Genomic DNA, 288,358 nt, shown 5'->3' on the forward strand with positions numbered 1-288,358 from the left:
CAAACCATCTGTTACATAGTCTTAAACTACTAGAACTAAAGGAAACTCTTTACATAACCTTACAAAAAGTCGCCATCTTTAATACATGCCGAATCGTTAGAAAGTTCTTACAAATTGACGAACACGACATTTCACCCTACACATAAATTTAACACACCACACGCTGCATTTACTTGGTTTCGACCCGTAAATGCATGCAAACCAGCGAAAGACTGAGAAAAATTATAAAAATAATAATAATAATAATAAAGCCTTTATTACAGTTACTTTTTAACAAAAATTTACTTACTAGCTAATAGACATACTATAAAACATTTTAATTAATTAATTTATCTTACATAACTATATTATTAACTTAATTATTAGCAGCACCTTCTAAACAGTCTGTGTCCTCTTTCTGTTAACTGTTTGTCCTTCGACAAAGGCCTCCTCCAAGGTCTTCCATTCTTTCCGGTTCCTTCTTATTCTAGTCCATAGTGGTCCTCCTATCTGTTTCAGTTCATTCTCCCATCGTATGAACTGTCTTCCTCTATTCCTCTTATCTCCTCTGGGGTACCATTCAGTTATTGATCTAGTCCATTCTGGTGTTTCATCCCTCATAAAGTGGCCTACCCATCTCCATTTAAAAGTGCGTATTGTTTTCTCTATGCTTTTGAACTTAGTTTTTCCTTTGATATGATCCAATCGCACTTTGTCTTGGCGCGTTACCCCGACTAAACTTCATTCTATTGAGTTTTGGCAAACTTTAAACTTACTTAGTTGTTTTTGGGTAAGGGCCCAGGTCTGACAAACATAGGTAAGGCAAGGCAGTATGCAAGAGTTGAATATTTTTCTCTTGTCTTTTATAGAGATTTCCATATTCTTCATCACTTCTTTTAATGACCAATACTTCTTCCAAGTGTTTGTAACCCTTCTGTTGATTTCTTTTTCTGTTGACTCCTTAGTAGCTATCACTTGTCCGAGATAAATATACTCTTCTACATACTCTATGGGTTCATTATTTACTGTTATTATAATTTTGTCAGAATTGGTCATTATTTTCGTTTTTTCGGTGTTCATAGAGAGTCCAACTCTCATGCTTTCTTCTGCTAACTGCTGAAGCATAACCTCTAAGTTTTTACCATTTTCAGAGAAAAGTATCAAGTCGTCAGCGAAGCGTAGATGATTTAGGTACTCTCCATTTATTCTTATGCCATATTCCTCCCAATTCATCTTACGAAATATCATTTCCAAAATCAGAAAATAATTTTGGCGAGATTGGATCTCCTTGACGGACGCCTCTTTCTATGGCAAACTCTGAACTGAATTGGTCCAGTCTTATAATAGCTTTACTCTCGGCATATACTTTTTTCAGGATGCGAATGAATTTCTGATGTACACCTTGTTGTTCAAGTGCGCACCATATAGCATTGTGGTCCAACGTATCAAATGCTTTGTTGTAATCTACAAAGCCTATGTAATATTTCTTTTTATATTCCGAGTATTTTTTCTATTATTTCCGAGAACTGATTAACATTCTGTTATTATTCGGTAGATTTTTTGTGACAGGTATTGTCATGCTCGCTTAAATGCCTCTGCTTGTGGCGGCGACGTAGAGCGGGTCATTTCCTTCCCTAAAATATGGTCGAGGGAGCCGATGGCTGGTCCATGCGTCATGCTCGTGAACGGGCGCTACTTGTGGTGGCTGGATGATCTTGTTACAGGGAGGTCAGCTTCATGTTTTTTTTATTTCTTTTATTTACTTATCTTAAAGTTAAAGTTATAATATATTTTATTTAATAAAATGCTCGCGTAATACCTTTACTTATTGAGCGAAGATGAGCGGAGCTCTCACCGGGTGACTCCAATTGATTTCTGTGTTAAATTGTGTCTCGGCCATTTCTGGACCGATTTTAAACTCATAGAAGGTTTCGAAATTTTCTAGGTTATTGTTGAGACAGAATTTAGAATTTCGACTTGATTTAATTATTATAATTAAAAACAAACATGATTTAAAAATTATTCTAAATTAGCATGCGCTATTTATATTTATTTAAAACAATGAGCCGATTGATCAAATCACAATAAGTTAAGTATGGCCAGATGTATATTCAGGCTAAAATCCAGAGTGATTGACTGCCAGCTTCTTAGTTATTGAATTTGTAAATCAGTACAAGTTTCTCATATGACCAAATAAGGTGCTAATTCCTAATGTTTAAATATCTTCTTCTAGAGGTTCCTACAGATAGGGACTCCAGTCATTATGATATGATTGTGACACATATATTATAATAGGCTCAAAAAAAATAAACACTTCGTACGTATTTACGTAAGAAATACGAGTATGTCGACGAGCCTGATGACGAATGTTTTTATTGAAAACAATAAAACAATACTTACATTTTCAGCTAAAGACATCATGAAGATCACTTTAATTTTACACGTTATTGTGTAACCCTACTCTGAGTGCTTGAACTCATATTAAGAATACAATTAATAAATATATCATTTCCTTTTGTAACACAGGAAAGAGTCTCTACTAAAACTGTTATTTAATAAGATATACCGTAATATTATCTAACAATAAGTTTGACATTAATGTGAAATGAAACAAAACTCAAAACATTAAGATCCATATTTATTATTCTAAAATGAAAGCTTAAACAATTTATAGTTTATTTAAAACAACATATATATCCTACGTGCTATATAATATATATTACAAGCGCATTACATGCACTGGTTCCATGAAGCGTAATCCCACAACTATTACCTCCCTTGATATATGTTACACTCTTCTATGTGTAATAATCTATCTATGAAAACTCCAAACTCCATAAAGCATACACCAAGTACGAGTAACCTGTGCTCATATTTGGGCTCGAAATATGAACACAAGTGTGTGATGATGACATCATACAGACCTATCGTTAATATGTACATATTGAATACTTTAGGCTACTCTTATATTGTTTTACAAACATTAAAGCTTATTCAATATAAAGCTAAGTATATCACTAGTTTACTCATTTAATATTAATGGAGATTTTTTACAATTCACAAAGTAATCGCTACTTATTACATATTTGTATACAGTTATAATATTATAAGCACTATCTTATTATTTTCTACGATGTCGTGTCTACTTTATACTTCCAAAATATTAAAAAGCCTCAAAGGTATTATTAGATATGTACATTATGTTCTTGTTAGAGGTTACCACTTCTTATGTAATACATCGTAAACCACGTCATCAGTCCTTACAAATATAATAAAACAATTTAATTTATTTACAAATACCTATTAACATATACAGGTTAAAAAAAATTGTTTCATCCAATTAATTTTGATATCATTAAAATTTATTTTACAAAAAAAATATTTGGACGACAATAATAATTAATAAATTATTAATGTTTCGATGTATCATAACATAGTATTTGTATATCTTAAAATAAGCATTAAATGACTAACATGATGACTAACTTTCACCTCGCCGTATTGTGTATGAGCGAGGAGGGCTGCGACAGACAGCGCCGCCGTATTGTGTGTGAGCGAGGAGGGGTTCATCAGACAGCGTCGCCGTATTGTGTATGAGTGAGGAGGGCTGCGACAGACTGCGTCGCCGTATCATGTGTGAGCGAGGAGGGGTGCATCAGACAGCGTCACCGTATTGTGTGTGAGCGAGGAGGGGTGCGTCAGACAGCGTCGCCGTATCGTGTGTGAGCGAGGAGGGGTGCGTCAGACAGCGTCGCCGTATAATGTGTGAGCGAGGAGGAGTGCGTCAGACAGCGTCGCCCTATCATGTGTGAGCGAGGAGGAGTGCGTCAGACAGCGTCGCCGTTATGCGTGTGAGTGAGGTGTGGCGCGTCAGACTGCAGTGGCGACCTCCGACACGGCGTGCGTCTGACCGCGCAACGATTCTCACACGATATCGTGGCAAGAGTTGCCGTTTCCAGTTCGTGTCGTCTTCGTGGGAGGCGGCCGTCCTGCTTCGTTGTGTGGCGGTGGACAGTACATCACCTGACCAAACAATATAATATTATGTACAAATGTATTCAAAGAGCAAGAATAATACTTTAAAATAAAGTATTGTGTTAGCTTGTGAAGTATTGTGTTAGCTTGAATTAATAACTATTGTAAAGAAACAATATGTTATTAATTCAAATATTCGTTTGAGTTTTTACTTAATATTTCACATCATTACCCTACCGAGATGATCTTGTGTACCCTCAAAGACCAGTGCTAGATGAAGCTTGTATCTTCCATCACGTCCTCTCTTAAGAAGGTCGCGGAATGGGGTAAAATTAAACTTGTCCAATTCGACCCCCAGAAGACGAAAGTTTGTGCGTTTACTACTAAAAAAACCCCAATATTCGTATCACTGTTCTTCGACAACACCTCCCTTAAAGCTTCGCCCAGTATCGGAATACTGGGTCTCGAAGTCGTCGAACGAATGCCAATTGCGCGGACATATGGAAGGCAAAACCAAATTCGAAGATGCTGGGTGTCATAAATAGAGCACGGCAATACTTCAACTCGGCCCTCATTCTAGCGCTCTTCAAAGCGCAGGTCCGACCACATAAGTTTTAATAAAATATTGCCACTATCTCTGGCCTGGCACACCCCAGTATCAGCTCGAACCCATTGACCGCGTGCAACGCAGGGCTCCTTGAAACGGCGGGACCTAGTGCTCTTTGAATGGCTCGATCACCTGGCGTTGCGTAGAAACTTAGCTTCATTGTTTGAAGAGAGATCGGATGATTTGTAGATAAATCTCTTGTAGTAAAAAATTCAAAGAAATTAACATCTTGACTGTTGCTTCTCAATATATTCTTGATTATGTAATATATGTTCATAGGCACATAAGTGAATTTGCTAGAAACTGTCATAACCATAATACCAGGAACAGACATAAACTTATAATGCCTACTACACCGCTAAGTCGAGTTAGTAAGTCTTTTGTGGGGTGATGTATATGCTTTTACAACATGATCCCAGAAAATGTTCAAAACAAAAGTATTCAAAAAAAACGTTATTCAAAAGAATTGTTAAAAATTGTTTGCGTGTTAAAGGTTACTATAGCATAGATGACTTTCTTAATGATACCACTGATTGGGAATAGAGCGAGCGCGCACAAGCTATTAAATAATAAACTTTAATGTACGATTTTACATTGTTACCATATTTTTTTTTAAAAAAAAAGAGGCCCGCTGAGTTTGTTGCGTTTTTCTTATGTCTAAGGCATTCTGGAATTGGTGGTAGTTTTTAACTTCCAATAAGTGATTTTATATCGTATTTTGATTGATAATATTTTTACTTGAATTTGATTTTGAAAAGCTTTAGTTCGGTTAATTTATTAATGTACTCCACTCCTAGTCTCTCTCCTGGCCTATGGGGTTTTTTCTCCATTGGGATTTGTTCATTCTCATTCACTGGGAGACCACTAAATCTATTTGATATCTCAATTGCATCTGGGGATGGACTATGAGTCTTTCTACGCTTTGCACACCTTGATGATGGAATATCAATCCTTAACGACTTACAGTAAGGGTGCAATCCGTGGCAGAATTTCTTACTGTCTGTAATCAAATTGCAAAGCACTAACGTTCATTGCTACACTGAAAAATTTCTCTACAAGTGTGTATCTACACATATTTAGCAAAATTGTTAGTTAGTGTACTTCAAACTCACTAAAAATCATATAATATTTTTTTAACAAAATAACAACCGACTTCAAAAACACTATTTCAAAACAATGGGTATAATATGCACTAAAAAGTATAAAATATAAAATCAATAACTATAATTGCGCATTTTTATACAATCTAATTAATGAATCTTATTCTAGATACGATTATTGTAATTTTTGGAGTCGGTGTCATCCAAGATGTAACTACATACTGTGTGATTGAGTTCTGAGGAGGCGAGAGGCAAGAGCGAGTCGCGGCGGAAGGACACCGATTCCAAAAATGTTCTAGGTATAGTTCTAGGTGGCATGAAAATCAATAACTATGTTCAAGTTGTATATTTTAGTATTTTTATATTTAGAACACGTGTTTCGAAATAGCACAATTAAACAGTGTGAAGAAATAAATATTATTTTGGTGTTTTTATTAAATCAATTTCATATGCGACGGTGATAGTATTTACTAATAATTTATTAGTATATCTATACATATTGAATATTAGTGATAAAACTGATTTGAATAAACTGTTTTAAATGCATTTATAGATTTGAGGTTAAATGTTGTGTGTGTTTGTTGTGTAATTTATTTACATCGTTAATTAAAAATTATTACATTATTATCTAAAAAATATATTTTTTCGTTTTGTTTTATTACTGGTATATTAACAAATTTTATGTATTAATAAAAAAATAATTAAATAATTTTCTATACTTGTTTATATTAACCTCTAATGCTGAGTGTTTATATTATCTTTGATCTTAACTATTTGTTAAAATTTGATTTATTTTTCCATACGCCAAAAAAGAACACACACTCTTTTTAGGTGTGCATATTAGTATTTTAAATATTGCTAAGTTTATATCTGTAAATGTATTAATCTGTATTCTGTTGAAGTGCTTATTAAGTAAATAAATAAGAAGGTTGTTTATTTGTTAAAACAATTTGCAGATAAAGTACATTGGTAAAGTACATATAGCTAAGACAAAAATACAAACTATCAAAATAAAGTACAACTGATGTTTCTTTATTTTTATGTTTAAAAACATATTTTTATCATAGGACACCAAGCCATCTAAAGGATGTAAACAAGCCGTGGGTGGACGCCTCGCACCGATTGGTACGTCATAGATTGCGATGTGATTGACAATGCGACATACCATCGTACTGGCCCGCGTCCGGTAGTTCGGCTGGACCAAATCCGTGTTTAGGCTATACACAAGCCAGTGCACTGTGGCAGCTTCTCTTTAGTGACGGTGCTATTGAACTTTTGCGCGGAAAACTGGCAATGCCGCATTTCGATGTTCAAATATTGAAGTTCATTGAATCATTGACACACTTGGGTCACTAGGACCCAATTCTACAGTACGTTCGAATTTACTCAAACTGATATTTTATTATTATTTTTTAAATATTCAGCAAATGTGCTTACAGGCATATGGGTAATTTATACTGTATAATGTAATCGGCGTGAATATCATAAAAGTTAAAAGAACTGTCACATTTATTAACACTAGACTAAAAGAAAAGGGCAAATCCTGAAATAGAATCCTAAGATCTACTACTATCGACTTCATCCCTATCGATCGAGCGATGGGTCAATCTATTTGTAATTTTGTATGGATTATATACTAGATGAAGTAGGGATAGTATAAGCCTTATCACAGCCGTTAGGATGTTGTCATAATGTCTATGACGGTGGTAGAAATACTGCGATCTTTGATAAAACCAGACTAACGAGCCGGAAGAAACTCAATCGCAAATTAGTCCATTTTTAGATCACCGACGTCTTAATTATGATAAATATAACTTTTCTAAGCCACACTTACAACACAAAAAACTTTGAAAACCACCACATACAACACAATAAAAATAAGTATAAGCTAGGCTCAACTTGAAGGAAATTATAATTAAACGAAATGGAGTGGGCGACTGGGCGAGCTCCACACTCGTTTGATAATATCGAAACAAAGAAAATATCAAGAACGTAAGTTAAGAGAACACCCACTCTCAGAGTTGTAAACAACAAACACATTTACAAAAATATTCGCTTAAATTCTCTTTGAAGTGTGTCGACAGGAGCGCGGGCCTGTCGTAAATAATACCGGCGGGCGGCCATCGATTGTTCCATCATCGCGTTGTTTGTTCCCAGAGATAGACGAGCGGGTGTGGGATGCCGGAGTCGTTCTTAAAACATAACTGTTGGGCATCAAACGAACTGAATATTAAATTATGTAACTCGTTTCACGTTGTTCTTGAAATGTAGAGCTAAAGATAAAATATGGAAAAACATAAATTATTTTATTATACCTAGACTTTATATTATATAGATAACAACCACGACAATAAAACTATCTGATAAGCTAATCTAGAACATCACCCTTAATACTATGGGCCTTATGAGGAAGCTCATTGTCATTCAGAGGGCAATGGAGAGGGCTATGCTCGGAATTTCTCTGCGAGATCGAATCAGAAATGAGGAGATACGCACGAGAACCAAAGTCACCGACCGGGCAGGGCACATAGTTCGACGGACAGATGGCCGTTGGGGCAGAAAAATCCTCGAATGGCGAGCACGAACCAGAAGACGCGGTGTAGGTAGGCCCCACACAAGATGGACTGACGATTTGGTCAAGATCGCCGGAATACGTTGGACGAGGGCAGCGCAGTACTGGTCGTAGTGGAGAACTTTGGGGGAGGCCTTTGTGGAGGCCAGCAATGGATGTCTTCCAGCTGATGATATACTATGTTAAAATTATTAAATTAGCTCACAAATTAACAGTAAAAAACAATTGCTTTCAATTTCACTACTAAAAGGGAAACAAAACAGAGGTTAAGGTAATGATAGATTCTTAGACTCTGGAATTTGTAGATTCGATTGCTTTTTTGGCATTACCGTCGATAGTATATAACAGTGGGGTCCACATATCAGTAATTGATATATAATGAGGGCAAGACCTGTATTAGTACTACTGTTAGAAAGGATAAAGGTGGAACTTTACCTTATTAATTCCTTTCTAACAGTTGTGGTATTCCTATATTTAGTGTCATTTTTAGTAACTTTCATTTTTGTTCTATATTTTGTTAAGTATATAAGAATAAAATTTATTTTATTTAAACATGAAAGCTTACAGCTAACAAAGAGTACTCAGACATATAAATTAAAAGGTAAAGCTTCATCATCGTATACACAGCCATTTGAAAAGATGTACCTTTAAAAGGATGCTAATATGTAGAGCAATATTTTTTAGTAAAAGAACAAATAAGTATATTGGTACTGATATTTACTTGAAACTTTAGGATTAACTTTTTAAAAGAATTCAAAATAAAATCGTAGGTACTAATTTGACATGTTAACTTCTACTTATTTACAAAAATATCTTTATTACGTCGATAATAAAGATATTTTTAGATGTCATTAGGTACTACCCAACGTTGGCATGAAATAGAACTCTTTAAATTAGTCGGATTAAAATAACATTCATTTCAATCGTTCACCATTCGTTCACGAATATTCTCTATGGTTCCAAACTTCGTCGGTGTTTCCGAAAACAAAATAGAGTACTACCGAAACGTCGTTTACATTTCGTTTTTTTAGGAAGTTTCGTTTCGGGAAGAAAAGAGAGTAGACCCCCAGATAGTTGACTTATGTGTTGTTATTGATTTTGTTGTTTATGATTTTGATTATTGTTTATGATTCAAAAAAGGAGGAGCTTCTCAATTCGTCGGTATTTTTTTTATGTTTGTTACCTCAAGACTTTCGACTGTGTGAACCGATTTTGATAATTATTTTTATTTGAAAGCTGGTGCCTCCCATGTGGTCCAGATCTGACAATGACATCCATGAGAAAACCATAAAAGTCTTACATTTTCTATACATACGTATAGCAAAGTGGATGATAAATATACGAATAACTCAATATCACGCCAACTGATTTCGATGATTCTTCGTCATAGTCGAATATGATGATCAATGGGACTCCTTAACGACTTACAGTAAGGGTGCGATCTGTGGCAGAATTTCTAAATGTCTGTAATCAAATTGCAAAGCGCTTATGTTCATAGCTGCATTGAAAAATTTAGTATATCTACACATATTTAGCCAAATTCTTAGTTAGTGTACTTCAAATTCACTAAAAATCATAAAATATACATGTTTTTAACAAAAAAACAACCGACTTCAAAAACAATATTTCAAAAAAAAAGATATAATGTGCACTAAAAAGTATAAAAATAATAATACCAAAAATAACAATAATCGTAACTAGAATTAGATTAATTAATTACATTGTATAAAATTACGCAATTATTTTTATACTATCTATTGTTTTGAAATAGTGTTTTTGAAGTCGGTGTTTTTTTTGTTAAAAATTTTGGTTCACCAAAAGACGGATATTACTAGACTCTTGCTTCGAGAAACATTGAAGTTGATAAACATCCTAAGTATTTTCTCACAATACATTTATATGAATATAATGTATATTAGATAAAAATTATCGAATTCAAGAAAATTATAATTTGAATTCATTCAATTTAAGGTGAAATAATAAACTGTACGTGCAAACTGTAGGTGAGATAGATAGTTACGTATTTACTAGAGCTAAGGGCTCCTTCACAGGTCTTGGTCTTAGATCATTATTACGTCTGGAATAACTATAACAGCTGTGGAAATGTCGAAAAAAATGTAGATAAGGAGGTGAATTAACCTCTATTTTGAATAATGCAAGCACAGTAACTCTATCTAGACGTATAAATTATCTAAACTTTTGACATTAATAAAGTGGTCCATACCTTCCGGAAGGCCACCCGGAAGTTCTCCGAGAGGAAGGCGTACAGCAGCGGGTTGACGCAGCTGTTCATGTAGGCGAGCACGTGAGACACGATCTGTGCCGTCACCGTGAAGTACGTGATGCTGTACGCGTCCAGCGCCTTCATCAGCAGGATGATCTGCAACCAACCAGACCTCACGAGAAACGATACCTTCACCAACCGGCTCTTTATTATTTGTATATCATATTGATAGACGGCGGTATTGGTCCACCACATGGGTCCTTCAAACAAGTGCGCACACATTTTAAGGCGCTTCTAGGATCCCTTTGATGTTGGAAGAGCAAGTGGGCGGCGGCCCGCGGTGATCACTTAACAACAGGTGACCTGTATGTAAATTATCCATGTTGATGTAGAAAGTACATACATTGAAGTGTCAATCACATTGATGAATTTTAATGTTATTAATAATAATAAAGGGGCTTTGTTCCGGTCGGCTGACACGCTACTAACTGCAGTTCTCAGAAACTAACGTGTCCCGAGTAATTTGGCATCTATACGTGCCTATACCACAGTAGACATAATATCACCGTTTCTTGTATTTGTCGGAAAAATATCTCTAGCTTTTATAAATAAATGTTGTTTGACAATGATATATATTTCATAGATACACAGTTCTAAGAATTCTTTAAGCAGAGGTTGACACGAATCTAAATAAAAAGCTCCTGTCATAGCTCTTAAGCATCTCTTCTATTCATTGAATTGAAACTTCCCTTTGTCAAACTATTCCTTAAAGTATTTTAATTAAAATATTCACTAACCAAAGATTATCTGGGTCTGATCTCTTAATAACAGGGATATATTAATAATTAAAGTAAGGACTGGGTTTATTTCCAATGACGTTCTATACATAAGAACGCCAATGTCTGTTTTTATTGTTTAATTTGAATTATTAATAATAGAATGGTGAAGCAATTACATTTAATTCCCGTTCTCAGATCTGACTTCTGGGATCTGATATACCTATATTTTGTAATGGGGGGTAGTTTTTGACTTTCAATAAGTGATTTAAGAAATCTTATTTTATTTAAAATGGTATTAAGTGACTTTTACTTAACTTTAATTATGTGTTTAAAACACTCCGTCTTAAGTGTCTCGGTTAACTACTAAAAAGTCCGAGGTTATATTTCGGCCACAGTTGGATATTAATTGTGTCACTCGTTTTTTTACAACCGACTTCAATAAACAAAGGTTATCGAGTCGTTTAATTTAATTATTTGTATTTAGTGTATTTTTTAAAAACGAGAACTTGTTAAGTATCAAGTAATTATTCAAATGTGTGTGTGTGTCCCTTCTTGACTGTAAGTTCCGTTAAGATTCGTCTTCAATCAATTCAACACGTGTTTCATCTTTTTACGACCATCCTCAGAGGATATTGACTCGCCAAATTCTGGCATGAGACAGAATAGAATTTTTCTCCTGTCTTCCGGCGCGTGTGAACACAGAGGTGCATATGCTACGAAAGATGATCTTCATGCGCAGGTCTCTGGAGATGACTTAATTCCGTAGGAAGCGTGGTGCTCCGGAGATTGGGCGGAGCGTCAGCGACTTGCGACCCGTCTCGCTTGTCAGCGCGAACCAGGCGAGGGCCGCGTAGGTGAGTTGTGCGTTCCTACGGAGAGGCAGGTGGGACTCCTGCACGGGGCGGAGAAGGTTCCGCTCTTTTATGTCCTCGTCGCATGAGTTGACGCGCTGTGATTGGTCGGCTGTCGTGACGTATTACCCGCGGAAGAGATACGTAACAATGGCGATGTTTGTTCATTAAATAATGTAAACATTTTATTTTTATTTATTAACAAATCATAATAATTTTCTGAGGTAAATGTAGCTACTTACGTATCCCAATAGTTTCCCGAACAAACTGATTGATGTTAAGGCTTATTATTATTATAATATTATTTGTAGATTATATTATATAGTACGTATAGTAGTCACGTCACAATATCCGACTTAATAAAGGATATTTAAAGTTTCAATCTGTCGAATGTTTTAATTATTATAATGGAATACGGAGTCGAGGTATAGAGCTAGATCGAACCATCAAAATGTAATCACACAAGTGGGAGAGAGCGCCCCACCCCACTTGTTGAATCATTAATTTCCTTCAATTTATCGAGTGAACGGTTATGTTCCGGCGCTATTTAATAATCAATGAATTAATTATGTTCCAGCTCGTGTAGGTACAACCGCTACCGCCGCCACATGGTACTCTCCCCCATCCCGTATGTACTTAGCCTAATGCCTACCCACGTGTCACATCATTATATACGTATTACAACTTGTGTTCAGATTGCTATATAATCTGTCCCCTTGTGTCACCCACACGTGTATGCGAAATTTTATGATTATCGTTGGTATCGTTAAGGCCTTAATATTAATATTAGAATATTACAAACTAACTTTTGGTTTTATAAAATACAAGTTCTGACCCGGCACACGTTGTTCTGGCCAAATAGATTAGGAACCCCACGCCCGCTCGTTGTATCAATTGTCATATGAAATGAAATGTCTTTGGCTGAATATTGTTTCGCGAAAAAATTGGCATTTATATGTTAAAAAAATTAAAATTTCTGGATTCAACAACTTATCATAAACTATAAACACCATCTTCGAAACACGCTGCAAGTTATGGTACATAAGTATTATTCCGATCGGATCAGTAGTGTTTGTAGTATATCCGAAGGAAAATACCCGAAATTGTTTAGAATAGATAATAATATTTAGTGGTTATGGGTTCAATCAATTCGAGGCAGGCGTGGGATCGACGAGGTAGGCGTGGGATCGGCGAGGTAGGCGTGGGATCAAAGAGGTAGGCGTGGGATCGGCGAGGCAGGCGTGGGAATGATGAGGCAGGCGTGGGAATGACGAGGCAGGCGTGGGATCGACGAGGCAGGCGTGGGATCGATGAGTGAGCGTATTTAGTTTCACAATCGAATGTGGTCGAATCTTTCTACATTATTTGCGACAACAATGTCGTAAAGAAAGATTCAGCCTGACAATATTATCGGATTATTGTATTTTCTTCAATTCTTGTACGGCCACTAGATCGTGGTATAAATTTTGTCTCGTCTCACCGTTTGACTGACACAAATTCAATCCAATTTGCACTTGGAGCTAGTTACGCAGGCCCAACACGGCTAAACCTGCATACGTTGCCACCCCGTACCTCGACGTAGTGCTGATCGAGCACCCATTGTCTTTTACATTTCTTTAGCTTAATTATAATATTGTTTATTCAGTCTTGTTCCAATTTACCTGTGAGTAACATTAAATATTGTTAAATAAAGTGCTTTTTAAAAACTTAATTCCCGACGCCCGATACATAACTGGCGCAGTCGAGTAGTCTCGCGGTAGCTTCTTTTCGTCGGTATAAAATCTTCCGAGTGTAAAGTAGCTGTGGTTTTCGAGCCGCTAAACCGCAAGAATCAAAGAACCTCGTCGGTCGTTGGGACATCATCATCAACGCGCACGAAAACCCGGAACATTGGGAATTCACGCGCTGGGCAAGACTCGACAGCAGATGCAGATGCTGATTTGGTGAGTACTCTCGCTATTCAAGTATCCTGCTATATCTACTGTCCTAGTATTATATATATTTTATTATAAAAGTTAAAGAACGTTGCGTAAAGCTAATATCGCTAAATAACGGGTTACACTTACTTAGTGACAAGAAAGGTGTATCTAGGTGATAATTACCGAGTATAGAACAATAGTGTAATCCAAAACGCAATGTCTTTCAATGAATGTGATAAGGATTTTAAATTCCTTGCCGATTTATTACCACGGTATGATGGGAACCCAAAGTTATTAAACTTTTATATTAGAGAAGTAGAAAATATTATACAACTTTTAAGTGAACCCTCCCGGGTTCACCCGGCATTTATATGTTTAATAAAAAGTAAGTTAGGAGGTGTCGCTATTGATGCGATAGCCTACGAAGAGTCGTTAATAACGTGGGAATCCATTAAAAACGCTCTAATTAGACGTTTAGGAGAACCGCGCAACGAAATCCAGGTGATGCAGGAGCTCACGCGGACCCGTAGGAATAAATACGAAGATGCGGAGACATTTGGCAAACGACTCCGTGAGTTGTTAGATACTCTTTACTCGGTCGGTAAACACGGAGACCGTTCGTACTATGAGGAAATGGTTATAGAGCAATATACTAATCAATTAGATATCAATGTTTCGTTAGGAGTTAGAATAAGTAAACCGTTAACATTAGAGTCAGCAATTATGGCAGCAAGGCAGGAAGAGGCTAGGCTCGTACACAGTAAACCTTTTTATAACGGGTCACCTTCTTCCCATTTTAAGCAAAAGGATGCCCCTAGAGTTTCGCAACAGCGGAATATTCCATCAAGGAATTTTATAGGGACGCAACCTCAGCACCACCAGCCTTCAAATATCGTAAATCGTCAAAATATGTCTATACCCCCTACACCTAATTTCAAGAGAAACTCAGGTAATTTTAGGAATAGTAACAGCGCGAATTTTAGGCAATTTAATGTACCTCAAAGACAGGTAACACCTAAAATAAGTTCCGATGTTACTATGCGGTCCGTGAATAAACCGGATACGCCCCAGTATGCTGCTCAGAACGTTTTCTATACTCAAGGTCAACCAGTATTATATGGCAATGAATGCCATAGCAACTACAATGAAGGTGAGTACCCATATCATGTAGTACAGGAACCTGAAGAGGAGTACCAGTAGGATTTTCCTCAAACCCAGGAGATGCCAGACCAGACCTAGTGAAAATAAACTTGTTGGTCAGGGATCACCTCCCTTACATAGAAATACCCGAATTAGGAGGTAAGTTTCTTATTGACACTGGAGCAAGCCGAAGTGTGATTGCTTCAGATGCTATTTTTAATACGTATTATGAACCTTATGTGGAATATGAACCTTTTGAAATATCAACGGCTCATAGTGTTTCTCGTCATAATTATGTAATAAACCTACCCTTACCACCAATTTTTAATATTAATCTTAGTCATAAATTTCTTATATTTGATTTCGATCCAAAATATAGAGGTCTTATAGGTTGTGACTTATTGAGGTCACTAAAAAGTACAATAGATTTAAATAAAAATATATTGCACACATCGGCGGTAGATATCCCGATGTACCTAAATAAACCAATTAGGAAAATTAAAATAGGTCCTAAATGTGAAAAATTGGTTCATGTGAAAACACATCACATCGACGGCCAATATTTACAAGAAAAACTTTATTGGTCGGAAGACTTAGAGTCACCCGCAGCCTTTGTGACGGTAAAAAATGGTTCCTTCAGAACCACGGTTATAAACTATAATAACGAAAATAAATTTATCCCAGTTGTAACCAATATTAAGTTAGAAAAATTATCCGAAAATCTTGAAATAAGTAAAATAAATTCGTTAAAAGTAAATCCAGACGTGAACAAAATATTAAAAGAAAATTTAAATCAAATACGTACAAATCACATGAATCAGGAAGAAAAAAGGGAAATAACAAAAATATGTTATCAATATCGTGAAATTTTCTATTCAGAACACATACCCTTAACTTTCACTCATGCTGTGAAACACGAACTAAGATTGACAAATAACAACCCTATCTTTGTTCGTAACTACAGACAAGCCCCTAAACAACGGAACGAAACAAAGAAACAAATTGATAACTTATTACGACAAGGTATCATAAGAGAGAGCATATCACCTTGGTCGTGTCCAACTCATATAGTACCGAAGAAACCAGATGCGTCCGGTAAAGTTAAGTGGCGTCTTGTTATAGATTATAGACGTCTTAATGATAGAATAGTAGAAGATAAGTATCCCTTGCCTAATATACATGACATACTTGATAGGTTAGGAAGACCCCAATACTTTACAACATTAGATTTAGCTAGTGGGTACCATCAAGTGGAAATGCACCCTAATGATATAGAAAAGACAGCATTCTCTACAGAGAGAGGGCATTATGAATTTTTAAGAATGCCCTTTGGCTTAAAAAACGCACCAAGTACGTTTCAGAGGCTAATGGACCATATACTTAGAGGCCTTAGCAACGTTTATACGTACCTTGATGACGTAATTATAGCTTCTACATCCGTTCAGGAACACATTGACAAACTTAGACAGGTATTTGATAGATTTAAAACTCATAATTTAAAAATACAACTTGATAAATCTGAATTTTTACAAAAACAAGTGAACTTTTTAGGGCACGAACTAACGGACGAAGGTCTTAAACCAAATAAAGACAAAATAAAAGCCGTACCAAACTTCCCATTGCCCCAAAATCAAAAAGAAATAAAAGCTTTTCTTGGACTTGTAGGATACTACAGGAAGTTCATAAAAGATTTTGCTAAACTTACAAAACCAATGACACTTTGTCTAAAGAAACAAAGTAAAGTTACACACAACGCTGAATTTATTGATTCTTTTAATAAATGTAAACAAATCTTAACAAATGCCCCAATCTTACAATATCCAAACTTTGATGAACCTTTTATATCGACAACAGATGCATCAGACGTAGCTCTTGGCGCGGTTTTATCCCAAGGAAAAGTGGGATCGGATAAGCCGGTAGCCTACGCATCACGTACGCTTTCCGACACAGAATCGCGTTATTCAACTATTGAAAAAGAATTGTTAGCCATTATATGGGCAACAAAATATTTTAGACCTTATTTATATGGTACCAAATTTACCATTTACACAGACCACAGACCACTCACTTGGCTTATGTCATTAAAAGACCCTAATTCTAAGTTAACTCGCTGGCGTCTAAAGCTTGCTGAGTATGATTATAACGTAATATACAAAAAAGGACGTCAAAACACTAATGCAGATGCATTATCTAGGGTTAAAATTTTCCATAATAGCATAGATTCCTTAGCTGTAAATTTTGACGATAATTACGACGATAATATAATAGATAGAATTTTTGAAAATGCACGTAGAGAAAACGAGATGGAGCATTCAGCCCAAAATAATGTGGAAGAACCTGAACCATCCACAAGTAACATTAACTTACCAGTACCTGTACTCTCTCAGGCTGAATCAGACAGCATGAGTGCAGTCACAATTAGTGAGAACCAGTTAATAAGTACAAATCATACCCAACCTGATAATGAAAATGCAGGCATACCAATACTGACAGACGCTATAGACAGACAATTGAAGCAATTTCACATACGATCAACCCCTGGTTTCGAATATAGATTCGATAATCGCTCTACAAACTCTAAAACAGTCATCAAAGATGTTTTTATTCCAATTAATAATACGGAACAGGAAATTATACATTTCTTAAAAGAACACACTATAGCAGGTAGAATATTCCATTGCTATTTCTATAATGAAGAGCTATACTTGGCCTTTTCTAGAGTTTATACTACAATCTTTAACGATAGAGGCCCTAAATTAATTAGATGCACAACTCGCGTCACTTTAGTTGAAAATAAAAATGAACAACAAGAATTAATAAAGAAATACCACGAAGGAAAAACAGCCCATCGAGGTATTCAAGAGACACATAAGCAGTTACACCGAAATTACCATTGGCCTAACATGTTACTTACGATTCAAAGATATATTAACCAATGTGACATATGTCTTAAAGCAAAATATGAACGAAATCCATTTGAACCAGCTTTATCATTAACTGATACACCCAGAAAACCAATGGAACACCTTTACATGGATCTGTACTCGACAGGAGGAGTTACATTTCTAACTATAATCGATAATTTTTCTAAATTTGCTCAAGCTATTCCCATCAGTGCATGTAGCAGTGTTCACGTAGCAGACGCACTGTTACAAGTCATATCGACATTGGGACTTCCACGCCAAATCACAACAGACTCAGACACAAAGTTTGATAATGATGTAATCAAAGAAATTTGTGCATTACACAATATTCATATACACTTCACAACACCGTATAACCCTAATTCTAATTCACCAATAGAACGGTTACACTCAACTCTTTCAGAAATAATTAGAATTCAAAAGATGACAAATAAGGATGATACAACTGAGACAATAATGAAATACGCACTCATTGCGTATAATAACACTATACACTCAGCTACAAATTACACTCCACATGAAGTACTATTCGGACACACAGCATCACGAAACCCTTTAGAAATTTACTATCCCAAAGAGTTTTACCAGGATTATGTAATAAAACACAAAATGAACACCGAAGCCGTACAAGAAAGCATAGCAGCTCATATGTCAAAGAACAAGGAGGCTGTCATCGCCAAGCGCAACCAAAACGCCGAAGAAATTGCGCTCAAGGTAGGTGAAATAGTATATAAGCAAGTAGCTAAGACAGCAAGAAATGATAAAACTAAGCCCGTATTTAAAGGTCCGTATAAAATTATTCATCTTCACCCTAATAACGTAGCGGAGATTATAGGTAACCACCCTAACTCAAAATCAATCAGAGTACACTTCAAGCTTCTACGAAGACCTCATCTTGTTTCAGGATCCTCATCTCAGGAGCAATCGTGCTCACAACAACCGCCGACGTAACGCTTGTCCCTATAAATGATGAGAACGGAATCCTTTTGCTTAAACAGGGTCAAGTACTACGACAAGTCGATTATTTTAATATTGCATGTGTCTATAATGTCACGTATCTACATTTAACATCAATTAAACTTTTATCTTTATTCGAGAGTGTTAAAGCTGCCGAAAAAGATACATCAATTGGAGACATACATAGATCGTACAAAGATCAAATAGCACATAGTTTATCTCTTATAAGTAAGAAAATTAGTTTTATTATTCCGCACATTAATAGAAGGAAGAGAGGCCTTGTAAATGGTTTAGGCTCTTTAGTAAAATCAATCACAGGAAATTTGGATAACGATGATGCACTTAAATTCGAAGCAGAAATTTCTAATATTCATAATAAAGTAAATAATATCGCGAGCACCCAGGGCAAATCCCTGATACTTGCCGAAAATACCATTAAAGAATTTAGCCATCAAATTGAGAAAATAAATTTAAATCAAAATAAATTGCTTCTAACCATCCAAAATCAATCACGGATTAGCGATAAGATTGCCAACCATTATGTAAATGGTTGGCAATCTTATCATCATTATTAATTAGAGATTTACGTAGAAATAGATTTTAGCTTACAAATTATTTTAGATAGACTAGAAATTTTAGAAGACGCAATGACGTTTGCGCAATTAGGAGTAATGCACCCCAGTATTATAAGTCCATACAACCTTTTAAATGAAATTTCATTAATTCATAAAAAACATAAGTTTTTGCCAGTAGCAGATATAAGTTTAAATAAGATTCATGAGTTGGAAAAATCTATAAAAGTAAAATCATATAGTACGGAACATTCTTTGACTTTTATCTTAGAAATCCCTTCCATTAATATATATGACCTCATCCACATGTACTCCATTCCTAACTCGTCAAACCTAACTATTATTCCAAAATCCAAATACCTAGCACTTGGTAGCGATGAGTACGAATACCTAATGGAAGGCAAATGCAGAACAATCAACGGAAACACGCAGCTCTGCGAGATGTCCAACACAGCATCCACGAGGGCATCAGAAGATTGTATTATATCGCGAATTCAACACCGCACGTCAAACTGTACATACGCGTAAATGCAAATTAATAAAAGTATAGTGCAGAGGATCAAGGACAATACTTGGATAATTGTCCTGAGAGAAGAAACAGTCATCCACATCAAGTGTTTAGCAAAATCTACATACAAAAAGGCTTCAGGTACATTCCTACTTACCCTTACAGAGGAATGCCAAGTTGAGATACTGAATAAAACATTAAACTCAAACCGCAAAGAGATTACATTTAATGAAGTTGTTCCACTGCCTAGAAATATTGAAAAGAGTGTACCAGTACAGTATCATATAAAATTGGAAAATATAGAACTGGACAACCTGCAGCACCTTCTGGAGACAGCCCAAGACATATCTGCCATAGAGGAACCACACTGGACTACCATGATGGCAACACCAAGTTGGACTACCCTTATCCTATATGGCTTGCTGATTGCTGTTGGAGTCACAAGGATCATTAGCTGGAGGAAGTCGCATGCAGCCAAGGACACCGCTGTACAACACAGTGAGGACACTGTGGAAGCTGCCGGGTCAGCTTCCAGCTTAAGGAGGGAGGAGTTACGCAGGCCCAACACGGCTAAACCTGCATACGTTGCCACCCCGTACCTCGACGTAGTGCTGATCGAGCACCCATTGTCTTTTACATTTCTTTAGCTTAATTATAATATTGTTTATTCAGTCTTGTTCCAATTTACCTGTGAGTAACATTAAATATTGTTAAATAAAGTGCTTTTTAAAAACTTAATTCCCGACGCCCGATACATAACTAGCTTCATGATTTTTTTGTAATTTTGGTTTTCCCAACAACAAAGTCATAAAGTCTTATTGCAGGAAGCATCGTGTTCATAAAACGCACAGTCCCAGAATACGCGCGGTACCAGCTGATGTTATTATTAAAACGTACCTTATCTCTTATTCTATAAAATATAACAACAACAGGTTCTTCTGCATATGCTTGTATATTAAAACATTCTAGACTGCTGTAAACTGAGCTTTAAACTAAGAATTTAATATTCTTGCACAAAATAATCAATTACTTTATTGACATTTAATTCCTTCACTAACATATTATTTCCAGTGTTTTCTTACAGTACTAATTGTTTTACGATTAGCTTTTTGGTTAAAGCGAAATTTATCAAATGATTGTTACTATCACATCCATATATTAACCGTTGATACTGACACATACAAAAAGTGTTCAGAATTAAAATTTACTACGGAACGCTAAATAGTCAAAAATATCAAGAGAATCTGGTCCTGGTTAAAGTCCAACATGGTGTTACCGATGGATTCCTTTAGAGCCGAGCTTATGAATCTCGATAGCTACAACACCCTAAAATAATAATGTAGTGTCGGTATTTAGTAGGTATACATAATAGTGTGTAGTAAGGTTCATTCATTTTGATTGTAATTGTATTGTCTGGATTCTGGCTGTTGCCAGTCTCGTAATAAACGTCGCTTATTCATTACGTGAGCTATCGTATCCCAACTACAGTATTTGTCTACAGCCATCAGTAGTAACGGTGTTCACAGACATGCTAGTACTAATATTCAGCAGGATTTTTTGAATTTGAATAACATTTGTTTTTTCATACGTTGTAACACTTTAAAATCGTAAAATCTGAATTTAACAGTCTGTGCGTCTGTGAATTAGCCTCCACATGCAGATAATAATTGTTGATCTGTGATAATCGAAGCAAAATTGTCTTGGGTTAGCTTAGATCGGATATCATCGGTCATTTTAATAAGCTCAGTAGTCGTACTATGTCCTGTACGAAAACCAGATTGTAGAGGATTAAGAATACTGTGCTTATTAATAAATATATATAATTTTTGATAGATTGAGCGTTTAAGGACCTTGGAAAGAAATGAAATTTTATATATGGGGCTATAGTCAGGATAATTATGTGGTTTTTCAGGGTACAGGAAATTGGCCAGACGTTATGGAAAAATTAAGAATTTGAGAGATAAGGAGGAACTATACTAGATAATAGGATATCTGTGATAATAAACTTATAATTGTGATTACAATGTAATAGACATTCACTTATGTACCTGTTTTATAAAAAAATGTACTTTTATTAAATTAGACTAACTTCTGCTTCTCAGCAAGAAAAAGAAAAGAGCAACCTTAGAGTTTCTTGCTTCGTTATGAGCTGTATGAAAAATAATGACATGTTTTAAGTGCAATATTATGATTTACCCATGAAATAATTTTTTTTTTCTTCCCATACAAAGAAATAATACTCTCAATATGAAATTGAGTTTGTACAAATTATAAAAAAATAATAGAAATGATTCATTTTTATGCACAACTCACGGTTCACCAAAAATATAACCGCGCCAAAATGATTAAAACAATAAGAGCAAATGGTTACAACGAGAGTTTTTCTGTCTATCTTCCGAATTAGGATTCCCCATAATGTCCCAGATAAAAAATCCCACAGTATATTTTAAAATTAGGTACCAAATTTTTTTTTCAACTCTGCTTTCTGCAATCTTTCAATAATAACATTTAGCTGGACTTTAGGTATTTGTATGAAGGGTCGTGTTTGGAGCAGAATCCAGTGATTTGCCCAAATATTATTCATAATCTACTTGTCCATCAGATCTTCTGGTGTTCGTCTTTTCAATCTTATAAGCACACTTGTCTCCTCCACCAGTGCTGCCGAGTCACTTCTTTTGGAAAATGTTAAGGAACAAAATTTCAAATTCAGTGTTGTTAGCCCAGCATAAATAGTTAAAACTTTCAGATCCTTAGAAATGAAAAAAACTGCTGATATATGGGGCATATCTGTAAAAATAATAAGTTCTGTTATTGACGTCATAGCACCATATCTAGCACTAGTTATTAATAGCTGTATTGAACATGGCGAAGACCTTCTGAAGTATAGTAAAATTACACCAATATTTAAATCGGGACTCACTTCTAACCCGAATAACTATCGCCCTGTTTCAGTGTTGCCGACCCTTAGTAAAATTTTAGAAAAAAATATTTTAAGCCCAATGCTTACTCACTTTAACACTTATAAGTTACTTCATATAAAACAATTTGGCTTTAGTAGGGGACGCTCGACTACGGATGCAGGTGTTGAACTCATCAGGAATATTTTTGAGGCCTGGGAGGAATCACAGAATGCACTTGGTATCTTCTGTGATTTATCTAAGGCTTTTGAATGTGTTCAACATTCAACGCTGGTCAGGAAGCTATGTCACTATGGTATAGGAGGATCTGCACTCGATCTTCTAATCTTATATTTAAATAATAGGATTCAGAGGGTCGTGGTGAATGGCAGGAGATCTCCTGGGACTAATCTCAGTATGGGGGTACCACAAGGGTCTATTCTTGGACCTTTCCTCTTCCTAATTTATATAAATGATCTACCTGACCTTGTAAAAAAAACACAAGGTGGTATTGTTTGCGGATGACACTTCACTTATATTCAAAGTGAAACGAGGCCAAGTTTTATATGACGAAGTAAACAATGCTCTATCTGACATCGTGTACTGGTTTAGCGCCAGTAACTTATTGTTGAATAGTCATAAAACCAAATATATTAAATTCACCTCGCCAAATACCAAAAATGTTGATGCGAATATTTTATAGCGTGGAAAGGTGGTATAACCAGTGGAATCTGGTGTATTTCTTGGCATTACTCTTGATTCCAAATTGCAGTGGGGCCCCCATATTGAAGGATTGGCGAATAGGCTTAGTTCTGCAGCATATGCAGTTAAGAAAATTAGACGGTTAACTGACATAGATACGGCGAGATTAGTATACTTTAGTTATTTTCATAGTATTATGTCCTATGGTATATTGTTATGGGGCAGTGCGGCCGATATTAATACTATCTTTGTGCTGCAGAAGAGGGCTATTCACGCGATTTATAACCTAGGTCCTAAAGAATCATTAAGAGAAAAATTTAAAGAAATAAACATTTTGACTGTTGCTTCTCAATACAATTTTGATAATGTTCTGTATGTTCATAAGCACATTGAGGAATTTTCTAGAAACTGTGACATTCATAATGTTAATACGAGGAACAAACATAAATTTGCAATGCCTACTACTCGGTTGGGTCGAGTTAGCAAGTCTTTTTTTGGGCGATGTATATGCTTCTACAATATGATCCCAGAAAATGTACAAAACAAATGAGTTACGAAACTTAAAAGAATTGTTAAGAAACGTTTGTGTGGGAAAGGTTATTATAGCATAAACGATTTTTTAATGACACCACGGACTTGAAATAAAACGAAAACCCTCAGGCTCTTTAAATATAAATGTTTATTGTACGATATCACATTGTAATCCATATTTTATATTAAAAAAAAGCCCGCTGAATTTCTTGCGCCCATTCTTCTCAGGTCCGAGGCAGTCTCTTTTGAATGGGTGGTAGTTTTTGACGTTCAATAAGTGATTTTAAATCCTATTTTGAATAAAAATATTTGAATTTGAATTTATAAATGTTGTGCTGGGTTTCTTTTTCATTAAGTTCCTTGCAAGTTGGTTTGGGTGGTTTTGCATGCGCTTATGATAAGTTCGTAGTGAGTCTACTACTTCCTTCTTTATAGTGTTTTTATTTAACTCTCGATGTAGATGTTTGTTATTAATGTACCATGGAGCATTAGTGATCATTCGAAGCATTTTGGATTGGAACCGTTGCAGTATTTCAATATTCGAGTTTGAGGCTGTGCCCCATAGTTGTATTTCGTATGTCCATATCGGTTTAATTATGACTTTGTATAGAAGAAGCTTATTTTGTAGTGTTAATTTAGATTTTCGATTGAAAAGCCAATACCATTTCTCACTTGATTCCCCAGGGCTTTAAACGCTATCTAGGTGAATGCCTAAGTATTTGACGCTATCGGCCTAAGGGATCCTTACTTGATTGAGTTCTACTTCGGGGCAGGTATCACGCCTCATTGTATAGGTTACATGCTCGGACTTTGTTTTATTCGCCTTAATCCTCCAGTCCTTCAGCCAATCAGATGCATTGTTCAAATAGTCTCTCCAGTGGGAGTTGCATCAAATGCTAATATTGCTGTGTCATCAGCATATGTACCGGTGATTACATTATCTGCTTTCGGAAGATCATATGTATAAATCAGATATATAAAGGGACCCATGATGCTACCCTGGGGGACTCCTGCTTTGATATTAATGAGGTTAGTAATGCTGTCACCGTGTTAAACGTAAAAATGCCTTCACTTAAGGTAAGATTCTATAAACATAAAATAGTTGATGGATAAGTTAGTATATATATTATAGAGGAGTCCATCGTGCCATACTCTATCAAATGCTTGTGAAATATCCAAAAACACTTATGATACATATAGTTTCTGTTCTAAAGCATTGTTAATTTGCTCCACTATCCTATGTACTTGTTTTATCGTTCCATGATGTTGCCTTAATCCAAACTGATTCTCAGGGATTAAGTTGATTTCTAAATGAGCCTCTTAATAAAGGGTTTTTCGAGTACTTTAGATAGAAGAGGTAGAAGGCTTATCAGCTCTTCGGTAGGACGGTACGATTTTACGTCGGTGAGATCTTTACCTGGCTTCGGAATAAGAATTATTTCTGCCACCTTCCATTGGGGGGAACAAAATTTCTCAGAACAGAGTTAAATAGCTGGGTCAAGAAATTTATTCCTTTGGGTGGTAATTCAGTTACAAATTTTCCGTGATGAGGTCATATCCTTGGGCTTCGTGCACTTTTACTTTTCTCACAGGCGTAGTTACTTCCAGTTTTGTGAATTTCTTAATAAGCAGATCCAGTTGGTAGGGCATATTTAGAAGTGTTGATACTGATTCTTCTCTTGTTGAACCAGAACGCTTATGTGCAGTTAATACTTGAGATAAATGTTTTGCAAAAGTTTCGCTTCTATCTTGGTCACTTTTGGCCCAGCTACCATTATCTTGTTTTAAAGGAGATTGGTGTATGATTGGTTGTTTTAGCTTTTTAGTCGCTTTCCAGAGAGAGTAGTCTGTCGTTGGAGTAGTATCAAGACTTTGTAGATATGTTTTTGTATCATGGTTTCTACGGAATGCTAGGGCTTTCTTAAGCTGTGCAGCGAGCTTGTTGAACTTTGTTTTGTCTGGTGGTTACTTTGTAATCTGCCATACTTTTCTTGCTTCCGCTTTACTAGATCAAGAATAAATTTTGGATAGAAGTGCATATCGTCTGTGTATTCTGATAGGTTAGGAGTGGATGCCCATGCTGTTTGTTGTATACAAGGGTTGAATTATTCCACTGCTTGTGTGACTTCAGCGTCAGTTGTTGGCGGTATTTTGCAATCAAGTAGGTTTTCTACTAGTTCTATGAAGCGTGATCAGTTTGTCTTTTTCGTATGGAGCTTACAACTTCTTGAGTGTCGGGTAGCTTTACAGCTTAATAGTACACTGAGAGTGATCCGAACTTAAATCGAAACAAGGGTAGCATCTCAAGTTAGGAGTCGGTACTCCTTTCATTACTACGAAGTCAATCAAGTCAGGTTTCTTTTTTGTATCAGAAGGCCAATACGTTGGCTCACCAAAAGACGTGACTCACCGAAAAAATGATTAGTAAAACATGTTTAAACATTTTTTTAAATAGGCCAACAAAAACTTATACAAAATATTATACGAATGTTAAACACAAATAATAATAATGATTGTTTATGTTCGTCACAGACTAATTTATCACAGCTAAGATAAATTATCTTTTTTTAAATATATATTTGAAGTCGGTCGATTTTCAAGTTTTATGTAATGAATATGTACAATTAAGAAGGTTTACGACTATTACTATCCAGTTTGTACTATTTGGTGATGAAAATATAACATCTCATGTCCAAAAGTGACGAGCGCAATAATTGTGGCGCCGCTCGGAATACTGTGTTCCGTCGAGGATCCTGAGCGGCACTGCAGTGTTGTGTGGCTAACATCAGGTGGTCACCAGACGTCACCACCGGTATGGGACCCCAGCACACATTGATATCAGTGACGTCACCCAACTGTATGGGACACTAGCACACATTGATATCTGTGACGTCACCCACCTGTATTGGACACTAGCATACATTGATATCTGTGACGTCACCCAACTGTATGGGACACTAGCACACATTGATATCTGTGACGTCACCCACCTGTATTGGACACTAGCACACATTGATATCTGTGACGTCACCCACCTGTATTGGACAACAGCACACATTGATATCTGTGACTTCACCCACCTGTATTGGACACTAGCACACATTGATATCTGTGACTTCACCCACCTGTATTGGACACTAGCACACATCGATATCTGTGACGTCACCCACCTGTATGGGACACCAGCACACGGCGAACACCACCACGACCACGACCACCATGCGCGTGACCTTCTTCCGTCCGCGGCGGCTCTCGGCCGACACACGCCCGCCCGGGGCGCTCCTCCACAGCCTCGTCAACATGCACATGTACAGGACACTAATCAGAGCCAGTGGTATCACGTATGAAGATAGCAGGAACGACATCTGGAAGCCTAGTTTGCTGTATCCCTGTTCCTCTAGAAATACACACGAAGAATGGTTTCTGTGGAAATAAGAGTACTCCCTCTCCCCGTGACAAATTCCGACCGGAATTGCTGTTGTGAGGATGAGGACCCAGATGCATGCGATGGCGAGGAGGGCATTCTGTTCGGTCCGGATGGACATTGAAGCTATGGGGTGGACCACCGCCATAAACCTATCTAGGGACATGAGGACTAGCGTGTACACGGAGGCGTGGGCCGTGACCACGATGAAGTACTGCACCACCTTGCACCACCAGTCGCCGAACGGCCATCTTGGCATGACATAGTCGGTGGCGGTGAAGGGAACGCAGAAAATTACAAAGAGTAAGTCGGCGACTGCTAGGTTTATGATAAGGAGGTTGGTCGTGGACCTCATGCCCGGGTTGGCGGCCACCACCAGCACAACGAGGGCGTTGCCCACGAGGCCCACGATGCCGATGAAGCCGAAGAAGATGGGCACCACTCTGGAGACGACTTTCTCCAGGAGCTCGCCGTTCTCGAACTCGGTGCTATAATTACAGCCGCCGAGGGTGGCGACCTCCTCGCTGGTGAGGTTCAGACAAATGCTGTAGAACTCATCCTCAGTGGACTCCATTTTAAATAATAGTCACCACTAATGTTTCATTTTAGGTTTTGTTTCTTCAAATCTTCTAGTTACCTGAAACAATAAAAATATTATTATGATTGCATCAATTAAATATACCTACGATAATGTATCAATCGTATAATATATTTAGTATATAAATAAAACGTTTGTTTCATTGTAACGAGTTTCAAGAGCTCATTCTGTGGTCGTTAACCACTCTATATGTGTTCAACATCACACCGTCACCTTTTACAAATTATCTGATAGTTTAGGTTGTCAGACTCAATTCATACAAAGTTATAGTAAAAGACTCGTTTTATATAGTTTGTTTAAAAGTTGGTAAATTTATCTTGATCATGTCATAATTTTTGACAATATAAGATAAAGTTATGTGTTAATGTTATATGTCTCATAGTTCATTTAGGATCAGTAGTCAAGATATCAAAAACAATAAAACCTTTACATTATCTGATGGAGATTGTTGAGCTTCTCCAGATTAGTTTTTGCAAGCCTTTTTCGTTAAATTTCTTGAGGGTGCACACCCTCATCGTCCACCATACAGCCCAGTGAATAGTGTCCCCTGTTTACCGAGATAGAGGTCCCGTTCGAATCCCTGTAGGTGTAATCATTTTATTTTTTGATCAGTATCGCATTAAAGGCATTTATTTTCTCAAAATTTCTTCCTTTAGAATTATTTTTGATGTCATTTCTAATATACTACCACCTGCACCGCTTGCGCTCTTTTTAATGAAATATACAATATTGTACTGTCATTGCTATTGCTATAAAATAATCATAATCAGGTCCCAGGCTGTCGGATCACTTAGATATTCATTTGTGGAGTAGTAGGATTTACGACAGAGACTTTTTTAACAAAACGTTTTAATTAATACCTGAACAGTGGCTGGAACTTTATTATAAAAGCGTATACATTTACCCTTATAGCTATTATGTATCTTATGAAGCCTACTAGAATTAGTTACAAGCAATCCCTTATTTCTAGTGTTATCATAATGAAAATCACTATTAAGTGCAATAAAGTGACGCTTTTTGTGAACGAATATTAAATTAACAATAAACAGTCATAAAAAAATTTATTTCCTCAAAATCAAAATCACTTTTACAATCACGGAAATGAGTTAGCAAAGAAACTATAGAAAGCCATTCTTTTATATCAAGATTTACGTTTTCCTCGTTTTAAAAATCATTTCAATTACAATATAATATGTAAAGTGATGCAACAAACATACTTCTTTAAGTGTGCCAATATTATTATTGCCAATTCAGGTCATATTCTTCACAATATTAATCAACTGACCTGACAAATACGCTACGGAAAAATATGTCGCTGAGAGAGAAGAAACGGCGCCCGAAACTCAACTCTATTCAAGCCCGCTGAGTTTGTTGCGCCCATTCTTCTCAGGTCTGAGGCATTCATTTTGGAATGGGTGGTAGTTTTTGACTTTCAATAAGTGATGTCACATCCTATTTTGAATAAAAATATTTGAATTTGAATTTGAATTATTTTTGGCGGTTCTTAATAATATTAAATTTGATTGCTTCATAAATGTTGTACGAGTCATTGCTATAAAATAATCATAATCACAGTCACCACAATCAGATTTTCCGCTGTAGAATAGTAGGATTTACAGCGGAAATATTTTAATAAAACATTTAAATTTATTTATACTTAACACCTGAACAGTGGCTGGGACTTTATTATAAAACCTTAAACAATTACCTCTATTTTTTTTACAGAAGAAAACAGTTAAAAATAACTCCAGTGTAGACGTTTAATCTTCTTTTTTAAATGACGATTCCAATATACTACGTTTGAGAGTACGTTGTTCACGTTGCCACCAATATCTGCATGTTGTTTCACTAAAAAAAACATGTATTATCAGCAAAATTATAATTAAGTAAGGCATAAAAGTCTTTTATTTTCTCAAAATTGATTCCTTTAGAATTCTTTTTGTTGTCAGTTCTAACGCTACCACCGTTTCGAAAACAAATGGCGCTCTCAGAGAGAGGAGAAACGGCGCAAGTAACTCTCCCAGCGTTATTTTTTGTGCTCTTTAAACCTAAGTCTAAGTCACGAAGAGAATAACTCATACAATTTACTTCCCACCTAAGGGCCGGAATCAACTTTAAAAATAGAACTACTGTCAGCTATGAAGAGTTTTATGTAAAAAAAAAACAAATTTAAAGAAATGCCATGTGACTATCTAAACAGCCAGTGTGAACTTAGCGCAAACTTCTTTGAGCGAAATAAGCCGCAGTTCCATATTTAAAATTTATAAAGTCGACATAAATTGGCGGGATACTGATCGGTTATGTATCTATGACGGAATTTACAAAATAGGCTATGCTATATACTATCTTTTATGCTAAGATTTGAATATTTAAAATGAGTTCAAGCGATTCTAAAATATTGACACCAGATTCAATTAGAGACGAGGCAAATTGTGTGATTGAAAATCTCTTGCCAGAAATCTCAAAATAAAGATATAAAAACATATACAATGATTTTATGAAGGGCAAGTAAAGAAGAATATTAAATCGTTTTCCGAAAGTGTATTTCTTACATATTTTAATGGACTATGTAGCAAACTACAGCCTTCTACGCTATGGAGCCGATATTCAATGCTCAAGAGTATACTAAGTGTAAAACACAATGAAAATTTGAAAAAATTCCATAATTTAACATCATTTTTGAAAAGACAGTCTCAGGGGTTCAAGAGTAGGAAATCTAAGGTTTTCACCTCTCATGAAGTGGATTTTTTTTAAATGATGCTCCTGACGAGATATATTTGGCAGGGAAGATAAGTCTACCTAAGTATTTATGTATTTATTCTAAAAATGAACGTATTTATTACACAAATACTAAAAAATTACATGTGTTTCACAGGTGGTATTGATACTCGGTATACCGAGTCTATAGACGGCGATTGCAGAAGCAGTGAACTCACAAATTTGACAATTAAGGACATTGAAAGTCAAGGCTAATTATTACTAGTAAAACTGACTAAAACAAAAACAAATATTGAGCCCTCGTTTGTATTACAAGAAGAGTTTGCACAAATAGTAAAGAAATATTAAAAAATGAGACCTAGTGATGTAAAAACGGACCGTTTTTTTCTCAACTATCAGAAAGGAAAATGCTATAAACATCGTGATCGGTAACAATGAAATCTCAGGTATGCCGAAGCAGATAGCAACATATTTGGATTTACCAGATTTGGACCGGACATTGTTAGGTATAGACGAACGTCAGCAACACTTTTAGCCGATGCTGGGGCAAACATGACAACGTTAAAAAGACATGGAGGCTGGAAATGCAGAGTAGCCGAAGACTAGTTTCAGTCGAAAACAAAATTAAAATTTCAACCTAATTAACTGAAACTAAAAATACGCCCTAATTTGCCTCAGCTGACAACTTCCAAGGAGTATCCGCCATGGAATCCACTGTCAGATGAAATACCAGAGTCTCCCACTTTTACAGATATCCAGAACAGCCAAATTATTTAATAATTATCCTAATTTGACAATTAATTTAAAATAGGTACTACTAATATTATTATATAGAATGAATAAATAGTTTAGATAAACCACTAGTTTTATTTTCCTCATATTCGAAATGAAAAATACAGTGTTTAACACGGGTAAAACAATCAATTCCTACTCGGACTATAGCCATCTAAATACCTCGGGAAATGATTCTTTCGACCCTCGGTCAAATCTGCTATTTATGCCTTTTTCATTGATTGAAAAAATTGGATTATAAAATGTCACTCATTTACTCATATTATTATTTTTTTAATTATCGATGCCCACCCATTGTAGCGCTCACTGTATTTTAGCGTACATCAACGTTACGACTCAAGTTGATGGAGCAAGCCTCTTTGTGGTAATACACAGTAGTTACACAAGTTACACTTAACAATCTTTAACAAGTCGTGCAACACCTGCAAGGGCTTACAGTGATAGACTATTAAATGTACTAAATCTCTTAGGCTTTAAAAAATAGCTTTGCAGTGTCCTATTGAACAATTATATTGTTAGTAATTTAATACGTGCACATACATATTGTAATAATGTTAATCTAATAATAATTATTAATTTACTTACTACCTATATATTTAATAACTACCGGTAGAGTGCTACCCGTACGTACACTTTGTCTTTTAAACGTTGAACAGGTTTGTGCTGCTAACTTTTTTAAGCCCATTTGTTTCAATCGGTCTTCGGAATGGATGATGAAATCTGACTTTAAGTAAGTGATTTGTACATGTTATTTGAATATAACTATTGAAATAGAAATTAAAATATGCTTTCAACTAATACTAACTGAATCACCAGGGACTCCTGTCTTCATAATTTACTGTAATATTTCTAGTTTATATCATATAATATATAATCTTATATTCATCATTAAGTCAAAGTCAATGTCAAAAAAATCTTAATTCACTGTAAAACTTTATAAGTTATTTAGTGCAAGTCAGGATGAAGTACAAAAGAACATTATATATTTATATATTATTCATTATCATAATTTGTATCAAAATTGATAATAAATTCATTTAGGGATAATAATTATCATTAAAAAATTCGCCATTCAGAGTTGGAAAGGAGACTGCAACCACATTGCTAAAAAGTCAATTAAACTTTGAGGGCTAATGTAGGCCGTTTCAATCATATTGTGTTGAAGCAAACCAATTAACATCAAAATACACAACAACAATACAAAACCAATCAGATCGCCCGTCACCACTCATCAAGTAGTCTCCAGCTGTGACCGAGCAACCACGATTTAATAAAATGAAATAGAATTATTTTTATTTGCAAGAAACATTGTTATTAAGATGTTAATATAATATCATTAATTATCCAATATGTATTGTCAATTGACATGCAAAATATGTTATGAATAGTCTAACTGTCTACATGATCTTTATTGAACCATTGAGGATAATTCCCTATTTTTACGATATCTATAATTAGGTATTCATAAATATTACTTTAAAGGTACCAACACTACTGTCATACTGAAACATCCCGGAGTTGACAATGCCATCATTAATAAAAACAAAATTTAAAGATGTCATAATAAAAGAACTCATTTAGTACCTATGTATAATGTCAACAAATTTAATGTCACAAAAGTATATAATTAACATATATTATTATCAAATAGACTAGTTCGATAATGATTAATTTTGTATTGAAAATTTCATTTAAACTACAGAAGCACTTGATTATTAACCATTGATGCAGTCTTCTTTTTAAAACCTTTAATCGTCAATCTTTCAGTTCATTAGGCAATTTATTATATATTCTATTAGACACGCTGTAACAATTTGTACTTAGAGATGCACTTTTACAGAAGGGAATTAGAGAATTTATTTGGATACCTTGAGTTCCAAACCTTCTGGCTTTATTTTGTATAGAAATCAGACATAATATGTTTTTGAACAAATAGGCTTATCTCATAAATAGGCATGGCAGAGAGAGAATTTTCAATTTTTCAAATAGAGTGGAAGTGGAACTTATTTCATTAACTTATTCAAATTATGCGCTTTGCAAGTCAAGTAGGGCGAGATCGATATGAGCTGGCTATTAATAGGAATACTTCAAGATAAACTACTACCTATTAGCTGCCTTACACCATTTACAACATGAATCCTGAACCGTACTCATTATAAAAATACAATACAAACTTAAATCTAATTATAGATATTCAATTATAGACAATAGAAGAAGTAAGAAGGAGATTATATAGTAAAAATGTAATATAATCTAATAATAAACACATTTAATATTTACAGGTTAGTCAACGGATTCAAAAAATGATTTCATGATACATTGTTGCATTGCGTTAACAGTTATATTATTAAAAACATCCAAATTAATTATTTCACTGCTTAGTTGCATAGGTGGAGCAAGCCCGCAAGATATAACTATTCTTCGGTAGTTAGTAGATGATTGAGGAACATACAATAAATGGATATGGCGTAGTGCAGTCGACGAAGTTCTCAATGAAATTTTCGAGAGAAGATCAAATAAGAGAAGGTCTGATTTGGACAATCGACCTTATTTGAGCTATTTTCAAATATACATAGACTCCTTAAATAGCCGCTTGAAAATATTTTTTATAGTTAAAACGAATAGCTCATAAAATGGAAGTTCTTGCATGTTTTTTCATATAATTTATAAGGATTGAGCATACATTGTAATATTTAAGACAATATTATGGTATTTATGTAATGGCTAAGAAAAAGTAAATTTTAAAAGCGTTTATTTATTGCACAAACTACTGTGGAGGGGGAGTGGACTTACAATTCATAAAACAATCCTAAATTCTATATTAAATAAACTAATTAATTACGTAGCGTTTGCATAACAAGCAACACGATGTGTTTTGTTTTTACCAAATCAAGTTGCTACAATCAATAGTTGTGTTGTTTTAATTTCATCCACACTGGCAGTAGTGCTCGCCATCTTGTTATCGTTTCAGTATGAACATAATACGATATAACAAAAATAATATAAAAATTGCTCTAATTGGTGCGGCTGGCGGCGAGGTGCTGTAACTTCGTTGGTTTTGTGAACATTTTCATGCAAACAATATGGAAGTTGTTTTGTACAACCATGGCTCGAACAAAACTGTTGGCGTGGTGTTTTGTAACTGATGCAGCCGGTCACATACTGTCCCTGCTAACACTAATAGCGAGCCATGCATTAGCTGTCGATTGAGGATTAAATAATAAAATACTAAACTTCAATAGGAATACATGTGTTATTTTATGCTAATATTATTACGTACGTTAATAATATAAGTATTTAAATAGTGTGTATGTATGTATAGGTGTAGGTGACTGAGTGTCGTCGTGTTCATGTTATTCAATGTTATTTTTGTACAAAATATTGAGATTTCGTATAAAAAGCGCCGCTTCGACATCGCAAAAATGTCAGCACATGCGTACTCACTATTATATAAGTATGTTATACGTTTTAAAATACTGTTCTGGGCATAATTTGTATATTTACTTGGGGGACATGAAAAAAGGCAATGTGACGGGTTTTATAGTCCCGTACACAATATATATATACAGATTCCAATTATTCCGATCAATCTATCAGGTTATTCCATAACATATGGAGTAACAGTAGATCGCTTTTTTCCGCCATAAAAACAGAGGTTCCATTCTAAAGCGTACGCAGACATCGTCATAGGTGTAATCCATGAAGCACAAGAATCTAACAAACTTCTTCTGTATAGACTCAATTCTGTTTATATGTACTGCATGGTGACGTGACGTGAATACATGTTGCATAATCAAGGATACTCCTTACGTATGTTGAGTACAGAGTTTTCATGCAAGTTATATTTGTAAAAGATTTACATGTACGTTTGATAAATCCAATTCGTTTAAGTGCTCCATTAGTTATCCATCCTCCTATAATAATTATTAATAGAAGCAAAAATAATTTAAACAACTGTTACTTCGTAAACCGGATAGCCGATATCAAAATGGCATGAACTTTATTTGTTGTGTTCTGTGGAGGACACACAGCTGCACTAATAGTAGTTGCGACGGCCTGGCTCCTCCGGTTCTGGATTTACTGAATGGCGAATATATTAATAGCCATGACTCAGTCCAATATAAAATCTATTTTTTTCATGTATAGCTTCCTAAAATATAATATTTCCTTAAATATTTAATTCACATTTAAATCTAGTATACCGAATATATCATTAGAAATATAAAAATAAAATCTTAATATAAATATTTCTTCTTAAAAAACTAAGCAATAAAATGTTGAGTGAGTTAAATATAAATTGTATTCTACTAAGTGTTCCAACTTGATGATAAATTAAATATAGAGCGAGTGAACAAGTGCTCAAATATTAAAGAAATTGTTGTGAATACAAACGTTCATCACATTTTTTTTATGAAAATAAGGAATGAGACGAGCGCACTACAATTGCGCTCGTCACCTTGAGACATAAGATGTTAAGTCATGTTTGCCTAGTAAATTCGCTAGTTACGGTGCCCTTCAGACCGAAACACAGTAATGCTTACACATTACTACTTCATTACTGCGGCAGAAATAGGCACCGTTGTGGTACCCATAATCCAGCCGGCATCCTGTACAAAGGAGCCTCCCACTCCTTAAATATATATTTCTGAGTGGTCAGAGTTCATATTATCATAAAAGTTTCTGTTCTATGTAAATATAGCTTGATGATAGATTTTTGTAGATGAAAAAGTTTGTGATTTTTATGTATTTCATTCACATTTCATTTCTGTTATGGCAGTTTGAAGCTCTGTTTCAAAGAATGTTTCTTAGTCTCGAGCCACAAAGTAAATTCTTTGTAGTCCTCCTACAAGAAATCTTTCACCAAGTGATTATAAAAGCCACATGTATCACCAAGTGATTATAAACGTCTGCTGTATCGTGTATCACACAGCGGACAGTATCACGACACTGTCTGGTGTATCGTGTATCACACAGCGGACAGTATCACGACACTGTCTGGTGTATCGTGTATCACACAGCGGACAGTATCACGACACTGTCTGGTGTATCGTGTATCACACAGCGGACAGTATCACGACACTGTCTGGTGTATCGTGTATCACACAGCTGACAGTATCACGACACTGTCTGTTGTATCGTGTATCACACAGCGGACAGTATCACGACACTATCTGGTGTATCGTGTATCACACAGCGGACAGTATCACGACACTGTCTGGGGTATCGTGTATCACACAGTGGACAGTATCACGACACTGTCTGGTGTATCGTGTATCACACAGCGGACAGTAACACGACACTGTCTGGTGTATCGTGTATCACACAGCGAACAGTATCACGACACTGTCTGGTGTATCGTGTATCACACAGCGGACAGTATTACGACACTGTCTGGTGTATCGTGTATCACAGAGCGGACAGTATCACGACATTGCTACCATTTTACTTTGTAAGCCGAATGGATTGCATGATAGATTATATTTTGCTTCCGATATGAATAAAGAAAATCAATAAAAAATTATTAACCGGACCACACACAGGTTATCTAGGAACCATGCTAATCCGTGCTCTGTCCACGTCTCAATCTCTGGGGGATTCATTCGTAAAATTGGGCTCGCTTGTGCTAGATCGGGCCGGGTCTTGTTGAATCACTGAACAGTGCGGTGTAGTGAAAGGATATGATATTGAATAACATCGTGATCTGCTACGCCAAACGTAGCCGGTACCCGAGTGGCTGACGATCCCTCACCCTCAAACATTTCTCGTACCTACGTGCCAACTGAATCTGTTTAGATTATTACCAATTTCTATTTTCTGTTTTGTTTCTTAACAAACTTTTGATTGTCCTACGGACCGGATTATTGATGAAAAAAGTGAAATATTGACTGATAAGTATCGCTGCGAAACGGGGTTGTAATGCCACAACGGCGCCATTTTCTATCGTGAAGCAGTAATGTGTAAGCATTATTGTGTTTTGGTCTAAAGTGTCTATGTCTCAAGGTGCATTTTATGTCACAAGGTGACGAGCGCAATTGTAGTGCCGCTCAGAATTTTTAGGTTTTTCAATAATCCTGAGCTGTACTGCATTGTAATGGGCAGGGCGTATCAATTACCATCAGCTGAACATCCTGCTCGTCTCGTCCTTTATTGTCATAAAACAAAGGTTATGTCTTCTAAAATAGACATAATTTGTAGTCCAACATTAATATTATATAATAATTTAATCAAGGCATTAATATAATTAATAATAAGAACTTATAATGTGAGAATATGTAGACCATAACAGTACTTATTATTATATAAGTGAGTTGCATTCTACAAAATATATTGAATATATGAGAGAGCGTCTCTTTAGATACAGTTATAAACAATAATCAGCTTTATAACGATACACTAAGTTCTCAATTGCACTGACAATTGAATTGAAATTAATTTTGTTTAAACATCTTTTGTATCTTTCTATTTTTGGATTTATTTTATGTATTAATAAACGTGCTACTAAGAATACTGTATATTTCCGCCTTTCAGATTTTTTTTTTTTGATTCTTTTATACATACATGATAATAAAGTTGAGAATGCACCGGTACCACCTCACAGTGTTACACTAAATGGAAATCATCATTTTATAATGTGACTTTATGCAACTTACTACGAGAAACATTTTTTATATATATTACTAGCTGACCCAGCAAACGTTGTATTGCCGATATTAAAATCGCGATACAAAAGTAACTGTTGATCGTAGATGGGTGAAAATTTGAAGTTGCATGTATTTTTAAGGCTGACTCATAACCAAACATATTTGAAAAAAAAATGTCAAAAAAATTAAAAAAAAAAAAATTGTGTGGACAACTCTTAACATTTAGGGGGATGAAAAATAAATGTTGGCCGATTCTCAGACCTACTCAATATGCTCACAAAATTTCATGAGAATCGGTCAAGCCGTTTCGGAGGAGTACGGGAACGAACATTGTGACACGAGAATTTTATATATAAGATATATACACTAGCTTAACCGGCAAACGTTGTTTTGTCATATAAATTTTTAGAGAGACCTTTCCTTTCTTGGATATTGCAACATTACTTTATTTTTCTAAAATAAAATATTTTTTCTGAACTAAACGTAGCCTAAGTAACTCCTTATTACATCTGCTACCTGCCAATAAAAGTCCCGTCAAAATCAGTCCATTCGTCCAGCCATTTCAGAGATTAGCCGGAACAAACAGACAGACAGACAAAAATTTAAAAAAATGTTATTATGGTGTATGTACCGTATAATATATAATCATATACATGTAGTAAAAAACGGTTATATCAATATTACAAACAGACACTCCAACTTTATTTATATGTATAGATGTATTATAATAATTTGTTTATTACGCTTTCACGCCTAAACCACTCAACCGATTATGATGAAATTTAGTACAGTGTTTATTGTAATTATAGACTAGTAGAAGGTAATATTAATAATTTCATGACTGAGTATATTTTAATTTGAGTTGATGAGAAGTTGGTACATACTAGATACTGAATACAGGGCGTGTCTGAATCAGCGTCTCGGATTCAATTTAAATTAATTTTAAGTAAATTGCTGGAAAATTGTAACTGCGCGAAACCATCTAAGTCAGTATAGTGTAACGTACTTTGTACATTTAGTAATTATACTTAATTACTAGACAACATTGGGCGGGGCTTAGCGCGCCACGTAATGCACACAGAATACACTCGCCTGGTTCATTTATTATGTGTAGTCACTAGTACACTACCGTAGAACATTGTGTAACCCCCCCCCCCCCCCAGCTCTCCAACACCGTGTCTCAACTCCGTGTCTCACACAGTGGATGCACACAATTTGCTGGTAAATTGAGGTGAAACTTGGTCGGTTTTCGTTTATTGCGTTAGGGCGGCTACAAACTTTGTAAACATGGCTTCTTATGAAAATATTTAAGAAATGTTTCGACTTTAATGTAAGATAACAAACATATTTTACTTAGTATTTTTCACTTGCGAAAGTGATAATATTTTCATATATTATTATACGTGTTCACACAGTGTATACAAACAAATTAACAAAAAACATGGACATCGTAGCTTGTCGTTGTCGTTCGCTGTAACGTCAACAAATATTAAACACTGAGTTACGTTACTTCTGGCAATATATTTTACATGTTTATAACCGACTTCAAAAAAGGAGGGGGTTCTCAATTCATCGGTATGTTTTTTTATGTTTGTTACCTCAGAACTTTCGACTGGGTGAACCGATTTTGATAATTCTTGATAATTTTTTATTGGAAGCTGGTACTTCCCGTGTGTTCGCATTGCAATTTGGTCCAGATCTGACAATGGCACCATGAGAAAACCTTAAATTTGCTATGAGTAGATGCGCGACAAATGAACGAAAACTCAATATCGCGCCAACCAATTTCAATGGTTGTTATGGGAAAGGATTCACTTTTTTTGGTAACAGTTTGGTTAGGGTCTAATTATGGGATCCATGACAAAATAACGGAACTCTTCAATTTTAAAAAGCAAATTAATGATACTCGGCCGAATCTTTTTTATGCTATCTGGATATTTGAGTCACCTACTGTAACGTCTTTAAGGTCAAGTTATATGATGATCAATGGAACTCCTTAACGACTTACAATAAGATCGCACATCTGTGACAGGATTTCTAACCGTATTCAAATTGCTACGCTTACGTTCATTGCTGCATTTAAAAATTTACTAGATCTACAAATATTTTGACAAATTATTAGTTATTGTACTTCAAATTCACTAAAAATAAAAATAAAATAAAATAAATTAACAAATAAATAACCGACTTCAAAAAGACTATTCCAAAACAATAGATATAATATGCACTAAAAAGTAAAAAGATGATTTGATGATTGATTGTATAAAAATACCTTTTTGGCATATTTTTTTTTGATGTCGGTTGTTTTCTTGTTAAGTTTTTATATTCACTTATCACATATATTACATACAGATCTGTAGGACTTCTAGTATTCTAAATGTTCATACCATAAGTAACTATATAGATATCTTTAGATTTGCTTTAATTGCTCGCACATTTTCCACCTGTGATACGATAATAACTATACTGCTTGTTCTTTTACGTATTCCAACAATACGTTTAACAGCCTAAATCTAAATATTATGCAAATAGATCCTACCTTATACCTGATGATAGCTTATTTATACTGTAGGTATATCACCCAATGCAGTACAAAGTAAACCGCAACATACAACATATCAACTCACGCATGCAACAGGTAGTAGAGAAATCTTGATCATAATTATATCAGACGTAGGCCTGTTACTGTTATATTTCGTTACAGTAGACGAGTTGACAGTAATGTAACAAATAGTTTACTAACCTAATAATTTATATAGAAAGCTTGAGCGGTGATCGATTGTATCTTTCACGAGACAAATACGACGAATACTATGGGGTCTTGGAATTACTTTAAGATAAATAAACCTACTTGATTTAAAATTATCTAATTTCTGGATAGAATCCAATATCTAACTCGTTATTAACAAGATTAATTAAGCAAGCCTTAAAGAGTAATTATAAACAACGAACTGGCATTAAGTTATAATGAAGTAATTAATATTAATCTCGACAATAGATCACAGAAGCAATGGAAGCGATACCCCAAAATATATTCTTGATTAAATCTATTGTTTAACTTTTATTCCATTATCAACTAGGAGGTCGTTTTTTATTTTGTATTTAAGTATGTATGTGTGTATGTATTGTTTTATTGCGTATTTTGGATCGACATCGGCGTAGAGTTCACGTGGTACTCGCTAAGGGATTACCTTCGACGTTGTCACACTCACACATATTATTATATTTTATTGTATTTATCTGAAAATAGCTAACATTGGCGGACCACTGACTTACAATATTCTAGCGAATAGAACAATAAATAAATATATCGTGCGAGAGAGAAGAACTTCTCTAACGGAGATACAGCAAGATAGAAGAAGAAAGACAATTTACTGTTACTGATGCCTATTTTGATTGACAAGTGATACACATTGACACTAACAGGTTCTCAGGTCGTCAGTATAATACTATGTTGTAAATGTACGGCCTGAGGTTGGAGTAAGGCCTGCGTTATCAAAGTACAATGACCCTTCATGGCTTCAAGTTATATTGGAAATAAATACTGTATTTAACAAATTATATACTAAATGTAAACATAAGTGGAGCAATCATTAGAAAAAGCTTTTTATATTATGACAACAAGTACCATAGACATTTTTAGCTTCAGCAAAACTTTTGTAAATATTGTAAAATTTGAGACCAACAAATAACTATTAAGTTAAGAAGTAATTTTATTTATTTTATTATAAAAATGAGTATTTCTGTGACAAGATATTAATTGAAGTCTAGAACGTAGACCAAAAGCCTCCAACTGTCCTTTACAAAAAAATTGATTTCCGTTTTAACGAGAAAATATCAAATGACTGCCAACAAAAAGGTCTATTGTAATGTTAAGATGTTCTCGTTGCCCTCGAAACAAAAATATAAAACCATAAAGCACGTCTTGTACATAATGTAATACTCCGTCCGATATGCATGGAGAAAACTGTTTATTTTGTCTAGACAGCCTGAAAACATAATATATTCTTGATTTAAATTTATATTTCGTAAGTACAATTAATATGTAATTATTTGTAAATATACTTAATTTTATTATCTTTATAGTATATATAGAGCACGTGTTTGAGGCTGCCATCAATAACACGACACAAACAGTTGAAGCCAGCCGGGGCCGACCACAGTACAGAAGCTCCATTCATTTGAACACCGACCGGCTTGAATCGTTGGTGACAAACTTGATCCTGTCACATTATTGTTCCTCCGTATTTATGGTGGGCAATGTTGCAAAGAACTGTGTAACCAGAATGCTGCCAGTGATTTAGAGTATCTCACTACAAATTATTTTTATTCAAAATAGGATGTCAAATCACTTATTGAAAGTCAAAAAAACTACCACCTATTCCAAAACGAATGCCTCAGGCCTGAGAAGAATGGGCGCAACAAACTCAGCGGGCTTTTTGTATTCATCAAAAATATGTTTTACAATTAAAGTAACATTGTACAATTAAACTTATTATTTAATAGACTGAGGGCGGTCGCTCCATTCCCAATCTGTGGTATCATTAAGAACGTCATTTATATTATAGTAACCTTTACCACACAAACGTTTTTTAACAATTCTTTTGAATAACGTAATAAGTACTTTTGTTTTGAACATTTTCTGGGATCTTGTTGTAAAAGCATATACATCGCCCCACAAAAGACTTACTAACTCGACTTCGCCGAGTAGTAGGCATCATCAGTTTATGTCTTTTCCTAGTGTTAACATTATGGTTATGACAGTTTCTGGCAAATTCACTTATGTGCCTATGAACATACATTACATTATCAAGAATATATTAAGAAGCAACAGTCAAGATGTTAATTTCTTTGAACTTTGCTCTCAATGATTCTCTAGGACCTAGGTTATAAATAGCGCGAAAGCCCTCTTCTGCAGCACAAATATTGTATTAATATCGGCAGCGTTGCCCCATAGCAATATACCATAGGACATAATACTATGGAAATAACTAAAGTATACTAGTCGCGCCGTATCTATGTCAGTAAATTGTCTAATCTTTTAAACCGCGTATGCTGCAGAACTAAGTCTGTTCTAACCATTTGTAATTTGGAATCTAGAGTTATGCCAAGAAATATAGCAGATTCCACCGGTTCTATCACCTCTCCGCTTAACAAAACATTTGCATTTACATTTTTGACATTTGGTACGGTATATTGAATGTATTTAGTTTTCTCGCTATTTAACAATAGGTTAAAATATCGTTCACTTCGTCATACATAGCTTAGTTTCATTCCACCTTGAAAATCAGTGAAGTGTCGTCCGCAAACAATACTACCTTATGTTTTTTCTCTATAAGATTAGGAAGATCATTTATATAGATAAGGAAGAGGAACGGTCCAAGAATAGACCCTTGTGGTACCCCCATACTGAGAGGAGTCCCAGGAGATCTCCTGCCATTCACGTCGACCCTCTGAATTCTATTGTTTAGATATGAAGTCAGAAGATCGAGCGCAGTTCCTTTTATGCCATAGTGGTATAGCTTCCTGACCAGCGTTGAATGTTGAACACAATCAAAAGCCTTAGATAAATCACAGAAGATGCCAAGTGCATTCTGCGATTCCTCCCAGGCATCAAAAATATTCTTGATCAGCTCAACACCTGCATCCGTTGTTGAACGTCCCCTAGTAAAGCCAAATTGTTTCAAATGAAGTAACTTATGAGAGTTAAAGTAAGTAAGCATTTGGCTTAAAATTATTTTTTCAAAAATTTTACTAAGGGTCGGCAAAACCGACACAGGACGATAGTTGTTCGGGAAAAATTACTAATGCCCGGTTTCTGAAGCTCTCTGATAAACTCTTATTAGCTATTGGTCCGTTAAAGTTATGTATGTGATAAGCGTCGGTTAACTGTCACCTCGTTTCTGAATACAGATCGCATCTTTCAATAGTTATGCAATCGATAACTGGTTCCTTATTGTGCCACTAGAGGGCTCTGTTTTAAATGGTAAGTTTAAATTAATAATATTCATTTAAATTCATCATTAATTCCAGTTTTGAGTACAATATTATTTTCTGTGATGATAAATAAGTGCTTTTATATTAAATTGGTAAAACATAATAATACTTTTTATTTATCAGTGGCTGTATGTACAACAGCGTTGGGTGTTTATTTTTTAAAAAAGATGTCAATATGAAACTATTGTCTTCGAAATTCAATTGTTTTCGTTTCGTTATTCGTATTTGGAACTTCGTAGTGTGCATTTCGTTTAACATTCAATATAATATTTTGTTTCTTGTTTTTTTTCTGTAATTAAAAGATGGAATCCATCAAACGTAGCAAAAACTTCACCGAAAGAGAGAAGGTGCTTCTCATCGAAGTAGCCAAAAAATTTCAATTCATTATTGACAACAAAAAGACGGACGGGACTACCGTGGAGGCCAATCCAGAAATTTTAAAAAATTGTGCTTTAACATCCCTAGTATCTTCATAATTTGGCATACTTATATAAATCCTACCCAGCTACAGCTTAGCTATTTCCTTGCTTACTTTATGAACCACTCTTGAAACTACAGTGAGTTTTGTGAACATTAATATCATCACCAATTACTACTTGGAAAGTATCTACTTGTAGCATAAAATCAGATGTATTGACGGTAAATAACGTGAGCTAGAACAGGGCTAATCACATTACTAATATGAAGCACAGTATTCTTATCAAAGCGATACCTTAATTTAAATATTTGTTCCGTATACATTTCAAAAGGATTCCTCCTACTACTCGGAAAATCCATTATGCCGTAATCCGAATAATAAAAAAATATTTAACTTTCACGAATAACAATACTGCTAATATATTTGAAACACAGAGGTAGGAACTTTATTATTTATATTATAACCTATAACTGAAATCAAACGTCAAATAAAGTTATGGAACAGTTAAACGGCACACATTGGTCAGTTAAGTTAACTGTAGTTTAAACGGAGTTTAACTAGTGTTGCGTCGTTCAGAAACATACTTTTGTGGGTTATCGAACCAATAGCGCTATCGAATAGATAAACTGCCGTTAAAAGTACTTCAGAAACCGACCATAAAACTTTTTCTTAACCTTTCATCTTAATTGTTTCTATCAAAGAGAAACAGACGTCTGCGAAGAAAATGGTCCTTCAATCCGTGCGCGGGAGACTGGTGATAATGTCGTAAGATGTTTACATCTTATCAATTTTATCGGCATCTTCGCAAAAAGCTCTTGGTTTACAATAAAATTACCCGAAGGCACCGAAAGTCACGCAAACAAACAAGTTAATCCTTTTACTGGGATCGTGTGCGCGATGCCAATCTAATCCTTGAGGCGAATGGTGTACGCTTATGTAAATATTATGAAGTATAATTCGATATCATTTTGCCGGCATGCTCTGAAATATTGATGAGTATATTATGAAGAAAACTTTATCGCTTTGTTTTTAAAAGAATATTGAAGCATGCGGAACTCTTAAACACATTTTCTCTGCAAAAAATGTGCGTGAGCCATGTCGAGTAAACTGGTGAAATATTAGACATCATGACGTAATCATATTTATAGTATCGTATCTATATCTATTGTACTGAATATTGTAATATTGTTGTCTCTGTTTGTAAATACAGACGTTTTAAGACTCATTAACACAAATCCTACGTTTAAAAATAAATTGTCTGTCTGTCCATCTATTTTCAGTCTGTCTGTATGTCTGTTTATCAATTTATAAGTCGAGAAATTTATTGAAGTAGGCGTTACTTTGCGGAAATCCATGATTATACAAATGATTTAAGTTTTATTTGTTAATTCCGCCAATATTTGTTTTTAAACGTACCAGTTTTTAACGTGCAGTAATGTTTTTAACGTGCCAGATTTTGGCGAGACAACACGTCCTGAGGATGCCTCGTGTAGAGGCGAAACACGTGTCGAATTGTTTAAAAACAAATATTGGCGGAATTAACACAAAATAAAACTTAAATCATTTGTATAAGTCGAGAAATGCTTGGTGGCAATTGCCTTTCGGGATACCAGCAGATATGGCGTGATACCAGCGGATATGACTAATTTTAAGTCGAATGTCAGCCTGTGAAATTGACAACCAGTCTTCAACTTTGATGACGTCCGAAACGTTTGTTTCTAACCAAGACTGCGTAGAACGAGCTTTATGAGCCGGCTTCAGTACCTTGTCAAGAATGGTATCTTGATACACTTGTATGTTTTGATACTTTTTTCACAAAAGTATGGTTCAGTCTCTCCTTCATACCCCCAAATAATACCCCACCAAACCATCACGGAAGTCGGATAGTCCCACGTTGCACTCTGTAGACTAATTGGGAAGCTTCCTTAGAGCTTTGAGCATAACTGCCGTCATTTTGTTTGTTAAAATGTTGCTTAATTGAAAAAAAATTCTCATCCGTTAGCAAAATTTTCGGCGAAAACCTCCGTTTGAGTACCGCTTCAGTAGTTGTTTCGATTTTACCACTCCATCATTTCTTAAATTATCAGTTATGAAAGACCAGTACGTCTCTTATAGACTTCAAGTACTTAGTCATGTTTTAAAATTCGCGACATGGTTTTAGGTGCTATCTTCATCTCCCGAAATAAAATTCCTTGCTTTCGGACTGGATTTTTTCGAATTCTTTCCCTTACTACTTTACCATTTTCGTACGAACAAGCGTATGGAGGATTTAAAAATTGCATTTTGCTCCTAATACCTACTTTGTGTAATGCAATCACAGCGATTCGGTTCTCTTTATCACCCCACTCCATTTTAATATAGCAAAATATTGTACAATATTTTGGCGCCAAAATGAGAAAACTCAATGAACAATCAAATAAAGATTTCAAATACAAATGTAATATTTTGTTTATTTATAATTGTAACAGTATTTATGGCCAGACTAAAGATTTTTTATTATAATCTACCAACGACAACAAACTGTATGTAATTAATATAAATGATGATAACAAAATAAGGGGATATGAGGGTCAAGCTGATGATTCTTAGAAAATCAAAAACCGATTAAACGAGCAACATATTGAGAAACGCACTTTGTTTTCTACTGCTAAGAACTACTTATGGGTCTCTTTGACGGCATTTCAAAAGTCATAAAATAACATTACACTAATATTATCTCGCGTTAAATACATGCTGACATGACTCAGGCATTTGTATTTTGCCACCAAATCGTAATACAAATGACAAAATAAAAAAAATATATGCTGATAATATTGGCAAAAAATTCTATTTGCAACTCTTAATTATATTTTTTTTGTTTACCAATGGCTAGTTCCAAAAACATTCAGTGTCACCTCTACACGTAGCAAGTACTCACGTTAAAATAATGAGTTGAATTAATTGTTTTTATTTCAAATTCCAGACGAGTATTAACTTGCTCTGTATTCTTTAGTTGGAAACAACGATAAAGAGACTCCAATTCAGATAAATGTTTAGACAGCTGTCTTTATCAGCCCGAGCCACCAGATCTTGTTCGTTATTGTGGTCAAATATTCACAACGCGCGGTTCATTATGCAGCGTACGTCGTGGTTTGCTGCTGTGAAAAGTACTAAGAAAGAAATATTTTAAGCACTTTTGGCAGCGTTGTTGCTGTTTAATGTGGGAGAACTCTCTAAAGTCCATGATAGGTATCGGTTCCGAAGCCCGAATGATTTCATGAACTTCGTGGCACCGTTTGAGACAAAAAGTTGCGGGATGCCAGACATCATCAAGGTACGGGTAAATTTTGACGTAATGTGTGACGCAATTGTGGAGTTTGACTGAACTGTAACTTCTGATAATGCTACACTCTACACTCGCCATGCGTGACTTTAAGCTATAACTTATAGCAGGATTGCTTCGTCTAGAACAAAACAACCCAAGCGGGCAGGCACCGATTTAAACCATATCAATAGGTAGTATTTTATTAATATTAAAAAAGGCATAAAAAGGCATATATTTTCTCAAAATTGATTCCTTTAGAATTCTTTTTGATGTCATTTCTAATAACTACTAGATACTACTACCGCTTCGGAAACAAATGGCGCTCTGAGAGAGAAGAAGCGGCGCAAGAAACTCTCCCAGCATTTTTTTTGTGCTCTTTTCAATAAAAATATACAATATCGTACAGTCATTTCTATCGCTATAAAGAAATCATAATCTAGTCCCAGGCTGTCCGATCATTTAGATATTCAGCAGTGGTATGATAGGATTTCCGACAGAGCCATTTTTTTATAAAACATTTAAATTTATTTATAGATAATGCCTGAACAGTGGCTGGGACTTTATTATAGAAGTGTATTTATTTACCCTTAAAGCTATTATGTATCTTATGAAGCCTACTAGAATTAGTTACAAGCAATCCCTTATTTCTAGTGTTATAAAAATGAAAATCACTATTAAGAGCAAAAGGTGACGAGTTTTGTGAACGTATATTAAATTTTCATAAATGTACTGACATTGAACAGTCATAATATTTATTTCTTTAAATTTTTCTTTGAGAGACTGTCTATAAGCAAGCTGATATATAGCACGAACAGCTCTCTTTTGCAGAGCAAACACTATATCAATGTCAGCAGCATGACCCCATAGTAAGATACCGTACGTCATGATGCTGTGAAAATAACTGAAGTACACTAACAGAAAGAGTACTCTCTGATCTTTCTAACTGCATATGCCGCAGAGCTGAGTCTATCTGCTAGATGGGCAATATGTGGACCCCACTGAAGCTTATTATCTAACGTGATACCCAAGAAGACCGTAGTGTCCACAAGTTCCAATCTCTGGTCATTTATAAGTACGTTGGTTTGTACCTCCGCTGTGTTTGGTGTAATGAACCGTAAATGTATCAGGTTTGCATAAGAGGTGTATTAAATTAAATATTTTTTAATTTTTTTTAAGCTTTACATTTTTGAAGTCGGTTCTTTTAAACGTTGTTTTTTTTAAATCAATATTTACATAGTCATCATTTTACAAATATCTTAAGAATCTGGGGACGGTGTGTTGTGTGTGGAAGTTTCTCAGTCAGATTTATCAAGAATTAACACGTTTTTAAGCTTGTTGACTACATCTTCATACCTTGAATAGAGATCCTATTGTTTAAATGCTCTCTAATTGTATTCTCTTAAGCTAAATCTATTTTTTCATTCAATAATAAGTTTCGTTCCCACCATGGACCCACATTTTTTTAATATTATAAGGAAAAACATCCGAATAAGATTGATCACTGCCCGTGCTGTCTCAAGAATATCACCCATCTCTAAAATCCTTGTCAGTCCCAGTGCAAGCTTTACCAGTTTTAAACAATTGAACTTAAATTGGCTATAAATTAAACTTGTCTGTATTCACTTACTTAGTATTACATTTTGCTCGCGATAAAAGTCCCGTCCGAACAAAAAGTCGCAAAGTTAAACTAAAAGTGAAAGTGAAAACAGAATTTGTTAAATAACTTAGGCGTAACTTTACGAAGGAACGAGCGAAAACATTTTTATACAAAATTATTTGCTACAATTTAGTACTCTGGAATTTTTCAATGTTAACAACTTTTCTTATTTTGATATAAGACTGCGAACTTTACGAATAATTTGCCCAATAATAGGCCATAAAGAATATTTGAGTATTAAATATTCGTGTTGAGTATATGTTATTTTTATCTTGTCTTTACAATAATGTTCAACGTTTGCCCTATATTTGCTCGAACCGTTCTCCTGTCAGCAAGTGTAGTCTGCTTGGTTTGAAGGCATGTTGTGGAGGTCTATTCACTGTTCTGACATTTTTAATAACTTAACTTATCTTTCACCGGTGGTACATTCCCAGATTTAATTAAACTATCAGTGATAAAGTCTATATTTTTAAGGATGCATTCACAAAAGGTTGACGGAATTTCGCCTCAAATTTAATGTAAGTAATTAATACTGATCAGTATGGATTCCAGACAGAGAAGTTGGCGACTGAAGCAATGTTTTCACTGCCACAGAATATTTTAACTAATCTCAACAAGAAAAACTGGACTACCGGGCTATTTTGACCTTTCAAAGGCAGAGTATCTCATCCAATACTATAAAAAACTCGAAGATCATGTTATATGAGGAACCACCCTTGAATGGTTAACTTCATACTTTTCAAACAGACAATATGTTGTCATCACGAAACTTCATGAATATAACGAGATGAAGTCATACGCATCCGACGATAAATTAACTAAATACGGGGTTCCTTAGTGAAGTGTTCTTGGCCCGTTTTTATTTTTTAATTTATCTTGTGGCTTCAGACAAAAATGCCTCTGTACGTGATCATGAAACTGACCTAAACATGACGATGAATTCAATTAGCCAATGGAGTGTTTTGCGTTACACAAAGATGAATTTTAATGCCAATAAACGCGAAATAAGTTTTTAATCTTAATTATAGTACCCCCACCGTTAACTCCTCCTCCTCGCGTCGTTTTCCTCATTACTGAGGGTCGTGACTCCCCCGCTGCATCAGTTTCTCCCGTACGATTTCCCTCCATCTGCTGCGCTCCTTAATTTCATGAAGGGTATTGTGGAAGCTGATGTTCAGAGAAGATTGTATTTGGTCCGACCATCTCGTGGGACTTCGTTCTCTGGCACGTTTGCCATCTACCTTGCCTGTCACCATCAGCTGTTCAAGATTGTGGCCCCCTTTATGAGCAATATGTCCGCAGAATTCCAGCACTCTACGGAGGCATATAGTGGAAAATCTAGTTTTGACATTAAGCTCTCTGAGAACAGACACGTTGGTGCGAAGGGCAGTCCATGGAATCTGTAGTATTTTTCTCCAGCTCCACATTTCAAAGGCGTCTATTCGCTCTTTTTTATTATTATGTTAATTAATATTTTATTGCTACTGACATGCAGACATATTTCAGCCGAATTATTTAATTGTTGTGCTTATTTACTTAATATACCATTAATTGTATTAAATTAATTTGTATGCATAGTTAAACCTGGCGAAACATGTGGAACTGTAAGATTGTACCATCGTAACATAACATGTTAATACGCAAATAAAGAATTTGATTGATTGATTGGCGGTGGCAACGCGTTCTTGATTAATACTTGTTACATATATCACAGATAATATGTTTAATATAATATTATAATGAGATGACGTTTTTGAGGCTGTAAGATGGTAAAGGTTAATCTCTGAATAAAATATTACACCAATAGAAAGCCACACTGTTATGTGAGAGTGTTGCTATATTAAATTAACCCATAAAAATAAAAGACTTTTTCGTGGTAGTCGTATTTGCAAAGTCAGAGAACAATCGGTCGAACGAAAACGATTCTTACGAACGCGGCCTTAACGATGAGAGATATAGTATGATTGTTTTATATATTATATGTATGTGGAAGTATTGAAACACTAACTAATATGTACGCAACGTTTTATGTCACCTTTCGCTTACAAACAGACAAAATTATTAACAGTGTAACATAGCACACTTACACACATAACTAGGTGCAGTCACATCAAAATATAGCGACTTGATTTATATTATCTGATTTAATCGCCTAATATCACTAAATAAAAGTTGATACATTCAATATATCAACCGGGATGTAGTAGTAGTAGTCGATATATAATATATTGTAGGTACACGTTGGGATCTCTTTCATCAGTGAGTGAGTCATTCAATATTAATGAGACATCCGGCAGGCTCCGATATTGACTACTAACGGAATAGCAGGTACACGTGTCCGACTGTAATATTAACGATATATTATTATAACATCACTTTGACCCAAACTGGACTCGGCTGACCAGAAGTACACATTTTTGATTGGAATATTTATCGTTACGAAAGACGTATAAATATAAATACTTTTTTAGTTATCTCCCGCCGACATCGCTGTCACAATATTTAATAATGTATTGGTGGATTTGTAAGTCCTCTAAAGATTTCTGTACATGTGTGACATATTATTTACGTAAAAGATGCTTATGAGCGTCAAATAAAACTAAAACTAGCACGAATTACAGCTAATACGTTCAAGATATATTAAATTCAAATTCAAAATTAATAAATCATTATTAAATTTTCAAATTTCGTTAGTGGCTTGTGAGTGATGAGTACGAAATAGAACAATAGCTATATTGTATTATATTACGATACAGGATTAGTTCCTAAAATAAAATATGGACCACCCTTATTACCAAACTATTTTGTATTCAATATATGCAAAAGTTTAAGCAGTGTCTTGTAATGTTGTCGTCCTAAATCCTTCGCTAGATAAATATACACTGGCCTGCAAAAGTAAGTATCACACTTTTCAAATTAATTTTTATTCTTAACTATAGAAGGTAGAGATTTAAGATTAAAAACGTTTTGTTGCAAATTTTATAGGCTTTAATTCTTAGAAACTAAAATTATACATTAGTAACATTTTTAACTTAAAAAAGATAAAACAATGAAAATAGACATTTTTAGTTTAGTGTAAAAAAATTAAACTAAAATGTATTACATGTTATTTAATTTTTAATAACTGGTATTGCCTCCTCGAGCTCTGATTACAGCTTCGAGCCGGTTTGGCATATTGAACACTAGGTTTCGGAGCCGATGTCGGGGAATATTCTCCCATTCTTCTACCAGGGCCTGCTTTAGTGCCCTGAGGGTAGTAGGTGGTGGTCTGCGATTTCTGACTAGCCTCCCAAGCTCATCCCAGGCGTGTTCAATCGGGTTGAGATCAGGACTTCTTGATGGCCAAGCCATCACGCTGATACCAACCTCCTGAATATACTCTTGTACGATATGAGCCGTGTGTGGTCGGGCATTATCATGCATCAGCATCGATCCATCACCCATATTTGCTAAATAAGGCCCTGCATACTCATTGAGAATCTCTTGAGCATATCTTTGCCCAGTGAGGGAGCAATTTTCTATGGCTACTAGTCTGTGCGACCTTCTGAAGATATGCCAGCCCATACATGTACACTGCCTCCACCGTATTGGACTCTTTCTGAGATGCAGGCTTGAAGGTATCGCTCACCAGGTCGCCTGTAAACACTTCGCCTTCCATCAGAAGTGTAAAGGGAGAATCGAGACTCATCTGCAAACAAAATTCTTGACCATTCTTCTTCATCCCACTGCATGTGTTCACGGGCGTATCGCAGTCTCGCTACTCGATGCTGTCTCTCGAGTTTTGGGCCACTCGCTGGTCTTCGGGGTTTCAAATTTGCTTCAGCAAGTCTTCTTCTCACTGTACTGTCACTAATGTAGTCCCTCCGGGTCTGAAGTAGCTGTTGCTGGGCTTCAACTGCATTTTGGTGGCGATTTCTTAACACAGTGCAAATAATATAACGATCTTCTCGGGCACTGGTACACCTGGGTCTGCCATTACAAGGTCTCCTCAGATGGTGTCCAGTCTCTTCGTACCTTTGCTTTACCTTCTGGACCGTTCGTACCGTCACACCCACTATTCTTGCAGTGCGACGCATACTGATGCCTAGTTCCAGAAAAGCCGTGATCCTAGCACATTCTTCAACTGAAAGAGGCATGATAAATAAATGTTATGTGCTTTTTAGCATAAATTTTTAAAACAAGACCCATCGATCTTGAAAAAAATTTAAAACAGAAAGTAAAATGTGAATGGTAAAATTGTAATTCGGAAACGTCCACTTTGAAAAAGGAATGGTTTTGTTTTTGAAGTTTTTTTTCAGCCAATTCTTAAAAGAAGGTTACCGACTATAAAGTTGTTATGTACAAAATTAAATTTTCTTTGGAGTCCTTTTTATTTCGAAAGTATATCTTGTGAACTTAAAAAGTTATCCCAATTTTAAAAGTGTGATACTTACTTTTGAAGGCCAGTGTATTTGTCGGTTGGTTGATGGAGTTATGTGTCGTGTGGAGTAGACACAGTTTGTTGACGGCGGTCGCCCGCGCCGCGCTACCAGACTCTAACAAACTTATCAAACACATATTACATTATGAGAGCCCTTTAACTTAAACTATCTGTGACACAATTTTCAGTTCTTGATATAAACTTTGTATGTTATGACGTAGTTGTATATTATTAATTTATTAACCAATAGACTCCGCCCGTCTTGTCTTATCTTTAGTTATTGAGTGCCGTAATTTGATGCAATAAAATGTCAATTTTTGAATATTAACAATTATTGTAAAAAAAAATATAGGAAGCACATCAAATAGTGCAGATGGTTAGTCCAAGAGGTATTTATTTTATGATATCTATCGGAGGTTTAAGAACCATTTCATTACCACTCAGCTAATGTTGTGTACATAAACATTATGAATATTACTAATAAATTCACTATGTTCATTTTTACGAACACTTTTTTATTTCGGTATAACTGAAGTGAACTTAAAATTCAATATTGTGCATCTTGTTTTATGTGAAAAAAAAACTCACCCGTATACGCAAACGTCAAAAAAAATTAATTGTCACATTCACTGTAAAAAACAATAACAATAAACAAACATATTAACACAATTTACATATATATACACAAACTCAAGTACTTAATATAAGTCCACTTCACCTTGAAAAAAACTAATTGTATTTTTTAATTCAAATTGTTAAAAAAACTATTTTTGTATTATTCGAATGTCTTAATAATTTTATCAAATTATTTATTGGATGAACTTTAAAAAATATTTTTTTGCACGATTAAACCCCTGTATCAGTTCGAACCTTTTACCTGCATGCAATGCATTGCTGCTCGAATTGTCAGTAATCAAGTGCTCTTTGAATGGCTAGATCACTTAGCGTAGCTAGGAGACGTCACTCCATTGTATGTCTTGTACCGCCATTATCAGCTGAGTGCTCCGCAGAACTGTTTGAGCTGATTTCTGCCGCCGGATTCCACCTTCGCACGACACGTCACAAATTAAGATATCATCCCCACCAACAGGATGTCTGGCGTTCCTCTCGTTCCTCTCAATGCTATATTTAAAGATCTTTCTTACATGTACAACCGAGCTGTGGATTGAGCTTCCTTGTGCGGTGTTTACACGACGATACGACAAATACCTTTAATAAAAGTGCGTACGCGTACATATTACTGATTAGCAAACAGGGAAGTTGGTACGATTTCTTATAAGTAGATTGCTTAATTAATGAAATGTTATTGCTTTGATCTCCTTTATTTATAATTAATATCTGTTAACTATTTAAACAAATAAAATGTTTAAATACTTAGTGCGTAGTGTTTTTAGGATTTTACGATATTTCTAAAAACACTGTGCGCTAAGTATTTTAAGTTAAATAGCTTTTTGTGTATTGGTCATAATTCCCACTAAGGCACAAGCTATTTATCGACAGATTGTGCTTTACCCCATGCCCGACCACGTTATTTCGCTTTTGGCTTTTGAAGTCACCGTAAGGAGCGAGAAGCAAACAGAGGGTAATTAATGTTGCTTTATATCTGACTGACGAACGACCAGGACTTTAAACTTGAAGCGTGCGGAAAGGTAACGTCGCTTTTTGATGTTTAAAGGTTCAAGTTCATTAAATCATTGACCTCAATTCTACAGCGCGATCATGTTCGCTAAAAATTAACCCCCTTATTCATAATGGTCCGCTAACCTTAAACAGCCACTAAGGAGTGTTTTTCTCATTCTGACTTAGGTCAGTAGAAGAAGACAGAGTGAGAATTAGCAATGCTTTAAGTTAGCAGACTATTATGAATAAGGGGGTAAATGTTTCCATTTTGACATAATTAGTGCATCGTTCATTTTTGTGTATCGTCAGGCGATGACAAGTATGTAGCTACATTTAATTCATGTATGCAAAATTCGCACTGTGTATTTTTAACCTGTTCACTCCAAACTCTCCAGACTCCAAAAATTACAATAATCGTAACTATAATAAGATTAAATAATTAGATTATATCAAAACACGCAATTATTTTTATACTTTTTAGTTTTTATCAATTGTGTTGGAATAGTGTTTTTGAAGGCGGTTGATTTTTGTTAATTTTTTTTTTTATGATTTTTAGTGAATTTGAAGTACACTAACTAACAATTTGTCTACATATACAAAATTTTTCAATGCAGCAATGAACGTAAGTGCTTTGCAATTTGATTACATACAGTGTTCCGTTACTTTGTCATGGATTCCGAAATCAGAACCTAACCAAACTATCTTTGAGGTATATCTTTTCCAATAAAAAAAGAATCATCGAAATCGGTTGGCGCGATATTGAGTTATTGGTAAATTTATCATCCACTTTGCTATACATACGTATAGCGTATAAGTAATTACGACTCTTTTATGGTTTTCTCATGGATGCCATATTACAATGGGACCACACGGGAAGCACCAGCTTTCAAATAAAAAAAGAATTATCAAAATCGGTTCACCCAGTCGAAAGATTTGAGGTTACTTTGTTTTAGGTTAGGTTAACAAACATAAAAAAAAAAGCCGACGAATTGAGAACCTCCTCCTTTTTGAAGTCGGTTAAAAATGGACTTTAGTTTGTTACGGATACGAGGGCTACAATATATTATTTATATTACTGTTTCACTATAAATCACTATATTTTCTCTATAATTACGTCAAACTAATATTAATAGAAGCAATCGATAGATGTCGACGAGAGCTGGCGATTGAAACATACACCTACGGCTCAGTTCCTTCAGGTCACAACGTATTCTTAGCTGAAATTATGTGACGCAGCGACTCACTCAACGTAACAATTTATTTCTGTAACTATCGATTGGCATAGTTAAGCTTCGGATGTAAGTGATAGTTACAACACCAAACAGATTGCCCCGGTTCTGTCTTCAATACTTTTTGGATTACGCCTCATTTGAGCAGAAAATTTAAAGACGTATTCACCTGAACAAGTGATTCACAGGGATTGACAGTTTCATTCATTCTTAATGTTAAAATGATCGATCCTAATGAGTAGAGTATGTAAGGTACCTTATAGTTATAACATATAAGTACAGTTGATAATTATGATATGTCAGCCGAGTTTATTTATTCTTTCTTGCACATCCTACCACGGCTTAAACTATTTCAATAAAAGAAAAATAAAATGGGGTTATCTAAATAAACAGTTCGACAAAACGAAATATTTTGTGAACCATAACTAAAGAGCTCTTCACAAGATCCACACAGCCGTAATAAGACGGTCTCCTTGACATTATTCTGTGAAAGGTTCGCTTTCAAAGTAAATCTTTTCACCGTTATGTCAAAAGGTTTAACTTTCTGTCTCCTCTCCATCTCAATAACGAACAGCTTGAACGTACTGGAAATGATTTTTAATTAATATACGAGTAAGTAATGAATCAATAACAAAACACAACTTAACAAAATGGGAATTTAGTAAATGTTCATGTTCTTATCAATATAGTTTTATAGTATTTAAATATAGAAGGATAGTGTTTAAAAACATTTCGTGCGAGCTCATGCAAGAGATGACTGGGACTTAAAGAGTACAACATCAAACACAGGGCCGTCTGCAGGTATCACTATGATCTTGAAAGATTTTCAGAACATTAAATTAAATAATGGTATTAGTTTTACTACTTTATTCGTGGTATATGGTAATATTGCTACCATTACTGTTATATACGTAGCAATTTTAACATTTTTAGTGCAATAAAGTATTTTCATTAATTCATTAATAAGACGGAATCACAGTTCACAAAGACATCAAAGAATTATTATTTACATCCATTACGAAGTAAGAGAACGTTACTTCCATCAGAAACAATGTTTTTGTAACCGTTGATAATGAATAGATTTTAAAAATTGTTTAAGATTCCTCAACTTATATTTTTTTGAAAATCTCAAAGTGTATTTGTTAATTCTTACTACTTTTGAAATAAATAAATTATTTAAAAAGTTTTCAGACATTTTCTGACCTTTGTGTCATTATTTATTATTCAATAACAACTTTATAATCAATTTGTTACTTTTTAAAGTGATTTATGAACGATTTCGAGGTTCGAGTCCCAAATCGTTCATATTTTTTTTTTCAAATTTAGTTTGTGTAATTAATCCCAGAAGCGAAAGTTATCACTTTAAAAATAGCAAATTGTTTAGATTTGAAAGGCGACATCTCAAGTCAATTTCCTGATATGCAAATATTGGGGTCAACCCCATATTATCGTATATATTACCATATAGGGTTATCATCTGTAAAGTAGATCCTGTTGATGAAACCAAAACCCTGAGACTTGAACAAGACATTCAAGATTTATCAACGATACGTCACTCGAAAGGTTGGCCCAGTGCGCTCGCACGGAATGCGAGAGGTCGCAGGTTTATAATCCGCATCGTTCATAAATTTTCACATTTAATTTGTGTAACAACCTTATACTGACAGGTGCTAGTCTAACCACTTCAATTTCTTATTCTCAATTATTTTAATGAGTAAAAATTTATAAAACGTAAGGTGGTATTAACGAATTTAATATCGAATATTAAATGAAATAATAATCAGTTATATGAAATAGCGGAGTCCCAGAAACAGTTTACTCTTTCACCAATAAATAAGAGTAAAAGAGAGAGAGAGAGAGAAAAATCAAAAACCTGATAATGACTACATACAGGTCAGTAAAAAATGTTCATTTTATCATTCTTGGTAACATATATAAAAAGTCTTCTTCTTTTTTTTATGTAGAGAAAATTTTCTTCGTGTGCGAAAAAGAATTTAGGAGGCGTGTCATTTTGTAATATATTATATTGCACAAAATTTAATGAACGATGAGGGAGTCGAACCCACGAACCTCTCGCGTTCCGTGCGAGTGCTCATCCAACTAAGCTAACCATTCGAGGTACGTATCGACATAAAATCTTGTATGCTTTCTTCAACTCTCAGGTTGTGGCTTGATCTACAGGATCTTAAATTAAATTATAAAACACACAGAGGGCCTACCATGAACTTTTAATAAGCGATGCGATTCCGATTCAGTTCAGTTTAGGTACCTAAACTGAATCGCTAAAATTCGTACGATGAATTGCCTTTTACTGTATGGCGTTTGGATCGCTTATGAAGAATGAACGAAATAAATTTGTGTGTGTTCCGCGGTGTGAGAAAGAGATGACGCTCTACAGTCGTTGCATAAGTTTGTCTCTCTTACTCGAACCATAATCGTTGCGTTTTGAAACCTAAAATGATATGATTTTAGCGGTTTTTTTGCACAGAAAAAACTAAAAAAACATTTTAAAATTGCGCTTTATAGCGTCAAATTATAAACCTTAATATATATACTTATATAAGCCCTTTTTTGTACGTATTAAATAATAGTAATATAAATAAATACAGTTCTTTGAATTACAAATTAAATGTTTGCTTAGGTGTTTTAGTAAAAATAACGAGTTAAGACGCACCTCCATTGCTGTTTCATTTGACAGGAGCACAGAGTTCATTTTTTTAATTTGTTCTTGCTAAAAGGCTATAGCCCGGGGCCTTACTGCCTCGTCTTTAGTATTTTCATTTTAGGTATTTATTTTCAGTATTTTATTTTACAAAACAGTTCAATAAAATATTCTCATCTCATCTTTCATCAATAAAATTTTCTTTTTCTGTATGTTTTCACTATTTTTTAAAAATTATTAATAACTCGATTCACTTTCCTCTAAGGAAGTAACAACTTTTTTCGATTCACTCACTTTGACACATAAGCTATCCAGTTTAGGTTGAAATATTACCTCATGGTACGAATGAATGAACGAACTAAATCAGTTTGACATTCAATTGACATCATTGCGATTTAATCAGTTGATTTGACGTCAACCTAAATTAGATAGCTCTTATCACGTCGTGGTACGAAATAGCAAAGCAGTTCATTTTAGGTTGTCAGTTGAATCGCAATAAGAGTTCATGGTAGGCCCGCAGGTGTTTGTAGTAACAAACCAGTCAGTAGACACAGGACCAACTTGAATGAATTATTATATCACTATCACGATATATGTGAAGAGCGGCTCGAATCATAAACAATCCAGTTCTATCGGACCAACGAGACTTTGGTACCGTGTGGTCTGGGGCCCGCGTTTATCTTGTACCACACCTCGGGGAGTATTCGTATACGGGCGGCTGTATGTGCCGACATCGTGACAAAATAATGTATTTCACCAACACATTTATTTTCTTTTATATGATTGCTATGGTCCACCTGTATTTCCCTTTTCATATGTACATATGTTAGACAATCTGTATGTACAGTATTAGTGGTGAAAGGCGGATGATTATTTTGAGTCTGGTATGTTTTAACTCCGAACGCACGCCCGCACGAGGCCTGGTAATGGATTCTATACATTGAGTCTGAGTTATGTTAATTGCAGACAATTTTACTGCTTCGATATGTATCTGTATATACACGTCATTGAAGCATGATGGTATGTATGTAGTTGGTACATTAGAATAACATTGTAGTAGCTATATTGCAATAAATATTTATATTTTTCATATGAATCACAATTGTATTCCGTTGAAGACATAAACATAATTTGTTTAACAAAGATAGTTACTTTCATCATCATTATCACCATCAGTTACAATTCGGAAAAAATAAAACATAACGAAGAAAAGAGAATCTAGGTTTTTTTTTTAATAATACTAGTTTCTCAAATTTATTTTTCTGTGTCCAAGGTAACAAACTTTACTATAATGTAAAAAGAGTTCTGTCAATTTACATAAATGTAAGTTTTATGTAACTAAATGTAAGCTTGTCTTTGAAAAAGTGGTTACATTAAGTGGAATAATTCCACTGAAACCTTTTCACTTCTTTTTGTTTTGTTTTTTATCAAGTGGGTACTCTAGCAATAATTAAACACGTAAACCCTCATTTCGTTTCCTAAGTCTAGGGTTTTTGGAATTTAGTTGTTACTGTGTTTACATTTCCTGTTCTGTTCTACTTTAGTGTGCGAATATTATTAAATTTGATATACAATATTATGTTTGATCATTGTTTAAGCTGAAAAAATGCCATTCGGTTTAACTGGTACACCACAGTGGCTACAGCCAAGAGGTCAACTCGCAAAATCGACAACGATATATTCGGAACGATACGAAAATACTCCGAATGTATCGCACCTACCCTACTGTAACAAATGTTCGCCTTCCATATCGTTTATCGTAACAACATCGTAACCATAGACCAATATTTTGATTTTTGTTACGATGTTAGAGTGAATGAATTAATAATAATAATAAATTCTTTATTGCCATACATATCATTACAAATATAAAATAAACAATTAGGATACGCGATGAAACAAAAGGCAAACGGAAAAGGCTCAGCTTCACCTGACATAGAATCATGGATTTATGTTTCCATGCAGCGCTGTTTTTCAGCCATCCCCTCCTCCCTAAGGTGTTGAGCGGGAGTGGATGTATTGTGGCTCCCCGATTACCTACTTAAGCTATCTTTTTTTTATAAAATGAAATATTAGAAAAAAAAACTGATTACCCTTGCAAGTGTATGTAAGTATGTGTGTGTGTAGATGTGTGTGTGTGTATGTATGTGTGTGTTTAGGTATGTGCATGAGTGTGAGCGTGTGTTTATGTCCGTACACACAAAAAATCTTTTAGAGAAAGATATTTCCAATGGAAGTGGTTCAATTTCTCCGCAACTAGTAGAGCAAAACGGTATTTTTTTAAAAGACTCACAAGTTGGGTTGTACGTTGAAATCTTTAACCCAACGGAGCTTTTCAAATAAATATTCAGGCTTCTTTTTCGAAATAACCTTTTGAGTTAAACAAGCATAGTGACGTTGTCTTCTTGCACTCATGTTCAGGATGCCCTTGCTATTCAAGTAGGGAGTTATATATGCTTTCCTGGGTATGTTGAAACAAAAGCGTACACATGAGTTTTGCACTCTCTGTATTGCCCTCTCTGCGCTAGCGGTCAACCTCGGCCCATAGACGGAGCTACAGTAATTGAACTGCGATAGTAGCACAGTCTCGCACAGAAGTAAACGCAAATCTTCTATTATTAATCTTCTGCGCTGTCAATTATGCGCAAACCTTGAAAAACTAAATATTATCTGTGCTATGTCGTTGTTAATTGTCAAAAGTCAAAACATAGTTTAGGCGCTAAGGACCATGCCAGACTCTGCGTCACCAATTTGGTATCATTTACACAAAATGTTTATATTCAAAAATTAAGTAATGAATATACACTGGCCTGCAAAAAAAAGTATCACACTTTTCAAATTTTTTTTTTTCTTAACTATAGAAGGTAGAGATTTAAGAATAAAAATTTTTTATTGCAAATTTTATAGGCTTTAATTCTTAGAAACTAAAATCATACATTAGTAACATTTTTAACTTAAAAGAGATAAAACAATGAAAATAGACATTTTTAGTTTAGTGTAAAAAAATTCAACTAAAATGTATTACATGTTATTTAATTTTTAATAACTGGTATTGCCTCCTCGAGCTCTGATTACAGCTTCGGGCCGGTTTGGCATACTGAACACTAGGTTTCGGAGCCGATGTTGGGGAATATTCTCCCATTCTCCTACCAGGTCCTGCTTTAGTGCCCTGAGGGTAGTAGGTGGTGGTCTGCGATTTCTGACTAGCCTCCCAAGCTCATCCCAGGCGTGTTCAATGTGTGAGATCAGTGCTTCTTGATGACCAAGCCATCACGCTGATACCAACCTCCTGAATATACTCTTGTACGATATGAGACGTGTGTGGCCGGGCATTATCATGTATCAGCATCGATCCATCACCCATATTTGCTAAATAAGGCCCTGCATACTCATTAAGAATCTCTTGAGCATATCTTTGCCCAGTGAGTGTGCCATTTTCTATGGCTGCTAGCTCTGTGCGACCTTCTGAAGATATGCCAGCCCATACATGTACACTGCCTCCACCGTATTAGACTCTTTCTGAGATGCAGGCTTGAAGGTATCGCTCACCAGGTCGCCTGTAAACACTTCGCCTTCCATCAGAAGTGTAAAGGGAGAATCGAGACTCATCTGCAAACAAAATTCTTGACCATTCTTCTTCATCCCACTGCATGTGTTCACGGGCGTATCGCAGCCTCGCTACTTGATGCTGTCTCTCGAGTTTTGGGCCACTCGCTGGTCTTCGGGTTTCAAATTTCCTTCAGCAAGTCTTCTTCTCACTGTACTGTCACTAATGTAGTCTCTCCGGGTCTGAAGTACCTGTTGCTGGACTTCAACTGCATTTTGGTGGCGATTTCTTAACACAGTGGAAATAATATAACGATCTTCTCGGGCACTGGTACACCTGGGTCTGCCATTACAAGGTCTCCTCAGATGGTGTCCAGTCTCTTCGTACCTTCGCTTTACCTTCTGGACCGTTCGTACCGTCACACCCACCATTCTTGCAGTGCGACGCATACTGATGCCTAGTTCCAGAAAAGCCATGATTCTAGCACATTCTTCAACTGAAAGAGGCATGATAAATAAATGTTGTGTGCTTTTTAGCATAAATTTTTAAAACAAGACCCATCGATCTTGAAAAAAAATTAAAACAGAAAGAAAAATGTGAATGGTAAAATTGTAATTCGGAAACGTCCACTTTGAAAAAGGAATGGTTTTGTTTTTGAAGTTTTTTTCAGCCAATTCTTAAAAGAAGGTTACCGACTATAAAGTTTTTATGTACAAAATTAAATTCTCTTTGGAGTCCATTTTATTTCGAAAGTATATCTTGTGAACTTAAAACTTTATCCCAATTTTAAAAGTGTGACTTACTTTTGAAGGCCAGTGTAATATGACCATTCAAAATTGAATAAGTAAACTTGCGGATACTAAAATTTAAAAAAAAAACTCAACCCTTCTCGTCGACTTCCTATTTCTCAGGCCGCCATTGGTATTACTTTCTACGCATAAACGATCAACAAACAAAAGAACTTAAATTACTAGGTAGTAAAAAAATCCTGTTAAATAGTAAATCATATATAATTATTTGAATAATATTTATTAAGTATGTATATAATAATAATAAAGCCTTTATTACAGTTAACAAAACAAAAATTTACTTACTAGCTAATAGTCATACTATAAAACATTTTATTAAGTCAACAATAATAAACATTCCCCAAAACGGTTGGTCCCCGCGGGGAATCAAGACCAAACCCCTCCAAGGAAAAAACAAAAAATCCGTTTGCTTAAAAGTAGCAACAATCAATGTCAGAACATTAAGTACCCCAGAAAAATTAATCGAGCTTGAAACTGCTTTACAAAATTTAAAGTGGAATATAATTGGCATGAGCGAAGTAAGAAGACTAGGAGAAAAAATAGAACAATACAAGGAATATATTTTATTTTACAAAGGTGAAACACCAGGTCAATTCGGAGTTGGGTTCTTAATAAGAAAAAATATTGCTCACATGTTAGATGAAATAAAAGGAGTTTCCGAACGAATAGCAGTCTTACATCTCACTATTCCAAACAGCAACGGCAAGGAAGAAAAAATTTCTATCATACAGGTATATGCACCCACAGAACCAACAAATAAAGAAGGTTTGCTGAAAACAGAACATTTTTTTGAAACCCTGCAAAATACTTTAAACCATGGACATAAAAATATAATTTTGATGGGCGACTTCAATGCAAAAATAGGTAAAAGGAAAAATGGCGAAGAACAAATACTAGATAAATACTGCTACGGGAAAGGAAATAAAAACGGCGAAAGATTGATAAGCTTTGCACTGCAGAATAATTAAGTATGTATATTGTATGGTAAATATATCTCTACAACTTGAAACGATAATAGCAACGACAGCCTAGAAGGTGTCATCGCTCGTACACTCGGTGTACCTCAAACTACGGTACGAGATACTATCACACGATGTCGGGACAGTCCTACACACTCGCAGGCCAGCTCAAGGTCGACATCGATGCACTTCAACTCGAGATGACTGATTCGTTGTCAGCAAGGTTTTGAGAAATCGCTCTTCGACCGCTATTGAAGCTCGTGAAGCTCTTGTTGAGGTGAGAAATGTGAACGTACCATTATAAGAAGTCCGACAAAGAGAAATCTGAGGGCATTTCGTCCAGCTCGCACACCATCGTAGAGATAGACTTGGTTTTTCGCGAGAATATGCTGTCTGTACTATGGAAAAATGGAAGGGCGTACTCTTCTCAGATGAGAGCAGAATAGCCTTAAGAGGTCCGTCGGACGTCAACGTGTCTACAAGCGTCAAAATGAAAGGTTTGCTCCATGCGCTATATCGGATACAGTGGGTTACCAATGAGGTTCCATAATGGTTTGGGGTGGTATCTCTTACGAGGCTCGTACTGATCTTATTGTGTTTGATAGAGGCAGTGTAAACGCTCCAAGATACTTCTTATAAGTCCTTCAAGACCATGTTATACCTTTCGCACTGTTTATTGGCGAAATTTCAAATTAATGCATGATAATGCACGTTGCCATACCGCAAGATCGGTCAGTACCTTAATGAGGTCGGGATTCAAGTTTTACCATTGCCGGCACGCAGTCCCGATCTTAACCCAATTGAAGTTTGGGGCAGCCTCAAAAGCCGTGTCCGAGCAGGAGTACCAGCCCCAAGGACCTAAGGAGAGCTCAAAACAGTTGCGATAGAGGAGTGGCACTTTGAATTGAATATAGTATCATGGATGGATTGGCAAACCGGCTTCACGAAGACATAAGGGCCAGAGGCGGCAACACTCATTACTACGTTTATTTTTTCTTCTAATTGAACCACTATTTATGAAAAAAAAAAAATTAAATAATCATTTTTGTAAGCATCCTTTTATAAACGACTTTTTTTCAATATTTTTAATGTTTCTTTTTCCTAAAAAATAGTTTTATCGTACCTTTCATTAAATGTGGTCTAAGTTTGACAATTTCTGCAAATTGAAAAAAATGCAAGATGGGCGGTTAATTGTGCCTGTGAGTGTATATAATTATTGTATTATTTATAATATGCAAGCCGTGAGTGCTAGGTATAGTTCAGTTCACATCATATAGGGTCGCAGGATATCAGCTCACCTCACCTGAGACTACACACGAGCTGGATAAGTTTCATTCTCCTCCCTATTATAATTTATTATATCAATATTTTATTTGATATTTTATATTATACAAACATTTCAATCAATGAGATGAAGTGAATTTTATTAGATTTAAGAGTGAAAGAAAGCCATATTACACGTTATATTATTTGCAAGTGCGGCCCTGTGTTTGACTCCAACATTCACGTACACGTCATGTTATGTTATGTTATATTTGAGCTCGAGAGTGGTCGCGTTGTGTTTTATTTTCTGGTTGCAGCTTTTAAACAACAATATTACTCTGTACAGTTCGAAGCTGAAACATACGGAAACGACACGAATTTAAACGCTTATTGCGTTAACATTGTAACAGGTGTCGTGGCTTAATGCGTGGTCGCGTTGTTATCACCTTACTTAGCATTTGATATTAACGTATGAAACTAATGAGTTTTTCAACAAGGACACTAACGAGGTACCAGACTAATCGGTGCAGTGCGGGACACAACTTATGTTTATAACGTCACACCTGTCGAACTCGTGTCCATCTATCTTCTTCATTTTATTGACTATAAAGAATTATAACATGTATTAAACAATCAATTAGAGCTTATTTTTTTCCAAAAATTTATCCTAATAGGAAGGTTGAAGTAGACGAAACATATTGTGTTATGTATATATCTAGAGTAAGATCCGTTGAATGTTATTGGCAAGTTAGTTCTCCGAAGTTCACGATACTCCGCTGCTGTTGGATAGTACTCATGCAATTTGAACCGAACTTCAACAATGTTTCATCATAAATCATATGTTATTGTCGTAACCATCACTACTATTGCAACAATTGAGTTATATGAGGAAGTTCCCGTGATTTACACTCACTGTTTATTAAGTCATGAATATAACAAATAAACAATAATTGAGAATTAAATTTACCAATTTTATTAAAGCAAATACATAAATAATGTAACAAAAATCATTTCAACTGGTCCAAGATTTATGGTGTTCTCTGTTCTTTATTGTTCTGTTGTGATGGTGTGATCCTGATGCGACTGATGTCTATCTTTGATCCCTCATTCATCACCGTACGTATTTAATACACGTATTTGCACATAACTCAGACCATTAACTATGTACTTCAGTTAAGCGTACTATTTTCTTAACATTATTTTATTTTAAACAATTTGTTATGTTTTTAAAGGAATAACCCTCACTTAATACACAAATAAAATTTTATGAACGATGCGCGACTCGAATCCGCAACCTCTCGCGTTCCGTGCGAGCGAACTTTCAACTGTGTCAACCGTTCGAGAGTATCGTTGATAAAATATGGTATGCTCTGTTCAAATTTTATCTATTTTATTATGTCTACTTTTCGTATATTAAGCGTACTACGTTCCATTTTACTTTGGCTTTGTATTTATTATGTTTTATTCTGTTGCGATGAATTTCCTTTTCTGGCATCCATATTATAGCGCAGTAGTAGACATTAATTCATGACTTTTGTTTTTACGGTTAGCAAAGCAAAGTATGTTATTCCACATATACCTATTGTGCTTATGTGAAGCTCTCATCTGGGTTGTTTAGATCTGGTTTAGTTGTGATTGTTGTGCTTATAACTTAGGGGGATAGTTTGTACAGGCTTGATAACTAACTGATTGGTCTGTAGGTGTCCACTGTCTTGTTGGTCGTAGTTTTTATAGGCAAGTATGAAATTATACGATTCAGACCATTTCGGCGGGTGGATCCCTGTTTTTGACTATCAGTTTAAAACGTTGAGCTAACGATAGCAGTCAGGATACTATCAAGTTATATAAAGTTATTTACTTATCATTAATATAAATACAGTTATTATTAGGAGGGACTCATTGATGTCACATAATTTTATATGTTACCCGCTACAAAGAAACGTGAAAGTGATATTGATGTGATATTGAGTTAAATATTATGATATAACATGGAGAGAAATCATAATGTCTATAATTAAAAAACATAACCGTTACATAGTCTGTAAAGTATGCACCATAACATGGCAGAGGTCCTCAGAGTGTCAGTCTTAACGTCAGGAGGAAACAAATCAACTCTACTAGAGTTGGAGAATAACTCTCATTTGTATTTTAGAGAGGGCATTATAATTTTTGATGAGACGGATTTCCGTTTTTCGTTTAAATCAACCAAAGTATTTCAAACGGACTTTTTCGAACTTTGAGAAGGATATAACTCGAGCGAGGACCACGTCCGCATCTACACTTATCTTGATACCCTACAATAAGGGACAAGAACAGCAGGACGTTCAGCTGATGGTAATTAATACGCCCTGTCCATTACGATTTAGTGCCGCTCAATATTCTTGAAAAATCCAAATATTCTCAACGGCACTACAATTGCGCTCGTCACATTGAGATATAAGATGTTAAGCCTAATTTGCCCAGTAATTTCACTAGCTACGGTGCCCTACAGACCGAAATAAATACTTACACATTACTGCTTCACGACAGAAAAAGGCGCTATTGTGATACCTATAATCTAGTCGGCATCCTGCGCAGAAGAGCCTTCCACTGGTAAAATCTTAGTAAAAAGTACTAACTGTCGGGCGATTTTACACAATGAAGAAACATGTTAAATATTGTTAAAAATATCAGTAGACAGTAGCTTTATGAAACCAACATATGTTCACGTAGACCAGTGGTCGCTGGCTGTCGGATCTTAGATCAGATATTATTTATTACAAATGTTATACCATCTTGCTGTGTATCAAGGTTTTATTTCTATATTATGAAAGTCCTTTGATTACGTGTGGCTTGGCCGGGAGTCTGCTCTGCGCCGCAGTGTCCCGCGGGTCTGCCTCAATTTGGCAGCGACCGGCCGCGGCGCTCCGTATCGACGGAGGGAATTAATTTTACATTGTCGTGCGACTTGATGAATTGGTTTCAATAAGACAGATAGGTTTCAATAGCAAACTTCAACAAAACTCAACTTAATTTGCAGTATGTTATTTTGGTAGTGTACGAATCCAATGGCGCAGACCAAACATGATGCGCTTGTGTAACAGACAGAGAGTGCGAAAGATGATGATAGAAATATTCTTATAAACATTTGTACGACATTAAGATATATACATACATATAGATCATCACACAATAATCTGAGGATGAAATTCGTAGAATTTCGATAAAAGCCGAACTCTCCCGATTAACGACCTTAAGTCAATTTCATTTAATTGGAGCCACAGTCTTTGACAAGTTCCCTTATGTATACTAGTGGCCGCCCTGAGATCAAGATTCAACCATCATTCAATTTTTAATTTTGACTTTATGAGGGTCTATTTTTCAAAGTCCTCTCTCTATAATATATGTTGTGTGTCATTCAAAAAGTAATGTCTGTAATATTTATTATAATTAATAATAAGGTCATTGAACTCAAACGAAAAGCAATCTAAAACTTTATTTTTTTATTATAACAAAAAAATTTTTTTTTTTGTATTGAAACTTGTCCTATTAACAACGTCCACATAATAATATCTAACTTCCTGAACAACAAGCACTCTGAATTCAATATAAGCCAGTCAGCAGATACCAGCACTTGCTAAGTTATCTCTTCGACACAGAAACACCGACTCACAAAACTTTTAATGAAATACAAATATGGCTCGAGCCTACGGGTTCAACCGCGCTAGTCAATCTCTTGAAAAATGGATTCTGATATTTTAATTATACTAAACTTCGGGCGGCTGGAATCCCAATGAATTTTTAAATTTTTCGTTCTACAATGTAAATATATACAGACACATGGCCATTATTACTGTTACATTTAAAATATTACATTTGAATTTGGAATCTATAATTTTTATATAATTGTTCATTGAGATTACCTATTTTGGCGCCAATACAATATTTTGCGATATTAAAATGTAGTGGGGTGATAAAGAGAACCGAATCGCTGTGATTGCATTACACAAAGTAGACATGGGGCCAAATGCAATTTTAAAAACTCTCCATACGCTTGGTATTAATAAAATGTTTGTGTACCGGGCTATTAATAGATACAATGAGACCTCCTCTGTTTGTGACAGAAAAAGCAGTAAGGGAAAGAATTCGAAGAAATCCTGCCCGAAAGCATAACATTTTATGTCGGGAGATGAAGATAGCACCAACAACCATGTCGCGTATTTTAAAAGATGACTTATTAGTCATTTCTTAACTGATAATTTAAAAAAGAATAGGGTGGTAAAATCGAAACAACTACTGAAGCGGTACGCAAATAGAGGTCATAGAAAATTTTTGTTTACGGGTGAGGATTTTTTTACAATGGAGCAACATTTTAACAAAAAAAATTACTCTAAGCTCAAAGGAAACTTTCCAATTAGTCGACAGATTGCAACGAGGGCACTATCTGACTTCAGTGATGGTTTGTGTGTGGTATCAGCTATGAAAGAGTGACAGAACCATGCCTTTGTGAAAAAGGTATCAAAACATCGGCACAAGTGTATTAACAGTCTTGAGAAGGTAGTGAAGCCCTTTAACAACACCATGTTCAATAATCAAGAATGGTCCTTGGTTGGAAACGAACATTTCGGACTTCATCAGAGCTGAAGACTGGCCGTTATCTAGTCCAGATTTTAATCTGCTGGATTATGATTCGTGGTCAGTTTTTGAGAGTACGGCTTGTTCTAAACGGCATAATAATTAGGAGTCCCTACGAAACTCTCCCAGCATTCTTTTTAATAAAATATACAAAATTGTCATTGTTATTGCTATAAAATAATCCCATTATAATCTAGTCCCAGGCTGTCCGATCACTTAACAATGTCGCTTGGCTTGGCGCGCACCAAAGACTATGCAGGACGATATGCGCATACTTGTTTTGTGGCATGTGATCTATCCAGACGGTAACATGCTTTCTGGACCTTCTGTTGCCGACGCATGCCTTATCTACATGCGCAACACTATCGATCACCATGTGGTGGTGAAGCTACAGGTGCTAAAGTTTCATTTATGGTGAGAGAAGACTAATAATAACTCCTAAGAAAACTAATGTTGATGATAGATTTTACTCTGTAACTGATGAAACTTTGTGCAACTCTCCACAAAATATGTATAACTTGGAACGTCCACAAGGATTATTGATGTAAGTTCCCGGCCGGCGGTGGCCACATCCTGTGCAGGTTAAAACATGAACTTTCGGTGACCCAATCAAATATCATATATTCGTGTCAAATTGATAAAGTATTTCAATACTCCTGCCGTTGTGTCGAGGTCCTCCCTGCTGTTGGCTTAGCTATAGTAAAGATTTTCTTTTTTTTTTAAATAGTGACTATCTTGCAATCTGCCTAATCACTTGGCATTTGGCTAGACGTTACACAGTTCAAATTAGTCTTGGAATGGAATTAGTCCAGTGACCAATCCATTTTTTTTAATGCCAATATCTTATACAATATTGAGGTCTTGAGGGGCTTTTCTCTTTAGTCTGTTGAAACAACTTGTACTCATCAAATTGCAGGCGAGTGCGTTTGGGTGGGCTTTAATACGTTTTGCATAAGACTTGAGTTTATTAAGTATCTCCTATTGCCCTGTGCTGCCCCGGGGCGTAAAAAGAATAGGGTAGCCCCAGGTCCAAGGGTGTCGTAAGAGGCGACTACGGGCATTTTAAAAGTGGGAGAGTCACGCTGCCGTCTTATGACGTCAGCACAATCGGGCCAGACTCGTCCGGGTTACTTATGGAAGGGAATGCCGGCGTGAAGTAGCGGCCTAGTGCCGCTATGTTTCGCATAGTTTATTCCATAGAGCATAGAGCCATTCCTCCCCCGTCCTTCCTGCTGTCGCCGTCTCGGCAATTTTGAGGGTAGGGACCTGTCTACTTTCTGGCTCCGCGTAGATTTAGAGGACCGCGTCCGCATCTATGCGTGTGTCTACAGGTCCCATAGTGGTAACGCAGAAACGGATCACCTCATGGGCTGCGTTCAAGCGGCATTTGATGACGTGCTTGCTCAGAGCCCCTCCGCTGAAATCGTAGTCTTGGGTGATTTCAACGGGCACAATGCCGAATGGCTTGGATCACGTACTACAGACTACGCAGGGCGATCTGCGCATAATTTTGCATTGGCGTATGGTCTGTCCCAATTGGTTGAGTCGCCAACGCGGCTCCCGGATGTAGATAGCCATATGCTGTCCTTATTAGATCTTCTGCTGTCTACACATCTCAAAGGATCCGAACTGCAAAGTTCTGAAGAGGAAATATAACCGTGCCTACAGATTTTTTTTCGGCAAATCGCCCGTGCGAAATCGAAGCACGTCCTCAAAATTGGCGAGCAGCTTTCCAGCTACCCGACCGGACCACGCAAGTTCTGGTCGTTGTCGGAAGCTGCTCTTGGTAACTTCAACCAGCCGTCCATGCCACCGTTGCACATTAGGAATGACACCCTGGCCCATACGGCAAAAGAGAAAGCCGATCTCCTGTGCACTCTTTTTGCCTCTAACTCGACTCTTGAAGACAACGGAAAAACACCGCCGACCATCCCGCGGTGTCAGAGCTCCATGCCTGAAGTACAGTTCAGACAAAAAACTGGTCGGCGAGCTCTGTTTTCGTTGGACGTCAGGAAGTCGAGCGGGCCGGATGGCATTTCTCCAATCGTGTAATACAAGAAAGTGTGCCCCTGAGTTGACGCCGTTGCTAACGCGTTTATTCCGACACTCTTATTCAAAAGGCATAGTCCCTGACTCATGAACGTCAGTCCTTGTCCATCCGATCCAAAAAAAAAAGGAGACAGTTCGGATCCGGCAAACTACAGGCCTAAAACAATTACCTCCCTGCTTTCCAAAATCATGGAGAGCATAATTAACCGCCAGCTCTCGTTATACCTTGAGGGTCACCAGTTGATCAACGACCGGCAGTACGGCTTTCGCCATGGTCGGTCGATTGGCGATCTTCTGGTATACCTAACACATAGATGGGCGGCGGCTATTGAAAGCAAGGGGGGAGGCCTGGCAGTAAGCCTGGATATAGCGAAGGCCTTTGATCGTGTATGGCACAAGGCGCTCCTCTCAAGACTCATTTGGGCTTCCAGAGAGCTTATGCAAGTGGACCTCCAGCTACCTCACTGGGCGCAGCATACAGGTCGTTGTCGACGGTTATTGCTTGATTCCAAAGCCCGTGAACGCTGGAGTGCCCCAAGGCTGTGTGCTATCTTCCACGCTGTTTCTTCTGCATATCAATGATATGTTGGACAACTCCAACATAAATAGCTATGTAGACGACAGCACTGGTGATGCCGTATACACGGGCCCTGCAGGTGTCTCTCGGGAAATCGTCGACCAGTGCCGGGAGAAATTTGTGTCTTCTATCGAGTCCTATGGGGTAAGTTGAACCTTGTCCAATTTAACCCCCAGAACCAAGTTTGCGCGTTTACCACAAAAAAACTCCTTTTGCCTTATCACCGCTCTTCGACAACACTTCCCTTAAAGCCTCGCCTAGTATCGGAATACTGGGTCTCGAAATCTCGAGCGATTGCCAATTCCGTGGACATCTGGAAGGCAAAGCCAAATTGGCTTCGAAGAAACTGGGCGTCATAAATAGAGCACGCCAATACTTCAAGCCGGCCCTCATTCTAGCGCTCTACAAAGCGCAGGTCCGGCCTCACATGGAGTATTGCTGTCATCTCTGGTCTGGCGCACCCCAGTATCAGCTCGATCCATTTGACCGCGTGCAACGCAGAGCAGCTCGAATTGTCGGGGACCTAGCGCTCTGTGAACGGCTGAATCACTTGGCGTTGCGTAGAGACGTCGCTTCATTGTGTGTCTTCTACCGCATTTATCACGGGGAGTGTTCCGAAGAGCTGTTCAACCTGATTCCTGCCGCCGAATTTCACCTTCGCACGACACGCCACAAGTTACGATATCATCCCTACCATCTGGATGTGTGGCGGTCCTCCAAAGTGCGGTTTTCAAGGAGTTTTCTTCCTCGCACTACGAAGCTGTGGAATAAGCTTCCTTGTGCGGTGTTTCCGGGACGATACGACATGGGTACCTTCAAGAAAAGCGCGTACACCTTCCTTAAAGGCCGGCAACGCTCCTGTGATTCCTCTGGTGTTGCAAGAGAGTGTGGGCGGCGGTGATCACTTAACACCAGGTGACCCGTACGCTCGTTTGTCTTCCTTTTCCATAAAAAAAAATCTCCTGTTTGACCATTGGTACTTTCAGGTCGCGGTGAAGTTGGATGTTGGTGATATACCAAGGTGAATTTGTTATGATCCGCAGCATTTTAGACTGAAAGCGTAGGAGTATTTCTGGGTTTGAATTTGATGCAGTTCCCCACAACTCAATTCCGTAGGACCACATAGGCTTTAAGATACTTTTATATAGGAGTAATTTATTACAGAGAGACAATTTTGAGTGCCGTGACATAAGCCAGTACATCTTTCTGAGTTGTATGCCAAGTGCTTTTCTTTTATTGAAAATATGTTTTTTCCATGTCAGTCTTCTATCCATGAGTATACCCAAATATCGCACTTCCTCGCATTGGGGTATTTCAATGTTATTCAATTTAACTGGAGGGCATGAGTCATATCTAAGTGTGAAGGTCATATGAGCAGATTTGGACTCATTCGCTTTGATGCGCCAGCCGCGCAGCCACACGGATATCTGATCAAGACTTCTTTGTAGCATATTGGATGCAATTTCCGGATCTTCATGAGTAGATAACACTGCTGTATCATCAGCGAAGGTGCCCACAAGTACATTTTTTGTTAATGGTAAGTCAAACGTATATAATAGGTATAAGACTGGACCCATAACACTTCCTTGTGGGACTCCCGCCTTAATGTCATATAAGTCAGATTTTTCTTCACCAAGCTTTTCATAAAAGTGACGTCGAGTAAGATAAGATTTTATAAATAGATAGAAGTTTGGAGGAAGGGTTTCCAATATCTTGAATAGCAGGCCTTGGTGCCAAACTCGGTCAAAAGCTGTAAGATAGTAAAGATATTATAGTTAAGTGAGCTGAACTGTTATATTTTATAGTTAAATATAATGTTTCAAAGTATATTTTGCTTTACGATTTCTTCATTTATTTTATAATAAATCACAGTTTTCAACAAACATTAAGTTAGAAGAGGATCCAATACTTCACTGAGTTCACGTAAGTTGAAAACTCTGCCAAATATTTTAAGTTACATGTAAGCTGGAACATTGAGCGGCGCGGCTGAAGCTCGCAGACATTTATCACCAGAATGACACGTCCACTTATCATCATATTTAGTTTCGTGCCAAGGTCATTTTTTTACAGTTTACCCAGAAGCTAAGTTTTATAATATATTCAGGGAATGAATGGGCATAAAAAATACTACGGACGATTGTTCTCAATATAAAGTCACAATAAATAAATTTATATACTTTTTCTTCTTATGTATAGAACGTCGTTGTATATATCATTTAAACATTGTGGTATAAACATCTCATAGCCCTTCTTACAAATTTTTCCGAATAATATAATACCTAGGTATTCAAACTTATATTAATTGAGTAAATGCATTACATAACATTATTCCTTAAAGCTTGTCGATATAACTGACCATATTAAGTGACCTTGATACTTCTTAAGACATGTTATGTTTTAGAAGCATTTCCTGTTTATAATTATTGATTAAGATGTCTATTATATTGGCAAACTATGTGCAAGGACGAGAGATTATCACAGTCGTTGATAGTGAGTGAAAACCTAAAAAACCGGATTTTGATGTTATAGAAACTGTAAGAAAATTAAGATCAATTAAATAACGTGAATGAGCCAGTAGTTATACACCGGATAGTTAATATTGGAGACACGGTGTTATTGTTGAGTGGACTCAAAGGACTTGTGTAATCAAATCTTTGAAATTAGGAGGATTGCCCAAGAACCTAATTTAAAGATGCTTTATATTATTATAGTGTTGTTATGATTTGAAAATGAGTTTTATTTTTTGAAAATGATAAGTAAAAAATGTAGTTTTAATGTTTCCTTACACAATACAACTGATAGTAAGATCTTGATTCCCTCAACGATAACTTGTTATTAAAGTTGTCATTATTTTCCTTAGGCTAGTGTAGCAAGACTTCAAACATGTTAATTCTTGATAAAGCTCCTAAAAATATGAGCGATGGCTCATTCTATTCGGAACTACGTTATATATCAAAAGTAAAAAAAAAAATATTGTATGTAGATAGCGAGTATACATTCAGCACATCTTAGAGTAATCAAATTTATAACGGCCTTAGATTGATAGCCAAGCGAAACAGACATTTGGACAGATAGCGGCCAGTGTGTTGAGTTGATCTTATTCATGATAAATTCCCATTAAATTTTATACCTACGGAAACATGTACTATGTTTCCGTGAGCTTATGTTACGCAATAAATCAGCGATCTGTTTTCTTTGAAGGCGATCACCTGAGCGTCAGTTGCTTGCCGTGCTCTTCAATATTGCCAAATAACTTATATGTGCACATTCCTGGCGTAACAAACGACAAGTTGCGTGTTATCTTACATTAACACGGTGATAGTAATTATTCATAATGATGCTGATGATTGTCATACAACTAAGCTGTGGAATGCGCTTCATTGTACGGTGTTGTAAGGTGATACGACATACGGGCTCAAAAAACGCGTACAGTTTTCTAAAAGGCCGGCAACGCTCCTGTGATTCCTCGGATGTTACATGATAATGCGGATGCATTAAATCTTCTATCTTCTTTGAAATAATATATTGAGTAACGCGGTTTCGCAAATTAAAATGAGATTGACCATAGTAGCACAACAGTAATCATTAAAACAAGCGGATTATTGTTACGAATGAAGTTTGTACGAGTCTCAAGTTTGTACCAGCTCATCAGCACAGACCAGCCCTCACTCACTCAACCAAGTATCGAGCACTGTTCTAGAGGGTCACGATGAGACTCACACTGCATCGCGGAGGAGGTGCGGGTTGTACGAGCGGTGACCGCGCACGTGTGCTAGCTGACTTTGAGATATTCATGTGAATATAAGTAAGATTAGGCATCAAATTTTGATAAACATATTAAACAACGTTTTTTATCCTTTGAGAAAGTGTGTTGACTCATGGGAAACCTAACAAAGTTAATTTGTCAGTAAACAGACAACTTATAAATTAATTTTATATTATTTATATCGGCTCGAAAATGAAATTTAAGAATCTGATAACTTTGTGAAATACGAACTCATAATCATATAAGTTAGCAATTTATTATATTTCATTTTATGCTGCAAATCATTACTCTTAGTACTAGTATAATTAAAAAATGGGATAGAACTCTTCGTCTTTTTACTTTATATATAAATATTATATCTTATAAATATGTATCTAATAATAACAAAATAAGTTAATTCTCATTAAGACCTACTGTCACTCACATGAGAAATTACAATTTAACAATTACCGTGTTTATAATCGATTAGGTTGTTTGATAAGTACCTACCTATACAGTGCAATACTATGTTACATTTGATATTATATTATTTTACAAAATATTTGAAATTTTCTCAAACAAAACATCATGACGAAACATTAGCAGCCGAAGTTGTCAAACAAAGTAACTAACGCAAGACGTGTACCTGTGTGTACATTACCTACACGTATAATAATTTATGCGCGAGTTGAATATACGTTGGCCATTCTGTAACTTACTGGATTCTCATTAATAATGGCACCCACATTAATAAGAGTAAATTTTATTGGTGATATATTTATTGTATCTCGAAGTATATTTCGTCCACTATTTACACTCTTTTACATTCTTTGGAATCTTTGTATAAAGTATGAAACAATCTTTGTGTAAAGAATGAATCTTTGTTATATACAAATGTTTTAAATGGCCTCTTGGAACGCAGTCTTGCCACCGTCCGACACTTGAACTTTATGGACTGTACGGTGGACGTGCCTTCAGCTCTGTACTGGAAGCCTTCAAACCCTCATTGCTATTTTCAATAATTCTCTAATTTGCTAACTTGCGGAATTTGAGGGGGGATTGATGTGATAAAGGACGATTCAGCCGCGAGGACCGCATTCAACATGGAGCTTCTCATGTCATCGACGATCAAGGCATTCCCGACTTGATTGATCGCGGCGTTGGATTACCACCGGACATTACGTCAAATTAAGTTGTGTCTGGCATACCACAACCGCACGTTTTGCTAAAAAGTTCTTTCCGCACACACCAAAAATAAGTACCGGCTGCACTTTTCCAAAAATGATACGACTTCGGGACCTTACAGCATCTGTTGACCCATGGTGTTGCGGATGTCCATGGGCAGTGTCTCTTATAATCATAATTGTTGCTGATCATTCACAATCACATCACATCGAGTACAAAGCTTCCGAATCTTGACTAGGACATATAAAATATTTTGCACTTAGATCATACTACATAGAATGTATCTGGCATTCTCATAGAGATGATCACGTGCTCCTCTGAACCAGAGCTACGAGATTAAGCTTTATCACAAACCGCCAATTGCAGTCACTGATTACATTTTGGAGTTTACTCCTTTAGAATCGATTTTCAAATAAGGCGCCCATATGAGAAAAATATGGACAGTAAAATCTGCTCATCAAAATTTGATAGTAACGTTGTTCTCATTTAAATATAAACAGACTTTGTCAGCTTACAAATAAGGTAACAATTAGCATTGTATTTTCCTATCGGCCACCTATCGTTGCTTTTGAAAATTATTTTATTTTGCATTATGAAGTGTTGTGGCTAATGAAAGTTAGTTTCCTAATTTCCTAGTTTCCTATTAGATGGCGTTGAACCACAGACATCCCATCTTAGTTCAAATTAAAAACACTACTAGATTAAACGTCATCTAGTGTCACTTTCATAAACTAAAAACTATTTCGTATTTCCAAATCGAACGCTGAATCTTTCGAGTAATACGACAACATAACTTTTTATTATATTGATATTGGTTCATATTATAAAAGACACTAAACTTTAACTTAAATTACATAGAAATTGGAGGAAAACCAAGCGGCTAGATGACTTCCGGGCCTTTTCGGATATGAGAAGTTCATTAAAACATCGAGCTGCTGAGGATTACGAAGCATATCTAATACGTGTAGAAAATAATATCAAATCGAATCCGCTTGTATTCTGGAAGCATATAGCAAGTCTTCGTTCCAAATTAGGTTTTGAGCCAAAGGTAAAGTTACAGGGTGACAGTTTTACGGGAGCTGCAGCTGCTGATGCATTTGCCAGGTTCTTTGCAAGTATATATTCTACCGATATTCTCCAACTAAATACAGCATAAACCAATAATAATGACAATTCTCACAATAGCAGATGTGTAAATATACTTAAATTCACATCTCAGGATATTCTATATGGTTTTAATAAATTAAAATCTTCCAATTTAGTAGGACCTGACAGATTACCATCTTTTCTCTTCAAGGATTTAATGACATGCATTGCCTTTATTTCATATATTTAATTTATCTTTGCAAACAAGTTGCTATCCCCTCCAATGGAAAGCAACGAGTGTAACGCCTATACCGAAGAGTTCTGATAAATCCGATGTTGAAAGTTATCGACCCATAGCAATTCTATCTTCACCAGCTGAAATATTTTAAAATGTTCCCCACAGACTAATTTATTTACAGGTAGTTAAACTTCTTAATAATGCTCAGCATGGTTTTAGATGCAGAAGGTAAGTAAATTCATATTTGTTAACATTAACAGAATTTATATCAACACAATTAGATATAAGATTACAAGTAGATGTGATTTACTTTGATTTTCGTAAGGCCTCCGACAGGGTTAATAATGACATCCTGCTTGCTATACTTTGTGCTATAGGCTTCTGTCCTAAGCTTCGTGATCTACTGTCTTACTATCTCCGTGATCGGCAGCAGTTTAATAGACATGGAATTTATGAATCAAACCCGCTCTGGAGTGAATCAAGGGTCGATCCTAGGACCTTTATTGGAGTTTATTGGAGTTTACTCCTTAAGAATCGATTTTCATATAAGGCGCCCGGTATGAGAAAACTATGGATAGTAAAATCTGCTCATCAAAATGTCATAGTAACGTTTTTGGTGCGCATCATTTCTTGCGCACCTTTCACTTTCTTGTATTTTGAAGCTTTATTATATTATTGAAATTGATTTATTATTATACTTTCATAAAGTTAAGTGAAAATTCTATAAATAATGGAAGAATGTGGTGTAAATACTAGTGCCGGAAAATCTGATAAGCACGTGGGTACTAAGTATTTTACAATTCATACGTTAATATGACATGTATTGTATATATTAACATGTGTGCTTTGTATTTATTTAATATTGAATTATCTATATAGTTGATACAAATTTATATGAGCTATGCACATAATTAAATGTTTAATTTAATATGGAGTGTATATATAGCGCATTTCACGCCAAATAGACAATTTTTAACCTAACCTATTATTTTATTTTTTAATATCTATATTTTTTTTTAAATTAATACGCTTTTATTAGCTTCTGCTGTATGTATGTTTGTAACCGACTCCATTGGACTTGATTTGGTTTATTACCTGTTCAAACACAATCATTCTTGAGCAGTAAACTCCAGTCGTGCGTCGGAGCTGACACACACACTTCTTTTTGTTTAATTTTGTCACATCGAAATTATAAGAAATCTTCTCTATACAATTTACTTCTAAACATTTTACTCAACAGCCCTTGTTTTTTGGTAACCAAAGTTGTCTGAACGTAGATGAGGACTCGCTTTAGCAGCGCTTATCCAGAAATAACTTTAGAAGCCTTGGTAGAATCGTAAAGCGAAAGTATCTCAACGGGCCAGTGTAACATGTGTTCTTATTCGTTCTTATGATCCTTCTGGTAATTTCGGCTAATATATGCTTGGGTGTGTTAGAAGGGAATCAATATAATATAGTTAGTCTATTACGAGGTCCATGGTATTCCCCTCAACGTTTATGGTCTGTTCCGGATCTTTATAGCACAGTTAATGGTAGTCATGTGTGTATCAGTACCACGAGCAAGCCGTGAGCTAGGCGAGGTAACGCAGGCGCGAGCCGGCCGCCGGGTTCGTTAATTGAGATAACCCTCATTATGTAACTAATGAGTCCATCGTAAGACTAAGCGTTACGTTATTTAAATACTTCGTGTGAAAATGAAACAGCAACAAATATTATAATTATTTTATCAAACTGTTGACTTCACTTGCTTTGTAAATACACTGGCCTGCAAAAGTAAGTATCACACTTTTCAAATTTTTTTTTTTCTTAACTATAGAAGGTAGAGATTTAAGATTAAAAACGTTTTGTTGCAAATTTTATAGGCTTTAATTCTTAGAAACTAAAATTATACAGCAGTAACATTTTTAACTTAAAAAACATAAAACAATGAAAATAGACATTTTTAGTTTAGTTTTAGTGTAAAATAATTCAACTAAAATGTATTACATGTTATTTAATTTTTAATAACTGGTATTGCCTCCTCGAGCTCTGATTACAGCTTCGAGCCGGTTTGGCATACTGAACACTAGGTTTCGGAGCCGATGTCGGGGAATATTCTCCCATTCTTCTACCAGGGCCTGCTTTAGTGCCCTGAGGGTAGTAGGTGGTGGTCTGCGATTTTTGACTAGCCTCCCAAGCTCATCCCAGGCGTGTTCAATCAGGTTGAGATCAGGACTTCTTGATGGCCAAGCCATCACGCTGATATCGACCTCCTGAACATACTCTTGTACGATATGAGCCGTGTATGGCCAGGCATTATCATGCATCAGCATCGATCCATCACCCATATTTGCTAAATACGGCCCTGCATACTCATTGAGAAGCTCTTGAGCATATCTTTGCCCAGTGAGGGTGCCATTTTCTATGGCTACTAGTTCTGTGCGACCTTCTGAAGATATGCCAGCCCATACATGTACACTGCCTCCACCGTATTGGACTCTTTCTGAGATGCAGGCTTGAAGGTATCGCTCACCAGGTCGCCTGTAAACACTTCGCCTTCCATCAGAAGTGTAAAGGGAGAATCGAGACTCATCTGCAAACAAAATTCTTGACCATTCTTCTTCATCCCACTGCATGTGTTCACGGGCGTATCGCAGTCTCGCTACTCGATGCTGTCTCTCGAGTTTTGGGCCACTCGCTGGTCTTCCGGGTTTCAAATTTGCTTCAGCAAGTCTTCTTCTCACTGTACTGTCACTTATGTAGTCCCTCCGGGTCTGAAGTAGCTGTTGCTGGACTTCAACTGCATTTTGGTGGCGATTTCTTAACATAGTGGAAATAATATAATGATCTTCTCGGGCACTGGTACACCTGGGTCTGCCATTACAAGGTCTCCTCAGATGGTGTCCAGTCTCTTCGTACCTTCGCTTTACCTTCTGGACCGTTCGTACCGTCACACCCACTATTCTTGCAGTGCGGCGCATACTGATGCCTAGTTCCAGAAAAGCCATGATCCTAGCACATTCTTCAACTGAAAGAGGCATGATAAATATATGTTATGTGCTTTTTAGCATAAATTTTTAAAACAAGACCCATCGATCTTGAAAAAAATTTAAAACAGATGATGAGAAAATGTGAATGGTAAAATTGTAATTCGGAAACGTCCACTTTGAAAAAGGAATGGTTTTGTTTTTGAAGTTTTTTTTCAGCCAATTCTTAAAAGAAGGTTACCGACTATAAAGTTTTATGTACAAAATTAAATTCTCTTTGGAGTCCTTTTTATTTCGAAAGTATATCTTGTGAACTTAAAACGATATCCCAATTTTAAAAGTGTGATACTTACTTTTGAAGGCCAGTATATATTAGGGTAGTTTGGAATCGGAAATCCATTTGGATGAAATTTACTAGCCGAAGGTTGCGGTGGAAAAAATCAAAAAATGGGTTAGGTCACTTGGTCATCCAGATAATAACAGATTGAGAGCAGACAGAAAACACTTATTGTCAAGGTGTACTTGAATTTAAACTTTGAATTCGTAACACATTTGTGTCACTTTTGTGAATAAAGTGTTAGCTTGTTTATCGTCAGAATATCTCCTAGATCATCTCAGGTATAATTACCTAGTATATTACCTACGTCCTACCCTGTGGTGGTTATCCACCATCGATACTCAATTCAATCAGCAGTGCTTATACGTTCATTGCTGACCTTAAAATTCGAGCAGCTGTTAAGTGCGAGTTATGAATTTTGGCAATGCATCCAAACACGCTGCTTCCATTGTGCTACACAATATATATTGTATGAAAAGTGGCTTCATTGCCCCAACACAGATTGTGAACATATTGTCAAAAGGCTGGATAATATCAGAATAATTTAAGATTCTCTGTGGTTAAAATTAATAGTAATCAATAATCGTTATAACTTAGTGTTTCTTTAGTAATACGATCAAAAACTATTTAGCGAGTCAATGACCTTTTGGACATCACGGACATTGTTAGTCAAATTAAATATTTGGGGAATATATTAATATAGTTGTTATAATATTGCTCCATTTGTATTACAATCTAGCCTTAACTTAGATTAATAAGGAATTCTACTTTAACTTAAACTGCTACATTTAATTATAAGATTAAAACAAGAGGAAGTCACTTTGTTCATGTGTCTTGATCTGGTACTTGTCGTAATCTAATTGCACAATTAATAAGGGTCGTTAATTTAACGAGACCTTTTTTTGGGAATTGATGAATTTCCCTGGATATCAAATCACTTAAAACTTCCTTAGGTGAACAGAGCTTAAATAAAATCTCTTCTGTTTGGAGATTACAATAATGTGTGTTGTCTGGTCTAAGCGTCTCGTTAGGATCACACTCATTTGGGCGAAAGATCTGTTCAAGGTGATCGGCAAGTATTTGAGCTTTTTGCTCATTGTTCATGGCTCATTTCCCATCTGCGTCTTTAACAGGAGGTATTTGGGTAATGGACTTTTAAGTCTTTTAGTAACCTTCCAAAAAGAGTAGAACAGACTACTTTTTTTTTTTGAACCTTCACCTGTTAGCTTTTGGACATATTATTTTGTTGGTGGAAATATCATTGAATATTGGTTTTTGCGTTTCACTTTCTATTTTAAATTATTTAAAATTATTTTATCTTTACTGATGCTATATATTCTTTTGTATTCTTTTCTCTGCAATGAGTTCTCTAATCTCCATAGGATAACAATTGTTTTTTGATTTCTTAATTAAATTAGAAGTATTGTCTTAAGCAGTGAATACGTTTCACAAACTTTTCAACTGCTGCATTTAGCTGTTCAGGATTATTGTCTAAATCTATTTTTAAACTATCCCAGTTTGTATATTTATTTACAAGGGCTATATTATTTTCTTTGAACAAGATATTGTTACTTATTTCTATGTAAGAGTGATTTGAACTCATATCATCATTTTGGTACGTTCTTATTTAGCTGGATGCTACATTCTTTATAATTAAAAAATCAATCAGGTCTGGTACCTTGTTCGGATCTGTTGACCAATATATCAGTCCTGTAGATACTGCCTCACATTTCATCTCTCTTATTGTATTTAATAATTCTTTGCCTTTTTTGTCATGCCCATACATACAATATGTATTTTTGGCATTAAAGTGACCTCATAATATAAATCGATTACCAAGGCTTCTTAGGAAGTTAGTATATTGTTCTTTTTTTATCGCATACCTATGTGGACTGTAGATTGCAGATATTCTTAGAGGATATATTTTTGTTTTTATTCTTATTGATACACATAAAATAAATTCAAGTGAATTTATTTTTCTTCGTGTACGGTTTCTCTGGTAATGGGAATAGTTTTCTTTTACAATAACGACACTACCACCTCTTGCTGTATTATCCTATTATATAATTAAATAATGATCAAAACTTTCAGAAAGTTATAAAGTTACAGTTACAGAAACGCCTTTCACTTGTTTGTTACAAGAAACTAGTCTCGACAATTCTAACGTTTTATCGTGAGGAAAACTCTTTGTAAGTAATTGCTTCCAAGTCTGTATATTGTTTTTGCAACGTCTGTAAGGCAATACCAGAGAAAGAATGTGAGTTCGTATATAATTATAATAATTATTAAACATTATATTATATCTTTAGTTGGCTAGTTTTTATACCTTTGTTCTCATGAAACCAATTATTATTATTATTATTTGGAGAGCCTAGTCCTAATTGGATCCTAATAACACCGCGTCCAGAATTGAACTATTATGTTCGCCACTCATACTTATAGCTCGTCGTCAAGCCCTGCCGCGTTTGTGAACCGCAGTATCTTCTGACGCGAGTATTGCAAACAGCATCTGGGTGTAGTGTATAATCGCCAAGGATGGTGTTACGCTTATGCATTAGTGGGCCGCAATTGCAGTGGAGATGAAGAGGCGTTTCATCGGCCACGAGGCAAAATCTGCAAGTTCTTTCGTTTTTTATTCCGACCATACAGAGGTGCTTATTTTAACGATAGTGCCCAGTTAGCATCCTGGTGAGTATGCATAGGTTTTTCCTGCTCAATGATAGGGAAATGAAACCAATAGCAGGAAATCTATGCATATCATGCTTTTTTCTATTTCTATTCTTTCATATTATATGTGGATTTCAAGTATGTTACTTCACTATCGTCACGTACAGATTACAAACAGTAATCTATCAATCTGTTGTTGCAGAAAAATGGAAGTGACAGTTCACGTATGATTAACATCCGGTGAACCAGACGCAAATTAGCGGAGAGCGTGATTTAGTAGGATCTTTTGGTATTATTGGCCCTTATTTTTTTGAGGATGAAAATTACCGCGCTATAACAGTAACATCCGAGCGCTAAGTTGATATGCTAGAGATATTTCGCTGATTCCTGAATTAAATAGACGAGGATTACTAAACAATGATTTACTATTCCATCAGCTCATACCGCTAGAAACTTAAAGAGAGTCCTGCGAGAAATGGAAAAATCTTCAGGATAATGTGGGGACTGCCTTGGTATTGTAGCGGATCCGGTATGTTTGTGGAGAACCGTGTCGATGGTTTCTCCGCAATGATACGGAAAAGAATCGCCTCAGTCAAAAATAGGTTGGAGAGGAGTCCCAATATTATGTTGAAGGTGATAGCCGTCAGACAAACAGGACAGCGCATTGAGAGCGCACTGGATGTCTGCTTTAGTTTGTAAGTTTATTAAATATATCAACTAATATAGAACACGTTTGTTACTAAGATATATGTAATTTATTACTGTATTTTCTAACATAGGTTAAGACTGTTTCACTAACATTTATATATGGACCTATTGTTGTCTAAAATAAATAAATAAATAATAATAATGTTTACTGGCCAACTCATTTCTTGATTCGGAGATTGCTTTGCCCTTCAAGGTCCCCCGACTTAACGGACCCGATGTTTTCCTGTGGGGATATTTAAAAACAAAGTGTTTGCGCGTCATCCAGGTACAATCGAGGAACTGAAAGTCAAAATATAACTGACATTTAATTTTATTTTCACTCATAATATCGTCTATTGCAAATAAAATTAAAGGTTAAGTCAGCTCAATTTAAGCTTATTAACACACAATATTAAACTCACACATTTTATGAATTGGTTTCAGATTTTAAAAAGCGAAAACTTTTATCAACAGAATATGCAGCTTTATTGATGACCCAAAAATATTGAGCACTGATTCTTCGAAAATTGTTGCTTTAAAAGTAATAATTTTCAGAAGTAAGTACGATAAGCAAGGAATTATATTTACTAATTCTAGGAAGCTCTATAACGTACACAATAGTTTGAAGAGCAACAAATGTGTCAATGTTACTCTTTATAAATTTAAAAGTTTTATTAAACAACGCCCTGACTGTCAATCTTGGAATTCAACTGCACACTATCTAAACGATGTATCCTTTAACTTGGGTAATTACTTATGTAAAACAATATTTTATTAATATTGTTTTTATTAAGAGATTGAAAAATAATATCTTAGTTTCCGAAGCTCTGGTCTGGATATCAAAAAAATATTCTAAGTTAATCAAATCTGTGAAAAGTAAATGAGTCGTATTATTTTGCCAGAAACGTGATAAATAAAACATCGGATTATATTATTAGACAAGTTTTGAGATTAGTATTTAACACGAATGGGATCGGAGCGATCGCCCTCAGGCTATTTGATAATATTTTTTTTGTATGATCTTACATTTAAAACATATTTGTATGAAAAAAAGATACTCGTTCCTTTTCTTTCACTTTTTCGAATGAAATCCTATTTTGAATAAATATATTTCGATTTTTGTTTGAATGATAACAATAGTTTACTATTTAGAGGGAGCTATCATTTAAATTGAAATAATGAGCTCCGTCTAAATAATTGCTAATCTGGACATGTATGTTCTTGAATGTCACGTAGGTATTACTGTAAGCGCTGCTGGAATGTCACGCAGGACGTTTGTGTGCTAATGTGTCTGGAGAGCTCGTTACCTGCGCCACGACCCGGTCGGTCACAGATAACGTGCTACATTTACATAGCTTGTTCGATGGCATAATTTGGGGTTAACGAAGGTTTAGTTAGGTTGATATTATGTAACCACAAGATTATTTCACAGAAATTAGCTGTTAATGTTGTAAGAGGCGTGTACAAGAACGTCTGGCAGGGTGATGAAAGGAAAACTATATTTCTATATTAGAAAGGTTAACGCGTTTGTTTTGGAGGTGACCTTGTCATTTTGTCACGGAAACACAGCCGCGTGTTACGCTACTCGTTACGCGTTACTCAACCAATAATCATGAAAATCCCGTAATTGTTTTACATACTATAACGAATAACGGCGAAAGAAAGATATTTAACGAAAATAATTATACAAGAATCTCATAATGGCATAAAACGAAGTATAGATTATTTGGAAAATCCAAGATGGCCACCGCACATAATTCTTTTGAATGCTTCAAGTATCATCCGACCAACATGAATAGCATTTGCAGTGCTCTTATGCATCATATTTAGAATCCAAGGTGTCCGGCGCGCAAGATATGATTTAAACAATATGGATATTGTTCTCGGCGAAATAAAAACGTATTTGGGATAATTTTTCATGATAAGATGATGATAACCAAAAGAATACTATTATAGTCATTCATGACCAGGAGCATCTATATTCCATACTTTATACATCTATTTATATATATACACCATCATCCTTCTTCCTCTATACATCCTAGTAGAAAAAAACAGAATAATTCTCTAAGTAATCAAAATAATAGCATTATTAAATTTTAATAAAACCTAGCATTAGCAATTAATCATACCAAACCATTGAGTTCTGCACTTTTGGAGTTATTCTGTAAACCCGGGGAGAATTTTACATATCCTCTTCTCACACACTATAACAACAATATTATACAAAAGCTTTCTATTTTGACAGATACCTAACTACTGCCTAAAAGTTCCCAAGACTTCAAGCTTCACCATGCAAACACGGAAGGCTACCATGAAAGTAATGGAAAACAAGCTGAGCTGTGCTGCTAAGGAAGCTAAGCTAAGCTAAAGAAGTCAAAGGATCTTTGTCAAATACTTTTAAATGAACGGGAAGAGTGTGAATTGGAGATCAAAGTATTTAAAACAAACTCTTCTCTTAAATCCAAGCTGGCAGAGATGCACAAAAATTGATTTAACCTTAGAAAGGGACAGCTTACTAAAAATCATAAATTCATTTGACAAATGTAGTTCAGAATATGAACGGGCTTTAAGTCAAATAAACCTACTTGAGTCTGAATTGCTTCAAAAACAAAGCATGGTATCTGTAGATTCACCAAATGAAAGCTCCACTAATAATAAGAATTATATGACAACTAATTCACATAAAAAGATAAAGAAATATTTAAAAATCAAAAGGTTTACAGCAAAAACTAGCAAACTCCTTAATAACCAATTCCTAGGCCAAAAATTTTGTAAAATAAAGTCAAAAACCCAGAGATGCTGAAAAAATTACAAAAATATAATAAGATAGTAAAAAAATAATCTAACAGAGTCTCATACAATATATAAAATTGATACACATATATTAAATAATGAAATATCTGCTCTAGAAACAATGTTGCAAAACATTACTGAAAAATATAATTCAGCGCAGGAGCAAATATCAGAACATATTAAGCAGGCCGATTGCTTAATTCAGTTAGGCCATGAAAATATGGAACGCTTTGAATCTTTCATAAAAAATAATAATAATATGTGCCACTGCTCCAGCACAACTAATATACATTTGTTAGATAAATATCAACACCCAAGTGTATCGTCATTAAAAACTAGTCAAAGTATGGATACAAGTGCACCAAGTAAGTTTGTACTACTTTCAGACAAAATTGGCCAAGGGTTTGAATCTTTATTAAATAATGCACTTGCAGAGAATTGTAAGGTGATAAATATATGTAAATCCAATATAACATTCAATAACCTCGTAAATTCCGTACCAAAAATAAATCCAAGAGATAAAACAATCATAGGTATAATGTTTGGTAATAATACTCATAATATTAGAAATAAGGTCCTGATTAAAAATATAGAAAAACTAGTTAATATTTGCAATAACACCAAATCCAAAGTGATGATGTGTACATTCCCATACTCCTCGGATTTGACACAGGAGCAAAATAGAAAAATATTTAAATTAAATACAACTTTGTATAATAATATAATTTCCTTAATTATAAGCTGAATTAAACTAATAGTAGCCTATACCTACCACTTTGATTTAGGCGACAGCTGGCTACGTTAGTAGCTTATAGTTTTAATAAACATGCCTCTATTGGGCAAAATTGTGAAATAACTGACAAACAAGCCTCTATTGGGGAATATGTTAGTACTAATGTACAAAAATATAACAATGAAGGTTTTTCTTCAAATAATTTAAATTAAGTTATTCGACAAGGGAGGACATCTCTTGCAATATCATATAAAACAGGCAACATTCACCAAATGTAACTGTTACTGCTAGAGATAATCATAATATAAAGCTCATCAATATTGTTCACCAGAACAAACAAGGTATCTCAAGTAAGGAATTAGAAATTGAACTGTTTTTGAGCTGCTGTAATATAGATATATTATGTATTACAGAACATTGGCGTAAAAGTCATCAGCTCCAGTTTAGTTTTAGAGAACATAAAGTAGTCAGTTCGTTTTGTAGAAGTAGGGCAATACATGGAGGTTTCTTAAGAAATGAGAGAATTTGATAAATACTTCTCCGAAATCCCGATTATCACGACCAAAAAGCTTAACTCTTCACCAAAAGCAGCACATGCTTAAATTACACGTACCAGTATCTTCCACTGATTTGAAATTTAAGTATGTTACAGGTAGCGATATAATAAAAATCTTCAAATTAATTAATCTAAAAAATACAAAAGACCTATGGGGCCATTCGACTAATATTGTAAAATATATACTTGACATTATAGCACCTCTATTAGCAATAATTTATAATGAATGCATAGATGAGGGTGTGTTTCCAGACCTCATGAAATACAGCAATTGCTGTAGCAAAGTTATACCTTTGTTTAAATCGGGCAGTTCTTTTGACCATGCTAATTTCAGACCTTTTTAAGTGCTGCCTGTTTTTAGTAAAATTTTTGAAAAACTTTTGCTTCAAGCTACAAATGCATTTTTGTTAATTAATGAACAAAAATCAATTAAGTTTCACTAGGGGCTTATCAACAATTAATGTGGGTACTAGACTCATTGAGCACATCTACGACGCCTGGGGAGAGTCACAGGATGCATTGGGCATTTTTTCTGATTTGTCCAAAGCATTTGACTGCGTCCACCTTGAAACTTTACTCCTAAAACTAAAGCATTATGGAGTGTAAAATAGAGCCCTAAATCTGTTAAAAAATCTTCTAATATAATGATCATCAATAATATAATGCTCGGACATCCTGGGACTAGATTGTGATTATTTTATATCGATAGAAATGACTGTAAAACATTGTATATTTTTATTGAAAAGAGTGCAAAATAAGAATGCTGGGAGAGTTTCTTGCGCCGCTTCTTCTCTCTCAGAGCGCCATTTGTTTCCGAAGTGGTAGTAGTATCTAGTATATTAGAAATGACATCAAAAAGAATTCTAAAGGAATAAATTTTGAGAAAATAAATGCCTTTTTATAGTAATATTATAAAGAGGAAAGATTTGATTGTTTGTTTGTTTGTTTGCATTGAATAGGCTTCAAAACTACTGAACCGATTTGAAAAATCCAGTGTGTACGCAGTCAAAGTTGCGGGGTATCAGCTAGTCCTCTATATATTCTTTAATCGGCTCATCTTCTTCTTTTAATTCTTATCTTGACTTTTTGAATAAGGCTATTCTATTAGATAATTATTTTATTTAAATTAATAATATTATTTTGAATTTTTGAGATACAAATAATTTTTGTATTACCCAAGTCTCGTGTTTGGTATAACGTCTTTTTTTTCTTGTATTAATAGTATGTATATCTTTATTTTATTGTATTAAAAAAATGTATCTCACAAGTAATAATACATTTAATTAGATTGATTAGTATGACCAAGTTAATATATTTATTTAAAATATGAAATATTTTATATATATATACAATAACAATGGTCACTATAAGATGTTGTTTGATGAGCTAATTTCGTAATAACTTAATACAGAAGGACCCTTAAGTAGGGACTAAATAAATTGACAGAACTTGGAATTTTTACGGTGGAAGAACTGATACTTGCTTTTTTACAATTTTTGTTTTTGATGGCATCTCATTTCTTTTTGTAGACATTCCAACTTTTTTCTTTTTTAGTGCCTACCTTCTACTAAATGAATACTATAACAGGATTTTCTGAAAGCTTTTTAATTTTTGTACGTAATCTTCTTGTTTTTCTTTTCCGGTACTACATATTGAGCTTAAAGTTTTTCTCAAATCCCACTCCCTGTCTCTATGGGTTCTTCTCGGAGGCTTTGATGTTACAATTTTTGTCAAATCTGATCGTGAGATGCTTCTTAGTTTAGGTATTTTGTAATTCTTTACTTGTAATTCTCGAATGTGCCACATAAGCTTGCAACACAAATACCAACTGCAAAGATAACTTTGTAATTTCATATAAATACATGGTATTACAAAGTTATTTATGCAGTTAGTGTAGGTGTATAACTGGACCGAAATTGAAAACTATATTAGATTTTCCTTGATTGATACACTACACGCTAATTGTATTCTAAATGGCCATAGTTTTTGAATACCTACGAGATGTGGATATCAATGTTATGAGGTGGCCAGCGCGCTGCCCGACTTAAAACGCAAAGAGCATGTCTGGGAAAAACTTGGGAGATTAATTAAGAAAATGAATCCTACTCCCGCTTCTACCTATAACTAATGAGCTTAGATCGATTAAGCAAGTACAGTTCCGTACAAACTAAACACAGATTGACACGTCAATGAATCTACGCAAGTCGTGGGCGCCTGCTCCATTTAAAAGGTCATCAAACGTCTAGCAAATGTGATGGAGCGGGACGGCTCAGCTTCGGAAGGGCTTAACGTAAAATAAATAAGGTTACTCGTTCGTTAGGTCTTCTCTGGAACATACTTCCATAGTCTGGAGTCCTCAGTATAAGGTACATAAAGATAAAATGGAAAGAGTCCATAATCGGTTCATAAAACGACTATCACATTAAAGCAATTACTGACAGACGTGTTCATTGATATCAAAACCTTTTATTTAAGCTTCTAAACAACGGCGTTGACTCTCCATAATATCTATTTTCTAAAATATCTTTAAGGTGTCCACGGATTAACTCTTGGCGTCGTAAACTATTCTATATTGCATCAAGCAAGACTAAACATACTACTAACACATTTATTAGAATAAGTTGCTAATTAATAAGTTATTTTAGGAATAATATATTTTTCATGTCTCTCTCTCCATTTATATAAATTAGCAATTAAGTATATCATGTCAAAAAGTGCCAAGTTATACACTAGTCGGTTTTGGTTAGTTTTTCGTTCAATAAGTTTTTACCTACCTATCATTCTTGTTTCTATGTGCGTGATATACCCAATTATTTAGTTGTAGACATAATTTTCTAATACGTATAAGTTTTTCATTGGATACTGTTTAGATTTAAGTGTTTTATATATTATGTACTAACTATGAACTATTAAATTGAAATTGCTACTGCCTTTAACAATCACTTCATTTATTTAACAACAACACAGAAATTTATTAAAAAATCATCTAATATAGCCCCTGTAGACTCAATCTTGCTAAAACCCATGACAGAAAACAAAGTTGGATGAAAAGTAATGTCTTTAACTAACTCCAATTCTGTAGTTTATGATGAAATCAACACCAAAATTATTAAAGAGTCTGCTAATAAATTAACTGCCATATTAACACATTTAATAAATTCATCATTTGAGATGGGCACTTTCATGACGCCTTGAAATATTCAATAGTCAAGCCGCTATTTAAAAAAGGTGAAAATGTGATCTTAATAATTATCGTATAGAAACGTTGATACCCATGCTGTCTAAAATATATGAAAGAAGCATGTCCAAAAATTAATCGACTATTGCAAAAATTTTCACATAATTAGCACCGACCAGTTTGGCTTTTTTTTATGGAATAGGAGGACAAACGAGCGTACGGGTCACCTGGTGTTAAGTGATCACCGCCGCCCACATTCTCTTGCAACACCAGAGGAATCACAAGAGCGTTGCCGGCCTTTAAGGAAGGTGTACGCGCTTTTTTTGAAGGTACCCATGTCGTATTGTCCCGGAAACACCGCACAAGGAAGCTCATTCCATAGCTTTGTAGTCCGAGGGAGAAAGCTCCTTGAAAACCGCACTGTGGAGGACCGCCACACATCCAGATGGTGGGGATGAAATCCTAACTTGTGGCGTGTCGTGCGAAGGTGGAATTCGGCGGCAGGAATCAGGTTAAACAGCTCTTCGGAACACTCCCCGTGATAAATGCGGTAGAAGACACACAATGATGCGACGTCTCTACGCAACGCCAAGAGATCCAGCCGTTCACAGAGCACTGAGTCCCCGACAATTCGAGCTGCTCTACGTTGCACGCGGTCAAATGGATCGAGCAGATACTGGGGTGCGCCAGACCAGAGATGACAGCAATACTCCATGTGTGGCCGGACCTGCGCTTTGTAGAGCGCTAGAATGTGGGCGGGCTTGAAGTATTGCCGTGCTCTATTGATGACGCCCAGCTTCTTCGAAGCCAATTTGGCTTTGCCCTCCAGATGGCCACGGAATTGGCAATCGCTCGAGATTTTGAGACCCAGTATTCCGATACTAGGCGCGGCTTTAAGAGAAGTGTTCTCGAAGAGCGGTGATACGACAAATGGGTTTTTTTAGTGGTAAACGCGCAAACTTGAGTCTTCTGGGTGTTAAATTGGACAAGGTTCAATTTACCACATTCCGCGACCTTCTCGAGAGAGCACTCGATAGAAGACACAAGTTTCTCCCGGCACTGGTCGACGATTTCCCGAGAGAGACCTGCATGGCCCGTGTATACGGTATCATCAGTGCTGTCATCCGCATAGCAATGTATGTTGGAGGTGTCCAACATATCAATGATATGCAGAAGAAACAGCGTAGGTTATAGCACACAGCCTTGGGGCACTCCAGCATTCACGGGCTTCGGGTTCGAGCAATATCCGTCGACAATGACCTGTATGCTACGCCCAGTGAGGAAGCTGGAGGTCCACTTGCACAAGCTCTCGGGAAGCCCAAATGATGGAAGTTTTGAGAGGAGTGCCTTGTGCCATACACGATCAAAGGCCTTCGCTACATCCAGGCTAACTGCCAGGCCTTCCCCCTTGCTTTCAATAGCCGCCGCCCATCTATGTGTTAGGTATACCAGAAGATCACCTGCCGACCGTCCATGGCGAAAGCCGTACTGTCGGTCGTTGATCAACTGGTGACCCTCTAGGTATACTAAAAGCTGGCGTCTAATTATGCTCTCCATGATTTTAGAGAGCAGGGAGGTGATAGCAATAGGCCTGTAGTTCACCGGATCCGAACTGTCTCCTTTTTTTTGGATCGGATGGACAAGGGCTGACTTCCATGAGTCAGGGACTACGCCTTTGGAATAAGAGTGTCGGAATAAACGCGTTAGCACCGGCGTCAACTCAGGGGCACACGTTCTAAGCACGATTGGAGAAATGCCATCCGGCCCGCTCGACTTCCTGACATCCAACGAAAACAGAGCTCGCCTAACAGTTTTTTGTCTGAACTGTACTTTAGGCATAGAGCTCTGACACCGCGGGATGGTCGGCGGTGTTTTTCCGTTGTCGTCAAGTGTCGAGTTGGAGGCGAAAAGAGCGCACAGGAGCTCGGCTTTCTCTTTTGCCGTATGGGCCAGGGTGTCATTCCTCATGTGCAACGGCTGGTTGAAGTTACCAAGAGCAGCTTTCGACAACGACCAGAACTTGCGTGTTCCGGTCGGGTAACTGGAAAGCTGCTCGCCGATTTTGACGACGTGCTTCGATTTCGCACGGGCGGTTTGCCGCTTAAAGGATCTGGAGGCATGGTTATATTTCCTCTTCAGAACTTTGCAGTTCGGATCCTTTGAGCCCAGCGCCGCAACCCAAGTTCGATACGCCTGTTTTTTGCAGTCAGATGCTGCTTTAACTGACGCATCGAACCAGGGCTGTGATATGCCACCGATCGGTACTACAGAGCTTGGTATAAAAATATCCATGCCCTGCAGTATCACATCGGCTACTGCAACGGCGCAGGCACTAGGATCATCCGAAGGGAAACAAACCCTGCCCCAAGGGTAGGATGCAAAAATGGAACGCATCCTATCCCAATCTGCTGACTTGTAGTGCCAAACGCGGCGGGTCGCTGGTGGTCTGCGACGTTGGCGTCGGATAGGCACTACACTCCTGACCAGGCAATGGTCGGACGTTCCGAGAGGGGCGTCGAAAAAGACCTGGTAACCATCGGGATGTGTAGTCAGCAGAAGATCTAATAAGGACGGCATGTGGCTATCCACATCCGGGAGCCGCATTGGCGACTCAACCAATTGGGACAGACCATACGCCAATGCAAAATTATGCACAGATCGCCCTGCGTAGTCTGTGGTACGTGATCCAAGCCATTTGGCATTGTGCCCGTTGAAATCACCCAAGACTACGATTTCAGCGGAGGGGATCTGTGCAAGCACGTCGTCAATTGCCACTTGAACGCAACCCATGAGATGATCGGTTTCTGTGTTACCACTATGGGACCTGTAGACACACGCATAGATACGAACGCGGTCCTCTCAATCTACGCGGAGCCAGAGAGTAGACAGGTCCCTACCCTCAAAATTGCCGAGACGGCGACAGCAGATATCCTCCCTAACGTACACACATACCCCGGCATGAGGCAAAAAAATGTGCTCAATTTTGTACCCGGGGTACGTTAAATATGACGTATCGCTAGGTCGAGATATCTGCGTCTCCGTAAGGAAACACAAGGCCGGCTGCGCCGTCTCAAGGTGGTGGTGGACGGCGTTTAAGTTGGAGTGAATTCCCCTGATATTGCAAAAGTCCACATGGAGCGTGGAGCGGGGTGCCGTGGTGTTTCTGCCTCGTTTGTCCGCGGTCATGCGCGGTTCTGTGCCCACCCCAGAATACGAAGGGCAGCCCGAGCGAGAGTGCTCGGGGAGGGATTCTCCGGCTCTGGTAGAGCCGGTACCTTCCTGGGGTAATATCTCTTTATGGACCGCTCTCATATTTTGTTGGGGGGAGGGGGTGGGGGTAAGGGATGACCACTGGTCCTCGACACTAACCTATGCGAAACATAGCGGCACTAGGCCGCTACTTCACGCCGGTATTCTGTGCGAGTGTGGTAATTAACCCGGACGAGTCTGGCCCGATTGTGCTGACGTCATAAGACGACAGCGTGACTCTCCCACTTCTAAAAAGCCCTTAGTCGCCTCTTACAACACCCATGGGCCTGGGACTCCCCTATTCTTTTTACGCCCCGGGGAAAGTACAGGGCTTTTGGCATTTGGCTTTTAAAAAAATAAGTTTCTCACTTCACTTACTCTTCATTTACTCTTGTAAAGGTTATAGTTACCAACATCAACAATAGCAATCTAACTACTGGAGTAATTTATGATTTCTCAAAAGCCTTTGATTTAGTTTCCCACGATCTGTTACTAGATAAGCTTGAATTAGTCTGTATCATTACATTACATTACATAAATATTCAGTGGATAGCATCATATCTTAGCAAAAACAAGCAGAAGTTACCAGAACACGTAATCGTAACACGTCTTCAGAATATTATAATAATAAATCAATGTTAATAATAATTATTTTTAACATGAAATACTTACTTGAGATTGGGTTTCTGACATAATCTTCTCAGAAGTACCTGAAAATATAATTGAAATAAATAAACTGGTTCTTTATGACGAAAGCCCAAAAAATGGGTCTGTAAATAAATTATCTGCAAAGAAGAGCTATATTTAATATGAAATAAGAGAAATATCTATATTTGTTTATTTTATTTATTTATTTTAAGTAAACTTTACAGCATTTCTATTCTACAGATTAATTCTATAAACTATATACTTGTATTGCCTTTAACAAAGTTTGGCAGATTAAATTATAATGAAATAATAACGCTGACAAATAAATGGTAAGTAATTATATAAAATAAAGAAGAAAAAGTGCTGAATAATGTGTGCTTGTGATACATGATTATTAAATAGATATGTGTATAGAGTGTGTATGAATATGCGAGAGTGTTATGAGTTGTGAGTAGTGTGTAGTGTTCAGTCTAAAGGGCATCGTTCTCAGCTTGGGACATGTGCTCGATCACTGAGTTAATAAATTTATTACGGCTGATGAAAAAAATGTCAATATCTTTAAATTTTTTTTCGTATAAATTTACTATCCTGTGCAAAACAGAATTAGTACGCGGTTGGCCAACGTCGAAAAGGCATCTACTCCGTGTATGTGCTGTACGGCCCATGCTCCGATCCGTCCGGTCAGAAGCGAACAATCTATTGCAGAGTTAGCCACATCAAATAATAATTTCATGTCTGCTAGTTTCCGTCTATCTTCAAGGGTAAGTAGACCAAAATATTTAAGTCTATCCTCGTATTCGTCCTTTCTTCGAAGAACATAATTTAGGCGACGTGTAAAGGACCGCTGAATAGACTCTAATTGAGAAATGTAAGTAACATACGATGGGGACCAGATCGGTGAGACGTACTCCATAATGCTACGAACATAAGCGAAATACAAAATTTTATGGGAGGCATTTTTTTTAAAACTTTTAACATTTCTATGTAAAAATCCAAGCATTCTATAAGCTTTTTGTGTTATGTAATCATAGTGACAAGTGTACAAAAGCTTACTATCCATCATTACTCCAAGATCACGGACGTGCTCAACTCTGGAAATAGTGGTACCATTAAGAGAATAGTTGTGAGAGATAAAATTGCGTTTTCGGGTATGAGTGATAGTTGGGCATTTGTTGACATTTAACTCCAGTCGATAAATTCTACAGTAATCTGAGAGTCTATGAAGGTCTGATTGAAGTTTGTCGCAATCAGCCAAACTATTAATGGGAAAAAATATTTTTTGATCATCGGCGAACATTAAAATTTTGGAGTAGATGAAGCAAGTCTCAACATCATACAGATAAATATTGAAAAGCAGGGGCCCCAAGTGAGATCCCTGTGGTACGCCAGAGGGTATGCGATCAAAGTTTGATTTATTAATTCCAATCCTAACTGCTTGTAATCTGTCCTTTAGATAAGAGATCAACCATCTCAGAAGGTCACCATGTACACCTACACCCATTAATTTCGATATTAAGATACCATTGTCAATACGGTCAAAACATTTAGAATAATCGGTGTACACAACGTCAACCTGAGAGCCCCCATCCATGTATTTAGTTACGTAGTCTGTGAATGCAGCGAGGTTGGTGACGGTTGATCTCTTCAGTAAAAAGCCGTGTTGAGAGGATGGAATATAAGCTGTGACAGCTGGATACAGCTGGTCATGGACAGCGGACTCAAATAATTTTGCAAAAACTGACAATATTGATATAGGTCTATAATTTTCAACTTTTTGTCGTGAGCCACTCTTGTAAATATGAATAATATAAGCTTCTTTCCATTTATCGGGAAAGACGCCTGTATTAACGGATTGCCTAAAAATTATAGCAAGATGTATTGCAAGTAACTCTGCACATGATTTTACAAATAAAGGAGGAATACCGTCACTTCCAGCCCCTTTGTTAATATATAAATTACACATACATTTAAGAACTATATTTCTAGAAATTTTTATGGAATTAATTATGTTAGTAAAATTTGTCTGCAAAGTAGGAAAGTTAATATTATAATTGTTGGAGTTATGAGGTTGATTGTACACTGAGAGAAAATATTCCGAAAAGCTGTTACAGACCTCTTGGCCACCGTACGGCAAATGAATCATAATCTAACCCCTTACTAATTCTTTTCCATAGGCGATGGTATTTAGCTTTTTCTTTAATAATTTTGATTAGGGGTTTACTAAACCAAACCGGGTAGCGGCGGTCATTAGACATTGCTTGTGGAACCTCGTCATCAATTATGTTCTGTAATACCTCATAAAAGCTTGTCACCATGTCGTTAATATTGGTGCATTTAAGTAAAAAGGACCAATCTATAGAACATAACCGAGATTTAATGACGTCATAATTAGCCTTCTTAAAGTTGTAAATTTTATAGACTGGATCCTTTAATATATTTTTGTTTAGTAAGTTAGGTATTTCTAAGTCTAATGCGGGGTGATGTGGCATATCCTCACGCGTCAGAGGGAGGTCGCAACGAGTGCATAGTACCTCCAAAGTGCAAAAAATAAGATCGAGGAATCTATTGTTACCATTTATAATCGTGTTATATTGATCCAAACCAAGATTAGAGAGAGAATTCAAGAAAATTTGCTGCAGCTCATTGGATATATTTAGAGGCAAACGGAAGGGTCTGTCCGGATAGATAATCCGGATCCAAGTAATTTCATGGAAATTAAAATCTCCTAAAACAATATAGTCATTCGCAGGATTTGTTTCTATAAAATTGCATAAGTATGTCGTTAGGTGTTTAACTTGAGCATCGTGAACCTCCAGTGAGCCAGTCAGATAGGCACAGATGACATGCAAATCGCGCGCGGCACAGAGAGCGCGGGCCGGCAGCACTACGTGCATCAGATCATAGGCAGCATCAGACGGAGCGGGTGCGGGCAGAGGACGTGCGGCGAGCTCGCGGCGCGTCAGTAGCATGACGCCGCCACCGACCGCTCGGGTGCCGCCGCCGCGCCGCATGGTGCCGCCTACCACTGGCCGGTCACGCCTGTGCACGTCTTACCGGTTATCACTTACCTCTGTATCTCGGATGCTATCTAACAGCCAAGTTTCACAAATAGCGACCACGTGATAGTCGTGAAGAAGTAGCCCGTGTTTAAACTCTGTGTTTGCCGCGAATGCTACGTGAGTTTTGAAAATATAACTTAAAAGTCATCGTAGGTAAATGGTAAAAATAAATATAGCTGTAGAAATCGTAGCATTTTATGCGGGTGACAATTAAATTAAATAAAAAATTAGACTGAACAAGTGTAAGTGTGTGTTGTGTCGTAAGTTTAGTGTGTGTGTATGTGCTCAGGTTACAAAGCAAGTATCATACAGGACAGATAAATGTGTATATTTATAAAAAAGGATAAATATTATTTGAAGGACAAAGTATCCGTTGTAAACATTTTCTAATGACTCTTCTTTAGCCTGAGCAATTGTTCCAAATTGAAGACTCGAGTAGCGGGAGCCTTGTCGTGTTGCCTTACATATATTTTTGCATTCCGTGTCCATACGTACTGAAACCCCAATTCCTTGCATTTGTTTCTGGTGGCCTTAAGCAGTGCTTTATTCATGGGGGTAAGATGCTCGTTGACAAATATAGGTTTACTTTCACCAGGGATTTTTATATCAGAGGACATAAGACCGCGTTTTCTCCGAGCAGAATTTCTTAATATACTATCTCTTAGCTGAGTTGATTTAAATTTAACGACGGTGGTTCTCGGCAGCCCCTGGGTTCTGTTACGAGAAGGGAGTCGAGTCGCTAACTCAATGTCTTCAGCTGTCGTTGCCACCTCGAGCGCCGCCGCGAGAGTGCAGATCATCGGCGCTAAAGTTTCCGTTTTGCTCTCTGGTATTCCGAATATCTCGAGGTTCGAGAGACGAGCCCGTTGCTCACCGTCGTTTACTATGCGTTGCAGAGAATCAAATTCGGTCAATTTAGTTTTAAGTTTAAGGTTTTCACATTCTAAATCTGTGACCTTTGTTTGTAGGGTGGTCACTTCCGTGTGCAAGAACCAGCTCCTGCTCGTTTTTTATTAACTTCACTGACTCCTCGAAACAACTTACTTTAGAAGTTAAATCCTTTAATAATTCCTTCTTCATATTGTCCAGTTTAGAGTCAAAGTAATTCCGTAAGTCCAAAAACTACTGAGAGAAATCGATATGCAAAGGGTCTGCGGACGCGGAGCTTACCTCAACGGGCCCTGTCACCGTGTTAGAACGTGAATCACCGCCGCGTTTCGTGTTAATGTTACTGTTATCGGACTTTCCAGCCATCTTTGCATATATTGCTTTCTGTTTTTGTGTATACTTAAAAAGGTTGCACTTTTTAATTCGCCGACCCGAACACAAAACACGTCGTTGTCAGTGACCTATGCTGCCGTAATCGCCTCAATCAGCTTGATTATAAGCGCTATTATTGCACGCAATCGTTTGCACTTTTTTACGGATTACCGTGAATTATAAAATTCTCGCTGCACAATGTTGCTCTTAATTCACTTAATTTAACACTTAAACTGATTCGCAATTAATCCAAACACTTGACTATCGGATATATAACCTTTATAGGCAAATTACAATAATTTTATTAAACTAAATTAGAAGATATACCGCGGTTTAATAATAAAATTTAAGACAAGTGCGGAGCGTACGTCAGCATTACTTATATATGTATAAATATTGTAGGAATAGAGGCATTCAGATAAAAGCTACCCCGAAGGTAAATACTTCCAAAGCCTCGGAAATCACAAGTAGTATATCATGTTTTATTTAACACAAAAATACCTACATTAATGGAATAATTATCAAATTGATGTTTTGGAATAATAACAGTATAGTTTGAGATAGTAGAAGATTGGATACAGCATAATAGCTGTGAACGTTTCGGTTGACTCCCAGATATCGTGAGATACGTAATATTATCCCGTTAACAAACTATTTGGCAACTCAATATCAACCTACCCTCTACTTTCCTAAACTCATACTTCACTTTCCACTGGAAGCAAATTAAAATTATTTTATAATGTCGTGCTTGTATATACACGGGAGTTGGTCAGGGATTGGAAATAAACTCCGCTTATTGAAACGAGTCTTTATTTGCGTTCACTTATCTGAACGTGCACTTCGACGGTCTGCCGCTATCCTCTTGTCGGCGACGATACCTTTAACACGTCACACTGCACCGAACACTAAGTCTCTTCTATCTTCTGCTTCTTCTTCACCTGGATCACTTTCCAATTTTCACTTCTTCTTCTTTTCTCCTTCTTCTTCCTTTACACTTTCAAGTCATAACTAGAACTGGCGTAGGCCACGCTTAGTACGGCTTATATACCCCCGGATCCGTTCTATTTTCAAGATGATTCTCCCATTCCATCTTTAAATATAAATTGTACTAGAAAATTCTTTTAACTATTTTTATCCTGCTTAAACATTTTCCATCCCTTTTTTTCTGTTCGATTTGATCCTGAACTTACTAGAAATTTCCATTCAAACATAAGGTAGTATTGTTTGCGGACGACACTTCACTGATTTTCAAAGTGAAAAGAAACCAAGCTATGTATGACGAAGTGAACGATATTCTATCTGACATCGTGTACTGGTTTAGCGCTAATAACTTATTGTTAAATAGCAAGAAAACGAAATATATAAAATTTACCGTACCAAATGTCAAAAATGTTGATGCAAGTGTTTTGTTAAACGGAGAGGTGATAAAACTGGTGGAATCTGCTAAATTTCTTGGCATTACTCTGGATCTCAAATTACAATAGGGCCCCCATATTGAAGAATTGGCGAACAGACTTAGTTCTGCAGCATACGCGGTTAAAAAGATTAAACAATTAACTACGGTGCGACTTGTATACTTTAGTTACTTCCATAGTATTATGTCCTATGGTATATTGCTGTGGGGCAGCGCTGCCGATATTAATGCAATATTTGTGCTGCAGAAGAGGGCTATTCGCGCTATTTATAACCTAGGTCCTAAGGAATCTTTGAGAGCAAAATTCAAAGAAATTAACATCTTGACTGTTGCTTCTCAATATATTCTTGATAATGTAATGTTTGTTCATAGGCACATAAGTGAATTTGCCAGAAACTGTCATAACCATAATGTTAACACCAGGAACAGACATAAGCTTATAATGCCTACTACTCGACTAAGTCGAGTTAACAAATCTTTTGTGGGACGATGTATATGCTTTTACAACAGGATCCCAGAGAATGTTCAAAACAAAAGTATTACGTTATTCAAAAGAATTGTTAAAAAACGTTTGTGTGGTAAAGGTTACTGTTACATAAATGACTTTCTTAATGATACCACAGATTGGAGCGACCGCCCTCAGGCTATTAAATAATAAGTTTAATTGTACAATGTTACTTTGTTACTTTGTAAATGTTACTTTAATTGTATAACATATTTTTGATGAAAAAAAAGCTCGCTGAGTTTGTTGCGCCCATTCTTCTCAGGCCCGAGGCATTCATTTTGGAATGGATGGTAGTTTTTTGACTTTCAATAAGTGATTTCACATCCTATTTTGAATAAAAATATTTGACGTTACAAAACCCAAAAAATTCCATACACTGGTAGGTGTATCGAACCCAGGTCTACAGCGTCTAAAGTAAACACTTTACGCTAAAGCTACGAGTATTGCTGACAGAGCTGTTGAAATGATCAATGTCTTGAAGTTTGACAGCTCTCGTCATGTACGTTGCTGCACGATATGACGTTTGACAACTCTCGTCATATACGTCGAAGCGTTGCTACGCGACAATATCAACGAGTAAACGCATTTGAACTAAAGGTTGTTAACCTTTAGTTCTAGTAATTACAAAATACTAAAAACGATCACCATAACAGAGGACATCAAATAAGGCAACTCTCTGAAATAAATCAGATGAACGAGGCGAGATGGAGAAAATCCGGAAAATTGAATTCACGCAAAGGCTCCGATACTGTCTCTCAGACCATTAGAACAGTAGACAGAGCGTGTGAGGCGGTCGGTGTGTAGCTACATGTTGTGTTACGAGGTGACATGGCAATAGTGATAATAGTTTATTAGTTATTATTATTATAACACCCACAATTATAATTAGTTTGAATAATATGTTTCTTATATTACTAATGTTTTTAATATATGCAATTGAAAGTCTTTTCGGGAAGCCTGCATCTAAGCGGCGGTCAGGGAATGCTCAACCGTCATCAATTTAATGGTAACTTCTGGGCTGGAGCCAAATTAAACAAACACTTGTTCCAGAGTCAGCAACAAAATGCACACCATCAAATCAAATCAAATCAAAATCAGTTTATTCACGTAGGTCATGGAAATGACACTTATGAATGTAAAAAAAAATCTTATTGAATCTACCGCTACTTCGTAAAGGGTTGAGCTAATGAGAAGAAGTTGCAAGAAACTCATTGCCACTCTTTTATATCAAGAGTTACATTTAAGTACATCGATTTATAAATAATTTCAAATTACAATATAATATATAAAATGTAAAATGATACAACAGATACACTCAAACGTCAAATAGTCAATGTCTTATATGTCCATAGTAATAAATAACATAACAATCTTGATGTGACAAGACTAGACAAAATTCCTAATAACTACAAGATAATTTATAATAAGTAAGTCCTAAATAAGTAAATACAGATACTAATACTTCAACGACTGCCTAGAGGAGAGCCATTCATAATGACGTTACAAGAGTGACGTATATCTTGCACGAATTCTGACCCAAAATTATGATATAGGCAAGGACATGATATGAGATGGATCAACATGGTCAACTGTATTGTGTAAAAATATCAAAACTTTTTTTTAGTATGATGTTGTACGTTGACGTCTGTTAGCCAAGAAGGACAAAAATAAAATGGAATATTATTTATAAAAGCTTTTTGATTGTTTTGATCCTATTGTGATTTATTATACCTATGTGCTCATTATAATTGTTGAGTTTATTGCCAATTCTCTTAAAATTACCAACTTTATATTATTATAGTAATATTATATAAAACAATAGCTTATACAATAGTGTTTATTTTAAATCTATTAGTATAAATATTATTATTTAATTTTATCTTTAACTGCTCTGTCTGTCACAGACTTAGCTTCGACCGTTGCTTAGAAAAATATTTGTGACCATATCAATGTTGGGATTGATAAAGGCGTTTCTCCGTCCGTGAGTCACACCCTCCCCATCACCCTTCGTCGCGGAGACGGAGAAGTAATAGCTTGTTACATCGTGTTCAGATCGAGTCTCTATTGAGTTACGTCTGTGTCAACGAGGTACGCGGGAGTGGAGTGAACGATGACATCAGATGAGGGGCTGTTCCAAATGTAAGTAATATATTAAAACATTCAAATGACGATGTCAAGAATCAAGCTTTTTTGATCATTTTGGCTAGGCGACGCTAAGGACGCGACGAGTAAGGAAAGTTAACGTAATTTATTTAACTGTGTAACTAGTGCTTATTCGAGCAAAGTTTTGAGAGATGAGGGGAAGCTATGGATTCTTACAGACTTAGTAGATAATAATAAATCACAAAAACGGCCAGACGATGCGGCTTTTGTTAAACAACTCCTCCCGTGCCTCCAGTCCTTAAACTGGGTCTTTGTGTCCAGTAATACTGATTCTAACTAACATAACAGCATTAATGCGTTTCATATCATCTACAAAAAAGTATGTTGTATTTGCTTGGTAACAATGAAAACATATTTTGTTTCCGTTATTTTTAAAAATAATCGCCAATACATAAACTCTCTCGCTTTAATTTTTAAACAATAAGCGCTATAGCAGTTGATAGAAACTTTTGATATAACCACAGAATAGAGAGAAAACTGTGGAACAAGTTGTCGAGTAAGTTATTCAATAAGACAAAGTTATTATCTGTAGTGAACACCACGACACAGCCGGCTGCCGTCCCGTCCCGGGCGAACTCGTATTTAAATGGTTTCTACTTTTTGAAGGAATAATGAAATATGTGACTATGCCGTGATCTTCCAATGCATACGTTAGAATGTACTATAGAAGAGGACCAGCAGCTTGTGACAAAATTAACAAAAAATTGTGAACAAAGAAGAACGTACTATATACGCATATAAGAAACTTAATGATTGCTACTTCCTCAAGTACGCAGTATAAATACAATATTTTGTAATTTTATTATCAAATAAAGTGTTAAAACAACCATGATGTGGGATAAACTTCCTTGTGCGGTGTTTCCAGGACGATACAACATGGATTCAAAAAAAGCGAGTACACCTTTCTAAAGGGCCGACAAGGGCCTTTGATTCCTCTGGTGTTGAAGAAGAGAATGTGGTCAGCGAAGATCATTTAACATCAGGTGTCCTGCTCTTCCATAATATAAATGTTATTTGTTAGTCGTTCGTACGCTCTACTCGGTGGTGCTGTATGGCTTTTGGTTTCAACTTCTTACAATTCTGTCGGTGTCGTAGGAATAAAGCAGATAATCGTTCCCTATTGTTGATATCCAAAATATAGAGACAAAATTTACTAGTAATACATTAAGAAATATAATTCATTGGGCAGCTCGATACCGTAAAATCCTGTATTTTCTGTTGAGAGCGAGTGCTCGCTTATTACGACACGTCATGTCGGATACACATGAAACTACAATTTGGCAGGTTACCAAGCAGTGCGCCGTTCTGATAATATTGTCGCGTTAAATTTTATCAAAGTCCTGGTTTAATGTCATGTGAAATTTAATTTTGATCAATGATAATATATTGCTAACGAGCCACTCGCCGCGAACCGGTAATTCGAAAATTATTACAATGAAGAAGAAGAAGAAAAAAATTATTTTGAAACGTTTGAGTAGTTTTGTACAAATACAAAAATATAAGATAAAAATAAATATAAAATTAAGATTGATAAACCAGAAAAAAAAAAACAAAAAGACTGAAACATTTCTACTATATACGATTCAAAAAACGGTCCCAACTCGGCATGTTTGCTGGCTTGAAAACCAACGCTGGTATTCCGTTGGGCCATTTTGTGACGTCACGAAAAATATTTTGATATAAAATAAAAGCAAAACATTTTAGGGGTAGGAAACTAAAAGTAATGTGGTATTAAAAATAAATCTTATAAACTTACATAATGTAACCTAATTTAAAATTAATTTCCTAAGTGTTTCGATCTGATATAATTAACGATGGACAATGAATGAGTTAGAACGTTGTACTTGTATACTCAGTGGCCGCAATTAAATAAATAGATAATTTCTGTTTGTTAGTTTAACGTCAACTGTCAATTATAACTTATCCCAAAAAGAAAAAACTGCAAATGTATTACAAATAACAATCATTATTAATAGTTCATAAAACTGCTAACAGCCAAGTATAAATAACTGACAACTGCATAAATTATATATTTATAGATCTAATTAGAATTGAGAGTTTATGATTTGAATTGAAACAAACTTCACCTCACAAAGATAATGGACAAAGCATAATATTTGGTGAGTACCTATTGTTGTACATTGTAATAAATAAAATATATTAGGTAAAATACACACAACAAAAAAGTCTAAGCAACATGAATGATATTAGAAATTTACCATTTATATTAATTAATTACTAAGTCTTTATTCACTCAAAGTGCATAGGTATGTAAACTTTTTTGTTATTGATGACATACTGGTTGACATATAGGGTGGTTGTAAAAAAAAATCGATAATGTTTTGTTTTTTTCATAAAATTAAATGAAAGGGAATTTGTTTGAATTTAAGTGCGTTTCTATTGCTTAAAATTTTACCAACCATTTAAATAAACTTAGCGACAAAGTTGAATTGTTAGATATTCTTTACGTCATGTAGCGACGTCATTTGACGGCAAATGAAATGCAAAGAGCTGTAGGGATGTTGCAAGCGGGAAGTAATCAATCTCAGGTATCTCGACATTTTTGCATTCATAGAAGTGTTATTTGTCGTCTTTGGCAGCGCTACAATAATACAAGGGAACCCGCTGAACAGCATTCAGGCCGACTGCAAGTCGCCAGCCGATGTTAACCGCTCAAGAGATAAGTTTGAGGCTACAAAATTCAAGTGGTGTTGATGTAAGTCCCCAAACTGTGCGAAATCGACTGAATGAGTACGGCCTAGGAGCTCGACGTCCAATAAGTTGCCCACCGATACGTCACGGGAATCGCGTTCGCTAAATGAATGGTGTAGAGAACGCAGAACATGGACCCAGGAACAATGGGATAAAATTATGTTTTCCGATGAGTCGCGATTCGGGTTTAGGCCTGATACAAGAAGGGTGCGAGTGTACCGTCGGTCCGGAAATACTAAAAGGCACAGGTACATTTAGGAAGTTCATCCATACAGCGCGAGCGGTTCAACAGTTATGTTATCGGCGGGTATTATGAAGAACAGGCGAACTGAGCTCGTTTTTGTAAATGGAAACATGAACGCTGAAAATTACGTTGAGGATACTTTGTGGGGTGATGTATACCTATTATGCTTTTATATCAGGACTTTACATTGGAACCATATTTTTATATAAAAAGAAGCCGCTGAGTTTGTTGCGCCCGTTCTTCTCAGGTCTGATGTATATTTTTTTCGAAAGGGTGATAGCTTTTGACTTTCAATAAGCGATATTATATGCTATTTTGAATAAAAATATTTTAATTTGAATGAAGCGACGCCAAATGATCTAGCCGTTCACAGAGCACTAAGTTCTCGACAATTCCAGCAGCTCTGCGTTGCACGCGGTCAAATGGTTCGAGCCAATACTGTGGTGCACCAGAACACAACCAGATGATAACAATATTCCATAATGTGGCTAGACTTGCGCTTTATATAGGACTAGAATGTGGGACCGCTTGAAGCGGACCGCGTTATAAGTGGAGCGATAGCCATACTTTACCTATATTTATGAAGTCCAGCTTCTACGAAGCCAATTTGCACTTAAATTCCAGGTGACCCAGTTTTCCGACACTAGGAGAAGGAAGAATTCAAGGCGAACTCCTCAAGAGAGTACTCGATAGAAGTTACATGTTTCTTCCAGCACTGGTTGATGATTCCAATTTTCATAGATTCCAACGATCAAAGAACTTCGCTATATCCAGACCGCCTGCCAGGCTTTCTCCTTTGTTTTCGATAGCCACCACCGATCTATGTGTATATCTAAGGCACAAAATTTAACACACATCAATTATATTGATATATATTATGTGTCATAGAGATCAGTATCTATATATTATTATAATGATATAACATTACACGCGGATACCATTCTAATCATATCCATATTTTTTGTTATTTGGCGACGTTTGTCTTAACATAATATTATAATAACAACCTTTGGACAGGTACGAGATCTTTAATAAATATTTATTTGATGAAAATTAATAAAATCATAAAGTTGGAGCTATTCAAAGAATGAAAAAAATTCCTTTGTAATTCGGCTGAGAATTTATATTTAAATTGACGATCACTTCGAAATTATAAGAAAACACAAGTGTCGACTTCAGTTGACGATCTATTATTTAAAATATTTACAGTTTGTAACTCGTTTGTAGTTTGCCGTTCATTGAGAAGTGGCGAACCTGTTATTCATTATTATCTGTTGTGGTTTTTTTTAATTTAAGGTAGTAAATAGATCCTATTTGTGCATTACATATATTGTGTTGGAAGATCGTTACTGTTCGAATAACACTGCTAATATTATTCCATCAAATAGACAGTCATACTTGTAGTTTGAGTTAATCCGATAAAAAAAATCAAAAGTTAAACAACACGTTAAGCTGTTTTAAATACCTTTTGTAGTAATGAAACACAAATAGCAAAACAGAGAGACACAGATAATGATGATAATGATCTTATTTAATCATAAAATTGTACAAGGGTTCAAAATAAAGGAGGAAGGTTGACAACGTTTGTACGGAAGAACGCCATGGTCCATTCTCATATCACATTAGCTGCAAGCCGTTGATAAACCAAATAATATTTGAAATTTAATAAAAAACAATCACTAGCTGAAAACGTTTCCTTCAATTATCGTCTCACTCTCAACTATTAGCCAACGTTAAGATTGAACCCCAAGATGATTCCAGTCTCTTTCTTTTCAGTTATCTCGGGATTCATTTTAATATAATTTACAATTCAATGTCAGACTTCTGACATCTGATAATGATATTTTATAGGGAGTTATTCACAAATGTAACATTCACTAATATTCATAATATATAAATAAAGGCGAGTGGTTGCCCTCGACTACGCTCGCGGAGATATTCTGAATCTAATCAGATGCCACCATATCACCTAATCGGATTTCACCATATCATACGCTAGAATTTTGTCAATCGGAGCTCTAAATACATTTTGAAATGGGTCTGCCTGCAGTAATACTTACCCGCTTCTAAAAGAACAACATTCCGATGTTGGAGAGATTATCCAAAAAAGAAAGAAAAAGACACATTTAAGAAACTCGACATCTCGCGTATAACTATTAAATAAACATTTAAATTTCATAACAATTTTATATTCGCTTGATTATTCCAAAGAATTATGAACCATGTTATGTGCGACAGTGAGATACATATCTAATACAGTCCACATTCTGATCACATTCCACGTATCTGTATACCTCAAACCTAAATTATGGAGAGTGTCTCGTATTCAGGCTCCTGCAACAGAACAGAGCCATCATCTGCGTCCTTAGAGTGCTGTGTTTGTCAATATACAGAGTGACACATGATACAATAACACACTTGCACTGTAATATGCAGTACAATAACACATTCAGATGAAGTTCTCGACGTTGAAAGTTGCGTCATCACCTACTAACATATGAGTCCAGCCGTCCCCGGGGATTATTGAAATACAACCTTAAGGCATCGTCCTTGTAACGTCGCCATTTTATCAATTACTGAAGATGTAGGTCACTATCAGATTTATTGGGATTATTGTGATCGAATGACAATAAGACTGATACATTTATTTGTACCTGAGAATACAAATTAAAATGGCGACCACCTAAAACACTCAATTTGTATAAGTATTGAGTTTGAAAAACTGTAATTTAATAAATGGTGGATTGGAAGCTAAGATGTAAGATTCTGTAAAAGTGTATGAAGTTTATGAACAAACAAGAGGCTAGCAAAAAATATATTTAATTAGCCAGGAAGTTCAAGTTGGCCCCAGAAGATTGGCTCAAATTGTAAAAAATTAAGTCGATTGACAATCTCCCGTTTAATTATAATATCACTGCTTTGACAATATACCTGCATCATATATAATCCTGGGGTCACAACAGTAAAGTCAATCCTTATCGAACACTGACACGCCCCGTCTGCTCCGACAATCACAAACCTCAGCATCCGAACATGAACTAGCAGACCAATTCACACAATTCATTCAGTTAATTAGTTAAAAAAAATCAAAAACTACAAAATCCATCTATTTAATTCAATCCTTCAGATCAAAACAAATCAGCAATATTTGTGTGACTCACACACGTTTCAGAACTCTGTTAGGAAGTTACATTATTACCTTATTTTTAATATGAATAAAATTATTATCAATATCAAATCTATTTAAGATCCAAATCCAAAAGAAAATTGTACTAAGATTACATTTAAAAAATATTAAATAATAAAATGCTGTTTCCAGCTATTTTTCTTTTGTTTTTCTTTCTGTCAAAATGAGTGTATCTAATATAAGTAGTGGGGATTCGCCGGTTCTGCCTCCCCGGTTCTGGCTCACTTGTTCGTGATGCCTACTAAAAAAAAAAAGTTTGGTGTCAAACTGGGGGTATTTCCGAGCGATTGCGCTGATCCGTTTTGTGATATCTCTTATAGTTTCAATGTTAGCTTTTTAAGTTAAACAGATCCATACTCATTACTAATCAGTTGTAATTAACCTAACGATTGGTGAGCGACTCAATGTCGATTCTTTGAAAGTGATAGATGTAATTAGTAAATTACCTCTCACATTCGTTACTACGATTAAAACGACAGTTTTGTGCTGTGTTTATTATTAAGTTAACAGATGATATAGATAAAGTATATAATAAAACATCGTTGCAGATTGTATCATTTTAAAAATATTTGATGAAATCATTCAAACTCTTCTTATTAAACTTAAAGTATAGATACATTAAACAGTACTCGCAACACATGCTGCGGTAAATAAATTCTTTACTCTTGTAGTATTGAAGATATACTGGAATCCCTGAGCCGGGCGATCATATGAATTGAAGTATTGAATAATGTATTTAAAAGTTATTGGATTACAACTTACAATAAAACAAAACATAATTTTAAGTACATATTTAATTTCAAAGTTATAAGGCAATATAGTAGTAAGTTTAACTAAAACTAATACACACCTTTACAAACGATCAAACATAAGCATAACTGCGGTAATCTACTGAAATATTAAGATTTTTATCAATTTTATTGTATAAGAGCTTATTCAAAACGAACTTTGATTTATGAAATATGTAACTTGAGTTAAGTGATAAAGCTCTTTGTCATTTTCTTAATGTAACAAATTTTGAGATAAAGAAATTACACTTTAGTTTCTGTGATTACTTCCTTTCGCGAATATATCAACAATTCGACCGTCAGATTTCCTCATCGGGTCATTAATTATTTTTAGTATTAGTTTAAGATTTTTCTTCCGCCAAACATATTATAGAGATCTGGTAGTCATATCTTGAAACTAATTGACATGGTTGAGATTGTATAAAGGTTGCATTTCATCAAAGCATCAGGTGATGGTATGGTATAAATTTATTTACGAAAACTGATTTTCCACACCCACACACAATGCAGGGTGCATGTCTAAATAAAAGATGTATCTACTCTAATTATTTTCAAAAAAAATAAAATTCAAACCAAAACTTACATAACATTTATTTTATTTTATGGTGACTCCAAGCTAAGGTATCAATATAATTTGCTCAAATATACCGTTTGGTATGACAAACTAGATTTATTTATTCGTTGAGTGAAAATATTATGCATTATTGACGTAAGTTTATGCATTGAACAATATACAGTCTTATTTTTAAATAGGCATTATTCATTTTCATTTACTTACTTAGTAACACTTATAAAATTTGGAATTGCATTTTCCCGCAACATCTTACGCATATATTATTTAGATCTAAGTCTAGGAATTCATTAAATATGTTAACTTTGTTCCATCTTTAAAATAGCCTAACTTCTAAATATTGAGTTTTAGAAAACAAAATATTTTTTCTGCATTGTCCTGGCTGGCTCCCAGGCTCTCACTGGGTTGCAATACACGTTGGTGAGCAGGGTATTGGACAATACTTCAATTCATATGATCGTCCAGCTCAGGGATTCCAGTATATCTTCAATACTACAAGAGTAAAGAATTTATTTACCGCAGCATGTGTTGCGAGTACTGTTTAATGTATCTATACTTTAAGTTTAATAAGAAGAGTTTAAATGATTTCATCAAATATTTTTAAAATGATACAATCTGCAACGATGTTTTATTATATACTTTATTTATATCATCTGTTAACTTAATAATAAACACAGCACAAAACTGTCGTTTTAATCGTAGTAATGAATGTGAGAGGTAATTTACTAATTACATCTATCACTTTCAAAGAATCGACATTGAGTCGCTCACCAATCATTAGGTTAATTACAACTGATTAGTAATGAGTATGGATCTGTTTAACTTAAAAAGCTAACTTTGAAACTATAAGAGATATCGCAAAACGGATCAGCGCAATCGCTCGGAAATACATCAAAACCCCCAGTTTGACACCAAACTTTTTTTTTTTAGTAGGCATCACGAACAAGTGAGCCAGAACCGGGGAGGCAGAACTGGCGAATCCCCACTACTGTGAGCCAGAACCGGCGAATCCCTACTACTAATATAGAAATTCGATTGATATTAAAAAAAATGAATTTGACTTTTCATCTATAGTTTCAGAGCATTTGACTAAATATTGATATAAGCTGTGTGAGGCGATGCAACACAAATACTCAAACGACTGCACTTACTCGAGTAAGTCAAGAACGTAATTAAATGATCACATAAAACATCAAAAGATTTATGACTACAGTAACTGCATTAGAATTAGTTGTAAATATATAAAGGCGTTGCCGTTTGCCCCTTGTCATATGAAATTATAAAAATATTTGTTTCTTCTGTTTGGTATGAATTTTCAGAAAGATCCCATCTTAATGTATAGTATGTCAATTAAGAGACGTTTGTGGAACACTTGATGTTGACAGGTTCTTCATCGATGAATCAGTCAATGAATCAGAACAAGTAATTATAAATGTTTATATTAATTAGAGAATATTACTAAGTTCATAATAAATATATTTCCCTTACATATAGATATAATTTGAAAAGTTAATCTATGAGCGCGGAGGGGTGAGAGCCTGCAGAAATAATTACTTGTGAAAGCAACTTATAATAACTCGTCTAATGAAATTGATATCCGACCAACTTGAAATTGTTCTTCAGCTTGAAGCTCTTCTTGCTTGCCGGCTTATTATTAATCCTGGGAGGCGGCCCGAGCTTTGAGGTTCATGTGTTGATTGCTTTGTTCTGTAAGAGGTTTTCAATGGTACGGAATTAGGAGGCCCGCTAAGAGTTATTAAATGAATAAACTTATAATTAAATATTAAAGTATCTATTAATAATGTTCTTTCATCTGAATTAGATAAACATTTGATTTTATAAAATATTAGTTTTTTGTTTCTTTATTTATTTAATACTTACAAATATTTTTTACTCAATATGTCCATACAAGTAAGCTATTTACTATAATTAATTTATATATGTAATGTTTTCTTTAGCCAAAAATAATGATATTTAGAAGTGATTATTTGAGAGTGGTGAGGTCTACAAACTGTTTATTTTATATTATATTATTGAAATATAGCTTTGTAGTTAATAACATATAAATATAATAATTGTAATATTGAATCAAATATTTGTATGCTGATTTATTGGCGAAATGTGCATATGCAAATGCAATTTTTAAAACTCTCCATACGCTTGGTATCAGTAAAATGTTTATTTACCGAGCTATTAATAAGTTCAATCCTCTGTTTGTGACAAAAAGATCTGGCCTCCACTTAGTGTTCATACGAAAAAGGTGGTCAAAGCAGTTAGAGAAATAATTCGAAGAAATCCTGTCCGAAAGCAAAAGATTTTATTTCGGGAGATGATAGCACCTAGAACCATGTTGCGGACTTGCAGCCAATAAGAGACGTACCGGTCATTTCTTAACTGATAATTTAAAAAGAATAGGGTGGTAAAAATCGGAACAACTACTAAAGCGGTACGCAAATTTTGTTTACCGATGATAATTTTTTTACAATTGAGCATCATTTTAACAAACAAAATGACCGTATTTATGCTCAAAGCTCTAAGGAAGCTTCCCAATTACTCGACAGAGTGCAACGTGGAAACTATCCGACTTTTGGTGGTTTGGTGGGGTATTATCTATGTAGTAGCTATGAAGGAGTGACGGATCCATACTTTTGTGAAAAAGGTATCAAAACATCGGCAAAAATGTATAAAGTTACCATTCTTGAGAAGGTAGTGAAGCCCCTTAACAATACCATGTTCAAAACCAAGAATGGTCCTACAGCTAGACTCGGCGCTGGATCATAAAGATCGGTCTGCGCAGTCTTGGTTCGAAACGAATGTTTCGGACTTCATCAGAGCTGAAGACTGGCTGTCGTCTAGTCCCGATCTTAATCCGCTGGATTATGATTTATGTTTCAGTTTTAGAGAGTACGACTTGCTCTAAACGCTATGATAATTTGGAGTCCCTAAAATAATCCGTATGATTGGCAGTGAAGAATTTTCCCATGGAATGAGTGAATGCTTCTATTGATAACTGGCCTCAACGTTCAAACACAGTGCGTATTGCAGCCAATGGAGACCACTTCGAATAAGCTTGTTATATTTTAAATTGTTGTATATTTATGTTTTAAACTGTAAATATTTTTTATATGTTTTAAATATATTTTAAAAGTAATAAATGTTATTTGCAATAGATTTTTTTTTGTTTAAGTATTTGTTCAGCAAGACACCTAGACTAGCAAACTACGTAGAGTTTATAATTGTCTCAAATGGTAAGACAAGTCCCTCCGTCCTACGAATTTTCGATCAGGTCACGTGTCCTGACGTGAGTTTAACATTTTATACCCATACCAAGAAAAGTGCTCAATGCGGCTAAAGAAGTTTTCACTTCTAAAATGAATCAATGTCATTAATTCGTTCAAGAATAGTTTCAACTGGAACTTGATAACAATAGACGCTGTATTTATTAGATATCTTGATAATACTTCAGTTATCATCGACCAATCGTCACTGTAATACCGTCAGAGGCAACATTGAATATATAAAGAAAATAAATGTTATAACAACAAATAAAACTGTCGTCATTTTCTGGCAAAAAGATATTTTTTGACACACGTGCCATATTTAGTTCCTGTCACTCGCTATTGTTAGATCTAGACTCTTACGGCCGTTCCCAATATACTATCTGCAGACAGAAATAAATTACTACCTTCTGCTGTCAGTAATTAGCTGTCAATAATCTGAAGCTGTCCCAATATCAGTTATTCGCCTTATATTGGGAGCGTGAATTGCAATTTCCATACAAACTTTATATCGCTGGTAAGCTATACGTCGTTCCATTGACAGACAATGCATGGATAAAGTGAGTTACCGTCGATATGTTTATTGGGACAGAAAAGTAAACCATAAATAAGATTTTTATCTCAAGTAAGAGATATTGGGAACGGCCGTTAGTCCTGCAGAATCAAATCCCTTGACACTTACTGCACGGTTCAATAAACAATTAACAGCTGATATCTGACTTGCCCGTGACGTAATGGGAGGTTTATTTATAATACTATCACTTAATAACCAGCAGTTATAAAGTTAACCAAAAACATCAAGCTCTACAATAACTTCGAAATCCAACGAATAATAAAAGTTTCACAGTGCTGTCAGGGTAGCCGGTCCAATATATATTCAAATAACAAACATCAAACTGAATGGAGATCCGCACACAAGTGTACTTTGTTCATTTTAAAATATACAAAGTTAGAAGTAATGTGTAGAGACACGACCTCTGTTCCTTACATTCCCATTATTTTAAGCGTTCATTCCATATTGTGAAGCGCGGGTCGGTCGGAGGAAGGCTCCGTCTACAAAACAACGTGAACCTGATATTATGACGAGAGTTGTTTATTAAAGAAGACGCGTTACTTTGAGACTTGATATTCGTAAGAACGTGAACGAAAATTACGGACAAAATATTAGCTTTACCTACACTTTGTTCTTTGTAAATACTTCAGAAGGATACGCATATTCTTCGCAAATAAAAGATTATATCCCAATTATTTTATATTGTTTGTTTTAACAAAAAGAAGTTTGAATTATATTACAGTTCAACTAAACTTGGGAGTAAAGTTTGAAGCGAAAGGCAATATTAGACTCCTTATATCGGTACAATATTATAATGTACGGAATTCTAATATTTTAGAAGGTAAGATAATCGGCAAAGATATCGAACGGTTGAAAGTAAAACATGACAGTGTGAAGTTGCCTGGCAACAGAGTATCACTTAATATCGGAATATTAATCTCTATACCCCCTAATCTAATCTAAAGGCGGTCCTCCAAAGTGCGGTTTTCAAGGAGCTTTCTTCCACGTACTACAAAGCTGTGGCTTCCTCGTGCGGTGTTTCCAGACGATACAACATGGGTACCTTCAAAAAAAGCGCGTACACCTTCCTTAACCTTCCATTACATTTATATGTATTTATACAACAATATTCATTGTTCTACAAGTGCTATAGAAAATAAATAGAGACAATTTAGTTAAAAAAATCGCTTGATATTTGTAAGGCGAGTGTAGAGCACAACCTCACCCACTTCGTTTATGAGGCGTGCGATTACCAAATATATATCAAGGTCAGTTTTGTTCATTTTCTTTCAACAGAAACATATAAATCTAAAATAATACTTGGCCTGTTAAATATTCCGCGAAGTGAACGCTGTACGAATGAATCTTAATAAATAATGCGACATTAATTCCCTCTTAATGTATAAATTCTTGCCTCCAACCTCCCTCCATTTTCCATCCTGCCTCCCCAATATTTCATAACGACATTATTTCGTTATAAAACATTTTCTTCACATAAAATAATATCTTTATTAAAAGCGTCTTTATCGAAGTCAATTGTTACTATATTATATCGTAAGTCACTCTTTCCTCTAGACATAAACGAAATGCACAAATAAAGTTTGAAAAACAAAATTTTATGAACGATGCGGGACTCGAACCCGCGAGCTCCGGCGATCCGTGCCGATGCTCTAACCAACTGAGCCAACCGTTCAAGTAACGTATCGCTATAAAACTTCGACTTATTTCGATTAAAAAATGTCGACTTAAATAATAATAGGATAAATAATTATAAATGTTGAAGCAGTGAAAGCTGATTCAAAAGAATGGAATCCACCAATTACAATGTAGTGCCGCTCAGGATTTTTCAAAAATTCAAAAATTCTGAGTGGCTCTACGCTAACGCGGACTAGTTTAACTGCACTCGTCACCTTGAGACATAAGATGTTAAGTCTCGTTTGCCTGTAATTTCACTAGCTACGGCGCCCTTCAGACCGTTACATTATTGTGTTTACACATTACTGCTTCACGGCAGAAATAGGCGCCGTTGTACCCATAATCTAGCCGGCATCCTGTGCAAAGTAGCCTCCCACTGGTACACTACACGCCTACCTTTGGGTTCCGTATTCCAGAAATGTTATCAATGCTAGTCCGTACATTAGTGTCACGATTATGAAAATGCACTCGGTCACAGATTACGTATTGTGAAGTCTTGATCAATAATATGGACCTAAATATGAAAGCGTATCAGTATCACAGTATCTACCTCAAAGACTTATACCAACCTCACTGGAGGCTCCAAATCAATCTGATTCTGATAAAGTCAACATCGTAAAGGCTAGCCACAAGTAAGTTACAGCGGGTCTACAGTAACATTGTACAAATACACCGATAACTTAAATAGCATTACGAAACATAGTTTAAGTCAAAGTGAATGATTAAACCCTCACTCACTCCTCCTCACACAAGGAACTTTTAATTATATTATTATTTAAGTTTCAGTCTTCAGCAAGAAAGGAAGATTCTTCTTGAAGGTCGTAAATTAATTTAATTAAAGAAACATTTATTTGCTCCAAAAGTGCGCAATATTGGGTCATCTATTTATATATCCCGCGTGCCAAATATGTAATTGTTATTGGAGTCGACAAAATTGGAACTTCTATAGAGCTGCAGTGTTGTTTTAATTTGAAATTTAATTAAGGTTATTCGAAGCGGAAGGAAATGTTGCAAATGTTTGTCGGAAAATGTTTTCAACTCCTCTTTTAATGTGTTTGTAAATAACTGATAGCGTATTGTGTATCAAACGTTTTATATACAAAATGTTAAAACTAACATTTTTGTGTTGATAAACACATGTCATGCATAAAATTGGAAATAATTGATGACGACATTTATGGAACATTGGTAGAATCTCGTCTATTGAACTGGAGCTCGCGGTTCAAATCCCGTTTGGTACAAACATTTATAAGGAGAATATGTTTGAATATGTATTTCATATTAAATATATATTTGTCTTACACCCATAGTACGGGTCCATGCCTATTTTGAGGCGAGATAATTTGTGTAAAAGTGTACCAATATTATTATCATTATCATAATATATATAAAATGTACATCTAGTATTATTGTTATTATGAATACAATATAAGCAAGCCTCCAAATTTATTTGATTCCTGAACAGTATCTGCTAGAAACAACAAGTGCGATCACTTGTTGTTTCTCAAGTGTTCTAGTCGATCTCATAGAGAAATATTTCAATTAATATTAATACAATGTTCTCGCAATAGCAAGATTGCAATAGCATGCAACAATCTTCTCTTGTTTAGTTCAAAGACTCGGGTAATTAGTAAGTCGCGAGAGATTAACAGTTCTCCCAGATGTAGAACATGTAGAGCCTGTGTGTGACAGTAATACATACTTTAACAGTTACATCGTATACGATGATATATTATTTAGCGGTGTGACACATTGCGTCTTCGAATATTGTCTTTTTCTTTGACGATTTTATGTCAAATATCTTGATTTACACTTTTTTGTCACAAAACTTTAAGTTACAACGATTTTACACAAGAGTCTCTTAACCAACGTATTTAACTGTAATACAAACACGGTAACCAGTCAAAGACAAGTGGTGTGGTCGATCTGACACTGAAGTTTATTATAACTTACGAACTATTATCATATTTATATTTATATACTGCGCGGCAGTCATCGTGGATAGTAAGTGATCCTAAATTCGTGTTCTGTTCTAAATCCCTGAGAGCCTCACACCATAATTTCACTGCAAAGATAAAGCGCGGTGGCCATCTTGGATATCAAAGTATACACATATATCTTATGTTATGTTAGAGGTGGAAGAAAGAGGATACAGGTCATCTGATGGTATGTGATCACCGCGGCCTAGCTCTAACACTAGAGGAATCACAGGAGCGTTGCAGACCTTACACTTTATATGATCAAATAAATAACGACACAACGTCCACATAAATTCTTAAATTGAAAAAACATTGGCACATGGCGGGCGAGGAGGAGAGATCTCAAAATAAAAGGATATTTTATTTGTTAATTGACATAATATTTGAGAAAGTGAGACGACAATAGCAAGCAGGAATCTAATTAGTTAAGTTGACTGTGAGCGTGTGGCGAGGTCGCCTGCTCCACTCCGGGCGCCGCACTAACCGCGTTCTCTAGCTAATGACGCGAGCCTGAACTTAGTTACGTCTGCTAATTGGGTTAAGTTATAACTTAATGTTTACAAGATGAAGTGCCTGCGGGGTACACCACGCCGGCCCGAGTGTACTGCCGCTCCGTAACAACCTACCGTCACTCAGTACGAGTATTAACATGTCCGGTTATTAAGATACCTACAGATAAAATAACACAATTTAAAGAAAATTTTACCAAATCTTTTGATTTTCTATAGATTGGAATACTAACATAATATTGTACCAATAATTTTATTATGACTCAATTTTATACAATACTTTAACTAAAAATGTATCCAATGGCATTTTTCACCTAACCTTTGTTAATTTTTGAGCTTTACAGAGAAGAAGTGGCACAAACTCACTGCAACTCTCTTAATTAATTATTTGCTTCATTCTTTTATTATTATTTTACATACAATCTAAGTTTAAATTGGATAACAAAAGTAAGTCCGCCCACCACAAGAATCCTGTTGTACACCAGGTTGTCACTTGTTAAACTAATAGCAAAGTGAATTTAATGCCGAGATTTCTTCAAGGCATCAAGATCAATAGCTGAAGTCAACTCAAGCATCGGTACGAGAACATCCCTGAGAACCAACTGTTTAATGTGTATTATATCAAAGATGATGATACAATGGAATGGTATTACAAATAATGGTGTGGGTTTAGTAAGTGGGGTCGGGTTGGTACTACACAGTTTAAGGTACAGAACTAGTTTACTATTGTTTCATAAAGTCATAAAATACACCACAGTCTTAAGAGTTACTAATTATTTAATAGCTAATTGAGATACAACAACATAGATCACAGCTCACACACACACTTAACAAATAATTTGACAGACATACAACCAAGGTCTTTAATTATGTACTTAATAATAGATAAAGTAAAAGCTTATTATAACTTCAAAGCAAGAAACGTCACAGAATTTAAGGATTTTATTAGATGCATGCAAATTATCCTTTAATTATAATATAGTAAAAAACGAAATAACAGGATATACTTGTAGGAACTTGATGGTCGCACGAGTTTAACTATAAGCGGAAATATTTGTTTGTGGTCGGCGGAGGAAGTTTGTAAAAACAAACGCTATACTCAGGGTTATCATTGTCTGATTTGAAGAAACTATGAATGTCAAAAAATAAAAATGGACAAAAATAAAAATATAAATTATATAATGTATTAGTACTTTTTGAAATAATACCGGTAATATTATCTGGTGGATAGTAAAATGTTACGAGCGAGTGAATGACTTACCAGATGTTAATACGATGGACCACGACGAGAATAGTACTGTTGGAATTCATCAACCGAGGTCCCTCTACCTCTAGATATGCCAAAAGATGGTTCATAATACTTTCCATAATTTTAGAGAATAGCGAGGCTATGGCAATAGATTTGCAGTAAGCCGGGTCCAAACTGTCATCAAATTCAAATATTTTTATTAAAAATAAGATATAATAAATAAAAAAAGCGCGTACTCCTTCCTTAAAGGCCGAAAGGTCGGCAACGCTCCTGTGATTCCTCTGGTGTTGCAAGAGATTGTGGGCGGCGGTGATCACTTAAAACCAGGTGACCCGTACGCTCGTTTGTCCTCCTATTCCATAAAAAAAAGGATTCTTCCTTACTCAGCGGACTCCTTTTTTTTATAAAAATCATAGGTATTTTTAATACAATGCTACAATGTAATATCGTACAATATTATATTCTATAATTTTATTGCCTGAGGGCAAAATTTTTATTTGAACACATGTTAGAATGATGTTGCATTAATATTATAAAGTACATGTTTGCCACATTATGTGAAGTGCAAATTTGTTAAATACATTTCTAAATCATTAGTTACAACAATATTAATATAATTCAAATTTAACTACTATACTAACCTTTACCACACAAACGTTTTTTAAGAGTTCTTTTGAATTGCGTAAAATATTTGTTATTAACTTTTTCTGAGATTTTGTTGTATAAGCATATACATCGCACAATAGACTTACTAACTTGACTTAGCTGAGTAGTAGGCATTATAAGTTTATGTTCCTGGTGTTGGCATTGTGGTTATAACAGTTTCTAGCAACTTACCACTTATCATTTTTGGGGATCGTATGGACAAGCTCTGACTTCTCAAAATGGTTATCGATATATTGAAAACATTTGCTTTTTACTTTGACTTTAGACCTATAGATAGACTCACACACACATGAGTTGATTGATATTTTCCCTAACACCGAATTGACACTCAAGCATGAGACAAAATTATATCTCATACTATTATGGATGATATTCAGGTTGGAATTGATTACTGTAATGTTACAGAAGTCCACTTTAAGCGTGGAGTTGCAGTGGGATACTCATTGCCTCGCTTGACTCCGGCGATACGCGGTTCCTCACCAGTGAAACGAGTGGTTCGAGCGAGGTCGAGGGAGGGATTCTCCGTCTTCTGTCATAACAGAGACGGTAATCAGATGTAACAACTCTTTGTGGACTACTTGTCATATTCTAAAACTAGCGGCGCTTGTCCTCTAGTTTTCGGTGCGAGTGTAGTACTCATTCTATCGATTCTTTTTTACACTTCACAAGTTAAAAATTTGGTACTATAAGTACCTAACCTGACTAAGGTCAAGTAATTGAATAAGAACAATCAATCTGAAACATTTGTATTATGATGATTTGAGTTAGGTAAATTATGACGAGAGAGATTACCATAACAACTTAATGCCATAAGAACCATAACAATTAATGTAATTAATGAACCAAACACTGGTAAAATATATGATTTACTTGTTTGCTTTCAGTCGCCTTACTATTTTGGGTTCATCTGTGAACATATAAACAGGTATATAATTATCACTTAAAGGTTCCGGTGGCCACGAATGTTCTTTTTCATCACTCCCACGTCGGTTCTTCTTCGTCCATGATTATTTTATTCTTTTAAGAAGACCTTGTATCTGTAGATATGTTTAAATACAAATCTGCTTCTTTGTTGATTAAATTAAAATGACTAAACATATACCTCAAACTATTTAGTAGATATCCAGAAATCCATCGAATCTGATGTTTTAAAATCTAGAAGTATATTCTTGGACGATTGTCTTAGAACTAATATACAAGAAGATGTAATACACGGAAGAAAATACACTCGAAATGAGAATATTTTCGTTTGTTAGAAGATATTTAAATTAATATTTAACACTCACATAATTGGCGGTAACAGATTTAGAGAAACCTCATATTTTTATTTCACTAGCAACAGTATCAGAAACATTAATAGCAAAATAATAAAAAGAACTTCTAAGTTGGAAACTAAGAGAAATAACTCAAGTAAACGTAAGAAGTTCAGAAGTTTGTTAATATAATGCGGTCAGTTTGCCTGCCAGTGACTACTTTATTAATTAGACCTGCAAAGTGGCACAGCCACGAGCTCCGGCTTGTTTTACTGCTACAGTTATTGAATTAGATTTATCGCTTTATATATAATTTTTCTTTTTATTTAGATTTTTAAACTGAAATATTTCTCAAAGTTAAATAATTTATTTGAAGACGAAGGAGTCAACCCTACTCATGTATTGTTATCAAACACGCCAGTTAAGCTCAGTAACGCGCAGCTAATTTCGTCAGAGAGCACAAACAAATATTCATGATAACCTCGTAAATCGTTATATTATTTAAGTCGTCATTTTAATTTCTGATCTTTAAATTAAAGGCTGTATCTGTAGAGGTCCAGAGTGGGAGCATATAATGTTAACACGAGGAGCAAACATAAACTTGTTATGCCTGCTACTCGGTTGGGTCGAGTTAGTAAGTCTGTTGTTGGGCGATGTATATGCTTCTACAATATGATCCCAGAAAATGTACAAAACAAATGTGTTACGAAATTTAAAAGAATTGTTAAAAAACGTTTGTGTGGGAAAGGTTATTATAGCATAAACGATTTTCTTAATGACACCATGGACTGGGATTAAAGCGAACACCCTCAGGCTCTTTAATTATTAATGTTTATTGTACGATATTACATTGAAATCCATATTTTATATAAAAAGAAAAGCCCGCTGAGTTTCTTGCGCCCATTCTTCTCAGGTCTGAGGCAGTCTCTTTTGAATGGGTGGTAGATTTTGACGTTCAATAAGTGATTATAAATCCTATTTTGAATAAAAATATTTGAATTTGAATTTGAATTTGATCAGCGCGATGTCATTGAATAAACAGATGTAAACAATATTGTCTCATTTGAAGCTGAGTCAAATAAGTACTAATATTTATTTATCAAGAAATATTTTTATCTTATTATTATTTTTATTTAAAGACCATGCTAGGGATCCGAATTACAGATAAAATATCTGACTATGTAGGTATTTATGTCTAGTACCGAGAAGTCAATGACAGCTGAAACACAGTTCATACTAGTTTAGCTGTCTTTGCTCCCTGTATTGTATGTAAACAATTAATTATAATTTAGATACATATTTATAACTTGTAATATTATTATTTATTATAATGTTTCGGAAATAAACTTATTATTATAATTAATATATAAGAAAAAAGTTAAGTCACTAATGTCTGATTAGACGATTCAACTTGGACGAAAAGAGTTACGGAAAGGATAGCATAGGAAGGCTCTAGATAAAGAGGGAGAGAAAAGTGGAGATGGCGTGATATTTTAACTCAAAGAGTTAGACTGAATTGGATGAGAAGAACCAGAGATAGAGCTGATTGGAGAGGTTTAGGGGAGTCCTTAGCCGTAGAGACAACTACCACTTATCTAAGCGTTATAGTTAATTTTATTGTATGAACTGTGAATAGTAGTAGAAGAAATAAAGGCTTTTTATATTTATTATTTCTTTTCTGTATTTTGTATTTGTAAAAGAAACCGCTTATCTGTTACATTCATAGAATTCGAAATCTAAAACCACATACCAAAGATGAAGAAACGAAGATATCCCAAAAATATTTTTCCCTTCTAAAGATCCAAGGACAGCAACCAACAGCTAAGATGTCATTCAGCGTTATGGTGTTGTGTTACATTTTTTCACCGCCAATAATTTCCATAAAATTAAGCAGGCCAGCAAAATGTTTTCTATATGTATGTTTTGGGCTTATTAAAATAAAATATTTTCATTTTCTCCACCAGGACTCATAAGCATTTCAGAATTCAAGAATTAAATTTAGTTTTAATAATTTACTTTACTTTTAATATGTTTAAAGGAATAAGATACGTTACGTCAAAGGTAAGGTATTTTTAATCACTTCTGCTTAGAGATGAGAGAAAAATTAAAATAATATGTATAAAAATCTCAAGGTAGGCGTGCATTCATTTCTTCCACCATTTTCTTAACACCACAAACCGCAATTTTTTTACATATACAGTCCACTTTTTCTTCGAAATTATTAAATTTATTAATATTATACTAGCTAACCCAGCAAATGTATTGCCATAAAGTAATAAAAAAAAAATTTGGGGCATAAAAATAGATGACGACCGATTCTCAGACCTACCAAATATATCGTATTACAATAATTATTATATTCGAATGCCATCTTGCAACCTATTGCGAATCTGTGGATGGAACATAATAATATAAATATGGCGATTAAAAACAGGTTTTCATCGTATAGCGGTGAAAAATTGAAGTGGTATGTATTTTCCAATGCCACATTATCATATTAAATAAAAAAATTGTCAAAAAAAAATTTTTTTGTTAATTGTACTTGTAACAAACGCTTAATGGCGTAATTAAGGAAAATGTTCACTTAAATTGGCCGCAACTATCGGGCCTAATTAAATATTATGTCAGAGCAATTGTATGTATTGTATGTATTGTATGTATTGTATGCTCGGTAAGGATTCAGTTTATCTTGATTAAATGTGTCCTTTTCTGTACTGCTGACGATGTGATCGGTTCAGTAGTTGAGGCGTGCTATCGTATCAATCGAACTTACATTTGATTTAAAATAATCTATTAACAAAACAAATACCGGCTTGAAAAACATATTTTGGAAACTATAATTTAAAATTAATAAAATATATTGTTGAAACCCTTTTGAAATTGGAGATAAGTACAACCCAAGATCGATTTCATATTTTTGATTAGTAATATGTTATAGTACTGAATATCGTAATTTTCACTATAAAACTTCTAAATGTTAAAGTAAAAAATGTTATTGTAGTTGGCTTAATAAAAATATGTTTCGCCTAGGACAGAACCACTCCTGAGCCGTGTGCAGGACACCGCATCTTACCCTTTCAATTAACTTTAACAACCAGCCATCGCACGTTATCCCACACATTCGATTTTCCTTGTCTTTCCCAATATAATCCTAGCAGTTTGAACGGTGCGGTAGGAGTTACGAATGGGTCGTCATAACTAAGTGAAATATTGTGAGTCCGTAACAACGGATATATAACAGCAGATCCTAGGACGAGGTTGGTAACAACCAACCTCGTCCTAGGATCTGCTGGATGTTGAACTGTTTCAGATAAAACAGAGCCGCAGTAAGGTATGTCTTTATGATATAAACTATGAATGAAATAGAACTAAGAATGTAGTGTTCTTCATTCAGCAGAGCAAGTTAATATTATATTTATCATTCTTTAAAATATATGTTTCTTGTGTGTGTTCTACCGCATTAAACTGATATTATATAAAAGATGCACACTTTCAATACTAACTGACAGACTCACAATTGACGTTTCTTTTTTTAACGATTTGTCGTTTGACAATTATGTGATATCATTAACCTATTTTTTTCTTTTCCGTGTATCACATGCTGTCTTTGACTAGCAAAATGAAAACGAAAGTGACCGTATTATAATTAATGAAACATTAACTTTTAAGATGCTTTCTGGAACTGGTGGATAGTTAGCTAGTAATTAAAAAGTAAAAGTAACTAAATCATAAAAAACCTCTAACAGTTATTTGAGTATTAATAATTTAAAAAAAATATAACTTCCAACTAAACAACAGTTCTCAATGAGGATCATTCAGCCACTACAAACAGATCTCAAATATACTGCATTGACCAGCTATCGCTTTCCTCGTCATATTTTAGGGAAGCACATGACCCACCTCACAGTATCCATACGTTTCCATTTTAAATATTCTAATATCAAAGATATTAGATTCGCGTCTTGTGATAGCTATAAATCTAGTGAAATGTCCTTGCAGTGGGAGGGCGGGGCTACATTCCAACAGAAAACAGTCAAAATAACAAGCAGTAATAACAAATTGGATAATGTCTGAATACAATAACATATTGCGAACTTTATTTATGAACGAACTGAGCTTTTATTGAACACTTACGACTTATGAAGACACGTTAACTTTATAACGTAGTTTGTGGTGACAAGTTCTGAAGTGCCATATAAATCTGTTTTGGTTCTTAATTGTTTCAGAATTTGGTTATTGATGTGTAGGTTATAGCAGCCTTCAGTACCATATAAGTGTTCTAGTAGATGGTCAATACATTACATATTTATTATTTGTCTTCGTTTGTTACTTTTTCGAGCAGAAAGATCCTTCGCCTTCAAAACTATTTTTAGCACGATCTCCACTTGAAGAGGTGGTTGCAGGTGCAATGTTAAGGATTCCTGTAATATTGTAAAGATCTAACATACTTAGCGGTCGTGACCATGATTCATATGACACCAGTGGGAGGCTCCTTTGCACAGGATGCCGGCTAGATTATGGGTATCTCAACGGCGCCTATTTCTGCCGTGAAGCAGTAATGTGAAAGCATTATTGTGTTTTGGTCTGAAGGGCGCCGTAGCTAGTAAAATTACTGGGTAAATGAGACTATCGTGCGAACAGATGTTGATAAGATTGTATTGAGACAGTATTGTTATCAGTCGTAAAGTGAACACAAGTTGGTGACAGTTCAACATAATAAAACAAATGTTGTGTGTGGGTGGTGAGGTGGTGGGGTGACACAGACAGAGTGTCATGTCATGTGCGTGTGTCACACACAGTTGAACAGTTCAATTGAGCATCATTCGGTCATGATTCGTGAACGCAATATGCAGTTAATTTGATTGGAAAGCAATTTCAATAGTGTTTGCGACTCACTAAACTTAATTTGTTCTCTTGTATGTGTGTTTATTGTGGTAATGTGGCGTCCGGTTTTGGGCAACATTTAACATTTAATTTTATATGGACTCTACTTAACTATTAAATTAAAGTAATCCAACTCTAAATATAATATGTTCAATGTTATAAGTTTTTCTACATAATATAATAAACTACTTTGCATAAAAACGGGCACTCTTGGTACGAGTATGAACAGTTGAAAATGTTGGGATTTGATACAACAAAATAAATTAAATATTATTTACTGATGTAAAAAAATACTGTTGTTTGGTAACAAAGTCGATCATTAACTAAACGTTTTGTATCGTCACTATAATAAATAATAATATAATATTGACATACTTTTTAAACAAATTATTTTGCCCCAAATTAGGCATATATAGCCGATGCAAGACAACGATATATTTAATACAATATACTTACTTAAACATACATAAATACATATAAACATACATGACTCGGAAACAAACATAAATAACTGAATCTACCAAATGTTTGGAAAAAGTAGAACTCGTGAGAAGAACATACAAGAAACTCAACGGCCGCTATTTTCAACCAAATAGAGTATTTTACAATGGTGTGGTGGTGTATGGTGTACCGAAGGTTTGCAAGGTGTTGTACAGATGTTAAGATTACTCTCTTTAGGGCCTACTGCACCTCATTCTCCACCTGCAGCCTGTGGACTGACTATACGCAAAGATCGTACAGCGCTCTTCGGGTCCATTACAACAATGCTTTCAGGATGCTGTTGAAGCTCCCTCGCTATTGCAACAACCCCTCAGCGATTTTAGCCGAAACCCGTGTTGTCTGTTTCTATGTAATATAATGCGAAAGAGAGGCACGTCACTGGTGCACCGAGTTCGAGGGAGCTGGCGGATCGACTCGACTGTGTTAATGTAAACCGCTGTTGTGAAATGCACACAAGGACTGAGGAGCATGGGGCTTGTGTTATTAATTATAATGTAAAATTCAATAATTTAAATAATTTATGTACTTATAATTATATCTGACTGTATTATGACATTTGAGCGGGCCATAGCAGCCAAATAAAGAATTCAATTATAAACTATTATAAGTGGCTCTAATATACATAAAAAATTAGTTTGTAAGGTGCTGCATCCAACAATATCAAATATTACATAAAAAGTAATAAAGATTAAACTGTAAGTAATAAATAACTGTAAGTATAAATAATAATAAGTACAAATTATCGTATATTAGATGCATCAACCTTTAGAGCTATAATTGTTGTTAAGGATGCTTCGTGAACATGATGGTAGTGATTACTGCCATATTTAGTAATAGCATCCAACAAATACAATTATTTATTAACTAAAACAGATCGACCTGGCACCACACGCAGCACCCGTTCACGAGTTGACGCATGGACCAGCCATCGTTTTCCTTCGCATATATTTGAAGGAAGGAGATGACCCGGTGACCCGGTGTTATAGTATACCTACACATGATAACTACTAAATTACAAAAATAATGCTCACAAAGCAAGCCCACAAGTGATTGTATAAAATGCAATTACAGTAGATTCTATATAAACCAAAAGAATATATAATTTTTGTTGGTTATTTTTGATTGGATCATTCTCCCAGAACTGAAAAGAGTACTCCATGTGAGGCCGAATTTGCGCCTTATAAAGTTACAGGCGGTGCCTAATAGTAAAGTACTACCTCGCCTTACTGAGTACACCAAGCTTTTTAGAGGCCAGTTTGGCCTTCTTTTCCAAGTGATCACGGAACTGAACGTCGCTCGATATATCGACGCCAAGAATGTCAATATAGGCTGTGGCAGTTAGAGGAGCGATCTCAAATCAAGGGGATACGACAAAGGGAGAATTGGACTAAATTTTGTCGGAACCATTCCAAGACTTTGCAAAGCATAGTGTCGTTTTCAAACACAAGTTTGTTCCGATCCTCGTCGACTAGCCTAGCCTAGCCTAGGACATGTTGGCACGGCCGCTGTAGGAAGCGTACCCTGTGCTGTCGTCTGCATAGCAATGAATACTGCTGATTTGCAGCATATAATTGATATGTAAACAGAAGAAACAGTGTTGGGGATAGTACGCAGCCTTGCGGGATACCAGCGTTTATGGGTTTTAAGTTGGAGCATGCACCGTTGATAACAAACTTGATGCTCCAATTGGCCAAAAAGCTAATGACCCATTTGCACAACTTCTCGGGAAGCCCATATTGGCAGTTTCGCTATAAGCGCTTTATACCACACCCGGTCGAAGGCCTTCGCTATGTCGAAACTAACCACCAACGCCTCTTCCTTCGACTACTCCGCTTGCGCCCATTTATGGGTGAGGTATGCAAGAAACGGCGGAACTGACGGAAACCGTACTGGCAGTCGCTGATCAGCTGGTGCTCCTCTAGGTATCCCAAGAGCTGGCGGTTGATGATCGACTCCATTACTTTGGAGAAAATGGAGGTAATGGCCATGGGCCGGTTTTGCGGTAGTTGGACGGATCCGAACTTTTACCTTTCTTAGGGATCGGGTGCACTAAAGCCGCCTCCAATAATATCGGGACTATGCCTGATGAGTATTAGAGCCGGAAAAGACGGGTAAGGATCGGCACCAGTTCCGGAGTACATATCCGCAGCACTATCAGAGGAATGCCATCGGGCCCACTCGATTTGTGAATGTCCAAGGTGCAAAGCGCCTTAAGCACGGCGCCATGCCGGATTTTAGAGCGGAATATGCGGTAGTGGTGCATCTTGGTCACCCAGAGTCGAGTTGGACGTGAAGAGGGAGCCCAGGAGATCAACTTTCTCTATCGCATCATGGGCCAGCGAGTAATCGTCCTTGTGCAGTGGCGGAATGGCTGGCTGGCAGAAGTTTCTTTGGACAGCAGAGAAGGCGTGCAAGTCTCTCGCCAATTCTACACCCACCCACTTGACACCAAACCGTTCCGATACATAACATTGAGTACTGTACAGCCTTCTTGATGCGTTTATTTTATTGTCTGCCATATTACGGTACAAAATTAAACGCTCCAATCGAATAGAATATATTTAAATAACTTTAAAATTTATTTCAAAAATCTAACTGATTCATTAACACAAGGCCAATATCACTCATGCTACAAACTTGAAACTTCAGTCAGGTTTCTTAAATGAACAAAGTAATAAAGGCAAACACCATAAAAAGGGATTCTAGAAATCTCACCCCTAAGGCTAAAATTACACCCAAGCGGTTGTCCGTCATTACCAAAGTTACAAACACAAGCCGGCAGCTGGTCACAAATAGATGTTTACTCATATTAGCGTTATACAAAATGTTATCCAAAGAGACAATATAGAGATGAGTATGACGAAGTTTAAAAGTCTAGGGTATCCATGACTGCATGATGCTCCTCCAGCACTACATCTCAAATCTTTCTGCTTTTGTCTTTCTCGGGCTCATATCGTCCAGTTTTCCATCCCATATACGAAAATTGGGAATTTAAGAGCACCTTGTAACTGGGCATTGGTACAATAATGTACAAAGTAAGACTTTCATACCTAAATAAAAATATAATAAATGTTGTACCTACTACTACCTACTACCTACCTCTTGCTTTGTACGGCTTTACTGATCCGGGAAAAATATAGAGGCTAAATCCTAAGTGGGGTTCACATGACATAAATTACGGTACCAAACATACCGCATTGGCGCAGCCGGTAGTTATAGAGTTATAACTTAGCTTTCTATTCAACCGATATTTATTGAAGCTCTTTGTAATGAAAGAGCTATGGAGTCGGGCCACTCTTATCTATTAAATGAAAAAGCAACAAAATGAGCAAGCTCACGTTAGAAATAAGAAAATGATTTAATAATCTTCGCATAAAACTTCAATTGAATTATAAATTCGTTTAATGTCTCATTTGAAGACACTAAGTGGGACTGAGTTGTCAGAAAGGTCTCCTAATTAAAGTGAACTGGGTCAAGTATAAAATATATTCACGTCGGCTCTCGTGAATTATATCTAACTTTAGAGATGGTGTAACTCTTACTGTAAGTCTACAATAAACTATATTATATACTGGTATAACATCTCTCTCTTACATGTAGTCTAAATATGGAGGCGCTGGGAATCACTTAAAGTAAGGTGATTAGTTTAACAACTAAATGTAGGTCGAGGAAAAAGTCATTAACATTGAGGCAGTGGCACACACAGTCATGTGGCTGGAGATTGCTTCCGCATGTCCTGTGAGGCGGTGTAACGTCACACGACGTGGTGAGGGCAAATCATATTGGGCTCTGGCAATACGATCGGTCCAGTTTCATTCTCAATAACCAAGGTGTTATATTATTAACGAAGTGACTCACATCACGTGAATGTGCATCTTTATTAGTTTTAAATTAAAACGCTAGTCGAGGTGTAAGAGATGAACCCTATATTAAACAGCTCGTTAAGCCCACACTAACCCTCTAAAATATTATTTAATTGTAAGATCCCCGGCGTCTCATTAGCGATGATATTAACGCAGAAATTTTAGGCTGAAATTTACAATGTTTCACGTTTAAAACAAATCTATTTTTGCTTAAAAGCCTGACATTGTTTGGAGTCTGTAATGGAATATTGAAATCCTTACACATAGTTTTCTTATCTTTTTTTAGAATCGGAGGACAAACGAGCGTTCGGTTCAACTGGTGTTGAGTGATCACCGCTTTGTGAGAAGAGTCACTACTGCTAAAGACAAAAAAATCGTTCGGTAACACTTAGTCAGCCAATATGAATTGTAAACTTCTAAATCTTGATTGTATTAAATTTATACAAACTCTGATTAACTCATTTGACTCGTACAGATGAAGAGCCGGGGCGAACTGACCACCAATATACCGTTATAGTGATAGCTTCCAGCGTGGTTGAAACGAGAAATAAAAAGGCAAACAACCATCAGGGCGGCCATCTACCAGGTCTGTTACTTAAAAAAAAATAAAACAAAATTATCGATGTATATGAAAAACACAAAGAGTGAGATGTGTGATATTCACTTAAAGATACTTAGAGTATTGTATTACTAATGTTTAAAAGAAAATCATTTAACTCACCATAGGCTTTTCAACAAAGAAAAAATAAAGCTGGTAAGCCTAATATCGTTTTAGCACTTTAATAGTTATGAAACGTCGCTAAAGCCTAGATTAGTTGAAATAAGTTAGAAGGTTCTCCAACTAGTTAAACAATACTCACAGGTATCACGCCCGAGAATAAATCATTAAAGTTTGACCGATTACAGATTATTTGCAAACACAATTCACAGTAAAGGTATGCGTACACTTTTCAATAAGCCTCGTTCAACAGTGGAAGTAGCGCGTGTTATTTTACTAAGGGAATAATGACGTCACCGAACTCACACATTTGTCTATTACATAGTAGTATTCACATTTAATTTCTCGTGTGAGTGCAAATTCACAACCGGGATACGACATTACCACAATTATCATAACACGGATTACTTCGTAATAAAATATCACACTCAACATGTCATTTTTATCAATACACTTACTCTCTATTGTGATATGCTTTTATGTAAAGTATGCTCATTCATTTGGATAGTAAATGGCCCTGAATATCATGGCATATTGTGAGCCCACCTTTAGATGGGGTTGATTAACCCGACCATTGATAAGCCGACTGTTGAGATTTATTTTGTACATTCAATTGAATATTTCACGTCTGGATATAAATCCGTCCAATGTGGAGTCACATAGAGATGTCGAGAATATTGACGAGCGAACTAAAAAGTACTAATGTATGTACGGTACTACTATATGTACCGTGCTACTGTATGTACCGTACTACTGTATGTACCGTACTACTGTATGTACCGTCCTACTATATGTACCGCAGTACTATATGTACCGTACTACTGTATGTACCGCAGTACTGTATGTACCGTGCTACTGTATGTACCGTACTACTGTATGTACCGTACTACTGTATGTACCGCAGTACTGTATGTACCGTGCTACTGTATGTACCGTACTACTGTATGTACCGCAGTACTGTATGTACCGTGCTACTGTATGTACCGTACTACTGTATGTACCGCAGTACTGTATGTACCGTGCTACTGTATGTACCGTACTACTGTATGTACCGCAGTACTGTATGTACCGTGCTACTGTATGTACCATATTACTGTATGTACCGCAGTACTGTATGTACCGTGCTACTGTATGTACCGTACTACTGTATGTACCGTGCTACTATATATACCGCAGTACTGTATGTACCGTGCTACTGTATGTACCGTACTACTGTATGTACCGTGCTACTATATATACCGTACTACTGTATGTACCGTGCTACTATATGTACCGCAGTACTGTATGTACCGTGCTACTATATGTACCGCAGTTCTGTATGTACCGTACTACTGTATGTACCGTACTACTGTATGTACCGTACTACTGTATGTACCGTACTACTGTATGTACCGTGCTGCTGTATGTACCGTACTACTGTATGTACCGTACTACTGGACGTACCATTTTATTATATTGTTGTCGTTATAATCAAGGTGGTACTTATTTATTGATACTTGAGAGTCCTTCATAATATAAAACGTATTACAAAACGTGATACATTTGAGTTTTCATTTCATCAAATATATTTTTCCATGCCGTAGTCTCTGAGTCTGCACATAAAGCGGGAACAAGGCGTGATAATTCCTCTTGTTGAGGATTTATGATTGAGTGCGCCGTGATCCGATTTAAATCCCCTTCATTAGTTTACATTTATATCAAAATAATTGAGTTGTGTGCTATCGTCGACTGCAGCGACAAGTTACACAAGCGGGGAGTGTGCCGTACTAAGTGATACAATAACGTGCAGCACCATCAATCACACTCCATCGTCGAGCGATACCGTCTGACTTAAATTAAATTTATATTTTACAATGTTGATATCTACTTCTATCACAAAACAACTATTAAGGATTCTCACATGCAATGTGATTCTTAATCATTTAAATATTACTAGAGAGATAAACACAAGAAATTATGAAATTGTATGGATCTAATTTGATCAAAATTTTTCTTTTATCTTTGTTTCCGTGCTTCATTTTCGCTGCCTGCTTGAAATATTAGCCTGGCTCTTGGCAGCGTCAATATTCAGAAGTTCTCAGAACATTGGCTCGCTGGTATCAACTTCTAAATGATCTTCGTCTCAGTGAATACATATTATTCTACATAAGCCAGCCGTCCCCACGTTGTCACTCCGGGTACTATCACTGTACACTCGTAATATTTTGCTGACATTCTTAGTAGACGATCGTTTTGTCGCTTACTTTAATCACTAATTTATGGATCGATATCGTAAAATTACAAAATATTAATCGAAAATTATTATTTAGATATTCTGGCCCCAATCAAATATATTATAATTTATTTTTATTCCCCATCTCCAAATCGAAACTACTTCAGTGCATTGTAAAATTTTTGAAATAGTTTTCCTCTCTGTTATCATATTAGCTTCTCAAAAGAGCCGGCAACTTCACAAGAGGTACGCTCGTTTTCCTCTCTTCGATAAAAACTGAAGAATTGTTCAGTTAGATCTAGCTCACAATACATTATGCTATCAATGTAATATTTACTAATGTCAATGAAACATAACTGAAGATCAAACAGGAACGATTGTTAAAACATAATAATATATTAATATTGATATTGAAAACAATAGTATTCAATGATTGTGTGGGAATATTATTATTTCTGTTCATTAATATTACGAAAAATATGTTATTCTACAACGATAATTAATTATTTACTCCAGCTAAAAACCGTGGATTGATTTAAGTCTGCTTCAATGCGAGTTTTATTTTGTTATTAACGGTCACTAAGAGACGAGACGATCAGTCGATGGTAATTGATACGCCCTGCCCATTACAATGCAGTGCCGCTTTGGATTATTGAATAACATTAAAATTCTGAGTGGTACTGCAATTGCGCTCGTTACCTTGAGACATAAGATGTTAAGTCTTGTTTGCCCAGTAATATTCCAAGCTATGGCGACCTTCAGACCGAAACAAAATAATGGTTATCAATTAATGCTTCACGGCAGAAATAGGCGCCGTTGTAAATAAACATACAATATTTCTAAAATACTCATAATCTAGCCGACATCCTGTGCAAAGGAGCCTCCCACTGGTGAATCAAACCTTTTATCATAAAAGCGTTAAGAGCAACTCGTCCACAAAGCGATGGCTCCGTGCTGTACCTTCCTGATACTGTTTTAGTACTTTAAAAGCTTTGTCGCCCTCGCATCAGGTGTTTTATTAAGTTACATTTAACTCTTGGAAAGTTTCTCTTTAAATTGTAACGATGTTAGTTTGAATTAAGTGCTAAAGTAGCGAGGAAATTATTTATATTACATACAACGATATCAATCTACATTGTGGTAAATAAATATATAAGTGCTAACCAGGAGAACTTTGTTGTCCTATGTAAATTAAATAATCCACGCTCGCTCATGGTATGAACTGCCATATGTAATGAAAATAAAGGCCGGCAACGCTCCTGTGAATCCTTAGTGTTCAGCGGCGGTGATCACTTTATCGTTTGTCCTCCTTAAGCATGGAGTAATGATGCTGTCATGTTTTTCCGCGATCGAAAACTGCCCGGGCAAAAATACTCGAATTCAAATACACAGGTAGGAAAGTAAAGAAGTATCAGCTTGAGATAAAAGTGGTATCTCAATTAAATAGATCAAGGCCAGCTGCGCCAAGAGGTAAGTGGACAGAATTTAAATTTAATAAGAGGCGGTGTTAGTTTGAGCCTCATACTCATAATTTAACATCGCCACTAAAATAACTTATATTATATCTAACAATCAAACAGAGCATTACAATACACAATAGAGTAATTTAACTCTCGATCACGTGACGTATACAATTACTTGGTCATTGTGCGCCAATCACATTGCTCTATTATGAAGGCGTCAATGCATCTGATTGGTTCATATCCTCCTCTTTCATTTCAATAACTTGCCAAATTAGGTTCCTTATGTCAAATAGCTTCATTGTGTACTTAATATACCTGTGTGAGTATCAATATGAATATTAATAATACTAGTGGATAAGTTAAGTTTATGGAGTTTAAAAACTATAATTGTATCGTTTACTAATATCTTACACTGATCGTCTTTTTATTCAGTTAAAATACAATAAAAGTTATGATTATGTTAAATACAAATGTTGAACATCGCGTTGTATCATATAATGGATGATTCATTTAATGCGAGCTGGAACGGTTCAAGCAGCGGAATATAAACTTTATTTAAATAGCACCTGATATCGAAACAATATTTGTTTTGCAAATAAGGGCGATAAGGGCCATTTATATTCTGAGTTCTAGAGAATCCCTTTGAAATAACTTAAAACACATTGATAATATTATTCTTACAATAGCATCCATCATTGTTAGTTTTAATTTTGTAGTTATCATGCTATGCATGATAGGTAGGTATAACATGCTACATCATGCTCACTGAAATGGCATTACTTGGGGCGGCGTCGTGTGCCGGGTCGTCTCCTTCCCCCAAATATGGGCGAAGGGAATGACTGGTCCATGCGTCAACTCGTGAACGGGTGCTGCTTGTGGTGCCAAGACGACCTGTTATAGTTAATAGATCATTGTATTCGTTGGAAGCAATTACTAATTGTGACAGTAACAGTGACATCATGTTCACGAAGCATCCTTACATAAAAAATGAGTTCAAGCTCTAAAGGTTAATGCATCCAATATAAGATAATCTATATTTATATAGTTAATTGTTTATTACTTTTTATGAAACAGTTTATATCATTTAAACACGATTCATATATTGGATGCAGCATCTTACAAATTAATTTGTTGTGTATATTACAGCCATTGTAAAATACTCTTGAAAGATTGAAAGGAGTGGCCGTCGAGTTTCTTGTATGTTCTTCTCACGAACTCAACTATTCCCGAACAAATGGTTAATTCAGTAATTTAAAAGTTTATTGGACTCTTCGACTTTTATATCACCAAGCGGTAACTGCGAAAGAAAATAATGAGCGGTCATATAATAAAGAATTTTTAATGAGTAACGGTATAATATAAGGACAGGTGAGTTCTCTTGATATTGTTCAATACTCTAAGAACTTTGCTGCTAAAAAGCTTTTTGATTACAGCCTTAATTACGAGAGTCAAGAAATGAAACACAACGAAAAGCTTATTTATTTGTTCGGCGAGAGAACTTAGAGATGTTTTGTCAAATCAAATCTTATTTGAGCGGAGAGTGACAAATAAGGTTCTGTACAATTCTCAACGTAATTGTACCTAATTACTTTATTTCACAAAAGTAATTAGGTTCTCCTTCTCTGAAAATATAAACCAAATAAATTGCAATATTCTTTCATAGTAAGGAAAAAAGAGATTGTGTCATTGAGGCGTGACTGCTCACATCGTTTTATCATGTTTTGTATTGTTACTAAGAGAATAAACTTCAAAGTACTTTCGATTATGAAAACATCATGTTGATGTCTTCATATTATGAATCTCTCCTTGATAAAGTATTTTGTATATATAAGTTATAAAAAAATAACTGTCCCCGCTACCGCCGCACTCTAGTTATATTTAATATGTTGCCAATAATTTATGGTTTATGAATAGATGTTTAGAAATTAACTTCATTTCAAGAGATTTAATGTCATTCGATATTGTATGGTGAATGTGTATGTCCGTTTGTCGCAGGGTTTCGATGATGACTTACTTCACGATCACCGCTGGCCATTCAGGAAAAGAACAAAGTAGAGTTCTCTGATAGAGTCTCTTTGTATCGCATCCACGTGACACACGGCGTAGACAAACATTGTATCGTAACATTAACAACTAGTAAACATCCATTAGTAAGCACTCACAATATAACGCGGGTGTCAATTGGTTGACGCGCTGTCAGCCAGCGGCCGTGACACTCACGAGCTAATCCGGCTTACATACACATTAATATACGGGAAGTTGAGTTGTATTGAGTTGGACATATTGTAGTTTTGATTAGATTTTCAGTTTATTAGCATCCTACTGCAATGAAATTAGTTAAATGTTAAAAAATATTATTAATGTAGCAAGGTTTATTTGAATTAAAGTTTTACATTTAATCCTATATGTGTGAGAAATCACAAAAAGATATATTATATAGTTAACTTACATAATATCTTTGCAAGATTATAACCGCGCCGTGAATCATAATAAAGTTTGAAGCCACTTTCCTTCAAAATGTAGAGACTTTAAACGACTGACAATTTTAAAAGGTTTCATCCACTTAAGTGTAAGATAAATCTTGAAAGCCACGTAAAAGCTGTCTCTAAGCTAAAGCTCATAGACGCGATTAAATTGTTCCGACATTCTCGTAAGCCATAATATGTCGCCGGACCGCGCGGCTCGCATAAAGCAATTCATTTTCTATCGTAAATATCTTTGATGTCTTCTGTAATTATGACGTTGTTAACTTATTTATCACGCCGCCTATAACTTGCCAGCACGAAGTAAAAATATCAACTATTAACGAATCGTGTCGTTTCATGACGTCATACGGTGACGTTACTGCGAGACGATTTCTTTGGGTTATATTGGCTATAAATGACACTTGTATGTTCCGCTTAGTTCACCCTTACGCCATTCATTATTTATTTTTATCATACAGTGGCGATAACGATGGAAAATCATTACTTATCTTTTGCCAATCAAAAACTAAACCATTTTAAATTCTATCATCATTTGTGCAGTTCTACGGAAAATATAATTACGTTTTAGGTTTCGTTAATACTATTCAGGTAAACCCATAAGTACGAAGATAATATTTCACCAAAATATAAAGCTCAGGATGGGGATAGCTACGAATAAAGGCTATTCGGAATTACAATGTTATAGCTTTAAACGAGCAATTCTTGTATATATATAATCTGAATCTCGAAAACAGCTCCAACGATTTATACAGGGCATTTCGGGGGCGATAAATAGATCTAGTTAGGTTTCAATTTAAAAAAGAATGTAGTTTTATCCGTGTTTTAATGAGAAACAGCTACAATAACATAAGAATACAAAGGTAAATTTCGCCACTATATACAAGACTGTAAGAGCTCAGAGGGGACATTGGCTGATCCGAAAAGCAGAAGACCCCGGTTCGAATCCAGATGTCCTATTAGTTTTTTTGTTTCAAGTTTTGTACTCTCTTACAAATTCCGAGCAAGGCTCGGTCGTCTGGATATTTTATAACTAAATAACACCCATAAAATTATATTGCAGGTTGTACTCCTAGGTCCAGTCCCTTTGCACCCAATACGACTCAGCAAATTGCACTTGTTACTGCTACAGCACTGTGTCAGTCAACGATGTAACAATAATCCAACAAACATTAAATAGTAATAATTATTAGGGACTTATAATACTGGTACAGATTCAAACATAAATAAATTATATTCCCTTTATATTCGAGTCACAAAACTAATAATTGTTTCCCCGCAAGGTGCCCTCGCTAAGTATTGTTTAATCTCTCCGGTTCCCCCCAGCTACAGCGTAGCGATTGTAGCCCGTAGCTCGGAGCCAGCTACGTCACAACAGAACGAGGCGAACATCTCGTGGATATAATTGATTTTGTATTGCAGGAGAGCGCCATCACACACTCATTATAGCCTCGAGGAATAACAACACCTACTTTCAACATCGCTGTGTGCTGTGTCTAACTGATCACGTTAGGTAATTCATTTCACTGATTCAGTAAATGATACTGTGCGAAAATAATTATCTAAAGTTAAAAATGGATATTAGGATAAGTGATAAATAGCAATATTATAGTGCAAAAAATATAACATTATAATTAATGACCATTGTACTTCATTTAATATAAATGCGTTAGGCATTCAATATCATATTATTTTTTATCTATTTATATTGTATGGGAGTCACAGCTAATTCAGCAATCATCAGAATGGCAAATCGATATTGGCTACAAAAAAATTTAAGTGTAAGACAATACTTCAAGCTGCCTGAAATTTTTGCGTTCATTCATTAAGGTCACGTCATGCGGAGTATTACCCTCTTACCCTCAACTCTGTTCTGGTCCATCCTAGAGTCAGCTTTTTTTTATAAAAATCAAGGACGAGAGGAGCAAGTGTTCAGCTAATGGTAATTGATACGCCCGGCCCATTACAATGCAGTGCCTCTCAGGATTCTTGAAAAACCCAAAAATTCTGAGCGATACCACAATTGCGCTCGAGAGACATAAAATGTTAAGTCTCATTTGACCAGTAATTTAACTAGCTACGGCGCCCTTCAGACCGAAACACAGTAATGTTTCCGCCGTTGTGGTACCTAGCCGGCTTTCTGCGCAAATTAGCCACTGGTAAAGCTCTGGCGCGTAAATGTATTTTTTTTTGGAATCTGGATATCCATAGATCATTGAAAAGATTCTCGCGGTAAAATTCGGTCATTTTTAAACCCCAGGTGACCGCCGTACCAAAATATTATTTCAACGGTATGAAAATCATTTAGCAATTATCAAGGTTATCGGGATTGAAGAGAACAAATTTGGGGTCATTTTTGGAATTCAAGATAGCCAAATTGTTTTTGCATCAATATGAATATCGTTTCGGAAAAGTAGATAACAAATTTCTCTTGATATTAAAAAATATCTAACACAAAAACAACAGATTTTAATAAACTATTCCACAACAATAGATAAAGGTAATGTGCATTAAGAAGTATAAAAGTTATTGCGTTTTCTTATACAATCTAATTTATCATTAAATTATCTAATTGTAGTTACGAATATTGTTATTCTTGGAATCAGTTTCCTCCCACCGTGGACCTGTTCGAGTTATTATTATACTTAATTCTTAAATTTGTTAAGACTTTTATGGTTTTCTGATGGATGCCGCTGTCAAATATGGTTCAAATTGCAATGGGGCCACACGGATAACACCAGCTTTTAAGCAGAAAAATATTCATCAGAATCGGTTCTTCCAGTGGAAAGTTCTGAGGTAACACACTTAAAAAAAATACAGTCAAATTGAGAAACTTATCCTCTTTTGAAGTCAGTTGAAAAAATAGTCATGCAGCCATAACACTTCTAACATATCTTTTAGGTTTCCGAAATAATCTGAAATTATACGATCACTCCTGACAAGGTTACATATGATTCGAGGCCAGTCGTACTGTTGAGCTTTTTCATTTTAATACTTGTCGTTGTTAATTGGTTTTTGGTTTATATTAATTAGAAATATGAACATTATTTGAGATGTTTCACATATTTCACACATGACATATTTTTACTAGTTCCAGATGCGCGGTACGCATTTAACAAAGACGAAGTCGCGCTTAAAAGCTAGTAAGACTATAAAGTTAAGTAACAATCACAGACATCTATTCAAATAGACGTATTAACAATGTAGCACCGAGGTTAGTAACTTGTACCAACTTGGCAAGCTTACAATCCAAGAGATGTTCTGAGTGTCTCTATCATAAATTAAAATAAAAAAATTACATTTGTATTAAACTATATTTTGTTTTTCTGAAGAATTACAAATTCAAATAATAAATAATGAAGGTTTTTCGACACAACAACCATGCATGCACACGTCATACTCACATCCTACTAATATTATGATTGCGAAGGTTTGTGAGTGTGTGTGTTTGTTTATTCGATGCTAACTTCTTCGCTCTAATGGCTAGACCGATTTTAATTTGGTGTGGAAGTAGCTATACGCTGTGACTACTAACAGTAACAGTAAGTAACTATACTTATTATAAACAGGTTCCTATCCCGAAAAAAGAGGTGATCCCGTGGGATGAGCAAGGACTCCTACGCATATTATAATACTAATAGTATGTGCGTAGGTAAGTAACATCCTTGCAGGCACACAGGCTAATTATTATTTCGAAAAAATGTAGGGGTCCTGAAGGATGAGCAAGGAATCTTTAGTTTATAAGCTTACACGCTTTAAGTACTCAACCGACTGTCATCGTTTTTTTGTACACAAATCAGGGTAAAAGAAAAGGCTAAGCTAGGACACATTTTATCGAGAAAATTGTTTCAGAGTGTGAAAAATTAATAAAGCTTAATACGATTCATCGTCCCGTTTAATACACCAACAACAGAAGAACACGAACTTTTGATACTGCAGGGTTTTACTGAATATTCTACCATTGATGACAATATGTCCCTACCTAACCTACGAAATGCAATTAATTGAATATCTTATGCAGAATGTGAATAACACACAAAAAGGAGCCCTAAATGGGAATGTCAATCCCCAGCCATTATCAGCTGTAAGTGATTCAAGACGCCTTGCAACTTGTTTTTTTTATGTAATAAGAGGACAAACGAGCGTACGGGTCACCTGTTGTTAAGTGATCACCGCCGCCCACAATCTTTTGCAACACCAGCGGAATCACAGGAGCGTTGCCAGCCTTTAAGGAAGATGTACGCGCTTTTTTTGAAGGTACCCATGTCGTATCGTCCCGGAAACACCGCACGAGGAAGCTCATTCCACAGCTTTGTAGTACGTGGAAGAAAGCTCCTTGAAAACCGCACTCTATTCTATCGGTATTGCAAAAATCAACAGTATCAATAATTAAAATTATTTTTTAACTTTTATATATGAACTATTTATTCATTTTTCTGTCGCCTCTATGCAATATGTTGTATTTCTGTTTATTATTTCATTAAAATTCCTCGCAAAAGTAATTCCAATAAATCTATGAATTAATCAAGGGCTTCCTCTTGAAAAAAAATGTGTACAAACAAGAAACGTGACGTAACCTGCACGACGCGAACCGAACGAAGAACAAGATATACAAAGTTAATATTGCTTCAGCTTTATTTAGATTAGATGATCAAGATATGTGGGTGTCGATCGATGACTACTTGTACAATATTGCGGCTCAAATCAAAATAAATGTAGGCCCGGATTGAGCGCTCTCTTACTAAACTATTACTAATTCAACTCTTGAACTTGTTATAAATAATCGTTCTATAGACTGGAGCTCAAAGCCAATGCGAACCATTAAAAACGAATTACTGTAGACTTTTATAAAAATATTATTGTAATACAATTAGTACAGAGGCAGGACGGTTGAATATGGTATTAATGATATTGTATCGATTGGTGGTGTATCAAATGAAGACATCAAATTCCTTCACAATAACTTGCGACATCAAAAATGAATTGTTATTAATTGTGAATTGTACAGAGTTCGGCTCCTATCATCATCAAATGCTTCGTTTCCCCTCACTCAAACAAGTCGCAGACGTTCATCATTCTCGTCGTCACACTCTCCACACACGGCGATGACACCGCACCAGCACGTGGTCTACTGGTTCACTACTACTACTGTAGCCATTGCCGGTGTGTGGAAATGCTTAATTGGCTCCCAAAGCCCTTACTGTTACATAGATCCCGTTACGCCTTGTCACCATGTATGCCTTAAATAATAAGCAATGTATGGTTATGTCAGTGTATATTTAGTCTAAACCTTATTTGAACGTACGTAGTATGTTTCCAGTATTGATTCAGCTCTTAAGTAATTGAAATTCTTTCTCATTTCTAATAATGAATTCCTACAGAGCTCTAGTCGCAAGAAATCATATTAGAACACATAGGAGGTACTTCCATGTTAATATGATCTGGAAGAGAACAAAGTTCTTTATTTGCAAGAAACATCCTATTAATATTATAAATGTGAAAGTTTGTATGTCTGGATGTATGTTTGAACTTCTTTAACGCAAACACTACTGAATGGATTTTGATGAAACTTTGCAATAATATAGCTTACACACCAGAATAACATATAGGCTATAAACTTATTAAAATATTGTGTGAATTATCTATACATATAAATAAAATTGGAGTGTCTGTATGTAATATTGAAATAACCGTTTTTCACTAAATGCATATTATGAATATTATACGGTACATACACCAAATACACCATACATTTTTTACAATTTTTGTCTGTCTGTCTGTTTGTTCCGGCTAATCCGGTAGCTGATGTAATAAGGAGTAACTTAGGCTACGTTTATTTTAGAAAAATAAAGCAATGTCCAAGAAACGGTCTAACTCTAAAAATAATTATATGGCAAAACAACGTTTGCCGGGTCAGCTAGTATTTTATAACTTAAGATGTCACAGATTTAGGAGCAGGCACATGTTTCATTCTGACATACATGGAAATATTTTAGTAGTTATGTTTTATAATTACGAGTAATGATAATATAAATTCATAAGTGGTTCATTTGAGTTGTAACATAAAGTTATAATTAATTAATATTATCTTGTCATTCTATTAATATATTTTAATATTTATTAATAAAGTTAAAAGAGACAATAATATGACTCACTACAACGCAATGTATAAATATATTTTTTGTTTGTTGTATTAAACTAAATATAACTTTAATTTTGACATACAATCGTAATATCATAAAAAGTGTTATTTTTTCAAAAGCGCCATCTTCTGTTAGCAAACACTCAGCTTGGTTGGCGACTCTTTACATACAGGTTTGTTCGGTTCGACTGTTATTGAGTACTCTTTGATCTGTAAGTTGTGAGGGCGCTAATCGAGGCTGCAATACCCCCCCCCCCTCCCCACCCGCAGTCACCGTACAAGTGCTATATTAATTAGCGAAGTTTCCACGATGAACATATTGACAAGCTCGTTCGTTATACGGTTCGCATATCGGGTTAATAATTACCCAACCAATGCACACGTCACACAAAGTCAAATCAAATCAAAATCACTTTATTCATGTTGGTCAAGGAAAGGACACGTCACTGTCAAAAAAATATCATATTGAATCTACCGCTACTTCGTAAAGGTTTGAGCTAATGAGAAGAAGTAGCAAAGAAACTCATTGCCACTTTTTTAAGTCAAGATTTACATTAACATCGTTTTACAAATCATTTAAATTACAATAATTATAATATGTAAAGTGATGCAACAAACATACTCAACGTCAAATAGTCAATGCCTTACACGAGTATGTCAAAAAACTAATTAATGTAAAGTAAAGTAAAATCAAAAGTTATTCAGTACAGTAGCTGCTTCATCCACACACACCGTAAATAAATAAAGGTATTCTGTGAGCATTTTATAAAGAATTATAAAAAAAGCACTCATTACTAATATATTAAATAACATGTCATCTATTATTAAAAAGTCATGTCAAAATCAATCACGTATTTTTGTTGCTTAAAGCGTCCACGCGGACGACGTCGCGGGCAGCAGCTAGTATGTGATAGTTTGACTGATACACTGTTAGAATTACTGTTTAACAAACAAGAGACTTGCTGAACAACGGTTGTGTGATAACAAAAGTAGCTTTAACATGGATGACATGGAAGGGTATTTCATGTAATACATTTAGTTATAATAAAACTTAGTATAAAAAGAACAAAAAAAGTCCTACTGAATGTTTTGAACACATTCGTTTCAGGCATGAAGCAATCCGGACGGGCTGTAAATTCTAACTTTCTACAATTGATTTCTAAATACAATTTTGAACAAATTATTTAATTTTATACGTGAATTAATTTACACACTCACATTATATAGAACAAGGTATTTGTGTTGGGCTCGCCCGCCAGATAACATCTCATTAAGTGAGGATGGTTTTCATGTAAATTCCGCATCGAATTGGAATTTGTCTGCTTTTTTTTTAATTGATTTCCATCTGGTTTGATAATCTCGTTCAGTTTTGTATTTAATTTTATTTTATTATCTGGTTGGCAGTAAGGCAGGTTCGCAGACACCTCTCTCGTCTTTCTCATACAGCCTATCATCCTCCGGTTGATTACTTTTGCATTTATGTAAAACAATGTCGGAGTCGAATAGTCGAAAGAATAATTTAATTTTTATGTAAAGTGCTCTTGTATACCAAAAAAGATCCCGATTAATATAATATAGAAGAGCGTCGTCTTATAATGAGTGGGGCGCTCCATAATTATGAATCTGATTCAATTCACAATATTATTGAACCTTTCAATAGTTTTGCTTTCTAGATTAGTAACTAACTTCCCATCCATATTAATATTTTTCTTATACAAGAGGAGCACAAACGAGCGTGATCACCTACCATCGTGTGATCATATTCACACGATGTTAAGTAATTTCTCGATGTTAAAAAAAGTGTGAGGTATCCATGCCGAATCATTCATTGAAACACCACGCAAGGAAGCCCAATCCATAGTTTGGTTGTACGGAGAAAAGTTTCTTGAAAACGCACTGGAGAGGATGTCCAGACAATCAGATGGTGGGGATGATACCCGAGCTTGTGGCATGTCGTGCGAAGGTGGAATTCGGTGGCAGGAATCAGGTGAAACAGCTCATCGGAACACTCCGTTATTAACCTAATGAAACGACGTCTCTCCGCAACGTTAGGTGATCTTGTCCTTCACAGAGCACTGAGTCTCCAAGCTCCAATTCGAGCAGCTCTGAGTTGCACGAGGTCAAATGGATCGAGCTGATAGACCGCCAGACCAGAGTTGACAGCAATACTCCATGTGTGGCCGGATCTGCGTTTTGTACAGCGCTAGAATGTGGGCCGGCTTCAAGTATTGCCGTGCTCTATTAATGACGCCCAGTTGACTCTCCTAAACTCATCAGATCGTTGAGTTCCTTACCGGTTCTTCTCAGAACAAGAACTCCTGGTTTGTACCTATAAATATTGTACCTAAATAAAAAAATAATTAAGCATAATCCTAATTTGTTTGTTTGAAAAAAGGAGGTTCACATGAAGAGCATGCAAAAGATTTTTCATAATAAAATACTGTTAGAGTGAAATGAATTGTGGGATGTTTATTAATATTATTTATTTTTTACTTTATCCTACAAAGAATAGCGACTGAAGACACAATGTTGAAGGAATCTTTGAAATAGTTCCAATAAGAGCGTTGAGCTCGACCGGAAGTAATTGTGTTTCATAAAATTTCAGGCTACAAACCGGAAATGATACAACTGCTGGAACGCGACATTCTTGTATCGATTTATATACAGAGATTACTTGACTATAACTTTCATGATTGCAATAAATAATTATTATATAAACACATCAAACAAGTCTAACTCATTATAACGTTGTATTTTATTTTTTTAAATAATATTTTTAGGGTCCTGTGATGTAACAGCTGTTGTCTTTATAAGTTCTTTTAATAACAGAAATATCTAAACATTTTTTTAACAAAATGAAATTTCCTGAAGTTTGAGAACATCCTCAACGTAATTTTCAGCATTCATGTTTCCATTTACAAAAACGAGCTCAGTTCGCCAGTTCTCCATACTACCCGCCCATACCATAACTGTTGAGTATGGATGAAGTTCCTGAATGCACCTGAGCCTTTCAGTATTTACGGGCCGACGGTACACTCGCACCCTTCTTGTATCAGGCCTAAACCCGAATCGCGACTCTTCGGAAAACATAATTTTATGCCATTGTTCCTGGGTCCATGTTCTGCGTTCCCGACACCATTCATTTCGACGAGCGCGATTCCCGTGACGTATCGGTGGGCACCTAATTGGTCGTCAAACTCATAGGCCGTACTCATGCAGACGATTTCGCACAGTTTGGGGACTTACATCATCACCACTTGAATTTTGTAGCCTCAGATTTATCTCTCGAGCGGTTAACATCGGCTGGCGTCTTGCAGTCAGTTGTATGTACCGGTCTAGCCGAGTGGTTGTACTCCTTTTACGGCCTGAATGCTTTTCAGCGGGTTCCCTTGTATTACTGTAGCGCTGCCAAAAGAGACAAATAACACTTCTATGAATGCCAAAATGCCAAGATACCTGAGATTGATTACTTCCCGTTTACAACATCCCTACAGCTCTTTGCATTTCACTTGCCGTCAAATGACGTCGCTCCATGACGTAAAGAATATCTAACAATTCAATTTTGTCGCTAACTTTATTTAAATGGTTGGTAAAATTATAAAATCAAGACTAAACGTAGCAATACAAACGCACTTAAATTTAAACAAGTTGCCTTTCATTTAATTTTATGAAAAAAACAAAACATAATCGATTTTTTTTTACAACCAGACAGTATGTCATCAATAACAAAAAAGTTTACACACCTATGCACTTTGAGTGAATAAAGACTTAGAAATGAATTAATATAAATGGTAAAATTCTAATATCTTCATGTTGCTTAGACTTTTTTGATGTGTGTATTTTATCCGGATATCCAGAATCTCTCAATGAAATATCTAAGTCTACATTATATACTCATAATTCTGCTTTATAAAACTCATGCATCTCACTATATGATTCCAGTATGAAGTGTGAGTCTGTTAATGTTGGCTCTACATCACTTCGTCGGCGATCCTCGTCAGGTATCAAACAAACCATAAAAAAGACGAACAAAAGTACAAATACATAATAGTTTGAGAGTTTCTTCTCTGTCAGAGTCATTATTTCCAAATTGGAGGAATTAATTTGACTTACACAAAAATAATTCTTTTGGGATGAATTTTGCCAGTGAGTTACTTTGATGAGTTTTATCACGACCTTACGCAATGCTTTATTAAAATATGTTATCGGCAACTCATGTTGTAAGGAGCGCATTTGCGATTGTAAAGTCAAAGTCAAATAAACTTTATTCAAATAGACTGGTGACTTTAGACTTTTAAAGATGATTAGGCGCTTTTAAAAATTGTCATCATAAACCAAACACCACAAGCAGCACTCGTTCACGTATTTGATATAAAGAGTCGACCCAGTACACGACGCCGCCGCAAGTAGCGCCATTAGAAAGTTATGATGAATCATGATATTATATGATGCGCAAGTTAACTACATAACTAACAAACAAACAAAGCTCACAAAATGGTTTTGTATGATGCATTTATAGTTTATATACACAATATTATTATTAGGTGGACCAGGAGCATCTATTTATAGAATATGTAGTTAAATATGAAACATTTATTGTATCTATGTATGTATCGAATGTGATTCAGGATGTACTTTGCAGGAACTGGCTTTTGGTATGAGAGTGACATATTATTAAATGTGACTGTTCTCTTCTCGTGCTCAGTTCTTTTCTTCCAATAAAACAAAATATTCTTCATATGAAAAAGAGTCGATCTCTTACTCTCTGATCGATGTCTTATTTTATGGACAACTTGTGCTTGACAAAAAAATAACTACGGCAAAACTTGTTTTACAAAAAAAAGGCAAATGGTTCCTAAAACAGTTTTCTATATTGTAAACAGTTTACTGTATTTTTAGATTGATTCAAAAACTTTCTATGTCTAATACAAAATCTACATAGATTATTATATTTTAGCTAACTTTATACTCAAATGACATGACATATTAATATATTGAAGTAACAAATACCATTATATTATCCATGTCATTTCAACCTTTTCCGTCTCATTTCCCGAACAAAAGATACGTCAGTCACCCTTAAAATACAAGAGCACTTACGTTACATCCTGTTGTCCAAACAGCATAAAAAGGAAGAAGCCAGGATTCCGCGGCAGCACTACTTCTACTGAACTTTAATATTATCACCTTAATTAAACAAATTATTGTTGAAAATGAAATCAAGTAAGTTTGTACCGGGAGCGCACGTGCTCGCCAAGTTTGGAACGACCGGGAGCGGCAAGCGGCGGACGACTCTCCCGAGTGACTCGCTGACGGAAACTGACCGACCTCCGAGCACTCCACGCTCCAGTCTCCAGAGCTCAGAGGCACAGAGCGTCGGCGAGGGCTGAGAGGGCACACGGACTCACAGGACTACGACTGGACGAGGGACTCGCCGCTCTGGCCTGGCCGATTATGATATTTTGGATAATAATTAAAATAAAAACATTTAATATTTGATAAGTATACAACAGAGGTTTTCTCTTAGGAATCAAGCTTATAATATAAAATTAACTTCAATATTAATATCATATGATATTTTACTGACCACTGGTTCAAAAATTATGAAGGAGATTTATATTTGTTTAATCACCGGGTTTGTATCTTGTACACCAGAACTGTTTCAATTCACGCAGAATCATTATTTATTGTTTAAAATAACATTTAAGATTAACACACGAAATGTGATTTGAAATTAAATTGAGTTTCATAAAGATACCAATGGAGCGACCGCCTTCAGGCTATTTATTAATCAATTTTATTGAACGACATTATATTGTAGTGAAATTTTATTTAAAATAAGAAGCCCGTTGACTTTGTTGAGCTCGATTTTCTCAGGGTTGAGGCATGCTTTTAAACCGACTTCAAAAAAGGAGGAGGTTCTTAATTCGTCGGTATGTTTTTTTTATGTTTGCTACCTCAAGACTTTCGACTGGGTGTACTGAATTTGATAATTATTTTTTTATTTGAAAGCTGGTGCTTCCCGTGTGGTCCCATTTGGTCCAGATCTGACAATGACGGATGTCATATGAGAAAACCAGAAAAAGCCTTAATTTTTCTATACATACTTATAGCAAAGTGGATGATAAATTTACGAATAACTCAATATCGCGCCAACCAATTTCGATGATTCTTTTTTTATTGGAAAGGATAAAAAGATAGTTTGGTGAGAGTTTGGTTAGGTTCTGATTACCGAATCCATTACAAAGTAACGGAACTCTTCAATTCTTAGATGCAAATTAACGATACTCGGCCTAATCTTTTTTATGCCATCCGGATATTTAAGTCATCAACATAGTTATGGTCAAGTAATTGTAGTATATGATAATCAATGGGACTCCTTAACGACTGACAATAAGGGTGCGATCTGTGGCAGAATTCCTAACTGTCTGTAATCAAATTGCAAAGCACTTACGTTCATTGCTGCATTGAAAAATTAAGTATATCCACACATATTTTGACAAATTGTTAGTTACTTCAAATTCACTAAAAATCATAAAATAAAAATAAATTAACAAAAAAACAACCGACTTCAAAAACACTATTTCAAAACAATAGATATAATATGCACTAATAAATATAAAAATAATTGCGTATTTTTATACAATCTAATTAATTAATCTAACTCTAGTTACAATTATTGTAATTTTTGGAGTCAGTGTTATCCTAGATAGGTTTGTAACTACATACATAGTTTGTAGGTGAGATTTGCTTGAGTTGTAAGGAGGCGAAAGGCGAGAGCGAGTCGCGGCGGAAGGACACCGATTCCAAACATGACTGTGGAGTAGTAGGATTTACGATAGATAACATTTTTAAATAAAACATTTGAATTTTTTATAGATAATGCCTGAACAGTGACTAGGTCTTTATTATAAAAATGTATATATTTACCAATAAATCTATTATGTCTCTTATATTTACTAACTCCCCGACTAGTCAAATAACATGTCATAGTGTATAGTTTCATCTAAATCCATTTCGTAGTTTTTGCGTGACTGAATAGAACATATATTAATGTTTTTATTTATCTTATTAATTAAAAGATAAAAGCGGGTCAGTTATCAAACAATCAATATTTAACAACACAAATTAAGTCTTTTTATCATTTTTAACCATTACTAGCTGACCCAGCAAATGTGGTATTGTCATATAAAGTAATAAGAAAAAATTCAATAATTACAATTTTTGGGGTATAAAAAATTGATGACGACCGATTCTCAAACCTACCAAATATTATTAAATCGTACATACTATGTAGGTATCGTACTAGCTTTAAGGGTAAATGTATACACTTCTACAATAAAGTCCCAGCCACTGTTCAGGCATTGTCTATAAATAAATTTAAATGTTTTATAAAAAAATGGCTCTGTCGTAAATCCTATTACTCCACTGCTGAATATCTAAATGATCGGACAGCCTGGGACTAGATTGTGATTATTTTATAGCAACTGTACAATATTGTATATTTTTATTGAAAAGAGCGCAAAAAAAAGAGTGCTGGGAGAGTTTCTTGCGCCGCTTCTTCTCTCTCAGAGCGCCATTTGTTTCCGAAGCGGTAGTAGTATCTAGTAGTATAAGAAATGACATCAAAAAGAATTCTAAAGGAATCAATTTTGAGAAAATAAATGCCTTTTATGCCTTTTATGCCTTTTTACTACATTATTATATTCGATTGCCATCTCGCAACCCTATTTCTGTGGATGGAACAGAATAATAATGAAATCGCGATACAAAAATAGGCGTTGATCGTAGATGGGTGAAAATTTGAAGTGGTTTGTATTTTTTAATCCTGGATCATAATTAAACAAGTTTGTGCGTTCGCTAAAAAGTCTGCCAAGTCGAGATCACCCACACAAGAGATAACAACGCCATACAACTATCCTCACAATATAAACATGTTATTCACTAATATAGCAAGAGCGAAAATATTCTTCTGATTGTCGAGTCTTTGCAATATTAAACAACGCTGTTTATCTTTCATTTGAAATGGAAACTAGTATTTTTAGCTTGTTTTATTTTTCGTTTGTTGAAAAAATATTTATATTTGAAGATTGATGCTGACTACAGCTGAAAACACACAGTCAAAGAAAACAGATAACTAAGGTCTAATAGTAATTATAAAGGTCCAATTAAAATAACTCGTGTGGTGGTGGGTCTTGATATAATTATACTTTATATTGCTTGTATTAAGCCAATGTCTTCGAAACTAGTTGATAATTATTGTTATCCAGATGACAGTGGCGTGACTGGCCGCTGTTTCGGATACTTGGTGAAACACCAAAGGAATATCCATTATTTTTGTCGAAGATGATAAAACACAAAGGGTTCTCTAGTAATAAAATAAAATAAAAATCAAAGTCCATCTCATGAACTGCGATGGGAAACCCCCATAGAAGACACGGAGGATGTAGATTTACTCTTCTTATCTCCATTTAAGATCATATACTGTAAGAAAGCTATTCTGTTCATAATGTTCGTTTTATATTTTTCTTATTTTTGTTTAGTTTAGAATAGCTTGTTGGTGTGTCTATTATAAATAAATAAATATACTAAGGAAGAAGAGTATCGGAGGCGATGACACGCAGAAGTTGATGTGTCTGTTAATAGTTTGTCACAATCAAACTTGTTGCTCACCCAGACTTGGTTCAGGTGGAATTTAATATTAAATGAAGTAGAAAACTATGACACCCAGTAAAGTATTGCAAGCCAACATTGGATGCGCAGCTATTTATGATGCAATATAATGCAATGTTAGTTTAACTTAATAATTTAACTTTATTCCCATTAAGACATTAATATTATTTACATAAAAATTACAAATTACAATTAACATATTCACAAACAATGATGTAGTAATATTAGTTGTGAATATGGAATACAATATTTGTGAAATATGTTTATATATTGTAGAAATATAACGGTGGAGAGGGTGGACAGGGTGGAGATATCTATAAAAGGCGACATCTCGCTTGCTCGGTTACTGTTTGAATATTAGTCATTGTTATTATTCGTAATTCATTCTTAGAAGCTGAGCAGATTACATTTAGTTGTATATTTTTTTTTAATTTTCCAAATAATTATTTAGCATTAACTTGTTTATGAAATTTGGAAGGTTTGTAATAAAATTTGATATTGAAAACATCTTTTTACCTTATTTCCTTAAATGTAGATATAAAACAAACTACTCATATCGTTAGAATATTTGGTATACTGAAGTAAACTCTATCAGGACCCGCTTTAACAGAAGTACAGACTCAATATGGAAACTTATTTATAAAGTATGAAACAGAAGCCAAACTTTGAACATTTATTATTTCCAATGTTAAGTTGTTATAAACCCTCATAGTAACTCTATAAAACATATGTTCTTTTTCCCATAGTTACTTATAACTATCGGCAGCACAACATTTCTCTCCGCGTCACAATTCTGGATATATCTCTCTTTATTATTTGTATGTTGGGATGACAATTAAAAATTTTGCTTTTACGTTTATTAATTGGACACAATGTAGATCGGTTCGATTATAACCTGTGTAAGTTAAAGCCAAACTAATGCTTATATTAATTCGCAATTATACCTCTGTTTGTATGTATCAAAGTAAGTGTTTGAATTACTAATACAATAAAGGACAATGTATACGAGCCAGAATAACAACTCACACTCAGAGTTACCTCTGCTTTGAAAACACGTCAAATAAGATTTATTCAAATTTGCTAAATGTGATTATAAATATTTGATGAAAATGTTTGAATCTACAAAATATTCGGAAAAAGTAGAGCTTGTGAATATGACATACAAGAAACTTAACGGTCACTCTTTTAAATGAAGTAAGTAGAGTATTTTACAATGGCTGCAATATATATATAAATACTCGCTGACCCGACAGAAGTTGTACCTTACATAATAAAAAAAAATACTGTTTTTATGAATTTGTCAATAATATTTCGTAAAATATGCTCCCTGTTGTTATAATGAAATTGGACTACACTGCACTCCATGAAGTAATCCCCATTTAAATCCGTTCATTAGTTTAGGAGTCCATCGCGGACAAACAACGTGACACGTATATATATATTAAGATAAATAAGTTTGTAAGTTGCTGGCAGCTGTCCAATATATGAATCACGTTTACGTTAAAATGCGTTTTAAATATGAAATAATACACAAGCAGCACCCGTTCACGAGTTGAATCATGGACCTGCTACCGTTCTCGTTCATTTAAGATGCGACGTGAATCTGTGTTTGAGATATAGAAGGACACACAGATAGACTGACAAACAACAATTTGAAAAATCGTAAATTTGGTGATTGGATTGGATGCAATGAATGTAATGTATGTACAAACAGCATACACATGTCTAAAATAGTAGCACAGATAACAGACCATGAGACTTAGGTGGTAGGTTGTGGTTGTAACGGTATGGAACGTATAGGAGAATGGTTCGCAATATACCAAATTGTTTTGTTCTTATTTTATCATTAAAAGCAGGTCTACATGTTTAACTTTTTGTTTTTCTACATTCATGGAGAAATTGACTTGTTTATTACTTCAAACAAAATAAGAGATTTTTAATATGAGAAGATAACAATTTTTTTTAAATTTAAATTTTTTTAAAATTGGTGAAGTCTTTATAAATATTAAAGAAAAAATCCATCCAAAAATAAAAACTTTCAGCTTCATAACTGTTTAACAGACTTTCACCACGGTCAATTTACCGTTCGTGTACAAGAGTGCTATAGATTATACCCTCCAGCCGTACGAACATATGAAGAAAAAAATCGTTCGCAAGTTATAACACTCAAGTTAATTACTAATTTGGACAAACACATACACAAAACAAAGCCTACATATAGCACTTCATCTGCCTTAGAGTCCAAATAGAAACGTGAAATTTATTAGTAAGTGATACCTTTGAACATAAGATGTGTCAGTCGTCTTGTTACATCACTGAGTAGAGCTCCATGCACGCTGACATACAAACAGTGCGACACACACAGCGGTCTGGTTGTAACACTGACGTAGTAGCTGAACACTCTTCACTAGTTGGCCTTTTATACAATTTTATCGCGATCAAAGTTACACAATAGTTATTGATATCGCGTCATGAAGGAAACTTTACTACGCCGTAGTCAAAGTCACGATGGAGCGTAATATATATATATAGCGTGTGGTGTACGAAACACGTGTGAGAAGTTCAATTAATTACTGAATAGGATAGTTACAGAGTGCTACGGTAGCCTCCTGTCAAATTACCTTTTTTATTTCCCTCAGAGTGAAGCCAAGCCAAGTTTGTGCAGGAGACGCGTCTTTGCTGTACGCTGCAGCGGTCCTCTCCACTCGGTTACGCTAGAAAAACTATACTGTGCTGCCAGCTGTAGTTAGTTTGAAATAAAAGAAAAAATATTGTAGGTTAGCTGACCGTAAGTGATCTTATACATTTTTGCAACGCCAGATAAAAATTATTTAGTAAATGGTCTTTAAGGCGGTGCCTGTCATTTTGAAATTGTCAAATGCTACATCAATCTATCACTACTTTAATCCATCACTACATCAATTTATAACTATGAAATGACCTTTCTCATTGATGTACACGCCATATTGTACATTGATACATACTTCATTTATTCAATTTGTTTTTATACTTTTCCCTGCGACACTTGTCTCATCTCATCATTTATTTGTAGTCATGGGTAACAATAAAATGTTACAAAATATCACAATTATAGTTCTCCATTCCTTGCCCGCACGCGGCGTACAAATAATAATGAATAACATGTTGTTAAAGAAGTATAAATATACACAATATCAGTAAATTGGTATAAAACTAATTGAAATTGGTAAAAACATTAGTTAGTCAATAATTAAATTAAGTAAAATGATATTTTAGAATGTCAATTGAGTGAAGCATCTCCTCTGCTATTTCTGCCACTTCACTTAGTCTTTGGCTGTGCTTGTCCATTGTAACCAAATATACCAGCCATCTCAATGGCTGTGTGTCTCATTCTGCTATTCACGCTACTTATAACCCAGGTCTTAGGAGATTTTTTATAAATTAATATTCTAAGTGGTGCCGCTCAATATATTCTTGATAATACTATGTACATAGGCACATCAGCGACTATTCTAGAAACAATGATAATCTTAATGTTAACATCAGAAACAAATAAAACTTGTTATTCCTACTACTCGGTTATGTTTAGTCGCTGTTAAACGACGTCCCTCACGCAGATCATCATTGAGATTGCTACGTCCACGTTTAAACTCGTTAAACCAATTGTAAATATTGGCACGAGATGGGGCTTTATTAAAAAATGCCAATCGCAGCCTACCTTAGTTTTTTGGTTGAGTAAGCCCACAACTAAAGTCATAATAAATGATTGACCGAACATTTTCTCGCGTTAGATTCATTTTCACGTGTAACAAGAGTTTTAGATTTGCCGCTAATTAACAAAAACACATGAAAAATGAATGCAATATACTACATTAGGTTACCAAAGAGATCTAAAATTGAAATTCAAAAAAAGATTTCATTACCAATGTTTCTAACTGGCCAGTTCTATACATTTTCAGTGTTACCCGCGTACAACCAAAAGCGTCATTGATCATATTAATATGTTTCCACGTAAAGAATCGCTTTACCCCACAAACAAACACAAAGAGAATTTCTAGATGAAAAGCTTAATTGCGCCAAAATGCATCGTTTATACTTAATGTGGATTAAGAATAACCCAGATTATGAAAATGTTACTCCAGCATCCGAGAGATGGTACTATAATATATTTACTACACAATTTAATAATGGCTTCTTATAGCCAAAAAAAGATTTGTGCGAAACTTACAGGCTGATTCTAAAAAAAAGAGCATTGGCACATCTTTTTCTATTTGGGCATGCCAAACATAACAATGACCACTTTTTGTCAATATGTTAAATACTGTGAAATTATACACTGGGTACTTGCGTTTGCTACACTCTCAGACGTTTTATAAGAGCTTAAGTACTCAATCTACTGCCACCGAGTCCGATTCGAAGTTGAGGATAATGAAGGTTAATAAAAATAGTGAAAATATCACTATTTTGAACATTAGCTGATTATGGATGCGATAAACATTTCTTTAAAAAAAAATAATAACCCTGTTTGTTTTCATTTTCTGTAAATTAATTTGTCCCTATATTTATAGTTTGACTTACATACACGCACATGCACATAATAGACTATTTACTGTAAGAAGTAGGTATTACATGATACAAATTAAATATTCGGTTACTTTCCGCATTATAAAAGCTATTTTTATAAATACACTAACTAAACTAAAATAAATAACTCCCTAGAAATACGTAACTCTATGTACAAAAAAGGATTTTCCGTTAAATAACATCGTGATTATACTTACAACTCTAGATTATAATGAAATATAATAAAGTATAAAGCCGTAAGTTAAATTAGTTCATATATTTCATAATACATAACAAAAAAGCAATAATTGTAGTTACCCCTGCGAATATTCTTTGTGTTTCGTGGAATACAGAAGTAGCCGTGTTTTTTTAGATTATCTCGAAGTACATCAAGCTGTTCCTAAATTAAATAACATGTGCAGTTTAAAGCAACCGTGATCTACAATTTTCTCTTTGAAACTTATTTCTAGAACTCATAATAAAAATATATGACAGTTTTTTTAAGCTCCTGAAAAGTTGGTGAAAATCACTTTCTTCCTTTTTCCAGGAATCGTGCGCTATTATATGTATTATCCTATAGTAAAGATTATAATTAAATCTTTACCACACAAATATTTTTGAACAATTCTTTAGAATTTGGTAACACATTTGTTTTGTACATTTTCTAGGATCATGTTGTAAAGCATATACATCGCCTAATAAAAGACTTACTTACTCGAATTAACCGAGTAGTAGGCATAACAAGTTTATGTTTGTTCCAGAGATGTAGCAAAAAAGAAAAAAAAAATAATGCTATTACTTTCAGCCCGCGTTAAGCATATGAAGTATCAGAAGACTTGTTTCACCTGATTCCTGTCGCCAACTTCCATCTTCAGGCCATACGCCATAAACTTAGTTATTATCCAGACGACCTGGATGTGTTGCGTTCTTCCACAGTGCGTATTTTTAGGCCACTTACCACCACATACAACCGAAATGTGGAATGAGCTTCATTACATCGCTACCTTCGTTCATTCCTTTCCGTTCGTTCGTACCTTCTATGATTACGATACATACCTACCAATGAGGGCAGCCTTGTACAAATACACTCGTTTGTCCTTCAATGTAATTTAAAAACTGTGATATTTAAAATGAAGTTCATGTGATAGTCAGGTGATAGTTGCAAAAGTCAAAGTTATTACTAAAAACAAAGAGCTAGAACAGCTTGTGCAAAGTAATTGAAACACAAAACAAAATATGTATAAAATCAATATTGTGTCTGTGTTTAAAAGCATTACAAGTTTCAACTCTGGGTGAAAGGTACGGAATCCTTTCATTGTACTGACTTCTAAGATTGCAACTTCAAACGAACTTTTCTATTATCCATTATTCCTTAATGTATTTTAATTTTGAAATATCTTATTGTTGTTAATAGCTTTCCTAATAGATTCTGTTGTTGTGTCTCGAAAGCAATAATCATTTTCATTGGTTATAAATTCAGAAAAAACATTTGTAACAAGACTGTAAGGAATAAATAGTTTTGGGCAATTATTGAGAAAAATACAATTAAGGGCCAAAACTAATAAGATGTATAGTTTTTGCTATGAGTGAAGAGGTCACAATGCAGTGCCGATGATGCAGGATTTTTGATTAAACCCAGAGTTGTGTGCGCGCGTCACTATGAAACATAACATGTTAATTGGCCCAGTCATTTCATTAACCTAGGCGCCCTTTACAGTGAAACATAGCAATGGTAGCTCATTGTTGCTTGATGACAGACAAAGGAGCCGCTGTGGATCCCACCTTTTTTTTTAACGAGGAGGAAATACGTTTACGTACTACCCCTGTGCACTTTGTGGCACAGGGAGTGTGGGACTCAATCATTTTGACTATCTTCTACGCAGATAGAAGTTGGCCAAGCTTGGTAATACCCACTAACACCTCCTCGAAATCAGACAGTTCCCCTTTTTGAGAGGTTCTCCGGGATCTTTACAGGGCATTTCACCGGAGAACCTCGGGGAAGAGGCCATCAGTGGCCCTCTAACTGCTGCCAGACGGGGCTGGGGTTGAGAGCTCGTCTTGGACCCCTCTAACCCTCCTGCCCCACCCTGCCGCCCTCTGAAGGGCAACTGAAGCCCTCTCTCTGCTTCGTTCGGCTTCCTCTTTTTGCAGCATTATTTGCTCGCAGAAGGAAAAAGCCGCCTTCCAAGCCTCTTCGCTGCCCATCATGCTCTTGACCATGCCAGGCAGCGAAAGGTCCTGTCCGATCATGGAGCTGAGGTCACCTCCTTCCTCACAACCCGGCAAAGATATCATCCAAAGCAGCCTTGGCCCGACAGCACCTGTGCCGGGCGGAAGGAAATGTCTCCTTTGCGCCTTTTCTTCCAGTTGCTTAGGACTGGAAGAATGGCGCCTAAAGTGCGCGCGCCCACTCGGGAAAACTCAAGTTCATTATAGACGCCTCGCGCTCCTTCCACATTTCACCGCCCATTTCCGCCTTAAAGCGATACAGGGCACCGCTCGTCTGTGCCTCCAGGGCCCAGGGCGGAGTGCCCGCAATAACGCAAGCCGCATCGAATGATACCGTCCGACAGCACCTAGCTATGCAGTTCGCTATCACTCGCTGCGGCCCGGAGGAGTGTCACATTGCCTTTTCTGGTTAAGGCATCCGCCCAGATGGGGGCCCCATATAGAGCCATGCTCTTCATGACCCCACTATAAAGCCTCCTGACGCTTTGGGACACCCCCCCCCCCCCCGCGTTTGGTAATAAATGCACTAGAGCTCCAGCCGCCCCAACCAATCTCTTTCCGAGGTGCCTGAAGTGCGACTCATAGCCCCAGCGACCAAAACCTCATGTAGGGTGCCACCGGGACACGCACTCCGTTCACTTCGATGGAAGCGCAAGGAGGTGGGCCCCTCCTTGGGCCGTGGAACAGGAATGACGTGAAGTCGCCCCACGACGTAATCTACCGCGGTCTGCTGAGTTGTAACCCAGGCGGGGTGGGTCGCTGGTGCCCGCGAGGGCTTCCGATGAGAAGTGTATTCTGACCAGGTCACAATAGCAGCACCACCTCTCACCCAAATCACTATGAAGCGTCGGGCCAGCACCAGCTGGCCGTTGTTACTGTTGTGTTCAACCTGTCTTGTTTATCTTTACAATTTGTTCCATCGCTCGTTTGGAAATTGTTCGGTAAGTGAGTTATCATAGCGACCGTCTCGATCGCGCTGACTTTTCGATATCAAACAGTTTCAATTTAAGTAATAACTTTGTAAGTTCATTGTTATACTCAAAGTCAAATTGATTACAAAGTCAACAACGGCATGAATTGCTTTAAAATGATCTTTAGTTTAGTTCAGAGCATGACGCCAGTTAATACTTTAATGTAACAATTATTAATGGTCATGTTATTTTCAATCCTCATACAACTGAGATTCTTACAAAGCTGCAAGTCATTTTCCTTGCACGTTTGAAATGCTTTACATTGATAGACCTCAAACGGATAACCTCTAAAAATGATCATTTTGTCCATTCCTTTAATTGCCAAAACCTGTGCCAAAACTCCAGTTTCTACTGAACTTAAATTAGTAAAGAAGGTCGCGGAATGGGGTAAATTGGACAAGGTTCAACCCCCAGAAGACTCAAGTTTGCGTGATTACTCAAAAACCCCCATTTGTCGTATCACCGTTCTTCGACAATACTTCCCATAAAGCCTCGCCTAGTATCGGAATACTGGGTCTCGTAATCTCTAGCGATTGCCAATTCTTCTGGAAGTCTAAGCCAAATTGGCTTCGAAGAGCTATTTGTAATTCGAGCTCGGCAATACTTCAAGCCGGCCCGGCCCACATTCTCGCGCTCTACAAAGCGCAGGTCTGACCACATTAGTAAAGAAAGAAGTAGAAGTATTGATGTCATCTCTAGTCTGGTGCAACCCAGTATCAGCTCGATCTACTTGACCGCATGCAACTCAGAGCAGCGCGAATTGTAGGGCACCCAGTGCTCTGTGAACGGCTCGATCACCTGGCGTTGCGTAGAAACGTCGCTACATTGTGTTCCGAAGAGAGTTTCACCTGATTCCTGCACTTAGGTTCTGACAATTTATTGGAAACGCTATTACGAATCCTAGGGAAGCATAATTTGTACAGAAAACAAAAAAGTTCATGAAAACTATTAAAAGCTTTGTTTGTATCTTTTTCAGTTAAAATATCAGAAAAACTTAAACTTTGCAAAAAAAACGAAAGAAATATCTTTTTTATAACATACCTATACATCACATTTTCTGGTTTTCTTTTTACAAAAAAAACACACAATTTGTGTAGTATTATGGTCTGACAGGTGTAAATGTTCAACACTTCCTTTTATGTCTTTTACATTACTTATTTTAAGATCTATACATGACGATTCTTGTCGCTGTATTTATATGTCTGAAGTTAAATTATAGGTATCCAGCAGGTAGCGTATTTATGTTAAAATCGTCTGATATCACTATTTTTTCCTTTTCTAACTATTAATAAGATCATGCAGTCACACAGTAACACTCCAATTTATATAAAAAAATTAATGCGAATTTTTTATTGCTGTTGTATATAAAAATTATGATTAAGTAACAGCGAGTAACCTCAACAGCACAGGTTAAAATTGAAAAGTTACGTGCACTGAATGTCAAATATTAATTTTAAACTTTTTAATTTTCATAAAATTTTGATCAAATCACAGATAGCAGCCATTACGTTATTCCACTCGCGAACTCTCAAAAAACAAGATTTATTTCGCGCATAATTTTATTACCCCGTGGAAAATTACGATAACGTCACACGGTCATTGGTCTACCCTTTACCAAGGTCACGGTGGTGTACAGTAAAAAATTATTTAAATACTAATAAGTTTATATTAAGTTACAAGTGAAAATAATAAATATAACATATTATAATAATAGTTTTATTAGAAAAATATTACTAACAGTATAGCACCAATCATTGTATCTGTAATATAAATATTAAAACAGTCTTGAAGATCGTTCGGAAAAATAGAGCTCGTGATAAAAACATACAAGAATCTCAACGGCTACTCTTGCAAATCAGTGAGTAAAATTTGTCTATTGAAAGATTTTAATATTATTTGAAAGTAAATTGAGTTATAAGACCTATTGCAGTTTAAAAGACTTTATTAATGATGTTGTATGCAAGTAAAAAAATTAGCTCTCAATCAAAATTATCTTCAATATGTTCGGGGTTAGAAATGTTTGATCTCTTCCAGCTCATAGATTGTAATTTGGCTACGTTTCATGCGTGGTTATAGATCGAGCTAATATATGTTGAGGATCTTTTTGTTACAGTTCCAGTTTTTGTGCATCATCGATAAACATTCGGGGAACCCAGCGCGCGGTAACATTGTTCATCCCTAAGCGTATATGGTTAATAGTAGTATATCGTTAATGCTACACACTTTACAGTTGAAATCTTTGTTAGTTCGAGTATAGAACGTATTAATGCTACGATGATCTGCTGAAACAAATTGTTTCATCTTTTTACCATTTTTTGGAACACTTCCATTTTTGGACGATCCAAATTTATTTCAACTTTGTTGGATGGATCTTTAACGTTTAAGTTCGGCGTACAGATGTGCAACTGTAGAGTACCATACCATTTGCACGTAAAGTATCTTGATTAACTTTTTTTGTACTGAATTTTTTTCAAGCATAGATTTATAACAAACGCTTCATACGTTCCAACCCACCAACTGATAATAAAAACTTCCATTTTCAAAAACAAAAGATATTCTTATTGTAATCAGTATTCTACCTTTATAAAGGCATAAAAGGCATTTATTTTCTCAAAATTGATTCCTTTAGAATTCTTTTTGATGTCATTTCTTATACTACTAGATACTACTACCGCTTCGGAAACAAATGGCGCTCTGAGAGAGAAGAAGCGGCGCAAGAAACTCTCCCAGCATTCTTTTTTCTGCGCTCTTTTCAATAAAAATATACAATATTGTACAGTCGCTATAAAATAATCACAATCTAGTCCCAGGCTGTCCGATCATTTAGATATTCAGCAGTGGAGTAATAGGATTAACGACAGAGCCATTTCTTTATAAAACATTTAAATTTATTTATAGATAATGCCTGAACAGTGGTTGGGACTTTATTGTAGAAGTGTATACATTTACCCTTAAAGCTATTATGTATCTTATGAAGCCTACTAGAATTAGTTACAAGCAATCCCTTATTTCTAGTGTTATAATAATGAAAATCACTATTAAGAGCAAAAAGGTGACGATTTTTGTGAACATATATTAAATTTTCATAAATGTACTGACAATAAACAGTCATAATATTTATTTCTTTAAATTTTTCTTTGAGAGACTGTCTATAACCAAGCTGATATTTAGCACGAACAGCTCTCTTTTGCAGTGCAAACACTATCTGAATGTCAGCAGCATGACCCCATAGTAATATACCGTACGTCATGATGCTGTGAAAATAACTAAAGTACACTAATCTAGCGGTCGCAACATTCGTGTACTCTCTAATCTTTCTAACTGCATATGCCGCAGAGCTGAGTCTATCTGCTAGATGGGTAATATGTGGACCCCACTGAAGCTTTTTATCTAACGTGATACCCAAGAAGACCGTAGTGTCCACAAGTTCCAATCTCTGGTCATTTATAAGTACGTTGGTTTGTACCTCCACTGTGTTTGGTGTAATGAACCGTAAACACTTTGTTTTTTTACTGTTTAAGTGCAGATTATTCGTCTCAAACCAACGTACTATCTTTGAGAGTGCATTGCTTACCTCGTCATCAATATCCGCACGTCACTTCACTTTAAAAATAAGTGAGGTATCATCAGCAAACAATACAATCTCATGGCTATCATCTACCACAAACGGTAGATCGTTAATATATATAAGAAACAAGAAAGGACCGAGAATAGAACCCTGTGGAACACCTATACCCACAGGTTTACCCGAAGACCGTTTGCCATTTACATCGACTATCTGAACTCTTTCGCTTAAATATGATTTTAACAGATTTAGGGCTCTATTTTTCACTCCATAATGCTTTAGTTTTAGGAGTAAAGTTTCATGGTGGACGCAGTCAAATGCTTTTGACAAATCACAAAAAATGCCCAATGCATCCTGTGACTCTTCCCAGGCGTCAAAGATGTGCTCAATGAGTCTAGTACCCGCATTAATTGTTGATAAGCCCCTAGTGAAACCAAACTGATTTTTGTTCATTAATTTACAACAATGCATTTGTAGCTGTTGAAGCAAAAGTTTTTCAAAAATTTAACTAAAAACAGGCAGCACTGAAATAGGTCTGAAATTAGCAGGGTCAAAAGAACTGCCCGATTTAAACAAAGGTATAACTTTGCTGTATTTCATGAGGTCAGGGAACACACCCTCATCTATGCATTCATTAAATATTATTGCTAATTCAGGTGCTATAATGTCAAGTATGTATTTAACGATATTACTCGAATGGCCCCATAGGTCTTTTGTATTTTTTAGGTTAATTAATTTGAAGATTTTTATTATATCGCTACCTGTAACATACTTAAATTTCAAGTCAGTAGAAGATACTGGTACGTGTAATTTAAGCACAGCATTGTTGCCCAATCATTAAAACTATGTTTGTTGTTTATTGTCACCGTTACTGGAGTAAAAATCCTGTCAAATTCCTCACAAAAGGAATTGAAGACTAAGTTGTAGTGAAAATTAGCAGTTTCGCCACAGTGTAAAAATGGTATTGTATTTACCAAATTATTTCTAAACCTCTCAAGACGGCTACCCGTAACTGGTATAATCGTCACCTTTTTTGGTCTGACATTGTCCAATCTTGTATTTACTTTTATAAGTTGCCCACTATGGTCGGACTGAAGATTATTAATTATGAGTTTACTAGTAATAGTAACATCTGTAAAAATATTATCTAAACAGGTTGCTGTTGTAGAAGTGATTCTAGTAGGTTCCCAAAACACATTGAACAATTTAAAACTTTGAAATAAATTTTTAAGGCTAGTACAATTGGCCGAAGGTTCAAGCAAGTTTATATTAAAATCTCCACACACTATAATTGACTTGCTAGTTTTGCTAAATTTTGATAGTACCTCCTCCATTCTATGTTGGAATTGTTCATATGATGCAGTGGGGGGGCGGTATACACTTACAATAATAAATTGCTCTAGTTCTATACAAGCTATCTCAATTAGTTGTTCTATAGAGAGATTAACAATATCTCTTCTATTTTTACATTTTAATCTATTATTAAAAATAATTAGGGAACCTCCATGTATTGCCCTACTTCTACAAAACGAACTGACTACTTTATGTTCTCTAAAACTAAACTGGAGCTGATGACTCTTACGCCAATGTTCTGTAATACATAATATATCTATATTACAGCAGCTCAAAAACAGTTCAATTTCTAATTCCTTACTTGAGATACCTTGTATTCTGGTGAACAATATTTATGAGCTTTATATTATGATTATCTATAGCAGTAACATTTATATTTGGTGAATGTTGCCTATTTTGTATGATATTGCAAGAGTTGTCCTCCCTTGTCAAATAACTTAATTTAAATTAATTGAAGAAAAATCTTCATTGTTATATTTTTGTAAATTAGTACTAATACATTCCCCAATAGAGGCTTGTATGTCGATTATTTTACAATTTTGCCCAATAGAGGCATGTTTATTAAATAATACTACAGAGGAAGTTGTTTGTTGACTAAGACTATAAGCTACTAAAGTAGCCAGCTGTCGCTTAACTCTAAATGGTAGGTATAGGTTACCATCGGTTATTTTCATTTTATAATTAATGAATTTATTTGTGTCAAATAAAATTAAATTTTCATTGTTGTGGAATGTCGCATTATACAAAGTTGTATTTAATTTAAATATTTTTCTATTTTGCTCCTGTGTCAAATCCGAGGAGTATGGGAATGTACACATCATCACTTTAGATTTTGTGTTATTGGAAATATTAATTAATTTGTCTATATTTTTAATTAGGTCCTTATTTCAAATATTATGAGAGTTATTACCATACATTATACCTATGATCGTTTTTTCTTTTAGATTTATTTTTGGTATGGAATTTATGAGGTTATTGAAAGTTATATTAGGTTTACATATATTTATCAACTCACAATTCTTTGCAACTGCATTATTTAATAAAGGTCCAAACCCTTGGCCAATTTTGTCTGAAAATAATATAAACCTACTTGATGCACTTGTATCCATTCTTTGACTAGTTTTTAATGGGGATACACTTAGGACTTGATAATTTTCTAATGAATGTTTATTAGTTGTGCTGGAGCAGTGGCACATATTATTATTATTATTATTGTTTATAAAGGATTCAAAGCGTTCCATGTTTTCATTGCCTAATTTAATTAAGCAATCAGCCTGCTTTATATGTTCTGATATTTGCTCCTGCGCTGAATTATATTTTTGAGTAATGTTTTGCAACATTGTTTCTAGAGAAGATATTTTATTATTTAATATATCTGTATCAATTTTATGTATAGCATGGGACTCTGTTAATTCTTTATTATATTTTTGTAATTTTTTCAGCAACTCTTGGTTTTTTGACCTAATTTTGCAAAATTTTTGGCCTAGGAATTGGTTATTAAGGAGTTTGCTACTTTTTGCTATAAACCTTTTGATTTTTAAAATCTAAATCTAATCTGAAATCAATAAAATATGAAATCGGACTTTGGCTCAGTTGGTAAGAGCGCTCATACGGAAGACGGAAGGTCGCGGGTTCAAGTCGCGCATTGTTCATAAATTTTGGTTACAAAATTTATTAGTAGGTATGTTTTACACTGCAACTAATTGAGCAAGAATATTTTAAACAACTGAAGTAAATGCGGCAATGTATCGATATGGCAGTCGAAGATTATTATGGTGTCATTTGTGGCATATTTCGGGTTTGTTTTTATGCGAGGTGATACGGTGATACTATTACTACTCGTATGTGTATAGAACGTCATTCACTATAGGGTATAATCTTAGTCGTTGACATCACAACTTGTTTTAAATAGTTTATTTTTAATATAAAATTTGTTACTTTATATTATGAGTAGTTATAAAGTTAACGACAATCAACTGTTGTCTTATTTCACTTATTAAATAAGATTTATTAAAATTGAATAGGTTTAAGAAGTGATCATCTTTTAGGGTCGGTTGGGTTAGTTACTTTAAAATAAAATTGTTAATATTTATCAATTCAGATTCAGTATGTTCCATATATATTTTCAAATTCAAATACTGTTGATAAATGCTTTTGTTAGCAGCCTATACAAACTCACACAAATTTTCAAAAGTATATAAGAATATCTCTCAAAGATCTGCAGCGAGGTCCGGCCTCACAGCGGTTCATACATTAATCACCCACTCATCACTAAACGTATAGAATATAATTATTAAAATATTTTTGATCACTTAAGTAAGCCTTTTAAAAATAGCAGAGATGTATTACCAGCCATAAGATGCTGTCAAAAATATAATTCCTAAAAAAACTCAAGTCTCGTAACTCAGTTCTTCAACACTAAAACGTTGTGAGATCCGTGTGATACCAAGTCTATCAATTTATTTACGGCCTTACCAATAATCTTGGTATTAAGTTATAGCTGAGAACAAACCAAGAATATGCAATATGTTGACTATATCGCTGACAACACTATCAATATAATCATAAATGTGAAGTTTTCCAAATGTCAATCAGCCTTGCAAATAAACGCGGGAAACGTGATACGTCCAAATAAATCAATCAAAGGCAAAATTTCTACCAGAAAACATTTTACATATTCTTGATTTGTGCTCTGGTATAACTTTATGCCAATTTTATTTGTAACACCGTTAGTCTCTACATAAAGATCCTCTTTCTTAAGTTTTAACGTAATTAGCTAACCTAACAACATATTATATTGACCATATCAATATTGAAAATATTTTATGTTTTAAATAAATAGATTAATTTGACCATCTTATAGGTATTATTAGGTTGTATAATAGGTGTTCGAAAATTGCCTGAACTGCTTCGAGAAAAGGATGGCAACACTGATGTTTGTTTGATCAATCGGGAGCACTGCAGATAAAAGAAAGGTACGACACCGGCAAGCACATACTCCAGAAATAACAAAATATGAAAATAGCCACAGCCTTCATTTTATCCCAACCAAGATTATAGCAGGCTATTAAACAACTTATCAAGTGTAAATAAACATTTTCATAAAACATAAAAAGGTGTTGAGCTGACATGATGTCAAACGAGATAATGTCACACGTATTGTGTGTCAATTCGGTGCGAATTTGCTTGTAGCACGTTTTCTGTGTTCGAGATTGTACGATATTCAAGAGCACAAGAATTTGTTCCGCTCGACCAGATATCAGAACGGACCACGACAAGGGATACGGGCTCGTTACGGTGACCATCATTTACAAGTTTTATGTCTTTTTATTTAAATTAATTGAAGCCAGCGTGAGCCGGTCTAATTAATAATAATAAACAAGATTGCTTTTGTATCGTAACAGCATTCGTTAAAGTAAATAAAATATACACACACTTCATGGAAGAGAAGAATAAACCAGTGTACGGGCACAGTATACATATGTTTACTGTGGTACGGGTCACCCGATGGTAAGTAATTGCCACACACATTTTCCTGTAACACCTGAGGAATCACAAAATAAAACTATTGCTGAAGTCGGGAACTCGTTTCACTCTTAAAAATAAATGTGTACTCCATCATTACGGATGATTGAGATACGTCAGCGGTGGTGATTGGATGACTAAAAAAAAGGTTTCGGCCTCCAGTATCAAATATAACCTTCGCATGGCCTACAAACAACCTGATCTATTAATAAAATCATAGTGCCGGACTTCCAGGGTTACTTTAAAAGATATCTGACCAAAACAAATAATCATAGAGGAATATTTTGAGCTGCCATTCAATAAAATTATTGAACGGCATTATAATTAATATTATGCCGTCATTATAATTATTATTATTAAATTTCACATGACTGGATTATCAAGTGTGTAGAAACTTCAGCAAACAACAAACATACGAGTTGCATTTTTAAACGATCCATTTTTGATATATGAGAGGGCAAACGGAAATCTACAACACGTCCAAGGAATCAGGCGATGCCTTTTAGGTGATTGGTCGCTCTAAACTGAAGTCATATCGGTTTTGGAGAACTATTTCCTACTGTTGGTCATAGCTTCGTTAGCCAACCTAATTAATTGATTGTGTCCGCAGAATTTTCATTAGTATGTCTTAGTATTCATTCCAAGAATACTAATGATCACAAACAATACACATTCGAGCTTCAACGAATTCAATTTATAATTAATCTTGCATTCGTCATGAAGTACAACAAATCATAACCGTATCAACACACGTATAAATCACAAGGCTACAATGAATGAATATGAATTGAGTGTATCTATTTGTTTCAGCTAATATATTTTATTTAAATATTGATTCTAAGTCTGTGCGAAGTTCGTCGCGTCGTGTCGGCTAGTATGTATTAAAATATATTTTTAATAAACCACAGCAACACGATAGCATGGTCACCGCGTGTTCAGAGTGTCTTCCATCCAATGAACCATAAAACGTTCGACAACATTAAATCATCTCTTGTACAGCCGTTTCTGTCCTTTCTGTATTTCATTGTTAACGCGGACATTACATTTTATTCTGCTCCATCCATTATTAAATGTTGCTGGGAATGTTTCTTCTACTTTGGTGCTGCTTTTCAGTGTGTGCAATCAAAAGACAATATTCAGCCGCAGTATCAGTCAATTAAAATAGAAGATTATTCACAATGGACGTCGACACATTCATACTCAGAGTGTGGTGATGTTTCCAATAAGTGATATCAGGCAGGGTGACGTGAGCTGGCCTCGGGACGCACAGACATACAATATATATTAGATACCTTCATTATAATAATTAATTATGTTTGATAACCGCATTTCAGTAATAAATCAAACATAATTAACATTGCTTACATAATTGCTACATCATACAAAGTAATTTTATTATGTACGACACATAATTATTATAATAAGACTTTGGCTCTGGTCAAATATTTTTTATGACAACAGGGGATTTGACGAGCAGGACGTTCAGATGATGGTAATTGATACGCCCTGCTCATTACAATGCAGTGCCGCTCAGGATTCTTGCAAAACCCTAAAATTCTGAGCGGCACTACAACTGAGCTCATCACCTTGAGACATAAGATATAATGTCTCATTTGTCCAGTAATTTCACTAGCTACGGCGCCCTTCAGACCGAAACACAATAATAGTTACACATTACTGCTTCACGGCCAGCGGCGTGCATACCATTAGGATTAGGCAGTGACTACCTCGTATTAGAACCTAAATAAATATAGTATTCTTTAACTAAACTTCTATTAATTCAATAGGTACAATAGTATTGTATTCAATAGTACCCTTTGAACATCCACTCAACAAACAAATATATAAGATTGGCCAAATGATCCGGAAACTATATAATGTGAATCACAAACAATTTCAATATTTAGATCTCAAAACTCAGTACTGTCTGTACAGTTATATCTACAGTGCCTACCTTCTAGAAAGCCAATTTACGCCCCTGTTCACGGCAGATATAGCCACCGTTGTGATACCCATAATGTAACGGGCATCCTGTGCAAAGGAGCCTCCCACTGGTAGATAGATATAGGCCAGTTGTGGCGTCTCGATCACCGAAGAAAACTGTGACTTTATCCCGATTACGCGGTGTTTTCTTTTTTTAAGTAAGATTCAACTTGATATAGGTTCTCTCGTTATCAAGGGATAACTTATAATTAAATTGGAAGTTGCCTCTTTTTTAAGACAATAATATAATATAGACAGCGACGTTACAATTTTTAATTAAAATTGAATTAGCGACGCAGCGATGAGGACCGGGAGAGTCGAGCCGATCAAACACTTCATAATGTTATTGCTTTCTATAAATTATTACAAGAAATATATGAACGAGAACATTGGGAGATAGCCGACATTATTACAAATTAAATTGAATATTATTTGCTCCGCTACTACGTGTCTATTGGTTTAAAATATGACTTACACCCACCAACACTCTATTATCCAACGCACCTTATGATGCTGTGCCACATACCACAGCTTTATCTTTTTCGTATCTTCATTTTAAGTGAAATATATCTCTGTCACTTTCTAATCGCATCTACAAAGCTGGGTATCATAAGTAAAAACCGATAGTTATTGATTGAATTAAATCTAATACAGTATCGTTATATTGTATTAAAATATCTAATGTTGCTTTTAGTATGAATTATTTTAGGAATCATAAAAGCATAAGTTAAATATTTTTCTTCTTCATATGTCTCTCCATTACTGGAGGTCAACAGTCAGCTTTTTAGCTTTTTAAGCTTTTCCTTGTCCATGGCTAAGCGGAATAGTTCTTGGACTGTTTTGATTCCAGTCCACTCCCTTATATTTCTGAGCCAAGACTTCTTTCTTCTTTCAAAACCTCTTTTCCCAGCAATTTTCCTCATCAAAATAGTTTGCAGCAGGCGGTACTTATCGTTGCGCAGTATATGAGCGAGGTACGAGATCTTATGCTCTTTGATAGTTCTCAAAAACTCGATGTTCTTCAGCATTCAGACGTTAAGTTACGTATACTTTTAGAAATACATACAACTCTGAAGAAGTCAGATGAGGAAGAGCTGGATGGCTAAGACTGTTGTTCATGTGATCAAAGACCCTTAGAACACGGAAGGGATCATATTGTGTTATTGAAATATAAGGTGGGTGATGTACCTACGTATTTCTTTTAAAAGGCATAAAAAGGCAGGCAGGCGCCGGGAGACACGCGATATAAGACCCACAATGAGGTCCCGTCTTTCTTGATTCCAAATTAAGAACACGAGCTGATGGACAACCTACACATACTTATACTTTCAATGCATTTCTTGCAATCCCTAGAAATTACGAGACATCGATAGTCGAATGTTGAACTGAGGGGAATGTTGTCAAAGAGCGGTGGCACGACAAATGGACTTTTCTAAGCACAGCGGGTAAGTCAGAGCCTTCTGGGAGAACTCAGCCAAGATTTATTTTAGTCTATTCCACGACTATCTAAGGAACGATTTATTTTGTTACGTAGCTTAAATAATAGTGCCCGTATCTTAGAAAACGATTCTCGTAAAATGTATTTGATAAAAATATTGCAGTTTATAACTAGTTGTTACTGTAACTTCTTTTAAAAGTCCTTTCTGTTCAAAATCGACTGCAGACTGGATTCATATATCACACCCGGCTACTGAATTGAGAAAAGTAGCAGTTTTCAAAAGGTTCTCAACTAGGTTTCTTTAATATCACTTGAGAAATATTTAAGAATTTAGCGTCTCACCAATTAAAATTTGTTTTTCAATGTAATATTTCAGCATATTTCAGACTGTTACTAAAACTGATTACGTTATATTAAATAGAAATATTAAAACGAGAGCGAGAGATGAAAATAAAGAGTTGCGAACGAGTTAAGTAGCTAAAGTACCACATATGTCTACTGTGATGCGTGTGTGATACTATGATCAAATATTACTCAATATGTATTTAACCAAATTTTAGAGATATGAGTAGTTTGACAACTGTCAAAAGTATTCAGAAACGCCAAATAAGAGTTAATCAGTGAACGCATAATTATAAAACAAAAGAGAATTTAAACACTGCGTTCTATAAAACATGGAAGCCGTCTTGTCATACTATCTACGGTTGATAATTAGCGCAATAAATCACACAACTAAGTCACTAATCAGCAAATCAAAAATATTTTATTTCTAAGGTTAATTGCATTTCACATGAAATATGTCATTTTTCATACAGCTCATTCGGAAGGCAGATTTCCATAGAGAAGAACGAGCAAGAAACTCTAAGGTTGCTCTTATAAAAACAGAATGGTATTACAAGTTCTTATTTTCAATTAGATTTACAAATCATTCAATTACAATGTAAAATGTAAATGAATAAGTAAAAACATAGGTTATTGAGTAGGTACATACATACAATACGGTAGATGCATCTGCAATCCACACATACCGTAGATAAAATAAAGGCATTATGCGATCATTTTATTAGCTATTCCATGTAAAAATATATAACAAATTAAATTAAAAAAAATAAAAAAAAAAACATGAGCTAGACTTCCCGGTGGGAGGATCATCCAGCCACCACAAGTAGCGCCAGATCACGAGCATGACGCATGGGCTAGCCATCGCCTCCCTCGGCGAACGAAAGGGAACGACCCGCCCCACGTCGCCGCCACAAGCAGTGGCATTAAGCAAGCATGACGATTCCTGTCACGAGAACTCTACCAAATAACAAAAGATAATGTTAAATTTTTTAATTTGGCCATTCTGTATTAAAATTACATAAAATAACTCATAGTAATTTATATTAATTTTATTATTAGGTATTGATTCTAATTAGATATTAGGATGTACTTTGTCAGTTACGCGGTTTTGAAAAAAATGAGGCCATGGTTAGGTGTTATGTGTCTGGTTGCCAAGGCCGTAGTGAATGTAAAAATCCAGAAGTTAGCTTCCACTCGTAAGTATTGCTTTTCACCTAAAGTTTTCAATATAATTTGTAACAAGCTCGTATCACATAAATTTTATATTAAATATATATGTATTTATGTATGTTTAAGTAATTATATTGTATTAAATATATCGTTGTCTTGTACCCATAGTACAGGCTATATGCCTAGTTTGGGGCAATAGTTTGTAGAAAATTGTATCAATATTATATTATATATTCTTTCCAAAAGTATTGATTTTGACACATAGTCACCTATTTTCAATAAATTTATCTTTATCAAAATAAACATAACATAAAACAGTGACAACCAAAATGTTGCCATAACATAGATATAGTTTTCTTTTTTTTTTTTTTATGGAATAGGAGGACAAACGAGCGTACGGGTCACCTGGTGATAAGTGATCACCGCCGCCCACATTCTCTTGCAACACCAGAGGAATCACAAGAGAGTTGCCGGCCTTTAAGGAAGGTGTACGCGCTTTTTTTGAAGGTACCCATGTCGTATCGTCCCCGAAACACCGCACAAGGAAGCTCATTCCACAGCTTTGTAGTACGAGGGAGAAAGCTTCTTGAAAACCGCACTGTGGAGGACCGCCACACATCCAGATGGTGGGGATGATATCCTAACTTGTGGCGTGTCGTGCGATGGTGAAATTCGGCGGCAGGAATCAGGTTAAACAGCTCTTCGGAACACTCCCCGTGATAAATGCGGTAGAAGACACACAATGAAGCGACGTCTCTACGCAACGCCAAGTGATCCAGCCGTTCACAGAGCACTGAGTCCCCGACAATTCGAGCTGCTCTACGTTGCACGCGGTCAAATGGATCGAGCAGATACTGGGGTGCACCAGACCAGAGATGACAGCAATACTCCATGTGTGGCCGCACCTGCGCTTTGTAGAGCGCTAGAATGAGGGCCGGCTTGATCGTGGCCGGTTTTATCCAAGTTATAGGGTAATGATTTATTTTGAACCTTATTTTATTCAATTCTATTAAAATAACATACAGCAGCTGGTATTTATTATTAGTATTAATAATTCACAACGGTATTTTTGTATGGAGTAAGGAAATTAAGACATTTGTACGTTTTCCTGTGAATATAGATAATATAGTGTTATATAATAAAACAAAAATAAGTGATCATAATAAAACAAGGAACATGATGTAAGGACGTTGGACAATGTTTAGTAAAATAATAAACAAAATAATCTATTTCAGGTTTCCATTAGATCAAATACTAAAAAAAAATGGATAACAGCAACATGACGAACACATTTATGGGAACTAAATAGATAAGATTATTAATTTACAGAAGAAAATGCAATATTTTTTTTACTTTTTAGGGGATATTATATTGTTTTGGAAATGTTTTTTTGAGTTGGTTGTTTTTTTGTAAAATGTTTGTAGATCTCTCATCTCTCAATCTCAATAGAGGAAATCTCCCTCGAGGACAATTTCAAAAGAATTATGCGAAGAGCAAAAATAGATAGATCGTTGCGTCATGGTGCAATGTAACAACGAACGTAAGCGCATTGCAATAAGATTACAGACAGTTAGAAATTCTACCACAAATAAGGAGTAAAGTAAGTAAGCCGTTAAGGGGTTCCATTGATCATTATATTCGACCACGACAATTTCTTGGGCATAACGACGTTATGGTAGGTGACTCAAATATCTGGATAGCACATAAAAAATTCGGCCGAGAATCGTTAATTTGGCCCTAAGAGTTGAGGATTTCTGTTACTTTGTGGTGGATCCCATAATTAGAACTTAATTAAACTCTTGTCAAACAACCCTTCCAATAAAAAATCATCAAATTACGTTAGCATGATATTGAATTATTCATCCATTTGTCGCACATATACATAATGCAAATTTAAGACTTATATGGTTTTCTCGTGGATGCCATTGTCAGAACTAGACCAAATAAAATGGGACCAAACCATACGGGGAGCAACAGCATTCAAATAAAAAAAGAATCATCAAAATTTGTTCACCCAAACGAAAGTTCTGAGGTAACAAACATACAAAGAAATACCGTCGATTTGAGAGTCCTTTTTGAAGTCAGTTAAAAGTACGGTTAGTAATTATAATAATTCGTACAATAAATACGTACCCGCGCTGTTTCTAAGGAATGGTCTGTCAACATGGGCACGATATTGTCATCTATAACTAGTCTAGTCATAAATACTGTTACATAAAAACTTTCTTTTTTTTTTTTTCAACTTTTTAATTATTTTGAAATTGGAACACGAATATTATTTTAAAAACTTATTTCGATTTTGCACCATTTCACATATTTTTTCGTGTTCATTATCAAATTACAATATGGAAAGGGGCATTGAAGAAAGTAGGATTGTAGTGATCGTCTTGCACAAAGTGAGCATGGAGCCGTTGATCATATTCCAGACACTTCAAAAGCTTGGTATCAGCCGTATGTTCGTATATCGTACTATCAACAGATACTGCAACACTTCGTCTGTCGAAAGCCAGCAAAGATCGGGGCGGCCGCGTGTTGTTAAAACTACAAAGTCTGTTAATGCTGTTAAAGCCATAATTCGTCGAAACCCTATTAGGAAGCTAAAAATCTTATCGCAAGAAGTGAAAATTCACGTTAGGACTCTGTCGCGTATTATGAAACAAGACCTGAAGCTTATCGCCAGTATACAGGACATGCCCTACTTCAATATTTACAATTAAAGAGAGTGGATCGATCAAAACGCCTTCTGTCGCGATACGCAGGTGAAAGGCACAGCAATATCCTCTTTACCGATGAAAAAAATTTCGCGATCGAAGAACACTACAACAAGGAAAATGATAAAGTGTACGCTCACAGTTCTTAAAAGCTGCTCAAGTTGTCAGAAAGGTAAAACGTGGTCATCTTCCTACGTCAGTGATGGTTTGGTGGGGCGTGTCTTATCAAGGAGTCACAAAACCACATTTTTGTGAAAAAGGAGTGAAAACTTCAGCCAAAGTGTATCAAGATACAGTCTTGGATCATGTTGTGAAACCTCTCAGCATTACACTTTTTAAAAATATACCGTGGACTTTCCAGCAGGTGTCTGCACCTGGTCACAAGGCACAAACTAGCCTGGCTTGTAACCAACGTTCCGGACTTTATAAGAGTTGAAGACTGGCCCTCATCTAGCCCAGACCCTCAACCCTTTAGACTTCAAATTATGGTTAGTTTTAGAGGACATGGCCTGCTTTAAACGACACGGCAACATTGAGTCTCTTAAACAGTCTTTGGAGCAAGCAGTGGCGAAATTCCCTTGGAAACAGTGCGTAAATCCATAGATTCGTGGCCAAACAGATTAAAGGCCTGAATAAAAGCTAAAGGTGGCCTTTTCGAAGAGATTTTTTTTTAATTTTTTGCTGAGACGTTGATAAATATGTAGGTATAAATTTTATTAATATAACATTACTTCACATATAAAAAATGCATTATCATTTGTAACAGAACTTATGGCTGGACTAGGTATAAGCATGTAATGTGATCCCGGCTCCAGGCTGTCCTTGTCGAAATCACTACCCCATATGAAGGCTACCTTATGAAAGCTGAGAAGGACAGGTTCTTCTTCTTCTTCTTCTTCATACGGGCGCTTTCCACTACTCGACGACATATGCGCCTATTTTGCGTGCGAGGGTGGTAGAGGCTACTCCAACCAGCCAAGCTCCTCCAAGAAGTCACCCAACTTCTTAACGTCTCGGAAGACTTCCCGAAGAGTGCCTGGTAACCCCAGGTGCTTCGCCCTGTAGTTTGCCACCTCACTGCATTCCAGCAGAACGTGAGCGGCTGTTTCCTCTGCCCCCAGGCAACCTCTGCATAGAGGGCTGTCCGTGACACCTATATTAAAGAGATGCCTGTTAAAAATGCCGTGACCTGTGGCCGCACATAATATTAAGCTTAATCGACACCGATTAAGTTGTAAGATTTCCCTGGTAAAACGCAAGTCGGCGCAAGGTAAAGCTGCTTTGGCTTGCCTGCACTCCTAAAGGCTATCGCAGTATTGTTGATGTAGTGCTTTTATCTTTTGATTTAAATGGTGCCTGAACCAACTATGTGGCAGAGGCAGGAAAGGCTCTGGTCCAACCGGTTGGGTCTCAGAACCCCTTCTAGCTAGTTGGTCTGCCGCCTCATTGCCCCTGACCTCACTATGACCTTTGATCCACTGAAGTGTTAGGTTGTTGTTTTTACCAGCCACCTTATTTAATGCTGAGTGGTATTCAAGTAATAGGCTGGAATTTATTATCTTACCTTGAAAGGATTGTAATACCGATTTGCTATCAGAGAGTATTCAAATGGAGTGATCTTGAACCTCTCTGGCCAAATAGCATTGGCAGCTAGCAAAATCCCCATGCATTCAGCCTGGTATACAGTGTTAAGCTTACCCAAGGACTCGGATATGCTGATATTTAGATCTTCCGAGAAGACTCCCGTACCAAGGACAGGTTAAACAAGTACTTTGACTTGGCTAATGAGATGACCGAGGAGACGTTGACGCGACCATTATACCCGGATAGTCCTTACGGCGGTCTTATAGCGAAGAGCCTTGAACAATATATCAAAAGGTTCTCGCTAATCGGTTGGCTCAAAGATCAAACACAGATGCCTCTGTTTGCGGCTCTGCTACCGACAGCTCAGCCCTTGGGCATGACTCCGCTGCTATATTTCCTGATCATTATTAGAGTTCTGACTGTAATATATTTTAGTAGGCTAAGTGATATGATAACACCTAAAACTACTCCTGTCAAAACTATTGCTATCAACAAGGGGCACGCGGGGACTACTTCTATAGTGTCAATATTCTAAGACATTTCCTATCTGTATACTCTGAACGGGCTGTATTTGTGTCAATGAACATCGTCAAACAGCAAGAGTGTCAAACATGACATAAAGTCAATATAAATGTATTCAGAGTAAATACGTGAATGTTTAAGATATCCGCGTACGCGCTCCACCCGCTGGTGCGCCGCTTCGTGCAGCTGTGGCGCTGCGTGCGAGTGGCCTCCGACTGGCTGACCCTGGTGCTGCTGGTGCTGTGCTGCCAGTGCGGGGCACGGCCTCCTGCCTCGCGCTCCACCACGCCCGGAGAGGTACGGCGGGACTTGTTCTGAGGCAACAAACACCTTGAATATGAAAGCATTTGCCGCATGAACAATTTAAACGTTATGAATCAAATATACTTACACGTTCCAATTTCGATGCAATGACTGTACCTGGAGCACGTACGCGACACGTCGGCCGACCAGACAAACAGTCATAAAACACAATGATTGACGGAACCAAACAGAGAGGCGAGCCGCCTGCTAGTACATGTGTGATATACGGTCAATTAGCCTTCTTTATGAGCAATTCATTCAATTATGTGACGTAGAGTTAATGTGATTCAGCTGTAGTTTTTAACTAATAGGTTAATAAATCATGTTAAATGTGTTTAAACAATGTTAAATGGATCAACTCTAGTATCTGATAGAACTATACAATTCATCATTACAATAGGAAGCATTATTGTAAATCTGCATCAATTAAAATATATAATAAGTTTCAGCATTGATTCACGAGTCATACAATTTTCTATTACAATAAGATCCATATTTAATTTTAGTTATATAAAGTGCTATTTCCAGGAAAATTTTCAAAATATAAAAGTTTGAAAATATTTCTTTTATTTTAGACAATATGTCTGCATGACGCGGTGGATATCGACAAGGCGAGCGGTGAGCCCGTGAACATTGAACTGGTTAGTTTTAGCTAGTTGAGATTAACTAAATACCTATATAATACGTCTATATCTTTTCACTTTGAATATAAGTGAAGTATCATCCGTAAACAAAACTTGCTTATGTTTTAACAAGATTAGATATATCATTTAAATATCGGTCGGAGGATCAGGAAGGATTCCTTGTGGTTCCCCCCTCCCCATATTGAAAGGAGTTAACCTTTTTTCTTAATTCTATTGTTTGAATTAAAAAATCATAAGATCGAGCGTGGTTCCTTGAACGTTATAGTGGCATAGCTTCCTAACCAACGTTGAACACAAGCAAAAATAATAAATCATAGAAGATGCCAAGTCACAAATACATTCTGTGATGTTGGCAGGCTTCAACAATATTCTTGATTAGCTCAACACCTACAGCATACCATTTACTACTACTGAAAAGTTGAGCTTATATGAGAAAAAGTGGCAACAAAAACATTGCCGCTCTTTTAAATTAATATTTACAGGTCAGCGGTTACTGCCGTTTAATTCCAACTCAAACGAGGATATCAACTCCACCATCTGGTTGTTTCACGTTCCTCAACAGTGCAGTTTTTAAAGAACATTCTTCCACGTACAATCAATGTATAGGAATGGCTTTCTTTTGAATTGTTTCTTAATTATTATTATGACATAAAAACACGGGCGTACACTTTACTAGAAGGCCGGCAACGTTTCTGTGATTTCTCTGGCATTGTAGATGAATATAGGCGGCGGTCATAACTAAACACCAGTTGACTAGTACGCTCAACTGCGAAACCCACGGGTTAACCTAAAAACTACGAATTCAAGAATACATTCCATTTTAGCTTGATGAATGTTATGTTATAATCTATATCAGTACCTGAAAACCAGTTTTACTTCTGTGAATGTTTGCGTTTTGTGACTTATACCTTTGATTTTTCTTTTTGTTATTATTGTATTTGTGAAACATGTGTTAGGACGCATTTATATTTTGTATCTCTTTCCTATATTGTTCAGTTCTTGTGATGTGTTTGTTATGTTTCCTTGTAATAATAAATAAATAAATAAATATTTGAACTTGAACACAAATAACGCTTTAAATATAACGAATACCATTTCATAAAACATAAGATTATCATGATTGTTGAGTGGCTGGTCCTTGGTGGTCCTGGTAAGCCCTGGGAAAGTCTTGTATTCCGATTGTATTAAAGTGCGAGCTGTTTCTGATATTTTGTGAAACACCAATTTAAATTTTTTTTTATACCTCGATGAAAAGCTGTCTTAAAGTGCCTGGTACGAGGGACAAAAGTGGCCGATTCTCTCCCGGCAAGACGACTTTTGTCCCTCGTGCCAGGGATTAAAAGCGAGCTTTTCATCCAGATGGGAAAATCGTATACGCACCACGTGAGTTAAGTAGGACATTGCCACCCGCAATTGTCAATATACCGCTGGTGAGAATGACCTACTTTTCTCCTTATGTGCGTGATATACTATTCTTCCTTTTTAAGTGACTTCAAAAAAGGAGGAGGCTCTCAATTCGTCGGCATGTTTTTTTTTTATGTTTGTTACCTCAAAACTTTCGACTGAATGAACCGATTTAGATGATTCTTTTTTTATTTGAAAGCTACTGCTTCCCAAGTAGTCCCATTGTAATTTGGTCCCGATCTGACTATGGAATCCATGAGAAAACCATAAAAGTCTTAAATTTTGCTATACATACGTATAGCAAAGTGGATAATAAATTTGCGATTAAATCAATGTCGCACCAACCGATTTCGATGATTCTTTTTTTATTAGATAGGATATAGTATCATATCTATCATAGATAGTTTGGTGAGGGATTGGATAGGTTCTGATTACGGAATCCATGACAAAGTAACGGAACACTGTCTATAATCAAATTGCAAAGTACTGACGTTCATTGCTGCATTGAAAAATTTAGCATATTTACACATATTTAGACAAATTGTTAGATAGTGTACTTCAAATTCACTAAAAATAATAAAATAAAAAAAAATTAACAAAACAACAACCGCCTTCAAAAACACTATTCTAAATCAATAGATATAATGTGCACTAAAAAGTATAAAAATAATTGCGTATTTTTATACAATCTAATTAATTAATCTTATTCTAGTTACGAAGCCGGAGAATCCCTCCCCGAGCATTCGCGCTCGGGCTGTCCCTCGTATTCTGGGGAGGGCACAGTACCGCGCATTTCACAGGACAAACAGGGCAGCAACACCACGGCACCCCGCTCCACGCTTAATGTTGACTTCTGTAACATCAGGGGAATTCACTCCAATTTAAACGCCGTCCACCACCACCTTGAGACGGCGCAGCCAGCCATGTGTTTCCTTACGGAGACGCAGATATCTCGACCTAGCGATACGTCATATTTAACGGGTACAAAATTGAGCAGAATTTTTTGCCTCATGCCGGGGTTTGTGTGTACGTTAGGGAGGATATCTGCTGTCGCCGTCTCGGCAATTTTGAGGGTAGGGACCTGTCTACTCTCTGGCTCCGCGTAGATTTAGAGGACCACATCCGCATCTATGCGTGTGTCTACAGGTCCCATAGTGGTAACGCAGAAACAGATCACCTCATGGGCTGCATTCAAGCGGCATTTGATGACGTGCTTGCACAGATCCCCTCCGCTGAAATCGTAGTCTTGGGTGATTTCAACGAGCACAATGCCGAATGGCTTGGATCACGTACCACAGACTACGCAGGGCGATCTGTGCATAATTTTACATTGGCGTATGGTCTGTCCCAATTGGTTGAGTCGCCAACGCGGCTCCCGGATGTGGATAGCCAAATGCCGTCCTTATTAGATCTTCTGCTGACTACACTTCCCGATAGTTACCAGGCACCGTCGACGCCCCTCTCGGAACGTCTGACCATTGCCTGGTCAGGAGTGTAGTGCCTAACCGACGCCAACGTCGCAGACCACCAGCAACCCGCCGCGTTTGGTACTACAAGTCAGCAGACTGGGATAGGATGCGTTCCTTTTTTGCATCCTACCCTTGGGGCAAGGTTTGTTTCCCTTCGGATAACCCTAGTGCCTGCACCGTTGCAGTAGCTGATGTGATACTGCAGGGCATATATATTTTTATACCAAGCTCTGTAGTACCGAACGGTGGCAGATCACAGCCCTGGTTCGATGCGTCAGTTAAAGCAGCATCTGACTGCAAAAAACAGGCGAACCGAACTTGGGTTGCGGCGCTGGGCTCAAAAGATCCGAACTGCAAACTTCTGAAGAGGAAATATAACCGTGCCGCCAGATTTTTTTTCGGCAAATCGCCCGTGCGAAATCGAAGCACGTCGTCAAAATTGGCGAGCACCTTTCCAGTTACCCGACCGGAACACGCAAGTTCTGGTCGTTGTCGAAAGCTGCTCTTGGTAACTTCAACCAGCCGTCCATGCCGCCGTTGCACATGAGGAATGACACCCTGGCCCATACGGCAAAAGAGAAAGCCGATCTCCTGTGCACTTTTTTTGCCTCCAACTCGACTCTTGACGACAACGGAATAACACCGCCGACCATCCCACGGTGTCAGAGCTCCATGCCTGAAGTACAGTTCAGACAAAAAACTGTTCGGCGAGCTCTTTTTTCGTTGGACGTCAGGAAGTCGAGCGGGCCGGATGGCATTTCTCCAATCGTGTAATACAAGAAAGTGTGCCCCTGAGTTGACGCCGTTGCTAACGCGTTTATTCCGACACTCTTATTCAAAAGGCATAGTCCCTGACTCATGAACGTCAGCCCTTGTCCATTCGATCCAAAAAAAGGAGACAGTTCGGATCCGGCAAACTACAGGCCTAAAGCAATTACCTCCCTGCTTTCCAAAATCATGGAGAGCATAATTAACCGCCAGCTCTCGTTATACCTTGAGGGTCACCAGTTGATCAACGACCGGCAGTACGGCTTTCGCCATGGTCGGTCGACTGGCGATCTTCTGGAATACCTAACACATAGATGGGCGGCGGCTATTGAAAGCAAGGGGGAAGGCCTGGCAGTAAGCCTGGATACAGCGAAGGCCTTTGATCGTGTATGGCACAAGGCGCTCCTCTCAAAACTTCCATCATTTGTGCTTCCCGAGAGCTTATGCAAGTGGACTTCCAGCTACCTCACTGGGCGCAGCATACAGGTCGTTGTCGACGGTTATTGCTTGATTCCAAAGCCCGTAAACGCTGGAGTGCCTCAAGGCTGTGTCTTCCACGCTGTTTCTTCTGCATATCAATGATATGTTGGACACCTCCAACATACATAGCTATGCAGACGACAGCACTGGTGATGCCGTATACACGGGCCATGCAGGTGTCTCTCGGGAAATCGCCAAACACTGCCGGGAGAAATTTGTGTCTTCTATCGTGTCCTCTCTCGAGAAGGTTGCGGAATGAGGTAAGTTGAACCTTGTCCAATTTAACCCCCAGAACCAAGTTTGCGCGTTTACCACTAAAAAACTCCTTTTGCCTTATCACCGCTCTTCGACAACACTTCCCTTAAAGCCTCGCCTAGTATCGGAATACTGGGTCCCGAAATCTCGAGCGATTGCAATTTGGCTTTGCCCTCCAGATGCCGTGGCCATCTGGAGGGCAAAGCCAAATTTGCTTCGAAGAAGCTGGGGCTACTTCAAGCCGGCCCACATTCTAGCACTCTACAAAGCGCAGGTCCGGCCACACATGGAGTATTTCTGTCATCTCTGGTCTGGCGCACCCCAGTATCTGCTCGATCCATTTGACCGCGTGCACCGCAGAGCAGCTCGAATTGTCGGGGGCCCAGTGCTCTGTGAACGGCTAGATCACTTGGCATTGCGAAGAGACGTCGCTTCATTGTGTGTCTTCTACCACATTTATCACGGGGAGTGTTCCGAAGAGCTGTTTATCCTAATTCCTGCCGCCGAATTCCACCTTCGCATGACACGCCACAAATTAGGATATCATCCCCACCATCTGGATGTGTGGCGGTCCTCCACAGTGCGGTTTTCAAGGAGCTTTCTTCCTCGTACTACTAAGCTGTGGAATGAGCTTCCTTGTGCGGTGTTTCCGGGACGATACGGCATGGGTACCTTCAAAAAAAGCGCGTACACCTTCCTTAAAGGCCGGCAACGCTCTTGCGATTCCTCTGGTGTTGCAAGAGAATGTGGGCGGCGGTTATCACTTAACACCAGGTGACCCGTACGCTCGTTTGTCCTCCTATTCCATAAAAAAAAAAAGATTATTGTAATTTTTGGAGTCGGTGTCATCCAAGATAGATTTGTTACTACATACATAGTTATAGGTAGGATGTGCTTGAGTCGTGAGGAGGCGAGAGGCGAGAGCGGGTTGCGGCGCAAGGACACCGATTCCAAAAATAACAATAATCGTAACTAGAATTAGATTAATTGATTAGATTGTATAAAAATACGCAATTATTTTTATACTGTTTAGTGCACATTATATCTATTGATTTGGAATAGTGTTTTTGAAGGCCGTTGTTTCTTTGTTAAAAAATTTTTTCTGTATCATATGAGTACATGACACTACTTTTTAAATCAGATTTCTATATTCTTGACATAAGAGTCCTTAAGTAGATCCTTGCTCTTCTATTCGAACATATTTTATAGCTTTATATTATGTACTAGCTGACCCGACAGACGTTGTTCTGTATATAATAAATAAAATAATGTTTTTATATGAATTTGTCAATAATATATCATAACATCAAAAATTACTTCGCTAAATATGCACCCTGCTGTCGCAATGAAATTGTTTCACAGCAGAACTGTCAAACCGTGCGTCAATAAATTCTCTCATAGAAATTATGTATGGACACATCAAAGGAAAAACAAATTTGTTGTTTTTATTTAATTGAGCAGCATTTTCCTATTTATTCACCTTTTAAACCTTTTCTGGACTTCCACAAATAATTCAAGACCTAAATTTGCCAAATCGGTCCAGCCGTTCTCGAGTTTTAGCGAGACTAACGAACAGCAATTCATTTTTATATATATATAGATGTTTTTATTTATGTTATACATCTTTTGCCGCGTTATGTCAAAGTGATTTTTCACAAAGTATAACTTGTAGTGTACACACTCGTACAATAAGTACACACACCCTTCTCTTTTGTTTTTCAGATACAAGACAACAAAAATAAATCTTCATCAAAAGATACATCGAGGGATTTTCCCAAAGTACATGTTGTGTTAAATAGATCAAATAAAAACAGTGAGTGTTCAATACACAGTTTTTAAATAATAATTTGAGTTGTTTATGAATATAATATATCCATGTATATAAACCTGTAGTTGGTATTTTAAGATTTTTTTATAAGGCTTTAATATTGGTTTACCTTGTATGAAAATAAAATAAAAATCAATATTATTACAACAGCACGTTTTCGTTTTTCGAAACGTTAAAATAGTAGTGTTAAGAAAATAGCTGCATCTGTTAATAAGAAGGTCTTCAGCAATTGGTATTTGATGTTTATTACAATGTGATACCTCCGAGCGTTTCTGACAGATGTAACCTGGATTAAGTGGTTCTATACTTATAAGTTACTCTTTAAGATCCGGAACCCGAGACACGAATCGAAGTCTCGCCAATAGCTTCAACATGATCCTCGCAGATATTTCCTTCCCGAATTAGTATATCATGTTAATGTTTTGTTTTAAATTTATAATTGTTTACTTCCAGGTAAAACCTAAGAAGATTAATAAAAGGCATTTATTTTCTCAAAATTTTTAGAATTCTTTTTGATGTCATTTCAAATAACTACTAGATACAAGATACTACTACCGCTTCGGAAACAAATGGCGCTCTGAGAGAGAAGAAGCGGCGCAAGAAACCCTCCCAGCATTCTTTTTTTGCGCTCTTTTCAATAATAATATACAATATTGTACAGTCATTTATATCGCTATAAAATAATCCAGGCTGTCCGATCATTTAGATATTCAGCAGTGGAGTAATAGGATTTACGACGGAGCCATTTTTTATAAAACATTTAAATTTATTTATAGAGAATGCCTGAACAGTGGCTGGGACTTTATTATAGAAATGTATACATTTACCCTTAAAGCTATTATGTATCTTATGAAGCCTACTAGAATTAGTTACAAGCAATCCCTTATTTCTTATCATAATGAAAATCAATTTTAAGAGTAAAAAGGTGACGATTTTTGTGAACGTATATTAAATTTTCATAAATGTACTGACAATGAACAGTCATAATATTTATTTCTTTCAATTTTTCTTTGAGAGACTGTCTATAAGCAAGCTGATATATAGCACGAACAGCTCTCTTTTGCAGAGCAAACACTATATTAATGTCAGCAGTATGACCCCAAAATAAAATACCGTACGTCATGATGCTGTGAAAATAACTGAAGTACACTAATCTAGCGGTCGCAACATTCGTGTACTCTCTGATCTTTCTAACTGCATATGCCGCAGAGCTGAGTCTATCTGCTAGATGGGCAATATGTGGACCCCACTGAAGCTTTTTATCTAACGTGATACCCAAGAAGACCGTAGTGTCCACAAGTTCCATTCTCTGGTCATTTATAAGTACGTTGGTTTGTACCTCCGCTGTGTTTGGTGTAATGAACCGTAAACACTTTGTTTTTTTACTGTCGGCATACTTATTTAGATGAATTGTTTTTTTTTTACTTTTATTTTGTGTATATAGATAATTATAATATTTAATAAATTTAATAAAAAAATGTCTATCTACTATTTTTTATTGAAAGCGAGTATCCCTAGGAAAATATCGAGATATACGCGTAGGTTGTCAACTCTTGCAACTTACAAAGGATGTTTCTCCTAAACTTAAACATACAAATAAAAGAACTTCTTGACTCTAGACCGCGACAGTTTCAAATATTACAATTACCTGACTATTTCATCTAATAGTTTAGTCTGATTAAACAAAAAAATATTGTATAATAATCTATGTTTGAAACAGACTTATAGTTATAGATAAGTTAAACATTTACGGCCTCACAAATAAAATTGGCATAAAGCTATAACTAAGCATAAACCAAGAATATTTTAAATGTTTACAAATAGACATTTTGCTTACGAATGGTTTCTTCAGACGTATAACGTTTCCCGCGTTTATTTACAAGGCAGCTTGTGATTAGAAAAAACCGATTTAACATTGTATTGACAGTGTCAATGATAATGTAAATATTTCGCATTATCTTTGTTTATCATCAGTTATAACTTTATACCAAGTTTATTTGTAAGGCCGTTAATGTTCGTCTTCTAATAATACCGGCACTTTGAAATTAGATACTTAAATTTTTTATTGCTAATATCTTTTTTATAATATTTATTATTGGTTATTCCGATTATTTTTATACGATATCTAAAAATTTAAATTTTCAAGAGTTATTATTATGCCTTGTATTTAATTATTATTTATCTTATATTTTCTGCTCATAAACGTTGTCAATTTATCAAGATTATGAAGTATTTTAAGTAGGTCTATCAAAAACAATTGAATCGATAGTACCACTCAGAACTTTTAATATGAAGTTCCCTGCGCTACGTGACTCGGGTCACCAACGAGGACGCTTCCTCATAAACTTCATCAGATAATTAGAATCAGCCCGCGGCTCTCATCTACGGATATTTATTAAGCTTCGGATTTGTTGGAACAACCTAATTATAAAGTTGAGGTCACAACGCCGCCCGCCGCCCGCCGCCCGAAGGTGTCCACCACAAGAGGGACTGCGTCACGCTGGCAGGACACGGGACTCATCGTCGGTCTGGTCTGAGGAGGGGTAAGCCAGGGCTGGTACCACCCACACCTATCATCAAATTGATTGTCAAAAATCCATTTGTCTCCAAAGGTATCCTTTCGCCAACATGTCTCCGACCTTGCTTCTATTTTCAATCGTCTTAAAAAGTGTCATTATGTGCTTACTCCCTGATATCCCCGTTCATGAACCGTTTTGAAATTTGTTTTCGTGTGAACGTATAGTACTCCCAAATCGGTCCCAGTCACCGCCCCACATATTCTCATGCCACAACAGAGGAGTTTCAGGAACGTTCTCGGCCTTTTATTTATTTATTATAGATATACCAACAAGCTATTCTAAACTAAACAAAAATAAGAAAAATATAAAACGAACATTATGAACAGAATATCTTTCTTACAGGTATGTACAGCTCTGTTGTATTATTAAAAATAATGTTAGTACAAAAAACGCAAAGAACTTTAAAGGCTAATAAATGTTAAAATACAAATTATTTCTAATGTTGAAAATGAGTAAAACAAACCATATAATATATAATTAAACACTATTATAAATAACACTGTTGCAAAGTCTTTTAAATTGTAGCACCGACATCCCATCCCTTGTAGAAAAGTATAGGTGTTCTTTTGGACGTCCCTATGTCGTATGTTCACGGTAGCATCGCACAAGGAAGCTCATTCTGTGGCTTGGTTGACGTGGAAGAAAGTTCTTTGAAAACCGCACTGTAGAGGGACGCGACATATCCAGATGGTGGGAATGATATTCTAACAGCTCTTTGAAACACTCTCCGTGATAGATGCGGTAGATAGATGATAACCCAAGTAGAAAGTACAAATTTTCTTGGTGTGACTATCGATAGAGATCTTCAATAATAAAAAAAGCATTTATTGCACAGAAAAAGTGCATCAGATCAATCTGTGGTATTAAGCCTGACGTTTCATGCAAGCCCTTTTTCAAGTCACTGAAATTATTGACACTGCCCGATCTATACATTTACGAGATGGCAAAATTTATAAAGGAAAATCACAGTGTGCTATACTTACAGCAAATGCATATGACCTACCGTACTAGAATTCTTAGGAAAGCTCATAGGTTAGTGACTAGAGTCAATAAAAAGTAAAATTGCTTCTGGATAGGCATTAAAATTTTCAATAAGATCCTTGACTAATTTAAGTTGTTGCCTTTTTCAAGATTTAAAGTTTTAAAATTTACACAGTTGGCTTCTTCAAAACACATTTTATTCAATAGAAGAGTTTTTTGACCACAAAGAGTAAAGGATTTTGACATTGCATTGTAAGTGGATTATTCTTATCTTGACTTTAATATTTTTTTTTGTATTGTATAAAATTATAATTTTGTGTTGTATAAAATAAATTAATTTATATTGTAATAAAATTTTTGCCCAAGACCAAGTTTGCAGGTAATAGCTAAATAGGAGATACTTTAAGCTATTGTAAGACCAAATTTGTACGACCCTATTTAATAGCAAAATATAAATGAATATGAATAGAAGACACACTATGAAGTCTCTACGCAACCACTTCCCTATTTTTTTTTTGTTTGATAATAAGGGGCAAGACGAGCAGGACGTCAGCTGATGACAATTACAAGGCTCAGGATTCTTGAAAAACCAAAAATTCTGAGCGGCAATACAACTGCTCTCGTCACCTCGAGACATAAGATGTTAAGTCTCACTTGCCCAGTAATTTCACTAGCTACAGCGCCCTTCAGACCGAAACACAATAATGCTTACACATTACTGCTTCACGGCACTAATATGCGTCGTTGTGGTACCCAAAATCTAGCCGACATCCTGTGCAAAGGAGCTTCCCACTATAAAATATAATAAAAATTTAAATATACATCGAAATCAACATTCACGGATAGTGGAGTGTATTTCGAGAATTAGTTATCCAGAGTCCGTTTTATAAATGCCTTAAGCACAAGTACCTTACATCGCCACCGTGAGGATTGTGCGTGTGCTGTACGTGACACGTTGTGTTCACACAATATAACATGGCGCGTGTCCACACGAGTGTTACTAACGTGATGGTGTCGGCAGCTCGCTCGCAGCTCGTAGGACGGACTCGCTTTGATCGTCCACGAGCAAATTACAATGAGTTTCACATTCCTTTTGTACGTTGAAACACAATGAAAATATTATATTATTCATTTACACAAAGCTTTTACCTTCTTTATGTTTATTTTAATTAAACCCGTCGGTTTAGCGTCGAGTTTGCTAAAACATCAAAAATTACAAAATAGACATTTTAATTACGCCCAGTAAGTTTCTCGCACCAGTGTACTTAGGTTTAATAAAAGGTAAATATTGTAGTTGAATATAATGCCTCAATTTATTATTTTTGGAATTTTCATTCGTAAGAGTCTAAAATAAAGAATGAGATTTAGTTATACGAGTATGAAAGTCCGCCAGTTTCAAACAAGTCAAGGACCTCCAACTTCCTCACTGGGCGCAGTATACAGATCGTTGTCGACGGTTATTGCTCGAACCCTAAGCTTGTGAACGCTGGAGTTCCCTGGCTGTGTATTTCCTACACTATTTCTTCTGCATATCAATGATATGTTGGACACCTCCAACATGCATTGCTATGCTGACGACAAAACTGATGATGCCGTATACACGGGCCATGCAGGTCTTTCTAGGGAAATCGTCGACCATCCGAATGAAACTTGTGTCTTCTAACGTCCTCTCTTAAGAAAGTCGCGGTATGGATAAAATGAACCTTGTCAGATTTAACCCCCAGAGGACTCAAGGTCTCATCATGAGTAATGACAAATGATCTCTCAATCATTTGATTAATCTGGTGGCAAAGCCTTAAGCCAAAAATTGGCATTGAAGAAACTGTGCGTCATAAATAGAGCACGGCAATACTTCAAGCCGGCCCACATTCTAGCGCTCTACAGGTCCGGCCACATAAGGAATATTGCTGTCATCTCTGGTCTGGCGCACCCCAGTATCAACTCGAACCATCTGACCGCGTGCAACGCAAAGCAGATCGATAACTCGGGGACCCAGCGGCCTGTGAACGGCTCGATCACTTGGCGTTGTGTAGAGACGTCGCTTCATTGTGTGTCTTCTACTGCATTTGTCACGGGGAGTTTTCCGAAGAGCTGTTCCACCTGATTCCTGACGCAGAATTAAGCCTTCACACAACACGCCGCAAATAAGAATATCATGCCCACCATCTGGATGCGTTGCGTTCCTCCACAGTGCGGTTTTCAAGGAATTTTCTTTCACGTATTACAAAGCTAGGAATGAGCTTTTTTTGCGATGTTTCCAGGACGATACGACATTAGTACCTTCAAACAAGCGCGTACACCTTCCTTTAAGAGCGCCAACGCTCCTGTGATTCCTCTGTTATTACAAGAGAATGTGTGCTGAGAGAGTGATCACCGCGATCATAACATAACATCAGTCCTCCATACTATTATTATAACAGTAGTTACTATTACTAATAAAACATTGTCCTTCTCTTCCATAATAAAAATAATAAACATAATAAGACATATTTTACCCCTAAGAGGATGAATTTATGATGGAAAATATATATATAAAAGTAAAGAAACAAGTTGTTTACCTTAATATTGTAATAAATCGAAAAAAACTAATGACAGTTTTAATAACTTACTCTCTCGGTAGACTCGACGTCTCCTCACCCCAGTACAACAGGAGGTCTACTCGCAAAATCGTCAAGGATACATTCGAAACGATATAATAATACTCCGAATATATCGGACCTACCCTACTCTAATAAATGTTCAAATTCCTTATCGTTTATCGTAACCATAGACTAATATTTTGATTTTTTTACGATGCTAGATTGAAAACCTTGAAAAATTTAATAATATCTGTGCTATGTCGCTGTTAATGAGTGGCCTAAGTCAAAATATAGTTTAGACATTTAAGCGCGTTCATTCAATTTGTTTTGGATTGGCATTAAAAATTTATATCTGGACGACCGAGCCTTGCTCGGATTTTTAAGAATGTACAAAACTTGAAAAAAAAATACGATAGGACATCTGGATTCGAACCAGGGTCTTCTGCTTTCCAGATCACCCAATGTCCCATCTGAGCTATTATAGTCTTGTGTATATAATAAATATATATATATATATATATATAAAACACGGATAAATTACATTTTTTAATATTGAAACCTAGCTAGGTCGAATTCTCGCCCCCGAAACTACCTGTATACTAAATTTTATTAAAATCGTTGGAGCCGTTTCCGAGATTCAGAATATATATATATACAAGAATTGCTCATTAGATAATGAAGGAGGCGATTTGATATACTTTGAAAAAACTGAAGAGCTAATATAAAAAAGTAAGTATTTTTGCACTTTGTTTTGTTGTAGTTTGGAATATAAAGTAATGTCAGATTGTAGTGCCACGATATATCGAATATCAATTTTAGGAGTAAGCACAGTCTGAATTTTTCTGGTATGCCATCACATTAACCCATAAACTATATATCTTACTAAAAATTGGAGAACTCGTAAGGTTAACGCAAAAAATAATATTTGCTTTGAGAATTTTTTACACCGTTGGTTCTCCCTCAGAACACCATAAAGCGATGGGTGTGCTTTAATTAGCATCACAAATAACTCTCAAATATCCAATTTAAAAAAAAATATGAATTATGGTAATTCAATCAGATTAAAGTATAATTTCAAATAGAGAACAAAACCTTCGAGAAGTACGCTTTACCCCGCCAGTTAACGTGCTCAAGGCCAGACACTGTCTAAGGCTGACAACGGTTTAAATCCGACTGTCTCTCACAACACAGGACAACGTAATGTTCAAATACAGAGCCCCGCGAGGAACTAACTCATTTAAACCCATAAAGACGTTTACAAAGAGATACTCCGATAATTTCAACTTTAATTTGAATAAATGAATGAATTTAAACTAAAAATTTCATTGAAACTTTAATGTTTTAATTATTTTTCTTTTAAATTCAAATCGTTGTTTTGGAACTTAAAAGTTATATCGAAATACCAACCTACCAAGTAGCAAGAGCTACCAACGGCCACGAAGTAAGTAAATGGTTTATGTGTAAAGGTTCTAATACTCATACAACTCCAGAGTACATGCAGCATGTACCTCCCGCCCGCACGGCGTAGGGATCATACGCGTCCTCCGCCGGACCTCCAGAATTTCTATTTATTTTTAACAATTATTCTTTCTTGTGGAACGACACTTTAGATGTTTAAAGCAATTAATGTAAACACAACGTAATAACACTCCAAGATAAATTAAGTTAATTAAGAGTTGTCTTAGTACTATCATTTATAGATAAGCTCTTCCCAACTTGATACCTTTTAGCTGTTACAACTACGAGCCTTATTTCAATAGTAGGTACATAATATCTAATACATACCATGTCGTCATACGGTGAACATACGTACTAAGTAGAATACTATTCAAATAGCTAACTTCACTGTTAATATTATATACATAATAATAATTAAGTCACGCCAGTTGACATCGATACCAAACAATCACCTGAATGTCGTAAGGTGCACACACACGACGACCGCACTGCAGTGATATCAGTCAGCATTACCCGGCCCGGGTACAATAACGACCGGTCTCGCCCGGATGTCATTGTCGTGTTAGTATCCGAGCATGATTTATTATCTCATATCACCTTATTGTTGCCTGATTTGTAAATAGCTACTTATAGATACAGCTTATTTCTCACTATGATAAGTACTGGCCTTATGTTTAATATTGTGTATGTAATTAAATTATAATGAAAATTACAGTAGTATACTGAATACATGAATCTTGTACCAACTGTATAACAATAAACCATATGCGCATAATACCCGTAGCATGTTATAGAAACAGATCTTTTTCATATACCAATACAATTTAACGCGGAAATGTGAAAATTACACAATACCTACCCAGGCCACTTAAGGCTTCTTAGCGACATAAAAGTACGATAAACAATGCTTTCTTATGCCATAAAGTATAGACTTTTTCAAAGACTCACAAAAGTATGTACTTATATTAGTGATCGTGGCTGTATATAAATGACAAATAAAAGTAGAGAAGTAGAAAAGAGGTTGTGTGTGTTCGTCTTCGCTATCAATATCAATAAGTTCAGTAAGATAAGGAACGTTGCGCGGTAAATCTGAATTAAATCCTCTTAGGTGAAGACAATCTGTTATCGGTCGCAGACAGCCGTGCTTGTGTATCTACTCGTTCAATGAAGATAATCATTTCTTCAGGATAAGTACTCGCTACCCTCTCAGTAATCCCTCGAAATAATCAGCCACGCTGACGAAGGGAGACCTGTCAGGCTGTGTCGCTTATTTCACTACAAATATCAGGTACAAGTATAATACTATTATATTATGTTAGTTGTGACCAAAATATTTTTACTAACTAGACTAAGCAACATATTTTATAGTAATTATAGATTTTACTTTTCTTACATAGCTTAAGTGAAGATATAATATTGGAATTAAAATCATAATATTTAAACACTTCATGGAAATTTTATAAAACACGAATTTAAAAAACTAGATTAATTTATAAACTCATCATGAATCTACGTTACCTACTTATTAAATTAGCATTCAGTAAATCAAGATAACAATTGTTATAAATCTGAGACATTTCTCTGCTTTTACAGGCTAGTGGACTGCCTGTATATAGATGGCCTGCGTCTCCCTGGCATTTGCCGAGAGTCGTCAGCTTCTTAGCCAGCCTGGTAGTGCGTTTAGCTGGCGCTGCATCTTCAACGCGGCGGGCGTCGACGTCAGGTGATGTAGATCTTCAAGATCTTCACGATCTTCAAGAAAGCCAGCCATTTCTTTACCAGTCGCCTTGGAGCTGAAGTCTGGAAAGTCAATCCTTGATGCCAAACGGTGATTGAGGTGGTGGGGAGCAGCGTGATGGGCCGATAGCTTCCGGCTTGCAGCTTATTCTTCCCGGGCTTTAGATGCACCATCACGTGGCCCGGAAATGCCCCGTGCGGAGGATGCCATTGTAGAGCCGCGTCATTGCCGCGATGGTTTGTCGCAGCAAATGCTGCAGCGCTGAGTTTGTGATGCCATCCACGCCCGGCCGTTACGAATACGATACATATTAAGAATGTCTATAAGAATATTTGTTTCAGCAGGCAGCTGGCATGAAATAGCCAACACAGCTTGATGGAGTTATGTACCTGAGTCACTCACACCCCGTCAGCAAAACTCCATAAAAATATAGTTAAATGGAATTTGAGATTTGAGCTGACAGATTGGTCATATAAGTCGGATAAACTTACTTTTCAGTATCGGGAAATGACTTGATTGAACAACTGTAAAATGGTAAATTCTGAAGTCCACGCAAACAAAGTCGTGAGCAAGAGCTAGTAAAAGCACGTCTGAGACCAGGGGCCAACGTTCAACATTAAGAATTATCGAGACTCCGTACAACATATCATTAATTACAATCCAAAGTGTAAATTCCTTTCATTGAGAAATATTTTACATGTTGAGTTTACTTAGTTATGTTGGTACGTTATGTTAGAGTGAGTCATGTTTGTTTAATAACTAGCAATTAATTCAGTTATTCCGAAATGGAACTAAACTCTTGAAATGATATAACTTATGGTATCTTTACTGTATTTGATCCGAAGGCAACATAATTTAGAAGCTAATTTTCAATTTCATCATCTGTTATAACTGCGTATGTTACAAAATTGAATCAAGAATTGATGCGTATATATTTTAAACAAGCAAATTATTTACCCTTCAACCTGGCAAAGAGTACGACAGATGTAGATGTATGAGTTTTTAGTCTGATACCGTTGTGAACAATGAACCCCCCAGCACCCTCCGTTGTTAGTTTAGGACCAAGTAGAATCACAGGAGACACCCACGCGTCACTGAATGTACAATTATTTAGCACGTTACAGTACCGCTCGGCATCCCTTTGGATTGTTAAGAGTTCTCGAAGTAGAAGCCATTATAAATTGACAATTTATTGACACACATTGACAATAATTGTTTTTAGTAAAGCTTTTAATATACGTACGTAGATATAATCTTTTTACTAGCTTCAATATATAGTTTTAAAAAAATCGGAACTGTTGGAACTTGTATTGAAAAGACAACGAAATAATGTAAGTCAGTTCTAGTTATATGTTTAAATTGTAATTAAACAATTTAGTAAAGTTTTTTTAGAAGTAACAAAGTCCAGATTGGGATGAGTTTATTTTGATATTAAAAACATTTGAGGCTCCTTTATTTGTTCCGCAACACTTTTTCATTTGGTCCAACTGCTGTTTATGTGGTTTAATAGAAATTATATTAACATAAAAAATCGCGTTGTAACGAATAGAACGTCGGTGTTGGCAATTCCGAAAACTTTTGCTATATTTTATTTATAGTCTCTATTTGCTGTCTGATAGATAATCGATTCCGCTAAGGTTCAATCAGGGGCGTGCATTTCATATACCTATGCCTTTAGGCATTGCCTACCTCGTCATGAAAGTATTAAATAAAATAAATAAAAACAGTTACTCGATATATAATAAAGACAAAATATTAAATAATAAAGTTGATTAAGTTTAATTTGCTTCCGTTATTCTATAACCAAACTTCTATTGAACACCGACTCACAATATTTCCTTACGCTAGATACATACTACATTCGTACGGTAGGCAGTCCCAAAAATGCCTATACGACGCAACAAGTATTTCATAGATCTTATTTAGAAAAGTATTGGTCACAGTTAAACGATATTCAGCAATGTATGGGCGGCTAGGTAGGCATGCCTACTTACGATTTGTAGCGAGATAAACCGATTACCCCACATCAGTCTCACTCCCTCCATATTAATAGTTTATGGCTATTTCGGTTTTGCCTTCGTGAGAATCATTAGAGTAAATAAGTATATTCATTGATTAATAATTAGATTTTTATTTTTATTATAGTTCACTCCGTCATCCGTGACCCGTGTTAAGTTTTACTGTGATAAAAAGTTGATGTGTGATTTGTGTTTAAAATAGGTATTGGGTTTTAAAAATATATGTAATAGAGAAATTAAATTAGTGTGCCGGTTATGATATAGGTACAGGTTTCAATAATAAATAAAATAAAAATTTCAAAATAATATTACTTTATTTAGAGTTTTCAATAATAATTAAAGGTATAAATATTATCATAAACGCATGAAATTTTAGGATTGACAGTAAATGATTGCAATATGGGTGTTTACCGCTAGATGACGGTAAAAAGAAAATATGTGTAATCTTAGAATTTTAATAACAAATAATTTTTGTTAAATAAACACGCATGCTATTGAGATAAAATAAGAAAGCAGTTTAATGTATACTTGTTACTCGAATGACACAAACTAAAATATTAGTTTGACCATATGGTACGGAAACTACATGGGAAACACAAACAACTCCAGTATGTAGATTTCAAAACCTAGTTCGGTTCTACGACTAGTTAGATCTGCAGTGCTTACCTTGCTATAAAACCAATGCACGCCACTGGGTTCAATTTCCGAGCGATTTTTGCGCGCAAATCTTTCACGCGTGAATCTTTATATGTTACGTGTTGTTAAAGAATGGATGATTTCAGTGAATGTATCAAGCTATAAAGCTATCGAAACAAGCTACAAGAGCTACATATTATTCATATTGTGTTCCATTTTATTTTACATACACGACTCAAAATTGAAAAAAACGTTATATTTTACAATAATTGAATGTATTATAAAAATAGCAACTTACCAAAAATTAAATATTACTACTAATGACTAAATATTAACTTTTATTATAAACAAAAATTCTGTGCATTTCATTAAGCCTTATGCTAGGTAGATATAAGGCCTGGTGTCCTGTAAATATTAGGCCTGGTTGATAAACTCGGACGGCCTCGATGCTATGTTAAGCTGTTATTGATTAGCTAAGGGTTATAAGTACCACTTGTACTTTTTACATTCGTGTCATTTCCTCTAAATGAATAAAGTGATATTTATTTGTTTTATTACATACACATCTATAGATATAAGTCTCAAAGCGTATTCTGAATGTCAAATTTTGCAAAATGTTCGCCACATCAGGGACGTAATTATTAATCTGCCATTAGGATGTTTATACCTCTGGCAGGAGCGGCCTCCTTAATGTTGTATGTGATGTTAATAACGCCTCGCGGACTTTTCAACCCCCTCGTGATCTACGAGCGCTAAATCATTTTTAATTACCGCACGGGTAAAATTTTAATTTTACAATATTTTGAATTCATTATAATTTTATCTTGTTCTTTCCGCTAAGAGCATTTATTTATATACTTCATTTTTAGATTGAATCAAAATTACAAATATATGTGTTCTTAACATTTTAAATAATAATGGATTGCTTAAAAATAATGCCGAATTTTATATATTTCCTGATCTTTTTTGCAGCATTGAATTCATTATTCAGTGGACCCATCAAACTCCATTGCTCATAACAGTAATATTAGTATTTTAAAGAGTCCAGAAAAATGTAAATTACGCTTTACACAACATGTATTTAAAAAAAATTGTGTTTGATTATGATCTTTCATTATTTTACCGGCCGGAATATCGAATTCACGAAAAAATATGTTCTCAAATCAACATAATGTATTGACAACATAATAAATACTCTAATAAACAAATAAAGAGTGACTGCTACCTTAAATAAAATTGGAATAGAAGCACCTATTCCTCCGATAATGTGATTGCTAATAAATACCTTTTGTGTCTGGCTACACTCCATCAAAGTAGAATAAGCTATCGCGACGGATTATGGCGGACCCCGTCTGAGTAGTTTTATCCTGTTACCGACTTGCTAACTTTCTCTTACTTTTACTGAGACATTATTCAACTGGTTGATGTTTTATTATTATTTACATGATGGTAACTGAACAACCAACCGTCCGAGGATGTCCATAACACTAACGATCAATGAATGTGAGGTCGACCTTTGAGGTGGGAGAGAAGAAGGATACAATAGATATCCCAAAGTTTATTAATGTTTGTAAAACATTCAACGTCAGATGTCGTGGTGATGAGGAGCAGATTGGGTTTCATATATTTTAAATAAGTGAAACTCTTACAAAAAACCAATAAAAATATGCTTGTAAGTATTATAATAGTTGTTTATATTATAAATACACAAAGGAACTCGTTACAAAATTATTTTTTAATCGTCAAATCATCATTCGAATTTTCGACAATTTTTTTGCATCGTAGGGTAAGTTTTTATGTTGTAGAACTAGAGCAGTATATTTGAGAGCATGTATAATTTTCTTACAGAAAAAAGGGTTTCTGATTTTTAAAAGACTTTCAGTGGAATGTCGTGTGAAATAATACATGATTTTATTAGGCTATTTTGTTCACGATTAAATTAATTTGTATTTAGCCACAACGCCCCACACGGGGATACAATAAATTAACACCAATTGCGCAAGTACGATATAAATTTCTATAATATATAATATATATACTGTATTCTATAATATATAATGTGCCTAATATATATCTGCTGGTGCCTGATTCATTGATCATGGTTTCTTAAGCGACATGTGTTAATGTTTTAAATCTCACTTTTATTATTCTGCCAGTAGTAGTATAATAATATGTTGATACCAATTCACTTTTTGAATAATGATATCTAAGATCTAGATATTTGTCTGTGAGACTATTGTCAACTTCAGCGGCTTGAATTAAATATTATACTTTATTCGATTTATTTACAAAAGATTTCAAATTTTAATAAACTTATCAATTTATATCTGAAACAGTTCACAATAGACATTTGATTTAATCAATGTGTGATGATCTCAACCAGCAGGGCGGCGGTAGCGAGCTGGAGCGATGCGTAACGCTCGAGAATCATGTTTGGTTTGTTTATTATTATAATAATAATACATAGACACTTCTTGCAACATATTTCTATGAGACAAGTTGATGACCACTCAAGGAAATATTGTTAAAAATGAGACGTTTTTCTTAGAGAAGACACATAAAGACTCAAAAATCATTTTTTCTGACATTATGACTGACGATATATTTTTGCAGGATGTTAAAACCGAGTTATATGAGACCTTTGTAACCATAATTCTGCACCTTTCCTCGCTAGTAAGTGCGCTTCATACTATGATACCACAAAGTCCCACCTGGTTGACCGCAATTTTTATCTTAATCCTAATTTTTTGTGTAGGTTGCTCTAGACAATCCTTCCTTCATTTTAGCTTAGAATTTGTCAGGATAAAAAATTTCAGGTATTTGGTGCAAAGCAACACTTCTGGAGATTACTCAATTAAAACAGGAGTGCCTCAAGGTTCTATCCCGGGTCCATTACTATTTCTAGTTTATATCAATGACCTCCATATATATATATTTATATTTATATCTAGTCCATAAAAATATCAGATATAATTTTTATGCCGTATATATATAAATTTTATTTAAAGTAAATAGAAGAATAAAGAGACAATTAAAGCGAATTAAATACACTTAAAGTTATTTCGGTAAATAATGAATGCAGTAAAAACTAAATGTATTACATTCTCACTCCCAAATGTTTCGTTTTCTGAACCAATATTTAAACCTAATCAGTAAAACTAATAATAACATTCCTTTCTTCGCACTTCAGAATAAAAAAAATGGTAATGACTCCACTCCATATTATAATTATAAACTCGGACTCTCCGCGAAGTAGTTAGTCCACGTATATATACTGATCTAGAATCAGTGGCCACTTAATAAATACTTTACGGACTTTTGTGTAATTAATTAAGATAAGCAACATAATTTTGTAGTCCCAACTTTAAATTAATAATTTTAATTCCTCATCAAACCACAATTTTTAGGTTTAAGGCAAGGGTGATTTCAATAATCTACTAAATATCGATATCTGATAGGTATATTTATTATACGTATATTAACGAGTATACAGCAGTGTGTAAGCACTTCATTATGTGTTTAAAGGATGCCATCAGGTACAATGTTATATTGGTAAATGCTCAAGTCAACTATGTATATGTATAGTAGTAAACTATAAAGTAATTACAAAGAAAGGTCTTGTTGATTGAGTTGAGTCTCATATTTTAATAATTATAGAATTATACCTATATTATAGTGTAAGCATACACATTTACACTTTTGTACGTCATTCTGACTATATCGACCCCGCCTCCTAATTGATTGGTCACTCTGTCATAAGTTGATACGAGGTACCAGTATCTTTGTTTCAAATATGTACATTATTTGTGAATTCAATATCTACTGATACAAGAAACCTATCAATATTCGCGCATTCGTGTTGTAATTCAATTGTAATCCTTTGGCAGCGAGTTTTGTCTAAATCACAATGTTTTGTTTTTTCATATAATTCAATTTGTTCTGAGTCTCAACGGACCCGAGAGAGCGTTCACATCGTTGCCAAGACTGGGCCACCAAATGTACGAGCCAGTAGCAACTTGATCGAATACTTTAAATATCAAGATCAATTATGTTGTACCGTGTTATACAATATACTAAGTATTTGAACGCTATATTTTGTGTATTAATCTTGGATTTCTAAAACCATGAACGTAACACTACTACTGGATATTTATTTATGAAAGGTTAGTAGAGGATAGTTTGTCATTTTAATTGTTAGTTTAAAGCTACGTGCTCTGCTTAAACAATAATAAGTGTGATCCATTCATAATAATAATATATGGGTGCTCGATCGGCATTATTTGGTATTTGAACATTGTCTCAGTGTAACTCAGACACCTAGTAAACAGAATATAATAAGACTAAATTCTCCACTAGAACGATGTAAACCTACGTTTAGAAAGGTATTTAATGGAATCCAATGAAACGACGACCCGAGATATGTCGGGCCAATCTAATGGAATCTACATTTAATGTATTCTATTCTGTTAGAAATGTTCGCACAAAAATCAATTTGGGAAACTTTTTAGATATAAATTTTTTGTGGTTTATCTAGGAGCACGGCAGTGCCCCCGCCAATTCGAGCAAAATCAAGCGGCACAGCCGTACTATTCTTTTCTCGAAGCAGTTCAGGCCATTCTCGACGCCCTATAACTTAGTTGTGGATAACACTACAAGCCTGGTTTCAGAAACGAAAAAGAAACATTGTATAAACACGGTATATTTCCAAATTAAATTCATTTTGAAACAGTAGTTTAAGAATCAAAACTATTCAAAGTTTGTTAATATTGTCACTCACTGACTGACTGACGGACTGATCATCAAAATCTTGACATAGAAGCTTCAAATTTAATATACAATAAGTGTTAGGTGTATTAATCAATGATAAATTAATATATTTTGCAACATAAAATGGAGTGGGGTGATAAAGATAACCGAATCGCTGTGACTGCATTACACAAAGTAGGTAGGGAGCCACATGCAATTTTTAAAACCCGCTTGGTATTAGTAAAATGTTGGTGTACCGGGCTATTGATATGTACAATGAGACCTCCTCTGTTTGTGACAGATAAAGAACTGGCCGTCCACGTAGTGTTCCGACTTCAGTCATACCCAGTCTTGCCATAAATATTGACACAAAGAATAACAAAATTTTCTTTTACAAATAACAGACTAAGTAATTGCTCGCATATATAAACCTGGAAATATTAATCTAAGATATCAGCAATTTGTTTTATGATACTTCATCTCATTAAACCCTAACTTTTCCGAAGTGATAAATGGTCAATCGCATAAATAATGTCTTTTTTAATGTGTATTTTAGCCAAATCTCAATACATCTCTCTGTACTCGTTTATAAGTGACTGAAGTAGACTTCATCACCATCACCAAGAGAGGTCACCCACCAACTTTAGTAGTGAGATTTCTTATCTTCCTTTCACAATAGATCTGGCTGTAGGACGAGAAAGAGCTATATCTATATATCATTATTTGACGTGAACAATCACTCTAATATTATGAAGACGAAAGTTTGTATTTTGTAATATTTATGTGTGTGTGCATGTTTGTTACTACCCTGAGGCAAGGCCGTCCCACTTCCCACTGGCTACAAAATGATGGTTGTCCTGCACATTATAGTCCTGCACATAGTGCGTCCGCCGTATTCAGAAAGCTGCTTCAATAATAACTGTACGGCACTACGCACGACTTCTTAAAAGAGCATTTGTAAGAAGACGTCGAATCGGTGGCAGACAATTTGAACACCTGTTATAAAATATAAAATAATTTATGTACAACTTAACGCTTTTTATTATTACAATGTAAGACAAGATTTCTTCAGTCGAATTTACTCTTTTTGTATCTTAATACCAATCACAGCATATTAATGTGAAGTAAAATTATATGCTATACCATTTTGTAAACTGTATTAACTGCGCATTTTTTCTTAAATAGTTGGCCACTTAGGTTTTAATATTTTTTTTTACGAAAGGGTCTCAAACTTCATCAAAATTATTTTAGTATCAAATTTCATACAAAAAATTTAAGTTGATACTTTTTTTTTCAAAAAAGTGCAATAGGTACTCATACTATTTTCTGTATTTCTAATAAGACTGTCTGTGAGGTAACATAACACCAAAAACGCAACAAATTTCATATATTTGCGGTCGTGGTGTACGTGAAAGTACAGTAAGGTCCAACAAAAACGTATTTTTTTTAAAACTTCAAAATGTGTGCACTTTGGATTTTTTTTGAGTATTTTTCTTTGGGCGCCTGATAGCCGTACTATAAGACGCTCTAGGATAATCCATTATTTCTGTGACATTCTGTATATTAAGATGTAAAGGAAAACAACAAAAATAGTCAAATGTTTCAACTGTAAATATAAATATAAGTTAGTACCTACACGCCTGATTTGTCTCAGGAAAACAAAGGAAGATATGTTATGAAAATGTTAACCCTATTGTCTAATTCAAATTATTTGACATGTTATGATAATATATTATGAAATAAAATTTTAAATAAACAGACATTAATTTTAAAATATCTAAGATATTGATATCTGATAGGTTACACCTATCTAATTTTCATAAAAGATAGATATTATTATTTATTTTATAACACAACTATTTACCAAACCGGTCCCCTGCTTCTATTGAGCATTATACTACTTTAATTAAACATTTGGAATATTTTCTAAAAAAATAAACAATAAGACAACATAGGGGACTCCTTTAGCAGTGTAAAAACACAATGTGATATTACAAGTACTTGAATAATTCATAATTGTTAAATTGCAAAACAGATGCAACAAAACATGAAAGGATTGTGTCTAAAAAGTAAATTATGTAGTATGTAATTAGTAAAAAGTATATTATGATATGCGGTGACTTTAATATTAATTTATAAGAAAAATCAGATCTTTGTTTAAATCATATGATTTATCTAATATTTTCTTAGAGCCTAGAAGAGCAACCTATGCCTCCAAAAGCTGTATTGTAAATGATCCAGAACGTCCAAAGTGTATTTCTGTAATATTTGGTATAAACGTTAAGTAACGCAATCAAATGTTAGTAAGTCTATATAGTAGGTACATTACAACGACATGAGATTGATTCCTCTGACCCACCATCCATCAATGTAGTTCGGTGCTAGTTCATTGTTCGATAGAGAGGTGGAATAAAGAGTAACCCTTACGTAGTAATAGCAACTCTGGTCTGATGTATTGTTATAACTAAAAAAAGATTTCTATTTCTTATTGAATAGAGCACAATCGACGACTGTTTTGTTTTAGTGCTAGCAAAACATTTAAGCTCATTAATATAATATTTTAACACCATTGTATTCTATGTTTTTTGCAAATAAATTTATTATTATTATGATAACATCATTAAATAACAATACGTATTGTTATTGTAATACAACAAATATCCGGAGTAAGGGATGTTGGGAATTTGTTATGAAATATATTAGCATGGTGGAATTGTTTCTGTAAGAAAGTCATTTATAATTTTGTATGTGCTGACTGTACCTTTCTTATCTTATTTAAATCTTATCAAATGTAAGACGACATGAAGGAACATTGAAGCACATTTCAAAATTATAATGTATCCATTGGAGGTCGTAGAGACGGCGGCCAAGCTCGTGTAATTCCTCTGGTGTTGCAAGAGAGTACAAACAAATGTAAGAGAGGAACAAACAAACGAACACACATTCGTAACAATAAATAGTAACGATCGAAATAAAATATAAAATTAATTCACAAAAGGTAACGATTATGAGTAGTTATGATCTCAACAAATCACATTGTAGTGCGCCATACAGTGGCTGCTTACGGAGCACTGTAATTGTATCTGCTTTTAATTAACATTCCTGTTAATTAATGAAGCTTTATTTGAAATGAGTCGTAAAGTAAGGGTTGAATGTTTATTAGCAATCTTATGAGTAGGCAACGGCACCTGCGTACCCAACCCGCTCTCTGTGCTACCCACTGCATTATCAACTATTTTACTTTGAGACTAAAAAAATAAAATTGTGCTATTTTCAGAATAGCTGTTTTCACAACAAAATAGTAGATCGTGGAAAAAGTGTTTTCCTATTTAGTATGTTATAGTAGGTATGAACTTGTAATAATATATCTTTGATTGTATTATTTTTATTTGGTTGGATTTAATGAAATGATTTGTTCCTATATCGCCCCGCAAAGTTTCGCCCCACACAAAAAATTCTTGTTTCGCCCCAGATTTTATTCCTGTTTCGTCTCGAAAATAAGAATATTGAATAATTTAATATTTTATTCTTGTTTTGCCCGACTTTTTGTTCTTTATTCGCCCCGGGTAGTAATTGATGTGTTTTACAACATGTTTGTGCGGACAGCATGCAAAATATTTTAAAAATCATATTTTTGACGATAAATATTATTAATGAACTCAACAAGTTAGTATTCAATACCAGAAATTAATTATTGGAAACAGGAGCCTTTTAACTATTTCAAATTTTACTTATTCAAATTGTTATATAAATTGGTTTAAAAAACTCAGTATCTTTAAAAAAACGTGTACAACATGTGCCCGCTAAACAAGCAAGTTTATAGCTTAAAATCCTAACTTTTATCTACCGCTTTCTCCACCTTCATCTTGATGGACTTCGGAATCAAGATAATTTTGCTATGTATTAGTCCGTTTATGATATTTTTGTGTCAAGTTTTATCGTTTAAATTTTGAGACAACCTAAGACAGCTGTGCCGCAATCTGCAAGAACATAATATACTGTAATATAATGTAATAATATATATATATATATATATATATATATATATATATATATATATATATATATATATATATATATATATAGAATATTGTATACAAAAATAACATTTTAAAAAGTGGCGGAACAGGAATAAAAATCAACGTGGGACGAAACAGGAATGTGGGACAAACCCCCGGGGCGAAACAGGAACAAATCAATGAAATTAAAAAGTTTATATTTAAAAAGAAACAAATCAATAAAACTTTGTTTCCAGCTATTTTCTGCTGTCACTATAAGTGAGTGTAATGAAGAAATTCGATACAAAATTTGTAACGTTTATGAACCTAATGCAGTATTCGTAAGACTAGCACAGAGTTACTTTCAATCCGGGAATTTTACGTCAAAGATGCACCTGACTCTGATCGCCCTGGTAGTCCTGGCACGGATAAAGTGGACGCCATTCTTGACAAAGTGGAGCAATATTGATATTTCTGTAGTTATGACAAAGCTGAACAGCTGGTAATTTACCATTTCTAACTTTTTTTGAAACCCTTGACCCATTTATATATCCCTGACCTTGCACCTTCAAGTTCCTACTGGGTTCGGTCTCTTCAGAATTTGACTGTGTCAGGTCACATCAATAGAGGACTTCCAACACTACTTGTTTAATTTTTTGATCAGAAGTCCTAAAATTACTCCAACAACGGGATCATGTCACTACTGACAAGTGAGTAAAAAGTCATGGATTAAATTTTAATAAATTGCAAAGGAAATGTCATCAGTTTTCATGTGAAATGTGAAGAAACTAAGTCCCCAGCCTCCGTTGTATCGCAGGGTACATCGTGTCACGTGTGTCTCGTACCGCACAGTGCGTGCTCGAGCTCCGCTCGCAGCCCGCTCCTCCCAGCTGATGTCGAGCGCCGCACGATTTACGATTGTTTGTTAGAGTCCATCGTGTTTGTATCATCCCTGAGTCATCGCAATAATCTTTTATTTTATAGTTTCCTGCCCGAATTGTTTTTGAAACCATACTATTACATTATATTAATATAGCGGCTGGCTGTAGATAAATGTATGCGACCACACTATTAGCATTACATCATTAACTGCACTTTTTTAGCATCGACCAGTATGATATGCGATACCAGTATTGTACAATAAGTAGGTACACCTCAGTTAAATAAGGTCTATGTTATCAATTTAAAATAAATGTATGTTTTTTGACCACCTCACTATATCCACAATTTTTAAGAATTCTTATAAATAATTATATTAGCCAGCTCCGCTTCGCGACTGTGCTCGGGGTGTGTCCTATGACATGATTGATTCATAATCGTATATAATCTTTCATCCATAAAGAAAATGGAAAATATAACAAAGTTTCATCCCTAGCCCAATATCAGCTGTAAGCTTGGAAGTAGTAAAGATTTTCATTGTTTGCCATAAGTCTAAAAGTATACAACATACAAATAATTAATAATCTAATAGGATACTCCACAGGGCCACATGACACGGTTAACGAAATTCAAAATTTGGACCGCCGTTGCTTGCATGAAGACCCTGTTTTTATGATTTAATTACAAATGCATACTTTTCCTTATACCTATATATACTAAATATACAAACGGTATTAGTTTCTAAATTTCATAGTTATAGGTCAACAGAAAATACCCTTAAATTTGATTCCCTTGAGAGTGTCGAAATATACGTTTGTTTTGTTTGCGGCATTAACGGTTGTACGTTTTTTACGTTCAGAAGTTTGATTTCTTCAGAGCTTTAGGAAACTATCGACTTAAGCATATCACTTCATTACAACCCAATACTTCCCCCGCGTTCCCGAGATGGGTATATGGTAGGTATGAGATAGATAGACGGATGAACTGACAATAAAGTGAATCCGTTATTTCTTTTTGATATCATTTCAAAATATACTAGATACTACTACCGCTTCGAAAACAAATGGCGCTCTGAGAGAGAAGCGGCGCAAGAAACTCTCCCAACATTCTTTTTTTGCGCTCTTTTGAATGAAAATATACAATATTGAACTGTTATTGCTATTGCTATAAAATAATCATAATCTACTCCCAGGCTGTCCGATCACTTAGATATTCAGCTGTGGAGTTCCGACAGAACCATTTTTTAATAAAATATTTAAATTTATTTATAGATAATGCCTGAACAGTGGCTGGGACTTTATTATAAAATATGTATACATTTACCCTTAAAGCTATTATGTATCTTATGAAGTCTGCTAGAATTAGTAGTTATATGTCGTATGTGTCAGGTTGTCCTAGGTTACTTGGTTTCGCTTTATTTCAATGGGGATCGCGTCGTTTATTTAGATGATGACAGGACACTGTTAACTAGCACTGGTGTGGCCACAGCTCTGTGACTTATGACTATTGTGGCCTGTCTTTGTATTTATTGTTTATCTCCTGATCCGTCACAGTGTAACACAGCCCTAATTAACGCGACATGAAAATATTGTCTTTCAATGTGATAATTTTGTAATATTAATGTTTTACTTTAATCCCGCGCGCTTAAATATATATAAACATATGTCTGTCAGGTCCACTAGTATTACTATATGTAATATAGATATTAGTTAAAACGATTTCAATATTTAATAAAATATTTTATATTGGCTTTAAGCGCGCTTTAAATTTACTATAAGTAATTGAATTTGTAATATACGAATATTTGGTAATAGTTTTATTTATATACCTGAGCTCTTCTTGTGCTATGTTTCGATAAAGGTTGAGCTGTAATGAGAAGAAGTGGCAAGAAACTCATTACCATTCTTTTAAACCAAGATTTACAGTTTCATCGTTTTACAATTTATTTCAACTACAATACATGTAAAGTGATGCAACAAAAATAATCAAACGTCAAATAGTCAACGCCTTACACGAGTAAGACAAAAAAGTTAATGTAAATGTGTTCAGTACAGTAGCTACGTAGATACACACACCGTAAATAAATAAAGGTTAGTCAAAGAAAATACAATAATATCGATATATTGAGTGAGTATATAATATTATATATTAACAGGGTCATGTGTCCCGGCCGCCCCGAGTGACCCGCGATCGTGGACAGTATTTAATACTGTAAAATAAGATGGATTGATATCCCGGAAGCTGAGAGGGAACGAAAGATTAATAGTTCGAGAGTAAATGTATCAAAGTGACTGAGACACACGTTACTGATTACTGAACCCCCGCCATACTCAGTAGAGAGATTGGTAGGAAAATGGTAGCAATCTTTGCACCATTGATACGTGATATTGTGAAAGAAATAAAACAGGAAGAAATTTATATTCGTTTGTAAGTGTTACTGAAATATTATAAAAGAACTGTGAACTTATTATATAATTTATATACATCTCGGAGATTTATTTGGATTTAAAATCGGGCGTCACAGTGTTGGTATCCGCCATGTTATTTTAAGTCGATCAGTGCGCACGACCGGCGCGGCCGCTAGCTTGAAGACGAATGCGACTTCTAAATGAGCGCTCTACTGATGGACAATAATAACTAACTTCAATCACGTCACCGACAGTGATGTACACCGTGACAACTTCAAACACACTTTGAAAGACGACATTCGCCATCAGTGCAGCCCAATACACAGAGTGGAATATAATTATACAGGCCATATTACTTTTATATTCTAATTCCGACACGGCCATTCTGCAATCCAACGCGCTCTCGCGTTGACATATCGACGTCAAGTCCAGCCTAGACGCCACAGCGCATAGCACACAAGTAAAGCGTTTACAAACAGCTTACAACCTCCCACAAAGCAAAGCATAAAAGCTTTCAGCACGTCACAGCCTTGGCGTATAGCAAAGCGTTCGGGCTTTCAGCATTGCTCAGAGGCAGTACTTAAAACACGCTGCAAAGCGTTGCAGCTTTCAGTATCATCTGTCTAGCGGAATCTAGTAAAGCGTCAAAGCTTTCAACATAACCCATCTCCGGGATTATACTAAAAATTCAAATCCACACCACCACAAGCGTGGCGCTCTTAGAAGTAAACGTGGACAAAGCGACAGGCTTTCAATCCTTCACCCAACCATAGGTGTAGCGCTCTTAGAAGTAAACTTGGACAAAGCGACAGGCTTTCAATCCTACACCCCACCATAGGTGTAGCGCTCTTAGAAGTAAACTTGGACACAGCGACAGGCTATCAATCCTTCACCCCACCATAAGTGTAGCGGTCTTAGAAGTAAACTTGGACAAAGCGACAGGCTTTCAATCCTACACCCCACCACAAGAGTGGCGCCCTTAGAAGTAAACTGGGACAAAGCGACAGGCTTTCAATTCTAATATGACAAAACGTAGAAGCTTTCAATCCTAATATGACAACGCGTAGAAGCTTTCAATCTCCAATGCTACAAAATTATCAATAAAGAAAACCATATTTATTATTGATGCGAGGATGACTTTGTAGTAAAACTAAGTTGCCTACCGCAAAGGATGAATTAAGGCCTTATCGGCATCGTATCGTACGTTATCTCTTTTTACTAGCTCGTCCATCCTATGTTTTACTTCTCGTCCTATTTCTATTAAATCCTCTAGCTCTACCATGAGTTAGCAATCGACTCTTACGTTCACTTACTGCAGTTGATTACAAGTAAACGTGAATCGAATATTGTTATTTCTGTATTCTTTTATAAAATTATTTTTACTGATGTGTTCAAGTGGATTTCTAAGGATCATACGCACGCTAACCTTGGACCCTTCTTTGCTCACGCTTTTCGTCTTCATTTGATTCCACCGTTAACATATTCCAAGCTAAATAGCTTCTGCCCAATATTATTTTGAAACAGTATTTCTCGAGAGCATCTTACAAATAAGTTACTCATGGTACCAATTTTCTATAAAAACCACTGCAGAACATTATTCGCTTGAAATAAGATTTCGATAGGTCTTTTACGTTATGACTCATACTACTAAAATGAGTTCTCCAGGTGACCGATAGAGGCACCGTATAATTTTAGATACAAATCTTTACGTAGTTGCTAGTGAGTAGGATCACTGTAAGCTCATGTTGGAAATACTGACTATCGCAAAGAGTTTTATCTAGGTGGACTCCTATTACGGCTGTAATAGGAGTCCACTAACTGGCTAGTTAGCAACTGGATCGGTCTTATACCAGTACTTCTAGACATTTTGCAATATAAGGCAAGTTGAACCTCAACTAGAACAGATTATAGGTTAAAACCGGCATTATCCGTTCTGACGGGCAGGTTCGGTACCCCGACAGGCTATTTTATGGAATTCAATGGACCACTCCGTACAAACACCTTGGAACTCTTGACCCGTGAAAGAAGTTCCTTGTTCAGAGATAGCGAATTTTAAAAGGAAATAAATTAAATTTTATTCATCTTATTACAAATACAATAAAAAATAAGTAACCATAAACCATCAAGGATAAATTTCGCATCGAATGGTGGTAGTTTTATGTCGATACGATCAGTGGCTTAGGCATGAAAGAGCCTCAAACAAAGACCATTTTCATTATATATATATATAATAATAATAGATATTCAGTTCAATCCGTCGTAAGGTGGTGGAATATCATGTCCAAGGATACCGTTACACATAAAAGGCATTTATTTCCCAAAATTGATTCCTCTAGTATTATTTTTGATGTCAGTTCAACTGCTACCACCGCTTCGGAAAGAAATGGCGCTCTGAGAGAAAACAAACGGGGCAAGAAACTCTCCTAGCATTATTTTTTGCCATCTTTTAAATAAAAATACACAATATTGAACTGTCATTGTTATTTCTTATAAAATAATTATAATTGATTCCCAGGCTGTCCGTTAGTTAGTTATTCAGAATAGAATAATGAAACATTTTTTTATAGATGCCTGAAGAGCGAATGGGACTTTATTATTAAAGTGCATACAATTACTCTTACAGTTATTAAAATATATATCTTATGAAGCCTACTAGAATTAGTTACAACCAATCCCTTTTGCAATCCCAATTTTTAGTGTTATAATAATGAAATCACTATTTAGAATATATTAATATTTCATAAATGTACTGACAATGAACAGTCATAATACTTATTTCTTAAAATTTTTCTTTGAGTGACTGTCTATAACCAAGCTGATATATAGCACGAATCTGTTCGTGATCTTTGCAGAGCAAACACTATATTATCAATCTCAGCAGAATGACCTTATAGTAAAATACCGTACGTCATGATGCTGTGCAAAAAACTGAAGTTTTTAGTTGTTACCTCGCCGTAGCTGGGCAAGAAGTAGACTCCACTGGAGCTTTTCATCTATAGTGATAGCCAAGAAGACCGTAGTGTCCACAAGTTCCAATCTCTGGTCATTTATAACAACCAATAAACCACACACAAAGCTAATAAAACCGTGTGTCATTATGTATTTATTGTCATCATAATATTTATTCATATTTTTTTTATTTATTCAATAGAAACAAACGCTCACATTCATGAATTCATAACGTTAACAGTATATTAAATCTACACCTAAAGTTCCCTAATTTTTAAAACAGCCAATACAGATATGAAAATTAGTAAGGTACAACTAACAATATTACTCTAAGTTTTTAAATGTATGGTTACAGCATTTTTAAGTGAAGTGACTTAAACATGAAAAGGTCTAAGTGGCAAAGTTCGGTATTCACATAATTACACACTCTTCTGATAAAACAATTTTTAACATAAATGGTTCTGCTATGCGGAATGCTGAATAACGGTTTATTAACACATTTACGCTCACATCTACGGGGTACTCTAAATGTAATGTTATGCAAAAGGGCTGGAACGTCAATCACGTTATTGAGAATTTTGAAAAATAATATAGAATCAAAATAATTGCGACGAAACTGTAAAGACATAATGTTGAATTTTTTGATTGAAGTCTCATAGTCCACATGTTCGTGACCAAACATATCTAGACATCTTAGGCTGGTTTCAGTGCTACACCGACCGTCGGAGCCAGTGCTCTCCTGACCAACAAACTGACCTGATTGAGTCGTACACGAAATGGACGCGAATTTCGAATAGTTTAATTACTGCTTATTATTTTCATACACGTTTTAGGAACAGAAGACGTAGATATAACTAAACATGATGGGTAACCCAATCGTCGCTAAAAAAAGCATTACAATAATTAGATTATTACTATTTTATATTCATTATTTCGCGAAGGAAAATAACAATTTTTAATTACTTCAGAATGTCGATCAAAAGTTTTGATGAATTATAGGCAACTTGAAACATCTAAGCTTATTCCGAACTCCTGTATTGGTTATTCTGTAGTGCTTCGCGAAGTCGAATTTTGGTGATTAAGCGTACGGTGTCGATATACAGGATGGACCAAAAGTCCGTTTATAATTGGAATGATGATTAAAAAAAAACTAATTACAGCAGATCAAAAATGTTTACTGTTTTTGATAGTAAACAAAAGGGGAATTTACTTTTTAAGAATCATATCATCTATATGCAATCCTTCATTATTCTGGCATTGCTGCAATCTAGAGCGGAAATTTTCTTGTTCATTTTGTATTTATTCATGTTCAGTACGAAATCACTTTTAACGACGATGATACAGACATCCGTACGGTCGGTGGACACCAAACGGTGCAGCACTGAACGCGTTCATGAAATTCATATATTTTCTAGCGCGTCGGTCGACTGACGACACGCATGCGCACGCGCAGTTCGTAGCAAAATACGCGTGCGTATGGTCGGTCCAGCACTGTACGATTAATGAATTTTCATATAAATGACAAGCGCGACTGACGTACGGACCGACGGTCGGTGGAGCACTGAATCCGGCCTTATAAAGTTTTTTTGAACACTTTCTATTCTATCGATATGTTTACCTATACTGGATGCCAGACTGTACAAGCGAACTCAACATGACTCCATACAAAACTGTTGTATAATATTTTATAGGTCAATGGAGACTTGAAAGGCTTAGTCACTCGCAACACAAATCCCAGTTGTTTGTACGCTTTTGTTAAAATGTGATCTATGTGTGGGACAAATGTCAATTGAGAGTCCATAACGACACCCAAATCCCGAATCTGTGTTACAAGTGATAAAATCTTACCGCCTAAAGTATAACTGTTGTCAATTATGTTGCGTTTTCTGTTATAACTAATTACGTGACATTTATCCAGATTTAGAAATATTTTACTCTCGGTACAATCCAACGTAGGAGATCACCATGGATACCAAGACGCCAAAGCTTAAGCAATAGGGAGTTATGACAAATTTTGTCAAAACACTTGGAAAAATCAGTGTATACCACGTCAACTTGATGATTACCTTTAATTGCATTTAAAACTATGTTTGTGAAAGTCAATAAGTTAGTTTCGACACTACGACCACGAAAGAAACCATGCTGGTGAGGATTAATAATAGTTCTAACAGCCAGAGAGATCTGACACAGCTTAGAGATATCACGAAATTTTACAATATTAGGACTCGAATTACCGGAGTTAACCGGGGTTATCCAGGCTTGTTTCCAGACACTAGGAACATAGCCCTCACTAAGTGACTTCTTAAATAATAATGTGCGAGAACATTTATATCGTTGTTTATATTATTACATATCATTGTTGAATAACGAATTATAATAAAAGTGTGATATTGACTCACTTGTATTTTGTTTATGGTAATAAATTATGACAACAACAGCATCAGTATCATTGTCTCTCAAAAGTATATATTTCATATAATTTATCTTGTTTCGTAATGTTCTATGTACGAATATTTGTACGTGACAGCTGTCATACAAGTTGATTAATTTACAAATAATACATCTACATTATATTTTATAATGATAACTCCAAACATTCTCGGCATTATGATGTAAGAATACAATTACGTTACGTGAATTAGAATGAGGTAGGGAAAAAATTTTTCGAATGGATTGCATCTTGTTTGTCATACATAATGTTATGTAATTCTCACATATTCAAGTAGATAGATATGAACGGTGGAAAGGAAACACAATTTGAACGTCAATTTGGTCGATAATGACTTTTTTTTACATTTGATAATGTTATGTATACATATACATAGGCACATCAGTAAATCATAACTATACTAGCGGCACGATGGCCGTTTTAACATATTATTATAATAGTGATGTGAAATGTCAATTTATTCTAGAAAAAAAATATAATAAAATCTATTAGTTTTTGTTGCAAGTAGTACTTGACTTAAAAGGTTTAATAAAAAAAATATGATTGTTTACTTAATATATTTGAACGAACTGAATATTGGAATGAAAATGAATATACATACTTTATATGCACATAAGAAACATGAATACAAAAAGAGACCAAAAAAAGGTGTAACCAAAGGCCAGATTTAAGAAGATTCGTCCATACTGCTATTTTCACTGTCGTCACTGCTATCATCACCTACATTAACTAGAAGTTCGTTTTATAAAACATTATCTGTTTTCACACTCTTTCATAATCTTCCCTTATTAATTTGACAGTTCTAATCACAACATTTTCCCAGTCTCCTATAGTCACATGTTCACAAGCTTCTTCTAATATTTTTAGCATTTTTGTTGTGGTAAATGAGGGTTCAGTATTGCGTCTTGTAGAATATCCTTTAATTTGAGCCCACATCAACTCTATTGCATTATATTCACAATGGTAACGCGGTAACCGTATCACTCTGTGCCCATGTTCTAATGCTATTTCGTCAATGACGTATCGGATCTTGTTTGGTTTGTTTTCTTTTAAAAGACGTACTAATTCCGTTTTTAACATATTTATGTTTGCATCTACGCCATTTTTTGAAGCCATGCAACGATGTCAGCTATTTTTTGGGATTGGGCAGGTAGCTTGTCAATTTGCATCGAATGGTATGGGGCGTTGTCCATAATTATAAAAGATGGTTCAGGGAGGCTACACAACATTGAGGTAAACCATTCAGTAAACTTTTCTCCATTCATTTCTTCATGATAGTCTCCAGTAGTTTATGACGCAAAAGTCATGAGTGAACCTTCAACAAACCCGTTGGTTCCGGCGTGACAAATTATAAGTAGCGATCCTTTTCCAACAGGAACTTCGGATGTAGATGCTGCAGTGTCCTCGGTCTAAGAACAGTTTACATCATGGTTATGTTATGTTTCATCCAAAAACACATTTTGCCAATTTTCAATTCCTTGATCTTGCCGTAAAAACCTATATCTTGCCATCACGACATCAAATCTTTCCACCAATATTTTGCGTTTGTTACATTGTTTGTATTGATATCCAATGGTCTTCAAAATCTTCGTTAAAGAGCTTTTCCCACCGAAGAATAATCCTGCTTCCTTCAGTGATTGCACTAACTTTTTTCTTGTCGGATACTCCTTCCGTAAATAGTAGTCGTACACATGTCTTCGGATGGCATCGGCATCAAAGCGATGCCTACGACTGGTTTTGCTCGTTTTCTCTTTTTTGGTGTGTGAAGTTTATTTTCTTCTGTGCTGGTATTATGTGCTGTGCCATATTTTTCTTTAGTTATTCGTCTAACGTTGTCCAATATTAAGCGCATCAGCTACGCGTTTAACTACTGACGTTATAGGTAAAATTGGCCCTCCATTTTGAGATTCAAGATCGAAATAGTTACAAAGGCTTATAGCAAACTCACGTGTCTGACTGTTTAGAACAGTTATCTGCGTACGTTCGGCCATATCGACGAAATCCACAACAAAAGGCGTAAACAGAGTCTAAATTAAGGACAACAGTAATGCAGTATCAATATCGGAAATCCAAAGCCAGGTCAAAAGTATATCACAATCGCACTCACAATTTGAACTTTTCGAAGCAACGTCAAGTCGAAACTGCTTTGTTTTCCATTTAGCATTGACGCGAGTTTGCCGGAGGTTATATTTGTGCTGGCCAGCGGTCCTATGTGACAATCGTATTAGATTACATTTTTAAAAATTTAGGATTCCGAAAAACAAATGCCGTGTTTTGTGGTAAATAAGTACACCAATAATTAGAATCTTATAAAAATAAAAAATAAATGTTCACGGGATCTATTAGGGAATATAGTTATCTATATAGAAATCAATGTAATAAATAAATTTTCTGTCCTAAAATTATAGATTCGATAAATTTTTATGACAATTTTTTTTATTTTTTTTATGGAATAGGAGGACAAACGAGCGTACGGGTCACCTGGTGTTAAGTGATCACCGCCGCCCACACTCTCCTGCAACACCAGAGGAATCACAAAAGCGTTGCCGGCCTTTAAGGAAGGTGTACGCGCTTTTTTTGAAGGTACCCATGTCGTATCGTCCCGGAAACACCGCACAAGGAAGCTCATTCCACAGCTTCGTGGTACGAGGAAGAAAGCTCCTTGAAAACCGCACTGTGGAGGACCGCCACACATCTAGATGGTGGGGATGATATCGTAACTTGTGGCGTGTCGTGCGAAGGTGAAATTCGGCGGCAGGAATCAGGTTGAACAGCTCTTCGGAACACTCCCCGTGATAAATGCGGTAGAAGACGCACAATGAAGCGACGTCTCTACGCAACGCCAAGTGATCCAGCCGTTCACAGAATACTGGGTCCCCGACAATTCGAGCTGCTCTGCGTTGCACGCGGTCAAATGGATCGAGCTGATACTGGGGTGCGCCAGACCAGAGATGACAGCAATACTCCATGTGAGGCCGGACCTGCGCTTTGTAGAGCGCTAGAATGTGGGCCGGCTTGAAGTATTGCCGTGCTCTATTTATGACGCCCAGTTTCTTTGAAGCCAGTTTGGCTTTGCCCTCCAGATGGCCACGGAATTGGCAATTGCTCGAGATTTCGAGACCCAGTATTCCGATACTAGGCGAGGCTTTAAGGGAAGTGTTCTCGAAGAGCGGTGATACGGCAAATGGGGTTTTTTTAGTGGTAAACGCGCAAACTTGAGTCTTCTGGGGGTTAAATTGGACAAGGTTCAACTTACCCCATTCCGCGACCTTCTCGAGAGAGGACTCGATAGAAGACACAAGTTTCTCCCGGCACTGGTCAACGTTTTCCCGAGAGAGACCTGCATGGCCCGTGTATACGGCATCACCAGTGCTGTCGTCTGCATAGCAATGCATGTTGGCGGTGTTCAACATATCATTGATATGCAGAAGAAACAGCGTGGGAGATAGCACACAGCCTTGGGGCACTCCAGCGTTCACGGGCTTGGGATTCGAGCAATAACCGTCGATAACGACCTGTATGCTGCGCCCAGTGAGAAAGCTGGAGGTCCACTTGCATAAGCTCTCGGGAAGCCCAAATGATGGAAGTTTTGCGAGGAGCGCCTTGTGCCATACACGATCAAAGGCCTTCGCTATATCCAGACCAACTGCCGCCTTCCCTCTTGCTTTCAATAGCCGCCGCCCATCTATGTGTTAGGTATACCAGAAGATCGCCAGTCGACCGACCATGGCGAAAGCCGTACTGCCGGTCGTTGATCAACTGGTGACCCTCAAGGTATACCAAGAGCTGGCGGTTAATTATGCTCTCCATGATTTTGGAGAGTAGGGAGGTAATAGCAATAGGCCTGTAGTTTGCCGGATCCGAACTGTCTCCTTTTTTTGGGATCGGGTGGACAAGGGCTGACTTCCATGAATCAGGGACTACGCCTTTTGAATAAGAGTTCCGGAATAAACGCGTTAGCACCGGCGTCAACTCAGGGGCACACATTCTAAGCACGATTGGAGAAATTCCATCCGGCCCGCTCGACTTCCTGACGTCCAACGAAAACAGAGCTCGCCTAACAGTTTTCTGTCGGAACTGTACTTCAGGCATGGAGCTCTGACACCGCGGGATGGTCGGCGGTGTTTTTCCGTTGTCGTCAAGAGTCGAGTTGGAGGCAAAAAGAGTGCACAGGAGATCGGCTTTCCCTTTTGCCGTATGGACCAGGGTGTCATTCCTCATGTGCAACGGCGGCATGGACGGCTGGTTGAAGTTACTAAGAGCAGCTTTCGACAACGACCAGAACTTGCGTGTTCCGGTCGGGTAACTGGAAAGCTGCTCGCCAATTTTGAGGACGTGCTTCGATTTCGCACGGGCGATTTGCCGAAAAAAAATCTGTAGGCACGGTTATATTTCCTCTTCAGAACTTTGCAGTTCGGATCCTTTGAGCCCAGCGCCACAACCCAAGTTCGATACGCCTGTTTTTTGCAGTCAGATGCTGCTTTAACTGACGCATCGAACCAGGGCTGTGATATGCCACGGATCGGTACTACAGAGCTTGGTATAAAAATATCCATGCCCTGCAGTATCACATCGGCTACTGCAACGGCGCAGGCACTAGGATCATCCGAAGGGAAACAAACCCTGCCCCAAGGGTAGGATGCAAAAAAGGAACGCATCCTATCCCAATCTGCTGACTTGTAGTGCCAAACGCGGCGGGTCGCTGGTGGTCTGCGACGTTGGCGTCGGATAGGCACTACACTCCTGACCAGGCAATGGTCGAACGTTCCGAGAGGGGCGTCGACAGAGACCTGGTAACCATCGGGATGTGTAGTCAGCAGAAGATCTAATAAGGACGTCATGTGGCTATCCACATCCGGGAGCCGCGTCGGCGACTCAACCAATTGGGACAGACCATACGCCAATGCAAAATTATGCCCAGATCGCCCTGCGTAGTCTGTGGTACGTGATCCAAGCCATTCGGCATTGTGCCCGTTGAAATCACCCAAGACTACGATTTCAGCGGAGGGGATCTGAGCAAGCATGTCATCAAATGCCGCTTGAACGCAGCCCATGAGGTGATCCGTTTCTGCATTACCACTATGGGACCTGTAGACACACGCATAAATGCGGACGCGGTCCTCTAAATCTACGCGGAGCCAGAGAGTAGACAGGCTCCTACCCTCAAAATTGCCGAGACGACGACAGCAGATATCCTCCCTAACGTACACACATACCCCGGCATGAGACATGAAATTATGCTCAATTTTGTACCCGAGGTACGTTAAATATGACGTTTCGCTAGGTCGAGATATCTGCGTCTCCGTAAGGAAACACAAGGCCGGATGCGCTGTCTCAAGGTGGTGGTGGACGGCGTTTAAGTTGGAGTGAATTCCCCGGATGTTACAAAAGTCCACATTAAGCGTGGAGCGGGGTGCCGTGGTGTTGCTGCTCTTTCAATGTAATTATTAATTAATACGAACCTTCATGAGTGGACAAACATCAAAACGGCCATCATACCGTGCCGCTAGTATAGTCCGTAGCTACTACGTAAGTCAGTACTAGCTAGGAGCCGATCTAATTCCTACCCAATAGAAAAAAACAGCTACTAGAAAAACAGCTTTTTTGTTTTATATATTTCACTGAACAGTTTAATATTAAGAACGTATCGGACATTACCACAATGTAAAATCTTTGATATTCAGTAAGTGTCACATTGACCTAGGATATTAAATAAATGATTTTTCTTTATTTCTTTACAGAAAGAATTAATTTCATAAGTATGAACATGTCACAACTTGAGATGACTTGAGGCGACCAGTACTGTTTGCCGAAGCTCTATGTTAATTCTAATTTCCGCTTTGTCATTGTCCGACTAGAAGCAAATAGAAAAAAATCTAACGTCATAGGAAAAATGGCGGCAAGCAATTTATATCTTTCTGATAGAGTTCTCCTTCACAACGATGATTACATGAACCTTAGTCCAATCTCAGAACAATACTCTATAAGCTGGCTGACCGCCCTCATTGAGTACAGACTCCGAGCACAATATTAAGATAAGACTCTTTTGTTGTGGGCTTCATCATTACCAATGTGTTTGTTTGTCTAAGTATATAAACAACCTAATCTCTGTATTCACCATCCACTTATAACTTGTTACATAACGTAGTTGTTGTTAATTATTGTTGTAGATATATATACGCTTAAAAGTCACTGCTTGTGGCGGCGACGTGGGACGAGTCGTTCCCTTCCCTAAAATATAGTCGAGGGAGGCGATGGCTGGCCCATGCGTCATGCTCGTGAACGGGCGCTTTTTGCAGTGGCTGGATGATCCTGTAGCCGGAAACTCTGCTTCATGGTTTTAAAATGAAAAATTATATTTTTTATAATTGCTAATAAAATGGTCGCTAAATACCTTTATTTAAATACGTGTGTGTGAATTGATGCATCTACTGTACCATAGCCTACTATTATTGTTGACACAGTAATAGTCGGCCGTGACTGTACTTAATAACTCTTGTTTTTACGTATTAATTTACATTTTTTTTGAGTATTTGTAGTTTGAGTATTATTGCTGCATTACTTTACATATATTGTAACTGAAATGATTTGTTAGTGAGTGATTGTCACAATGAGTTTCTTGCCACTTCTTCTTATTAAAGCTCAACCCTCAAAGGCGGTGGATATAAAAAGAAAAGTCATTTCCTTGACCTGCATGAATAAAGTGATTTTGATTTGATTATTAAAGGATTAAGCTTTTGATTACTGTTAGTAAAAATATATTATAATATTATTTTTTACAAGTTTAAGCACAATTGTCAAATTGTAAGTAGAGGTATTTGGTGAGTATTACATGATATGTAGATTAGGATTCTTTTATTGTTGTATGCTTGAGTTCTCGTAACAGGTTTCGTCATCCTCGCTTAAATGTCACTGCTTGTGGCAGCGACATGCTAAATTGTAGTAGTGTGTTGCATCACTTTACATATTATATATTAATTGAAATGATTTTTAAAACGAAGAAAATGTAAATCATGATATAAAAGAGTGGCTATGAGTTATGCTATGCAATGAGTTTCTTGCTACTTTTTCTCAGTAGCCTTTACGAAGTAGCGGTAGATTCAATAAGAAATATATTTTTTGATAAGTGTCATTTCCGTGACCTATATGAATAAAGTGATTTTGATTTTTGATTTGATTTATATATGCTAATTGCATAGTTTTATTAATTAGTCTTTTAAAGAAAATAAAGACAATTAACGTAATTTCCTTCAGTTAAAAGGTGCTGATAATATAAAAACTGCTGTCCCGTAACGCGCGTGAAAGGCACACTATCGTGTTAACTGATGTCACGTTTTAAACTTACTATATCAAGCTAATTGTCAAAGTGTGTGCTCATACGTTCACGTGGATTAACATCGAATACGTGTACGTTATCATTCTGCGTCTGTTATGGATAATATAGGTCTTAGCATAACAGTAGCCAACTCTAGTTCGAAACAATTGTTCTGGATGTAATAAGAGCTGTTAGTATATTTATAGGTTTCAATGAGCCCATTTCCAACTCTTATCATAATATATCACTTTCTTGGGCAACAACAGCATTTAAGTCTGATTTTATGTTTAACGTCATTGCGCGGTCCATAATAAAACGAAATGGTTGCTCACATGGATATTGTACAACATTTTGGTCAATAAAGCTGAGCACTAACACATCTCCGAGTAGGCAATATACCTTTATGGGGTGCAAAGAGAGGAGAATATCGCTACAGCGGAAGCATCCAGGATCGGAATTTATGCTAATGATTCTGTAAATAAGAATAACGATAAGCTTTTACAGATTAACTAACTGTTTATTGCTTGAGTAGGTGCCGCACTTTAATTTTAGTCTTTTTAGTTTTTGTATCTGTTTAAAGTTGGTTACCTACTTTTCTTTTAGTCTTTTATATTTTTCGTTTCATTGCAAAATAAGCAAACTTATAAAACCTGATCTGTGATCACATTCACAAAGTAAACTTTAATTTAATTGTCAGATTGACAGAGTTGTCAGCCAGTATATTGGCACAAAACGTTAAAATTTTTAGCTTTTATCAAAATTGACATTAAATAAGATTTAACAGTTTCAGATGCGTCCACAGAGTATACCTTTGTCCAGTACGAGTACTATATCTAACAATATACAACTTGTTGTCACAACACGACATATACTGCGTATGATTTAATTAATTTCGTGTAAGGTACCTTTAATTTGTTTATTTATTTAACTGTTTTTTAATTTGTTTTAATTTACAATCTAAATTAAGTCATTGTTTATATTATCTTTAAAGCGACGGTCACCAAATGGCCCAACGGAATACCAGCTCTGATTTCAAACCAGCAAACATGCCACCTTTATTATATACGTCAGTATATAAGTTAAACGTAACAAATAAACATTTTTTCTATCTTTCTTTGTTTCATTTCCTTGACCTACATAAAGTGGTTTAGATTTGACTGAGACGTTTCTTATTTCTTAAAGTGACTGATTGACTAATTCTATGCTTTCTAGTGGGCTAGAGCCGGGTAAACCTGATTCCACTGAACTGATATCAGAAAGTCTAGCTCGTCCTATCACTTAAATCCATACAAATCCGTTAAGACGGTGTAACGTAATGTAAACGAACGTCCTATATGAGAGATAATAGCAAACTTGAACGGTCACCTTCGCGATTCAATTATACAAAGGCTCACCCGTTATCGTCTAGATCGAAGCAGGTAATATAAGACGGAGCATTTCACAGTGGTTCCTTGTTTGTTATTCAAAATGTTTATTAAAGTCTGATCTGTCAACATAATGTTTATACACTCTCTATTCACACATCAGCGTACGATTGATAATTATTTCGAGGGCTGTTCGAGTAGTACGAGTTTAACTGTTAACTAACATAACTTCAGCCATAAATAACTGATTATACAAGATAGCAACATTTATCATTTTTTTGAAATGTTAATATATTGTTAGCTCTTTTTGTGAAATTAATTTATGAAAATAAGGGACAAGACGAGCAGGAAGTTCAGCTGATGGTAATTGAAACGCCCGACCCATTACAATGCAGTGCCGCTCAGGATTCTTGAAAAGCCCAAAAATTCTGAGCCGCACAACAACTGCGCTCGTCACCTTGAGACATAAGATGTTGAGTCTCATTTTCCCAGTAATTTCACTAGCTACAGCGCCCTTCAGACCAAAACACAGTAATGTTAACACTATACTGCTTCACGGCAGAAATAGGCGCCGTTGTGGTACCCATAATATAGCCGGCTTCCTGTGCAAAGGAGCCTCCCACTGGTATGATGCTAACGTCGCGATAAATTCGTGCCTATTTTGTTAACTTTTGAGTTTATTATTTTTAACGTCTTATTGTTTTTATTATCTATATTCTTTTAAGTGTTAACTGATTCATGGCCAAGTGAAATAACTTCGGTGAACTGAGAACTTCAAGAGGACTTACAACTACTCTAATTGGTAGGAGGACCAACACGATAACAGATTCTTGGAGTGAACGAATGAAGGAAGGATGAAAGGTATGCCTTATGGACTGTTCTGCAGTATACCTGGCTAAAAACATAAGACGGTGAGCTGACACCGCAAAGTTTTATTAAGATATTTTCTTAGTATTATGTACTCATTATGGTATGTTACATGGGACACACTCAAAGTTTTGCACTTCCAGCTAATCGGAACTATTTCAATTTCAAATGTTATATTTTTTGAAACGTTGCGACCTGCTTAGAATTAAAAAAAAAAACAATTGGCGCGAAATCAGTTGTCAATTGTTTTTTATCACACATCAAAGTTCTACGTCCGCAACGAAAAGGGAATTAAGTCAAAAAGATTGTTGATTTTTTATGATTTTAAATGTTTTCTCTCTCCGCAAGACTTTGCCGCTCGTACTCAAAATGCTTTTGGGAGAGAAGTACCTTGCTTGAGCACTGTGAGGCGATGGTTTGCTGATTTTGAGAGAGATCGGGTTTATTCACATGACGAATTTTGTGAAGGGCGGCCTTCAACTGCCGTCAACGAAAATAATGTGGCTACTGTTAAGCGGCTAATTGAAGAAAGCCCGCGGATTACCTAAGAGACAATTCGAGGACTATTGGGGATTTGTATGAGCCAAATTCGAATTTACACGAAGAATTGAAAACTTCGGAAACTTTGTTGTCGTTGGATCCCTTATGAACTGACAGCGGAGTAGAAGCGGGCTCGCGTGGAATGGTGCTCACAGATGCTATTTTTGCATCTCATTTTTTTTCAGCTACGAGTCCCATCTGCACAATTCCACTTGATCAATAGAGTGTTAATGCCGAGTGGTATTCCACCATTTGTTTACCCAGGATGTTAAAAAAGTTTGCAAAAGATGACCAAAAAGCCGCGTTCTCCTACATCATGACAACGCTTCTTCACGCACGGCCAACAAAACTACGTCATTTTTAGCTTCCAAAGAAGCACCCTGTGATTTCTGTATTTTCCCTAAATTCAAAGATTTTATAAGAGGTTTCGCTTTTACTAATACCGAAAAGGCTGTGATAGCTTTCAATCAGTATTTAGAAAACATTCCTTCAGATCTGTGGTCCTCCTGTTTTAGAAAATGGTTCGATCGCATGAAAAAATGTTTAAAATGTAAATGAGAGTATTTGAAAAGCAATAAACATAATATTTTGCTTATAACATGTTGTTTTTTTTAAAGTTACGGAAAACTTTTTGTGTGACCTGTGACGTATTATGAGGCAATACAGCTGATCTTTGTACTCCAGAAGAGGGGTTTTCGGGCTATTAACTGTAGTTATGATCCTAGATAATCATTAAATTATTTAAATTTTAAAGAAAATAAAACATTATTATTGACATTTGCTTCTCATAATGCGCCCAATAATGTGGTGTACTACAAATTGAAAGTTGTTTGGATACAAATGGATACCTTTAAACTGGATAAAATATATATAATATTAATTACTACAAAATACTAAAACCATAAATTCATTAATAGCAACTTACAAAATACAATTGAACGAACAGCTCCCATATCACATAATATGAAACAGAAAATAAGACGCTCCGTCCCTTCGGCTTATTAAGGCTTAGGGCTCGGAATACGTCCTCGTTCACTAGAGAGTAATTTATACAAGCCTAGACAAATAACATGGGGTTACGTGTTTTGAAGATTTACTTGAGATATGATTTGGCCGTTCTACAACGTCGTCACAGAGAGTGTGTTAGTGAGTGAACAAACTACAAGTTTCAATACGTGATCTGTGTTCAAGTGTTGTTGTCTCTTTTATGTACCGTTATAATGACAGTGACAAAACATACTTGATTACGAATCACGTATTGATACACCTAAATATACGAAATCATGTTTGTTAGTTTCAAAGTTGCAGTTCACCATATATGTGGGTGACCGTCTCTAAGATATGATTGATACGGCATCAGATGGTAAACAGCTCCGAATTAATTGATAGTGTACCATTTCCATGAGCAATTTTTGTGTGAATAGTAGTGGCTCATACAACTGTACAACAGTGGAATAGAAATCTTTTTCGTTCGCTCCGGGTTTTCTTTGGATGCCATTTATTATTAATGTCGGCAATATTATTTTATTGATTAGTTAATGTGTTAACAAGCGCTACCGACGTCATGGAGCTATAAAATATCCCAATTAATAATTACATTTCCATTGAACAAAGCATACAAGATTTTATGACGATACGTCACTCGAACGGTTAGCTCAGTTGGGAGAGCACTCGCACGGAACGCGAGAGATCATGGGTTCGAGTTTCGGATCATTCATAAAATTTTGTTTTTAAATTTTATTTGTGTATTAATTAATACTTGATAATAACAACAAAAGAACTGAACATATAGTTGGCGCATTTCCGCCTTTCTTGTTTCTGGTTTTGTGGCAGAATCTACCAGCCAGTTTGTTATTATTAAAAATGGTCATTATTTTGCTAAAATCTACGAAAATCACACAACAATTTACTGAAAACTTATTAGAATAAATCCGTGTAGCAAAATTTTTATTTTTACTACAATCCTTATTAAAATTATTACTTTTACTATTCTTTATTTTTATTATATTCCTTGATAAAAATTTCATAACAATAAACAATTTTCAGGGACGAGCAGTACTATTTTATCCCTCAATTTAGGGAGTTTTCCAGAATCAGAAATCAAATTTATTTTAAAAACTACACCTATTAGGAAAATGTGTTGGCCCTGATGTGACAACCAGGCCAAAAGTGCGTCATTTACTACATACATACAAATATGCGGGTGGAAATGTAATATGAAAATTCTTTTCTAACTTGTTGTTGATTTGTTTTTGTTATAATGTTTTGACAGACCACGATACTGTACCTACAAATCAATTTACATACAAACTGTATGTTAGCCTAAATTTTTTTTTATTGAAAAAATGACTTCAAATAGAGAACTATTTGAAGATCAAATTGTTAAATAGCTATTTGCTTTATACTTTGTTTTGAAACAAAGAAGAAAGCTAGTAAACTAAAAACGCCTCCATCTTCATCTCCGAGTTGATATCGCGAGCTGTGCCTGGTGCCGAGTGCCGAGTGCCGAGTGCCGAGTGCCGAGTGCCGAGTGCCGTACTGCGACAGTTCCTCGCCACGACTCTTATTTATAATGTCTTCCTACTCTTATTCTTAATGTGTCAATATTTAGTTTCAAGAGGAGATAGCTGTCCGGAGCGGGGATAATGCAGTGCTCGCCTGATATTTATGTCGGCAATAAACACATAAACTTGCTATTCACAGACACAAATAAGACCGAAATGGGCTTTATTCTTTAAAATATAGCTTAATTTTGTTTTCTAGATTTTATGTGCCTACTTAGATTGCATCAGAACTGGATCTCATGGATATCTTTGTATTTTCGTTTACTCTTAAAATTTTATAACTTTTGCTAGACATGTACATTTTCTGAAAACAAATAGGTTCGTTGAAATGTTGTGTACAATAGGTACTACTACTCTATACGGTCACAGCGAGCCAGCGCTACGTAATTGTAAAATAAAAGCGTTTGTTGCTTCTCTTTCTGTACAGTAATAATTAAAGCTATTGTAGATGTCCACGTCGTACAGTTTGGAACCATAATAAGTTGTGGTTTCCTCGAAAAAAAAAGTATGTGCGTGTATACTATAATAATTAACAGATGCATAAATACATTTATTTCAAATTTGCATGGAACTATTGTCATTATTTTCGAAAAGAGAACACGCGAAGTATCGAATTTCGGTCAAAGAAAATCAAATCCATTGAAGGGGCGTTTTTTGAAATTGGAACATTACAACGCTCCGGCAATGTTGTATGAAACGGCGTGCTGGGGTTATTAAATACTCTTTGATCGAATCTCTTTTGTCATTCTTGGCATACCATAGTCGCTTTGCATTTGCCTGTCGGCACAGATGATAAAAAAAAATTGGCGGCAAAGCTGAAAATTCGTTTTGATTTATTATTTACATACCTACTTAATAAATATAAATTTAATAATAATTAAAATGAGTTCCAATGGTTCAGAGAGTAAAATGAAGGAAGAGACGAAATCGCAAAATACAGTCAATATATTATTTTAAAAAAGATTAATCAAATCCCTTTTTTTGTAAGTTGCGCTGAATTTTAGCATTGTTGGAGTTAGCCAATATTAATTTAAAAGATATTGAAGCCCCTGGAAAAATGCTACTAATCAAGATTCCGAATACAAAAAATAAGATACCGAGAAGCTTTTATGTTGAAGGAGATTTTCTTAGAATAGTGCAAAAATATATGAACCTGCATTCCCAAAAAGGAAAAACCGACCTTTTTTTCCAAAATTATCAAAAAGGGAAGTGTACAGCTCAAGCAATCGGGATAAACAAATTTGGTGATATGCCAGAAGAAATAGCTACGTTTCTTGGTTTGCCGGATGCTGACAACTATACCGGGCACAGCTTCAGGAGGACCTCTGCTACTTTATTGGCAGATTCAGGAGCCAATTTGACGTCCTTAAAGCGACTAGGAGGTTGGAAGTCAGACAAAGTTGCAGAAGGCTATATTGCTGATTCAATTAACAACAAACTAAAAACTGGGAAAAAAATCACACCATCCATTGATTTAAAGTCCAGTCCGTCTCCTTTACATGACAATACTGAAGAGAACGTTCGTCCATCTTCGTTGATAATGATAATTCATCGGATCCAATTCCATCAACAAGCAAATGCTATTGTAAAACATTTTGACAAATATATATAAACAATCATACGAAATTAATAATAGTTTGTCTCAAACAGTAAATATGCAACCTAAAACTACCCCAGTTAGTATAAAAAAACTGTACCAATTTCAATGTATATGTGAATTATAACTTTTATAAGAAATAAATGATTAGTTAGTTGAGTTTATTGTGTTTTTATTATCCTATTAAATTGCTTCATTTTACGCAACTGTATTAAAAATAGTTGTTCAGTACACGTGCGCAACCGTTATTGCTTCGGCTGCGCCTCGGCTCGGGTAGACATTTGTCGGAACTCTTTGCAATGACAGGCTTTCCGCACTCGTAATAAAATATTCTATTTTTAAATTATACTTATGGATATAATTGAATTATAATTGTTTTATTTAAGTCTTAAAAACATGAAAAATTAATGAAAGTAAAAAGAACACCTAAACATACAATTGTAAAATTTAAAAATATATAGTTATTAGCAATTACAATAAAGAAACATTAATAAAAATTATCGTTTAAGATTAAAAAGAGGTACTTACGAGGAGTTACACAGGTTTAGAAATCTCACAGAGTAGTTAAGTTTTAGTTTTTGTTTTGAAATTTTGAATGGTATTACTAAGTTGAAGTGGAGGTCCCAAATTATTCCAGCCCTTGGTGGCTTGGTACCTACAACTTTCTCGAGACGTGCTAGTTCGTAGTATGGTACAGGGCGCCAGTCTACTGTCGACCGGCGTACTAAGTGGAGCTACATCTGAAAGGTGGGTGTTGGTTTAAGTGTTAAGGCTTGTGTATATGTCAATAAGTGGTTTTCGCCGTGTAACTGTTCTTTATAGAGTGAATAGAAATGAACAAAAAAAATATATTTTATTTATTGCACTCTATATTTTCGTTTGAACGTTTGAAATTATTCTTATAATGTTATAAATAGATGAAAAAAATCTCAAAGTGAATCCTTTTTTGATTGAATTTTTGTAACTTCTAAACGGCATTGAATTGCAGTATTTTTCTTTCACATAAATTTTTGGCTAGATATTTTTCACAAAGTGGATGTTTGGCGACTCAATATAATGACTTGGTTAAAAATAACTATTCCTTGTTTTCTATATAAATTCGCATGAGCGGGTCCGTGCGCGGGCGACGGGCGGCAGTGTAAGTCGGACTGTCGGACGGAGAGGTCACGATACTTGTTGTAATTTTATGGTGCACTAATTCGCGCATCCCGCTTTAGTGACACTTGGTTTATTTTAGTATAAGGTACTTATTGCGTAAATAATAAAATTTCATTTTGCGTAGTGCGTGCGGGCTGCTGTTGTCGAACTATCGATATATGATTTATTATAAGCCGGAAATCATCTATAATATCTATAGGGCTATCGATATAACATTGAATATTTAGGTTAAATTATACTATGGTATTACTGTGTATCGAAAATATCGATACTATCGATAGTTTAGCGATATTATTTGGCTTCAATTATCAATTATAATATCCTATTGATAAATAACACATAAGTAAGATCTCTGTAAGCAAGAGGTTGTGAGTTCGCGCGTAGCATTTTTTAAAATAGAGTTTGTAATATTAAATCAAATAATAATTTGGATGGATCATAATAATAACAGCCTTTGATAACGAATAGAATACGAACACCTATCATGGAGTGAACCCCATGGTATTCGTGGATGACATTTAATATAAATCAACTGTTTTCTAGATAAATTCAACCTTTTTTAATTATTCTCGACCAATATTTTCAAGTTGACACTGAAAACCTTATGTTTTTGTTACGCTGTTTTATTTATATCTCTTCAATACTATAAGTAATATCGAAAAAGAAGCAGGAAATAACAATGTGCTGGGTCTCTCCAATAAAGCTGGCACAAACGTAAATAACAGAATCGGGGTCACGACGAAACTCGCTGAAAATTGAGAGAATTTTCCGACAAGTTCCCAGTCGGCTAAAGTTGAGTTAAGACGCCTAGTGACAGCGGTCGGCGATCGGCCGCGGCGCCACTTGTCACAACTGTGTGTTTCGAACTGATTCAATATTGTATCAACGTACTGTATACTTTCTTTCGTAATAGCACGCTTGCTTCTTCCCGGGACCTAGTTTCGGGAAAAAATTAATCCTTTATCCTTACTGTACATCACGTGTGCGAAACTCAATGTATTTAGGGCGTGGAAGAAAATAAACAAATTTACATAATTTGCATTTATAACATTAGAGAGAGGATTTAGGAAGGTACTTACAATCGCATTACCGATCTATTAACACATATTTTGGCATAAAATACTATGTGATTTGAATTTCAAATAGCTTCCTACATAATATGAATGGCACGATAAAAAACTATATTATATAAAGGTATATTTCATCGCAATCCTAATTTTTTTATTGATTCTTGTAAATAATAGTTTATTCGCTGAAACAAGTAGGTCTTACATTAAATTTAGTCCCCTTCCACATTCTACCAGGTCCTGAGGGCCTACCATGAACTCTTATTGCGATTCAATTGACAACAAATGAACTGCTTTGCTATTTCGTACCACGACGTGATTAGAGCTATCTAATTTAGGTTGACGTCAAATCAACTGATTAAATCGCAATGATGTCAATTGAATGTCATCAACTGAATCGCAAACTGATTTAGTTCGTTCATTCATTCGTACCATGAGGTGTTATTTCAACCTAAACTGGATAGCTTATTTGTCAAAGTGACCGATTCGAAAAAAGTTGCTACTTCGTTAGAGGAAAGTGAATCGTGTTGTTAATAACTTTTAAAAAATTGTGAAAACATAGAAAAGAAAAATTTTATTGATTAAAGATGAGATGAGAAAAAAGTCCAATAAGATTTTTTTGTAAAACAAAATATTGAAAATAAATACCAAAAATGAAAATACTAAAGACGAGGCAGTAAGGACCCGGGCTATAGCCTGTTCGCAAGAACGAATTAAAAAAAAGTACTCTGTGGTCCTATTAAATCAAACATCAATGGAGGTGCGTTCATATCTCGTTATTTTTACGAAAACACATAAGCAAACATTTAATTTGTAATTCAAAGAACTATATTAATTTATGTTACTATTATTTAATAAGTATAAAAAATGGGTTAATGGTTTATAATTTGACGCAATTTTAAAATGTATTTTTAGTATTTTCTACGCAAAAAAAAACCGCTAAAATCATATCATTTTAGGTTTCGAAACGCAATTTTATTTCGTTCATTCTTCATAAGCGATCCAAAAGCCATTCACTTAGTATTAATATTATTCTAGTTTGTTACAATATGTTAAAATTAAATCTTTAAACGATATTGTCATTATAAGTAGTTAAAATTAATATAAAATATACAGTAGTAACACAATATAAGCTAGTCAATTAAAAAACAAGATTACAGAATAGTCACTAATTTTGTAATACATTGAATTTAAAAGATGATCGTGTAGTTTTCGCTTAAATTGTAGTATACTAGGTGTATTTCTTATCACTTCTGGAAGATTATTGTATGTTTTTATTCCCATGTAATATGCGCTTTTAGAAAAAAGATTTATCTCATTCGAGGTAACTGAATTTTATTTTTCTTCTTCTCCTTTTCAAGTTTGGATTCACCTCACTAAGAAAGAATAATCCTGGTTTTTTATAAAATTAACACATATTTCTAGTATATAGAGACTAGGCATAGGAATAAGCTGTGATTTTAAATAAGTTGGGCAGCTGTCCATCATATTCGCCCCACAGATAGATCTCAGGCACAGTCTCAGGTATACTTTTTGTCTTATAAATACCTTATCATCGTTTACAGAATATCCATAAGAACAGACCATAACGTAACAGTGAGGCTTCATGTCCTCCATGCTATGCTAGTAATCCACTTTTTATACTAGATTTTCTGCTGAGTTTTTTTTAAAACATATGTTAATCGATCAAGTCTATCGCATACATTCTATCAACAATTGCTTTACAATTGGAAATTTGATACATACAGCAATTGCAGTACCTAACAATAATAAGCTCTAGGAACGATATATCTTATATATAGTTTTGCAGTTTATAACTTATTTTTAAATTAGTGGGAATGCTATTGTAAGTAAGGAATATAATATATTAGTTTATTCCATGTTCATTGTTAAGTTATTAAGTTTTAAGCATTAATTTTTTTGTGCTAATGCGTTATTTATCTCATTTCCAAGGGTAGATTTATCTTTACATTTTATAATTATTGTTGTGTCATCAGCATATAAGATGCATTGCTGGCTGATGCAGTTAGGTAGGTCATTGATGAATACACGGAACGACTAGATTGTTCTTTATTAGTTTGGGATGTCTCTACACATTGTTGTCTTTGACCAAGATAGCTGGCTATCCATTCAAGCGCCAGACCTCTTATTCCGTATCATTCCAATTTTCTTATAAGAGTTTCGTAAGAAACTAGACCAAAAGCTTTGGTAATTTCTAACTTCTGTAACAAACTCAGTTCTGATAATTTAGCATTCAAAGCTTCTGTGATTGATTTGTTTAATTTGGTGTTAAACGATTACAGGACGATAATTATCTCGTAGGGCTTCTAACAAAGTGTGTGAATAGTATTATATTAAGATGCGAGCGTCAAAGTGAGGAGTGCCAGCGGTTTGTTATACATGGCCTCGCCTACGTCTCCGAGGGCGGTGGGGTAGGTTTGGTGCCGCTAATATAGTCGTCCATGTTGACTAGTACGTGTCGGGGTCGCCTCTGTTTGTTGAGACGAAGGTGTAGTGGGTGTAAGCATATGCCTCCCTCACCAAAATATTAGAGTGCTAGTTGCAAACGGCGCAAGTGGCTTTTTTTTTATGAATATAAGGGACGAGATGAGCAGCACGTTCAGCTGATGGTCATTTATACGCCCTGCCCATTACAATGCAGTGCCACGCAGGATTCTTGAAAAACCCAAAAATACTGAGCGGCACTACAATTGCACAAAGTCTCATCTTCCCAGTAGCTACGGCGCCTTTCAGACCGAAACACAGTAATTTTTACACATTACTTCTTCACGGCAGAAATAGGCGCCGTTGTGGTACCCATAATCTAGCCGGCATCCTGTGCAAAGGAACCTCCCACTGGTGAAAGGCTCGGCGGCGCGTGGACAAACACGACGCTTGCGTAAGACATAAATCTATGATGATATGATTCTTCTATGGCTTATTTTATGTAATGTTAGTGCATCACTTATTTTTCGTATAATGTCCAAAGATTTTGTTCAGAGTTCGTTGTTCGAGTGTTGTTTTATAGTCTGTGGGATACAGATGTCTGGGCAGTCTTGATCTTTCACTATAGAATGCATGTGTTCTGGCACGCTTTACTTAACATTTAGTGTTTGTTTGAATCGATTAGGTTCACAAACAAGAAAAGTAATATCATCCGACGTGTTTCGGACACTCTAGCCTAGAATAATACGAGTTTTTCTTTAAACACTCTTCAGTTGAATTCAAAATTTTTTGCTGACTATAGATTATTTAACCAAGACTGGATTTTCTGTGCAAAAATAACTCAGAAATATGAGATCAAAATCCATTTCAACTATTAGATTGTCGAGACAGAGAACACTATAATATGGGCAAAGTCACGGACGCAAGCTTGTCCTAATAATAGTATAATTGATACAAACACAAACACGAGGTTTGCTCCACTGTAGAACTGTTTAGTGATAATTGATAGCAAACTTGTTCAGTGCGACCGCCAGGGCGACAATGCGGTAGCGTCCAGGAGCCGGTCACGAGCGGGGGCGAGATGGGTCAATTCTTACCCCGCCTCTCTGATTGAGAAGTTGACTGAAGTTGGGGAAAGTGAATAGTGTTGTGGGATGCTTTTCGCAACTTCTAAAAGTTGGCTAGTAAGCTAATAAGCCATTTGAAAAGAGTCAATGCAACAAAACATTGTCACAAATGCCACAAAGCATTTTGGCAATACTTTTCTCAACGATTATAAAGGTACAATTATCACTACTTTTCGTTATCTAGTATCCACAACTACTTTTCAGTGACAGCTTTCAATAAATAACGAGTAACCAGTTATATGAGGTTTAATTATCTTCATAGATATAGTACGTTACGGCACTGTTACAAAGCTAATCATCACCACTACACAAAGTCGCTGACGTCACACCACAATTGATATCTTTCATTAGGCTTATCTGACTACCAACATCATTTCTCCTATATCTCTTTTTCGTTCGTATGCTTCTTTCCATACGGTCACAAATATTTACAACGCTATCTCGTAGCTCGAGTGGTATATATTTTACTATGACGTCTCTTAATAGGGCGTTGCGAATTTCATCATCAACGTGTATTTTATCTTTATTTGAATATTTATTCCTGTTAAAATACGAGTTAGTGCACTTAAAGAGATTTTTGAAGTTTCCATCCGCCCACTTAGTACATATCCATGCGGTCACTCTCACGCAACATACGAATGAAAACAATAGAGCTATAATACTCATAACACATAAGGTAATTGCTAGAATAGCCTTCTTAAAACAATTACTGAAGTCTGCCGATGTGTCTTTTGAACAAGAACAGAGCTTTCCGTACATGAGGTCCTTTATCAATCCCAAATTTTGGGAAATAGTTGAGCAATTAGATTTTATGTGTAACTCCAGTGATTCTTTTGGAGTCTGCGTAATTGTTCCAATACCAGACGAGAGAGAGAAAATATCTTGAAACGTCATTTTTGTATCTAAATGTCTACATTTATTTGTACCAGGCAAATACACAACATCGGGTAGTTCTTTAATCGAGTTTCCGATACAAATCCGGGCTTTGGTACATTTATCCAGAACCTTATCATAAAACTGTCTCTGGCCAGAATATTTTAAATCACAGTTAACCGGTTCACAGTCGTTCAAAGAATCCTGGTCTAATGAATCACAGCGTAATTTTTTAGCTTTACGAATATATTTTTTTAATAATAATTCAGATCGCTTATTGTTAACTCTTGTATCAAAAGTAATGTTCACATGTACCAAATCTCTTGTTTCCCTACACTCATAGTATATCTCAATATGGCAATATCCTATTAGGTCGTGTTGGTGCACCAATGGTACAATGATCAAAATAGTCTTACGATCCCTTGGTCTTAGTGTTTCAAAATGTGAGCTGTACACATCAATATTCATACAATTACTTCCATCGGAATCAAATAAACAACAGTTTTGTTTCGCAGCAACTGTACATGGATTCAAACGGTCTTCGTTTTCTAAGTCTAAATACAGCTGCAAAGCTACAGAATTATGCACTAAAGGTAATAAGCCCTTATCGTTTACTGATAACTTTGCTAGAATCTTACAAATTTTGAAAATTATTATGTATTGTATATGTATCGATCTTATTGTGAACATAATATCTGTCTTTTTGGCATGACATTATAGAACATTAGAGTATATAATATAGTCCGGCTCATAAACTTATTATGCTACCGTAAGTATAATAAGTTTATGGTTCGGCTAATGAAATTTGACAATGCCATGATATTTATTTTTATTTATTTATTTATTTAAGCAAACTACAGCATTTCTATTCTACAAATTAATACTATAAACTATATACATGTATTGCCTATAACAAAGTTTGGCAGATTAAATTATAATGAAATAATAACGCTGGTTAATAAATGGTAATAATATAAAAAAAATAAAAAATAAATTAACAAAAAAACAACCGCCTTCAAAAACACTATTCCAAAACAATTGATATAATGTGCATTAAAAAGTATAAAACTTTGCGTATTTTTATACAATCTAATTAATTAAGCTAATTCTAGTTACGATTATTGTTATTTAATTAATAATTTAGAAGTGGGAGAGTCACGCAGCCGTCTTTTGACGTCAGCACAATCGGGCCAGACTCGTCCGGGTTAATTACCACACTCGCACAGAATACCGGCGTGAAGTAGCGGCCTAGTGCCGCTATGTTTCGCATAGGTTAGTGTCGAGGACCGGAGGCCCCCCACCCCCAACAAAGATTATGAAAGCGGTCCCTAAAGAGATAGTACCCCAGGAGGGTACCGGCTCTACCAGAGTCGGAGAATCCCTCCCCGAACACTCTAGCTCGGGCTGCCCTTCGTATTCTGGGGAGGGTACAGTACCGCGCATGACCAAGGACAAACGAGGCAGTAACACCACGGCACCCCGCTCCACACTCAACGTGGACTTTTGCAATATCAGGGGAATTCACTCCAACTTAAACGCCGTCCACCACCACCTTGAGACGGCGAAGCCGGCCTTGTGTTTCCTTACGGAGACGCAGATATCTCGACCTAGCGATACGTCATATTTAACGTACCCCGGGTACAAAATTGAGCACAATTTTTTGCCTCATGCCGGGGTATGTGTGTACGTTAGGGAGGATATCTGCTGTCGCCGTCTCGGCAATTTTGAGAGTAGGGACCTGTCCACTCTCTGGCTCCACGTAGATTTAGAGGACCGCGTCCGCATCTATGCGTGTGTCTACAGGTCCCATAGTGGTAACGCAGAAACCGATCATCTCATGGGCTGCGTTCAAGCGGCAATTGACGACGTGCTTGCACAGATCCCCTCCGCTGAAATCGTTGTCTTGGGTGATTTCAACGGGCACAATGCCGAATGGCTTGGATCACGTACCACAGACTACGCAGGGCGATCTGTGCATAATTTTGCATTGGCGTACGATCTGTCCCAATTGGTTGAGTCGCCAACGCGGCTCCCGGATGTGGATAGCCACATGCCGTCCTTATTAGATCTTCTGCTGACTACACATCCCGATGGTTACCAGGTCATTGTCGACGCCCCTCTCGGAACGTCCGACCATTGCCTGGTCAGGAGTGTAGTGCCTATACGACGCCCACGTCGCAGACCACCAGCGACCCACCGCGTTTGGCACTACAAGTCAGCAGATTGGGATAGGATGCGTTCCTTTTTTGCATCCTACCCTTGGAGCAGGGTTTTTTTCCCTTCGGATGATCCTAGTGCCTGCGCCGATGCAGTAGCCGATGTGATGCTACAGGGCATGGATATTTTTATACCAAGCTCTGTAGTACCGATCGGTGGCAGATCACAGCCCTGGTTCGATGCGTCAGTTAAAGCAGCATCTGACTGCAAAAAACAGGCGTATCGCACTTGGGTTGCGGCGCTGGGCACAAAGGATCCGAACTGCATAGTTCTAAAGAGGAAATACAACCGTGCTTCCAGATTTTTTAAGCGGCAAATCGCCCGTGCAAAGTCAAAACACGTCGTCAAAATCGGTGAGCAGCTTTCCAGTTACCCGACCGGAACACGCAAGTTCTGGTCGTTGTCGAAAGCTGCTCTTGGTAACTTCAGCCAGGTATCCATGCCGCCGTTGCACATGAGGAATGACACCCTGGCCCATACGGCAAAAGAGAAAGCCGATCTCCTGTGCGCTCTTTTCGCCTCCAACTCGACTCTTGACGACAACGGAAAAACACCGTCGACCATCCCGCGGTGTCAGAGCTCTATGCCTGAAGTACAGTTCAGACAGAAAACTGTTAGGCGAGCTCTGTTTCGTTGGACGTCAGGAAGTCGAGCGGGCCGGATGGCATTTCTCCAATCGTGCTTAGAACGTGTGCCCCTGAGTTGACGCCGGTGCTAACGCGTTTATTCCGGCACTCTTATTCCAAAGGCGTAGTCCCTGACTCATGGAAGTCAGCCCTTGTCCATCCGATCCAAAAAAAGGAGACAGTTCGGATCCGGCAAACTACAGGCCTATTGCTATTACCTCCCTGCTCTCCAAAATCATGGAGAGCATAATTAGCCGTCAGCTCTTGGTATACCTAGAGGGTCACCAGTTGATCAACGACCGACAATACGGGTTTCGCCATGGTCGGTCGGCAGGTGATCTTCTGGTATACCTAACACAAAGATGGGCTGCGGCTATTGAAAGCAAGGGGGAAGGCCTGGATATACCGAAGGTATGGCACAAGAAGCTCCTCTCAAAACTTCCATCATTTGGGCTTATGCAAGTGGACCTCCAGCTTCCTCACTGGGCGCAGCATACAGGTCGTTGTCGACGGACATTGCTCGAACCCGAAGCCCGTGAATGCTGGAGTGCCCCAAGGCTGTGTGCTATCTCCTACGCTGTTTCTTCTGCATATCAATGATATGTTGGACACCTCCAACATTCATTGCTATGCAGATGACAGCACTGGTGATGCCGTATACACGGGCCATGCACGTCTCTCTCGGGAAATCGTCGACCAGTGCCGGGAGAAACTTGTGTCTTCTATCGAGTCCTCTCTTGAGAAGGTCGCGGAATAGGGTAAATTGAACCTTGTCCAATTTAACCCCCAGAAGACTCAAGTTTGCGCGTTTACCACTAAAAAAACTCCATTTGTCGCATCACCGCTCTTCGACAACACTTCTCTAAAAGCCTCGCCTAGTATCGGAATACTGGGTCTCGAAATCTCGAGCGATTGCCAATTCCGTGGCCATCTGGAGGGCAAAGCCAAATTGGCTTCAAAAAAACTGGGCGTCATTAATAGAGCACGGCAATACTTCAAGCCGGCCCACATTCTAGCGCTGTACAAAGCGCAGGTCCGGCCACATATGGAGTATTGCTGTCATCTCTGGTCTGGCGCACCCCAGTATCAGCTCGATCCATTTGACCGCGTGCAACGCAGAGCAGCGCGAATTGTCGGGGACCTAGTACTCTGTGAACGGCTGGATCACTTGGCGTTGCGTAGAGACGTCGCTTCATTGTGTGTCTTCTACCGCATTTATCACGGGGAGTGTTCCGAAGAGCTGTTTTACCTAATTCCTGCCGCCGAATTCCACCTTCGCACGACACGCCACAAGTTAGGATATCATCCTCACCATCTGGATGTGTGGCGGTCCTCCACAGTGCGGTTTACAAGGAGCTTTCTTTCACGTACTACAAAGCTGTGGAATGAACTTCCTTGTGCGGTGTTTCCGGGACGATACGACATGGGTACCTTCAAAAAAAGCGCGTACACCTTCCTAAAGGCCGGCAACGCTCCTGTGATTCCTCTGGTGTTGCAGGAGAGTATGGGCGGCGGTGATCATTTAACAACAGGTGACCCGTACGCTCGTTTGTCCTCCTATTCCATAAAAAAAAAAAAAAATTAGTTAGTTGTTTTTTTGTTAATTTTTTTTAATTTTATGATTTTTAGTGAATTTTAAGTACACTAACCAACAATTTGTCTAAATATGTGTATATATACAAAAATTTTCAATGCAGCAATGAACGTAAGTACTTTGCAATTTGATTACAGACGGTGTTCCGTTACTTTGTCATGGATTCCGTAATCAGAACCTAACCAAACTCTCACTAAACTATCTTTGAAGTATATCCAATAAAAGAAGAATCATCGAAATCGTTTCGCGCGATGTTGAGTTATTTGTAAATTTATCATCCACTTTGCTATACGTATGTATAGCAAAATTTAAGACTTTTATGGTTTTCTCATGGATTCCACTGTCAGATCTGGACCAAATTGAGAAAAAACAATGGGACGATTCGGGAAGCACCAGCTTTCAAATAAAAAAAGAATTATCAAAATCGGTTCGCCCAGTCGAAAGTCTTAAGGTAACAAACAAAAAAAAACGACGAATTGAGAACCTCGTCCTTTTTTGAAGTCGGTTAAAAAGAAGAAGAAGTCCTGAATAATATGTGCTTGTAATACAATTAATATTAGGAATTATTAAATAGATATTTATTTATTTATTTATTAGGAAGACCAACAGCTATTAGCTACCTTATATGTTAATTTACATAACTGTGAGCCAATTATAGGTCTCCGCCAGTAGCTACAGAATAATTAATTTCAACGATACTAATAAACACTAAAGTAAATATGCGTGTAGTGTGTAAGAATATGTGTTCTGAATATGTTACGGCTGATGAAAGAAATGTCAATATCTTTAAAAAAACCGTATAAATTTACTATCCTGTGCAGAACAGAATGTCTGCAATAGTTAGTACGCGGCTCGCCAACGTCGAAAAGGCGTCTACTCTGTGAATGTGATGTACTGGCCCACACTCCGATCCGTCCGGTAAGAAGCGAACAATCTATTGCAGAGTTAGACACATCAAATAATAATTTCATGTCTGATACTTTCCATCTATCTTCATGGGTAAGTAGACCAAAATATGTAAGTCTATCCTCGTATACGTCCTTTCTTCGTAGAATATAATTTATGCGACGTGTAAAGGAACGCTGAATAGACTCTACGAGTAATTGAGCTCTGTAATTAATGTAGTGCATTTAATAATTCTCATTAATCGTAGAATGTAAAGTCAGCTCAATGTATGTTACGTGGTAATAATATATTACTCCTGCGAGAGTCACTCGTCTGCCTATCGTCAAATTAACTAGTTATCAAATAAAGTAATTCAGCACATCAGATATTTCATTTGAAGACCCCAGCCATTGATCACTAAAGTAACATGCGATGGGGACCAGAACGGTGAAGCGTACTCCATAATCGATAGGTGTAATCCAAGGTCACGGACGTGCTCAACTCTGGGAATAGTGGTACCATTAAGAGAATAGTTGTGTGAGATAAAATTGCGTTTTCGGGTATAAGTGATAGTTGGGCATTTGTTGAGATTTAACTCCAGTCGATTAATTCTACAGTAATCTGAGAGTATATGAAGGTCTGATTGAAGTTTGTCGCAATCAGACAAACTATTAAAGGGTTAAGATATTTTTGGATCATCGGCGAACATTAAAATTTTGGAGTAGATGAAGCAAGTCTCAACATCACACAGATAAATATTGAAAAGCAGGGGCCCCAGGTGGGATCCCTGTGGTACGCCAGAGGGTATACGTTCAAAGTTTCATTTAATTTTTCCAATCCTAACTGCTTGTAATCAGTCCTTAATAAAGATAATTCTATAAGGTCTTTCTACAAGGAAATTGTTCTTCACGGATAAATTTAGTCAAAAATAGATATTAATGACCGTCTTCGTATTAATAATAGGTAGGTAGGTATTCTATTCCCGGGCTGGGCATTAATAGTCATTGGATTTTTCGTAAGAAACTTTTCAGTAGCAGCTCGGAGTTTAGAAATGTGGAGGCTCGCCCCCTATAACATGGTGATTAAGCACAGTGGGCGAAACGTGGGTGGAAAAAATAAAGCAAAAAATAAAATAAAATGTTGCATACATTAAGACCGCTCGGCAGAAATGTAAACTTCATTGGCAATCACAATTTGAAATATTTGAATTTGATACAATGGGTTTGTGATTACTAAAATAAGAAAGAACACTTATTGTTGTTTTATAACGTTTAATGTTTATAAATGGGATGAGCACATTGCACTGTTTCTTATGTCGTATAGAAGCGCAATACACGAGACGACAACGGTGACTCCTGCGTACGCCAATTTTGGAAGAGAATTGAAATTGCCAGCGTATTTACTCTCAGGCTGTCCACCGGATACTCCGAAAAGTATAACAGAATATGTGGATGAGTTACGGAAAAAGATGGTTGACATCTACGAGGAAATTAGAACAACTGGGCTTAAGGCAAGTGAACGGATGAAGACCCGCTACGATCGAAGAGCTAATATTCCTAGTTTTGAAGGGGGAACCCTGATTTGGTTACACAATCCTGTAAGGCGAAAGGGGAAGTCTCCGAAGCTCCAACCAAGTTGGGAGGGACCATACAAAGTAAACACAAGGATAAATGATGTGACTCTAAGGATCCAGCGTACCCCTCGAAGTCCCCCGAAAATCGTACGTGTGGATCGGGTGGCTAAGTACTACGGAAGCAACGATGATCGGGACGATCATGTCTTGGGAGGGGGCAGTGTTGCGTAGCAACGCTTCGAAGTATATGACGAGAGTTGTCAAACTACAAGACATTGTTAATTGCAACAGCTCCGTCAGCAATACTCGTAGCTCAGCGGAAAAGTGTTTACTTTAGACGCTGTAGACCCGGGTTCAATACACCTACCAGTGTATGAATTTTTTTAGGTTTTGTAAAGTTAAAGGAAATTTCTAGTAAGTTCAGGATCAAATCGAACAGAAAAAAAGGGATGGGAAATGTGTAAGCAGGATAAAATAGTTAAAAGAATTTTCTAGTACAATTTAAATTTAAAGATGGAATGGGAGAATCATTTTGAAAATAGAACGAATCCGGGGGTAAATAAGCCGTACTAAGCGTGGCCTACGCCAGTTCTAGTTCTGACTCGAAAGTGTAAAGGAAGAAGAAGAAGAAAAGAAGAAGTAGTGAAAAGTGGAAGTGTTCCAAGAAGAAGAAGATAGAAGAGACTTAGTGTTCGGTGCGGTGTGACGCGTTGAAGGTACCGCCGCCCACAAGAGGAACAGTGGCAGACCGGCGAAGTGCAAGTTCAGAATAAGTGAACGCAAATACAGACTCGTTCCTATAAGCGGAGTATTATTTCCAATCCCTGACCCACTCCCGTGTCAATTGGTGTCAGAAGTAGGATTGGAAAGATGCCATTAGTGCCCAGGAACGAGAAGGGAGTGACCACGCGAGCGGGAGCAGCTGCAGCGGCAGAGGACAAGTCACAACAAGCACCCGGCTCTGGACTCAGTGTGACCGTGTCAGCACCGCAGGCTCCTACCGTAGACATCAGCGCGCTCATGCAGCAGATGGCCGCCATGATGCAGGAGCAAGCGCGCCGACAGGAGGAGCAAGCACGCCGACAGGAGGAGCAAGCGCACCGACAGGAAGAGCAAGCGCGCCGACAGGAGAATCAGCTGCGAGGTCTGCATGAAGGCCTCTCCAAGGAAATTTTATCAGTGGTGCAGAAAAACTCCGCCCGGATTGACGCTGTAGAAAAGGAAATCGCCCGGATTGACACTGTAGAAAAGGAGATCGCCCGGATTGACACTGTGGAATCCTTTCCAGATGGGGTAGATGGAAGCAACCATTCATCAGCTCAATAGGAAGGTCGTGTGTGGGGGTCCTTCAGCCAACCCAGGAGTCACCTGCGGAATCACATCGGCCAGAAGTTTGAAAGTACCCCCGTACGACGGCAAGTCTTCCTGGGCCGCCTTCAAGCTACAATTAGAGACGGTCAGAAGAGCAAGTGGTTGGAGTGACCAAGAAGCACACTCTGCCCTCACACTAGCGCTCCGTGATGAAGCACTTTCCGTATTGGAAGCACTCGGCGCTGGGAAGGAGGAAGTAACCTATACGGACCTTCTTGACGCGTTGGCAGCACGTTATGGCGATAAACACCTTGAGCATTTGTATCGGGCGCAGCTTAAGGACCGCAGTCAAAGGGCCAACGAAACTCTGCAGCAGTGGTCCGTCGAAGCTGAGAAGCTAGTGCGTAAGGCATATCAGTCGTCGCCAGCTGCAATAGAAGAAATGTTGCTCCAAGTGTTCATCGATGGAATACGGGACGCCGAAGTAAGAGGAGCCGTACGACTGAGTCATCATACTAGCTTGAAGGAAGCGGTGGCACATGCGTTGGAAGTGGAAGCGGTTCGCCACGATTCTCGGGCGTTGAGACTCAAAATTGTACCAGCAGATTCCAGCCGAAGGCAAGCATATAACCCAGTATGCTATGGGTGTGGGGAGCGAGGACACATTAGGAGCACTTGCCCCAGGCGTGAGAGCATAACGCAAGGTAGGAAGGATGCGGCGGTCTCAACATCACCGCTGGAGCAGCAGGAAAACTAGAAAAGGCCAGGGCAGTGGGGTGGGCGCTGGCTGGTAGAAGCAAAGCCCCAAGGATCTTCGTTAAGCAGACATGTGACGGAAACACTTTAGTTATAGAGGGAATGATAAATGGAAAATCTTGCCGTTTCACTTTGGATACGGGAGCCTCATGTACAGTCGTTAGCCAAAGAAGACTAGAGAGCATCGGAAAACGACATATGCGAGAAAATGCAAACTTAACACTCACAACAGCTAGGCATCTGATAATGCTTCAATAATTGCTATACATCCTGTTAACTGACCAGTTATATTCCTTTCGTGTTTCTCAAATTTGTTTGTGCTGGTGCAGTAGTTGTATCAATGTCTATTGATTCACTTCAAAAATTGTTGGTCGATATGACCACAGCTTTCGCCACAAGCATTAAACCAACCTCCAAAACATTAAAAACACAGCAGCTGCTTCAAATAATAATTCAAACGTCAACGACGTAGCCGGGGACTTTTACGCTTTTCGGTCATTTGTAATTGCGTCACTGTCGACGCTTCACAGGCAAGTAAAGTACTTCAGAAAATATCTGACCAAGCGGAGATGAGGTCCAGACGTAAAATGCTACTGGTGCACGGAATACCAGAGCATAGTAAAGAGGAAAAATCGGCAGCTGTCGTTAAGAACCTAACCCAACATCTTAAAACCCCCAAGCTGGATGTGACTTCCATTAGTAGGTCACACCGTGTTGGTAAAAATAAAAGTGATAAGCCTCGGCCCATACTAGTAAAATTTGAAGACGTGGATTTAAAAAAATCAATATGGTTTAGTAAAACTGCCCTAAAAGGGTCTGGAATTACTCTGTCTGAGTTTCTTACCAAATCTAGACATGAGACTTTTATGACTGCCCGTCGAAAATTTGGGGTGAACAAAACCTGGACAAGTAATGGTACTATTTTCATACTTGATTCAAAGGAATCGAAACACAGTGTGAATTCTGTCGCTGAATTAGACGCTATTACCACCGACACAACGCACGAACAATTGAGAGCTGGAGAGTGTGGTGCTGATCAGAGGCAGGATGCTGCAGGTACCACCAGGCCAAAGAGAACTAACAGGAATAAGTAAATAAGCATAAACTAAACTTAAGTAATAATTACACAAATCAAATCCTAAGTTCTTTTTCATATAAATTTCTTGAATTAAACTCCTTGATCTAGTGTTTCTATAATGATTTGCAGTATGTATGGCTAGGAATTAATTAAATCTAAGCATAAAACTCCATCTAATTATATTTTGTTTAATGTCTCCCTACTCCTCAACTTGTATGTCTACTTTATAAGGCTAGCAACATTTTGTAACAAATTATTTGTTATTATTAAACACTGGACTCTTGTTTATAATAATAATCTCAATTTGTTCAATGTTAAATTGATATCTAATTTCTAACTTAGACTTCACTTATTTGATAGAACTGAAACTGAAACTGTGAATCTTGAAATAAGTTTGTACTTTAAAGTAGTATACTACTATCATGTATGATAAATGTTGTACAATATGTAAGCATTACTTGATTATATGTGCCTAGTCAAAATAATATAATATTAGGTAATATTGTTTACATTTTTGTGTCACTATTTACCTACAAGAAATTTAATTAACTATATATTTAATAAACTTAAAATCAAATATTAAGTTTAGAGTTAAACTATATACTTACTTAATACTACTTTTTTGTGAACAATAAACTGCATTTAAACTATATTTATAGTTTCTAATTGTTTGGTTCATAATATAATATATCAGTTAATCCAATGTAATAACATACATTCATAATACATATGCATAAATTGACAATGTTTGTAAAGTCTGTTCTGTAAGTATCTTCATTTATATTTAATATACATTTCATTGTAAAATAATATTAATTTGATATTCTAATACTCTTGGTGTAACATTGTAATAATAAAACATAATAATACTAATACATAAATTGACAATGTTTGTAAGTCTGTTCTGTAAGTATCTTCATTTATATTTACTATACATTTCATTGTAAAATAATATTAATTTGATATTCTAATACTCTTGGTGTAACATTGTAATAATAAAACATAATAATACTAATACATAAATTGACAATGTTTGTAAGTCTGTTCTGTAAGTATCTTCATTTATATTTACTATACATTTCATTGTAAAATAATATTAATTTGATATTCTAATACTCTTGGTGTAACATTGTAATAATAAAACATAATAATACTAATACATAAATTGACAATGTTTGTAAGTCTGTTCTGTAAGTATCTTCATTTATATTTACTATACATTTCATTGTAAAATAATATTAATTTGATATTCTAATACTCTTGGTGTAACATTGTAATAATAAAACATAATAATACTAATACATAAATTGACAATGTTTGTAAGTCTGTTCTGTAAGTATCTTCATTTATATTTACTATACATTTCATTGTAAAATAATATTAATTTGATATTCTAATACTCTTGGTGTAACATTGTAATAATAAAACATAATAATACTAATACATAAATTGACAATGTTTGTAAGTCTGTTCTGTAAGTATCTTCATTTATATTTACTATACATTTCATTGTAAAATAATATTAATTTGATATTCTAATACTCTTGGTGTAACATTGTAATAATAAAACATAATAATACTAATACATAAATTGACAATGTTTGTAAGTCGGTTCTGTAACTGTATCATCATTTTACTATACATTTCATTGTAAAATAATATCAATTTGATATTCATAATACTCTTGGTGTAACATTGCATATCATTATGTAGCAACATAATCTATAAATTTTATAATGTTATTGTTAATTTGATTAGTTGTAATAATTTGCGCTAATAATTTCTGTTCAATTAATTCATGTGAGACTGGCGTTAACAGGATACAGTTTTTTGAATAAAACCACTAATATTATATTAATTTCAAACACATTAACCTTTCCGCATCGGCCGTGCCCGCGGGCACTGGTAATTCAAAAAACAATGAGAGCGGCTGTGCCGCAGGGCACTCTTTTACCTCATCCAGTTTTCACCCTTATTAGGTGTACAAGATGGTTTATTTGCCTACGCAGTTATGAACGAGTGAATTCCCAAACACATTTCGATCCGTTACGATTCAAGGCCACCAATATTCGACGTCATAGCTTTACGGACAAAGCACTTATGTGTCCACTTGTTCCCGGCCGGCGCAGCGAGCGGTCGTTATCAAGACTTTACACGAAGATCGTTCTTTGTGGAGATTTAAGCTTTATTTTATAATTAACATATACTATTCATTACAAAAACATAAAAGGAAATAAATAACTTAAATAATGTAACTTGAAAACGCAATATAATATATACATATATTTTTCGTTGGATTTAGATACATAACATTAGTTATAATTAATCTAAGTATTATTGTTTAGTTAGTTAGTTTAGTTATAATTGATCTAAGTATTATTGTAACATACCTACTTATTAATTATTATTTATTTGTTCTGTACTCTTTAATCTTGATAAATTGTAGCTGGTAATGGCAGATACTAGTGACAGCAGTGAAGTTGATTTTTTGTCCTTGAATTCCTCAAGCAGCCAAAGCTCCGCTGATGAAAGCTACTACAGCATCTCACCTACCTTCTCTCTTCGTAGTGAACTTGAGAAAGCTTTTATAGATTGTGTTAATAATTTCAATGTTTTACATATAAATGCTCAGAGTGTGCCTTCTAGCTACACTGATATGCTTGCTTCATTTGATTGTAATAATATTCATGCAATTCTAGTGTCTGAGAGCTGGCTCAAACCTTGACTTCCTTCCACTTCCTACTCCTTACCGGGTTTTCAGCTTGTCCGCAATGACCGAACCGGCCGAGTCGGCGGCGGTGTATGTATTCGTGAACGATTCTCATATTCTATAATAAGTGTATCTCCTCAGCCACCCCCCGGTGACTCTGCGGAACATCTTGTACTTGAAGTTAGCATATCACACTTCAAAGTACTATTGGGTGTGTTTTACAGTCCTTCGTTAGGCGTTGATTATTTTAGTTCATTTGAGTCCATTCTTGACTGTCTTACTCCATTATACGAGCATGTGATCATAATGGGAGATTTCAATACCTGCATGTGCAAAGTTAATCATCAGCTTCAACTTGCAGTTACTTCCTTTAATGCCTACTCATAACCTACCTAATTGTGAATCATCGTTACTTGATCTAATAATTGTATCAAAAAATAACCTTGTACATAAGCATGGTCAGTTCACCTCAGTGCCTTTTTCATATCACGATCTGGTATTCTTGTAATGTAATGTAATATAAAGTTCGTTTACCTAAATTAAAACCTCAAACAGTCTGGCTACGTAACTTCAACAATCTTAACATGGATCGTCTCAACTATGATGCTAGCAATATCGATTGGACTGTCGTATATAATACTGACTCAATTGATACCAAAATCAGTTTTTTCAACTCTCTAATTTTACAGCTTTATGACATGCATGCGCCTCTTAGACAGACCTGTTAAAAAGAAACATCTCCCCGCTCCTTGGCTCACAGATGAAATTAGAACATTAATAAATGCAAAAACTCGGGCATTAACAAAGTACAAAATTAGCAATTCTAGTTCCGATCGAGTTAAATATAAAAGTATCCGAAACCGATGCAACAGAATATGTAGGGATGCTCAACAACGTCACATATTTAAATCAGTCGATAATCCCGATCCTGCTAAAGTTTGGAAATTTTTAAGATCACTTGGTGTTGGGAAACAGCAACAGTTCTTCCTGCTTCACTTAACGTTGATTCTCTTAATAGGCACTTTTCAAGGTCTCCTGTTCTTCTTGATCACAATACAAAGCAAACTACACTAAATACTCTCTCTAATTTCAAGAAAAAAGCTCCTGAACCTTTCTCTTTCGTACCTTTTACTGAAAGTGATGTCAGGAATAACTTACTATCTATTTCCTCAAGAGCCATAGGAAGCGACTATGTAGGCCGAAACATGATTATTCCAATTATTGACATTCTTCTTCCTATAATAACCCACATCCTTAATTTTTCGATTAAATCTAATACTTTCCCAGAAACATGGAAAGAAGCTCACTTAATTCCTTTACCAAAAAATTCAAACCCTCTGACTTTTCGCGACTATCGCCCAATATCTATACTCCCTTTCCTTTCTAATTTACTGGAACGGTTACTTTATAAACAACTTAGTTATTTCCTTAATAAATACTGTCTTCTAAGCCCCGTGCAGTCAGGTTTTCGTCCTGGACACAGCACCGAGACCGCTTTGGTCAAAGTTACGGACGATATTCGTCTCGCTATGGATAACCAACAGCTTACTATCTTAACCTTACTTGATTTTAGTAACGCATTTGGTTCTGTCGATTTCGACATCTTAGTGAAATCATTATCTTCTTTAAATTTATCAGCAGAGGCCGAGAGGTGGTTCCATAGCTATTTGATAGGGCGACGACAGCGTATTAAAGTTGCGGATATACAATCATCCTGGGTTGATGTTTCTGCCGGTGTTCCACAGGGAGGTGTCCTTTCTCCCTTGCTTTTTTTAATATTTATAAACTCCATCACTAGCAATCTAAATTCTTCTTTCCACTTATATGCTGATGATGTTCAAATTTATAGGCACTCCACGTTATCTGATTTACAATCTACAGTTCATAGTCTTAATAAGGATCTCGCTACCATATGCGAGTGGTGTAAAAATTATGGTGTATTGATAAATCCAGGAAAAACGCAGGCAATTATCATAGGCAGGCAAAATCTGATCTCTAAAATTGACTGAGATGTACTGCCTAGACCTCGTGTCAATGATGTTTTAATTCCTTTTAGTAGTAATGTCAAAAATCTAGGCTTACATATAGATTCAAATTTTTCTTGGCAGACTCAACTGAATGAATTAAGTAAAAAAGTTTTCTCCGCACATGGATCCCTGCGCCGGTTACGTAATCTTCTCCCAGTACCTAGTAAAATATGTCTTGCGCAGACTTGCCTGCTCACAATTCTTGATTATGCAGACATTTGCTATCCCGATCTTACCGAGGCTCAGCTGGATAAACTCGAACGCCTACAAAATTTATGTATTCGCTTCATTTTTAACCTACGTAAATACGATCATGTCTCCTCCTACCGAAAAAAACTCAACTGGCTTCCTATACGTCTACGTCGCAATTCCCACATTCTACACCTTCTTTACTCCATAATTTTTCACCAAAACACTCCTCTTACAGACAGACACCTTAAAGACAGATTTGAGCTACTAGGGTCTCAACATGAGCTTTCGTTGCGCTCTGCTGCGAAACAAATACTAAATGTTCCTTTCCATAAATCTGATAGCTATCACTCTTCTTTCACCATTAATGCCATCACTCTTTGGAATCAACTGCCGCTTACTATCTGTCAAGCACAATCATTAGCATCCTTTAAAAATCAACTAAAAAAACATTATCTGTCCTCTATTTGATAGAATCTATCTGTATGTATCCACCAACATAATTCAACAATTCTGAAATGTTAATTATTGTTCCTACTTTTTACATATTTTACTTATAAATTTATCTATATTTTAGTATAGTATATATTATGTGTGTCTATATTTTTGACACTTCTTACCCTTTTAATGTACTGCCTTTCTCTTTTATTGTACTACAAATGGTTGCCTGGAAGAGATCACTATATAGTGATAAGGCCGCCATTTGCACCATATCATGTAATTATGTATGTTAGTAATTAAGTTATATTTTGTTAATGTGGTGTCAAAATAGTGCAATAAATAAAAATAAATAAAAACAGCTACCGGCCAGCTCATACCAGTCCAGGGAGAGAAGATCGTGGCCATGAAAATCGGTAATACGTCGTACTGGCAAAAAGTGGTAATCGCGGATATCACAGATGACTGCATCATTGGGTTGGATTTTCTTCGAAATCATCAGTGTACGATTAACATGAAACATAGTGTATTGAAGCATGGAGGTGAAGAAATTCCAATAAAAAGCGGAACTTTTGGGAAAGTGTTGTGCTTACGAGACACTACTTTAAATCCGAGATCGCAGACCCTAGTCCCGGTAGTTCTGCCAAGAGATGACAGAGGAAGACCTTGTAAATGCGCTTTAATAGAAAGAGAGACATCGGACACGAAATGGATCCCAGCCAAGACTGTTGTGGGAAATTCCCAAATTGCGATGGTTCCCGTGTTTAATCCTCATGAGGACAAGCAAATCATTAGGGAAGGAACAGTGATAGGAGGTTGTGAGGAGATAGCTTGGTTAAGAAAGTGTGAAGAAGGGAGGAAGACCGTAGCTGCAAGCCAGGATGTGAATATACAGAAACTTCTGGATGGCTGTACGGACAATCTTACCAAGCTACAGTTAATAAAAGCGAGAAATTTCCTGCTACGCTACGCCGGGATGTTCTCGAAGAACGACGGGGACATCGGAAGAACTGGTTTGGTGAAACACAAGATCGACACAAGAGACACTGTTCCTATACGGCAAAGACCAAGACGTATTCCGTTTGCACGTGAACAAAAAGTGGAAGACATGATTCGGGATATGAAAGAAAATGGTGTGATAGAACCGTCATCGAGTCCATGGTGTTCTCCAGTGGTTCTTGTAAAGAAGAAGGATGGATCAACTAGATTTTGTGTGGACTATCGGCGTTTGAACGATGTAACTAAGAAAGACAGTTATCCATTGCCAAGAATTGATGACACATTAGATTCACTTTGTGGCATGACGTGGTTCTCTACTCTTGATTTGAAAAGTCGCTACTGGCAAGTCGATCTGGACCCTAAAGACAAGGAGAAAACGGCTTTTTCAACCGGAAAAGGGTTATGGCAGTTCAAAACAATGCCCTTCGGATTATGCAACGCCCCAGCTACTTTCGAAAGGTTGATGGAGCATGTGCTGGCAGGAATGTTGGGAGAAACCTGCCTTGTCTACTTGGATGACATAATCATTATGGGAGGAAGTTTTGAAGATCATCTTAAGAAGCTCGAAAAAGTCTTCACATAACTGCAGGGTGCCAACTCGAAGTTGAGTCCAAAGAAATGTTCCTTCTTTCAACGTCAGGTGAATTACTTGGGGCACGTTATCTCGGAGCAAGGCGTTGCGACGGATCCTGCCAAGATAAGTGCTGTCAAAGACTGGCCGACGCCGACAGAAAAGACACATGTGAGAGCATTTCTAGGAATATGCTCTTATTATCGACGCTTTGTGAAAGGGTTTTCCGATGTTGCTAAGCCCTTACATCGACTGACGGAGGAGAAAAGAGCCTTTTCCTGGGATGAAGAATGCGAACAAGCTTTCTTAGAGTTGAAGAAAAGACTATGTGAATCACCTATCCTCGGATATCCTGACACAGAGGGAAGATTCATAGTGGATGCTGATGCAAGCAACACCGGAATTGGTGGAGTACTATCTCAGAAGAGAAGAGATCAAGAAGTTGTAATTGCATACTTTAGCAAATCTTTATCGAAGCCGGAGAGAAACTACTGTGTAACTCGTAGGGAGTTACTGGCCGTGGTGAAGACATTACAACATTTCAAAAAGTACTTGTTGGGTCGCAAATTCCTCGTAAGGACTGATCATGCCGCCTTGAAGTGGTTACTAGAATTCAAGAATCCGGAAGGACAAGTGGCCAGATGGATAGAGCAACTTCAAGAGTATGCCTTTGAAATCGAGCATCGAGGAGGAAAAAGTCATGGAAATGCAGATGCGTTATCTAGAAGACCTTGTTCGATGGAATGCAAACATTGCATTCGTCAGGAGGAGAAAGAGAATTTTATGATCCGGCTGATCAAAACAGATTCGATCGACGAGAACTGGAGCAACGATGCAATGCGGAGAGCTCAGGAAAATGATAAGATCTTCAACCACTTTTACATTGGCTAGCAAGTGGATCACTTAAACCAAAATGGTCTTAAGTGGCTAGACACAGTACGGCTACCAAGAGTCTCTGGGCACAATGGAACAGTTTGGTGATGCATAACGGGTTGCTCTGCCGTAAATGGGAAACCCCGCAAGGAAAGGATTGCCATCTGCAACTGGTCGTTCCCAGGGAGAAGGTGAACGAGATCCTGAGAGCTTATCACGATGGTTCTTCAGGTGGACATTTGGGAATAAGAAGAACTCTCACAAAAATTAAAGAACGATTTTACTGGTTGCATTGCCGTGATGATGTGGAAGACTGGTGTCGTAAATGCAAGAGTTGTGCATCTGTCAAAGGACCTCAGACCCGGAACAGAGGAGCTATGAAGTTAAGTATAATATTGGGGCTCCGTGGGAGAGAGTAGCTCTGGATATAGCCGGACCGTTTCCAGTCACCAAAGCTGGAAACCGTTACATAATGGTGGTGATGGATTATTTCACGAAGTGGCCGGAAGCATTTGCTCTACCTAATCAAGAAGCAGTCACCGTTGCGACGAAGCTGGTGAATGAAGTTTTCTGCAGATTCGGTGTGCCTTTGGAGATGCACAGTGATCAAGGGTGGAACTTCGAGTCACAATTATTTCAAGAAGTTTGCAAGATCTTGGGAATCCATAAGACCAGAACTACGCCATATCATCCACAGTCGGACGGGATGGTGGAGAGGTTTAACCAAACATTGGAGCGGTATCTGGCAAAAGTAGTGTACAGTCATCAGGATAACTGGGATGAGTACATTCCACTGTTTCTAATGTCGTATAGATCCGCAATACACGAGACGACTACGGTGACTCCTGCGTACGCCAATTTTGGAAGGGAATTGAAATTGCCAGCTGATTTACTCTCAGGCTGTCCACCAGATACTCCGAAAAGTATAACAGAATATGTGGATGAGTTACGGAACAAGATGGTTGACATCTACGAGGAAATTAGAACAACTGGGCTTAAGGCAAGTGAACGGATGAAGACCCGCTACGATCGAAGAGCTAATAGTCCTAGTTTTCAAGAGGGAACCCTGATTTGGTTACACAATCCCGTAAGGCGAAAGGGGAAGTCTCCGAAACTCCAACCAAGTTGGGAGGGACCATACAAAGTAATTACAAGGATAAATGATGTGACTCTCAGGATCCAGCGTACCCCTCGAAGTCCCCCGAAAATCGTACATGTTGATCGGGTGGCTAAGTACTACGGAAGCAACGATGATCGGGACGATCATGTCTTAGGGGGGGGCAGTGTTGCGTAGCAACGCTGCAACGCAAACGAGAGTGTCAAACTTCAAGACATTGTTAATTTCAACGGCTCCGTCAGCAATACTCGTAGCTCAGCGGAAAAGTGTTTACTTTAGACGCTGTAGACCCGGGTTCGATACACCTACCAGTGTATGGAATTTTTTGGGTTTTGTTAAGTTAATGGAAATTTCTAGTAAGTTCAGGATCAAATCGAACAGAAAAAAAGGGATGGAAAATGTGTAAGCAGGATAAAAATGGTTAAAATAATTTTCTAGTACAATTTAAATTTAAAGATGGAATGGGAGAATCATTTTAAAAATAGAACAGATCCGGGGGTATATAAGCCGTACTAAGCGTGGCCTACGTCAGTTCTAGTTCTGACTCGAAAGTGTAAAGAAGAAGAAGAAAAGAAGAAGTAGTGAAAAGTGGAAGTGTTCCAAGAAGAAGAAGCTAGAAGAGACTTAGTGTTCGGTGCGGTGTGACGCGTTGAAGGTACCGCCGCCCACAAGAGGAAAAGTGGCAGACCGGCGAAGTGCAAGTTCAGAATAAGTGAACGCAAATAAAGACTCGTTCCTATAAGCGGAGTATTATTTCCAATCCCTGACCCACTCCCGTGTCAATAATTATTATAACTTAACAATAATAACTTTAAAATTAAAAATTACTTATTGAATACTAAACACAGCGATACAACAGCGAAGAGCATCTGACTGGGTTGTGTTCTCGCTTGGGTAAACAAGTTTAAACTTGCATTTCTAAATTTCAGTTCTTTGTAATAACATAATACAAAATATTACAATTTCATTTAAAAAAATTATGACTGCTACGCGTGCGACTCCTGCGGAGTGCTTAGATATGTATTCACCGTTAAGGTACACGGGTGCTTCACGGGTGTAAATTTACAGTGTCGCACACGTAAGACGAAAAAAATATTAGGTAGTCTCCTCAGTGGCCCGTACAAACCCACGACATTCAGACGTTGTAGACCGTTGCACCTGCAATAGAAGCCTCTACCACTGTTAGTGAGGTAGAGGCCCTAGCCATTATTGTTCAGACGAAGACCCCAACCCATGGTGATCTAGCCATACCGAAAGGGGCCAGGCCTAAACTAGATACTAAGGCAAAGACGAAACCCCGACAGAAGAAGAGACTCCAATAGCACCCGCTTTGCATGCCGCCACAGACGAGAATGAAGCCAAATCCCAAAAAAAGAATAAATATACAGCAGATCGCACTTTTGGCCCTGAAATTAGACAAAAGCCTTAAGATCGAAAAGGGCACTTGAGACAATATAGGACCATGAACATCTATTAAGAAAGGGCGCCTATTACAACTCGCCACCAAGCTGATCAAAACACAAACTTTGGACATCTCAGCTGAACAAACACTGCTATCAGACCTGGCTGTTGAGACAGAAATTCAGATGCCTAATAATAGTTTTTTACTATTATTGTGATTCCAAAGAATATGCATGAACAATTTATACTTTTTATTGATTTAGTAATTTCAGTTTGATTATTGTGAATTAAAGTTATTTGAAAATGTAGATTAATTTTTATACCAATTATATTTTGATAGAACTTAATATTAAAAAATAAAATGTGTGACCTATGAAAAAGTAAGAAATGTTAACATTACTTTATTCATAATATATTTTACATAAAATACATAGGTGTACCAGCCGCCAGTCATTAAATCTTATAAAATCCAAAAATCTTATGAGAAAGGTGCCCCTAGATAGTAAAACAAAATCATTAATTAAATTAATGTTTATTGAACATGACAGTGTACAAAAAAATTATGATTTACTTTGAGCCCATGTGTGATAATAAGTCTCTTACATTAATATTTTTTTGTTCAGCCACGTACTAATTATCTACTATTATTTTTCACTTGTAAGTGTGTACAGAGAACAACATCTATTATTGTGGCTATAATATAAGTTCTAATCTCCTTTTTCATTGTAATACTCCTCCATTGATTCTAACTCTCTAATTTTGTAATTTAATAGAGTATCAACTCCATTAAAATTAAACTTTCCATAAAACAACTTGTTTTTTAACATATAAGGGAACCATATCCGATCGTCAGGCCACATATTATCAAAAGGTAGTTGATCTATTTGAAACCATCTAGGTAACATTTCCTCAGTTTCTATTGGTGTTCCATTAAATATGTTTGTTGAAAAAACCCTACAATCCATCATTACCGGTTCGCCTGTAAAAGTAAATTCTAGATGTGCCAAATTCTTTAAATCAGTAGTTTCAACTGTAAGCCCACATTCTTCGTTTAACTCGCGAATTGCTGCATCTAGTATACATTCATTAGGCTCAACTTTCCCGCCAAAACCATTCCATTTATTCATTCCAAATCCTCTTTTCTTGTAACCTAACAATATTTGGTTCTCTTTTCTGACAAAAACCAGAGTATATACTTTTCTGAGGACCATTATAGCACGTATTAAAAAAATAAAGGTTGACTAGCAGTGAATATATTTAATCTAACGGAATTATAGCTATTATAGGATAGGACTTATACCTGTTTCATTATCTTACTTATTAGGTAATCAGTTCAACACCAATTATTGAATTTAACGCTGTATTCACATTCCATTATGTTCTAAACAAACTAACAACACAAACAAATGATGTTAATGATATAATGTATATATATTCCTGGTAAAATTTAATTTTTTAATAATTATTCTATTATTTAAAGACAAACCGCCGACTTTACACGTTTTTTTTTTTATTTATTAACGGCCTGGACACAAGTCCTTTAAGCCAAACATGAAATTAATTTTCATATAAAAGAGTATGATATAATGATAAATATTTACAGTTAATGTACAGTGCTACAAATAAAATTATAAACAGGTTTATAAAAATTTGGGTTCTGCAAAATGTCTTTGATGTGGCGGGGTGTTATAACTGATGCTTGCAAGGATTCCTTTGTGGAATTGGTTATTTCAATTAAATTATGTGGTAGTAATAGATTACTACATCGGTATTACAGGGCAGCTGTTTCAAAGAAAACCTTTCAGCTAAGAAAATACGCCTTACAGGCAAGGGAATACAACATTCCACTTCCATTGCATTAATGGGCATACAACGCATAGCCCCACTTATAATTATTCTCATCAATCAAACTGTACTTATTTAAAAACACATAGTACCTTTGTCATTTTTCTAATCACTAGTAAGTAGTAACCTAATACTTAGTACTTACAACTCGGGCGAATCAACATGATACCTGGCTCGATGACGTTTATGCAATGTACAGTGCGCAAAAAAAAATTTGTGTCCATTACATTTTCTCGTACGAAAACGAATAATATTTTTATTTTTAAACGTGCATGTATATTATTAATTTGTTAAATTACATAGATGTAGCGGTTTTAGTAACTTGTAGGTCTCATTCGATTTATATGGAAATAAAATAAAAATTAATAGTTAGTCGTATTTATGTATTAGATATATTTATTTACTTTAGTAAAATAAAATATTTTTACTATCACGCTAAACCATTAGTTTTATCAATTTCTTCTATTCCAGATATTATATCGCTATTTTCATATATTAAAAATAAATAAAAAATATGAAAACATTTCAAATAATGGAAAGTGAATTAAATACAGTGATAGAAAGTGATACAGTGACAGAATTGGTGATTGATAATTGTACAAAGTCACCAAATACTATGTAAGTAAACAAATAAAAATTTATTTAAAACTTTTCACATACAAGCAACACTTGTTTTTTGTTTGGTTATATATATATATTATATATATGATTACCACGTGTTTTATTTTTGTGGTTGTATGTGTATACTTCATTTACGATTATTTTTTCATTTAAAATGTATTATTTTATTTATTATCCTATTCATGTTGCATTAAATAATCAGCAAGATATTGTCGCGTAGCAACGTTTCCACATACATGAAGAGAGTTGTCAAACTTCATGTCTTACGTTCCGGACGTTTTTTCCCGGTTACCCCTCCGCATCGTCCCATAAAGAACTTCGTTCAAATATCTTATAACAATAGCATATGATAACAGCAAGAGATTAACTCAAATATTTTAAAGTGCAAAGACACATGCAACGGTAAATGCGATGCTAGCAATTAGTGTGTTTAAAAGTTATAACAGTTAATGAAAAAATGTCTAAAGGAATATATTTTTTTTAGTTAATTATAATAATTTACGTAAAGCGTGATCTGTGACCAACGCAATCTATTGAAAACCGGCACCGGTACCGGTGCTTGTAATATACTCGATTGAATGAGTGTTCGATTTAGAAATACTAAAGTTTATGAAAGTGCCTTCTATTGTGCACTAGATGACGTGTAATCTATTACTATTTATTTTCAAGGTGAGCTTAGACGGCATGATCTATGGTTTAACACAATCTACTTTACTAAACTACAACACAAGTTACTAAAGTTAAGTGTACTTACAAATTCATATTCAAATATTTTTATTCAAAATAGGATGTCACATCACTTATTGAAAGTCAAAAAACTACCACCCATTCCAAAATGAATGCCTCAGGCCTGAGAAGAACGGGCGCAGCAAACTCAGCGAGCTTTTTTTTCATCAAAAAATATGTTGTACAATAAAAGTAACATTAACAAAGTAACATATTATAATTAAATTTATTATTTGATAGCCTGAGGGCGGTCGCTCCATTCCCAATCAGTGGTATCATTAAGAAAGGCATTTATGTTATAGTAACCTTTACCACACAAACGTTTTTTAACAATTCTTTTGAATAACGTAATTCTTTGTTTTGAACATTTTCTGGGATCCTGTTGTAAAAGCATATACATCGCCCCACGCCCCAAGACTTGCTAACTCGACTTAGCCATGATTCCTTAAGGCGTAGGTTATAAATAGCGCGAATAGCCCTCTTCTGCAGCACAAATATTGTATTAATATCGGCAGCGCTGCCCCACAGCAATATACCATAGGACATAAGACTATGGAAATAACTAAAGTATACTAGTCGCACCATATCTTTTGTAACCGCGTATGCTGCAGAACTAAGTCTGCTCGCCAATCCTTTCTATATGGGGCCCCATTGTAATTTGGAATCCAGAGTAATGCCAAGAAATTTAGTAGATTCCACCGGTTTTATCACCTCTCCGTTTAACAAAACACTTGCATCAACATTTTTAACATTTGGTACGGTAAATTTTATATATTTCGTTTTCTTGCTATTTAACAAAAGGTTATTAGCGCTAAACCAGTACACAATGTCAGATCGAATATCGTTCACTTCGTCTTTGAAAATCAGTGAAGTGTCGTCCGCAAACAATACTACCTTATGTTTTTTCTCTATAAGTTTAGGAAGATCATTTATATAGATAAGGAAAAGGAACGGTCCGAGAATAGACCCTTGTAGTACCTCCATACTGAGAGGAGTCCCAGGAGATCTCGTGCCATTCATGTCGACCTTCTGAATTCTATTGTTTAGATATGAAATCAGAAGATCGAGCGCAGTTCCTTTTATGCCATAATGCGTAGCTTCCTGACCAGCGTTGAATGTTGAACACAATCAAAAGCCTTAGAATTAGATAAATCACAGAAGATGCCAAGTGCATTCTGTGATTCCTCCCAGGCATCAAACATTCCCACTCAGTAATTACCCACAACAATTATCGATACTAACGCACGGACTAGTAAAAAAATAAGGACTCTGTGTCACCTTACATAACAGTGTAGCACCAAAACAAGCCGATTAACGTGTAAATACATAGCCCCACGCACACACTTACACTGCTACAGGCCGATAGGCAGCCATTATAAGAATTGTCATCTTCAGTGACGGATCAATTTGCGTCTCAATAAAATATTTTAAAAATGCCGTCGTGCATTGTGAAAAAATGTAAAAACGATACTATATAAGTATTTGTGGCCATATATGATTATTTAAGGAAGAAAAAATTGTGTAACTAGTATCCCCCGTAACCGCACACACACACTAGCATAACGGTGCTTCACTAATATCACGGCGTGGAGTCCTTCTTTTTTACTCGTCCATGTACTAACGCTATGTGGCTGACAGGAAATACATCTTATGTCTCAAGGTAATGAGCAAATTGTAGTACATAGATATAGAACCTAACGCTCAGAATTTTTGGTATTTTAGGAAAATACCTAGGAAGATTGTAGTTTGTACTTGCAAAAATAAGTTAAACGTAATGCTAATAAAAAAAAAACATTGAATTAGGCGTTAGTTTGCAGAAATCCATAATTAAGTGCAGAATCCATATTAGTGTTAATTCCGCCAATATTTGTTTTTAAAACAATTCGACACGTGTTTCGCCTCTACACGAGGCATCCTCAGGACGTATTGCCTCGCCAAAATCTGGCAGGTTTTGGCATTAACACTAAAGAAACCTTAAATCATTTGTATGGAATGCTAATGTTAAATTATCAAATAATGATATATTACTATGCAGTGAAATATAACGCTGTAGTTACTTTTAATTTTTGAGTGTTATAATAATTAACGTTTTTAACGGATCCTGCTTCGAGGGCGCTGCTGGCGATTTTTTTAACACACAACACAACAGGCTAACAGCGATTGACATACCAGTCTGCAGTAACAGCTGTCCTTCCATCTTCTAGCACAATGTCACGAAATGACCTTTCCGACCAAAGAATGAGGCAATCATATTTTTTCCTTGACTCTTCCTTTCTTTACCTTAGTTGGCCGATCCTCGAAAGGAAACACCTACTGAGCTGATTGTCCTTTGGTTTCGGGTTCGTAGCATTATACTCAGCTTTCATCACCTGTGACGATGTCAAATACAGTATTTGAGTCACCCCCGTGGAACTTATCTAACATTTGGCGACACCAGTCCACGCGAAGGTTCTGGTCGTCGGTTAAAATATGGGGAAACCATCTGGTACAAAGCTTCCTGACGCCTAAATGTTCGTGTAATATTTTTTGAACTTGACTCCTACTAATGCCTAGGCTTGCCCGTATCTGCTGATAGGTCACTCTCTTATCTTCCTCTATCATGCGTCGCACAGCACTGATGTTATCTTCAGTAGTCGCTGTTAAAGGACGTCCTTCACGCGGATCATCATTGAGATTGCTACGTCCACGGTTAAACTCGTTAAACCAATTGTAAATAGTGGCACGAGATGGGGATTCATTAGGAAATGCTAATCGCAGCCTATCATAGCTTTGTTGTTGAGTAAGCCACAACGAAAGTAATAATAAATCAATGACCGAAAATTTTCACGTGTAACAAGAACTTTAGATTTGCCACCAATTCACAAAAACAAATTACAAATGAATGCAATATACTACATTATGTTACCAAAGAGTTCTAAAATTGAAATACATAAAAAGTTTTCATTAGCAATGTTTCTAAGTGGCCAGTTCTAAGCATTTTCAGTGCTACCCACCTAGTAGGCTACGTTAGTTGCGATCGGATAGTTTGCATAACGTTATTTACGCATACACAAAAATCGAATCTTAAAACACAGTTACAATCACCCTGAAGATCCTGAGTAAATATGGCAGAAGAATGTCAGTTCCTTTCTGCAGAAGAATGAAGAAAGAAAGATGCCATCCTCCCCACTTGCTTTATAGGAGCGGAACAATTTAATCACCCATTTCACCTGTGCCGGGAATATTACTTTGGCAGACAGACCGACTGGTCTCTCAATGCGAGTTCTTTAGGGTGTACTCGTCTTACGTACCTCAACCTCAAAGTTGATCGCCCAGGGAAATGGGTTGAGACTAGAAGTTCCAATTTTCCTTCTCATTCGATATGAAGGTCCCATCTGGTCTTTAAAGAAGTCCCAGATGGTTCGGGCGTGTATAGGAATGCATTTTGACTTCCTCACATAGGGTCCTCTATGACGCTGTACGGGCCCTCCTGATTTTTTTATTGTATTCCATGTATACAAGACTTTTGTGTAAGCTGTCAAAATTTTGGTGTTATTAGCTATGTTGAATATTATGCGGGTTTACTTTCTAAGCTGCTCTAGTTTAGAATTCCGCCATGATACTTCTTGATTAAAGGCCTTTGTTTCTAGTAGTCAGCTCGCTTCTTGTATTACAGCCGACACAGCTATATCAAGACTCTCTACAAACTTGATACTCTTCGGAATTGATTCGAAGTTCCACCTTAGGGTTTCCTTGTACCCGTCTCAGATTCCTATAGGTCAGTTATTTCACAATTTTGCCCAATAGAGGCTTGTATGTCAATTATTTTACAATTTTGCCCAATAGAGGCATGTTTATTAAAACTATAAGTTACTAATGTAGCCAGCTGTTGCTTAAATCTAAGTGGTGGGTATAGGCTACCATTAGTTAATTTCGGCTTATAATTAATGAAATTATTTGTATCAAATAAAATTAAAGTTTTTCTATTGTGGAATGTCACATATACAAAGTTGTATTTAATTTAAATATTTTTCTATTTTGCTCCTGTGTCAAATCCGAGGAGTATGGGAATGTACACATCATCACAGGCAGTCAAAAGTGGCTGCTACGGAAAAAGTTATATGTTTATAGTCAGAAATGGAGTTTTCGTTACTCACACTTCACTTCAGTATAAGCCTAACAAGATTTTCCGTAGCGGAAGTTAGGTCCAAAACTTCCTGCCTTGCTCTAGTTACAAAGGTAGGTTAGAGTAAAAAAAATCCAATGTTTAGTTTGCCCACCAATAGTTTGGCCTTATGTTTTCGCGCATATTCAACCACAGACCTGATAGCATTGGTAGGGTCATTGTGCTCTCCAGGAGGATATGCCTAGCAAATAATTAATCTAGACCTAGTCCACTCTTAGATATACGCTGCTATTGAGTCGTCAGTGCATAGCTCTGTGACAGGCAAGAACTCAACATTTTTGTTAAAAATTATGTCGGCTCGAGGCCACACTCTACCTGCGTAAGATAAGGTCTTACCAGCGGCATTTAGTCCTGAGATAGTGCCATTAACCCAATAGTCTTGAATGACGGAGCGATCTGCTGTTCCTTCTCCCAGACAGCGCTCGATATATGTGGTGGCAGCTGCAGCACGGTGGACTTTGGACACTCTGTCAATATTAAGCTTCATATTCGTAAAGTAAGTTTTGATTTACACTATGTAATTGAAACGAAATGTGAAACAACCCAGAAAAAATTCTAGCTAAGTGCTCTATGTACATTATTCGGCCAGTAGGAATCCTGACGAAAAAAATAAATACTACTAACTGTTGTTTGTACATACGTCAGGTAGAGAGAAAATTTTTCCCTCCTTTTACACTTACGCCAAACAAAATAAGTGTATATCTTTTGTACGGTAAACGATACAGACACGACGATTAGACACAACTTTTTCGAAATAAAGACAATTCGATGAACACGTAGGTAATTTCAGTGCAGATATGTCAGTTTGTGAGATACGACAGTCAGCGGGGAGGGTGACGATATTATCTCACCTTGTCTGTCTTGAAATGTAAAACAATAACTTGAAAGAATTTTTACTAATTTTGGTCACCGGTCTGGTGACCAATGCATGTGTGATCTCATTTTAAAGCCATTTAAAAAAAAATATGCTAAATATTGGTTTCATAGTGTTGTGCAGTCGCAATTTTGCTATCGATGAGGTGAACATCTTAGAATACAGTAAATATGACTGCTTCAAATTAAAAAAAATATTTTACCCAATATGATGTTCGTTATTTTACCCAAAATGTTCGGAAAAGAAAAAGCTATAAAAAGATTTTTTTTAATGTGTGCAATAAGGTTGATGCCTCGCTGAGTATGAAAAAAATCTGGGCTGTGCCCTCCTGTCCTCCTCAGCGACCAGCTCGTGAGGTGTGCATGAGGATCAAATGAGACAGAAGTAACTGCAAATTGTTTATTTTCAATAAATTACTGGTTTAGATTCAAATAATTATCATTAATCAATCGCAAATAATAAAAAAGTAGTTTCACTTGTTCATTGAACTGGAATTGTTGATATTTGATATATATTGTTTGTTACTTCACAAAACTGAAAAACTTATCCACAAAATATTAACAGTTATCCAATGCTACAATAGTGCTGACACAGTAACTAATACTAAAGTGTTCACTTATAATATGTTTCCTTGGGGCTCGTCTCCGTCAGTCCAGGTCGGCGGGCAGCAGCGCCGCTCGCGCCAGGTTCCTGGCCAGCGCCAGCCGCAGCAGGTCAGCTCGGTGGCCGGTCCCCTGCAGGTGGCCGCGCCGCTCCACACTAGCCATGATGTCGTAGGTCTCCTGCGCGCTCAGCACGGGGCTTTCCGTCTCCAGGAGGGGCAGCGAGTCCAGTAGCAACGTCTCCCGGAAACTAAAATACAATAGTAGCTTATAATACTTAATCAAAATTGATTGGGAGGGCTCCGATATTCAAATTCAAATATTTTTATTAAAAATATGATTCAAAATCACTTTTTGAACGCCTTAAACTTCCACCCATTTAAAATAAGACTGCCTCAGACCTGAGAAGAACGGGCGCAAAAAAACCAGGGGGCTTTATAAAGATATGGATTTAAATGTAGTATCGTACAATAAACATTTATAATTAAAGAGCCTGAGGATGTCCGCTTCATTCCCAGTCTGTGGTATCATTAATGTTACAATAACCTTTTCTACACAAACATTTTTCTACATAATCATTCTTTTAAATTTCGAAAAGCAATCGTTTTGTACATTTTCTGGGATCATATTATACATCGCCGAATAAAAGACTTACTAACTCGCCTTAACCGAGTAGCAGGTATAAGAAGTTTATGTTTGTTTCTTGTGTTAACATTATGATTGTCACAGTTACTTACTTTTCACAGTCTCTTAATTTTTATTTAGAACATAGGTTATAAATAGCGCGAACGGCCATCTGCGCAGCACAAAGATGTTATTAATATCAGCAGCATATATCCATAGCAATATACCATAGGACATAATACTATGGAAATAATTAAAGTAAACAATCTTCGCCAGTAAACTGTCTATTTTTTTATATGCTGCAGAACTAAGCCTATTCGCCAATCCTTCAATATCAGCCCTATTGCAATTTGTACTGAACAAAAAAATACCACCTCTTCGTTTAATAAAATATTCGCATCTACTTTTTCAACATTCATGGCACAAGCTTCTAAAGTAACACGTTTTGTAAAGTGCTATAAGGCTATTAGTTTATTTTACCTTGAAAATAGGCATGAAGTCTTGTTATATATTTTAACTATTTGATAGAATATTTGAAAAAATAATTATTAGCTGACTGCTCATATAAAAAGTTACGGAGACATCCTTATTTATGTCCTTATTCCTATTTCACTATCTCTATTTTGTATTTAAGGATGTATATCTGTATTTGTTACTCACAAGTCCGGCGCGAGGTTGGACGTAATCAGAGAGACCAGAAGCTTGGCCGCCTTACGGTACTCTCTGTCCTTATACAGTCTGTGGAACTCGCAGTATTTACCTGCAAGTACACAACTCTGTCAAGAACATACAATAAAACAGCCACTCTTTTCAATCAAATGCTTCGGACAAATCACAAAAATACCCAATGCATCCTGTGACTCTTCCCAGGCGTCAAAGATGTGCTCAATGAGTCTAGTACCCGCATTAATTGTTGATAATCCCCTAGGGAAACCAAATTGGATTTTTGTTTAATAATTTGCAAAAATGCATATGTAGCTGCTGAAGCAAAAGTTTTTCAAAAATTTTACTAAAAACAGGCAGCATTGAAAAAGGCCTGAAATTAGCAGGGAAAAAGTACTGCCCGATTTAAACAAAGGTTATAATACCTTTGCTGTATTTCATGAGGTCAGGGAACACCACTCATTTATGCATTTGTTAAATATTATTGCTAATTCAGGTGCTATAAAGTCAAGTATGTTTTTTACAATATTAGTCGAATGGCCCCATAGGTGCTTTGTATTTTTTAGGTTAATTAATTTGAAGATTTTTAGTGCATCTTTAACATACTTAAATTTCAAATCAATGGAAGATACTGGTACGTATAATTTAACCATATCATGTGCTGCTTTTGGTGAAGAGTTTAGGTCTTTGGTAGTGATAATTGGGAGTTCGGAGAAGTATTTAAAAAATTCATTTGCAATTTTTATTTAACACATACAGGTGTTATGACAATTCGATCAAACAGTTTCATTGTTGTTTCCAAGTTGTTTTTACAACATTCCAAGTTGTTTTTACTTTATTATTACTGTTTTTAATTTAATCTGCAATGATTTCGCTTCATGACAAACTACTTAAAAGAGCTTGGAGTATTTTTTTTACATATATTTTAAATTCTTCACTATTATTGTAATGTTTCTCATAATAAAGGTCATATAAGCGTTTACGACTTTTGTGGATACCCATTGTCGCCCAATCCTTAAAACAATGTATGTTGTTTACTGTTACCGTTACTGGAGTAAAAATCCTGTCAAATTCTTCACAAAAGGAATTGAAGACAAATTAATTAGTATTTCATAATAGTAATTCTGTTTACACATATATACAAGAATTGCTCATTTAAAGGTATAACAGGTCGACCTGGCACCACAAACGGCACCCGTTTACGAGTTGACGCATGGACCGGCCATTTTTCCCTCTGCACATATTTGAGGGAAGAGACGAGTCGGCGCACGACCCCGCCGCAATCAATGCCATTTTAGGGGAGCATTGCCAGAAGCGCGTACGTTCGCCAGCAAGATTCTCAAGGCTCGACATACTCACTGGCGGATATAGGAGCCAGCGAGCAAATCAGCCGGTTTGTAAAGACTTTGAAGTGGTCCGTCGGCGACTCACCCAGCAGCAGCAGCTCGGGCGCGGCGGTCGGCTGCGCGGCGGGCGCGGCGGGCAGGCGCGCGCCCCCGCAGTAGTCGGATATAGGAGCCAGCGAGCAAATCAGCCGGTTTGTAAAGACTTTGAAGTGGTCCGTCGGCGACTCACCCAGCAGCAGCAGCTCGGGCGCGGCGGTCGGCTGCGCGGCGGGCGCGGCGGGCAGGCGCGCGCCCCCGCAGTAGTCGGATATAGGAGCCAGCGAGCAAATCAGCCGGTTTGTAAAGACTTTGAAGTGGTCCGTCGGCGACTCACCCAGCAGCAGCAGCTCGGGCGCGGCGGTCGGCTGCGCGGCGGGCGCGGCGGGCAGGCGCGCGCCCCCGCAGTAGTCGGATATAGGAGCCAGCGAGCAAATCAGCCGGTTTGTAAAGACTTTGAAGTGGTCCGTCGGCGACTCACCCAGCAGCAGCAGCTCGGGCGCGGCGGTCGGCTGCGCGGCGGGCGCGGCGGGCAGGCGCGCGCCCCCGCAGTAGTCGGATATAGGAGCCAGCGAGCAAATCAGCCGGTTTGTAAAGACTTTGAAGTGGTCCGTCGGCGACTCACCCAGCAGCAGCAGCTCGGGCGCGGCGGTCGGCTGCGCGGCGGGCGCGGCGGGCAGGCGCGCGCCCCCGCAGTAGTCGGATATAGGAGCCAGCGAGCAAATCAGCCGGTTTGTAAAGACTTTGAAGTGGTCCGTCGGCGACTCACCCAGCAGCAGCAGCTCGGGCGCGGCGGTCGGCTGCGCGGCGGGCGCGGCGGGCAGGCGCGCGCCCCCGCAGTAGTCGGATATAGGAGCCAGCGAGCAAATCAGCCGGTTTGTAAAGACTTTGAAGTGGTCCGTCGGCGACTCACCCAGCAGCAGCAGCTCGGGCGCGGCGGTCGGCTGCGCGGCGGGCGCGGCGGGCAGGCGCGCGCCCCCGCAGTAGTCGGATATAGGAGCCAGCGAGCAAATCAGCCGGTTTGTAAAGACTTTGAAGTGGTCCGTCGGCGACTCACCCAGCAGCAGCAGCTCGGGCGCGGCGGTCGGCTGCGCGGCGGGCGCGGCGGGCAGGCGCGCGCCCCCGCAGTAGTCGGATATAGGAGCCAGCGAGCAAATCAGCCGGTTTGTAAAGACTTTGAAGTGGTCCGTCGGCGACTCACCCAGCAGCAGCAGCTCGGGCGCGGCGGTCGGCTGCGCGGCGGGCGCGGCGGGCAGGCGCGCGCCCCCGCAGTAGTCGGATATAGGAGCCAGCGAGCAAATCAGCCGGTTTGTAAAGACTTTGAAGTGGTCCGTCGGCGACTCACCCAGCAGCAGCAGCTCGGGCGCGGCGGTCGGCTGCGCGGCGGGCGCGGCGGGCAGGCGCGCGCCCCCGCAGTAGTCGGATATAGGAGCCAGCGAGCAAATCAGCCGGTTTGTAAAGACTTTGAAGTGGTCCGTCGGCGACTCACCCAGCAGCAGCAGCTCGGGCGCGGCGGTCGGCTGCGCGGCGGGCGCGGCGGGCAGGCGCGCGCCCCCGCAGTAGTCGGATATAGGAGCCAGCGAGCAAATCAGCCGGTTTGTAAAGACTTTGAAGTGGTCCGTCGGCGACTCACCCAGCAGCAGCAGCTCGGGCGCGGCGGTCGGCTGCGCGGCGGGCGCGGCGGGCAGGCGCGCGCCCCCGCAGTAGTCGGCCAGCGCCCGCCGCGCCGCACGGCCGCCGCGCGCCGCGTCCCGGCCGCGCGCCGCCCACACCAGGGCCGCCGCCGTGCGCCCCGCGCTCAGGCGCCGCCGCCACATGCACGCGCTCACCGTCTGCTCTGCAACCGACAACGAAACGGGTCACTGACAGTCTCCATCCTCCCGCGATGAACCTTTCAGATGCTCCATACTCATTTCTTTTATGTGACTTGTGATGTATGTACTTAAAGGTATTATCATAATGTATGGAATTGTAGATCACACTTGACGCCACTCACAGAACGTAGTGATTGTATTCTCTTTGCTAGTCACAATTAAAACCTCGTTACGGAAGGACGTGTCTTATTTACTACTACCCGATATGCTTCAGTGGCGACGAGATAAACTAAAGTTACGTGTGCAATTTACACATAAAACAGTCTTCATAATGTCAATTGGTAAAATTAACGAGTTCAAAGTGCATAGTGATGATTGGAACTTATATGTAGAAAGATTAGAACAGTACTTTGTGGTGAATAAGATTCCGGCGGATATGCAAGTACTGACATTAATTACCGATAAATCCAAATCAAAAACGTTTTCTCAAATAGCGGAAATAATGCAAAAACATTTACAACCCAAACCCAGCCCATTAACGGAACGATACAAGTTACGTAACCGGAAACAAATGGACGGTGAGAGCATCGCAGAGTACGTATCGGTACTAAAAAAAATGTCGATCGGATGCGAGTTTGGAGAGGGTTTAGAAGATAGTTTGAGGGACCAGTTAGTGTGTGGGGTCAGGAGTGAAGCTATTCGACAACGTTTGTTCGCTGAGGAAAAGTTGGGCTTCGCAAAAGCATACACCTTCTCCATGAGCTTGGAAGCAGCGGAAAGAAATGCAGCGGTAGTAGAGGGACAAGATGTACACGGGGAAGTGACGACATCGGCGCAGTATCATGCCATGGCAGTGGGCAAGGAGTGGCGTGGCAAGTGGAGTGCGGATCGGCAGACGGCCACATACACGGGCGCCGGCGGAGCAGGGACGTCGCGAGGGGCCAGTAAGGGCACGCGGGCCTGGGGCAAACCTCCCCAAAACCATCAGCAGCGACAGGAGCAGTGCAAAGCGTGTGGACGTCTTCACAGCACGACCACGTGTAAATTCGCTAGATACGTATGTAGGGTGTGTAACCAACAGGGGCACTTGAAGAAGATGTGTACCATGGCAGCGGTACATCACACCACGATGGGCGGGCCACAGGGTGCGCACTACGGCGGCAGTCCATCGTCAATACGGTCAGACAGCGACGGCAGCGAGGAGGTAACTTGTGTAGATATTTATACCTTATCAGGAACGCAGTGTAAACCTATTTTAATAACAATTAATGTGCACGTGCTCACGAGCGCGTACCATGCAGGCGCGGCGTACGTGAGTCGGCTGCGTAGGTGGGTCTTGTACACTAAGATCTTCACCCTCAGAGATAGCATGAGCTCTTGATAATAGCATAGGACGAAGTAAAGTAACCGCGACGTTTGTTGACACGATGGTCTCCGTTACGTGCTCGTTCATCTTGAGCCGGCAGTCAATGGTGACCCCGAGGTACTTTACCGACGGGGACCACGTAATGTCCTGTCCATTTAGCTGCAACCTATGCTGGCCTGTGAGCACACTCACGTTACGTTGAAATACATGGTTATATACGTCGCATCATCTGCATACAGCGCCACAGTAGTCGTCGGTTTGAGCAGGATATCATCTGTGTATTTGGCGTACAGCAGGGGCGACAAGCAGCTTCCCTGCGGTAAGCCGGCGAACATCATTTCAGGCGATGAGATGGCATCATCTACCCTTACTCGAAACCGACGGTTTTCGAGTAAGTTGGCGACTAGCTTCACCAGGCGGGGAAGTGTCGAGGTTGCAGCTATTTTGTGAACAAGTCGAGTGTGCCAAACACGGTCGAACGCCTTCTCCATGTCCAGGAATAGGTCCTTGTTGAGAGAAGCGATGAGGGTGTGGAGTACCCTGGACAGCTGCAGCATGGTCCTGTGTTCAGCACGGAATCCAAACTGTTCTTCCCTAAGCTCGATGTGGGGTCTCACGAGAGACATCAGGAGAAATTCGAATATCTTCGATTGGGTCGCCAGAAGAGTTATGGGCCGGTAGCTTTGTGCTAGTACACCTTCCAGTCCGTAACCCGGCGTGATGGTCTTAGTAGTGCTCGCGTTGCGGTGGCGGTTAAAGTAATAACTACTGGAAGGTGGTCTGAAAGAAGCGCATCGATAAGAGTTTCCTGCGTCAGCTGGCAGTCGCACGTCACTGGGAACGAGCCTTCCGTTTGCCGGCCTTTAAGTGGCGAAGATGCGCAAGTCCTGGCCGCTGATCTGGAGCTCAACACCGAGGGCTTGTAGCCTATTCAGATTCACAATCGGGAGCGGTTGGTGAAGCAACCCCCTTCTAACGAGCACGACCAGTCCCCTGTACGGGCCGCGCTCGCTTACTTCATCCTTGCGGCAAGTGATGAAGCCTGAGACCCGAAGTGTGTTTGCCCTCGCCAGCAATGTTTCGCTGATGAGGGCGATGTCTTTGTTCTGGTCTCGAAGGATTACATACCTACTTAGAAAAACAAAACTGAGCTATTTTTATAAGATGACCTTATACTAGGTAGATACAGCAAACGATAAGAAGTCAACCCTAATGTCGTCAGAAGAGGTAAATAAGAGTCAGGCGATAGAAAGAGAGGCAAGTTCTAGGTGAATAAAAGGTTAGTAGCGCTGTGCGATCTGAATTACACCTTGTTGCATGACCGCAAGAGTACCAATTTCTTTAATTGATTTTGCGGAGTGAGACTTCCCGAAAATCGTGTAACAACCCAAACAAGGGACAGACCGATATAAGAAGTGTTGTTGACCCTACTAGTTGCGTAGTACGTTATAAAATATTCACGACCATTTATTTTTATATCCGATTAAATTAAAGTAAGTCTTATGTTCTATTCTATTTTATAATTTGATCTTCTAGTACTGTACCTGTGAAAACTAAATAAAAATTCCTTCAGTTATTTTTTAAACGTTTGATAACAAACAAGAAAAATACAAATAGTTTCTTGTTTAGTATTCTGTAACCGAAGGTTAACTAACGAGAAACTTACTAATACCGACCGTTGGCTATATCACTTAAACAACAAGATAGCAGAGCTGGAATGTTGTCAGAATGTGTATTAATTAGAGGTGTTCGTTATATTAGATAGCTGATAAAATAATCTAATATATATTTATAATCATATCACTTATTATAATCACTTATTATATATTAAAGCTAGCAAGCGTTATTTAATATTTATGTGAAACGCGATTTTTGTCACCTGCCAAATTATGCTCTAAGAGTACTACATAAGAACTAAATTCAAATGAAAGTCGTTTATAATTCATGCGATACACTTATTTTGTCACCTGCCAAATTATGCTCTAAGAGGACTGCATAAAGTTTATATTCAAATAAAAGTCCAGTTGAAATTGGAAATATATTAGGCAATTAATATATTTTGTTTGGCTGTCCAACTCGTTAGATTATTTTGTTTGTTTGAGTAAATATTAAATCAGATCGGATATAACGCGCTTGCGGTTCACTTGACTTCGTATGACGTAATTAATTAGTATTGAATATTGACTATCGTGCGTTTGTGAATGATTTTGAATTGATTGATTTGAATTAAAAAAGAAGTTTAAAAGTGTTATAAAAGTTGTACCTATATTTAGTTTGGCATAAATAAAATAATAGATAATTATATCTTATCATAAATCATAATTTCAGTCAGACAGTCCTAAGCATGTTTAAAAAGTACGAAGGAAAGTTCAATTTTTTATTAAGTACATAATTAGTAACCACTTTTAAAAGCTCACACAACAATAATGTATAGAATAATATTTAACAGCGCACGTTACATCAACATTATGTAACGAATAGCAACGATAATCAAACGCGTCATAAGTCATAACAAAGTGAACTAATATATTATAGCGTGGAGATCGCAATTTCAATATATAGCCGTTGCGAACATCTCTAGTATTAATTATTATCACTATAACAATAAATATTGCGGATTACAAAATGGTCTCGACCTCAATGCAACTTATTATTTTGAAGTTTAAAAAGATGATTCTTTATTGAAATTATTCAGTTTACACAAATAATGTTGCTTTAAACTACGCATATCCTCTATGCACTATGAATGCAAAACAACGATATATTTAATTCGATAAACCTACATACTTAAAAATAAATCAAACTCTTTTAATTCTATTCTTTCTTGAGATGACGTCGCCAGACCTTAGCACACGCTTTAAGTCGCGAAATTGATACAACGATGAAATGTACCCCACGCCCCACTCTCCTTTAAAATTTAAGTTATTTTTAAATAATTACCGCAAGTTCACAACTCACCAACTCCAACCAGTCCATACTTCTTAGCCTCGGCAACCACCCGCATGGCTTTTGCCTCACTGTCAATGGGAATTCTTTCCAACAACAACTCTGCCCTGTTCAGCCCTTCGGCAGCGCAGGTGGCCAGGTAAGACAGTCCCGCGCACCACAGAGACCTGTGCTCCATCAGCAGCGAGCCGTACTCGAGGATCAGACTGTTCCGGAGACGTAATGTCACACTGCACGCAACAAAAAAGTTTTAAGAGGTAAACTTTGTAAATAATGTCAGTCTCTGAAAGAAAAATAAATATTATGACTGTTCATTGTCAGTACATTAATGAAAATTTAATATACGTTCACAAAAATCGTCACCTTTTTGCTCTTAATAGTGATTTTCATTATGATAACACTAGAAATAAGGGATTGCTTGTAACTAATTCTAGTAGGCTTCATAAGATACATAATAGCTTTAAGGGTAAATGTATATACTTCTACAATAAAGTCCCAGCCACTGTTCAGGCATTAACTATATAAATAAAAGCGAAATACCACTCACTCACTCACTCACTCACTCACTCACTGACTAATCACGAAATCTCAGAAACTACAAAGCCTACAAACTTGGAATTTAAAGGGACGTAGGTGTCGGCTAAGAAACGGATTTGAGACAATCCTCCCCTAAGGGGGTGAAATGGGGGTTGGAAGGTTATATGAAAGTCCTATGTTTTTGAAGTTAGCGATGTAAAAATCGTAATTTAGGTTACTCGCTATAAATAATAAAAGGTCGAGTAATAGGGGATGAAATTTTGTATGGGAAAGTTTTAAGGAACAGGAGGTGATATGGCAAGCCCTGAAAGATCTAGGAGTTATGAGCAAAAATGCTAAAGTACTCTGAAATATTTACATAGATAGCAGAGCAAAAATAAGACTGGAGAAAAAGGGTAAGAAAATAAAATTTAAATGAGAAGTATGGCAAGAGATCCCATTTAACTCAAACCCTTTGTGGCAGTACAGTAGGGAATCTTCTGCCAGATGATTTGGAAAAAAAAGTGGATTGGTATTCAAATCAAAGCAGGCTTAGCCATAAACACAAAAATAACGAAAGCCATGACTAATGGAAACAAAGAACCTATTTGTATGAATAGCAGCCTAATAAAATATATGGATGAATACCTTTATCTTGTTCAAATTATCCCTCTAAAAGACTCAACAAAATGCAGGGAAACAATACTGCAGGTCTGATGGACATTATGAACAACAGAGAAAAATGATTTGATGCCTATTTATTGTTTATCCTAACATACGGTTGATAAGCCTGGCAAAACTTGGTGAAAAGTATGATGGGGAACAAGTCAGAACACTACAGTGGAAATTGACAGGGCAGGATTGTATATCAATCAGGGGTACTAATACGGGTAGGAACACAAGATAGATTGATAAAATTAAGGCCACAGCAGGTACAGTACATGGTCAAGATTGGCTGGTGATATGGAATGCTCACAGTTGGAGGCCTTTGTTCATATTTTATAAGTAAACTGTAAAAGGTGCAAGTATATTTTAGTACAGAATCATATATGTGTTGAAATAAATATGAAAAATGAGTTAATCAAGCATCGGCTTTTATCATTTCTATCTCAACCAAAAGAAATGGTTTTTAAACTCACTCTGTCTGATGTTTGTCCAAGATCTGTAGTTTGCCACAATGGTATAGCATGTCTGTAAGGTGGGTAGCGAACCAGCCATTGTCTGACATTTGCTGAATTTCATGTATCACCTAAAAAAAGGCAAACAGTAGGAATTAATTTAAAAATAAAATAAATAGGCAGAAGTAGTGTAATTGTATATACAAATTGATGTATGTACCTGATGCAGATCACCTTCGAGCAAGGCCTGTATGATGTCATCGAGATGAGTGCGAGTGTGGGTGGCCAGCCCCGCGCAAGCCGCCCCGGCCGCCGCCATGTCGCGGCGCTTGGCCCACGGCATCGTGAACAGCACCCAGCCTCCCAGCAGGTCAAACCATGATGAGTACTTTATGCGAATTGACTCAAATGCTGAGTAGTCACCAATAATTATCTGAAAGTATTGGTCAAAAATCTTTTTTACACCAATACAACATGACCAGATTCAGGGAGTTCACATCCATTCAAATTGTATTGTTGCTTGTATAAAAGCATCCCAGGTTGACATAGACAACCAAGTATATTATAATATGTATGGTAGTGAAGGATTTCATTTTACCAGTAAAGATTGATTCACAACAGTTGGTTTTTTAGCTTCTGAAACATGTGATGATCTTAGAAAGACTAGAAAAGTACATAAAAAAAGACTTACACCAATATACTTATTTGTGGCAAGAGTGAAAGCTAATAAACCAGGGAGAGGCGACATTAAAAGGAAGTAGGGTGGGAAATTTTAGGAGTATCATATCATGCATTTTTTTGTATACAACTTTTAATGTTATCTGTGAGTAAAGCCATATTAATGAATTTACTCACGTTTTCGTCAGTGTCAGTGAGTAAAGCCATATTAATAGATAATAATAATGACTCATGAAAGTTTTAAATTTAACTTTTAAGGTTGTTTAGAAAAGAAAGCATTAGAGGTCAACTAAAGAATATACAGTCCATATTTCCCTCATCTTGGTCACAGTCACAAAGATTAAACCTATGTTTAGCAAGAAATACTGGAGAACAGGCATGATTAAGAGGTAGTGAGCATATTGTTAGCGACAATTATAGGTAGTTTAGTTAGTAATAGAATATAAATTAGAATGATTCCAAATTTTTTGTATAAACAGAAAGTATTAAGACTACAATAACATAAGGATAGCTAACATTCATCTCTTGATGAAAATCTCACATTAGTTTCTAACTCATAGAATCTTTTCAAAATGTGAATCTCAATATCCATTAAAATTGTTATACAACACAATGTACTAGTAGTCATTAAATATTCAATGTCTTCAATACTAAATATTATGCAGGATAGAAATTAATGTGGTGGTAAGTTTGAGAACAGATACCTTCATGATCAGCTCAAGCTGTGGTAGCTGTATGGCCCCGCTGGCCAGCCTGGATCTACACTCGGCTTGCCAGTGCTTCCATGTGAGTGTAAACTCTCCCGTTGAAATACCTCCATACACCTACACATATCAGTTATGACATTGCACTATTACTACATTTTATTTTATTTTAAAAGAATAATGACAGGACACACAACTTTCACCAATGGTAATTGATTCAAATTTTAGATTGTCATCAAAATTGCACTTGTCACACACAAAATATAAAGTCTCATTAGTGCAATAATTACACTAATCATAACTATGGAGAGGTTATATTTTTGTTAAATTATGTATATATATATATATAATATATATATATATATATATATATATATATATATATCACATTATTATATATATCACATTGTTTTAATCACATTATTTATTTGTAGAAGCAACATCTTTCTTGAGTTGACTCGTACTTCATCTTATACAAAATGACTACATCACACACTGATCATAGAAACCAAGACATTATCAGAACTTACACTATAGACTGGCATCATTCGCAGAGAGTTGTCTACCAACTTGAACTCGTTAGCATCAGCTGAAGAGTGTAATTTTAGCAGTGCTCTTGCCACATCTATCCTTCCCTGAACAATCATCCCTGTGATAGCATCCCAGTAGTTAGGATTGTCTTCAGAACCTCGTTCACAGGCCTCCAACAACTTTGCAGCTGTCTGCTCATGCCGTGGAAAGTGGAACCTGATCCATTCTAACAAAAACGGAAGTACAACCTCACCGGGTATCACATTAATGTATAGAACCTCACACAAGTGCCAAATACATTCTATTGAATAGAAAATGGTTATGTATGACAGATAATTATGTTTCTCTAAACCATCTGTTTCTTTTTCAGCGGCATCTTGGAGACTCTCAACACAAACTCTGATAATTGAACGATATTGCCGAGAAAGTTTCAGGTATTCCACAGCATTATCAGTCGTATTAGCCGTCTGTGCAAGTTTTTGTAGCGACAGAAACGTGCCATTGATCTCATTTACAAACTTCCGCAAAATATTCGTGAACAGCAACACATCTTGTCTGATATCTAATATTATATTTTCACATGTTTCGGCAGTTTGCCTTATTTTCTTACTGCGTGGGTAGATACAAAATTTGTTACCTCGTCTCCACGAACAAGCAATATTATTTTTTTCGAAACATTTATCAGACAATACCTAAAAACATAATAATTTGTTATTTTAAGGGTAACGTATAAAATAACCTTAACCTAACTAAAAACAAATAAACTTACAAATGTTTTAACACGATCACTAATCTTGTTAGTTTGAAATGAGGTATTCATGTTTTCTCAGAAGTATTTCAAAGGGAACATTTAAGTTTCACGTTGAACGGCTTTTTAATTATACTATCTACATAAAATTAAGGTTTGTGTTTTGTATTTTTGGTAATTTGTAATTTACAAATTGTAAACACTTTCGTAAAAAAAATTAATAGCTGATGCCGTTTTTTTTTTGTGATTTTATGACCCAGTAACTAAGACCTTTATGTCAGGTCTTTTTTTATTATCTAAATATGTATACTTTTTATTTCACAGTTCACTTAACACTTCACTTTATTTTATATTGTTAGAATTGTATTCTTAATATATTTATATTATGGTTTATAAATTCTTTTGTCTCTTAATAACTCATCAAGTGGAGGCGGGCGGGATGAAGAATCACATAAAATTTTGGAGTCACTGATTTCACTAGCCAGCACAAGTCTGTCAATCAGAAATGTTTATAAGTCGAAAATAAGGTGGTCCATAGTTCCTTCATTTGAATTGCAATGTTGGCAAATTTTATTCTCAACAATACCCAATCTTGCAAGGTGTGACGGTGCAGCATTATGGCCAAAACGCAATCTATTTATCGTGGTAATAAAATCTCTGTTGCAATCCTTCAATTGATTGTACCAGGGTCTGACAGGTATGTTTTCTTGTATGCGGCCATACCATTTTCCTTTATTTTCTTGGTATTTCTTCCCCATGTCTAACCATAACTTTTGAATATCTTGGTCAATATATTGGAGACAATCAGTTATACCTTTATGTGATGGCAACCATAGGAAGGCCACTTGAATATGCTCAAGGTGGTATTTATATATTATTTCTTTTATAAAAGGAGGATATAGTTAGATTTAAAATTAACTGTACAATTAGTTAAAGAATCTGTTACTATTCTTAAGCAGTTCTTAAAGTTGTGAATTTCGCGTATTCTTATTAATGCCTGATAAACTGCATATGATTCTGCTGTAAAAATTGAGCATAGTTGGTGTAGAACAAAATTTGGTTTGTGGATAGTATAGAGCAGAATGTACATAGTCACTCCCTTTACTTCCATCAGTATACATAACATAGTATGTTTTATTATTACTTAAAAATTGTAGCATATCTAAATTGTTGTTTATTGTGTTTTTATTGTGTTACAATACGGCTTTCGCCATGGTCGATCGGCAGGTGATCTTCTGGTATACCTAACACATAGATGGGCGGCGGCTATTGAAAGCAAAGGGGAAGGCCTGGCAGTAAGCCTGCATATAGCGAAGTCCTTTGATCGTGTATGGCACAAGGCGCTCCTCTCAAAACTTCCATCATTTGGGCTTCCCGAGAGCTTATGCAAGTGGACCTCCAGCTTCTTCACTCAGCATACAAGTCGTTGTCGACGGTTTTGCTCGAATCCCAAGCCCGTGAACGTTGGAGTTGGAGGCTGTGTGCTATCTCCCACGCTGTTTCTTCTGCATATCAATGATATGTTGGACACCTCCAACATACATTGCTATGTAGACGACAGCACTGCAGATGCCGTATACACGGGCCATGCAGGTCTCTCTCGGGAAAACGTCGACCAGTGCCGGGAGAAACTTCTGTCGTCGATCGAGTCCTCTCTCGAGAAGGTCGCGGGATGGGGTAAATTGAACCTTGTCCAATTCAACCCCCAGAAGACTCAAGTTTAACAGTAGAAAGTAAAGTAACACAAAATTGATTATATGAATTTAATGGATCATTTGGATCCACTACAAATTTTCTAACTAACTGGTTAATATTTTCTTTGTACATAGGCCAATCTACCAATTTTGGATTGAAATGATTAGGAATGATTTGAGATGACTTTGGTAAATGACTAATATAATCAAATGTATATTCTGTTACAGTGGGAAGATGATATCCACCTAAAGGGGAATCACAGACCTTCCATTCACAAGATAAAAGTAATGAAGAGGATACCATTGTCAAATCAAGACTATTCGGCCGCCAACTGTTTGAGCCAACTGCAGTGGGACTTCCATCATTCAAAAGTGCCAAGTCATTCTCCTCCATGACATCTAAGATATCTCTACCACGATTGTCTGTGCTTCCACAACCCCAAAGAGTATTATGTGCATTAAAATCACCAGCTATTATCATTGGACCAGGAATGGACTTTATTAAATTATTCAACTTTGATTTTGTAAAACTAGGAGTGCAATGTGGAGGACTATAGAAGCTTACTATTGATATTAATTTGTGGTTAATTTGTATTTGTATAACAATATTTTGTATTGAATCATCATATGAAGTTATAACATTTTGAAAATGAATACTATTATGAACTATAACAGCCACACCATTATGAGCATTACCACAGCCATTTCTCACAATGGTATAGCCTTTTATACTAAGTTTCATAGAAGGTTCTAACCAGGTCTCTGAAATTAAAGCTATGTGAATTTGTTTCACTAAGAAATTTCTTGAAAACATTTTTATAATGCATAAATGCATTAATGCTTTGAGCATTCCACTGCATAATATTTAGGGTGTTGAAATTGAATTTGAAATGAAAAAAAAAAGTTTTTCAGTAAATTCGTAGTCAATAAAAAAAATACTTTGAGTCAGATGTGTTAGGTGTTATTGTTTTTTAATGTTGCATGTAAAATATCTGTAATATTTTGACTGTTAATTGCCATATTTTCTGTTTTATTTAATGATATTATTCTGATTAACGATTCTGTTATCAAATTAATTACTTTCTTGTCTGAAAGTAATTTAGAGATATCTAGTGGATTTTTATTTAAGCTGGGGAAATTACTTTCATTAAATAAAGATGAGTAAGTTCTTGAAATAAATTTGTTTTTATTTTCTGTGGTTTTTTGTTGTTTTACGGGGCATTTGCCCGAAATAGCAATATGGTCCCCTTTGCAGTGAACACATACTGCTTTTTCTACACTGATGGTGCAAGTTTTGAAAGAATGTCCATCACCACAAACTGAACACCTTTCAGCATTTTTACAAAATTTGGCAAGATGTCCATAACTTAAACATCGGTAACACTGCTTCACAGGAGGTACATATGGCAATACTGGCAATCTCCACATCTTCAGATAGACATAGTCTGGAAGAGAAGTGGAGCTTGCAAATGTGATTGCAACTGTCTGAGTAGGCTGCAATGAAAATGTATTGTTAAATCTCTCACGCTTCATTATGCGTCTTACACTAATAATTTTTTTTGTGCTTAATGCTAGCGCTTTAAAAATATTTTTGTTAGACATATCAATTGGTACAGAGGTTATCACTCCAGTCAATTCAGTGGATGAAGCTGGGATTGATGCGATAATGTCTTGTTCTTTTAAGAATGAAGAGTTATCTAAAAATGCATTAGCTAAGCTGGCTTTATCAAAGATTACACCGATTTTAAATTTGTTGATTTTTTTTAAATATTTAATTCCCTTCACAAAACGTTGGAAACAACTGCTCAGGCTTAGCATATCGCGTGTTCCGATAGGTTTTTTTCCTCTTTACTTTGGATGAATACGATAAATTCATAACCTGCCGCGCTATCTTCTAAATATCTTCTATTATAATCAGTCACCATGTATGGTTTATATTTGGATGCTTCATTTTCTATTTCATTATCCTCTTCACTAGAAGAGAACAAAGGTTTCACCTTTTTCTTTCGCTTAGACATGGCGCGAAAGTTAGCGCCAAAACTTAAAAAAACTTACGAAATACCTAGCCTATTACTATTAAATGTCTTAAAAATTGAAAGAATAGTCAGAACTATAAAAATATCTCACGCTTCGAAGCTTCCCGCGCCATATCTGAAGGATTTTTTTTTTTTTTTCTTCTTTTGGCAATAGCGTTTACTTTTTGCCAATAACGTAAATTAAAAGATTGGGAAACTAAGTTAAAAAAGGATACGGAACACGGGAAAGGATCAGATAAGTAGAAAGAGGATTGAAACGGATATTAAAAATTTCATAAATATACATATATACTTGCTACTTACACAACATTACAAATATTTAAACTTTAATATGATTCTGAAGAATGAAAGATGACAATATTTTATAAAATTTACATGGATACATAATTAGACAGGATATACATGTAGGAAAAGGAACATTAAGAGATATTAGATCATTCAGGAATGAGGAGCGGTCGTATAGAGAACATGAAAAGAAAATGTGATCTAGATCACATTTATCGGATTCACATTCACACATGTCAGTAGATACAATGCCTAATATATTAAGATGAACAGGAGTGCAAACATGACCCAAACGCATTCTTATGATAGAAGAACATACTAACTTATTGCATTTGGCACGGAAAAACCATGGTTTAAATGAAATAAGTGGCTGAAGGTTAAAATATTTCCTGCCTTTTGATTGACCAGTTTCAGTCCAAAGCCTATTCCAACAATCCTGAAGGTGAACTATAGGAAGAGCACCTAGATCCTGGCAAAAAACTTTATAAGGGAAAATGCCGCCATCGACCACGGCTTCATTAGCTAGTTGGTCTGCTTTTATATTACCAGGAATGTCGCTATGGCTGGGGATCCATACAAACAACACAGAAAGACCAAAGTGATTGCATTTATTTAATAGATTTCTTAATTCTATGACAACAGAAGAAATGTTTTTTGATTTAAATGGGAACCTATTGAGAGACTGTAAGGCACTTTTTGAATCAGAGAAAATTATTGTTTTTGGAAGTTTAAATAGAATAATATATTCAATAGCCTTAAAAATACCATAACATTCCCCAGTAAACACCGATGTTTCCGGAGGTAGTTTAATTTTCTGTGATATTTTAAATTGAGCGTGATAGACACCTACACCAACGGGATCCGAGGAGGAATGTTTAGACGCGTCTGTGTAAATATGATGGTAATCAACCCAAACAGTATTTTTAAGAAGATTAAACGAAAAATTTGTACTAATATCGTGCTTATTTAAATCTGAGTTAAAATTAATTTCTGGAAGCAACATTAATGCTTCAAAGCTAGTACTGAAAAGAGGATAATTAATGGATCGATGAATAGGAGCTTTTATGTTGATAAATTTCTTAAAACTATTGATTAGACAAGGTGGTTTTTTATTTGACCAATATGCAGATGAATCTATATAATGAGAAAGTTTCTGAAGTTTGTTATAAAGAGAGTGGTTAGGAAACTGAAAAGATCGGAATATAAATTTGTCTGCTAAATATTGACGACGTAGATGTAGTGGAGGATCACCACATTCTACTTGAAGAGCATTGATAGGACTTGACCGCATAGCACCAGAAACTACTCGTAAAGCTTTGGACTGTATGAGATCTAGTTTTTTAAATGCCTTAACACTACCAGGCTCCAGCAAGAATGTACCATAATCTAATATACTTCTTATAAGAGTATTATATAACAATTTCATGCAAAAAGGGTGCGCACCCCACCAAACACCTGTCAGACATCTTAAAATATTAAGAGTACGCTCACATTTAGCATTTAGGTAATCACAATGTGGGATACCAGTTAGTTTCGAATCTAAGACAATTCCCAAAAACTTAACATTATCTTTAACTGGAATCTGATAACCCTCATAAAATATAGAAATAGGAGGAGGAGTTCTTGATCTCGTGAATAAAACTATTGTACTTTTTTCAGGTGATAGATCAAGGCCATTTAAGTCCAACCAAGTTTTTAAATTTATCAGCGGTTGTGTTATAGAAGAACTAGCTTTTTCAATAGAAATATCACGACAGTAAATTAATAGATCATCAGCATACTGAAGAACATTTACACAATTAAGTGATGATTTTAAATCGTGTGTATAAATATTATACAATATTGTGCTAAGTACTGATCCCTGGGGGAGGCCCTTTGAAACAAGTCGAGTAATTGACTTCCTGTCATCTAGTTTCAGGATTATGTATCTTTCGGAAAGCATGTTTATGATAAAATTTGTTAATAGCAGAGGTATATTAAGTTGTAAAAGCTTACTCTTTAAAATACTTATTACGACATTATCATAGGCACAATTTATATCTAAGAACGCAGCTATTACTGATTTATAATTTGAAAATGATAATTGAATATCAGAAATGAATATACTTAAGCTATCAATAGTACTTTTCCCACGTCTGAAATCGAATTGGGATTCACATAATAGACCGTTATGCTCAACAAACCATTCTAAACGATTTTTTATAAGATGTTCTGTAATTTTCATCAAAACAGAAGAAAGTGCGATTGGGCGATAGGTAGAATGGTCTGCAGAACACCTATTAGGTTTCAGTACGGGAATTATTTCTTGACGTTTCCACGTGGAGGGGATGTTACCAGATGTCACTATGGAATTTATAAGAGATAAATAATAAAATAAAGCATCATCATCTAAATGAGAGATAAAGGAATACGGAATACCGTCCAGTCCAGGAGCAGAATCCTTAACATGAGACAATACACCTTTTAGTTCAGTGAGAGAAAATATACTGTTTAAAGCAAAACAGTTATCATTATTTATATTTATTACAGGGTAACCAATTCTTAAGTCTTCAGGAACGAAAGGTGGAGCCAATTTATCTAAAAAGCTATTAACTAAATGAAAAGGGATTGATTTTGGAGATGAATCTTTGTAAGCAGATCTAAACCTTCTTATATTTTGCCATACAAGAGATGGTTTGACATCAGGTGATATTGAATAGCAGAAATTTTTCCAGCCATCAAATTTCTTTTTCTTTAGAAATTTTGAAGTTTCTGACATACTCTTTGTAAGAATTTCAAAATTCTCATCAGTGGAGCATTGACAGTATGTAATTTCAGCATATTTTCTTCTCTTTACTGCCTCAGTACATTCGTTATCCCTAACTCTAGGAGAAGGAATAAAACCCAAAGAGCTATTTTTACTTGGAAATATCTCATTGGCAACCTCAATAAAGATTCTTGCTAAAGAATCTGCACACTGAGATTCTGTACCTGGATTAATTTTTGGAAGTGTAATAATTTTGTT

The 288,358-nt window shown here is 36.4% G+C and overlaps 3 protein-coding genes and 1 long non-coding RNA gene across 4 annotated transcripts; 2 read left to right on the top strand and 2 right to left on the bottom strand.

The window, feature by feature from the left end:
• Window positions 1–2,599: 2,599 nt before the first annotated feature.
• LOC126969640 (allatostatin-A receptor) lies at window positions 2,600–152,263 on the bottom strand. The gene is made up of 5 exons (XM_050815205.1): window positions 152,058–152,263; window positions 97,631–97,668; window positions 27,408–28,298; window positions 10,458–10,613; window positions 2,600–4,002 (listed from the first exon to the last, which is right to left on the bottom strand). Exons 3-5 carry the CDS (start codon window positions 28,233–28,235, stop codon window positions 3,904–3,906), a joined length of 1,083 nt encoding a protein of 360 aa, XP_050671162.1. The 5' UTR covers window positions 28,236–28,298; window positions 97,631–97,668; window positions 152,058–152,263; the 3' UTR covers window positions 2,600–3,903.
• Window positions 152,264–181,728: 29,465 nt separating this feature from the next.
• On the top strand, window positions 181,729–190,198 carry LOC126969659 (uncharacterized). The gene is made up of 4 exons (XR_007730433.1): window positions 181,729–181,862; window positions 182,444–182,509; window positions 188,611–188,701; window positions 189,170–190,198. It is a non-coding gene; the product is annotated as an uncharacterized LOC126969659 (long non-coding RNA).
• A 69,734-nt stretch (window positions 190,199–259,932) lies between these two features.
• Window positions 259,933–260,905, bottom strand: LOC126969653 (oxidized purine nucleoside triphosphate hydrolase-like). The gene has a single exon (XM_050815222.1). It carries the CDS (start codon window positions 260,625–260,627, stop codon window positions 260,124–260,126), a length of 504 nt encoding a protein of 167 aa, XP_050671179.1. The 5' UTR covers window positions 260,628–260,905; the 3' UTR covers window positions 259,933–260,123.
• A 12,158-nt stretch (window positions 260,906–273,063) lies between these two features.
• LOC126969323 (uncharacterized) lies at window positions 273,064–279,623 on the top strand. Its single transcript, XM_050814679.1, has 2 exons — window positions 273,064–273,540; window positions 279,615–279,623. Exons 1-2 carry the CDS (start codon window positions 273,064–273,066, stop codon window positions 279,621–279,623), a joined length of 486 nt encoding a protein of 161 aa, XP_050670636.1.
• The last annotated feature ends 8,735 nt before the right edge of the window (window positions 279,624–288,358 follow it).

This window comes from Leptidea sinapis, chromosome 18 (assembly GCF_905404315.1).
Source record: "Leptidea sinapis chromosome 18, ilLepSina1.1, whole genome shotgun sequence".
NCBI classification, from domain to species: Eukaryota; Metazoa; Arthropoda; class Insecta; order Lepidoptera; family Pieridae; genus Leptidea; species Leptidea sinapis.

Coding starts and splice junctions, on each gene's coding strand:
- LOC126969640 (XM_050815205.1), bottom strand. CDS start 28,235: ATGGAGTCCACTGAGGATGAGTTCTACAGCATTTGTCTGAACCTCACC. Junction 10,614..27,407: donor TGTGCTGGTGTCCCATACAG/GTGGGTGACGTC, acceptor GGTTGGTTGCAG/ATCATCCTGCTGATGAAGGC. Junction 4,003..10,457: donor TCCGGGTGGCCTTCCGGAAG/GTATGGACCACT, acceptor TTGTTTGGTCAG/GTGATGTACTGTCCACCGCC.
- LOC126969653 (XM_050815222.1), bottom strand. CDS start 260,627: ATGGTCCTCAGAAAAGTATATACTCTGGTTTTTGTCAGAAAAGAGAAC.
- LOC126969323 (XM_050814679.1), top strand. CDS start 273,064: ATGTCAATTGGTAAAATTAACGAGTTCAAAGTGCATAGTGATGATTGG.